A 288358-nucleotide genomic window follows, 5' to 3' on the forward strand; every position below is an offset into this window, starting at 1 on the left:
TTTGTAGATTCATCTTGGACAACATCTTAAGTAACTTTGAACTTTCTTTACAGAATGTATTTTTTGTTTTTTTTTTCAATTATGACATGTCATTTGAAAAAGAATATTATTCAATTAATCTTGCAATGTTCCTTACAAAGTTTTATATTCACAAATGTAAATTTTCAAAAGCAAAACTCAACTTTTGCGGGTGGTTGAAAGAGATGGACATATATTTACGTTCTATATCTGGTTGTAAAAATAAGAAAGCTGTTAAAACTGTGAAATTGTGTTCCCATTTTAATGTTTCCAATATGTCTTAGTTTTTATTTAGGACCCCTGGCATTTTTTATGTTTACCTATTTAATTTTAATTCTTTTTTTCTTATAATTTGCTGGCTATTTTATTTTATTTGTCTTCTGTGTGAAGTTATGTAAAAATTGTTAATAATTTTTAAAAAAAAGACTTACAGTATGAGCAGAAGTGTAAATACACAAGTTCTAAGACATACGCGCGAGTTACTAGATTAAAAAAATATAGAAATTTCCTTTTCTATTATCAAATAAGTTTACCTAAATTAAGTGACAGTCTTCACTTTATTGCTTTTTGTCTTGTTTTATTAAACCGTTTTTGCAGCGCAAGGATTCCAAGCAACGGTCGCTGTCCATATTTAACCATTTGCGATTCGTACTTTTCATTTCACTTTTAGGATAATTAACTTTTAGGAGTATTACTTTGACTTAAAATGTAAAATTCGTAATTTATTAATGCCTGACTGGCGTAATATGTACAGAAATTGGATATCAAGTTACACGTGATTGAATGTTAATAATGTCATATTTACCATATTTGTCATACGGTGATCGGATGAAGGTCTTGCCATTAAAAACAAACAGGGAATGGGAAAGTTGTGAACGGAACAAACCTGCTCTGCGTGAGCCAACCGGAGACTTCTTGAAAACGCCGTCTTCGTCCTCTTTTGCTCCACAAAGTTTCTCCTCGTACATTGCTGTCCGTCTAGCACACATTTTCACACGGCTATCACAACACTTGACGCTCACTCTTTGATCTCCGCTGAGTGATGTTCTCAAACGTCTCTTTGTTAGCGGCTAGCAAGCTAAGCTAAGCTAAACTAGGCCAGGTCAAGAAGCTCCAATGTGCATCGAGACGATTTAAAGTGAATACAAAGATTTAACATAAGATATTTAAGTTTATAAAAGTGGCGAGTAGCGTCTACGTCGAGTGTTTCGAGTACATTTGAGACAAATAGAGGAAAATGCTGCGCTGTGTGTGCTTAAATAAAAAGAGAAAGGGAAAGAGTATTTCGAGGCAGCGTCACATCCGCTCCTGGCTGATTGGTTCATTTCGCTGTCTGTTGGCGCAGGTTTGCCCCGCCTCTGAAATCCTGCGGTTAAGACAGTCTCCACTCGAAAAAACAGAAGTCAAACGAGCCGCCCCTAATTTCTTTCATACGAGGTATTACCGTAACAGGTCGACGACAAGCGCCGAAAGCCACCTTCAAAATAAAATAATTCCACTCAACGTATTTGGACATAACGCTTCGGGTTAGAAATAATAAATAACCTCTCTGATATAACGCAAACAGCCCACTTCTGAGCGAATGTAGAATGGTTACAATAATTTTATTCTTGAGATGTATTAAAAATAAAGTTTATTTGAAATGTGCATATACATCCACAAGTAAACCTTTTTTGTTTATATTATTCACACTAATCCAATTGTCATCGCAACACCATATCAGTCCTGAAGGTCACTAGATCACTGCAAATCTTCACCAAAAGAAGTCCCCATCCACATCTAATGCTTCATGTCAAAATAAAAGTCCCTTGAATTATGAATATGTCATTGTCAACACCCCTAATTTTAAAAAATCGTTAAAATAATCCTTTAGCTATCATAAAACAAAATCAGTTCTGGAGGACACTAGACCACTCCAGGTCTCCACCAAAAGAGGTCAAATCTAAACGTCATGTTGCATGTCAATATAAAAGTGACATCACCCCTGACTTAAAGATATATATATATCTATTGTGGCAGGATGAGATGCATTTGCCTTCTGGTGGTAGTTGCACAGCCCTGCCCTAATTAATTCGCCAATCAGCAATCGAGGTCTCCCTATAAAGGTGAGCAGGACTGTTATGCCACCACTTTTGGGGTACCTCATTTGCCTGTGTCCCTCTGCAGTGCCAAGACAGGTGATGTAGCAGTAGCTGCCTAAATGTTTCTTTAGTATCCGGAGCTAAAATCAATTGCTGAATTAAATTCTAGACTAAGTGTCTCACCTGGCCGTTCTGCAGCTCTTGTGGGGGAATCCCAAACACCTGCACGCATGCAAGTTTGCATTTGTTGCCGCTCTTAATTGAGTCCAGGTGAGCGGTTGTTCTTTCCCGTCTCCGGGCTGTACTATTATCCACACAGCCGCTTGGTATGTATGGCACATGTCCACCTGTCTGTCACTACTTTTAATCATACAAACCAAGACAGAGTCAAATTTATTTTCCTCTGGACCTCCTCTAGCGTGAACCGACTATAGGGGGGCCACGAGAGTCGGCTGCTCCAGAGACGCTGCTGCTTTGCTTTTAGTGCTCCACCTAACGCTGGACTGTTTTTGACTGGATCTCCTCTTCACTGCGTCTTCGTGTGGCTCGTACGCCGCCCCGCCGTTGAGCGGCCGACCCAAGCTGCGGACCACGGGGGGTTTGGGAGGTGGCGGTTGCTACCCCGCCGTTTAGCGCGACTTGGCCGGTGTTCAATAGACACTATCTTGGCCACACTTGACGTCAGCGCCTAGTTTATTTTTGTGTTTTAAAAGAGCATTTGCTAGTAGCACCTTTTAACTGATTGTTTATTTGTTTTTGTTTCTGTTGTTGCAGGACTGGAGGCTTGCGGTGGTGGCCAGATTCGGGATTCTTGTTTTGCGGTGTTGTGTGGACTGGCGTGTGTGTTTTTAGATCACTATGTCACACAGTGGGGTGTTTTTGATTTAGGAATTCTACTTCTTTCGTGCCCTATAGTGTGCCACCGGTAAGCTCCAGCCCTGCTGTGTTTTGTTTACTATTTTATTTCTAAGTTACTGATTCCATTTGAATAAAAACAATTGGATATTTATTTTGAACTACGCCTCTCTCTCTCACACTCTCACACTCACTCACGAGAAAACCACGGCTAAGGCGAGGAGGCGTGTCATCCACAACCCCTTTCGGTAGGTATAATACAGCAAATCTCCAAACCAACCCATAACAACATGTGGCTCGAGAAAAAAAAAACAACACCCACAATGCCAGTAAGCCGACAGACATCCAGACGCATAGAAACGGTATGGGCACCATTGGGACCCCAAAGGGGTCAGCCAATGGAGCGTGGTCCTGGGGTTTAAAGGTCGAGACAAACGCCCACCACCTACAGACCTCTGACACAGATAACCGGCAACCAAGACAATAATGATTGTGAAGAAACGGCAGTGAATGTGGCTGACGTAAACCTCACGGTGGAACCAACGGTGACCGCTGACCATGTTTTTACAACGGAGTGCCCTCAGCAGAAGCTGCCGGTGTTCGAGGAGGCTGAGAAGGAGAACATACCCCCAATGGACATCCCTCAAACGTCCTTGACTGGAGCTGTCAAGACTTTACCAAAAGAGACGTTGACTGAGGAAGGGGAACAAAAGGGGGAGGAGAAGGATGACGATGAATTGAAGGAAGAGGAGGATGAAACAGACGCAGAGGAGGAGGAGGAGGAGCTTGACAGACGTTAAAAATACTTGCTTTAATACATCATAAATCATAAATGATGTGTTAAAGGGGCGTGGACTAGGAAGTGCCAAAATGGCGGACAGGAAACAAAGCATGGCAACGTAAAATGGCCGACCGGATGTGAGGCATCGGGGCGAGGTTAGAGGTAAAATTGCGTTTCTGGACTACAAAGGGGTGTGTTTAGATGAGGTATTGGGCGTGTTTAGGTGGTGGGGATGGGGCTTATGGACTACAACATGATGTCATCATAGCGCGCGGTTAGGGGTGGGGCTTATGGACTACAAAATGACGTCATCAACGGGGTGTGGCTAGAGGAGGGGCTCTTCTTCCGGACTACAAAATAACGCCATCAAAGGGGCGGGTTTTAAACAGGATATGACGCAAAAAAGGAGCGTGGTTAAGGTGGCACTTCCTGTGTGACGTCACACCTGTCAACAGTTTGACGAAGGCGGAATTATATACTTTTTTGTCGTGCGCTTGTATGTGTCCTGATGGCTGCTTGGAGCCTTGGGGTGCTTGTTTGCCAGACGACTTGAGAGTATGGCGCTATAAGCGGTTCTTCCGTGGAGTCTTCGGACGGATGGTTTTCATATCAGTACTCCGTAATCAGTCAGTGAAGCCGCAGAGGATCCGAGTTCAAGTAGACATGATCGAAAAATCAGTTTCAGGCTCTGACTCTCTTACAAACACTCATTTGTGGAAAACGAATCCTTGCGCTTGGATTCATTTGTCTGACAACAAGAAAATGTTTCCTTTCTTTAGGACAAGTGATAAAATGCCTCTGCAAATAATTCCACTTCTTCCTTGTGTTTCAACTCAAAGTCAGTGATGCTGCTTGAAATCTGATTTGTTGTTTTGCAAGAGCTATTTTTTTTTCTTTTTGATGGTTTGATCTGTTCATTAAACTCAACAAAACAATTTGGAACAAAGATGCCTGATTAAGAATGTGTAAAAAAGAACTCAACCAGAACAAAATGTCATGTTGAGCTTAGACAAATTTTAATCAAGAAATAATGTATTAAAGTTTTTTTTTTCTGCATTTCACTATATAAGTATTTTTATTTCAATTTTTATTTACCGCTTTCAAAAAAATGTATTCATTTTAACATTTATGCAATTATTTCAATTTGCTTTTTTAAATATTTACTTACAGTATTTATTTCAATATTTTTTCAGTACGTTTTTAAACGTTTTTCTCGCTGTTTATTCATTTCAACATTTACAATCATAACAATATTTATTTAAATACTTCACTTCAAATGTCCAGTTTAAGTATCATTAATATATCTATTTAATTATTTAATATTTATTCAAATATTTCATTGTTTATTTAAACATATATATACAAAAAATAGTTTTTTTATTTAAGTATTTTTTGTATATTTCATTGTTTATTTCAGTATTTATTCTATCATCATCCTTTATTTAGTTTGCCAGTCATTTATTCTATCTTCATTGTATTTCAACGTTTATTTACCTCTTTCAATATTAATTTATTCAATATCAATGCAATTATTTCAACTTTCCTAGAGAAAACACTTATTAAAATGTTTAGATATCTCAATACTCTTCAACATTGTGTCAACATGTTTTGAAAATCCCACTGTTTATTTATATAAATATTTATAATTACATGGATATTTATTTAAATATTTCACTATTTTCAATTTCCACTTTATTTATTTCAATGATTATTTAGCTATTGATTTGAATTTAAATAACTATTTAACTATTTCTACATGTATTCAAATATTTCAACACGTATTTGTGGCTGATGTCAAGTGGCGGTCCAAGTTTGCAAACCTTTTTCCGCTCAAAATCTTATGTCGAGAGGGAGCCTACGACTTTCCCCAACTTCCAGCAATCCCTCCGCTTCGCAAGCCACACACAAGACGGACGACGACACAGCAGGCTTGAAGCTCTTCCAGAAAATCCAGACCAAGAAATGGGGTAAAAAAAAGTCGAGCTTGAAATCATTACATGCATGTCGAAATAAAGACATTGAGAATTCAAATAAGATTAAATAAATGTTAAATTTAGTTAGACTTGGATTAAAAAGGATTTGAAATAATGACAAACAATGACGATTGAAAAAAAAATAGTGAAATACTTCAATCAAAGGTGAAATTATTTCATAAATATTGGAATATTTAAAAAGAAAAGGCGAATAAATATTGAAACAAATAAATAGTGAAATATAAAAAACCTAAACATTTAAAAAGTAATGGATACATATCTATGTAATGGGATATGTTAATAAATGTTGAAATAATGGACACCATTTTGAAATAAATAAAGTGTGAACGCTGTGCAGCAGTGCTCAGAGGTTTCAACTCCAACATGTCATCTTAAAGTGATTTATTGGTAAGACTATGTTTTGCTTTTAAGGTTTGTGAGCTGTTTTCAACACAGAAACCTTGATGCAAATAGGCAATTCTATGAGGTGATTTGAATGAAAAGCTCCCATATTTGCTTTGTGATTTGTTGAGTGTATATATATCTCTCTGCTGATTCCTGTTTCCATCAGTCTCCCACACTCCCACAATTCCACAGTAACAGCTCAACCGACTCGGGTCATGTGATCATACACCTTCAAAATAAAAGGTCTACACTTCCAGGTTTTTAAATATCACAACCCAGATTGTTTAGTACACCATGATTTACAACCATTACTTCTACAATCCGTTCAAGGCTCTTATTGACATTCCTATATATTGAACTTTTTATCTCAATGAACTTCAATCTATTTACATAATGGTGAGATCGGGCACATTGACACCCTAGAATAAAGGCCAATACTTAAAATACAGGCCAACTTGAATGCCATTCATGACAGTAACATTTAGCTTATTCACGATAACAAAATGTAGAATAAAAGCTACCCTTAAAGGAGAAGCGGTGGAGATAATGAATGAATGAAAAGCTTATAAGTTCCACTGAAAACAACGTTTGGAACATGTTTATGCACAGAGATAAAACACACCAACGTTGATTTCTTATTAAACTGAAGTGAGAATGCTCACAAATCAAATTTGAACAATTCTGGCACGCAAGTGACATTTATTTACGCTTCGGCCGGGATTCGAACTCCTGCCTCCAAAAGACGACACTCCTCTCGCGAGACACTCGTTTAGCATGATGGTTCAGGTAGTAGCGGGGCTAGACTTTAATTGTTGCAAATGCCATTCATCTTTTTTGCCCTCATTTCACTCATTGAAGGGCACTTAAATTATTTACCGTTACTCATTGTGCATTTACATGCCTATAGGTAAGCGAAAGAGGGACAGAGAGAACCTCTTCCTGGATGCCATCCAACGGATGGATGAAAGGAACCATGAGGCCACGTTCATGGAGGAAATGGATCTGCGCAGGCAGGAGCTCCACATGCTTGAGGAGACCAGAAGGCAGGAGCTCCACATCTTCCAAGAGGCAGAAGGCAGGAGCTACGGAGTTTGAAGGAAAAACACAGACTGGAGCGAGAGATGAGTCGAGAGAGCAGAAGGCAAGACACGGAAGCGTTCGCAGGCAATTTTTGTCGTTTGCCCATTTCAGGCTTCTTTATATTCCCGCGGACGACATCTGCGAGCATGTCACTGCGGCAGCGCTGCACGCAGTTTCCCTTTATACTCGCGCACAACCCTCATGCGTTGATTTGAAAATGTGTGACAGTTTCATTCCAAGTCCGGGGGTGTCGCTACACACACGTGACATAACACCCACGCCGCTGCCAAACTAGTTCGCTTCGCAGCAGCAAAGAGCTACGTGGTGGATCCTCTCCTCCGTGGCAACAAATAAATTGCCGGGAAACTGGACGTCATCGCAACATGTGACATAACGGACAGCTCACGAGAGAGAATGCGCGTGGCGTCATATCCGCAGTAACAATTTGTAACGCGTGTGCGGCACGTGTTGCAGACCTGTCGCCAACACGTCTCACAGCACAATGCGTCGGTCACGTGAGTAAAACGAAGCCTTTTGCCGAGTAGCTCGAGATGAACTTTGGCCGCCTCGCGACCACGTCACACGCATGAGGTCCGATTAGTGGGCCGGACTAAAATCCAACTCCGCCCTTGCTTAGTCTGTCCCTTTTTTAAAACGTGTCATCCCCGTCCTCCGCCCCAAAAAATGGATGTCCGTCCGGGACGGACCGTTCCACCCCCGGGACTGACTTCCCAGCTCTACTGATTAATATTGTGTTTGTGGAATAGGAATTAAGCAGCAAAAGCTACCTGTTTTTATCAATTTCAAGTGGTGGCCATTTTGTCATCACATCACATCACATCACATCACATCACATCACAGTTGCTCAGGTAACAATCAATCACGGCTCACCTGTTTTTTTTAAGATGAGCCGTGATTGGTTGTTACCAGAGCACTGAACAACTGACTGATTTTATTTTCAGTCAACAGCAAATGACAAAATGGCCGCCCCCTGAGATGGATACAAACGGGTTGATTTTTCTTTTGAACTCATATTCCACAAACTCAATTGTAATCAGAAAGTCCTGTTTTGACTAGTGGGGGCACATACAACAATTTTTGTCAAGAAAATATGGGGTTGACTTTCGCTTTAAATGAGACTCTGTGACAACACAGCGATTCTCCAGGAGCCAACCGGCGCAGATTCCAGTTGCCATCTGGTGGCCAGCAGACGCTGCTCAACAAGGCGCAGTAACACCGTGTACAACCTATTTATTATCTGGGTAGGCACACAGCAGGGATAGCTCGATGTGCTTTCCTCTCACCTCTTCTTCACCAATACACGCAACCATACACATAACAATAATCCCCCAAACTACCTCAAAACGTTGACAACTGATAGAAATTCTCTGAAGTAAAACAGCTTAAAAACAATGGCGCTGGGTATGACCGTAAAGGGCGATGCCTTATGAGATTTTACCAGAAATACGTCACACCACTACGTGCATATTGTCTATTGACCAACCCCACGCCCCCCCCCCCCCCACTCCCTCTGCTAATGGTCTGCCCCAGCAGCAGGAGGGTGGGGCGTTGGGCGTGAAGTCTCGTAAAAATGGACCTCTCTAATCGTCAGCCGTGAAAAATTAATGAATGATGTGATGTAGGATGGAGTCATCGTTAAAAATGCATTTGAAAGTTCATGCTCATATTTCCTTTGAAGTGGAATAAACAATGGGCGATATTTGCTTGTTTGGTTTAATCATTGAATATTTCATTTAATATAATGCAAACTAGAATCGTATGTTCACTTTCCTCAACTTTTCCAGGATGACTGGACATACCCTGATTTCACAATCACTGTCCAGTGAGAAATGATCACGTAAAAAACTGAAGATAAAAAGCCTTTTCCTAACAAAATGAATTAATGCATGTAAACTTAAGAATGATCATATAGAACACACACATCCATAAAACAACATTTATCAAGAACACAATTTAGAAGAACAAATATATATGAAAATTTAAACAACATTAAAGGAACTCGGGTTACACTGAATAGCTTTAACAAACCTCCAAAGTCAACATAAACAGCCTTATTCATCGATTAAAAAAAAAAATCACAGTTTATTTGTATTCAATGCAGAATTGTTTGTACACTTTCCCACCTTCCTATCAAATGTCAAAGTTTCTTCACAGTCCATGTAATCAATCAAGAAGTTACTTCATATGGAAATCACAAAAACATTGTACATAGTGCATACATTGCTAAAAAACGGACCAACAGTGGTAATTGGTAAAACCTGGCAAAAAAAAAGGATTTTAGTCAATACAGAGACGAGGATAAAATTACAAAAAATATGTTACATTGAATAAAACAATGCAGATTTTGTAAATAATTATCACGTTAAATACTTTAGCTGTGAAACATTAACATTTTCATTTAAGACTTCTTGATTATTGTGGTTGCCACCAGTACACTTGTGTCTTTTGACAGAAACCTTCCATGAGAAGCGTTGGCCACAAACTGAGCAGGCAAAAGGTTTCTCATCAGTGTGGGTTCTGGTGTGACATATTAAGTGTCCCTTCTGAGAGAATCTTTGGCCACAAACTAAACAGGCAAAATGTTTCTCACCAGCGTGTGTTCTGGTATGACTTTTTAAGCTTCCCTTCTGAGAGAATCTTTGGCCACAATCTGAACAGGCAAAAGGTTTCTCACCAGTGTGGGTTCTTATGTGTCGTTTTAAGGTTGACTTCTGGGAGAACATTTGTCCACAATGTGAACATGCAAAAGGTTTCTCACCAGTGTGGGTTCTGGTGTGACTTATTAAGCTTCCCTTCTGAGAGAAGGTTTGGCCACAAACTGAACAGGCAAAAGTTTTCTCACCAGTGTGGCTTCCTGTGTGTATTTTTAAGCTTAACTTATGAGAGAACATTTGTCCACAAACTGAGCAGGCAAAAGGTTTCTCACCAGTGTGGGTTCTTGTGTGTTGTTTTAAGGTGGACTTCTGGGAGAACATTTGTCCACAATGTGAACATGCAAAAGGTTTCTCACCAGTGTGTGTTCTGGTGTGACTTATTAAGCTTCTCTTCTGAGAGAATCTTTGGCCACAAACTGAACATGCAAAAGGCTTCTCACCAGTGTGTGTTCTTGTGTGTATTTTTAAGCTTCTCTTCTGAGAGAATCTTTGGCCACAAACTGAACATGCAAAAGGCTTCTCACCAGTGTGTGTTCTTGTGTGTATTTTTAAGCTTAACTTATGAGAGAACATTTGTCCACAATGTGAACATGCAAAAGGTTTCTCACCAGTGTGGGTTCTGGTGTGACTTATTAAGTGTCCCTTCTGAGAGAATCTTTGGTCACAATGTGAACAGGCAAAAGGTTTCTCTCCAGTGTGGGTTCTGGTGTGACTTATTAAGATTCCATGCCGAGAGAATCTTTGGCCACAAACTGAGCATGCAAAAGGTTTCTCACCCGTGTGGGTTCTGGTGTGACTTATTAAGTGTCCCTTCTGAGAGAGTCTTTGGCCACAATCTGAACAGGCAAAAGGTTTCTCACCAGTGTGGGTTCTGGTGTGGCTCATTAAGTTTCCATGCCGAGAGAATCTTTGGCCACAAACTGAACATGCAAAAGGTTTCTCACCAGTGTGTGTTCTTATGTGTTGTTTTAAGATTGACTTACGCGAGAATCTTTGGCCACAAACTGAACAGGCAAAAGGTTTCTCACCAGTGTGTGTACTTGTGTGACGTCTTAAGTGTCCCTTCCGAGAGAATGTTTGGCCACAAACTGAACAGGCAAAAAGTTTCTCACCAGTGTGTGTTCTTCTGTGATAAGTTAAGCTTCCCTTCTGAGAGAATGTTTGGCCACAAACTGAGCAGGCAAAAGGTTTCTCACCAGTGTGGGTTCTGGTGTGACTTATTAAGTGTCCCTTCTGAGAGAATCTTTGGCCACAATCGGAACAGGCAAAAGGTTTCTCACCAGTGTGGACTCTGGTGTGACTTATTAAGTTTCCATGCCGAGAGAATCTTTGGCCACAAACTGAGCATGCAAAAAGTTTCTCACCAGTGTGTGTTCTTATGTGTTGTTTTAAGATTGACTTACGCGAGAATCTTTGGCCACAAACTGAACAGGCAAAAGTTTTCTCACCAGTGTGTGTACTTGTGTGACGTCTTAAGTGTCCCTCCCGAGAGAATGTTTGGCCACAAACTGAACAGGCAAAAGGTTTCTCACCAGTGTGTGTACTTGTGTGACGTCTTAAGTGTCCCTTCCGAGAGAATGGTTGGCCACAAACTGAACAGGCAAAAGGTTTCTCACCAGTGTGTGTTCTTCTGTGATAAGTTAAGTTTCCCTTCTGAGAGAATGTTTGGCCACAAACTGAGCAGGCAAAAGGTTTCTCACCAGTGTGGGTTCTTATGTGTTGTTTTAAGGTTGACCTCTGAGAGAATCTTTGGCCACAATGTGAACATGCAAAAGGTTTCTCACCGGTGTGTGTTCTTTTATGATCATTTAAACTTCCCTTCCGAGAGAATGTTTGGCCACAAACTGAACAGGAAAAAGGTTTCTCTTCAGAGTGTATTCTCATGTGTTTTAAACGTCCCTTGAAAGCACAAGTTTTCCCACACTCAGAACATTTACAGCATTTGTTGTCTTTGTTACATGTCATATCACCTTCACATTCTTCATCATCATCTTCATCATCACCATTTGATGACAACTCATCACTTTCTGATAGTGGAGGTCGGAGGCCGTCTCCTTGTGGTCCTCCCCAGTGGTCCGCATCACCTTCTGTTGTCACGTGTTGACATGAGCTGCTGCTTGGAGGCTCCGCCCTTCTGCTCACCTCACTTTGATCTTCATCTTTACACTTCAAAGATACAGGAGTCAATGGCAACTTGCAGATATCTTGTTCCTCCTGTTTAACATAAGGAGACTGCTGCTCCTCTTCCTCTTTAAATTGGGGGGGCTCTTCATCCTCCTCTCCCTCTTTCATGTGAGGATAAACATATTCACTAATGTCTGCAAGACAAGAAGACAAACGCACATGGTATTATTATAGTTCATATTTAGGATGAAGGTTATGAGAGCCAGATAAATTAAGATTGCGATGTACTGTTCGGCATTTGCAAATTCACTTCCTGATGCATTTTTGTGGGAAGCCTATCCTTGGTTATTTGGGGAAAGACATGCACACTGTCTGACATTTTTGAGCAGTGACTGTCACTATGGACAGTGATTTTAAATTACATAGACAGATAAACACAGTCAGGCTTTTTTCATATTCGTCTTTTATCTAAAGTTAAACCATTTTTATCTTTTGTGCATTTTGAGGGGGTTGTGCATGCTTTTATTTCATCTCGTCTGGACTGCTGTAACGCTCTTTATTATGGAATTTCTCTAAAAGCACGTTCAGGCTTACAGTTAGTCTAGAACTCTGCTGCACGCCTTTTAACCGGAGCCAAACAAGGAGATCATATGACACCAATTCTTGCGTCTTTGCATTGGCTTCCAGTAACTTTTAGAATAGATTTTAAGATTTTATTATTTGTTTTTAAAGCTTTGAATGGACTAGCCCCAAACTATATTGCTGACCTGATTAAGGTTTACAGTCCAGCGCGCGCTGTGAGGTCAGGGGGCCAGTACCTTCTGGTGAAGACGAAGACGAATCTTAAAACCCGGGGGGACAGGGCTTTTTCAGTGGTTGGCCCCAGACTCTGGAATGCTCTGCCCCTCCATATTCGAACGGCCTCCTCAGTCGAGTGTTTTAAGTCTCGTCTTAAGACCCACTTTTATTCTCTGGCTTTTAACACGGCGTGAATTGTGTGGTCCTCTGTGTGTTTTAATTTCATTTTATGTATTTATTTATCTTTGTTATGTATTTATTTTGTTACTTTATATATTCATTGTTGTGATATCACAAACATATGTGCAGCACTTTGTAACAGCATTGTGTTTTTAAATGTGCTGTATAAATGAAATGGATTGGATTGACCCCGTCAAAAGCGGCACTGGCCTCGTATATACAGGAGACGGAGTTGGTGAGCTACGTGTGCCTTTTTTTTTTTCTTTTAAATACTGATATTATTTTTTTTTTAAAATGGTATCGAGCTGTATTTTACGCTGAAAAATCGGGGTATGGTTCTGGTATCCCGTGGCAACACCAATCACAATATAAGTATTTCATATTGGTCGATATTGATATATATTGAATTGCTGTTGGTTCTTTTTTGTCCTTTTATTTTCAACTATTGAACCGGGGGGAAAAACATTGAATTTAGATTATTTTATTTTAACATCTAATCCTCATATTAAGACTTCAAGAAGTCAACAGAACTATGAAGAAAGTCAAATAAACTGGTCAATATGAAGACAAAATACAGTCCTTCTTAAACATAATGTGTATGTATACATATATATATATATATATATATATATATATATATATATATATATATATATATATATATATATATATATATACAGATATATATACACATATACACATTAGTTGGAAGTATTTTGATGTATCTTGCAACTAAGCTGCAGAAAAGGATACAGAAAATTACTTGACTGATATTGCCCAAATGGTCACAGCTGGAATTGGGAGACAGTTAAACCGTAACACTGGTCACAGCCAAATAAATAAATAAAATGAAAATAAAGTGGCAACAACCTTTGAATGAATTTCCCACAACAACTTCATCTGGCCGTCGTTGCACACAGAAATGATTACAGTGAAATACAAACACGTGTGACATGCAGATTTCTAGAAAGTCGTTTTTCCAAAGCAAATGAGAGTAAGACGTGTACAAACCTGCTCCGTGTCGCACAATACGAGGCTGCTTGCAAACTTCGCCCAGCAGTTGATGTTCCTCGTTCTCTTCTTTTATTCTGCGAAGTTCCTCCTTGTACTTTGGTGTCGTTCTTGCGCACATTGTCACACGACAATTCCAACAAATTCGCACTTATTGATCGCTGTTTGACGATGAGTTGTGTAAGGTAAAATAAGATAACTAGTCCAAGAAACATCAACGCGCGCCGAGTCGAGCTAATCCGTACACCAAGACGTAATAAATGTTGTCGTAGTCCGTTAAAGTATTGATGGACGTCCTGTGCGGAGGCTGCAGTGGGTAACTTCAGCACTAAATCGGAAGAATGATTTACCGGAGGGTGTCTTGTTACGTAACAAAAAACCGTCCGTTGGAGTTGACGTGCGGCGGAAATCAGGCAGGCCACGCCCCGCTGCGATAGAGCAGACCGGTCATGGACGATGGACCCATATCTGAGAACCACTAAATTAGAAACAAATTACATTCCAGCAATCGCAAAAAATAGTTAGAATTAAGGTGACAAACGCACTTTTAAAAAAATACCAAATGTACATTCTACAAATAAAACACTAAATTAAGAGAACATTAATAAAATTGTTTTATTCCAAAGAATTATGAACATTTTTGTGTCATTGAAGTGAAATAAATATCTTGTCAATTTTGAAAAACGTAAGATAAGAGTGTTGTCAACACCCAGCCATAATTGAATGATTATCACCGAGTATTTAAAATCAACTAGAAAATCATGAAAAATCAATGTGCTGAAATCATTCCCTACTGAAATGTAATCCCGCATGGTGGGGATTACATTCCAGACCACATCCACCATAAGTGAAATCCATGATATTGAAATACCCTTTAATATGCCATCAATATATTTTTTATAGCTTTTATGGCATCTAATTTTTGAAAGGTATTCAAACACACTTTAAAAATAAGGGAAACACACTTAAACACGTATAATATATTGAAAGAGAGCAACAGAAATGGATAAAACAAAAATATTGTTCAAACAGTGTACATTGTTTATCCATCCCTCTGTGTGTTTATAGTAAACTAATACAGCTTTTTCCAAACTAACAAACTCCAAAAACAACAAACTTTCCAAAAGAAAAACAAAGAATAATTCCTGTGGTAATTTTCCATTTTTGTTTATATACTGGACAAATACTGGACAGCTTGAATTTTGAAAATGCATCACACAGACATGTAACGAATACACCAGGGAATGGTTTTAAAATGTGAAAAATATACACGATACATTAAGTCTCCTGAAGTCGTCTCAATTAATTACTTTGAGGCGTTATCGATGGAGGTTTTGATTTTCTAAGGAATGCTATGAATAAAACCATCTACTCATTTCTCAAAGAAAGAAATATAAACTTGAGTAATTTAAAAAAATGAAATATTATGAATAAAACAATTACACGCTTTATGGAACATTTTGGTAATTAAAAAAAATGTTTGCCTTGAAAGCATTGTTTTTATTAATGAATGCTGGCAATTTTTATTGAAGCGTTCTGAAGAACAAAAATAGGAAGAACAAAGTAGAATGAAAAGTCACTTATGCCACCACAGCATTTCTACGGCCTGTTCCGCACACAACCTCCATGCTGCCAATCAAAGTCGCACACTCGGACTTGTTGATGGTGTTTTCAGCAGACCTGTTGCCTAAGGACACTATATGTGTAAAGTGTGAAACAGGATGCTGTTAGCAGTTGACGGTTAAGTGCATACAAAGAGGAAGTACCTCTATTGTCGTGTGTCTGTTTCTGTGAATTTATGTTGCTTGAACTCAATAAAAGGAGAACGAGGCTGACAGACTGGAGGAGCAACCACCTCGAGTGGACTTCCCTCACAACTGTCTTTTTGCTTTCATTCTTCACTTTTTTGTCCCGTGTGACTTGTTGGATTGAAATGTTCTTGTACAAGTGGTAATAAAGTGCTTTTTATTTGATGCCAAATAACTGCGTGCTTTTTTCTGCGGGCAAGTCTGAAAACAAAAGCAGGAAGTGCACTTCCGGCCTGACAATTCCTTGACTCGTGACTGAGGCAGACGCACTGCGGCTCTCCTGAGAGGGAACTTGACTGAGTCTGTGTCTTCGCAGGCACCGTGGCTGAAAGAGTGGAGGATGATCTCCAATGTCCGACCTGTTTGGACATTTTTAAAGATCCTGTAGTCACAACTTCTGTTGTGCGTGTGTGCAGCAGTGGTGGGAGCAGAAAGGGGATCGATCGTGTCTAGTCTGTAAGAAAAGGTGTCGATTGATGAATCCACCTTCAAACTGAGGCCCTGAGGAATGTGTGTGAGGCCTTTTCACACAAGGCTCAGTGGAGGTGGAGGAGAGTTGCAGCTTGCACAAGGAGAAACTGAGACTCTTCTGTGTGGACCACCAGGAGCTTGTGTGCCTCGTCTGCATGCATGCAGAAATCCACACTGGCCACAAGTTCCGTCCCTTTCAGGAAGATGTCGAAGGTCACAAAGAGAAACTCCAGGAAGGCCTGCAGGGTGCAAAGGAAAGACTGAAAGTTTATAATTGTGTAAGAGACAATTGCAATGAACATGCGGCGTACATCAAGGTCCAGAGCGAGCAGATGGAAAGCAAGATTAAGAAGCATTTCAAGGAGCTTCATCGCTTCCTGCATGTTGAGGACGAGGAGGCCAGGTTGTCTGCTGTGAGGAAGGAAGAGCGGAGGAAGAGTTGGAGGATGGAGGAGAAGATTGAGGCTCTGGATAGAGAGGTGGCCGCTCTCTCAGACGCCATCAGAAGCACAGAGGAGCAGCTGACCTCTGACCCCGTTTCCTTCATGAAGGACTTCAAGACAGCGATGACCAGAATCCAGAATCTGCCCGACAAGCCCGAGCCGCTTCCAGGAGCTCTGCCGGACGAAGCCAAGCATGTGGGCAACCTTGTGTTCAACGTGTGGGAACGAATAAAGGAGACGCTCTCCTACAGTCCCGTCATTCTGGACCCGAACACAACTGGACCTTGTTGGAAATTTCAGCTGGTCACTCACTTGGGATGTAAGCTCAATTATTAGTTCACAATAAGACAACTCTTTTCCAAAGTGGTTCATTTCATCTTTCAAGAAAGCATCCAATGTAAATAAATACTCACACAAGTTGATTGAATTTGCTCGTCTATTTCTTTAAAAGGGACTGTTGACATGGATTGATCGGTTCAGTAACTTAAAAAAAAAACTAAACAAATTTGAGTAAAGATGACTGCCTAAGAATGTGTAAACCTGAGGCGAAATGTTATGCTGTTCTTTGTTATTTTTAATAAATAAATAAGCCATGAAGTCTTTACTTTGCTGTTTATTCAATTACTAATATTTATTTCTTATTAATTTGTTTGTTTGTTCGCTTATTTATAATTACTTATTTTGGTACTTTCAGTCTTTATTTTATCCATCCATCATCCATTATCTATCCCACTTTTGATTTTCATGTAATTATTTCAATTTGCTTATTTAAATATTTCTTATAATATGTCGATATTTATTTCAATATTTCAATACATTTTACATAGCTCACAGTTTGTCTATTTCAGTATGTATTCAGTTCTTTCAATGTGTATAATTATATCAATATTTAATTGAATACTTCACTATTTTAAATGTTAAGTTCATGTATTTCAATATTTAGGAACACACGCCGTCATTTAATTTCTATCCATTCCAAAATGTCAATATTTATATAAATATTTTGGGGATATTTCAGTGTTTATTACAATATTTGTATGTATGTATTTAGCATGTATTAAAAATGTTTCAATATTTATTTTCAATTTAATTTAATCTCAATATTTGTTCTCTCATATTAATATTCATTTATTTTTATATATATTCAATTATTTCACTATGTTGAAATTAATTCAGTGAATTTTGTGTTTATTTCAATATTTATTATTTGTCCAAACATTTCAATATCTATTTAAATATTTCATTATTTATTTAATTTAACATATATCTATAATAATGTATATATTTAATGTGATATTGATTTAAATTTGTACCCCCGTGTGGCCTCTGCTATCTGCGCCCATGCTTTACAGAACAATGCCAACAATTTTGTCAACGTCTGTCGATAGATTTTGTCACGATGGTGTGACAACAGCATTGAGAGACCAAAATGTTATATTGGAGGGAAACGTGTGAAAAAGGAAATTCTACAACTTGTAGCTGTGGAAATTAATTTTGTAGTTGAAGCAAAATTGAACGTCAACCTGGAATAAATAAAAGTTAAATGCAAGTCAAAGTGAATAAAACACTGTAGAACATTTTAAACAGTACCACTAACTTTAGGATCAAAGAACGAGCGTCAATGATGATGACAATGCAGATGAGTCAGGAAGATAGACAACGAGCTGTCGGCGTCCCTGCAGATATTGAGTGGGACTCTCCCACTTGTCACAGTTGTTGGTCACTGTGTTTTGCTTGCCGGCCAATCAAGTTTTCTTTCTTCAAAAAGATTGTCTCAGCGGAGCAGTTCTCAAGAAGCGCGTGGGCAGAACAGGCTGAAGTTCGTGATGTTGTGACAGCGCCATCTCCATTTTGCTTTTGTGAATGTGGAATTAAAAACAGGGTGAGGTTAGATATCCTCCATTTCAACAAAAAGGAAGAAGTTTAAATGACGACAGAATGTGGGAAACGAAGAAAATGTGTGGAGGTTCTTCATCAATCAAACATCTTAGCTGATACTCCAATCAATCATAGATTCCGGACGATGAGCAAATCATCTGACGAGACGCTTGTTGAATGCACTGTAATAAAAAAAGTGTCGTCTCTTGTGTTTGAATTTCTAATCTTTTAATATAAAGTTTATTTAATTTTTGGCCTCTTACACGAGCCAATCAACAAAAAACTGGGTAAAAAATCCAATATTGGTCCTGTGACCCCGGATTGAAGAACTTTGAAAAAGAGGACACGTCAAGTTGAAGGCCACCCGAAAAGCTCGACGACTGGTTCCACATTGACAATAAAGTCCAGGTAAGCAGTAAACCTTTTGACAAATCAAAATGACTCCAAATTAACAACTCTAAATTGTTGAGTTATCGCTTTTAGTGTTGACATTGAGATCCTTTGGGTCCATGCCCTTTTTTCCTTGAATTTGTCAGTCACTTTTCAGGAGAGTCTGACTGCAGCCCGCCCTTCCTTCCCACGTCTCTGCAGAGCTCAAACCACCACCGTCAGGCCAGAAATATGTTGAATCATTTCAAAATAAAATTGCTTTCCATTTCAGTGTTTTAATAAAACGCATATAAAGTCAATACTATCCATCCATCCATTATCGATACCGCTTATCCTCACAAGGGTCGCGGGGCGTGCTGGAGCCTATCCCAGCTGTCTTTGGGCAGTAGGCAGGGGACACCCTGAATTGGTTGCTAGCCAATCGCAGGGCACACAGAGACAAACATCCGCACTCACAATCACACCTAGGGGCAATTTAGAGATTCCAATCAACTTACCATGCATGTTTTTGGAATGTGGGAGGAAACCGGAGTACCCGGAGAAAACCCACGCAGGCACGGGGAGAACATGCAAACTCCACACACGGAGGCCTCTGAACTGTGAGGCCGACGTGCTAACCAGTCGACCACCGTGCCACCCAGGTCAATACTATACTCTGATCATTCTGTCAAATTTAGTCTTGGTATAGATGACATTTTTAAAAAGTATCATTTGCAACAGAAATATCCTAAAGTCTACTATACTTTAATTTTTTTCTTGGTTCTCAATTAACACCCGCTGGATCCAGGTGAAAATTCATTTTGGCCAGTTTGGCCAGTAATGCATGAGACAATCGTGTCGGTCAGATATACTTGAGTCTTGAGAATCGATGGGTCTAACATTTCGATGCTCCTGGAATTGTTGGCATTTGAAATTGCCCAGAAGGGATGGCTGCGCCAAGGCTGCCAGCCAAGCACAAGAATGTCGTGCCATGGCCAGGTACTGCAAGAGGTTTGTTCCGGGCTGAAGAAGGAAACCAAAGAAAAAGTTGAAACAACAGGTAGGCCTGTCAGAATGATGTTGTCATAATTCTTTCTATGTTGAACATTTTTCATAAATAAAAAAGCAGAAAACCTATAACTGACATGTTGTAATGCATCATAAATATGTCAGTAATTGTAACTTTGAGTTGCCCTGTGAGCTTGTACATCGAACAGTTGACATAAGAACAGGATAACTAAACACGTTTAAAACTAAATTTGAAACATTTCTGGCTTTTTATGACTTCACTTTAAAAAATTAATAGCTCTGCACGCTCCAGATGCACTGTAATGCAACCCATTGTGTGATAAACCACAATTATGAAGTATTATTAAATACTAAATTAACTGTATTATTAAACATTAGTTTAAGTCCAGGTACAACGTGCAGTTGTAGCATGGTCATGCACTCTAAAAACAGTTGGGTCAAAAATATTTGGGGTTAAATTTGACCCATTTGTTGTGTTAAAAAGGACCGACCCAGACTTGGGTCAATTAGTGCAATCAGACAACAGATAGCAGTTATGCATGTCTTCCTTTTCATGGAGCCAATTACAACATCGCTTCAAACATGGTTGATGCTCCTCTTTGATATCGCTTATTTGTAAATCCAGGCACGTATTTATCACTCATCAGTGATTTCGGCGCATCCGTGTCCGCGCGAGTGTCAGGTACGGACTTTAATTTAGGTGAAAAGCAACACGATCGCGACCATGTCAAGTTGCTTCCCAGTAGGCAGTTGACATGGGTGTATACATTTAACACCAGATTTGTGCCACCTCGCCGGAGTACTTATTCCGATCTACAAGTATTAATTGTGTGCCTCCGAAAGTGCGCAGTGGTTAGGCAGCGGCACTGGAGGCATGTGTTTCTTCATTCTTCTCTGCGGCATGGGTTCAAGTACCGCCCTCCTCTTTTTGTTTATTTTCATTTTTACTACGTTTACAATTACTTGTAGCCACGAATCGGGAGTTGTAAACGAGACATTTGGTATCACGTGTTTATTGAGGATTTGAACAGGCATGCACTTGAACAATCCCCATGTAGCTTGTGACGAATCTGCAGAGAGGAAACACAAAATGACTTTTTGACATTGCCCTAACGGCCACATCTGGAATCTGGAGCCAGTTAATCTGGAATCCAGTTGAACCGTAACAACGGAACAAAACATTCTCCGCTAAATCATTCCTTCCTATTTGTGCTGAACGGTCCACAGCCTCCACACAGGACGCCCGTGACTACTAAGGACTACGACATTATTTATAAAGTCTTTGTATCCCGATTAACTCGTATCGGCACGGGTTGATGCTTCTCGGCCTTGTTATCTTATTTTACCTTATCTTAGCTGAGCTCGCTAGCCGCTAACAAAGAGAAGCAGATGACTCACCGTCAAACAGCGATCAAGAAGTGCGCATTTGTTGCGATTGTCGTGTGGAGATGTGTGCAATGACGACAACAAAGTACAAGGGGGGACTTTGTCGAATAAAAGAAGAGAACGAGCAACACCTTCAACTGTTGGGCGAAGTTTGCACGCAGCCTCGTGTTGTGCTACACGGAGCAGGTTTGTACACTTAATTTGCTTTGTAAAGAACGTCTTTCTATCGTTAAAAATATGCACGTCGCATGTGTCTGTATTTCAATGTAAATCTTCTTTACTAGTGTATGGCAATGATGGTCAGATGACGTTGGTGACGGGAAAATGCGTTCAAGGGTTTTGCCACTTTATTTTTATTGGCTGTCACTTGTATAGCTCTTCTCTACTCAAAGCGCTTCACACTGTTGCCTCATTTACCTACTGATGACGCATCATCAGAAGCAACCGGGGTTCAGTATTGAAACCCCCCAGTATAAAATCTAACTGAATATTTAAAGAGCCGTTAATATGAAGATCTCTTTTTGTTACGGTTTTTAGTCATAAATATGCATTCCCACAACCTGACTAAGTGCCCAAAGCTGTGAGAGCAACTATCCATGTTTCCCTTTCCAATAGCCGTTTGTATCAACGTAGCTCAATCAGCACTGACAAACGGGCCGTTTCAGCAGCCTGCAATTATATACGTCACTAGCCACACACTAACTCGCTCTTTTTGGTAGTACGTCTCTCACTCAGGGTGAATTCCGCCCTCAGCCGGCATACAATTGCAGTAAAACCAAGCGAGATTTGCGGCAGTGGCAAGGGTCAGACAGCCTTTACGTCACTTTTGCTAATACCACGACTGCTGCCACAATTGGGGCAGCTGCCATTACGTCACTTCCGCTTAAAAGACGACCGCTGCCACAATCGAGGCAGCTGCCTTTGCATTTCCTCCTTCTGCCGGGAGATGTCGCAACTCCATTCGACCTGCTACACTACCTTTTACCCATTCCACGGCATCGAACGTTTTTATTAACGGCTTCTTTTTGTTCGTATATATTTATAAACAACTTCTTTTTGGTAGTGCTCGATATACACGATTAAAATATATAGAGGCATAACACAAAATACCTGCTGCAATCAATTTATAAAATATTTTCTCCTTTTCGTGGTGGACTTTGTATGCTGTTAGTGTGTACTATGAATGAATGTTTGTATGTATGTATGTATTTATTTATTTATTTATTACTTGCACTGGGTTGTCTTTTATTTAATTTAATTTATATTGATCGTGTAAGTCTCTTTGGACCTGAAGACTTTAAGATGTTGTGGCAGCTGCCTGCACCTGCCTTTCCACTTGATGACTCCAATCGACCTGCTGCTGCAACAGTTTCTGATTCTACCGCACCGTTTACTCTTTGTTATTCCTTTTCTTTCTTTCTTTTTTCTTTTATTTTATTATAGATTGGGAAAAAATCCGGCAGAGCCTTTTGTCTGTGTTATTACTGTATTTATTTATTTCTTCAATGGAGAGGCAAAGGGAGTGGCGTTGGTGGCAAGGCTGCTGTAACGTCACTTTCTCTTATGCCCCGACCATACATGAGGTCACTTCTTGTCAGCCATTATCCAACTGCCACTACCCAGCCAAAAAATAAATAAATAAAACTAGTGGCAGCCGCCTAATGGCCGCCAGTAAATGCAACGCCACTTTCTCTTATGCCCCGACCATACATGGAGTCATTTCCTGTCGGCCATTATCCAACTGCCACTACTCAGCCCAAAAATAAATAAATAAAACTAGTGGCAACCGCCTAATGGCCGGTCACTTTCTCTTATGCCCTGACCATATATGGAGTCACTCGACTTCTTTAAAGCATTTGATTCTATAGAACATACATTTTTAATTAAAGCATTATAGATATTTGGATTCGGGGCTATAATCTGTGAAGTCATCATAATGTTTTATAATGACATAGTCATAGTCTATTCCTGTTTCTCTCAGAAGATGTCGCTGCTCCATTCCACCAGCTGCCTCTCCTGCGACCTGGCAGCTGCAACGTAACTTTTACTTATGCCGGGAGAGTTGTTGTCCAGCGAACCAGAAACGTTTGTCCAATTCTCCATGTAATTGAACATCCAATTGTTCAGGTCCTGTCGATACTCTAAACAGCTGTGGAGCTATTATTGACGAATCATTATGGATCGCATTTACCCCCACTTACTTTGGAAACATGGTGTATACTATTATTGTACATTATAGCTATACCCATGCACAATTTTATTAAATATCTTAGTAAAATTCTCTCATTGCAATTTATGCATGAGAAAACAACTTTCGTTGGTTTATTTGTACATATGAAGTTATTTTTCTATATTATCAGTGTGTGTGTGTGTGTCATATATATATGTGTATATATATATATGTATATATATATGTGTATATATGTATATATATGTATATATATATGTGTATATATGTATATATATGTATATATATGTGTATATATGTATATATATATGTGTATATATGTATATATATGTATATATATATGTGTATATATGTATATATATATGTGTATATATGTATATATATATGTGTATATATGTATATATATGTGTATATATGTATATATATGTGTATATGTGTATATATGTATATGTGTATATATGTATATGTGTATATGTGTATATGTATATATATGTATATGTATATATATATGTATATGTGTATATATATGTATATATGTGTATATATATGTATATATGTGTATATATATGTATATATGTGTATATATATGTATATATGTGTATATATATGTATATATGTGTATATATGTATATATGTGTATATATATGTATATATGTGTATATATATGTATATGTGTATATATATGTATATGTGTATATATATGTATATGTGTATATATATGTATATATGTGTATATATATGTATATATGTGTATATATATGTATATATGTGTATATATATGTATATGTGTATATATATGTATATGTGTATATATGTGTATATATATGTATATATGTATATATATGTATATATGTATATATATGTATATATGTATATATATGTATATATGTATATATATATGTGTATATATGTATATATATATGTATATGTATATATATATATGTGTATATATGTATATATATATATGTATATATATATATATGTGTATATCTGTATATATATACGTGTATATATATATATATACGTGTATATATATGTATATATATATATACGTGTATATATATGTATATATACATATATGTGTGTATATATGTGTATATATATGTGTATATATGTGTGTATATATGTGTATATATGTATATATATATATATATATATATATATATATATATATATATATACGTATATATATATATATACGTATATATATATACGTATATATACATATATATATGTATATATATATATATACATACGTATATATATATATATACGTGTGTATATATATATGTATATATATGTGTGTGTATATATATATATGTATATACACATATATATATACATGTATCTTCTGTTCCACGGCCGGGACGAAAACCACATTGCTCCTCCTGAATCCGAGATTCGACCTTCCGACGGACCCTCCTGTCCAGCGCCCCCGAATAGACCTTGCCGGGGAGGCTGAGGAGTGTGATCCCTCTGTAATTGGAGCAGAGGGACCATCACCCCGGTCTGCCGATCCAGAGGCACTGTCCCTGATGTCCACGCGATGTTGTAGAGGCGTGTCAACCATGACAGCCCCCTCAACATCCAGAGCCTTTATGAACTCTGGGCGGATCTCATCCACCCCCGGGGCTTTGCCACCGAGTGGCTTTTTGACTACCTCGGTTACTTCAACCCCAGAGATAGGAGAGCCCACCTCAGAGTCTCCAGGCTCTGCTTCCTCAGTGGAAGGCGTGTCGGTGGAATTGAGGAGGTCTTCGAAGTATTCTCCCCACCGACCCACAACGTCCCGAGTTGAGGTCAGCAGCACCCCATCTCCACTATAAACAGTGTTAATGGTGCACTGCTTCCCTCTCCTGAAACGTCGGATGGTGGACCAGAATTTCCTCAAAGCCGTCCGGAAGTCATTTTCCATGGCCTCCCCGAACTCCTCCCACACCTGAGTTTTTGCCTCAACAACCGCCAGAGCTGCATTCCGTTTGGCCAGCCGGTACCTGTCAGCTGCCTCCGGAGTCCCGCAGGCCAAAAAGGCCCGATGGGACTCCTTCAGCTGGACAGCATCCCTTACAGCTGGTGTCCACCAGCGGGTTCGGGGATTGCCGCCACGACAGGCACCGACCACCTTGCGGCCACAGCTCCGATCGGCCGCCTCAACAATGGAGGCACGAAACATGGTCCACTCGGACTCGATGTTCCCAGCCTCCCCCGGGACGTGGGAAAAGTTCTGCCGGAGGTGGGAGTTGAAACTCCTTCTGACAGGGGATTCTGCCAGACGTTCCCAGCAAACCCTCACAATACGTTTGGGTCTGCCAAGTCGGACCGGCATCTTCCCCCACCATTGAAGTCAACTCACCACCAGATGGTGATCAGTTGACAGCTCCGCCCTTCTCTTCACCTGAGTGTCCAAAACATGCGGCCGCAAGTCCGATGATACGACTACAAAGTCGATCATCGAACTGCGGCCTAGGGTTTCCTGGTGCCAAGTGCACATATGGACACCCTTATGTTTGAACATGGTGTTCATTATGGACAATCCGTGATGGGCACAGAAGTCCAGTAACCGAACACCGCTCGGGTTCAGATCGGGGGGGGGGGCCGTTCCTCCCCAATCACACCTCTCCGGAGGCTGACCACATCGTCGGAGGCGCTGCTATGGAGATTTCTACGTTCCTCCCAATCACACCTCTCCAGGTTGCTGTCATTGCCCACGTGAGCATTGAAGTCCCCCAGCAGAACGATGGAGTCACCAGGTGGAGCGCCCTCCAGCACACACTCCAAGGACTCCAAAAAGGGTGGGCACTCTGCACTGCTGTTGGGTGCATAAGCACAAACAACAGTCAGGACCCGTCCCCCCACCCTCAGGCGGAGGGAGGCTACCCTCTCATCCACCGGGGTAAACCCCAATGTACAGGCGCCAAGCCGGGGGGCAAAAAGTATGCCCACACCTGCTCGGCGCCTCTCACCCTGGACAACTCCAGAGTGGAAGAGTGTCCAACCCCTCTCGAGAGGACTGGTACTAGAACCCAAGCTGTGTGTGGAGGTGAGCCCGACTATATCTAGTCGGAACCTTTCAGCCTCACACACCAGCTCGGGCTCCTTCCCTGCCAGAGAGGTGACATTCCATGTCCCAAGAGCTAGTTTTTGTTGCCGGGGATCGGACCGCCAAAGTCCCTGTCTTCTGCCGCCGCCCAGCTCACACGGCACCCGACCCTTTGGCCCCTCCCACCAGTGGTGAGCCCATGGGAAGGGGGACCAACGTGTCCTTTTCGGGCTGAGCCCGGCTGGGCCCCATGGGTGCAGGCCCGGCCCCCAGGCGCTCGCCATCGAGCCCCACCTCCAGGCGTGGCTCCAGAAGGGGGCCCCGGTGACCCGCGTCCGGGCGAGGGAAAACGTGATCCATAAATGTTTGTCTTCATAAGGGGTCATTTTGACCCGTGCTTAGTCTGGTCCCTCACCTAGGACCTGTTTGCCATGGGTGACCCTTCCAGGGGCATAAAGCCCCAGACAACTTAGCTCCTAGGATCATTGGGGCGCGCAAACCCCTCCACCACGATAAGGTGACGGCTCATGGGGGGCATAGTTCTGTTGACTTCTAGAAGTCTTCATATTCATAGTTCTGTTGACCTCTTGAAATCTTAATATTATATGTTTTAGTATTATAGTAGTAATAGTAGTGTAGTATTATATGTTAAAATAAAATTACCTCAATTCAATGTTTGTTTTCCCCCCGGGCTCAATGCTTAAAAAAAAAAAAAAGAAAGAAAAGGACAAAAAAGAACCAAAAATTCAATATATATCAATATTGATTAATATGAAATACTTATATCGTGTTGCCACGGGATACCAGTACTATACCCCGATTTTTCTACTTAAAAAAACGACTCGATACCATTTTTTTTAATACCGGTATTTGAAAAAAAAAACAACAAAAAAAACATACGTAGCTTGTCAACTCTGTCTTAAAGACAAGTATACATAGGCGTATAGCCGCCTGTCTATCGATGTGTGTAACGACTAAGTGGCGTGCGTGAAGATGGCGTTTGAGGGCATTCAAGCGCTGGCTGCAGCTGCGCTCACTGCACCTGCGCTCAGTTGTAAAGTATGACACGCAAAGTGGAACTTTTTTACTTACATGGCCGACAGCAATGGCAAACCAACCAATATGACCGTCTATAAGGCTTGTTTTCAAACTACCGTGGCTCGAAGTGGGAACTAGTCCAATCTGACCAAGCACCTCGCTGACCGGCATCCAGAGAGTTATAGCACAACGACAGGTTGCGATGCATTTCTCACTCTTCCCTCAAAAATAAGTAGAGTGTGAACTACTTTGCTCACAATTTCACGAGGCATTTGACTCGCTGGGAGCGGGTTAGAGAAGAGTAAACGCACACGCATACACACCCAGGCAACATTACGTTGAGTCATTAGCAATTAAATGAACATATTTGCTCAACAGTAACGGTGCAAATGTATTGTCATTATCAACAATGGATGACATGAAATGCGGTCAAATAGGTCAAGAATATGGCATGTAATGTAAAAAGATATCGTGAATAAGTATGTAAAGTTGTACCTCTACTTACGAACGTCTCTTCATACGAAATGTTCAAGTTACGAAACGTCTCAACAGGAAAATATTGCCTCTAGTTACGAAAGAAATTTCAGGATATGAAAGGTAACAGTATGGGGTGATACTCACAGTATGGGCTGCTACTCACAGCTCCGGAGTTTCCTGAACGCAACATACTCAAAGCTTCTCTGCCATTGGCTAGCCTAGCATTGTCCTGGCATCCCATTGGCTAAGAGGGACCTCTTCCATATGTCTCCAAATGTGTGGATTGATAGGTAAATAGATAGATAGATGTTATCTTCCGTGATCAGGCTTGAGTCAGTCGTATCAGCCCCAAACCGTGGTAAGGGGCGAACTGACTGCAGTCAGCATGGTGGACAAAGACAACGAGGCGTCAAGAAGTTTAGCAATCGGGGTTCTATTTATTTTTAATCTCCTCCTTTCTCTCTCCTACACCAGCACTTTCTCTCCTGGTTTTCTCCCGCCACCAGCACCCAGCACACGTCACACGCCACGTAGCTGCCTCAGGCTATGCCTGTAACATAGATGCAGCGTCCTCATCATTCGCCCCTCGGGCCATGAGGTCTTCCGATAGTTTTACGTGAATTAGAAACGAGGAAAAGAAAAAAAAGAAGAAAATCATTTTTTGATCCATACAAACAAAGCAAGAGATAATAGAAAAGTATGAAAGGGGGATGCGTTTGGTTGATCTCGCCAAAGAATATGACTGTAATGTATCGACAGTCACCATGTTATTAAATCCGTTCTTTACAAAACGCCACAAAAAACACTTCTGAGATAGAACATGAACCAAAGAGGGCAAAAAGCGATGAGGTCAGCAATTAAAAGGTAAACGACCATCATTTTTATTCCTTACTCTATTCTTTGTTTATTTACATTAAGCATAACTCTAATTTATTGTGCAATAATCTAATTGTAACATGTATTTGTTACATGTTTTCATGCATTTTTATGCTTTATAAAACATTTATGTCTGAATATTGGGGGGCTTGGAACGGATTAGGGCATTTACATGGAAAACGTGTCTCTACTTACAAAATTTGTACTTAAGAAATTTCTTCCAGAACCAATTAATTTCATAAGTAGACGTACCACTGTACATACATTGACATGTATACATGATGCTTATATGAACATATAAATGCAGCCATTGCTCTCGTTATTTCAAAAATAGTGTTCTTAAAATCAGAATTGGCTAATTATGTGTGCAAAAAGCATAGAGGTTATCCAGCTGCATATCTGGCCATGAAAATGATCATGACCTGCTCAATACTGCATTACAGGAGATGTTACACGAATAGTTCTTTACACCTCTGTGCACATTTTCTACTAGTGACGTTTAAATAGATAAATACATATTTGATGGTTAGCCCCTGCCTACAAGGGCTTCAAAATAAAAGCCCACAAAGGATTTGATGTTCATGTATTATTTAGAAGGTGTTTGCGCATTGACGTTTGAGAAAATGGATGATTGGGTAACATATTCTTTGAAGTTTTCATATTAACTTTTGCTTTTGCAGTGCTTGAATAATAGTGACTTTAGTACACTGTCATAGATGCAGTCGTGCTAATCATTTCTTAAGGGCGCGTGTACATACGAGGCCAGTGCCGATTTTGACGGGGTCACCGCTCAATAAAGTGCAATGTCAGACCGTGTGCAAGTCTTTCCACAAATAACCAAGGATCGGCTTCCCACAAAAATGCATCAGTAAGTGAATTTGCTAATGCCGAACAGAATATAGTAATCTTAATTTATCTGGCTCTCATAATAACCTTCATTGTAAATATGAACTATAATGCCATGTGCGGTTGTCCTTTTGTGTCTTGCAGACATCAGTGAATATGTTTATCCTCATATCAAAGAGGAAGAGGAGGACGAAGGATCCCCCCACTTTAAAGAGGAAGAGGAGCAGCAGTCTCCTTTTGTTAAACAGGAGGATGAGCGAAAGCGCCCTTGCAAGAAAGAGGAGGGAGAAGAGCCCCCCTACATCAAAGACGAGGAGGACCAAGATATCTGCAAGTTGCCATCGACTAATGTATCTTTGAAGAGTAAAGATGAAGGTCAAAGTGAGGTCAGCAGAGGGGCGGAGCCGCCAAGCAGCAGCTCACGTCAACACGCGACAACAGAAGGTGATGGGGACCACTGGGGAGGATCACAAGGAGATGGCCTCCGGCCTCTACTAACTGATAGTGATGAGATGTCATCAAATGATGATGATGACGATGAAGAAGAATGTGAAGGTGATATGACATGTAACAATGTCAACAAATGCTGGAAATGTTCTAAGTGTGGAAAAAATTATGCTTTCAAGAAACGTTTAAAACACATGAGAATGCACTCTGAAGAGAAGCATTTTTCCTGCTCAGTTTGTGGCCAAAGATTCTCTCGGAAGGAACACTTAATAAGTCACACTAGAATACACACTGGTGAGAAACCTTTTGCCTGTTCAGATTGTGGCCAAAGATTCTCTCACAAGGGAACCTTAATAAGTCACACCAGAACACACACTGGTGAGAAACCTTTTGCCTGTTCAGATTGTGGCAAAAGATTCTCTCAGAAGGGACACTTAATAAGTCACGCCAGAACACACACTGGTGAGAAACCTTTTGCCTGTTCAGTTTGTGGACAAATGTTCTCTCATAAATTAAGCTTAAAAATACACAAAAGTACACACACTGGTGAGAAACCTTTTGCCTGTTCAGATTGTGGCCAAAGATTCTCTCACAAGGGACACTTAATAAGTCACACTAGAACACACACTGGTGAGAAACCTTTTGCCTGTTCAGTATGTGGCCAAACATTCTCTCAGAAGGGACACTTGATAAGTCACATCAGAACACACACTGGTGAGAAACCTTTTGCCTGTTCAGTGTGTGGACAAATGTTCTCTCACAAGGGACACTTAATAAGTCACACCAGATCACACACTGGTGAGAAACCTTTTGCCTGTTCAGATTGTGGCCAAAGGTTCTCTCGTAAGGAAACTTTATTAAAGCACACAAGAACCCACACTGGTGAGAAACCTTTTGCCTGTTCAGTTTGTGGACAAATGTTCTCTCACAAAGGACACTTAATAAGTCACACCAGAACACACACTGGTGAGAAACCTTTTGCCTGTTCGGATTGTGGCCAAACATTCTCTCAGAAGGCACACTTAATAAGTCACACCAGAACCCACACTGGTGTGAAACCTTTTGCCTGTTCAGTTTGTGGCCAAAGGTTCTCTCAGAAGAGAAGCCTAGTAAGTCACATAAGAACCCACACTGGTGAGAAACCTTTTGCCTGCTCAGTTTGTGACCAACGCTTCTCACGTAAGGCTTCTGTCAAGAGACACAAGTGTGCTGGTGACAACCGCAATAACCAAGAAGTCTTAAATGAAAATGTTAATGTTTAACAGCTAAAGTATTTAACGTGATAGTTATTTTCAAAATATCCATTGTTTTATTCAATGTAACATCTATTATTTTATCCTCGTCTCTGTATCCACAAGAATATATATATATATATATTTTTTTTACCAATTGCCACTGTTGGTCCGTTGTACATTGTTTTTGTGATTTCCCAATCAGGGGCGGAGCCATGGGTGGGCCTGGGTGTGCAGACCCACCCAGATTGACAGACTTCCCACCCAGTGAGATTCATGAAAAAAAAAAGATTAAAGTTTTTGTAAATTATCATGAAATTATTTTTGAATTTGTGTTTCATTGTGTTTTTTATTTTACTGAATATTAAGAATGGCATAATTGTGGTTGTCTAAGAAAGATCTGAACTTCATTTTATTCACTTTTGTCATTTTATTTGAATATAAGATGTGTCGGGACAGGAGGATTGTGCTCGGTGAGGGAAATATTCAGGCCCACCCTGATTTTTCCAGGCCCACCCATTTGTCACATTCTGGCCCTGCCCCTGTTCCATATAAAGTAACTTCTTGATTGATTACATGGAATGTGAAGAAACTTTGACTTTCGATAGGAAGGTGGAAAAGTGTGCATACAATTCTGCATTCAATACAAATAATCAAAGTGTGAGTCTTTTTTTTTTTTTTTTTTTTAAATCAATGAAATAGGCTGTTTATGTTGACTTTGGAGGTTTGTTGAAGCGATTCAGTGTAACCAGAGTTCCTTTTATATTGTTTCTATTTTCATACAGTTTTGTTCTTCTAAATTGTTTGCTCATTAATTTTATTTTTGAAAAAATTGTATGTGCATGTTTGATAAATGTTGTTTTAGGGATGTGAGTGTTCTGTATAATATTTTTTTAGTTTACATGCATTCCTTCCTTTTGTTAATCAAAGGCTTTTGATCTTCTGTTTTTTTATGTGATAATTTCTTACTGGACAGTGATTGTGAAATCAGGGTTTGTCCAGTCATCTTGGAAAACTTTAGGAAATTGAATATACGTTTCTAGTTTGCATTATATTAAATGAAATATTCAATGATTCAACCAAACAAAGTGTTAAGGAAAAACTGCTGATGTCCTCAGTTGTAATGTTGTGCTTGCACTGTGAGGCGCTGGAACACTGACTATGGGGTTTGCGTCGTTACACACTCTTGTTTTTGTTCCTTAGTATGAGAAAGCGAGTCTGTTGGAGCGGGTGCATTTTGTGCTCTCTGTGTTGTATAATAAATACGCCATGTTTGGCTGAAGAAGCTCATTACCTCCGTCGTGAATTCTTCCAAATGCAACGTTAAGCTGCAACAAACTTAACAGGTTATGGACCCAGGAGCCATTTGGAAGAAAAGTTTGTCAGTTTCCATTGTGTAGAAAAGTCGCAGACGGCGTGCTAACGAAAAGCTACTTAGCAAGAAGAGCTAAATAGCATGATGGATCCACGAGGGACAGGCAGGTTTCCTCGACTGGCGTTCGACGGAGATGAGACCAAGTATGAGCATTGGGAGACCAAAATGTTGGGATATTTCCACCTAATAGGACTGAAAGAAAAAGTGCTGGATGAGCCGACGAATGAGGCCGCAAGAGCAACAGACGAAAAGAAAAATGCAGACGCATACGCCGAAATGATTCAACAGCTAGATGATAAAAGTCTCTCATTAATTATGAGGGATGCACCAAATGATGGGATAGAAAAGCTTTGAAGATATTAAGGGAGTATTATGCCGGAAAAGGTAAACCACGGATAATCAACCTGTACACCATGCTTACATCGCTTCAGAAGGAAAACAACAAAAGCGTAATGGACTATATCATCAGAGCAGAGACCGCCATCACAGCTCTGCGAAATGCAGGTTGAAACGTTGGGAGATGGTTTACTTGTAGCCATGATCTTGAAGGGACTGCACGAAAGTTTTAAGCCATTCGCAATACATGTCGCACATTACAGAGGATAACATCACGTTTGCAGACTTCAAAACTAAGCTGAGATAAATGCTGCGGAGTCAAGTGAAAATGCAGTGATAGAGTAATGAAGACCCAAGGAAGAGCTGGACGTCGTCCCGCCAAAACCAATGCACGTGATCGAAACAAAGAAGACACAGAGATGGTGTGCTTCAAGTGTGGCATCAAAGGACACCGTGCAAAAGTGTGCCAACAAAAGACATGGTGCAGTCGTTGCAAAAATGACACACACAAAGACTCCACATGCAGGCGTAAAGATAAAGACAAACAGGATGGTGTGAGTAAAATCTCAGAAGATGGCGACGGCGACTTCGCGTCCAAGTTGAGAGCTGGACAGACTGCTACCAAGAAGCAGACGGCGCACAGCATCCAGGAGAAAGGCCTGATGGTGGACAGAGGAGCTACGTCTCATATCACCGACATGACCAAGTTCAAGGATTTCGACAGCACGTTCCGACCAGAAAAGCACAGCGTCGAGTTGGCAGATGGCACCGGGTGCATCGGAGTCACTCAGAAAAGGGGTAATGCTGAGTTTTACCTGATTGACAGAAGTGGACAGCGACACAAGGTGCCACTGAGAGATGCGCTCTTCATACCCACAAGACATCTTTTCGGTGAGGGCGGCGACTACCAGTGGTGTGGTGGTCCTTTTCAAAGAAGGAAAAGATGTGCTGATAGCTAAAGACGGTACAAAATTCAACATTCATGTATATAGCAAGTTGTACTATTTGCATACTGAGGGTGAGTCTAAGGACAAGTGTAATGCATGCCACGACATTCAGACGTGGCATCAGATATTAGGCCACTGTAATTATGATGATGTTCTCAAGCTGCAGAATGCGGTTGAAGGTATGCAGATCAAAGGCAAACCAACTAGGCCAGAACAAGACTGTGAAGTGTGTATTCAGGGGAAATTTGCCCAAACTAGGAATAGAGACCCTGATACTAGAGCATCGGCTCCATTACAACTGGTACACACAGACCTTGCAGGTCCAATATCTCCAAACTCACTAGAAGGGTACAAATATGTACAGTCATTCACTGACGATTACTCAGGTGCTATATTTGTATATTTCCTGAAACAGAAAAACAACACTGTACAAGCTACAGAAAAGTTTCTTGCAGATATATCCCCTTACGGGAAAGTATGCAATATACATAACATTTAGGGAGGCAATGACATCGGCTAACTCTAAAGAATGGATAAAAGCCATGGATGAAGAAATTAACTCGCTAAACAAAAACAAAACATTTACCTTGCCAACCCTACGAAAAGGCAAGAAAACATCCATCCATCCATTATCGAGACCGCTTATCCTCACAGGGGTCACGGGGCGTGCTGGAGCTTATCCCAGCTGTCTTCGGGCAGTAGGCGGGGGACAGCCAATCGCAGGGCACACAGAGACAAACAAACAACCGCACTCACAATCACACCTAGGGGCAATTTAGAGAGTCCAATCAACTTACCATGCATGTTTTTGGAATGTGGGAGGAAACGGAGTACCCGGAGAAAACCCACGCAGGCACGGGGAGAACATGCAAACTCCACACAGGGAGGCCGGAGCCGGGATCGAAACCACGACCTCTGAACTGTGAGGCGGACGTGCCAACCAGTCGGCCACCATGGCGCCCAGTCACAAACATGTTCAAGAAAAACATTATTCACCAACTCAATTGCAACGAAATTTGAGAACCTTTCAAGTTGGGCCATTTCTTTGTAAGTATGGATACTTGTTCCTCTAAAACTCATGAAATTAAATGTGGGGTTCCTCAAGGTTCGATTTTAGGCCCCCTACTTTTTAATCTTTATATGCTTCCCCTCGGGGATGTCATCAGGGGACACGGCATCAGCTTTCACAGCTATGCTGATGACACGCAGCTGTATATTGCCGTGTCTCCTGATGACACAGGACCCATTGATACCCTTTTAAATTGCATTTTAGATATCAAGTCATGGATGGCAGATAATTTCCTACAGCTCAATCAGGACAAGACTGAGGTTTTAGTTATCGGTCCCGAAGGTCAGAGAGAGAAGCTTTTACCAAAACTACACATTTTTAATCCCTCACACTGTGTGAAGAACCTTGGCGTCATTTTTGACTCTGAGCTCAGTTTTATTCCTCATATTAAAAATGTAACCAAGATTGGTTTTTATCACCTTAAGAATATCGCCAGAGTCCGCCCGTTTCTCTCTCAGGCTAACACGGAAGTGCTGATGCATGCCTTTATTTCCTGTCGTTTAGATTACTGTAATGCCCTGCTCTCTGGCCTCCCGAAAAAGAGCATTTCACCACTGCAACTACTGCAGAATTCAGCCGCTCGGGTGCTGACGAGAACCAGAGGGCGGGAGCACATTACGCCAGTTTTGAAATTGCTGCATTGGCTCCCTGTGTGTTTCAGGATCGATTTTAAAGTACTTTTATTAGTTTATAAATGTGTTAATGGTCTTGGGCCATCTTATTTATCTGATTTGCTTTTATCATACCAGCCCTCGCGGATCCTGAGGTCCTCTGGCGCCGGCCTTTTATTTATTCCAAGGGTGAGGACCAAAATGCATGGCGAGGCTGCATTCAGCCATTTTGGTCCTCACCTTTGGAATAGCCTGCCAGAGGATGTCAGGTCTGCAGAGACTGTTGATATTTTTAAGAGGAAGCTCAAGACACACCTTTTTAGTTTGGCTTTCAACAACTTTTAAATAATTTATCTTTTCTTTTGATTGAAGATAATTCTATGTTTTGCTTTGAATGTTTTAAAGCACTTTGAGTTGCATTTTTATGTATGAAAAGTGCTATATAAATAAAATGTGATTGATTGATTGATCTGGCACCTCTCAATGCGAAGGAACAGACACTTTGAACTTTTAACTAGTTCTGATTTTAATAAGTCCCCACAGAGACCAACAGATGCTCTCTGTGAGGACTTTGCAGACCACTTCAGAAGTAAAATCGATGACATAAGATCCAGTCTTTTAGCCCGTCAAAACACAAGTTTTAATAAACCCGGACAATCATATTTACATGAGGAAACACTGGAAAATTTTGCCCTGGTTGATGCAAGGACACTTGTTCGAGTTTTCTCCCAGGTAAACCCAACAACCTGCCTTTTGGATCCAATTCCCACATTTCTTTTTAAGACATTTTATGGATTTTTTGAAGAACAAATTTTAAATATAGTCAATTGCTCTCTTCAGACAGGCGTCTTCCCCGCTGCCTTTAAAACGGCGGTGGTGAAGCCCCTTCTGAAGAAGAGCGGTTCTGACCCGAGCGTTTTTAATAACTACAGACCCGTATCCAACTTACCGTTTTTAAGTAAGATTTTAGAAAAACTGGTTTTCATCCAGTTGAATCATTTTTTAAATACAAATAATATTTTGGAGAAATATCAATCTGGTTTTAGGATGAACCACAGTACGGAGACTGCTCTTTTAAGGATCTTAAATGATATTAGGTGCACTGCAGACGTGAGAAAACTCACAGCCTTGGTGCTACTGGATCTAAGCGCTGCTTTTGATACAGTAGATCACCAAATTTTATTAAATAGACTTAAAAATCTAGTGGGCATCTCTGGTACTGTTTTTGACTGGTTTTATTCCTATCTCACAGACCGATATTTCTTTGTAAGTATGGATACTTGTTCCTCTAAAACTCATGAAATTAAATGTGGGGTTCCTCAAGGTTCGATTTTAGGCCCCCTACTTTTTAATCTTTATATGCTTCCCCTCGGGGATGTCATCAGGGGATAATTTCCTACAGCTCAATCAGGACAAGACTGAGGTTTTAGTTATCGGTCCCGAAGGTCAGAGGTCGTTTAGATTACTGTAATGCCCTGCTCTCTGGCCTCCCGAAAAAGAGCATTTCACCACTGCAACTACTGCAGAATTCAGCCGCTCGGGTGCTGACGAGAACCAGAGGGCGGGAGCACATTACGCCAGTTTTGAAATTGCTGCATTGGCTCCCTGTGTGTTTCAGGATCGATTTTAAAGTACTTTTATTAGTTTATAAATGTGTTAATGGTCTTGGGCCATCTTATTTATCTGATTTGCTTTTATCATACCAGCCCTCGCGGGTCCTGAGGTCCTCTGGCGCCGGCCTTTTATTTATTCCAAGGGTGAGGACCAAAATGCATGGCGAGGCTGCATTCAGCCGTTTTGGTCCTCACCTTTGGAATAGCCTGCCAGAGGATGTCAGGTCTGCAGAGACTGTTGATATTTTTAAGAGGAAGCTCAAGACACACCTTTTTAGTTTGGCTTTCAACAACTTTTAAATAATTTATCTTTTCTTTTGATTGAAGATAATTCTATGTTTTGCTTTGAATGTTTTAAAGCACTTTGAGTTGCATTTTTATGTATGAAAAGTGCTATATAAATAAAATGTGATTGATTGATTGATTGAAAAAGTCCTTGCCAGAGATTATCGAAATCGCAGCGACAAGTGGCAGTCTGCTGAGATTCAACAGGACCGCTCTCATATATACTGTGAGTGTAGAGCATGATGTTGTATGGCGAAGGCATGTTGACCAGCCCTTGGATGCATCAAATGGAGAAGTCAGTACTAAGGCCGCAACTCCAACTGTCTGCCGACATAGAGGAAAGTCCTCACACAGCAAACACACCCACTGCTGAGAGTGATATTCTCGCACCGCCTGAGACTGTGGAGGTTGCCCAACCTGTGACAAACACACAAAGATACCCTGAGAGGAAGCGCAAAACCCCGCAGAGACTTGATTTAGAATCAGATAAGAAGGAACTGTTTTTGTATTTGTTAAACAACAAAAAATACTGTTTTTGTATTTGTTAAACAACAATGAAAGAGAGTTCCCAGTTAATATGATGTTAAAGAACACATTTGACATTGTTTGCTAATGGTAAATGTATCCAATTCGATTTATACATAAAAAAAAATGTTTAAACTGCATTTCTGTGCATCATAGTACATGTTTGATGAGTAGATCAAAACTGGAAGGGAGGAATTGTATGGACGGAGAGTCTAGGCAATCATCCATTCGTCTACAATCGTCCATTGTAGAGTGAGGGGGACTACTTTTTGCTATGACTGTATAGGATACCACCCTTGCCTTCGCGGAGTGAAAAATGATTAAAAATTGTATTGTGGCACCTGTTCGGTAAAAACAGCAAACTCCGACCTCCTCTTGAAGGTTTTCAGGCGGGAAAGAGACAAAGGAATTAGCCATTCAAGTGGAACAAATGCATATGTAATTAGCAAGTTTGAATATTCATCCTGCTCGCCATAATATTGAGGAGGCGTGAAGGGACGGACGCGCGCGCCGCAGCAACTCAGAGAGCAACTTCTTTTGGCATCAGCTGTATTGGTCTCAATAAAATCTTGTTTCCGATGAACTGAATTGTCGGAGAAGTCTTTTTCATCATCAATTCAGCCTGGCCTTGCATCTGCTCCGGACAGACGCATCGACTGACCCTGCTCATCTAAAGAAAATACACTACAACACTACGCCTACATATATAAACATTTGTTATTTTGGAGGACATAACACATGGCCGTCACGCGTGTATTTTTGTTTTCACGCCTTATGAAGTGCAGGCTTGTCAAATGAAGCGGATGACTACACGTCTGGTTAAACGTTCCGTTGCGCTGAAATAAAAACAAGCATTAATAAAACACTCAAGCACCAAACAAGTTTTGAAATAAAAGTACAATTTATTGGCAAACCAACATTATGACGATCGCACCACATTATAGTTGCAATAGACAGAGAGGGTAATAATATTTAAGTGCACATATGTGTATTGTAATAAATGTTTTCAAATAAAGTATTAAGTAGCTATTACTCGATGGCTGAAAATCTCGTGTTTAATACTTAATGTAAAAAAAAACGGTGTCTGTCTGTTTTTCCTCAAAAAAGTGTACCACTTCAACTAAATTAGATTTAATAATTAATAACCAACCAATAGAGCAAGTTTCAGAGATTAAATACCTTGGTCTAATCTTGGACCCATTACTCAAATTTGATAAGCAGGTAGCAAAATTGGCCAAAACTATAAAGACCAATTTATATCTATTTAGACTAATCAGAGACTGTCTAACTTTTGATGCCGCCAAAACATTCATGCACACAATAATTTTTTTTCACACCTCAACTACTGTGTCACCTCGTGGTCACAGACTGGCCAACAGGTGATAAAACCCTTTGAGAGACTATATAATCGTGCCGTTAAAATTTTGGGGAAAAGGCCAATACGATCACGCCACTGTCATGTTCTGGAAGGTCTGAAGGTGTTGCATTTTCACAACTACATCACAGTGGCAAACTCTGCTCTGATGTGGAAATGCTTGAATGGCCAAGCCCCTCAGATTTGATCTGATTTGATAAAACCTTTACATGTCAGTGGAGTTGTAATTAGGAGGGTAGTTGCAGGTAATTGTAAACCTCAGAAAAACCTCCTTCGGTCAGACATCTTTCACAGTCAGGGGAGTTAATATATGGAATGATCTATCCACTGATGTGAAAGCAATAAAAAATTATAAACTATTTAAAGTTAAATTGACAAAATGGTTATTTGAACATCAGGCCTGCATTCATAGGTAGTGTGTATGTGGATGTGGAGGGGGGAGAGACTGGGTTGGCGCCGTCGCGCGTTTGTGCTCCACTCTTTTAAAAAGTGTATTTAATAATGTGGATATGTCTTAAAAGTTGTTTGTGTGCTTTCCTTTTCTTTCTCTGATTGTTTGCTTAAAAACCCTTCTAGGGATGGGCATTGGAAATTAGCATTAGCTACAAATGCTGTGATGCTGTGCATTTGAGATTGTTTTTTCATTCAACTATGTTGTAGCATCTGTCCCTATTCAAATAAACATATTCAAGTTGTCCCATGTCCACAACAACGTCATCTCCCAGCTGCTGCAGACCGGGGCACCTCATCACGATCTGCAGAGGGACTTTAAGTTTGTCAGAGCTCTTATTTATTTTCATGCGCTTGCCCCTGGTACTTGGATGGGCTTAACATTAGCCGTTAGCTTGGAGAAACGGATGCCAAAGAAAGATTGTCCCCGCGAGCACGAAAGGAGTGGTGTTGGTGAGTGGTTCCTTCCTTGGCGAATCGCGACTCATTCACAGCAAAACTCAGTTCACTCACTGACTGCATGGAGTTCTCGTTCGCGTGAACGAGAAATGGCAGCGACATGTTCACTCACTGAATCGTTGGTGAATAGGAAATGACATGCGGACCTCTCTTCCTGTCTGCAGATCCACCACGAATGACACTGGACCTGACTGATGGTGAATAACACCTGGCAACCAGGGCAAACCCCTGGCAAAGTTTTTCACATACACACAGTCCATTGGCTTAAACAGCCTCTCTTTTGCATGTCTATCATATCTCTCTCTCTGCTCCTCCTGTGACTGGGTAACTCTCGCTCCAATGTCTGGGTGGAGTAGATCAAGACGTGACTTGGGTCTTCTCCCCATTAACATCTCCGCTGGGGGCACTCCTGTAGTCGTGTGAGGAGTGATACTGTACTGGAACAAGAACCGCTGCAGCTTGACTTACAGTGAAGGTCCTGTCATGTTTAGCAGTCCCTCCTTTATGGTGCCCACAGCCCGTTCCACTAAACAATTTGAGGCCGGATGGTATGGGGCTGTGCAGACATGACGAATTCCATTTTTCTCCATAAATTCTTGGAAAACCTCACCTGTGAAAGTAGTTCCGTTATCGGTCACCACCGTGTCTGGCAATCCATGAGTGGCAAAGATTGGTCTGAGCTTCTCTATGGTGGTTGAGGTCGTTATGCTTGACATGATATGTGCTTCTAGCCACTTTGAATGAGAGTCCACGAGCACCAAGAACATGTGACCCATGAAAGGGCCAGCAAAATCAAGGTGGAGACTGGACCAGGGACGGCCCGGCCACTCCCATGGGTGGAGGGGAGCCGGTGCTGGCATCTTTTGATTTATTTGACACTGAGAGCACGCTTTTACCCTTTTTTCTAAGGCTTCGTCCATCCTCTGTCATCACACAAATGACCTGGCGAGTCCCCTCATCCTTGACGTGCCCGGGTGGGCCTCATGCAGCTCATCCATCACTTGTGCTCGTCTGGGCGGAGGGACAATTACTATGCTACCCCACAGCAAACAGCCATCATGTACACTGAGCTCCCGCTGCAGCTTTACTCAGGGCTTGAGCTCCTCCTACTCAACTGTTGCTGGCCAGCCCTGTATCACCCACCTCCTAACCTGTGCCAACACAGGGTCTCTTGCTGTCCACATTTTGATGTGTTTTGCTGTCACGGGAGAGTTAGACAGTCGATCCATCAAAAATACAGTCTCTGTGGGCAGGTCCATCAATCTTGGTGTAAACTTCCTGCCTTGTAGACAACGCGATACTGATATGCTGAAAGGGTCAATGCCCAGCGCTGCACACGTGCCGATGCCATGGGTGGGATGCCTTTAGTTTCACCAAACAGACCCATCATGGGTTTGTGGTCTGTAAAAATAATAAAAGGGCGTCCATACGGGTACTGGTGGAACCGTTTCACAACATAGACCACCGCAAGTTGAATATAAGATTAATCAGGAGGAGAGTAAACAAAAGGAAAGGATAAAGGCAATGGAAGAGCAACACCAAAAGGAACTTGAAAATCAAAAATCTGAGCTGCAAAGTCTACAGGCAGAAAGAGATGTGGAGGCAGTTAGAGCTAGACTGGAGGCCTATAACATTGAAATGACACGAATGGGTGAAGTTCCGTCGGTGAAAAGTGAACAGGTGAGGCAACACACCAATATCCATTGCCCTACATCAGTTACACCGAAAACATCTTGGCCTCCTTCCTCCCATGATGTTGCTCAACTCACACAAGCCTCTTTTACGTCGCTGATGGACCATAAAGGCATTTTTGCTGCTGAAAAAATGTATTATTTGAAAAGGTATGTTACTGGTCCAGCTCGTAAATGCTTAGAAGGATCCTTCTTTAGAAGTGATGAGCAAGCTTACCAAGATGCATGGAAAAAACTTAATCAGAGATATGGTCAGACATTCGTCATACAAAGAGCATTGAGAGAGGAACTAGCGAGCTGGCCAAAAATACATGCCAAGGACGCTGAAGGATTAAGAAGCTATGCAGACTTCATAAATGCTTGCCTGCTGGCCATTCCACGTGTAAAAGGACTAGAATCAATCACTCAATCAATCACATTTTATTTATATAGCACTTTTCATACATAAAAATGCAACTCAAAGTGCTTTAAAACATTCAAAGCAAAACATAGAATTATCTTCAATCAAAAGAAAAGATAAATTATTTAAAAGTTGTTGAAAGCCAAACTAAAAAGGTGTGTCTTGAGCTTCCTCTTAAAAATATCAACAGTCTCTGCAGACCTGACATCCTCTGGCAGGCTATTCCAAAGGTGAGGACCAAAATGGCTGAATGCAGCCTCGCCATGCATTTTGGTCCTCACCCTTGGAATAAATAAAAGGCCGGCGCCAGAGGACCTCAGGATCCGCGAGGGCTGGTATGATAAAAGCAAATCAGATAAATAAGATGGCCCAAGACCATTAACACATTTATAAACTAATAAAAGTACTTTAAAATCGATCCTGAAACACACAGGGAGCCAATGCAGCAATTTCAAAACTGGCGTAATGTGCTCCCGCCCTCTGGTTCTCATCAGCACCCGAGCGGCTGAATTCTGCAGTAGTTGCAGTGGTGAAATGCTCTTTTTCGGGAGGCCAGAGAGCAGGGCATTACAGTAATCTAAACGACAGGAAATAAAGGCATGCATCAGCACTTCCGTGTTAGCCTGAGAGAGAAACGGGCGGACTCTGGCGATATTCTTAAGGTGATAAAAACCATAAACCATAAAAACCAGAAATATTAAATGACTGTGAACAAAACCAAAAACTGACTCAAAAACTTCCTGACTGGGCAGCTGCTCGATGGAACCGATATGTTACAAAGGCTCAATTAGATGGCAAAGAGTTTCAGGGTTTCTGCGATTTCGCAGGATTTTTTATAGTTGGAAGCAGAAATTGCCTGCAACCCAGTCACCTCCATGCAGGCTCTTTGTTCTTCAGAGCTGTACATTGCAAAAAGACATCTGCAGGAAGGTACGGAGAATAAGGCAATTGTCTTCCGTGTTGAAGCAAATATACAGGATGAAGAAACCACTTACAGCCCAAGTAGAAGTTCTCTATGCATGTTTTGTCAAGGCACACATCAACTAAATAATTGCCCACCAAAAGGACTCTAAAGGAAAGAAGGACATATGTGAAAGAAAATGGACTTTGTTATGGCTGTCTGAATCAAGGTCACAGTGTAAAAGACTATCAAAACCGCCTTGCATGCGAAACATGTATCAGAAAACATCCATCCTGCCTTCAAGATGATGATTTTATGAAAGATGTGAAAGAACGACAAACAAATGCAATACAGATAACACAAGACGGCTCATCAGAGACCGCGGCTGCTATGTCATTCAATGTCACCAAGGAAGGACAGCCAACGAGTACGTCGATGATTGTTCCAGTGAGGGTGTCCTCCACTGGCAACTCCAACAGAGAAAACCTGTCTACGCCGTGTTGGACACTCAAAGTAACACAGCCTTCATTGATCATGAGGTAAGCCTTGAGCTACAAACGGAACGATTCCCAGTGAAATTAAAACTCACCACCATGATGGAAAAGGGTGCAGTTATCAGCAGTGAAAGAGTACCAAACCTTCGAGTAAGGGGGTACTGTTCTACAACATATATTGATCTCCCTTCTGCATACACAAAGGACAATATTCCTGCAAATCGGGAAAATATCACAACCCGCGAAACTGCCAAATGTTGGAGTCACCTGTCAGCAATTGTCAGTGAAGTTCCACCATTTCTTAGTGTTAAAATTGGACTTTTGATAGGGTTTAACTGTGCAAAGGCACTGGCACCCAGACAAGTGATCCTGGGCAAAGATGATGAGCCCTACGCTGTGCGAACAGCTTTAGGATGGAGCATAGTTGGCTGTGAAGCACCTCATCACCAAACAGTCGTAACGGAAAGTCTCTGTCACCGCATATCCGTAAAAGAAGATTCCAACAGTAACTCCCATGGATGCTATTCATGCACTGGAGAGTGATTTCAAAGAAGTTACAAGTGTCGAAACGATGACAAAGGGCATAGAACTGGCATGAGAAGCACAAGAAATTTGTGCACAGGGAGGTCTCCGGCTGCACAAATTTGCAAACTTCCAAACAATGAAACAGTTTTAGCAGTATACCAACATCAGATCAAATGAAACCAAGCTATAGAACCTTTCTTTCAGTGAGACATCAACGGAAAGAGCGCTTGGCATTCAATGGACTATACAAAGGGATTGCTTCACATTCAACATCACCCCGAGAGATCAGCCTCCCACACGGCGTGGAATACTATCCACCATAGCATCAGTCTATGATCCTTTAGGTTTTGTTGCTCCATGTCTTCTCAGTGGCAAGAAAATCTTGCAAGAAATGTGTCGTCAAGGTACTTATTGGGATGATCCCCTGTCGGAACACCTGCAGCCACGGTGGGAGTGCTAGATGAGAGATTTGAACAATTTGGAGAAGGTACAGATAAACAGATGTTACGTGCCGGTTAAATGAGGAAAAGTGACGAAAGGAGAGCTACATCATCTCTCAGATGCAAGCACCACTGGATATGGTCAGTGTTCATATCTAAGACTTCTCAATGAAGTTGGAGTTGTTTACTGTTCCTTCATCTTTGACAAGGCTCGTGTATCCCCAATAAATGTTTCCACTATTCCACGGTTAGAACTCACGGCAGCCACTGTCTCAGTTGCATTGAGTAATTTGCTTAAGGAAGAGATAGCTCAAAGTATCATGGAGTAATTATTTTGGACAGACTCAAAGGTCACCCTGGGTTACATACATAACGAAGACAGATGCTTCCACACCTTTGTTGCAGACAGGGTGCAAGAGATTCGCAATAGCACAACCACCCAGCAATGGCGTTATGTTTCCACTAAAGAAAAATCCTGCTGACCACGCTTCCAGGGGACTGTCAGTAGATGAACTGCTGTCATCTAATTGGCTCACAGGTCCCAAATTCCTTTGGGATAAAGAAATACACCTACCAGTAGATGAGATTCTGGATCTTCCAATTGGTGATCCAGAGGTACAAAAGATCCAGACATTAGTAACAAGGATTACAGTTGGAAGTCAGTCTGACTAATCGCCTTGCAAAATTCACATCCTGGTCTGGAGCAGTCAGGGCTGTGTCGCATCTCAGACGCAGACTCTCGAAAGACAAATCAGTTGCACACTCAACAGTAAGTGAACAACAAGATGCAGCTCTTGTTATCCTCACAGATCTACAAAGACAATTCTACTAATTAAGATTTTTTTAAAAATTAAGATTTTGAGCAAGGGAAATCCACTGCACAGTAGTCACAAGCTATATCACCTCGATCCCTTTTTGGGTAAAGATGGAGTCCTCAAGGTGGGAGGAAGGCTCGGTTCTTCAGCTCTTCCTCTCCCTGTCAAACACCCAATCTTTCTCCCCAAACAGCATTATGTCACAATGTTATATGAGGCTTCTGCAATTGTAAACAGCTGTCCTCTGACAACGGATAACCTAAGTGATCCAAAAGGTTTGGAGCCCCTTGCTCCCAATCACTGAAGAAAAACTACTGCACTTCCTCCTCCCGGAAGGTTTGTCAGAGAGGACTTAATGCTCGGACAAAGATGGTATGCACCGAACAGGAACCTTCAAGTTGGGGACATAGTGATGGAAGTAGAGGATCAACAACCAAGATCTGCATGGGGACTCAGACGAGTCTTAGAGACTGTAACAGACGATGACGGACTTGTAAGGAAAGTCGAGATAAAGTTGGGTGATAGAAATTTGAACAAAAGAGGTGAACGTTTGAACAAAGAATCTGTAGTACAACGTCCAGTTCACAAATTAGTTCTGCTGGTAGAGAATTCTTGAGTTAGCATCAAGTAGGAAAGGATATGTACGTAATGTTTTGTTAATTGTGTTCCATTTAAAGTTGTTGTGTGCTTTCGAAATTATGTTTATTGTGTTTAAGATTAGTTAATGGAAAAACACATAATTTGGTGGGAGTGTAAAGGACTATGGGTTTATTCGTTAAATATTCAGTAACATCGGACATTTGTTTTTGACTTCCTGTTAAGCGGAAGTCTCACTTTGAAGGAATACGGAAGGGGATTGCAGCTGATTAGACAGTGAAGTTGACAGTACGTCGAAACAATTCTGAAGAGTATATTAGTAGATTAGATTAGTAGAGTAGATTAGTATATGCGTTTAATTAACCACACTTTACACGGATGGAGATAAGTGTGACTCCTGGCTTCATGTTTTTATTTTGTAGCTTTTACGGTGTAAGAAGTTTATATACGAGCCAAAGGAATTAAAAGGAAACTTCTGACCACCAGTAAAGCTTCATCATTTCAACCGACGCTACAACAATAATCCCCCAAACTACCTCAAAACGTTGACGATTGATAGAAATTCTCTGTAGTAAAACGGCTCCAAAATAATGGCGCTGAATATGACCATAAAGGGTGATGCCTTATGAGATTTTACCAGAAATACGTCACACCACTCCGTGCATATAGTCCATTGCCCAGCCTCCCCCTCTGGTAATGGTTTGCCCCAGCGGCAGGAGGGTGGGGCGGTGGACGCGAAATCTCGTATAAGTGGACCTCTGTGAATCAGTGAATGGTGTGACGTAGGATGGAGTCATCGTTCAAAATGTATTTGAAAGTTCATGCTCATATTTCCTTTGAAGCGAAATAAAACAATGAACAATATTTGCTTGCTTGGTTTAATCATTGAATATTTCATTTAATATAATGCAAACTAGAAACATATGTTCAATTTCCTTAACTTTTCCAGGATGACTAGACAAACCCTGATTTCATAATCACTGTCCAGGTAGAAATGATCACATAAAAAACAGAAGATAAAAAGCCTTTTCCTAACAAAAGAATTCATGCATGTAAACTAAAAAATGATCATATATAACACACACATCCCTAAAACAACATTTATACAGCAAACAATTTAGAAGAACAAAAATATTTGAAAATAGAAACAATATAAAAAGGAACTCTGGTTACACTGAATCGCTTCAACAAACCTCCAAAGTCAACATAAACAGCCGATTTCATTGTTAAAAATGACTCTGTTTGATTATTTGTATTGAATGCACAATTGTATGTACACTTTCCCACCTTCCTATCAAATGTCAAAGTTTCTTCACAGTCCATGTAATCAATCAAGAAGTTACTTCATATGGAAATCACAAAATCATTGTGCATAGCGCATACATTGTTTAAAAACGGACCATAACAGTGGCAATTGGTAAAAAACTGTTTTTAAAAAAAACAGGACTTTAGTAGATACAGAGACAAGGATAAAATAATAGATATTACATTGAATAAAACAATGAAGATTTTTTTTAAATAATTATCACTTTACCCCCCGTGAGCCGTCACCTTATCGTGGTGGAGGGGTTTGCGCGCCCCAATGATCCTAGGAGCTACGTTGTCTGGGGCTTTATGCCCCTGGTAGGGTCACCCATGGCAAACAGGTCCTAGGTGAGGGACCAGACTAAGCACGGCTCAAAATCCTTTATGATGAGTAAAATTAACGGACCACGTTTTCCCTCGCCCGGACGCGGGTCACCGGGGCCCCCATCTGGAGCCAGGCCTGGACGTGGGGCTCGATGGCGAGCGCCTAGTGGCCGGGCCTGCACCCATGGGGCCCGGCCGGGCTCAGCCCGAAAAGGATACGTGGGTCCCCCTTCCCATGGGCTCACCACTGGTGGGAGGGGCCAAAGGGGTCGGGTGCCGTGTGAGCTGGGCGGCGGCGGAAGACGGGGACCTTGGCGGTCCGATCCCCGGCAGCAAAAACTAGCTCTTGGGACATGGAATGTCACCTCTCTGGCAGGGAAGGAGCCTGAGCTGGTGTGTGAGGCTGAGAGGTTCCGATTAGATATAGTCGGGCTCACCTCCACGCACGGCTTGGGTTCTGGTCCCAGTCCTCTCGAGAGGGGTTGGACACTCTTCCACTCTGGAGTTGCCCAGGGTGAGAGGCGCCGAGCAGGTGTGGGCATACTTATTGCCCCCCGGCTTGGCGCCTGTACATTGGGGTTTACCCCGGTGGACGAGAGGGTAGCCTCCCTCCGCCTGAGGGTGGGGGGACGGGTCCTGACTGTTGTTTGTGCTTATGCACCAAACGGCAGCGCAGAGTACCCACCCTTTTTGGAGTCCTTGGAGGGTGTGCTGGAGGGCGCTCCACCTGGGGACTCCATCGTTCTGCTGGGGGACTTCAATGCTCACGTGGGCAATGACAGTGAGACCTGGAGAGGTGTGATTGGGAGGAACGGCCCCCCCGATCTGAACCCGAGCGGTGTTCGGTTACTGGACTTCTGTGCTCATCACGGATTGTCCATAACGAACACCATGTTCAAGCGGTTCTTGCGGCCGCATGTTTTGGACACTCGGGTGAAGAGAGGGGCGGAGCTGTCAACTGATCACCATCTGGTGGTGAGTTGGCTCCGATGGTGGGGGAAGATGCCGGTCCGACCTGGCAGACCCAAACGTATTGTGAGGGTTTGCTGGGAACGTCTGGCAGAATCCCCTGTCAGAAGGAGTTTCAACTCCCACCTCCGGCAGAACTTTTCCCAGGTCCCGGGGGAGGCGGGGGACATCGAGTCCGAGTGGACCATGTTTCGTGCCTCCATTGTTGAGGCGGCCGATCGGAGCTGTGGCCGCAAGGTGGTCGGTGCCTGTCGTGGCGGCAATCCCCGATCTGGCAGACCGGGGTGGTGGTCCCCCTTTTTAAGAAAGGGGACCGGAGGGTGTGCTCCAATTACAGAGGGATCACACTCCTCAGCCTCCCCGGCAAGGTCTATTCAGGGGTGCTGGAGAGGAGGGTCCGTCGGAAGGTCGAATCCCGGATTCAGGAGGAGCAATGTGGTTTTCGTCCTGCCCAACCGGTCTACTTGTGTTTTGTGGACTTGGAGAAGGCATTCGACCGTGTCCCTCGGGGAGTTCTGTGGGGGGTGCTTCGGGAGTACGGGGTACCGAGCCCCCTGATAAGGGCTGTCCGGTCCCTGTACCACCGATGCCAGAGTTTGGTCCGAATTGCCGGCAGTAAGTCGGATTCGTTTCCTGTGGGGGTTGGACTCCGCCAAGGCTGCCCTTTGTCACCGATTCTGTTCATAACCTTTATGGACAGAATTTCTAGGCGCAGCCGAGGTGTCGAGGGGGTCAGGTTTGGTGGCCTCAGTATTGCATCTCTGCTTTTTGCAGATGATGTGGTACTGTTGGCTTCTTCAAGCCGCGATCTTCAACTCTCGCTGGAGCGGTTCGCAGCCGAGTGTGAAACGGTCGGAATGAAGATCAGCACCTCCAAATCTGAGACCATGGTCCTCAGTCGGAAAAGGGTGGCGTGCCCTCTCCGGGTCGGGGATGAGATTCTGCCCCAAGTGGAGGAGTTCAAGTATCTTGGGGTCTTGTTCACGAGTGAGGGTAAGATGGAACGGGAGATCGACAGGCGGATCGGTGCAGCGTCTGCTGTGATGCGGACCCTGTATCGGTCTGTCGTGGTGAAGAAGGAGCTTAGCCGAAAGGCGAAGCTCTCAATTTACCGGTCGATCTACGTTCCTACTCTCACCTATGGTCATGAGCTGTGGGTCATGACCGAAAGAACAAGATCTCGGATACAAGCGGCCGAAATGGGTTTCCTTCGCAGGGTGTCCGGGCTCTCCCTTAGAGATAGGGTGAGAAGTTCGGCCATCCGGGAGGGACTCAGAGTCGAGCCGCTGCTCCTCCGCATCGAGAGGAGCCAGTTGAGGTGGCTCGGGCATCTGATTAGGATGCCTCCTGGACGCCTCCCTGGTGAGGTGTTCCGGGCATGTCCCACCGGCAGGAGACCCCGAGGACGACCCAGAACACGCTGGAGAGACTATGTCTCCCGGCTTGCCTGGGAACGCCTTGGGATCCTTCCGGAAGAGCTGGAGGATGTTGCTGGGGAGAGGGAAGTCTGGGCTTCCCTGCTGAAGCTGCTGCCTCCGCGACCCGACTTCGGATAAGCGGGAGATAATGGATGGATGGATGGAATTATCACTTTAAATATTGTAGCTCAGGGGTGCACTTCTTCAGCATGCGAGCTACTAATAAAATGATCAAGTCAAAATTGATTGAATGTGAAACTCAAGTTCCTTTTAGAGATGTTTATTCGTCAGCAAAATGCCGTAAAACGCCAACACACTGTGGAACTAAAAGTTTAGACACAACATAAAACAATATATTACATTTATAGCAAGATAGCTATGCTTAGCGTCAGAGCTAATCACAATAGACAATGCAAAATCGTACTGACCACTTTCAACCAATGGCAGGTCGGGGCATTTATACAGTCAAGCGATTAGGTAGCAGGTAGAAATAAATACAGTCTTTGGGGGAAATTATGGGGCAAGGCTTTAATATCTCATTTCATGGAGACATCACTAACGATGACGTCACATCCTAACCGTGCGTAAAAAATGAATCTATCTGAGCCGTGGCTGAATTAGTACGATCGCCATAAATGCCCACTTTATGCTTCATGTTTCAAATGGGATTAAATTAGAATAAAATATAAAGTCAATAGTGTTACTCAGGTTAGCACGTCCGCCTCACAGTTCAGAGGTCGTGGGTTCGATCCCGGCTCCGGCCTCCCTGTGTGGAGTTTGCATGTTCTCCCCGTGCCTGCGTGGGTTTCCTCCGGGTACTCCGGTTTCCTCCCACATTCCAAAAACATGCATGTTAAGTTGATTGGACTGTCTAAATTGCCCCTAGGTGTGATTGTGAGTGCGGATGTTTGTCTCTGTGTGCCCTGCGATTGGTTGGCAACCAATTCAGGGTGTCCCCCGCCTACTGCCCAAAGACAGCTGGGATAGGCTCCAGCACTCCCGCGACCCTTGTGAGGAGAAGCGGTATGGATAATGAATGAATTAATGAATAGTGTTACTCAAAACAATTTTGCAGATTCGATCCCCTGCTGCCAGCAGTTTCCCTCTGCGCGGAGCACATTTTGGGCTCAATGACATTGACGTCAGTATCGGATATATGCGACATGGCCGTTCAGAGCGTGAACGCATTGGAAAAGATCGGATACGTATCCGATCTAGGACCACATATGAAAGCGACCCAGGTCGCATTTGAAAAAATCGGAATTGAGCCGTTCGGACTGTCATAAAAAAATCAGATACAGGTCGCATATGGGCAAAAAAATCTGATCTGGGTCGCATTAGCCTAAGTCTCTGCGCACAGAGATTCTGTAAGACGCCCGGTATGACATTTAGAAAATAAAGACATCGTATTTCAAAATACACATGGCTGCCATTACAAATGTCATGCAATCTACCAATACTACCTTTGCGAGAGCACCCCTGCTTTAGCTGTTAAACATTAACATTTTAATTTAAGTCTTCTTGATTATTGCGGTTGTCACCAGCACACTTGTGTCTCTTGACAGAAACCTTCCATGAGAAGCGTTGGCCACAAACCGAGCAGGCAAAAGGTTTCTCATCAGTGTGGGTTCTGGTGTGATGTATTAAGTGTCCCTTCTGAGAGAATGTTTGGCCACAAACTGAGCAGGCAAAAGGTTTCTCACCAGTGTGGGTTCTGGTGTGACCTATTAAGTGTCCCTTTCGAGTGAATCTTTGGCCACAAACTGAGCAGGCAAAAGGTTTCTCACCAGTGTGGGTTCTGGTGTGATCTATTAAGTGTCCCCTCCGAGAGAATCTTTGTCCACAATGTGAACATGCAAAAGGTTTCTCACCAGTGTGGGTTCTGGTGTGACCTATTAAGTGTCCCTTCCGAGTGAATCTTTGGCCACAAACTGAGCAGGCAAAAGGTTTCTCACCAGTGTGGGTTCTTGTGTGACGTATTAAGTGTCCCTTCCAAGAGAATCTTTGTCCACAAACGGAGCAGGCAAAATGTTTCTCACCAGTGTGGGTTCTGGTGTGATCTATTAAGACTCCCTTCCGAGAGAATCTTTGTCCACAATGTAAACATGGAAAAGGTTTCTCACCAGTGTGGGTTCTGGTGTGACCTATTAAGTGTCTCTTCTGAGAGAATCTTTGGCCACAAACTGAACAGCCAAAAGGTTTCTCGCCAGTGTGGGTTCTGGTGTGACCTGTTAAGTGTCCCTTCTGAGAGAATCGTTGGCCACAAATTGAGCAGGAAAAAGGTTTCTCATTAGTGTGTGTTCTGGTGTGACCTAGTAAATGTCCCTTCTGAGAGAATCTTTGGCCACAAACTGAGCAGGCAAAAGGTTTCTCATTAGTGTGTGTTCTGGTGTGTATTTTTAAGCTTCCCTTCTGAGAGAACCTTTGGCCACAAACTGAACAGCCAAAAGGTTTCTCACCAGTGTGTGTTCTTCTGTGATAAGTTAAGTGTCCCTTCTGAGAGAATCTTTGGCCACAAACTGAGCAGGCAAAAGGTTTCTCATTAGTGTGTGTTCTGGTGTGTATTTTTAACCTTCCCTTCTGAGAGAATCTTTGGCCACAAACTGAACAGTCAAAAGGTTTCTCACCAGTGTGTGTTCTTCTGTGATAAGTTAAGTGTCCCTTCTGAGAGAATCTTTGGCCACAAACTGAGCAGGAAAAAGGTTTCTCTTCAGAGTGCATTCTCATGTGTTCTAAACGTCTCTTGAAAGCACAGGTTTTCCCACACTCAGAACATTTCCAGCATTTGTTGTCATTGTTACATGTAATATCACCTTCACATTCTTGATCATCATCATCATCATCATCATCACCATCTGATGATGTCTCGTCACTGTCAGATAGTGGAGGTCGGAGGCCGTCTCCTTGTGATCGTCCCCAGCAGTCCCCATCACCTTCTGTTGTCACGTGTTGACATGAGCTGCTGCTTGGAGGCTCCGCCCCTCTGCTCACCTCATTTTGACCTTCATCTTTACTTTTCAAAGATACATGAGTTGATGGCAACTTGCAGATATCCTGCTCCTCCTCGTCTTTGATGTAGGGGGGCTCTTCTCCCTCCTCTTTTATGCAGGGGTGCTCTCGCTCATCCTCCTGTTTAACATAAGGGGACTGCTGTTGCTCTTCCTCTTTAAAGTGGGGGGTCTCTTCGTCCTCCTCTTCGTCTTTCATGTGAGGATAAACATATTCACTGACGTCTGCAGGGTACAAAAAGACAACCGCACATGGCATTATAGTTCACATTTATAATGAAGGTTAATAGGAGAACCAGATAAGTTAAGATTACTGTATACTGTTCGTCATTTTCACTTCCTGATGCATTTCTGTGGGAAGTCTATCCTTGGTTATTTGTGGAAAGATTTGCACACGGTCTGGCATTGCACCTTTTTGAGATGACCCCATCAAATGCGGCACTGGCTTCGTATGTATATGAGCCTGTTTAAGATGATGACTGCATTTATGACGGTGTGCTAACCTCACAAACATTTAAGCACTGCAAACTTTCATTGCTTCTGACATCCAAAAACGGTGATCAATTGGCACCAAAATTTATGTGGAGATCCCTACCAATGCCCACTTCAACATATCAAAAGGATTAACCTCTCCGTGGCTGATTTATATGAAAATGAGGAAATGTGGAAGTCAGCAGAGCTACATAGATTCAGGCTGGGACGACCTTCTTTGCTTTATAAAAAAAAAAAAAAAAAAAAACTGCTTCTTTGCTGAGGCGTTAAACACCAGTCAGGATATTTACAGAGACTGAAGTGGGAATGAGTAGACGTGCATATTTATTTAGATGAGAAATGCCCCCAGTTTTTTGTATATATATATATATATATATATATTGTATATATATATATATATATATATATTTTGTATATATCTAAATATATTTTGTTTATATATATAAATATATTTTGTATATATATATAAATATATTTTGTATATATATAAATATATTTTGTATACATATAAATATATATATATATATATATATATATACGTATAGCGGCACGGTGGTCGACTGTTTAGCACGTCCGCCTCACAGTTCAGAGATCGTGGGTTCGATCCTGGCTCCAGCCTCCCTGTGTGGAGTTTGCATGTTCTCCCCGTGCCTGCGTAGGTTTCCTCCGGGTACTCCGGTTTCCTCCCACATTCCAAAAAACATGCATGGTAAGTTGATTGGACTCTCTAAATTGCCCCTAGGTGTGACTGTGAGTGCGGATGTTTGTCTCTGTGTGCCCTGCGATTGGCTGGCAACCAATTCAGGGTGTCCCCCGCCTACTGCCCGAAGACAGCTGGGATAGGCTCCAGCACGCCCCGCGACCCTTGTGAGGAGAAGCGGTATGGATAATGAATGAATGAATGAATATATATATATATATATATATATATATATATATATATATATATATATATATATATATATATATATATATATATATATATATATATATATATAAATTTGAGCCAACTCATCGGGCTTACCGGATACGACGTCACTTCCGTTTGCGTTTCTCCTGCCACGTCAGAGTTTGGACGTGGATGGTATCGATTGCACTTCTGCACTTTCGCCTTCGAATCTACCTCACCTGCGCGTTGCGTTTTTACTCTTTTTAATTTTTGGAGACTATTTTTATCTTATTTTTTATTTATTTAAATTTTTGTTAATCTCTGGGTCGCTTGATCTCGCGGACTAGCATACAGCTAGCGTGAGACGGAAACGGGCTAGCTTGGGGCTAGCTTGGAGCTAGTGTATTAAAATGCCTTCAGACGACAGCGACGAACACAATGGCCTGCTGGAGAAGGCAAATAAGACAATCTCTGACCTAAGAAGGGATATTCGTCGTCTCTCAGAGGAGCTCCATGAGAAGGAATCGGTCATCTCTTGCTTCGCGACCCGTTTCCCCGAACTCTCCGCGGTGGTCATGAGAAGGCGCGCTCGTGAAATCCTGTCGGCGACAATGACGGCTGAGGCGGCTGGCCTCTCGGACACGGCGAAGTGGGATCCAATTGCCTGCCCGGGGCCATCCTGCTCGACACCGTTGCAGAGTGACACCTGGGTCAAGGTGGTGTCCCGCGGCCGGAGGGCCGGGGAGCAACCCCACCGCCCCCAACTGGTCCTGGGGAATCGGTTCGCCGCCCTGGCGAGTGAGTCTCCTGTTCCCATCACTGCACTGCAGCAGTCGGAGACACCGACTGCTGCGTCCGACGCTGGGGCTGTGCTCCCAGGGGCTCCCTCGGATTCCCCGCCACCCACGGCGACGACCTCGGCCGGGAACCCCATGTTGGGCGGGTCCGCCGGTGACACGGCCGTCCACTCACGCGTCGGGCTGCTCCGGGACGCGGTGTCCCGGTACAAGGGTGGTCGTCATCACCAGCATCATCGGCGACACTCATCGGTGTCATCCACCGTCTTCACTCGGCCTCGGCGGAGCCATCCTGGACAGTGGGGTCGTGAATCTTCCGCCGGTGGTGAGTCCCTTGGCGTTCCCTCCTCACGTCACCCACCGACCACCGTTATAATTGGCGACAGCACCATTAGACGTACTCACTATCCCGGCTGCGTCACCCGCTGTTTTCCCGGAGCGAAAGTCATGGACATAGTTAACATCCTGCCGGGTGTTCTTGACTCTCTGCCATCATCCATTACCCGGCTCATCGTTCACGTTGGGACAAACGAGACAATACGCCGACAGTCTGAGCAGACGAAGAGAGACTTTCACGCCCTCTTTGCCTTGTTAAGAACCTGCGGTCTCTCGGTCTGGGTGAGTGGCATTTTGCCGGCATTGTCTCGCGGAGCCGAGCGCTTCAGCCGCCTTTTAAGCTTGAACACGTGGCTCCTACGCACTTGTGGCCACCTTGACTTTGCTTTTATTGACAACTTTAACCTATTCTGGAATCGCCCGTCTTTTTACCAGCCGGATGGTGTTCATCCGAACTCTCTTGGTAGCAAGATTTTAGCCGCTAACATCCACCATGTCGTAACCAATTCCACACCCAGCTGACTCTTGTTTACCAATCATATTTCTTCTTCTACTCATAAACGCTGCAATGACAATGTCACTACCATCACTTACAGGCCAATACCAGCTGCTCACAGTACCACCACCCTCACTAGCTCCCCCTGCAGGCCCTCATTATCATTACCACTATCGGACAATTTTCCCATTGAAACCATCACCGGCAGACGCTTCCCTTGCACACACAAACAACGTGGTTTTAACAGTGGTAATCTAGTATATGTTAATACTGCTCATTCGTACCACCAAGAGCGCACGTCCAGCACAATAATTAATCTGGCCGTGCTGAACGTGCGCTCCCTTTTAAACAAAACTTTTATCATAAACGACCTGATTTTAGACAATAATTTACATGGTATACTTTTGTCTGAGACATGGCTTGGTACAGATGCTCCAGTTGCTCTCAACGAGGCTTGCCCACCGAATTTTAACTTTTTATTTTCTACAAGGGATGGCAAAAGAGGAGGCGGGACTGCATCAATTTTTATTAATACTCTTTTATCAAAGGAGATCATTTTTAGCAGCTATTTATCGTTTGAACACCATGCCTTTGTTTTTAGCAGTCCCCCTATTCTCTGCATTACCGTCTATAGACCTCCCCATCATTCCACTTCTTTTATTACAGAATTTTCAGAATTCTTATCCATTTTATATTCCAGTTATAACAGGATATTAATAACTGGCGATTTTAATATACACATGGACAACATCTCGGACCCACTATCCAGAGATTTTTCAAACCTTTTAAACTGCTTGGATTTTAAACAGCACGTCTTGCAGCCAACTCACAACAGAGGACACACCCTGGATTTGGTTATAACCTATGGCTTGTCTGCTGGTGTGTCCTCTGTTGTTGACTTGGCAGTGTCAGACCACTACTGTGTCTATTTTAACATCGCCAGTTTTAACCATCTAGCAGTCCCGGTCAGAACAGTGAAGAAACGCTACCTATCTTCTGAGGTGGCAGCAAATTTTATCAAGATCTTAAAAAACACTCCTGCTGACATTTTACCTGCACCCTGTGATCTTATTGTTGACAATTTTAACCTACATCTTAAATCATCATTAGATTCAGTAGCTCCACTTTTAATTAAAACAACAAAAACAAAGACTGTACCCCCGTGGAGAAACAATGCTATCAAAATATCAAAGAGAAAATGCAGGAGTGCAGAGAGGAGGTGGAGAAAAAGTAAACTTACAGTACACTATGAAATTTTATGCGAACAACTGAAATCTTACAATAAAACAGTAAAACTGGCAAGATCTTCCTATTTCTCAAACCTCATTACAGTCAATAAAAACAACCCCAGGGTTCTCTTCTCCACCTTTGAACTTTTAACTAGTTCTGATTTTAATAAGTCCCCACAGAGACCAACAGATGCTCTCTGTGAGGACTTTGCAGACCACTTCAGAAGTAAAATCGATGACATAAGATCCAGTCTTTTAGCCCGTCAAAACACAAGTTTTAATAAACCCGGACAATCATATTTACATGAGGAAACACTGGAAAGTTTTGCCCTGGTTGATGCAAGGACACTTGTTCGAGTTTTCTCCCAGGTAAACCCAACAACCTGCCTTTTGGATCCAATTCCCACATTTCTTTTTAAGACATTTTATGGATTTTTTGAAGAACAAATTTTAAATATAGTCAATTGCTCTCTTCAGACAGGCGTCTTCCCCGCTGCCTTTAAAACGGCGGTGGTGATGCCCCTTCTGAAGAAGAGCGGTTCTGACCCGAGCGTTTTTAATAACTACAGACCCGTATCCAACTTACCGTTTTTAAGTAAGATTTTAGAAAAACTGGTTTTCATCCAGTTGAATCATTTTTTAAAAACAAATAATATTTTGGAGAAATATCAATCTGGTTTTAGGATGAACCACAGTACGGAGACTGCTCTTTTAAGGATCTTAAATGATATTAGGTGCACTGCAGACGTGAGAAAACTCACAGTCTTGGTGCTACTGGATCTAAGCGCTGCTTTTGATACAGTAGATCACCAAATTTTATTAAATAGACTTAAAAATCTAGTGGGCATCTCTGGTACTGTTTTTGACTGGTTTTATTCCTATCTCACAGACCGATATTTCTTTGTAAGTATGGATACTTGTTCCTCTAAAACTCATGAAATTAAATGTGGGGTTCCTCAAGGTTCGATTTTAGGCCCCTTACTTTTTAATCTTTATATGCTTCCCCTCGGGGATGTCATCAGGGGACACGGCATCAGCTTTCACAGCTATGCTGATGACACGCAGCTGTATATTGCCGTGTCTCCTGATGACACAGGACCCATTGATACCCTTTTAAATTGCATTTTAGATATCAAGTCATGGATGGCAGATAATTTCCTACAGCTCAATCAGGACAAGACTGAGGTTTTAGTTATCGGTCCCGAAGGTCAGAGAGAGAAGCTTTTACCAAAACTACACATTTTTAATCCCTCACACTGTGTGAAGAACCTTGGCGTCATTTTTGACTCTGAGCTCAGTTTTATTCCTCATATTAAAAATGTAACCAAGATTGGTTTTTATCACCTTAAGAATATCGCCAGAGTCCGCCCGTTTCTCTCTCAGGCTAACACGGAAGTGCTGATGCATGCCTTTATTTCCTGTCGTTTAGATTACTGTAATGCCCTGCTCTCTGGCCTCCCGAAAAAGAGCATTTCACCACTGCAACTACTGCAGAATTCAGCCGCTCGGGTGCTGACGAGAACCAGAGGGCGGGAGCACATTACGCCAGTTTTGAAATTGCTGCATTGGCTCCCTGTGTGTTTCAGGATCGATTTTAAAGTACTTTTATTAGTTTATAAATGTGTTAATGGTCTTGGGCCATCTTATTTATCTGATTTGCTTTTATCATACCAGCCCTCGCGGATCCTGAGGTCCTCTGGCGCCGGCCTTTTATTTATTCCAAGGGTGAGGACCAAAATGCATGGCGAGGCTGCATTCAGCCATTTTGGTCCTCACCTTTGGAATAGCCTGCCAGAGGATGTCAGGTCTGCAGAGACTGTTGATATTTTTAAGAGGAAGCTCAAGACACACCTTTTTAGTTTGGCTTTCAACAACTTTTAAATAATTTATCTTTTCTTTTGATTGAAGATAATTCTATGTTTTGCTTTGAATGTTTTAAAGCACTTTGAGTTGCATTTTTATGTATGAAAAGTGCTATATAAATAAAATGTGATTGATTGATTGATCTGGCACCTCTCAATGCGAAGGAACAGACACTTTGAACTTTTAACTAGTTCTGATTTTAATAAGTCCCCACAGAGACCAACAGATGCTCTCTGTGAGGACTTTGCAGACCACTTCAGAAGTAAAATCGATGACATAAGATCCAGTCTTTTAGCCCATCAAAACACAAGTTTTAATAAACCCGGACAATCATATTTACATGAGGAAACACTGGAAAATTTTGCCCTGGTTGATGCAAGGACACTTGTTCGAGTTTTCTCCCAGGTAAACCCAACAACCTGCCTTTTGGATCCAATTCCCACATTTCTTTTTAAGACATTTTATGGATTTTTTGAAGAACAAATTTTAAATATAGTCAATTGCTCTCTTCAGACAGGCGTCTTCCCCGCTGCCTTTAAAACGGCGGTGGTGAAGCCCCTTCTGAAGAAGAGCGGTTCTGACCCGAGCGTTTTTAATAACTACAGACCCGTATCCAACTTACCGTTTTTAAGTAAGATTTTAGAAAAACTGGTTTTCATCCAGTTGAATCATTTTTTAAATACAAATAATATTTTGGAGAAATATCAATCTGGTTTTAGGATGAACCACAGTACGGAGACTGCTCTTTTAAGGATCTTAAATGATATTAGGTGCACTGCAGACGTGAGAAAACTCACAGTCTTGGTGCTACTGGATCTAAGCGCTGCTTTTGATACAGTAGATCACCAAATTTTATTAAATAGACTTAAAAATCTAGTGGGCATCTCTGGTACTGTTTTTGACTGGTTTTATTCCTATCTCACAGACCGATATTTCTTTGTAAGTATGGATACTTGTTCCTCTAAAACTCATGAAATTAAATGTGGGGTTCCTCAAGGTTCGATTTTAGGCCCCCTACTTTTTAATCTTTATATGCTTCCCCTCGGGGATGTCATCAGGGGATAATTTCCTACAGCTCAATCAGGACAAGACTGAGGTTTTAGTTATCGGTCCCGAAGGTCAGAGAGAGAAGCTTTTACCAAAACTACACATTTTTAATCCCTCACACTGTGTGAAGAACCTTGGCGTCATTTTTGACTCTGAGCTCAGTTTTATTCCTCATATTAAAAATGTAACCAAGATTGGTTTTTATCACCTTAAGAATATCGCCAGAGTCCGCCCGTTTCTCTCTCAGGCTAACACGGAAGTGCTGATGCATGCCTTTATTTCCTGTCGTTTAGATTACTGTAATGCCCTGCTCTCTGGCCTCCCGAAAAAGAGCATTTCACCACTGCAACTACTGCAGAATTCAGCCGCTCGGGTGCTGACGAGAACCAGAGGGCGGGAGCACATTACGCCAGTTTTGAAATTGCTGCATTGGCTCCCTGTGTGTTTCAGGATCGATTTTAAAGTACTTTTATTAGTTTATAAATGTGTTAATGGTCTTGGGCCATCTTATTTATCTGATTTGCTTTTATCATACCAGCCCTCGCGGATCCTGAGGTCCTCTGGCGCGGGCCTTTTATTTATTCCAAGGGTGAGGACCAAACTGCATGGCGAGGCTGCATTCAGCCGTTTTGGTCCTCACCTTTGGAATAGCCTGCCAGAGGATGTCAGGTCTGCAGAGACTGTTGATATTTTTAAGAGGAAGCTCAAGACACACCTTTTTAGTTTGGCTTTCAACAACTTTTAAATAATTTATCTTTTCTTTTGATTGAAGATAATTCTATGTTTTGCTTTGAATGTTTTAAAGCACTTTGAGTTGCATTCTTATGTATGAAAAGTGCTATATAAATAAAATGTGATTGATTGATTGTGATATATATATATACACATATATTTTGTATATATAGATATACATATATATATACACATATACATATATATATACACATATATATATATATATACACACACACACATATATATACATATATATATATATATATATATATGCATATAAATAATAATCATGCTAAATACTTCAGCTGTTAAACATTTTCATTTCAAACTTTTTGATCATTGCGGTTGTCACCAGCACACTTGTGTCTCATGACCGAACCCTGCTGAGAGAATCTTTTACCACATACTGAGCAGGGAAAAGGTTTCTCACTAGTGTGGATCCTTGTGTGTTTTTTTAAGTTTCCCTTCTGAGAGAATCTTAGGCCACAAAATACGCAGGCAAAGGGTTTCTCACCGGTGTGGGTTCTGGTGTGACGTCTTAAAGTTTCCTTCACTGAGAATGTTTGGCCACAATCTGAACAGGCAAAAGGCTTCTCACCAGTGTGGATCCTTATGTGTAATTTTAAGTTTCGATTGTCAGAGAATCTTTGGTCACAGACTGTACAGGAAAAAGGTTTGTCACCAGTGTGGATTCTTGTGTGAAATTTTAAGCTTCCTTTCTGAGAGAATCTTTTACCACAAACTGAGCAGGAAAAAGGTTTCTCACCAGTGTGGCTCCTTGTGTGTAATATTAAGTGTGACTTATTAGCGAATCTTTGACCACAAACTGAACAGGAAAAAGGTTTCTCACCAGTGTGGGTTCTTGTGTGTAATATTAAGTGTGACTTATCAGCGAATCTTTGACCACAAACTGAACAAGCAAAAGGTTTCTCACCAGTGTGTGTTCTGGTTTGACGTATTAAGCTTCCCTTCTGAGAGAATCTTTTGCCACAAACTGAGCAGGAAAAAGGGTTGTCACCAGCGTGCGTGCTCATGTGTTTTAAACGGCTGTGTTTTTTCCAGCATTTGTTGTCAGTGTTACATGTCATATCACCTTCCGCTTCTTCATCATCATCATCAGAAGCAGCAGCAGTATGTGATGACATGTCATCACTATCTGATAATGGAGGTAGGAGGCCATCTGCTTGTGATCCTTCACATTGATCTCCATCACTCTCTGTTGACATTTGTTGACACGAGCTGCTGCTTGGAAGCTCCGCCCTTCTGCTCCCCTCACTGTGACTTTCATCATTACTCTTCAGAACGACACCAGCTGATGGAAACTTGCAGAAAACCTCTTTTATTACGGAAGGAGACTGCTGCTCCTCTTCCTCTTTAAAGTGGGAGACCTCTTCGTCCTCTTCTTCCTCTTTAATGTGAGGATGAACATATTCACTGATATCTGCAAGACACAAGACAATGCACATGGCATTATAGTTCATATTTATAATGAAGGTTATTAGGAGAGCTAGATGAGTTAAGATGAATATGTACTGTTTCAAATTTGTTGGACCCCCATTTAAAAGCTTTAAGCTTCAAAGGGATGTAAAACAATATTGTGTTCCTGATTTAACATTGTGGAAATAAACTTAAATGAAATAAAATTAAATTCAATTGTTGATGCATTTTTGGGGGGGAGCCTATCCATTTTTTGTGGAAAAACTTGCACATTGCACCTTTTTGAGTGGTGGCGAGGGATGGGTATCGATAAGATTTAAGTGATCCGGTGCCTCAACCGTATTCTTATCGGTACTTTTGTTTTGCTTAGAAAAAACAAACAAAAATGTTAGAACTCATGCTGAAACATGCACTTGGGCTGAAAAAGGGACTTCTGTGAGGTGCACATCTTTATATGTATGAGTTTGCTCATGTTTGCCCCTGACATTTTAATGTTTGATTGCACTTGTAACAACGTGCATGCGACGTTGTGACGTCCTCCCTTCGTCCCTCTCCAGTCTCCAGGCATAACCACCCAAACCAAGAATGACCAAAATTTTACATCAGTGTAACGGTTGCATTAAGTGGAAATCCATTAGTCATGCACTAACCCTCAGCTGTTACGTTCGTAGCAACAAAGCTAGCGCTGCGTGAGTGTACATAATTAAAATCTCTTTCCTTGGAGCCTTGAAAGCCGATGAATTCACGGCTCGTGCTCCCAAGGCGGTGACGGTGCAGCTTCGAAGTCTGAGTAGGTGGGGCTGGGACAGCGCAGTCGTTACACTAATGACCCACAAGTGATCTACAATGCGTCTCCCTGTGGTAATATATGCCACTTACATACTGCGCTGTGACTGTAACGCATCGTTCATAACAAATTGCAGCGTGCGTGCCATAAACCCCAAACTCGGTCGCCCATTTATTATCGGATATAGATTTCCGCATGTTCCGCGCATTATAGCTCAATATTGCATGTATTTTGTCTTTTGGAATACATATGCCTCGTTCGAACATTGTCACTAAAAGCAGTACGCGAGCGAAAAACTCCCTTGTTAAGTCCGGTAAAGTTAGCAACACATTAGCACATTCAGAGTTGTCGGTCCAATAACGTAATCACGAAGCATTCTTAAAACACAAACAATGCTTCTCTCTAACCACAGCGATGTATCCAACGAGCTACAAGCTGATATGAGTTGATTTTTAGCACAACTGATTGTCATCGAAGTGAGGAATATGCCGTCGTTTCTTATGAAGGGCTGACGCGCAGGCAGTGCCCAGGGACCGTCAACAAATAGCAATCGCCGACAAGCAAACAAACTATTTCAAATAAAAAATGCCATTCTTCATTGTCATGTTTCTTCTTTAATTACACACACAGAAGATCTCCAGCTGGTTACAGTACAACCCTCATTTTAGAGAAAAAAATAATAAATGAGATTTTAGGAGGGAGTTTGTATTGATACTCAATAACTTCATGAGTGTTAATCATTTTTTCTCAAAAGTCACATCACACATCGATGGGGACTCCCTGCTTATACTACAACTCATTATGAAAATACAATTTTCTGCATTTTTCAGAAAGATTTGTTGTTAAATACTGTTTAATAACTTCATGATAGTATAGAATTATCCATCCATTATCGATACCGCTTATCCTCACAAGGGTCGCGGGGTGTGCTGGAGCCCATCCCAGCTGTCTTCGGGCAGTGGGCGGGGGACACCCTGAATTGGTTGCCAGCCAATCGCAGGGCACACAGAGACAAACATCCGCACTCACAATCACACCCAGAGGCAATTTAGAGAGTCCAATCAACTTACCATGCATGTTTTTGGAATGTGGGAGGAAACCAGAGAAAACCCATGCAGGCACGGGAGAACATGCAAACTCCACATAGGGAGGCCGGACCCGGGATCGGACCCACGACCTCTGAACTGTGAGGCGGACGTGCTAACCAGTCGACCACCGTGCCGCCAAGTATAGAATTAGACCTCCAAAATTAAATCACATATTAATGTGGACTACCTGCTTATACTCCAACTCTTATATTATGAAAATACAATTTCATGTGATTTTAAGATTTAAAACAATTTTTTAGTTCTTATTACTGCTCAATAATTTCATGGTAGTACATAATTAGGCCTCCAAAATAACATCATATATTGATGGAGAGTACCTGCTTATACTATAACTCTTATTTTGTGAAAATAGTATTTCATGTCATTTTCAGATTTTTTTTTTTTTTTTTGGATGTTATTACTGCTCAATAATTTCATGGCCGTACATAATTATGCCTCCAAAATAACATCATATATTGATGGGGACTACCTGCTTATACTATAACTCTTATTTTGTGAAAATAGTATTTCATGTCATTGTCAAATTTTTTTTTTTTGGGTGTTATTACTGCTCAATAACTTCATGGCCGTACATAATTATGCCTCCAAAATAACATCATATTGATGGGGACTACCTGCTTCAACTACAACTCTTATTTTGTGAAAATACAATTTCATGTAATTTTCAGAAGTTTTTTTTTTTTTCGTTGTTATTACTGCTCAATAACTTTATGGGTGTACATAATTGTTGTTGTTGTCCTTTCGGCTTTATCCCTTCAGGGGTCGCCACAGCGAATCAATTGCATGCTTTGTTCGCATCCACCAAAATCACATCACATATTGATGGGGACTACATGATTCTACTACAACTCTCATATTATGAAATGACAATTTCATGTAAGTTTCTGATTTTTTTTCAAAGATTTCGGGTGTTATCACTGCTCAATAACTTCATGGGTGTACATAATTACATAATCGAGCAGTAATAATGCCCAAAAAAAAAAAAAAAAAACGGAAAATTACACGAAATTGTCATGTCATCTTCCAAACCGCTTATCCTATACAGGGTCGCGGGGAGTTGCTGGAGCCTATCCCAGCCGTCAACGGGCGAAGGCAGACTACACCCCGAACTGGTCGCCAGCCAGTCGCAGGGCACACATAGACACTGTCACTGAGCGGGAATCGATCCCACGCTGCCCGCACACAACTCAGGCGTGTGTACCACTACACTATCAGCGGACACACACGAAATTGTATTTTCACAAAATAAGTGTTGTAGTACAAGTAGGTAGTCCCCATCAATATGTGATGTGATTTTGGAGGCATACTTATGTACAACCATAAAGTTATTGAGCAGTAATAACGAATTTTTTTTTTTAAAAAATCTAAAAATTATATGAAATTGTAATTTCACAAAATAAGAGTTGTAGTAGAAGCAGAGCAACTCCCGATTCGTGGCTACAAGTAATTGTAAACATAGTAAAAATGAAAATAAATAGATAAAACGAAAAGTGGAGGGCGGTACTTGAACCCATGCTGTGGTGAAGAATAAAGAAACACATGCAACTGCCTTACCACTACGCCACGAGCTGGCACACTTTCGGAGGCACACAATTAATACTTGTTGATCGGAATAAGTACTCCGGTGAGGTGGCACAAGTTAATCTGGTGTTAAATGTATATGCCCATGTCAACTGGCTACTGGGAAGCAACTTGACATGGTAGCGATCGTGTTGCTTTTCACCTAAATTAAAGTTGGTAGCTGACACTCCCGCGGACACGGATGTGCCGAAATCACTGATGAGCGATGAATACGTGCATGGATGTTAAAATAAGTGGTCAAAAAGAAGCATCAACATGTTTGAGGTAATGTTGTAATCGGCTACATCCGAGAAGGAAGATATATGTATAACTGCTGTCTATCGTCTGATTGCACTGTTTTCCAACTCATTCATAAATAAGCGCGCGGAATAACACACGTGGACTTGTCGTCTTGGGCTACAGCAACATTCTTATTTTCATTATTCGACCATTTTGCAGCGATCGGAACTGTGTGTTTTATATACACACATTCACAGTCTCATTTAGGGGCGATTTCGGCACCCGAGTGTCAAAGTCAATAAACAGCGGCTCGTTCCCCACTCTGGATCGACTGCAAGAAAGTGGGCAAATAAAAGTTAGAAATAAACAAATAAAAAGATCTGGACAACGATGGTACTTGAACCCATCATGTCAAAACGGTACAGAAGAGTGCATTACCGCTGCTCATGTCACAAGCCTATATGAATAACTACAACGTACAGCGTAACTGGTCCCTATTGATTAAAAACAATGGCTCATGGAAGCACTGATGGCATTAGCGTGTTAACTAGCTTCTGGGAAGCAACTTGACATGGTCGCAGGTATTTGTTTTTTTCTAACTTTTATTTCCCCAATTTCTTGCAGTCGATCGAGTGTGGGGGACGCGCTGCTGTGTATCGTCTGTTTATTATTGACTTCACTTGGGCCGAAATCGCCCCTAAATGAGACATATATGGAACACTCAGGTCCGATTGCTGCAAATGGTCGAATAATGAAAATAGGAATGTTCTGTTACCCAAGACTAGTCCACATGTGCTGTTCCGCGTGCTTATTTATGAATAAGTTGGAAAACAGTGCGATCAGACGACAGACAGCAGTTATGCGTATCTTCCTTTTCATGGAGTCGATTACAACATCGCTTCAAATATGTTGATGCTTCTTTTTGATATCATTTATTTGTACATCCATGCACGTATTCATCACATGAAATCAGTGATTTTGGCGTATCCGTGTCCGCGCGAGTGTCAGGTACGAACTTTAATTTAGGTGAAAAGCAACACAATTGCGACCATGTCAAGTTGCTTCCCAGTAGCCAGTTGACATGGGCGTATACATTTAACACCAGATTAACTTGTGCCACCTCGCTGGGGTAATTATTTCGATCTACAAGTATTAATTGTGTGCCTCCGAAAGTGTGGCAGCTCGTGGCGCAGTGGTTAGGCAGCGGCATGTGTTTCTTTATTCTTCACCACAGCATGGGTTCAAGTACCACCCTCCACTTTTCGTTTGATTTATTTATTTTCATTTTTACTATGTTTACAATTACTTGTAGCCACGAATCGGGAGTTGTAAACGTTTGGTATCACGTGTTTATTGAGGATTTGAACAGGTATGCACTTGAACAATTTCAATGTAGCTTGTAACGAATCTGCAGAGAGGAAAAACAAAATTATCGTATTGGCCCAAATATAAGACAGTGTTTTTTGCATGGAAATAAGACTGAAAAAGCGGGGGTAGTCTTATATTCGGGGTCTAGACATTATACCCATTCACGACGCTTGATGGCGCCAGATATCACTGACGCGAATGCTGAACTTGACTCCGCAGGCCAAAGCAACCCCTGTCATGTGAGGATGACGTACTATGGGAGGAGCCAGAGGATGGGATTAAGGACAGCGACGACAATGAGCAAAGCGAGGCAGATAATTGTTTGTGAGGAGTAATGTTCTGTCATGACAGATCTCAGCTACTCTCAAATTAAACCGTTTGCATTATTTTATTGCAATCCATCCATTATCTGTACCGCTTCTCCTCACAAGGGTCGCGGGGCGTGCTGGAGCCTATCCCAGCTGTCTTTGGGCAGTAGGCGGGGGACACCCTGAACTGGTTGCCAGCCAATCGCAGGGCACACTGAGACAAACATCCGCACTCACAATCACACCTAGGGGCAATTTAGAGTATCCAATCAACTTACCATGCATGTTTTTGGAATGTGGGAGGAAACCGGAGTGCCCGGAGAAAACCCACGCAGGCACGGGGAGAACATGCAAACTCCACGCAGGGAGGCCGGAGCCGGGATCGAACCCACGACCTCTGAACTGTGAGGCGGACGTGCTAACCAGTCGGCCACCGTGCCGCCTATTTTATTGCAATGTTTTTCCTTATTCAGATTTGTTTCAAGACTACAGTTACAGTTAGACTTCACTTTGATGGTTAATGCAGTTATTGCAATTTTGTTGTTTGATCACAATAGATTGGTTTATTTACATTTGAAAAACCAGAAGCCATTCATTTACGAATGTGATTGCACTTTAGTTTACATATTTAAATGTTGAGATATTAAGATTTAAATGAGGCAAAATAACATTTTCTCTCAAATATATTGTTATAATCATTTGTTTCAGATGTACTGTAATTATTTTCTGTATAGAAATTAATTTGGTGCTCCAAAAAACTTTTTCCAAACTTGAGTCTTGAAAAAGAGGGGGTCGTCTTATAATCAGGGCCGTCTTATATTCGGGACAGTACGGTACTTTTTGACATTGCCCCTAACGGTCACATCTGGAATCGGGAGCCAGTTAATCTAGAAACCAGTTGTACCGTAACGCCGGTAGCACGTAGCTAGCGAGGCTTGAAGTGGGCGAGCAGACGGCGGAATCCGGTGTCTTCCACCAGCGAGAATGGTTGGTCAGATCAATGTCATTATTTTCCAGGTTATTTGCGTTGCCTTTTGCCTGTCGCGCTGATATGGGTTTGAGTTGGTCAGCATGGGCTACGTTAGCTGCCGTTTGATTGTTGCTACTGCTTCAATGCAAGTCAGCCTCGTAAACTCACGATAGTCTCACAATTGCTTGTTCTTCAAATGTCGGATTAAGTTGTTTGTGTTTAAACTTGTGGCCATGCTCTCCCTGCGAGGTACATTTTCGTGGCATATATTACAAGACGCAAACTACACGCAACAGTTAGCAGCACAGACATATTTGTCTGTTATTGCCGTGTGCCTCCGCAGCGTGCGGAGGGGAGGGGGGGGGGGGGCGGCGGCGCAACACTGCACGCCGGCTGCTCTCATGGCTGTACGCTGCGAAGCATGAGCTGCGGGTGATCTGATTTTTTGATCGGCAATAAAAGGCTTTGATCGAATATGCCTATCACGTAATTTTTCACGAAAATCGACCGATAATTATCGGTGCCCGATCGATTGGAGCATCCCTAATAAAAACCTATGTTGGAGGGAATGTTACTGAGCTCGAAGCCTCGAACAGTAATAAGGGTCAAATTCATACATGAAAACGGAGTGGACTCAAGAGGCCGGTCTGAGCCATGAAACGTCAAGACTGAAAAGAAGGAGTCCCACTCCTGCCCACGCCACAACTAACGCCCAGGCACTTGGGCAGCACGTTCATGGAGTGTTCAAAAATGTTTCACAATGTGTTTAGAAAGTGTGTTTCATAAAATTGTTGTTTTAATCCGTTTAAATGCATCTTAAGTGTTTGGATGAGGTAAAACTACGCACGTGTGCACGAGACTGTGACAGGTTCCGATTGGGCCAATACAAATTTAATAAATAAGATTAAATCAACACAGAAAATGGAAAATGTTAAATATTCAGTTAGATTTTCTACTGGGGGGAAAAAATAGGGGGTTTAGATATTGAACCCCCAGTTGCTCCTGATGCGACGCCATCAGTAGGTAAATGAGGAGACAGTGTGAAGCGCTTTGAGTAGCGAAGCGCGATACAAGTGACAGCCCATTTACCATTCCCCCCACTAACGGTTACTCTGGCACACATTTTCTGGACTGATTTCATTTGGCATGAACAAATGTTCAGCAGACCTGCATGTAAAAGGCAATGGATAAAAATAAAGGGGCAAAAACCTTGAACGAATTTTCCCCAAACAACTTCACCTGAACGTCATTACCATACACTAGTAAAGACATTGAAATACAAACACATGTGACGTGCATATTTTTAACGATAGAAAGTAGTTCTTTACTAATCAAATGAGAGTACGAAGTGTACAACAAACCTGCTCCGTGTAGCACAACACTAGGCTGCTTGCAGACTTCGGCCAGCAGTTGAAGATGTTGCTCATCCTCTTCTTTTATTTCACAAAGTTCCTCCTCGTACTTTGTTGTCGTCATTGCACACATCTCCACATACCAATCGCAACAAATGCGCACTTCTTAATCGCTGTTTGACGATGAGCCGTGTGCTTCTCTTTGTTAGCGAGCTAAAATAAGCTAAGCTACAATAAGATAACAAGCCGGAGAAGCATCAACGCGCGCTGAGACAAGTTCATCCGGACATAAAGACTTGATAAATGATAGGTCGTGGTTGTAGTATAAGATGCTTTTTAAGTTCTGGATGGCGATCAATTGTTAATAACGGACACGGACAGGTTGGCAGTTGAATGTATTTTACTTGTGTCTCACTCTAACGTACATAGCTGGTTCTCAAGATAGTGATAGCACGCCACAGCGCTTCTACTGGAGACTCTCAGTACTACATAGGACAGTTTGTACTAATACTTTTTGATTAAATTGAACAATACTACTCGCCCTCCAAAGCAGAAGGTGGCGCTAACGCTCGTTTATCAGCTAGTGGCTACTGGAAAAGAAAAAAAATAGGAGAAAAATTGGGCGCGGTCTCATCGCAGTGGACGTTGAAGCAACCCGAGACCTGAAGAGTGAAGACATTATCTGCTTTGCATATATGTCGGCAGCAGAGAGTCATCTGAAAAAGCTAGACATAGAGCAGGCAAAAGCACGAAGGATATGTTGCGGCGCTTTCAAGTCATCTCCTAATGCTGCTCTACAAGTCGAAGTGGGGGACGAACCACTGAGAATAAGAAGAGTGATGCTGATGCTGGCATTTTGGGTGTATTTGAAAGGGCACAAGAACTCTCACCCAGCTAAGGAGATCTTAGAAGAAAGTTATGAGCACAGTAAGACAAACTTCAGGAGTCTTGGATGGTTGGTAACACAAAGGCAGAGAGTATAGGGCTAGGCAGAATGCAATACATATCAAGTGCTCCGGTATCAAAATACCCCCTTATGGCTGTATCAAGAACCATCCGTGGATTTCAATATATACAGAATACAATTAAGGAGACGCCAGGGGAGCAGTGGTACAGGACTATATAGAACAAAGTTATGGAAAGGCAACGCAGCTATTCACTGTTGGCACAGGGGCAGCAGTATATATCCCGGAGCATAAGATAGAAATAAAGGAAAGGGTAACAGACCAGGTATCAGTGTACTCAACCGAGCTAGTGGCAGTGTTGCTAGCACTGAGATGGGTGAAAGAACATGATGGGGTACATGCAGTAATAGCGTCAGATTGTTGGCCTGCACTAAGCATGAAGACAATGAAGTCAAAAAGACAAGATCTGATAATTGAAATACACCAGATGATGCACGAACACCAGGGCAGTGGGGGAAAATTGAACTTCCTGTAGGTTCCAGCACACGTTGGGGTGGAAGGTAACGAGGAGGCAGATATGCTGGCAAAGCAGGCAGTCAGGTTTAAAGCAGTAAGTAAGAATATTCCGATTGGGAAGGCAGAGGGGGCAACAATTATCAAAAACCAAATGCAAAAGGTATGGCAAGAGTACTAGGATTCCCATGAGACAGGAAGACATCTATACAGCATTGAAAAGCGAGTGGGTGGAGGACAGACTCTGGGCGGGAACAGGAAGGAGGAAGTGGCCATCACACGGCTGGGTCACACAGGGCTTAACAGCACACTCAAGCTAATAGGAAAACACCCTACCGGTAGATGCAGTGAGTGTGATAACAAGAAACAGTGCAGCATGTACTGATGGAGTGTAAGAAATACGAGACATAGCAAAGGGAAATGTTGGATGCCTTGCGCAGGAGGAAAGTAGAGACCACGGTAGAGAACACGTTCAAACGATCATGGGGGCGGATGGCAGCTTAATGAGATATTTGAGGCAAAAACAGAGCTAATGGACAGAATGTAATAGGGCCGTTTTTTTTACTGCCAAAGCGACTGTGACACACTCCAGTCCGGTAGGTGACGAAAATGCATCTAAAAGCAGGATGCCAGCCGCCAATCAAAACTAAGAGAAGAAGAAGAAGACAAAAAGTTTGTTCTAGTGAAGTTGCCGTAGATTTTTCGTCGCAGGCTTTATCCATCCAATGCGCAGCGCTGCATAATTCCTGATTGTATAATCAAATGTCCCAAAAGTCTCAACGCAGGACGTCCATCACTACTTTTTTGTTGGACTAAAATATCTTTTGTTTAATATTCCTGCCCAGTGAACGTGGTCTCGATGCGCGTTGGAGCTTCTCGGCCTAGCTTATTTTATCTGCGCTTATTTTAGCTTGCTAGTCACTAACAAAGACAGTGCAGTTTGTGATCAACACACCACTTAGCAGAGATCAATGTAAAGTGTTTCGATTGCGGTGGTAGTCAGCTCATGGCGTAGTGAGAGCGTTCCCTCCGAAGGTGCTAGAACTTTTTTTCCCCTCCGTGTCACGGGTTCAAATATCGCTCTCTACTTTTATTTTTTTTATGTTTATAATTTCCTGCAGCCAGTCGGGAGTTGTAAACGATACGTTTTGTTTCAAGTGTTTATTGAAGAATTGAAGAGGTATGCCGTTGAGCAATTTTGATGTAGTTCGTGACGAATCTGCAGACTGGAAACACAAATTACTGGACTGACATTGCCCTCACCGCACATCTGAAATCATCAGCCAGTTATCTGGAAGCTAGTAGAACCGTAACACCGTCACAAAACACGCTCCGCTCAATCATTCTTTCCGATATAGTGCTGAACGGACCACAGCCTCCACACAGGACGTCCACCAATACGTTAAAGGATTAAGGACTACGACATCTTTTATTAAGTCTTATTTGGCATATCTTATCTTAGTTTAGCTCGCAAGCCGCTAACAAAAAGAAAGCAGCAGGCGACTCATCGTCAAACAGCGACCAAGAAGTGCGAATTAGTTGGGATTGTCATGTGAAGATGTGTGCAATGACGACAACAAAGTACGAGGAGGAACTTTGTGTAATAAAAGAAGAGAACGAGCAACATCTTCAATTGCTGGACGAAGTTTGTAGGCAGCGCCTTGTGCCACACGGAGCAGGTTTGTACACGTTTTCTTTGTAAATTTGTTTTTACTTTTTATCGTTGAAAATATGCATGTGTTTGTATTACAGTGTCTTTATTAGTGTATGGTAATGATGGTCAGGTGTAGTTGTTTGGGGAAAATGCGTTCAAGGTGTTTGCCCCGTTATTTTTAACTGGTTTCTGGAAAGCAACTTGACATGTTCAGGATCTTGTTGTTTTCGCCTTAATTAAAGTTCATACCTGGCTCTCCCATGAACTCATATGTGCTGAAATCATTGATGACAAGTACAGGCAGTGGCAAGGGTCCCCAGGGGCTCCAAGTAAGAAAGAATTGGGGGGATCCGGTGGTCGTGGGGACAGACAACCATTCGTTGTACACATATTGTTTAATTTTAAATTTGCACACCTGCATCTTAAATAAACAATCACAATTAATTGTGCTTCATCCAAGTGAAGCAAAACTAATCAGTAATAAAATTCTTAAGTACACTTATATATTGTTAAATCTACACAAACCAGAGTAATAAAATAATAAATTGCACATCTATATTTCTTTTCAGAATTAAATATGTCCGTTATTAAAGCTAAAGAAACCAAAGTAATACAATAGATTTATGAAATGCAATGATACAACTGTCAAAATTCTTCACAAAAGTCAATACTCTGAACCAAAAATACAAGTTATGTGCATAACGCAAAAATGGCATTCAAATAAACACTTACATCGGGGAGAATTCTCATTCTTTTGAGGAAAACCAATGTCCTTCATGTGAACAGGTCCTTTTGTCACCAATGAACACTTCTCACCATTGGTGATGACATCAGGCCACTGTGCAGGATCATCAGATATGACTGCTGTTGTGGTAGTTGCTGGAGTGGATGTATCAAATGCTGACTGAGCTCAAATTAAACAAATTAACAAACAAGGAAACTTATTACAGTTTCCCAATGAGCAGCTCCATCTTAACAAAATAACCTCTGAGTTCTTGAACACCCAAATAGGATAACTGCTTTGGACTTTGTGGTTGTCTGTTCTCCTGGTCATCAGAGTCAGATGATGAAGGAATGTTTCTTATTGCAGCACTTTGGGCAGTAGCACTGGAAGTAGATGTGCAGGTGGTTGTGCTAGGCGTCGTAAAACTGAGTGAAGTAGTACCATGTGACTGAGCTACAAACAAGGAATAATGAACATCATTTTATGATGTTAAAACACATCTGAGTAAAATTGCGGGTAAGAAATGTTCGATTACAAGTTGCATCGTCGGGATTTGAAGAGGGCACTTTAGCAAGAAACCTTTGGAAAAAGGACACTAAAATTACTAGACTATATACCACTAATTACTATACTATATATTACTATATTAATTAATACACCATCAACAGACTCATTATTCTCTTATAACATTTAAACTGACACCATTATTGTGCTTTATAAACAGGTGCAACTGAGGCAAGTAAGTATGTAGCATCATATTATCCACACATAAAGGCATATGTGCCTGAATACACATGATGTTGAATGTATAGCAGACCGGGCTGCATACTGCACTGTGTAGCATCTTGCTGATACTTTTATGGAGAGTTCACATGAGTACAAAAAAATCAATGAATTAGCTTCAATTTATTACTGTTAAGCCATTACTAGGGATGTAACGAATTCTCTCAAGCCCCGATTTGATTTTCGATTTTCAGTTCCCGATATTCAATTTGTTTTTTTAAACTGGCTACCATGCTTGTCTCTGTGCATTAGTGTGGTGCTTCTGCCATCCACAAACGCAATACGCAATCATGTTTGGCGCAAGCGTGTCAAGTAGGTCTTTAACTATTATTTTGCTAATTGACTAATCACCAACAGTATTCGCGGATAGTCGACTAATCGGATCAAAAGTAAATCGCGGCATAATCGCACCAGGCCCTTATATGACCATCTGTAGCTTTCAGCTAGAATTCTTTAATGTATGCGCAAAAGAATAATTAAGATGAAAGTACATTCAACTTGTATTAAACTTTGCAACTTGTACCAACATACCCAACATGTTTATAAATGGAGTAATTGAAATTGAAGGCAATACTGTGGCCTTCATTTTTTGTTGTTGTTGTAAATGTTTTAAACATTGATTTTAACAAATGTTTTAAACGTTTTTTCGCTTGCCGTTTCCTTTTGTTGGTGTTTTCATGTACAGTGCTGCTGGCAGCTCCTCAAAACTGCCTCGGTCTGTGGTAGCATGTTCTTCTTGAGCGGTCTGCTGTGTGGCAGCGTCCTCTTCCTTTTTTAACCATCCATTGGCCTTGCTCAGTGTTGTGGCAGAGGAAAATGCATGACCCTTATAATGAGGATCGAAGAGACAGTCTTCTACTTTTGCTTGTAGCGGCTCTCCTTCATAGCTTGCCTGAGTGTTCTGATGCCTTTTGTGGAGGGCCCCTCATCCTCTTAAAGAAGCATCCTCAGCACGGTCAGGCATGGAATAATTCAGGATGCTGACGAGTTGCTGTGGCTAACCTGAAGTGTCACTTCCTCTATTGGGAGAAGAGTTTCAATTAAATTAGACACAAGTGCAAATCCTCCATGTTTACCACAGTAAGTGAGTGCCCGCTTTTGCTCCGGCATTCTTTGCAGCATATGCAGTGTTGAGTTCCACCTCGTTGGAACAGCCTGGATTATTTTATTTTATTTATTATGTATTTATTATTAGGCATAGTTCCTTCTGAATAGCTCGCAAAGGCAGTTTGGCTAGAATGGAGTGGTGGAAATGAGTGTGGCAGTTTTGAAGTATTGCAATAACATCTGTGATGGCTGTTTGACTTGCCAGTCCATCGTTCACCACAAGCTGCAAGGTGTGTGCTGCGCAGCTAAGGTCCGGAACTTCAGCGAGCCTCGTTCCCTTCACAATATTGATCCGCTTGGCTCAAAGCACTAGTGCTACACGGTCTTTGCTGATCTTCCAGTCCTCAAGCATACTGAGAAATGTCTCTTTCAAGTATTCTCCTGTGTGGGACCCTTGCATCGCTCTTGTATTTAAGACGACCTGCTTTCTTGTTCATTCAGGGTTGGTGAAATGGCATGCCAGGCTCCTGATAGACTCTGTCACACAAGAGAGAAAGTAGCCACTATTTTCTGGTTGAACCAAAACGTTGATCTTATCCATTATCTTGCTGTGGATGTCTTGCAACTTCTGAGTTTGGTAATACTTGTCACTTTTCAGTGCATATCGTGGCTCTGCGACGCCCATGCGGCGCTTAAAGCCAACATCAGACACAACCGTGAACGGTTGGTTGTCAGTGACTGTCATCTCTAAGATTAATTTGTCCATTAGTTTCGACTTGTCAACCGTGCTTGTCCACTTTTTTTGTTTCTGAAACATGTCCTCTATTGTTGGCTGAGTTGAAGTTGCCTCATCGTCATGACCATCGGATTTTCGTTTCATCAGTGCCGTTCCATACAAGTCAGGGTGATGAATCCTAAGATGGGACCACAAGTTTGACGTATTTTTGTTTTGTTGTTGCTCCCATGCTGACACTTTCATTGCATGTATTACACACTGCCTTCCCCAGTGTTGGTTGAGTGTAATAATTCCATACTGCACTTTTCAATTTATGTCCATCATCTGCAAAAATAATTTTGGAAAGAAAATAAAAGTACATCAGGGTCACATGCCGTATGCTCAATTCTTCATACTTAATTTGTTCCAGCATTTGGGAAGCCTGTAGTTGATTTTATCTAAATTTAAATAGTCTATTTTAACATGTGATAACAGGGACCCTGTCATTCAAAACTAAGATGTGATGATTACTTTTCCTTAATGTAACTACAGCAAACAAAAAAAAAAAGCACAATAGCCATTGAGAAATTATTCATCCTGACACGATTGTAGTTCTGTAGACCTTTATGTTCATTAATATTAATATTATCTTATGATGATGGTGGGATGGTGGGGCCGGGATGGCCATGTTTTCACTAAAAAGTTCATTTGATATATTTCTTGATCAGGAAAATGAAAATAGTTGTCATTTTCTATTTTATCCAATCATTTTGCAGAAATTAGGAAATAAGGGACTCCATGAATAATGCCTCTCGTTAATTAGGCCAATGGCCGCGCCCCCTACCGTTCTATCCTTGTTCGGCCGGAGTCACTGGAGGGACCGATTACAAACTCTCCATTGGAAATCATTGTACTTTTGTTGCTTATAACGTCCAAAAACGGCGATCAATTGGCACCAAAATTTATGTAGTCATCCCTACTAATGCCCACTTCAACATGTCATAAGGATTAACCTCTCCGTGGCTGATTTATATGAGAATGAGGAAATGTGAAAGTAGGCAGAGCTACATAGATTTAGGCTGGGACCAGCGCACGTCTCTTCTTTGCTTGAAAAAAAAAAAACCTGCTTCTTTGCTTATCACGGTTAGAATGGGCAAGACAGTAAACACCAGTCAGGAAATTTACAGAGACTGAAGTGGGAATGAGTAGACGTACACATTTATTTGGATGAGGAATGGCCCCAGTTTTTCGACTTATACGTGCCATCCCATTTAGAACGTAAACAGCCGAAATGGTACGTTCTAATGCGGCCACACTCGGCTGTGCAGTCAGCCTCGCTGGAACTTTTTGGTTCGCTGAACATTGACGCTTGTTCATGAGGGCTTTCCTCACTCTCTGGCGGCTGCAAGCGGTGTCGGACAACGCACGAGACTACTTGGGACGCAACCCCGCGACATGAAGATTGACGCAGGCTGGACGCAGAGTAAGGAGCTAATGTTGTTTTGCTAACACCTTTTGTTTTAACGACTTGAAGCTAGTTGTTGCTATTAGCCGTCCCGTTATCATACCTTAAGGAGGAAGGGAAGAGGGGGGGCGAGGGAAGAGGGGGGCGTAAAGCTCCAATCTGCCTGCTGCTGCTGCAAGCCGCCGTCTCCCTCCTGGAAGTTGACACTAGTTTAGCGTAGCTAAATGTCCGAAATATAACCAGTCGGGGTTCGTGTGCGCATTCATGCTCTTGTCCTCTTCCGCTTGTGAAAGTGGAGGAGCAATCGCCACGGTATTTTTGATTTTGTGGAGGTGATCATGATGAGATCACGTTTTGTCAATAAATCCAAACTATCGTGCAGAACACTTTTATACTTTCTCACAGGTTGAAGTGGACAAGAGGAGTAATGTGCCTTTGCATTTTGGTGGCGATCAATCGCCGTTTTAGACAACAGAACTGTCAAAGCGAGCAATATTACCAGCTTGCCTTCCTCCCATGACGTAGACCGCTGAGACTGAAAACATAACATAAGCCACGCCCCGAAAGGAGGCGGTGCTTTTTTTTTAGTACTGATGTCATTTTTACATGCAAACCTATTATATAAGTGCCAATGTTAAGATCATCCCAGTGTCACTTTAAGTCAAGAATAGCAATATCCTGCCCCTCTTAACAAGAAACTCTCAATGACACGTCATCATGTCATTTTCGGCTGCTTAGCATCTCTTAATCAACACAGCAAAAGGTAGAATAAAATAACTTCATAGTTAAACAGACATTATTTCGGTGGACTGCTGTGAGCTTCTGCAGATTCTCATGGTGGATGCACACGCATGCATGGGCATGCTCTTACCATCCCTTTAACGTGCTTCCCTGCTCAACACTAACTGAATTTTACTCTCTCTCTATCAGAGTGAGAAACCGGTGTTGAAAGAAACATTGTTTTTGTTTTGTTTTGGAACACGTTCAAAATTTCCTGGTGACAAGAAAAGCTGTCTGCGAACGTTAAAACTGTTGGTAAACGTCTGGCGAACAACCACAATGAAATATCAACATTCGGGCCGTGCGCAAAAACTGGACAACCCTCGTCACTCAGTGACATGCGGTAAATGCGGGCGATTCCCTCCCGAAGTGGCTGATTGAGCGAATTAGCAGCTAGTTGGGTGTTAACCTGCGAGCTAAATGCTTCCCAGTGTCTTCTAGCGTATGTTAGCCTGGGAGCCTAGCAGCAACCTTGTTTCAAGGTAAGGCAATGTCGCTTTATTTATACAGCACATTTAATACACATGGGAATTCTATGTTCAATATTGATTAAACTTCAGTACTCTCCTCTAACTTACCTTCGAAGCATGCATATCTCCCATGAGTGTGGGACCGCTGTGGTTGAATCCATATATGGCTGTTGCTAATGACAATGCTGGAGTGAGGCTCCATTACAGACAGCCCAAGACGTGCTCGGCTACATCAGAGGCAAAATGACCCAGTTTTAAATGGATTGCTTTTCGGCCGTCGGATGAATAAAAAAGGCAGATGCAGATAATCTCCAAAATGCCAATAATCAGCCACGATAATTGGCCTGACTGATAATCGGTCTATCTCTACTCATCATGATCCTGATCATTTGAATCAGGTGTGTTGAAGGAGGGAAACATCTAAAACATGCAGAATATTGGCCCTTGAGGACCGGAGTTGGTGACCCCTGGCATAGAATATTTGTAAAAATATGAGGGAAAAAGTCATTTGCATAATGATTTGGAACGCAGTGTGTTTTATAGGAGAGCAACAAAAATTTTAATTTCATATCACATCGCAGGGCGTCCATAGATCAAATCGCTCCAAAGTATGTGTTTGAGTTGCCAGCCGTTTATTCTTTTTTTTGTTTCTGATGGTCCGGTCCAAGTTGAGATAGGACGGGCACAAGTCAAGGTCGTACCACTGTTAAAACAATAATACACAACATCAAAGTCATCGCCTGAGGTTGGACTCGGCCAAACCAAATGTGTGTCTTTCTTTTTGTGTCCTGCAGATGTCAGTGAAAAATATCTTCATCCTGAAAAAATTGAGCCAGACTTCACTCACATTAAAAAGGAGGAGGAGGAGGAGGAGGAGGAGCAGATCACATCACCACTGCCCTTTGTCACTTTAAAGAGTGAAGACGGCAGAGGGGCGGAGCCTCCAAGCGGCAGCTCAAGTCAATGCACGACCATAGAAAGTGACTACTGGGGATCATCACAAGCACAGAGTGATGACAGATCATCACACTCTCCTGACACTGATTATGATGATGAACAAGCTAAAGCTGATAGGGCATGTCACACTGACAACAAATGCTGTGAATGTTCTCAGTGTGGGAAACTATTCAGTTCAAAGCGGTCTTTAAAAGTCCACACAAGAACACACAGTGGAGAAAAAACCTTTTCCTGCACAGTTTGTGGCAAAAGCTTCTCTGACAAGTCAAATTTAGCAAAACACACAAGAACACACAGTGGAGAAAACCCTTTTTCCTGCACAGTTTGCAGCAAAAGCTTCTCTGACAAGTCAAATTTAGCAAAACACACAAGAACACACAGTGGAGAAAAACCTTTTTCCTGCTCAGTTTGTGGCAAAAGCTTCTCAGTAAAGTCAAATTTAACACGACACACAAGAACACACAGGGGAGAAAAACCTTTTTCCTGCTCAGTTTGTGGCAAAAGCTTCTCTGTAAAGTCAAATTTAAAGGAGCACACAAGAACACATAGTGGAGAAAAACCTTTTTCCTGCTCAGTTTGTGACAAAAGCTTCTCTCAGAAGTCAACTTTAACACAACACACAAGAACACACAGTGGAGAAAAACCTTTTTCCTGCACAGTTTGTGGCCAAAGCTTCTCTCAAAAGCCACTTTTAACAAAACATGTGGGAACACACACTGGGATGAAACCATTCAGTTGTAGTCGATGTGCTAAAAGATTCTCCACTAAAAAGTGGTGTGAAAAACACACGTGTGCTGGTGACAATAGCAGTCATCCTTGAAGTTTCAAAAAAATAAACTGAAGGAACTGATTCTTTGTGGTAAACTGTAAAAGTGTAAATGATTTTGAAAACAATATATAATACAATATATAGATTGAATCCTGAATTTTGCAAACATCTTTTAAAGACATGAAGCCAATTTTATCAATGTCATATGGTGGCGGTGGGGTGATAGGAAGTGTTTTTGTTGATGTAATAAAAAAAAAAAATGCCATGTCAGATGATGCAACCAGAAGCTTGATAATGGATTGTGGCTAGGGTTGCCAACCGTCCCGTGAAAAACGGAATCGTCGTACTTAGAAACGTAAGTACTTGTCCCGTATTGAGTTGTAAAGGGACGCACTATGTCCCGTAATATTGTCAGAGTGAAAAATAATGTGTAAAATGTTGATGGAATTAATGGAACAACAGTTCTTGAACACACCACCTCCGCAAAGGCTAACTTCAAAATGAAGCTTACCAAATAATACATTGTGTCATTGATACCAATGCAATAGCCTTAGTAAGACTTTTACTTTGTTGATCTTCGTGGTGGCGCAACAGCTAACTTGACTTCCGTTTTCGACGTCTCAATTTGCCACCTACATCAACGCAACTCAATCCCGAAGTCATATTCAGTCGTGAATTTAGGTCGCTAACAAACCTACGCTAGTTAATTACGCTGTCGTTGTATGATACGGCACAAGTCTCCGGCGTTAGTAGCAAGCAGCTGTTATCATTAGCAACAAGTGCCTGGCTGGTACTTCAACAGCTGTTCCTTGCTTTTTTTAAACTTCTTGCTCATTGAATAGTTTTAAGAAAACAATCAGCTCAAAATGTCTGGCATAACTTGTTATACACTAGCTGTACCACGTATAAAATAAGAACATTCTTATTTACGTGGTACAGTGTATAAAATAACAATGTATCCTGCCTTATATTGCGTTCTTAAATCCTAAATGGCCATATTAGACATTAGCCATCGCTCGTTGAAGGCAGTCTGGTCGGCCGTCCCCGCCGAGTAGGTGACCCTTATTTATTTTTCAGGGAGTTGGCAACCCTAATTGTGGCGTCAGCGCTGGGCCCAGACAATGACCAGTTAACCTTGAGCGTGTAGTCCCAAATTTGAATGCTAGAATTCACCAAAATAACTCTAGTCATGAACCAGAACTGACTTCAATAATGTGCACAATTGCACAAACTCAAAGCAGAAGGAAAGATAAGTGACCCACTGATGATTCTGATGATGTTGTGCTCAGCTCACAAGATGCTTATTATTACTATTATACTGCTTTTATATACTGTATATCTGCTTTCTTCAACTTGTTTTAAATAGAAGTGATGTGCCCATGTGTAATATGAATCTCAACATGTTTTACATGTGATAGGATTTAAGTAGTAGACCCATTGTTGCATGTGAAAATTATGGCAATAATGTGAGTAGTTATTTCACATTTTAATTTTTTATGATGCTTGTGTTTTGCACCTGTTTGTGGTTTTAGACTAGCGCTGTAGGCGAGCCGTGTCTTCCAATCGCAACAGTTTTTTTTGTTTCATTAACAATGTTCGCTTCGTAGCTATTCTTCAGAAATGTATGTACGGGGTGAATTCAGGTTAATGGCATATTCTCTTAAACAAGAATTTTTACAGGCCTTTGATCTGCCAGATGTGCTTGTGGTCAGTGCGAACGGTAAATTCCGACAGTAGAAAAAAAAACAAGCTTTAACAGAAAAACATCACGTGTTGTTTAAGCATAAAAGGTTATCTAAATTAGCACACAAATATCGAACGATATCTAAGCTTTTACGATTGGCCCTCTCCTGGTCACCCAACTGGTGAGAAAGTTCTAGAACAATTTAGAAATCTATATAAAGCCAGGTCTTCAGGAGGAAGCGCTCTCTTTTTTTTTTCCTTTTTCTGACCTGCGATGCAGCGGGAACCTCTTAGACGAACGATGCAAAATTAGAAAATAAATTTGTACCTTTTTTGAGCTCAGTGTACGACGCTAGACAGAAAGGAATATTTCAACTTCTTTCAGACACTGCTAAAATTCCACTGAAGGCAAGGTAACATGAAAATAGATGTTCTATTGAGAATAAAAGAGCCTATCAGCCATCCAACTTTTTCAAAAAGCCAAATTTATCTTGTCACTAATCAGGCATCGTGTAATTTAAGAACTGATCACTCTTGAATTCACCCTAAGTTGAATTATGTATTTACTGCTTTTACTACATTTGTACAACTTATCTAATTTTCGATTTAAATTTCTGACATGTTTGATTTTTGTTGAATTATTCAAATGGTTGAAGATACGATCATGAGATTTAAGGATGATTTTCTCTTTTTACACAATAAGAGAAGAATCATGCTAAACCTGTTACCATTTATGAATATTCAATTTTCTTATACTTTTATGAAACATTTTGATTTATATTAATCCCCAGTTATTAAATTTCAAGATTTTGGATTATCAATAGAAAATTGTCATCATTAATGAATGTATTACGCGTCTTGCGTGAACATTAATTTATTATTTTTGTACGACTTATTACATCTTTAATAAATGTCTTCAAATGATAAATGAAGTACTTTGTCACTGTATTATCATTATATTTATACATGAATCAGTCTACCTCTAATGTGAAAGCAGAACAGTAACCATAACATCGGATATGTCCACAATTGATTTCATTTAGTTACTGCGGTACATTAAATACAATTAACAAATCCGAGTGACACTAACAAGGATTGACAGAAGAACCATTGTGTCTTAGTGATGGTGTGTTTATATCTAACGTAAATGAAATCGGATGTCAGTTGTCCTTGCCTGTAACAACATTTGTGAACATTATGCTGTGTGGTTGTGTTTTTTATCGTACGCAACGGAAAAGGAGTCAGAAGAAACTGTATGGAAGTACTGTAAACCGGTGCCATCGGAGTTTGAATTCGACGGAAGGCCCAACACTTGCATTATGTGCTAGTGTTGGCATTTTTGGATAATGTGCTGAAGCCTCGTAGTTAGCAAGAGAACTGCTTTCGTAAATTTTCGTAATAATTTTCTCAGCACAAAAATGGCTGTTGATTTTTGACACATGCTAATAACCACGCTGCATTGTACTTGAACCGAACCAATTGTTTATTCATAAAATCATCTGAACCCTAAAGCCTCATAGCTCAGTGTTTAGAGCACTGGTCTAGTAAACCAGGGGTCATGTGTTCAATTCTCATTGAGGCCTGGTGAATAGTTACACTTGAATAATGTCCTAGTGTTGGCATTTTTGGATAATGCCCCGTTGTTAGCAAGAGAACTGCTTTTGTAAATGAGCAGTCATAGATTACATTTTGACTGAAGCCAAACAACTAATTACAGTTTACAAATTTCTCTCTGTTGTGCTGACCAAGAAAAGTGTGTGAATCAAAATCAGGACTCCTGCTTCATAAGACCAGAACTTCAACCAGGTCTTAGCATGTTAAACGGTGCTTTAACTGCTAAGCTACGTGGCCTTGCTCAGGAGCAGAGTATTAGCATGGGAATTAAAGGTCGTAATGACAACATTTTATCAGCACAATGGCTGTTGATTTTTGACACATCCTGACCGCTACTGCGTTGTACTTCAACTGAAACAATTGTTTATTCATAAAATCAGCTTAACACTAAGGCCTCATAGCTCAGTGGTTAGAGCACTGGTCTAATAAACCAGGGGTCGTGTGTTCAGTTCTCACTGAGGCCTGGTGAATAGTTACAGCCCAGTTATGTGCTAGTGTTGGCATTTATGGATAATGCCGTGTAATTAGCGAGAGAACTGCTTTCGTAGATGAGCTGTCATAGATTACATTCTGACTGAAGCCAAACAACTAATTACAGTTTACAAATTTCTCTCTGTTGTGCTGACCAAGAAAAGTGTGTGAATCAAAATCAGGACGCCTGCTTCACAAGACCAGAACTTCAACCAGGTCTTAGCATGTTAAACGGTGCTTTAACTGCTAAGCTATGTGTCCTTGCTCAGTAGCAGAGTATTAGCATGGGTATTAAAAATTGTAATGACAACATTTTCTAAGCACAAAAATGGCTGTTGATTTTCGACATCCTGACCACGCTGCTTGTATTTCAACTGAAAGAATTGTTTATTCATAAAATCTGGTTAACCCTAAGGCCTCATAGCTCAGTGGTTAGACCACTTGTCTAGTAAACCATGGGTCGTGTGTTCAATTCTCACTGAGGCCTGGTGAATAGTTACACTTGAATTATGTGCTGGTGTTGGCATTTTTGGATAATTCCCTGTAGTTAGCAAGAGAACTGCTTTCGTAAATGAGCAGTCATAGATTACATTTTGACTGAAGCCAAACAACTAATTACAGTTTACAAATTTCTCTCTGTTGTGCTGACCAAGAAAAGTGTGAGAATCAAATTCAGGACTCCTGCTTCACAAGACCAGAACTTCAACCAGGTCTTAGCACGTTAAACGGTGCTTTAACTGCTAAACTTTGTGGCCTTCTGGCTGGCGACCAGTTCGGGGTGTAGTCTGCCTTCGCCCATTGACGGCTGGGATAGGCTCCAGCAACTCCCCGCGACCCTATATAGGATAAGCGGTTTGGAAGATGACATGACATGACTTTGTGGCCTTGCTCAGTAGCAGAGCATTAGCATGGGAATTAAAGATCGTAATGACAACATTTTCTCAGCACAAAAATGGCTGTTGATTTTTGACACATGCTAACCACACTGCATTGTACTTCAACTGAAACAATTGTTTATTCATAAAATCAGCTTAACACTAAGGCATCATAGCTCAGTGGTTAGAGCACTGGTCGAGTAAATCAGAGGTCGTGTGTTCAATTCTCACTGAGGCCTGGTGAATAGTTACAGTCCAATTAAGTGCTGGTGTCGGCATTTATTGATAATGCCGTGTAATAAGCGAAAGAACTGCTTTCTTAAATGAGCTGTCATAGATTACATTCTGACTGAAGCCAAACAACTAATTACAGTTTACAAATTTCTCTCTATTGTGCTGACCAAGAAAAGTGTGTGAATCAAAATCACGACTCCTGCTTCACAAGACCAGAACTTCAACCAGGTCTTAGCACGTTAAACGGTGCTTTAACTGCTAAGCTATGTGTCCTTGCTCAGTAGCAGAGTATTAGCATGGGAATTAAAAATTGTAATGACAACATTTTCTCAGCACAAAAATGGCTGTTGATTTTCGACACATCCTGACCACGCTGCTTGTATTTCAACTGAAAGAATTGTTTATTCATAAAATCTGGTTAACCCTAAGGCCTCATAGCTCAGTGGTTAGAGCACTGGTCTAGTAAACCAGGGGTCGTGTGTTCAATTCTCACTGAGGCCTGGTGAATAGTTACAATTGAATTATGTGTTGGAATTTTTGGATAATGCCCTGTAGTTAGCAAGAGAACTGCTTTCGTAAATGAGCAGTCATAGATTACACTTTGACTGAAGCCAAACAACTAATTACAGTCTACAAATTTCTCTCTGTTGTGCTGACCAAGAAAAGTGTGAGAATCAAAATCAGGACTCCTGCTTCACAAGACCAGAACTTCAACCAGGTCTTAGCACGTTAAACGGTGCTTTAACTGCTAAGCTTTGTGGCCTTGCTCAGTAGCAGAGTATTAGCATGGGAATTAATGATCGTAATGACAACATTTTCTCGGCACAAAAAAGGCTGTTGAACTTTGACACATGCTAACCACGCTGCATTGTACTTGAACTGAACCAATTGTTTATTCATAAAATCCACTTAACCCTAAGGCCTCATAGCGCAGTTTTTAGAGCACTGGTCTAGTAAACCAGGGGTTGTGTGTTCAATTCTCACTGAGGCCTGGTGAATAGGTACACTTGCATTATGTGCTAGGGTTGGCATTTTTGGATAATAGCCCGTTGTTAGCAAGAGAACTGCTTTTGTAAATGAGCAGTCATAGATTACATTTTGACTGAAGCCAAACAACTAATTACAGTTTACAAATTTCTCTCTGTTGTGCTGACCAAGAAAAGTGTGAGCACGTTAAACGGCGCTTTAACTGCTAAGCTATGTGGCCTTGCTCAGTTGCAGAGTATTAGCATGGTAATTAAAGATCGTAATGACAACATTTTCTCAGCACAAAAATGGCTGTTGATTTTTGACACATGCTAACCACTGCATTGTACTTCAACTGAAACAATTGTTTATTCTTAAAATCAGCTTAACACGAAGGCATCATAGCTCAGTGGTTAGAGCACTAGTCTAGTAAATCAGGGGTCGTGTGTTCAATTCTCACTGAGGCCTGGTGAATAGTTACACTTGAATTATGTGCTGGTGTTGGCATTTTTGGATAATGCCCTGTAGTTAGCAAGAGAACTGCTTTCGTAAATGAGCAGTCATAGATTACATTTTGACTGAAGCCAAACAACTAATTACAGTTTACAAATTTCTCTCTGTTGTGCTGACCAAGAAAAGTGTGAGAATCAAATTCAGGACTCCTGCTTCACAAGACCAGAACTTCAACCAGGTCTTAGCACGTTAAACGGTGCTTTAACTGCTAAACTTTGTGGCCTTCTGGCTGGCGACCAGTTCGGGGTGTAGCTCAGTGGTTAGAGCACTAGTCTAGTAAATCAGGGGTCGTGTGTTCAATTCTCACTGAGGCCTGGTGAATAGTTACACTTGAATTATGTGCTGGTGTTGGCATTTTTGGATAATGCCGTGTAATAAGCGAGAGAACTGCTTTCGTAAATGAGCAGTCATAGATTATATTTTGACTGAAGCCAAACAACTAATTACAGTTTACAAATTTCTCTCTGTTGTGCTGACCAAGAAAAGTGTGTGAATCAAAATCAGGACTCCTGCTTCACAAGACCAGAACTTCAACCAGGTCTTAGCACGTTAAACGGTGCTTTAACTGCTAAGCTATGTGTCCTTGCTCAATAGCAGAGTATTAGCATGGGAATTAAAAATTGTAATGACAACATTTTCTCAGCACGAAAATGGCTGTTGATTTTCGACACATCCTGACCACGCTGCTTGTATTTCAACTGAAAGAATTGTTTATTCATAAAATCTGGTTTACCCTAAGGCCTCGTAGCTCAGTGGTTAGAGCACTGGTCTAGTAAACCAGGGGTCGTGTGTTCAATTCTCACTGAGGCCTGGTGAATAGTTACAGTCTTATTATGTGCTAGTGTTGGCGTTTATGGATAATGCTGTGTAATAATCGAGAGAACTGCTTTGGTAAATGAGCTGTCATAGATTACATTCTGACTGAAGCCAAACAACTAATTACAGTTTACAAATTTCTCTCTGTTGTGCTGACCAAGAAAAGTGTGTGAATCAAAATAAGGACTCCTGCTTCACAAGACCAGAACTTCAACCAGGTCTTAGCACGTTAAACGGTGCTTTAACTGCTAAGCTATGTGTCCTTGCTCAGTAGCAGAGTATTAGCATGGGAATTAAAAATTGTAATGACAACATTTTCTCAGCACAAAAATGGCTGTTGATTTTCGACACATCCTGACCACGCTGCTTGTATTTCAACTGAATGAATTGTTTATTCAAAAAATCTTATTAACCTTTAGGCCTCATAGCTCAGTGGTTAGAGCACTGGTCTAGTAAACCAGGGTTCGTGTGTTCCATTCTCACTGAGGCCTGTTGAATAGTTACAATTGAATTATGGGTTGGCATTTTTGGGTAATGCCCTGTAGTTAGCAAGAGAGCTGCTTTCGTAAATGAGCAGTCATAGATTACACTTTGACTGAAGCCGAACAACTAATTACAGTTTACAAATTTCTCTCTGTTGTGCTGACCAAGAAAAGTGTGAGAATCAAAATCAGGACTCCTGCTTCACAAGACCAGAACTTCAACTAGGTCTTAGTACGTTAAACGGTGCTTTAACTGCTAAGCTATGTGGCCTTGCTCAGTAGCAGAGTATTAGCATGGGAATTAAAGATCGTAATGACAACATTTTCTCAGCACAAAAATGGCTGTTGATTTGACACATGCTAACCACGCTGAACTGAACCAATTGTTTATTCCTAAAATCCATTTAACCCTAAGGCCTCATAGCGCATTTTTTAGAGCACTGGTCTAGTAAACCAGGGGTCGTGTGTTCAATTCTCACTGAGGCCTGGTGGATAGTTACACTTGAATTATGTGCTAGTGTTGGCATTTTTGGATAATACCCCGTAGTTAGCAAGAGAACTGCTTTCGTAAATGAGCAGTCATAGATTATATTTTGACTGAAGCCAAACAACTAATTACAGTTTACAAATTTCTCTCTGTTGTGCTGACCAAGAAAAGTGTGTGAATCAAAATCAGGACTCCTGCTTCACAAAACCAGAACTTCAACCAGGTCTTAGCACGTTAAACGGTGCTTTAACTGCTAAGCTATGTGGCCTTGCTCAGTAGCAGAGTATTAGCATGGGAATTAAAGATCGTAATGACAACATTTTCTCAGCACAAAAATGGCTGTTGATTTTTGACACATGCTAACCACACTGCATTGTACTTCAACTGAAACAATTGTTTATTCTTAAAATCAGCTTAACACTAAGGCATCATAGCTCAGTGGTTAGAGCACAGGTCTAGTAAATCAGGGGTCGTGTGTTCAATTCTCACTGAGGCCTGGTGAATAGTTACAGTCCAATTATGTGCTAGTGTTGGCATTTATTGATAATGGCGTGTAATAAGCGAGAGAACTGCTTTCTTAAATGAGCTGTCATAGATTACATTGTGACTGAAGCCAAACAACTAATTACAGTTTAAAAAATTTCTCTCTGTTGTGCTGACCAAGAAAAGTGTGTGACTCAAAATCAGGACTCCTGCTTCACAAGACCAGAACTTCAACCAGGTCTTAGCACGTTAAACGGCGCTTTAACTGCTAAGCTACGTGGCCTTGCTCAGTAGCAGAGTATTAGCATGAGAATTAAAAATTGTAATGACAACATTTTCTCAGCACGAAAATGGCTGTTGATTTTCGACACATCCTGACCACGCTGCTTGTATTTCAACTGAAAGAATTGTTTATTCATAAAATCTGGTTAACCTTAAGGCCTCATAGCTCAGTGGTTAGAGCACTGGTCTTGTAAACCAGGGGTCGTGTGTTCAATTCTCACTGAGGCCTGGTGAATAGTTACACTTGAATTATGTGCTGGTGTTGGCATTTTTGGATAATGCCCCGTAGTTAGCAAGAGAACTGCTTTCGTAAATGAGCAGTCATAGATTACATTTTGACTGAAGCCAAACAACTAATTACAGTGTACAAATTTCTCTCTGTTGTGCTGACCAAGAAAAGTGTGAGAATCAAAATCAGGATTCCTGCTTCACAAGACCAGAACTTCAACCAGGTCTTAGTACGTTAAACGGTGCTTTAACTGCTAAGCTATGTGGCCTTGCTCAATAGCAGAGTATTAGCATGGGAATTAAAGATCGTAATGGCAACATTTTCTCAGCACAAAAATGGCTGTTGATTTTTGACACATGCTAATAACCATGCTGCATTGTACTTGAACTGAACCAATTGTTTATTCATAAAATCGCCTGAACCCTAAGGCCTCATAGCTCAGTGTTTAGAGCACTGGTCTAGTAAACCAGGCTTCATGTGTTCAATTCTCACTGAGGCCTGGTGAATAGTTACACTTGAATTATGTGCTAGTGTTGGCATTTGTGGATAATGCCCCGTTGTTAGCAAGAGAACTGTTTTTGTAATTGAGCAGTCATAGATTACATTTTGACTGAAGCCAAACAACTAATTACAGTTTACAAATTTCTCTGTTTTGCTGACCAAGAAAAGTGTGAGAATCAAAATCAGGACTCCTGCTTCACAAGACCAGAACTTCAACCAGGTCTTAGCACGTTAAACGGCGCTTTAACTGCTAAGCTACGTGGCCTTGCTCAGTAGCAGAGTATTAGCATGGGAATTAAAGGTCGTAATGACGACATTTTCTCAGCACAATGGCTATTGATTTTTGACACATCCTGACCAATACTGCATTGTACTTCAACTGAAACAATTGTTTATTCATAAAATCAGCTTAACACTAAGGCCTCATAGCTCAGTGGTTAGAGCACTGGTCTAGTAAACCAGGGGTCGTGTGTTCAATTCTCACTGAGGCCTGGTGAATAGTTACAGTCTTATTATGTGCTAGTGTTGGCATTTATGGATAGTGCTGTGTAATTATCGAGAGAACTGCTTTGGTAAATGAGCTGTCATAGATTACATTCTGACTGAAGCCAAACAACTAATTACAGTTAACAAATTTCTCTCTGTTGTGCTGACCAAGAAAAGTGTGTGAATCAAAATCAGGACTCCTGCTTCACAAGACCAGAACTTCAACCAGGTCTTAGCACGTTAAACGGTGCTTTAACTGCTAAGCTATGTGTCCTTGCTCAGTAGCAGAGTATTAGCATGGGAATTAAAAATTGTAATGACAACATTTTCTCAGCACAAAAATGGCTGTTGAGTTTCGACACATCCTGACCACGCTGCTTGTATTTCAACTGAAAGAATTGTTTATTCATAAAATCTTGTTAACCTTTAGGCCTCATAGCTCAGTGGTTAGAGCACTGGTCTAGTAAACCAGGGGTCGTGTGTTCCATTCTCACTGAGGCCTGTTGAATAGTTACAATTGAATTATGGGTTGGCATTTTTGGATAATGCCCTGTACTTAGCAAGAGAACTGCTTTCGTAAATGAGCAGTCATAGATTACACTTTGACTGAAGCCAAACAACTAATTACAGTTTACAAATTTCTCTCTGTTGTGTTGACCAAGAAAAGTGTGTGAATCAAAATCAGGACTCCTGCTTCACAAGACCAGACTTCAACCAGGTCTTAGCACGTTAAACGGTGCTTTAACTGCTAAGCTTTGTGGCCTTGCTCAGTAGCAGAGTATTAGCATGGGAATTAATGATCGAAATGACAACATTTTCTCATCACAAAAATGGCTGTTGATTTTTGACACATGCTAACCACGCTGCATTGTACTTGAACTGAACCAATTGTTTATTCAAAAAATCCACTTCACCCTAAGGCCTCATAGCGCAGTTTTTAGAGCACTGGTCTAGTAAACCAGAGGTCGTGTGTTCAATTCTCACTGAGGCCTGGTGAATAGGTACACTTGCATTATGTGCTAGGGTTGGCATTTTTGGATAATAGCCCGTTGTTAGCAAGAGAACTGCTTTTGTAAATGAGCTGTCATAGATTACATTTTGACTGAAGCCAAACAACTAATTACAGTTTACAAATTTCTCTCTGTTGTGCTGACCAAGAAAAGTGTGAGAATCAAAATCAGGACTCCTGCTTCACAAGACCAGAACTTCAACCAGGTTTTAGCACGTTAAACGGTGCTTTAACTGCTAAGCAATGTGTCCTTGCTCAGTTGCAGAGTATTAGCATGGGAATTAAGAATTGTAGTGACAACATTTTGTTAGCACAAAAATGGGCTGTTGATTTTCGACACATCCTGACCACGGCTTGTATTTCAACTGAAAGAATTGTTTATACTTAAAAACTGATTAACTGTAAGGCCTCATAGCTCAGTGGTTAGAGCACTGGTCTAGTAAACCAGGGGTCGTGTGTTCAATTCTCACTGAGGCCTGGTGAATAGTTACGCTTCAGTTATGTGCTGGTGTTGGCATTTTTGGATAATGCCCCGTAGTTAGCAAGATAACTGCTTTCGTAAATGAGCAGTCATAGATTACATTTTGACTGAAGCCAAACAGATAATTACAGTGTACAAATTTCTCTCTGTTGTGCTGACCAAGAAAAGTGTGAGAATCAAAATCAGGACTCCTGCTTCACAAGACCAGAACTTCAACTACGTCTTAGTACGTTAAACGGTGCTTTAACTGCTAAGCTATGTGGCCTTGATCAGTAGCAGAATGTTAGCATGGGAATTAAAGATCGTAATGACAACATTTTCTCAGCACAAAAAATGGCTGTTGATTTTTGACACATGCTAACCACGCTGCATTGTACTTGAACTGAACCAATTGTTTATTCATAAAATCCATTTAACCCTAAGGCCTCGTAGCGCATTTTTTAGAGCACTGGTCTAGTAAACCAGGGGTCGTGTGTTCAATTCTCACTGAGGCCTGGTGGATAGTTACACTTGAATTATGTGATAGTGTTGGCATTTTTGGATAATACCCCGTAGTTAGCAAGAGAACTGCTTTCGTAAATGAGCAGTCATAGATTATATTTTGACTGAAGCCAAACAACTAATTACAGTTTACAAATTTCTCTCTGTTGTGCTGACCAAGAAAAGTGTGTGAATCAAAATCAGGACTCCTGCTTCACAAGACCAGAACTTCAACCAGGTCTTAGCACGTTAAACGGTGCTTTAACTGCTAAGCTATGTGTCCTTGCTCAGTAGCAGAGTATTAGCATGGGAATTAAAAATTGTAATGACAACATTTTCTCAGCACAAAAATGGCTGTTGATTTTCGACACATCCTGACCACGCTGCTTGTATTTCAACTGAAATATCTGTTTATTCACAAAATCTTGTTAACCCTTAGGCCTCATAGCTCAGTGGTTAGAGCACTGGTCTAGTAAACCAGGGGTCGTGTGTTCCATTCTCACTGAGGCCTGTTGAATAGTTACAATTGAATTATGGGTTGGCATTTTCGGATAATGCCCTGTACTTAGCAAGAGAACTGCTTTCGTAAATGAGCAGTCATAGATTACACTTTGACTGAAGCGAAACTACTAATTACAGTTTACAAATTTCTCTCTGTTGTGTTGACCAAGAAAAGTGTGTGAATCAAAATCAGGACCCCTGCTTCACAAGACCAGACTTCAACCAGGTCTTAGCACGTTAAACGGTGCTTTAACTGCTAAGCTTTGTGGCCTTGCTCAGTAGCAGAGTATTAGCATGGGAATTAATGATCGAAATGACAACATTTTCTCATCACAAAAATGGCTGTTGATTTTTGACACATGCTAACCACGCTGCATTGTACTTGAACTGAACCAATTGTTTATTCAAAAAATCCACTTCACCCTAAGGCCTCATAGCGAAGTTTATAGAGCACTGGTCTAGTAAACCAGAGGTCGTGTGTTCAATTCTCACTGAGGCCTGGTGAATAGGTACACTTGCATTATGTGCTAGGGTTGGCATTTTTGGATAATAGCCCGTTGTTAGCAAGAGAACTGCTTTTGTAAATGAGCAGTCATAGATTACATTTTGACTGAAGCCAAACAACTAATTACAGTTTACAAATTTCTCTCTGTTGTGCTGACCAAGAAAAGTGTGAGAATCAAAATCAGGACTCCTGCTTCACAAGACCAGAACTTCAACCAGGTCTTAGCACGTTAAACGGTGCTTTAACTGCTAAGCTATGTGTCCTTGCTCAGTAGCAGAGTATTAGCATGGGAATTAAGAATTGTAGTGACAACATTTTCTTAGCACAAAAATGGGCTGTTGATTTTCGACACATCCTGACCACGCTGCTTGTATTTCAACTGAAAGAATTGTTTATACTTAAAAACTGATTAACTGTGAGGCCTCATAGCTCAGTGGTTAGAGCACTGGTCTAGTAAACCAGGGGTCGTGTGTTCAATTCTCACTGAGGCCTGGTGAATAGTTACACTTCAATTATGTGCTGGTGTTGGCATTTTTGGATAATGCCCCGTAGTTAGCAAGATAACTGCTTTCGTAAATGAGCAGTCATAGATTACATTTTGACTGAAGCCAAACAAATAATTACAGTGTACAAATTTCTCTCTGTTGTGCTGACCAAAAAAAGTGTGAGAATCAAAATCAGGACTCCTGCTTCACAAGACCAGAACTTCAACTAGGTCTTAGTACGTTAAACGGTGCTTTAACTGCTAAGCTATGTGGCCTTGATCAGTAGCAGAATATTAGCATGGGAATTAAAGATCGTAATGACAACATTTTCTCAGCACAAAAATGGCTGTTGATTTTTGACACATGCTAACCACGCTGCATTGTACTTGAACTGAACCAATTGTTTATTCATAAAATCCATTTAACCCTAAGGCCTCATAGCGCATTTTTTAGAGCACTGGTCTAGTAAACCAGGGGTCGTGTGTTCAATTCTCACTGAGGCCTGGTGGATAGTTACACTTGAATTATGTGATAGTGTTGGCATTTTTGGATAATACCCCGTAGTTAGCAAGAGAACTGCTTTCGTAAATGAGCAGTCATAGATTATATTTTGACTGAAGCCAAACAACTAATTACAGTTTACAAATTTCTCTCTGTTGTGCTGACCAAGAAAAGTGTGAGAATCAAAATTAGGACTTCTGCTTCACAAGACCAGAACTTCAACCAGGTCTTAGCACGTTAAACGGCGCTTTAACTGCTAAGCTATGTGGCCTTGCTCAGTAGCAGAGTATTAGCATGGGAATTAAAGATCGAAATGACAACATTTTCTCAGCACAAAAATGGCTGTTGATTTTTGACACATCCTGACCGCTACTGCATTGTACTTCAACTGAAACAATTGTTTTTTCATAAAATCATCTTAACCCTAAGGCCTCATAGCTCAGTGGTTAGAGCACTGGTCTTGTAAACCAGGGGTCGTGTGTTCAATTCTCACTGAGGCCTGGTGAATAGTTACACTTGAATTATGTGCTGGTGTTGGCATTTTTGGATAATGCCCCGTAGTTAGCAAGAGAACTGCTTTCGTAAATGAGCAGTCATAGATTATATTTTGACTGAAGCCAAACAACTAATTACAGTTTACAAATTTCTCTCTGTTGTGCTGACCAAGAAAAGTGTGAGAATCAAAATCAGGACTCCTGCTTCACAAGACCAGAACTTCAACCAGGTTTTAGCACGTTAAACGGCGCTTTAACTGCTAAGCTATGTGGCCTTGCTCAGTAGCAGAGTATTAGCATGGGAATTAAAGATCGAAATGACAACATTTTCTCAGCACAAAAATGGCTGTTGATTTTTGACACATGCTCACCACACTGCATTGTACTGCAACTGAAACAATTGTTTATTCTTAAAATCAGCTTAACACTAAGGCATCATAGCTCAGTGGTTAGAGCACTGGTCTAGTAAATCAGGGGTCGTGTGTTCAATTCTCACTGAGGCCTGGTGAATGGTTACAGTCCAATTATGTGCTAGTGTTGGCATTTATTGATAATGCCGTGTAATAAGCGAGAGAACTGCTTTCTTAAATGAGCTGTCATAGATTACATTCTGACTGAAGCCAAACAACTAATTACAGTTTACAAATTTCTCTCTGTTGTGCTGACCAAGAAAAGTGTGTGAATAAAAATCAGGACTCCTGCTTCACAAGACCAGAACTTCAACCAGGTCTTAGTACGTTAAACGGTGCTTTAATTGCTAAGCTATGTGTCCTTGCTCAGTAGCAGAGTATTAGCATGGGAATTAAAAATTGTAATGACAACATTTTCTCAGCACAAAAATGGCTGTTGATTTGTGACACATGCTAATAATACCATGCTGCATTGTACTTGAACTGAACCAATTGTTTTTTCATAAAATCACCTGAACCCTAAGGCCTTATAGCTCAGTGGTTCGAGCACTGGTTTAGTAACCCAGGGGTTGTGTGTTCAGTTCTCACTGACGCTTGGTGAATAGTTACACTTGAATTATGTGCTGGTGTTGGCATTTTTGGATAATGCCCCGTAGTTAGCAAGAGAACTGCTTTCGTAAATGAGCAGTCATAGATTACATTTTGACTGAAGCCAAACAACTAATTACAGTGTACAAATTTCTCTCTGTTGTGCTGACCAAGAAAAGTGTGAGAATCAAAATCAGGATTCCTGCTTCACAAGACCAGAACTTCAACCAGGTCTTAGTACGTTAAACGTTGCTTTAACTGCTAAGCTATGTGGCCTTGCTCAATAGCAGAGTATTAGCATGGGAATTAAAGATCGTAATGGCAACATTTTCTCAGCACAAAAATGGCTGTTGATTTTTGACACATGCTAACCATGCTGCATTGTTCTTGAACTGAACCAATTGTTTATTCATAAAATCGCCTGAAGCCTAAGGCCTCATAGCTCAGTGTTTGGAGCACTGGTCTAGTAAACCAGGCTTCATGTGTTCAATTCTCACTGAGGCCTGGTGAATAGTTACACTTGAATTATGTGCTAGTGTTGGCATTTTTGGATAATGCCCCGTTGTTAGCAAGAGAACTGTTTTTGTAAATGAGCAGTCATAGATTACATTTTGACTGAAGCCAAACAACTAATTACAGTTTACAAATTTCTCTGTTGTGCTGATCAAGAAAAGTATGAGAATCAAAATCAGAACTCCTGCTTCACAAGACCAGAACTTCAACCAGGTCTTAGCACGTTAAACGGTGCTTTAACTGCTAAGCTATGTGTCCTTGCTCAGTAGCAGAGTATTAGCATGGGAATTAAAAATTGTAATGACAACATTTTCTCAGCACAAAAATGGCTGTTGATTTTCGACACATCCTGACCACGCTGCTTGTATTTCAACTGAAAGAATTGTTTATTCATAAAATCTGACTAACCCTAAGGCCTCATAGCTCAGTGGTTAAAGCACCGGTCTAGTAAACCAGGGGTCGTGTGTTCAATTATCACTGAGGCCTGGTGAATAGTTACACTTGAATTATGTGTTGGCATTTTTGGATAATGCCCCGTAGTTAGCAAGATAACTGCTTTCGTAAATGAGCAGTCAAAGATTACATTTTGACTGAAGCCAAACAAATAATTACAGTGTACAGATTTCTCTCTGTTGTGCTGACCAAGAAAAGTGTGAGAATCAAAATCAGGACTCCTGCTTCACAAGACCAGAATTTCAACCAGGTCTTAGCACGTTAAACGGTGCTTTAACTGCTAAGCTGTGTGGCCTTACTCAGTAGCAGAGTATTAGCATGGGAATTAAAGATCGTAATGACAACATTTTCTCAGCAAAAAAATGGCTGTTGATTTTTGACACATGCTAACCACGCTGCATTGTACTTGAATTGAACCAATTGTTTATTCATAAAATCCGATTAACTCTAAGGCCTCATAGCTCAGTGTTTAGAGCACAGGTCTAGTAAACCAGGGGTCGTGTGTTCAATTCTAACTGAGGCCTGGTGAATAGATACACTTGCATTATGTGCTAGGGTTGGCACTTTGGGATAAAAGCCCGTTGTTAGCAAGAGAACTGCTTTTGTAAATGAGCAGTCATAGATTACATTTTGACTGAAGCCAAACAACTAATTACAGTTTACAAATTTCTCTCTGTTGTGCTGACCAAGAAAAGTGTGAGAATCAAAATCAGGATTCCTGCTTCACAAGACCAGAACTTCAACCAGGTCTTAGCACGTTAAACGGTGCTTTAACTGCTAAGCTTTGTGGCCTTGCTCAGTAGCAGAGTATTAGCATGGGAATTAAAGATCGTAATGACAACATTTTCTCAGCACAAAAATGGCTGTTGATTTTTGACACATGCTAACCACGCTGCAGTGTACTTGAACTGAACCAATTGTTTATTCATAAAATCCGCTTAACCCTAAGGCCTCATAGCTCAGTGTTTAGAGCACTGGTCTAGTAAACCAGGGGTCGTGTGTTCAATTCTCACTGAGGCCTGGTGAAAACTTCCCTTGAATTATATGCTAGTGTTGGCATTTTTGGATAATACCCCGTAGTTAGCAAGAGAACTGCTTTCGTTAATGAGCAGTCATAGATTACATTTTGACTGAAGCCAAACAACTAATTACAGTTTACAAATTTCTCTCTGTTGTGCTGACCAAGAAAAGTGTGTGAATCAAAATCAGGACTCCTGCTTCACAAGACCAGAACTTCAACCAGGTCTTAGCATGTTAAACGGCGCTTTAACTGCTAAGCTACGTGGCCTTGCTCAGGAGCAGAGTATTAGCATGGGAATTAAAGGTCGTAATGACAACATTTTCTCAGCACAATGGCTGTTGATTTTTGACACATCCTGACCGCTACTGCATTATACTTCAACTGAAACAATTGTTTATTCATAAAATCAGCTTAACACTAAGGCCTCTTAGCTCAGTGGTTAGAGCACTCGTCTAGTAAACCAGGGGTCATGTGTTCAATTCTCACTGACGCCTGGTGAATAGTTACAGTCCAATTATGTGCTAGAGTTGGCATTTATGGTCAATGCCGTGTAATTAGTGAGAGAACTGCTTTCGTAAATGAACAGTCATAGATTACATTCTGACTGAAGCCAAACAACTAATTACAGTTTACAAATTTCTCTCTGTGGTGCTGACCGAGAAAAGTGTGTGAATCAAAATCAGGACTCCTGCTTCACATGACCAGAACTTCAACCAGGTCTTAGCACGTTAAACGGTGCTTTAACTGCTAAGCTATGGGGCCATGCTCAGTAGCAGAGTATTAGCATGGGAATTAAAAATTGTAATGACAACATTTTCTCAGCACAAAAATGGCTGTTGATTTTCGACACATCCTGACCACGCTGCTTGTATTTCAACTGAAACAATTGTTTATTCATAAAATCTGGTTAACCCTAAGGCCTCATAGCTCAGTGGTTAGAGCACTGGTCTAGTAAATCAGAGGTCGTGTGTTCAATTCTCACTGAGGTCTGGTGAATAGTTACACTTAAATTATGTGGTGGTGTGGGCATTTTTGGATAATACCCCTAGTTAGCAAGAGAACTGCTTTCGTAAATGAGCAGTCATAGATTACATTTTGACTGAAGCCAAACAACTAATTACAGTTTACAAATTTCTCTGTTGTGCTGATCAAGAAAAGTGTGAGAATCAAAATCAGGACTCCTGCTTCACAAGACCAGAACTTCAACCAGGTCTTAGCACGTTAAATGGCGCTTTAACTGCTAAGCTACGTGGCCTTGCTCAGGAGCAGAGTATTAGCATGGGAATTAAAGATCGTAATGAAAACATTTTCTCAGCACAATGGCTGTTGATTTTTGACACATCCTGACCGCTACTGCATTGTACTTCAACTGAAACAATTGTTTATTCATAAAATCATCTTAACCCTAAGGCCTCATAGCTCAGTTTAGAGCACTGGTCTAGTAAATCAGGGGTCCTCTGTTCAATTCTCACTGAGGCCTGGTGGATAGTTACACTTGAATTATGTGCTAGTGTTGGCATTTTTGGATAATACCCCGTAGTTAGCAAGAGAACTGCTTTCGTAAATGAGCAGTCATAGATTACATTTTGACTGAAGCCAAACAACTAATTACAGTTTACAAATTTCTCTGTTGTGCTGATCAAGAAAAGTGTGAGAATCAAAATCAGGACTCCTGCTTCACAAGACCAGAACTTCAACCAGGTCTTAGCACGTTAAACGGCGCTTTAACTGCTAAGCTATGTGTCCTGACCGCTACATTGTACTTCAACTGAAACAATTGTTTATTCATAAAATCTGGTTAACTGTAATAATAATAATACATTTTTAATTATTCACGTGTTTGATTTTTATCATTAGGCCAACTTGCTTGGTGTGCTTTGCTTTCACATATGTATGTTAATTGCTCACACACGCACATGCACACGCACACGTACACACCCCCCCCACACACACACACACATACACACACACACATAGACAAAACAAGTTCATAGTGTTCCAGCTGCTTTCGCTCCCCTTTCCTTTAGAGCTGGAACACCTTTGTTATCAGGGACACCGAAGAAAAATAAAAAGAGAGGGTGCGCAGGAGCCGGGCAGAGGGTTTTAGGAACTGTAATCGTACACTTCCCTGCGCTCTCCTTGCAAGTAAAAAGACAATATTGTTGTTGAGTGTCTTCTCTCCTCATTTTGTGCATTGTTTATGAATGTCTCACTTGGTGTGAACCTGACATTAAATTGGTCCTTCGAGCCGGATCCCTATATGCCGGAAGGTTTCCAGCTGTCGAGTCAACCTCCAGGTAAAGTCCGTGGCCACGGCTCTAAGACCCTTTGTGGGACTGGTCTTTGGCTCCACTTCTGGGAACTGAAGGCTGACGGGAAGCCGGAGGAGTGAAGACATCTCTGGGTGAGTAGGAAACTCACGACACTCGTGGATGAGTGAATTGCGCGCTGGTAAAAAAACCTTGCTAATACTAGTCCCTGGTCAAGTAGTAAGACAGAGTGAGTCTATAAAACTGTGAGACAGAGTAAGTCTATAAAACTGAGAGACAGAGTTAGTCTATAAAACTGTGAGACAGAGTAAGTCTTTAAAACTGTGTAAGCCTTGAGAATACTAGTCAATGTCAAGGTAAAAGACAGAGTAAGTCTATAAAACTGTAAGGGCGACGGTGTCCTGTACATACTTAAACTCCGTGAAAAACGCTGCTAAAAGTGTGACTGTGTAAACTGTGAGTGAATGTAAACAGGATTGTAAGTGACAACTTTGTGTGGACGCAATAGGCAAGAATCCTCCGCCACTTGTGGTAGAAGCTTGAGGATTGCCACACACTGGGTTGATTGTCACCCTGTTTTAAGGTAAAAGTCAGTATAGGACACTCTAGGTGTCATAAAACTGACTCTAGGAAAAAAAATGAAAAAGAAAAATGGGGAAAGTTAACAGTAAAATCGGTGATAAAAGTGATCCTAAACAAAACCTTGCATGCAAAGATTGGACATTTGTGGAGCGTCACTGTCCTTCCAAAATACAACACTTAAACCTTTGGATAACAAAATATGACTTTGCTGGCCAGCTTAAAAAAAAAAAAAACCCAATAATAATAATAATAATAATAATAATAATAATAATAAAGGATGGCGGCACGGTGGTCGACTGGTTAGCACGTCCGCCTCACAGTTCAGAGGTCGTGGGTTCGATCCCGGCTCCGGCCTCCCTGTGTGGAGTTTGCATGTTCTCCCCGTGCCTGCGTGGGTTTTCTCCGGGTACTCCGGTTTCCTCCCACATTCCAAAAACATGCATGGTAAGTTGATTGGACTGTCTAAATTGCTCCTAAGTGTGATTGTGAGTGCGGATGTTTGTCTCTGTGTGCCCTGCGATTGGCTGGCAACCAATTCAGGGTGTCCCCTGCCTACTGCCCAAAGACAGCTGGGATAAGCTCCAGCACGCCCCGCGACCCTTGTGAGGATAAGCGGTACAGATAATGGATGGATGGATGGATAATAAAGGATGGCGAAGGCCTGTGTACACTTGAATTCTGGGTGTGTGTATGTTTGGGCAAATCGGTTGTGAAACCCTGTGTTAAGTGTGTAAGTGAACAGAGTGATTGCGAATTAAAATACCACTAGGTATTTTATTACATATAATTAGTATAGTATAATTAGTAGTATATGTAGTAGGATAATGAACAGCAGACTGGTATGGATGCAGAAGCAAGTTGGCCTAATGATAAAAATCAAACACCTGAATAATAAAATGCATTATTATTCTTACACCTATGAACTAGTATATATGGTGGCTCGCCTTCCTCACCTGCCTGTGGGTTAGCAACCTGAATAAGTGGAAACATTTCACTGTTATTACTTACCTCTGGATTTTCTAACACTATCGGAGCCATCTCCTTATTCCAAGTCAACCCCGGCCCTTGACCTCTACGAATCATTTTATGTGTGCTTGTCTAGGCACCGATTGCTGTGCTGGTTGCATTACATCATACTTTGGTGGTGGCAAATTTGGATATAATTTTTCAGGTCCGGGCACAAACGTCTCATTATCATCCTGTAATGATTCCTTTTCTTTTGCTTTAGTCAGATTTTCTACTACTTTTGGCTCTGATTTACACTATCCCTAACTCTTATTAACCACCTGCGCCCTCTTAATTGTGTTTCATTATCTTCAGCACGTACAATATTAGTTCCACTTTTATTTCCCTTTGCCTTTGCTACCCCCTCCCTTTTCTTTGCTTCCTCATGCCAAACCCTCGCTTGCCGTAATTGTTTACCCTGGCTATCTCGAGCGCGCTTTTTTTTTTGACGGTCATGAATAGAAAGATTCCTCAATAATCCTGTTTGTTCTGCGCTTGCATTTTTTGGATCAAAATCATAACACTTTCTCCACTTTTCCGATTCGGTGGGTGATTTCGACCTGGTCAGTCTGTTTGCCATATTCTCCTATTTATTGTTACTGGTATCACGTGAGATTTTCAGGAGGAATGCTATGTGCCTGTTCACTCCCTCTGATACCAACCTTCTAACCTTTGACCTAATGTCTCAGGCGGGTATCAGCAAGGTGTGTAAGATTCACCGGTCGTGAACAGTTTTAGACCTCTCTCGAATACTCACAATAACACTGAGCATGTAATCACTCAGACTTCAGTGGAGCGCAACTTCATTGACACCGTGTGTCTTTATCCGAAACGCTCCTTCAGGTTCGATCCTCCACTCAAGAGAATCAACCAGACGTCTATCTGCTGTTAATTTACCACCTACAGAAGTCGAAATTGTCAACTAGGCTACAGACACTTACATCTGCAGCAAGGTTCTCTCTGCCCCACGTCCGGCCTCCAAAAAATTTTTTGACTAATTTTCAGACCTTACGTCCGTAGCGTTACAGAAAATTGTCTAGCACAAAGGTACCAATAATAGCATAACCTGCAGTCCTCACACCCTCACAATAACAATCACTCAACTTACCCTTGGGGGACCGTGTTGCTCTGGTCCGAATGGTGGTCGAGATTTGTCCCGGGGTGATCCAGCAAGACCAGGGGGACTTTTGACTTTTCTAAAAAATATTTTGCTGTGCACAGTCTTTAGTAGTCTGTACTGTCAGGCCCCGGGACTGACCTCTGACACCATCCAGCTCGAAGGACCAAAATGTTAGGGGAAAAACCCGCCTCCAGTGTGAATGGAGTCTTACCAAGACAAGTCGGAAATATGAAGACAAAACAACACAGACACCCAAGGATGAGTTTTACTAGCCAGGAGAGACGAACGACAGCAATCTGGTTCAGATCTCTGTCGTCCCCCTCTTACTTGATCCTTTTATTGAGAATCACAATGTCAACAGCATTATAATCGATACAAGATAGCTCAGCATTAAAACACAACAGGTGGTTTTATTTGATTATAGACTCATGTTTGTTTGCCTAACCACATCCCCTGTCCCTTTCCTTGGTCTCACTTATCTAGTCCAGTCATCATGACCTCGGTTAGGTCAAAACATTCGTAGTGTTGCACTTTATTTCAGTAAACACACTGCCTACTTCTACCCTGAATATAATGAAACATTACATTTGATAATAATGACATAACAAGACTTAATAGGAGTCTAAGTATGATGCAGATATAATGCAGAATATATGTGTTGTGGATACATAATGATACAAGACATGAATACATGATTAAATGAATGAGTACATAAATCCCCTCACAATTTCTCACCGGTGTGGATTCTTGTGTGCATTTGTAAGCTTCCCTTACGAGAGACTCTTTGACCACAAACTGAGCAGGAAAAAGGTTTCTCACTAGGGTGGGTTCTTGTGTGTTTTTTTAAGTCTGACTTTTGAGCGAATCTTTGACTACAGTCAGTGCAGGCAAAAGGTTTCTCACCAGTGTGTGTTTTGGTGTGACGTATTAAGTTTCCCTTCCGAGAGAATCTTTGGCCACAAACTGAACAGGAAAAAGGTTTCTCACCAGTGTGGATTCTTGAGTGTGTTTTTAAGCTTCCCTTCTGAGAGAATGTTTGGCCACAATCTGAACAGGAAAAAGGTTTCTCACCGGTGTGTGTTCTTGTGTGTTCTGTCAAATGGCCCTTCCCAGAGAATCTTTTGCCACAAACTGAGCAGGAAAAAGGTTTCTCACCAGTGTGGGTTCTTGTGTGTATTTTTAAGTGTTCTTTCCTAGAGAATCTTTGGCCACAAAATACGCACGCAAAAGGTTTCTCTCCGGTGTGTATTCTCATGTGTTTTAAACGGCTCTTATAAGCGCAAGTTTTCCCACACTGAGAACATTTCCAGCATTTGATGTCAGTGTTACATGTCACATCACCTTCAGCTTCTTCATCATCATCATCATCAGCATGTGATGACATGTCAGCACTATCTGATAATTGAGGTAGGAAACCATCTGCTTGCGATCCTTCACATTGGTCTCCATCACTCTCTGTTGACATTTGTTGACATGAACTGCTGCTTGGAAGCTCCGCCCCTCTGCTCCCCTCACTTTGACCTTCATCTTTCCTCTTCCAAACGACATCAGCTGATGGCAACTTGCAGATATCCTCTTCCTGCTCTTTGATGTATGGGGGCTCTTCTACCTCCTCTTTCGTGCAGGGGTGCTCTCGCTCCTCCTCTTTTTTAATGTTAGGGGACTGCTGCTGCTCCTCTTCCTCTTGAAAGTGGGGGATCTCTTTGTCCTCTTCTTCCTCTTTAATGTGAGGACGAACATATTCACTGTTGTCTGCAAGACAAACGCACATGGCATTATAGTTCATATTTATAATGAAGTTTGTTAGGAGAGCCAAATGAATACTGTTTGGCATTTGAAAATTCACTTCCTGAAGCATTTCTGGGGGGAGCCCATCCATGGCTATTTGTAGAAAGACTTGCACATTGCACCTTTTTGATTGATGGCTAGGGATGGGTAAGATTTTATTGATCCGGTGCCTTCACAGTATTCTTTTATTTTGCTTAGAGAAACCATCCATCCATCCATGTCATGTCATCTTCCAAACCGCTTATCCTATATAGGGTCGCGGGGAGTTGCTGGAGCCTATCCCAGCCGTCAATGGGCGAAGGCAGACTACACCCCGAACTGGTCGCCAGCCAGTCGCAGGGCACACATAGACACTGTCACTGAGCGGGAATCGATCCCACGCTGCCCGCACACAACTCAGGCGTGTGTACCACTACACTATCAGCGGACCTGCTTAGAGAAACCCCAAAACAAAAATGTTAGAACTCGTGCTTTCTAATAAATGTGCTTTTCTTGCAACGACAGACATGAACTAACTCAATCCCAAAGACATATTTATATGTTTTAGCACAGTCCAGCCATTCAATCCCAAGAACCTATTTATATTTTTTTCAAATATCTTAAATGTTAGGGTAAAAGAGGGTTTGAAAATGTTTGGTACTGAATGAGTTCATATAAATATAAGTAAAAAACAATTTATAGAAAAAGAAATTATTTGAAAAATAATTATATAGTTATATATTATATTAATTATTATGAGTAAAAGAAAACTTGTGGTGAGCAAAAAGGCTGGAACATGCACTTGGGCGGAAAAAAGACTTCTGTGAGGTGCATTAGGGATGCTCCAATCGATCGGGCACCGATCATGATCGGCCGATTTTCGTGAAAAATGACGTGATCGGAATATTTGATCAAAGCCTTTTATTGCCGATCAAAACATGCTTGGCGAGACGAAATGGAAAAAAGTTGATTTGTTTAATACACGACGACGTCCCTCCGCCCCCCGTGAGCCGTCACCTTATCGTGGTGGAGGGGTTTGCGCGCCCCAATGATCCTAGGAGCTACGTTGTCTGGGGCTTTATGCCCCTGGTAGGGTCACCCATGGCAAACAGGTCCTAGGTGAGGGACCAGACTAAGCACGGCTCAAAATGACCCCTTATGATGAGAAAAATTAATGGACCACGTTTTCCCTCGCCCGGACGCGGGTCACCGGGGCCCCCTTCTGGAGCCAGGCCTGGAGGTGGGGCTCGACGGCGAGCGCCTGGTGGCCGGGCCTGCACCCATGGGGCCCGGCCGGGCTCAGCCCGAAAAGGATACGTGGGTCCCCCTTCCCATGGGCTCACCACTGGTGGGAGGGGCCAAAGGGGTCGGGTGCCGTGTGAGCTGGGCGGCGGCGGAAGACGGGGACCTTGGCGGTCCGATCCCCGGCAGCAAAAACTAGCTCTTGGGACATGGAATGTCACCTCTCTGGCAGGGAAGGAGCCTGAGCTGGTGTGTGAGGCTGAGAGGTTCCGATTAGATATAGTCGGGCTCACCTCCACGCACAGCTTGGGTTCTGGTCCCAGTCCTCTCGAGAGGGGTTGGACACTCTTCCACTCTGGAGTTGCCCAGGGTGAGAGGCGCCGAGCAGGTGTGGGCATACTTATTGCCCCCCGGCTTGGCGCCTGTACATTGGGGTTTACCCCGGTGGACGAGAGGGTAGCCTCCCTCCGCCTGAGGGTGGGGGGACGGGTCCTGACTGTTGTTTGTGCTTATGCACCAAACGGCAGCGCAGAGTACCCACCCTTTTTGGAGTCCTTGGAGGGTGTGCTGGAGGGCGCTCCACCTGGGGACTCCATCGTTCTGCTGGGGGACTTCAATGCTCACGTGGGCAATGACAGTGAGACCTGGAGAGGTGTGATTGGGAGGAACGGCCCCCCCGATCTGAACCCGAGCGGTGTTCGGTTACTGGACTTCTGTGCTCATCACGGATTGTCCATAACGAACACCATGTTCAAGCATAAGGGTGTCCATATGTGCACTTGGCACCAGGATACCCTAGGCCGCAGTTCGATGATCGACTTTGTAGTCGTATCATCAGACTTGCGGCCGCATGTTTTGGACACTCGGGTGAAGAGAGGGGCGGAGCTGTCAACTGATCACCATCTGGTGGTGAGTTGGCTCCGATGGTGGGGGAAGATGCCGGTCCGACCTGGCAGACCCAAACGTATTGTGAGGGTTTGCTGGGAACGTCTGGCAGAATCCCCTGTCAGAAGGAGTTTCAACTCCCACCTCCGGCAGAACTTTTCCCACGTCCCGGGGGAGGCGGGGGACATCGAGTCCGAGTGGACCATGTTTCGTGCCTCCATTGTTGAGGCGGCCGATCGGAGCTGCGGCCGCAAGGTGGTCGGTGCCTGTCGCGGCGGCAATCCCCGAACCCGCTGGTGGACACCAGCGGTAAGGGATGCTGTCCAGCTGAAGAAGGAGTCCTATCGGGCCTTTTTGGCCTGCGGGACTCCGGAGGCAGCTGACGGGTACCGGCAGGCCAAGCGGAATGCGGCTCTGGCGGTTGCTGAGGCAAAAACCCGGGTGTGGGAGGAGTTCGGGGAGGCCATGGAAAATGACTTCCGGACGGCTTCGAGGAAATTCTGGTCCACCATCCGGCGTCTCAGGAGGGGGAAGCAGTGCACCATTAACACTGTTTATAGTGGAGATGGGGTGCTGCTGACCTCAACTCGGGACGTTGTGGGTCGGTGGGGAGAGTACTTCGAAGACCTCCTCAATTCCACCGACACGCCTTCCACTGAGGAAGCAGAGCCTGGAGACTCTGAGGTGGGCTCTCCTATCTCTGGGGTTGAAGTCACCGAGGTAGTCAAAAAGCTCCTCGGTGGCAAAGCCCCGGGGGTGGATGAGATCCGCCCGGAGTTCATAAAGGCTCTGGATGTTGAGGGGCTGTCATGGTTGACACGTCTCTTCAACATCGCGTGGACATCGGGGACAGTGCCTCTGGATTGGCAGACCGGGGTGGTGGTCCCCCTTTTTAAGAAGGGGGACCGGAGGGTGTGCTCCAATTACAGAGGGATCACACTCCTCAGCCTCCCCGGCAAGGTCTATTCAGGGGTGCTGGAGAGGAGGGTCCGTCGGAAGGTCGAATCCCGGATTCAGGAGGAGCAATGTGGTTTTCGTCCTGGCCGTGGAACAGTGGACCAGCTCTACACCCTCAGCAGGGTCCTCGAGGGTGCATGGGAGTTTGCCCAACCGGTCTACATGTGTTTTGTGGACTTGGAGAAGGCGTTCGACCGTGTCCCTCGGGGAGTTCTGTGGGGGGTGCTTCGGGAGTACGGGGTACCGAGCCCCCTGATAAGGGCTGTCCGGTCCCTGTACCACCGATGCCAGAGTTTGGTCCGAATTGCCGGCAGTAAGTCGGATTCGTTTCCTGTGGGCGTTGGACTCCGCCAAGGCTGCCCTTTGTCACCGATTCTGTTCATAACCTTTATGGACAGAATTTCTAGGCGCAGCCGAGGTGTCGAGGGGGTCCGGTTTGGTGGCCTCAGTGTTGCATCTCTGCTTTTTGCAGATGATGTAGTACTGTTGGCTTCTTCAAGCCGCGATCTCCAACTCTCGCTGGAGCGGTTCGCAGCCGAGTGTGAAACGGTCGGAATGAAGATCAGCACCTCCAAATCTGAGACCATGGTCCTCAGTCGGAAAAGGGTGGCGTGCCCTCTCCAGGTCGGGGATGAGATTCTGCCCCAAGTGGAGGAGTTCAAGTATCTTGGGGTCTTGTTCACGAGTGAGGGTAAGATGGAACGGGAGATCGACAGGCGGATCGGTGCAGCGTCTGCTGTGATGCGGACCCTGTATCGGTCTGTCGTGGTGAAGAAGGAGCTTAGCCGAAAGGCGAAGCTCTCAATTTACCGGTCGATCTACGTTCCTACTCTCACCTATGGTCATGAGCTGTGGGTCATGACCGAAAGAACAAGATCTCGGATACAAGCGGCCGAAATGGGTTTCCTTCGCAGGGTGTCCGGGCTCTCCCTTAGAGATAGGGTGAGAAGTTCGGCCATCCGGGAGGGACTCAGAGTCGAGCCGCTGCTCCTCCGCGTCGAGAGGAGCCAGTTGAGGTGGCTCGGGCATCTGATTAGGATGCCTCCTGGACGCCTCCCTGGTGAGGTGTTCCGGGCATGTCCCACCGGCAGGAGACCCCGAGGACGACCCAGAACACGCTGGAGAGACTATGTCTCCCGGCTTGCCTGGGAACGCCTTGGGATCCTTCCGGAAGAGCTGGAGGATGTTGCTGGGGAGAGGGAAGTCTGGGCTTCCCTGCTGAAGCTGCTGCCTCCGCGACCCGACTTCGGATAAGCGGGAGATAATGGATGGATGGATGGATGGACGTCCCTCCGTCCAAAAGCATCACTCGCGCCGCCCTGCATGCAACTGCGCCTGCCCGCTCCAGCTACATTGACTCCAATTGAAACGCGCCGCCAGAAAGGCTCCCTAACGCAGCAGCGCCTCAGCTGCGAGCAGAGCGGAGGGACGCAACACAAGGCTGCTAAGCATGAGCTGCGGGTGAGCGGATGTTTTGATCGGCAATAAAAGACTTTAATCAAATATTCCGACCTCCGCAGTTGGTGTGAACATAGCATTGTCTGCTGTGTTTGTGGAGTTTGCGTCTTGTAATTCTGTATATGCCATGAAAAGGTACCTCGCGAGCAGAACATGGCCAAACGTTTCAACACAACCAACTTAATCCGTCATTTTAAGAACAAGCAATGGGAGACTATGGTGAGTTTACGAGGTTCACTGCATTGAATAAAGTCAAGAAGGACACAGCGCAGTATAAGTGGCATTATTGCCACAGGGAGATTAAAAGATTTACAGTGACTTTTTTCTCATTGACAAATGCACAAGATAGTTTGTCTATGCACAAGACAATAAAGTAGGGATGTTCCGATCAGGTTTTATTACACCGATACCGATCATGCATGAGTGAGATCGGCCGATACCGATACAGATTCCTATCACATGGAATATCTGTATATTTTTCCATTTATTTATGGTGACTATACTGCGCTGTGACAGTAACGCATCATGCATCACAAGCTGCAGCATGCGTGCCATACGCCGTCTGCTCGCCTTGACTTTATTCAATGCAGTGAGCCTCGTAAACTCACCATAGTCTCCCAATTGCTTGTTCTTCAAATGTCGGATTACGGTAAATTGGTTGTGTTGAAACTTTTGGCCATGCTAGCCTCCGCGAGGTACCTTTTCATGGCATATAGTATTACAAGACGCAAACTCCACACAGCAGACAATGCTACGTTCACACCAACTGTGGTAGGAGCGTTTCTGGCGGCGCATTTCAATTGGGGTCAGGCGCGGTTGCTGCGACACGGCATGAATGATGCTTTTGGAGCGGTGGGACGTCGTCGCCTATTAAACAAATCAACCTTTTTGCCATTTCGTCTCAGCAGCCAATCAGCAACGGGCGTCTACGTCACACACAGCCAAACAGCGTCCTGTTCACTTGGCAGCTTTTTTTTTTTTTTTAAACAGTTTTTACAGTGGCTCCGTTTGGCTGTGTGTGAGACGTAGTCACGTAGATGCCCATTGCTGATTGGCTGCCGAGACGAAATTGAAAAATTGACGGCGTCAAATTTTTTTGATCGCGTGATTAAGGTTTCCATAGCAAACAGCAGCTGCATTGATAAAGGCTGCTGGTCACCATGATCTATCTATATCTTGAAAAAAAGCTTTAGAGTAGAGGAGAAGTTACATCTGCTTCAAAATATTGACGATGAGGATGAATTGCTCAGACACATGGCACGGCTGTGTGCCCCTTAGGGTTGGGCAATGAAAAATATATGAATAGAAACATCATAAATGGCACTTGGGTTACACCAAATAGCATAAACAAACCTCCAAAGTCAACATATCCAGCCAATTACTGTGACAAAGAAAACTCAACTGTTTGATGATTTGTATTTCATTCAGAATCACATGTACACTTTCAAAAGTAAGTTTCCTCACAGTCCATATAATCAATTATGAATTTACGTTATATGGACATCACTAAAACATTGTACAAAATGATACATTGCTTAAAAATGGAGCACCAGTGCTAATTCTCAACGCTTGTCCACAGGGCGATTTAGTAGATACAAGAAAGATACAAAGAGAAGACAAAATAAAAGATGCTACATAGAATAAAAACAATGACGATTTTGAAAATATTTTTCATGCTAAATACTTCAGCTGTTAAACATTAACATTTTAATTTCAAGGTTTTTGATCATTGCGGTTGTCATGAGCACACTTGTGTCTCTTGACCGAACCCAGCCGAGAGAATCTTTTACCACAAACTGAGCAGGAAAAAGGTTTCTCACCAGTGTGGATTCTTGTGTGTAATTTTAAGTGTGACTTATCAGCGAATCTTTTCCCACAAACTGAGCAGGAAAAAGGTTTCTCACCAGTGTGGGTTCTTGAGTGTCTTTTTACACTTTCCTTCTCTGAGAATGTTTGGCCACAATCTAAGCAGGAAAAAGGTTTCTCACCAGTGTGGGTTCTGGTGTGACCTATTAAGTGTTCTTTCTGAGAGAATGTTTGGCCACAATCTGAACAGACAAAAGGTTTCTCACCGGTGTGGGTTCTTGAGTGTGTTTTTAAGCTTCCCTTCTGAGAGAATGTTTGGCCACACTCTGAGCAGGCAAAAGGTTTCTCACCAGTGTGGGTTCTTGTGTGACATTTTAGGTTTCCCGTCTTAGAAAATCTTCGATCACAAAATAGGCAAGAAAACGGTTTCTCACCAGTGTGGATTCTTGAGTGTGTTTTTAAGCTTCCCCTCTGAGAGAATGTTTGGCCACAATCTGAACATGCAAAAGGTTTCTCACCAGTGTGGGTAATAGTGTGTCTTTTTAAGTATTCCTTACAAGAGAATCTTTGGCCACAAACTGAGCAGGAAAATGGTTTTTCACCAGTGTGTGTTCTAGTGTGACGTATTAAGTTTCTCTTCCGAGAGAATTTTTGGCCACAAACTGAGCAGGCAAAAGGTTTTTCACCAGTGTGTGTCATCATGTGTTTTAAACTCTTGCTCTTATCAGCGCAAGTTTTCCCACAATGAGAACATTTCCAGCATTTGTTGTCAGTGTTGCATGTCATATCACTTTCAGCATCATCATCATCATCAGCAGCAGCAGCAGCAGCAGCAGCATGTGATGACGTGTCATCACTATCTGATAATGGAGGTAGGAGGCCATCTGCTTGTGATCCTTCACATTGGTCTCCATCACTCTCTGTCGATATTTGTTGACACGAGCTGCCGCTTGGAAGCCCCGCCCCTCTGCTCCCCCCACTTTGACTTTCACTCTTCAAAGGGACACCAGTCATAGGCAACTCCTCCTCCTCTTTCACGTGGGGATGCTCTACTCCCTCCTCTTTCATGCAAGGGAGCTCTGGTACCTCCATTTTAATTAAGGAAGGAGACTGCTGCTCTGCTTTCTCTTTAAAGTGGGTGACCTCTTCATCTTCCTCTTCCTCTTTAATGTGAGGACGAACATCTTCACTGATGTCTGCAAGACGAAAAAAGACATACACACGGTGTTATGGTTTGGAGTTAGAATGAAGGTGAGCCAAATGGTTTATGATTATTACGTACTGTTTGGCATTTGCAAATGTACTCACTGATGCATTTTTTGGGGGAGCCCATCTATGGTTATTTGTGGAAAGACTTGCACATTGCACCTTTTTGAGTGGTGGCTAGAGATGGGTATCGATAAGATTTTAATGATGCGGTGACTCAAACGGTATTCTTATCAGCCCTTTTGTTTTGCTTCGAAAAACAACAAAAGAAAAATGTTAGCACGCATTCTGCTCTTTTAAAATGTATTTTATATTGCAACTTCAGACATAAACAAGAAAATAAATAATTTATAGAAAAAGAAATCATTTGATGAATACTGTAATTATTAGATAGTTAAACATGATTTTATTTAAGTGTAAAAAAAAAAAAACATGTGGAGAGCAAAAAGGTTGGAACATGCCCTTGGGATGAAGAAAACCATTTCTGTGAGGTTGAGATGCAAATTTTCTATATTCTACACCAATACCAACCCCACACATTCATAACATTATAAAAACTATAGGGTTGTACAGCACGGTTGCTGTTTTTAAATAATACTACGTATCATGTCGTAATATGATCACACAGCACTACATTGGCACAGGAAGGAGTCAAAGGTGCCTCGCGCACGGCGCTGTAAAGGAGCAACGGGTAACCCTCCGATTGTGAACATGCATCTTCGACAAACATATTCATTTGTTAGTTAGAATCGACGGAGAGGTAGGAAGTGGATCTTATCGATGCTTCAGTTTGAATTAAAAATATATATACAGTGATCCCTCATTCATCGCGGTTAATGGGGGGAAAGAACCCGCCGCGATAAGTGAAACCCGCAAAGTAGAGTCGGACTTATGATTATTATTTCATATTATATTTATTGTACAGTTTTATTTTGGGGGATTTGCTCCTCCACGCTGTTGCGAACCCCAACATGGTTCCCACACTTCTAAATACTTGTTAAACAATCAATTTAACTATAAAAATGCAAAATGAAGTATATAAATATTAAATACCAAGCTTGCAGGCGTGATCAGAATTTAGCTTTGACCGACCGCGGCAGCTGACGAGCACGACGGAACGTTTGCTAAAAACTACGTTAAAGTTTGAATTTTTATCATAAAATTCACTTACCTTAATTAGAATGCCATCATGTAATTTATCCAATCCTGCACTTTAAAACGCTTGTCGCCGTCCTAAAAAGTGAAAGTAAAAGCGGCCGCTTCTTCTTCTTCTTTCCTCCTTCTTCTTTGCCTGCTTTTTCTTCTTCGTCTCCTCCTACTTCATTTAAAAAATGAAGAAGAAGCATGGCCGCCGGGGGGGATCATGCATTAACTTTAGCTTTGCACAATAACATCCATAAAGTCCTTTGGATAAAATGCAACGCGGGATTGTAGTTAAGGTAAGCGGTTTTAAGACAACCTAAGACAAACTAACAAACACTTTGACACTTTATTTGGCGATGTCTTAAGTCATCCGTGCCGCTGGCCGGCTGGGAGTGCGCTGTGTTCGAGACTTATAAACACAGCTGTTGTACTGTACTATCCGATTTTTACAACATTTTATTAGAACAAACACGTCATTACAAATACGGAGGAGAAAGTATCCGGCTTGACTCTGACTAAATCAACGGCACATTTGAATAGTGTGAGACTAAGCGAGAGGCTGCGATCGCGCACCGAGTCAGCTCACGTACAGCACAGTGTGTGGAAAAAGTAAATCCACTTGTGCTCTCGTTGGTCGATCTCGCGCTGGGAACCAGTCTCCGCCTTTTATGAGGGCCTGCGGGTATGTACAAAGCCTCCGAGTCGACTCATATCTTTGAAACAATGCGTCTTTCTGCAATATAGCTCCCGATATGGCTGTGTTGTTTCACTTTTAATTTATGACTGCTTCTGAAAAATCCGCAATGCACTGAGGGCGCGAAAGTTGAAGCGCGAAGTAGCGAGGGATCACTGTATATATATATTTTTTTTAGGTTTAGTACCGGGGTTCTGTACCCATCCCGAGTTAGGGCCCTGTAAAAAGCAGATATAGTGTAGTAGGTTTTAGTGATTACTTCATATTTGGTGGCTTTCATTTTCCATGTAGCCACCTCCACCTTACCAGCTGTTTTAAAGGATTTTCACTCATCTTTCAAGGCCCACAGAATATTGTGTTCTGCAGCAATATGACCACAAAACCGTACCAAAAACAAAGATTAGACTCTCTTCTTTCAGTAGAAATCAGCAGTAGAACAAGTTTCACCAATTTTTCCTGTTCTGACTTGAGAACAGAGGAAATGGGCTTCTTGTGAAAAGATTCGTATCCAGCTGAACTTTGATGCTCATATTTCTTGCTTTTGTGACATCTCAAACATCTAAACATTGCACTCATTCTTTACAACATAATCAACACTGAGAAAGAGCACAAGTAAATACCGAAGATGAGGACTTTGGTGGATTTGTGGATGACAATTAATCGCTGACAATTACGTGAGTACATTGTTAAATGTTTCAATAAAAAACAACCAAACTCAGTTTTTAAAAACATACGTTAGCGCTGTCATGTGAAAAACACTTATCTCAATTATTTTCATTTTCTTATTTTTACCTGAATCATGTTTCTGCATCATAGACATCACATTAAAGGCAAAATTTTAAAAAGTTTCCAAAATTGGAAATAAGAGTTTTTCACGGGACAGATTTAAAAGTTTATTTAACATGCATGTTTTAGCGTGCATGCATGCTACCGTGTGTTTTAAGTTATCATATGTTTTACCATGCCTGCGCCCAATAATACGGTGCGCCTTGTATGTGTTAAATACAGAAATAGCACCCTTAACTGAGACTGCGTCTTTTAATACACGCCTTTTGGTCGTGAAAATACGGTACTTAGATTTAGAGCTGTCCCGACTAGTCGGCATAGTCGACGTGGCCGATGACGTAAATACGTTGGGACGCACAACAATACCATCAACGTCAAGTGTCGATGACGTAAAATACGTCAACACGTACGTACGCTCGAGTGTCGATGACGTAAATACGTCAACACGTGCGTTGCATCAGTTGTAAACAAACGCGCACAGTAGAAATGGCGGAAAGCTCTCTTTGAGCACTGGGCACAGCACAGCATGCAGATCGTATATTTAGGATGATGTCCAGCTGCCGCTGCTTAAAAAAAAAAAAAAAAACTAAAGTAAACACTGGCCTGCTAACCATAGTCCATGACTGTACTAATATATAATGTGTGCTTTTTCATTGTTATAATATTTAAGTATGCACTGCTTTATCTGTTTCAGATTTAAGCAAACTGATGTAATTTATTTTTTAGTTATTTATTTTTGTTAATTATTTTACTTTGGCTGCTGCACATGCACGCACACATTGTTTCACCGTTGTGTATAGATAAACACCTCATTCATGTTCACACGTCATGATGCCTTCCTAAAAGAGATGTCACTGTTCATTCAATTTCAAAAGTTTTTTTTTTTACTTTGATAAACAAAGAATTTAAAAAAGCTTTCAGAAGTGTTTTTGGGAATTAATAATCATCAAGTCAAAAATAATCGCTAGATTAGTCGAAAAAATTAATTGTTCGACTAATCGTGAAAACAGTCGATAGATTAATCGGGAGAAAAATAATCGTTTGGGACAGCCCTACTTAGATTGTGACAGTTTTTCAGACCCAGCCCAGCCCTTCTAAGCACATTAGATTTAAAAGTTTATTTAACCTTTATATTGACCAATTTATTTCACTCTTTCATAGTTACGTTTACCTCTTATTAATGGTTAAGTATTATGTTAAAACAAAAATAACCTACTGTAAATTCATTTTTCTCCGGGTCATTATTTTCTATAGTTAAAAAAAAGAAAAAAGTCTATATATATCAATATTGACCAATATAAAACACTTATATCGTGATGTACTTTTCAGTCATAGTGCCTAGCCCTATTCCATTGATATTAAAATGTTTAATGTTCGTAAACATAGCTTTATACAATGAAGGAAAATTCATTTTGGATCATGTGTTGCTTTGAAGAACAGTTATGAATACACTAAAGTAAATAATAATAACTGACCAACTAGGGCTGTGCAATATATATAACATGGATGTTGACTATGGCGATATCAATATTATTGGAATACATGCACCTAAAGAAATGACATTTTTATTACTGAATAAAAGAAGGATTTTATTTTTTTAATGCGACAGAATAAACAAGCTCAATATGTTATTAGCTAATTCATTGTAATTCCTCTTGTTAATGTCCAAATATTGGGCGGCCATGTGCATTTAAGTTTGCATCTGACTGGTCAAAGTCAGATACAAATCATATAATTCCACAAGAAAATCATTGCATGTCTTTGAGGTATGCATATTGCATAGCAAATATCGCAATACTGTGCAGCCCTATGACTGACTATTAGGGCTGAACGATTTTAGGAAAAAATTGTATTGCCATTTTTCTGACTGATATTGCGATTTCGATTTAATTTGTGATTTTCTTGAAGCTTCAGTGCAATAGTCACAATTAGGACTGTTCGATTTTGTCTTACAAGAAAATCCAGATTATTTTCTCTCAAATTCTTCTTGGATTTGAACGTTTTTAACATCGTTTTATCCAGAAAATTTGGTTTCGGTTCAAAATCGCTTAATCGAGCAGTCACAATGTACAGTAGCACTTACAACCATGTCAAAAAATACCATCCAAAACATTAAAAGCTATTACAGTGGTACCTCTACTTATGAACGTTTCTTCATACGAAATTTTCAAGTTACGAAACGCCTCAACAGGAAAATATTGCCTCCTTGTTACGAAAGAAATTTCAGGATACGAAAGGTAAAAATACAGTATGGGCTGCTACTTGCAGCTTCAGAGTTTGCTGAAGGCAACATACTCAAAGCTGCTCTGCCATTACCTAGCATCATCCCGGCATCCCATTGGCTAAGAGGGACCTGTACCGTAATATGACCGTAATGTATCGATAGTCGCCACGTTATTAAATCAGGTCTTTACAAAACGCCAGGCAAAAACACTTCTGAGAGAGAACATGAACCAAAGAGGGCAAAAAGCGATGAGGACAGCAATGAAAAGGTAAACGACCATCATTTTTATTCCTTACTCTATTCTTTGTTTTTTACATCATGCACAACTCTCATTTATTGCGCAATAATCTAATTGTAACATGTATTGTTGTCTGTTGGACCCAAATAATTATACAATACAACAAAGTAACTACACGCAGCTGGGTTGTTGTGTCTTTCACAACTTAATTAACTTGGAGAGGTCTCAGAGCTCAGCTTCTTTTTATTGCGTGAACGGCATTCAGTCAAAGACAAGTTGAATCACTGATAACACTTGAAATTATATTACTCCGCGCATGTCGCGGTGCACTGAGGAAATCACAGGGTGAATAAATACGCCTGGAAAAGTAGGTCCTTACCCTACATGGTTAAAGTACGTGAGTAAGTGCCACGTTTGAAGCGTGTCCGCAGCGGGTTTGAATAGTAAGCTAGCCAGCTAATTGTCTTTAAATAAACCTCTTCCGTTAGCATCGCGTGGGCATCGTGCACGTTTTTTTTTTGGGGGGCTGGCGGAGGTCGGATCGGGGCGGGGGCCGACAATGTTTATGAATATGGCCGGGGGGTCGCGGCCGGAAGGGTACCCAGGTCAAGGGTGGAGGGTCGCGGCCGGACGGGCAAAAAAGGGTCAAGTGTCCAGCTCTGACCATCACTAATTTTACATTTATGTCATCACGACGTCATCACCCGCCATGTTAGGGGCGGCGAATGAGTGCACGTTAAAGACTGTGTATTTGTTGATTTAAGAACATGTTAAAATGCAAGAAAATGGCGGGACAACCACGGTGACGTAGCCAACAAGCTACAAGCTCATATGAGTTGATTTTTAACACAACTGCTTGTCATCGAAGCGAGGAATATGTTGTTTCTTATTAAGAGCAACGCGTAGGCAATGCCAAGGCACCGTCAACAAATAGCAACCACCAACAAGAAAACTCACAATTAAAAATAAAAAACGTCATCATTATTCATTATTGTGTTTCTTCTTTAATGACACACATAGAAGATCATCAGATGGTTACAGTACAACCCTCATTTTAGGACGAATTGTAGTATAACCAGGTAGTCCCCATCAATATGTGATGTGACTTTCGAGACCTAATGTTGAACACTCATGAAGTTATTGAGTATTGATACAAACTCCCTTCTAAAATTTCATTTATTATTTTTTCCACAAAATGAGGGTTGTCTTGTAACCAGTTGGAGATCTCCGTGTAACCATTGAAGAAACATGACAATGAATAATAAAAAACGTTTTTTTTTTTTTTAATAGTTCGTTTTCATGTTGGTGCTGGCTATTTGTTGACGGTCCCTGGGCTCACGTCTCAACTGAGCCTGTTGAAAAAGCACATTTGTTTAAATTGCCCCACTAAAAATGTTTTAGGGGAATAAAAAAAAAAGTTTGCTTCTGTGCACAGTGTGGATTTTAAAAATAAAAACGGTTGACTATGTAAAAAAGAACCCAAATGGTTGATTGTTATGAAGTGAAATTTATAAAGTAAAATATGGTTTATCTGAGTACAAATGCAAACTACATTTTTCTATTTTTCTTTCCTTAACATCTGGAAAAATTAACGATCATTTCCATTGCACTTTCAATTTCGTGGTACTTTGTGTTGGTAGATCACAACATCGAAATAAAAACATTTACACTTGAGTTGTGAGGTGGCAAAATGTGAAAAAGTTGAAGTGGTATGAATACTGTTTCTAGGCACTAACGTAACAGCAAAACACTTCACCCGACCACTACACCAAAATGAAAGAAACGTTTCCATCAGGATCAGTCTTTCATACAATACAAAACAATACATTATTATTTATATGGCGCATTTCATAACAGCTAGAGCTGTAACAAAGCACTTTACATACAAACCATAAAAACGCCATGATACAACAAGTGGAATCAATAAATTAACATAAAACACTATACTGTATACAATAGACACCGGAAAAGAGCCGAAAATTTCAGGTCTGATCAAAAGCCACAGAATAGAAATGTGTCTTCAACCGGGTTTATCAAGTCACATGTGATTGAATGTTAAGAATGTATATATTTAATATGATGTCATACGGTGATCGGATGAAGGTCTTGCCATTAAAAACAAACACGGAATGTGGTGAAGTGAACAAACCTGCCCCTCTTGAGCCAACCGGAGACTTCTTGAAAACGCCGTCTTTGTCCTCTTTTGCTCCACAAAGTTTCTCTGCTGTCCTTCTAGCACACATTTCCACAGGACAATCACAACACTTGACGCTCACTCTTTGATCTCCGCTGACCGATGTGTTGATCTCAAACACGTCTCATTGTTAGCGGCTAGCAAGCTAAGCTAAGACAGGCTAAGCTAAACTAGGCCAGGCCGAGAAGCTCCAACGTGCATCGAAACGATTTAAAGTGAATACAAAGATTTAACATAAAATATTTACGTTTATAAAATTTGCGAGAGGCGTCTACGTTTAGTGTCTTGAGTACATATTCGAGACAAATTGAGGAAAATTCTGCGCTGTGCAGTAAGACCAAGCGCGACTTGTGGCAGTGGCAGCGGTCGAGGCAGCCTTTACGTCACTTCCGCTAATACCACGACCGCTGAATCAATCGAGGCAGCTGCCCATGCATTTCCTCCTTCTGCCGGGAGATGTCGCAAATCCATTTGACCTGCTATCTTTTACCCATTCTACGGCATCGAACGTTTTTATTAACAGCTTCTTTTTGTTCGTATGTGTTTATAAACGACTTCTTTTTGTTAGTGCTCAATATACACGATTAAAATATATAGAGGCGTAACACAAAATACCTGCTGCAATCAATTTATAAAATATTTTCTCCACTTCGTGGTGGACTTTGTACGCTGTTAGTCTGTACTCTGAATGAATGTCTGTATGTATGTATTTATTTATTACTTGCACTGGGTTGTCTGTTATTGGTGATTTAATCATTTTACTATTCATATTGATCGTGTAAGTCTCTTTGGACCTGAAGACTTTAAGATGTTGTGGCAGCTGCCTGCACCTGCCTTCCCACTTTATGACTCCACTCGACCTGCTGCTGCTGCTACAGTTTCTGATTCCACCGCACCGTTTACTCTTTGTTATTCCTTTTCTTTCTTTCTTTCTTTCTTTTATTTTATAGATTGAAAAAAAATCCGTCTGAACCTTTTGTCTGTGTTAATACTGTATTTATTTATTTATTTCTTCAATGGAGAGTCATAGAGAGTGGCGTTGGTGGCGAGGCTGCTGCAACGTCACTTTCTCTTATGCCCCGACCATATATGAGGTCACTTCCTGTCAGCCGTTATCCAACTGCCACTACTCAGCCAAAAAATAAATAAATAAAACTAGTGGCAGCTGCCTAATGGCCGTCAGGAAATGCAATGCCCTTTCTCTTATGCCCCGACCATATATGGAGTCATTTCCTAAATTCAAACCCTAAATTATAAAATGTTTCCCCTTTTTCATGGTGGACTTTGTTCGATGTTAGTCTGTACTATTTAATCATTTATGTATTTAATCAATTTATTTATTTATTTATTACTTATATTATTTATTCGTTTATTTATCTAATTCATTTGTTTATGTATTTATTGATCGTGTAAGTCTCTTTGGACCTGAAGACTATAAGAAAAGGAATAACAAAGAGTAAACGGTGCGGTGGAATCAGAAACTGTAGCAGCAGCAGGTCGATTGGAGTCATAAAGTGGAAAGGCAGGTGCAGGCAGCTGCCACAGCATCTTATAGTCTTCAGGTCCAAAGAGACTTACACGATCAATAAATACATAAATAAATGAATTAAATAAATAAACGAATGAGAATTGAGGTGTGAACCTGACAGTCTTCAATTTTAAAACGTGATCTTAGTAATTCTTTCGATGGGTAAATATTCGAGGGTTTTGTAAGATTCAACTAGATAGTTCTTAACTTGTTTACTGTGGCCTCATCAAATTCCTTATGAACACCGTTTTTGTTTTGTTTTTCAGGAAATATAATTTTTGTAAGACAATGTCTTGTGAAATTATTATTACATTTTCTAACCCTGATCGACAACCCCTGCAATAGGGGTGGGGGTAGCTGGGGGTTTATTTGTTGATATTTCATTATTTCTCTAGTCATAGAGACAAATTGTTGTGGAAGTGCATTTATCAATTTATGAAAGTTACATCTAGATGGACTGAAATTATATTTGCAATTAAATTGATCATAAGTCAATAAGACACCATGTGACAATGACTATATGTTCCTCTTAAACCAATCCTCAAAAAAATGATTTATTCCTTTGTAATATGTACCACTACATTGCTTAAAACGGACCAACAGTGGTAATTGGTAAAAACAGTGGTTAAAAAACAGGATTTTAGTAGATAAAGAGACGAGGATAAAATAAAAGATGTTACATTGAATAAAGCAATAAATGCAGATTTTGTAACAGATTATCATGTTAAAAATTTGAGCTCAGGGGTGCTCACACTTTTTCAGCATGCGAGCTACTAATAAAATGACCAAGTCAAAATGATCTACCTTCCGTGTAAAGTAAGTTTTGCATATTTGTAGTGGGTAGGTCCTACCCACTACAAAAATGCAAAACACATTTATTTTCAAATAAAAAATATGTTGATGTACCTTGCATAACTGCATGAGCCAATGTTGCACAACACAACATAATTAACTATGAACATCAATTTTTTTTTTTATGTTACAGTATGCCGCCCATTGATTGAATGCGAGAGTCCAGTTCCTTTTAGAGATGTTTATTGGTCAGCAAAATGCCGTAAAACGCCAACACACTGTGGGACTACAAGTTTAGACATAGAACATAAAACAACAACTTACATTTATGACAAAGATAGCTTTGCTTAGCGTCAAAGCTAATCACGATAGACAATGCAAAATAGTACTGATCACTTTGGACTGCATTCAACCAACGGCAGTCTTCTCCCAGAGATAATCATTACTGTCAAAAATGTGATGCTTCAGCAAACTTGTTAGATTAATTTAGTATATTCACTCGGCTTTGGCAAAACAACAAGGAAAAAGTAAGCAACACGCATGGTGAATGCCACTAAGTCTCTGTGTAAAGCGTTCAAAGATTCTGTAAGACGCAACTTCCGGTATGACATTTTCAAAATAAAGGCTTCTTATTTCAAAATACAGATGGCTGCCATTACAAATGCGGTCATGAGATCTACCAATACTACCTTTGCGGTCGACGGTTAGATCGCGATCGGCGTATTGAGCACCCCTGCTTTAGCTGTTAAACATCAACATTTTCAATTAAGACTTCTTGATTATTGCTGTTGTCACCAGCACACTTGTGTCTCTTGACAGAAACCTTCCATGAGAAGCGTTGGCCACAAACTGAGCAGGCAAAAGGTTTCTCGCCAGTGTGTGCTCTTATGTGTTGTTTTAAGGTTGACTTCTGAGAGAATCTTTGGCCACAAACTGAACAGGCAAAAGGTTTCTCACCAGTGTGGGTTCTGGTGTGACGTATTAAGATACCCTTCTGAGAGAATCTTTGGCCACAAACTGAACAGGCAAAAGGTTTTTCACCAGTGTGTGTTCTTATGTGTCGTTTTAAGTTTGACTGCTGAGAGAATCTTTGGCCACAAACTGAGCAGGCAAAAGGTTTCTCATTAGTGTGTGTTCTGGTGTGACCTATTAAGCTTCTCTTCTGAGAGAATGTCTGGCCACAAACTGAGCATGCAAAAGGTTTCTCACCAGTGTGTGTTCTTATGTGTAGTTTTAATAATGACTTACGAGAGAATCTTTGGCCACAATGTGAACATGCAAAAGGTTTCTCACCAGTGTGTGTTCTTCTGTGATAAGTTAAGTGTCCCTTATGAGTGAATCTTTGGCCACAAACTGAACAGTCAAAAGGTTGCTCACCAGTGTGTGTTCTGGTGTGACCTATTAAGCTTCCCTTCTGAGAAAATGTTTGGCCACAAACTGAGCATGCAAAAGGTTTCTCACCAGTGTGTGTTCTTATGTGTAGTTTTAATAATGACTTACGAGAGAATTTTTGGCCACAATCTGAACAGGCAAAAGGTTTCTCACCAGTGTGTGTTCTGGTGTGACGTACTAAGCTTCCCTTCTGAGAGAATCTTTGGCCACAAACTGAGCAGGAAAAAGGTTTCTCTTCAGAGTGCATTCTCATGTGTTCTAAACGTCTCTTGAAAGCACAAATTTTCCCACACTCAGAACATTTCCAGCATTTGTTGTCATTTTTACATGTCATATCACCTTCACATTCTTGATCATCATCATCATTTGATGACGTCTCATCACTATCAGATAGTGGAGGACGGAGGCCGTCTCCTTGTGATCCTCCCCAGCGGTCCCCATCACCGTCTGTTGTCACGTGTTGACATGAGCTGCTGCTTGGAGGCTCCACCCCTCTGCTCACCTCACTTTGATCTTCATCTTTACTCTTTAAAGATACACGAGTCGATGGCCACTTGCAGATGTCCTGGTCCTCCTCCTTCATGCACGGGTGCTCTCGCTCCTCCTCTTTTTTAACATTAGGGGACTGCTGCTGCTGCTGGTCTTCCTCTTTAAATTGAGGTATCTCTTCATCCTCCTCTTCCCCTTTAATGTGAGGATGAACATATTCACTGATGTCTGCAAGACACAAAAAGACAAATGCACTTGGCATTATAGTTCATATTTATAATGGTTATTATGAAGGTGAGAGCCAGATAAGTTAAGATTACGACGTACTGATGCAGTTTTGTGGGAAGCCTATCCTTGGTTACTTGTGGAAAGACTTGCACACGGTCTGACATTGCACCTGTTTGAGCGGTGACCCCGTCAAAAGCGTAACTGGCCTCGTATATACATGTGCCCTTTAAGAAATCATGAACACGAATGCATCTATGACGGTGTACTAACCTCACTAAACTTTAAGCACTGGAAAAGCAAATTTAATTATGAAAGCTTCAAAGAATACAGCATTCAATCATCCTTCTAAATAATACATGCACATCAAAGCCTTATTTTGAAGCCCTTGCAGGCAGGGCTGCCCTCACCTACTCATAAGCCCCGGAGCTGACCAGCCAATATTTATTGTTAAACTTCACTAGTAGAAAATGTGTACAGATGCGTATAGAGCCATTCGTGTGACATCTCCTGCAATCTGCGCAGTATTGAGCAGGTTATGATCATTTTCATGGCCAGATATGCAGCTGGATAACCTCGATGCTTTTTAGACACAGAATTAGCCATTTCTGATTTTAAGAACATTTTTCTAAAAATAATTAGATCAATGCCTACATTTACAGTAAGTATTCCCACCTACGGACCTCTGTCAAACGGAAATTCCCTCACCCGGAAAAAAAACGTATGCATTAATTTGTGTTCTACTATATCACATTAACGATCGATTCTTTACAACGGAAGTTCCAGTATCCGGAACCCGGAACCCACTAGTGGTAAGATCGCACCTAAAAAAAATCCAACCCGACCCGACCCAGGCCCGCGGGTATTAAAACCCGACCAAGCCCAAACCCGACCAATTAACTTGATTTGTAGGCCCGAGCCCGAAGCAGACCCGAAATTTCTTAGATTTCAAAGATTATTAAGAGGGCGGCGTTCGCGTTTACGTGCGCAGAGCATGCTCTGGCTCTGTCACGTGCGCAAAGCGTGCTTTGGCTCTGCGGCTCCTGTTTAGTAGTTAAATAGCAATTACCTTACAGTGCCTTCTCTGTTTTATCCAAATTATTTACTTTATAACAAGTATTCCTTAGTTTAGTACCCACACATTGTTTTAGTATACATTTTTATAAACATTTATTTATTTTCAAAAAAAAGTGAGAGAGAAGGCCGGCCCGACCCGAACGTAATGATTGACATTTCAGGCGCGAGGTCAGGCTGGGATTTGGGCTTGGGCTTAAGATCTTACCTCTAGAACCTACAGCGAAGCCCGCAGTAGCGCAAACTCAAGCAGTTCCCGCTCGATACTATGGAAAAAGTTTGACCGCTCCGCCATCATCGGATCCAAAACGGCGACATGTAAGTTACTTTTTTGGCATGCGTTTTACTGAAATTGCGAAAGATTTAAAATGAATTCATTTACATTTTTATCTGTAGCTCATGGCGTCCAAACGAAGAAGAATGGTAATGACCGTGGAAGAGAGAGTGAAATGCATCCGATTAAGCGAAGCTGGACACAAAGTAAAAAACATCCAGGACCCAGATTACCACTACTGCGCATGTGCATTGCAGCAGGCAGACATGAGAGGCAGCTTTTGTCAACATGGCGTTGCGAATGGATTCTTTTATTTTTTTACATCGATGCATTTTTTTAACAACTTTTATTGTTGAAACTAACTGACAACAAACACCTTAACAATAATTATCCTGAGATTGGGCCTTCACACACCATTGGCAATTTGTACAAAACAAGGAAGAAAAAAAAAAAGAAAAGAAATCTACCTCTTATCTAACAAGGTCCAAGTCTGGTCTCCATCGTCTTTCAAAATTAGCAGTCCTCATCTGCAGTTGCACCGTCAATTGTTTCACTGAGTATTTTTGTTTGATTTTTTTGTATCCATTGCGCATCTGAGGGTAGTTCAGGTTTTAACCAGTTGAGTGTTACCATTTTTCTTGCAGTCATTAGGAGGAGACTGTTTTAAAACAGGACAGAAACCTTGCATACAACAAATGCGAACCGCATGGGAATACAGGTAAGAAGAAACACTTGATCTAATAAAACAACCGTTGCTCACATAATGCACATATCAAATACATTTCATATCAAATCATTTCCCACAACCAAAGGATATAAACCCCCTGCTTACAACAAACGCCTGTGTGTGTGTGTGTGGGTGTGTGTGTGTGTGTGTGTGTGTGTGTGGGTGGGTGTGTGTGTGCGGGGGTGTGTGTGTGTGTGTGTGGGGGTGTGTGTGTGTGTGTGAAAGGATGCTACGTTCACCCCCATGGATGCATGCTCACCTCCTCCTCCTCCTTCTAACTCTACATTCCCCCCGCGGGCGCGCGCTCACCCCCTCCTCCTTCTCACTTCCCAAGGTAAGATGATACATTTTATCTATTAAAACATACAACTACACTTAATACATTTATCAAATAATGTTCAAACATACCCTGACATATACTACTTTGACCTTTTGACTACTTCACATAAAATAGTGACCCCAGGATGTACGACAGTTAAATTGACCACTTCCAGATGTCCCGGAAACTATTAAAATCAAATATAATTATTTATGACTATGACCTTTGATCCAAAAAGCCATAAATATAGGATTAGATCAAAGAGTTTTGACAACAAACCGCATGATATTACTTTTTTCCCACATTTAAACAGAGAGCACTTTAATGGGGCCCTGAAAAATCTTATTTAGGCTTTCCAGTCGAACTCTTTCCACAGTTGACTCTCTACCACCCCATGACAACCAGAGCAGACATCTCCCCAGGTATCATAATCCAAGGTCACATTCATTTCCAGTTCCCATTGTCTTTTTATTTGAATCATCATTGATATTTTCTGCACTGTGCACATTTTGTTAAAGTCAGGTTAAATACTTCCATAATGAAAGGCCTGAACAAGATATAAAGCCCAGAAAATGGCAAATGTTAAATATTCAGTTAGATTTTATACTGGGGCGGGCGGGGGGTGGCGTCGATACTGAACCCCCAGTTGCTTCTGATGATGCGTCATCAGTAGGTAAGTGAGGCAACAGTGTGAAGCGCTTGTAGTACAGAAAAGCTATACAAGGGATAGCCAAAGGCAATGAATAAAAAAGAGGCTTTTCTCTGGCATTTGATCAGACCTGGAATTCTTGGCTCTTTTCCGGTGTTAATTGTATATAGTGATTTATGTCAATTTATTGGCTTTTTCCCCCCCATATTTGTATTTATATTTTATATATTATTTATATGTATATGTATTAATACGTGTATCACAGCCTTTTATTATTTTTGTTTTATTTATTGTATTTTTTTTGTGCATTGTTACAGCTTTAGCTGTTATGAAATGCGCTATATAAGTAAAATTGTATTGTATTGTATTGTATTGTATAAAAACCTTGAACGCATTTTCCCCTAACAACGTCATCTGACCATCATTACCATACACTAGTAAAGATTACATTCAAGTACAGACACATGTGACGTGCCTATTTTTAACGATAGAAAGGCGTTCTTTACAAAGCAAATTAAGTGTACAAACCTGCTCCGTGTAGCACAACACGAGGCTGCGTGCAAACTTCGCGCAACAGTTGAAGGTGTTGCTCTTTCTCTTCTTTTATTCCACAAAGTCCCCCCTCGTACTTTGTTGTCGTCATTGCACACATTTTCACACGGCAACCCCAATAAATGCGCACTTCTTCATCGCTGTTTGACGGTGAGTCGTGTGCTTCTCTTTGTTAGCGGCTAGCGAGCTCAGCTAAGGTAAAATAAGCTAACAAGGCCGAGAAGCATCAACGCGTGCCGATACGAGTTAATCGGGACACAAAGACTTAATAAATAATTTCGTAGTCCTTAGTAAGGCTGTGGTCCGTTCAGCACAAATAGGAAGGAATGATTTAGCGTAGAATGTTTTGTTCCGTAATGAAATACCGTGCACACCGCCCAGCAGTAGAACCGAGGCGGGGGTCATGCAGGACCGCCCAGCAGCACTATGATTGGCTGCTGGAAATTGGCTGGAGGCGGTGAATCGTGTGTGGAGCACTTTCATCAAGTCACCCACAGATGTCGCCATTTGTCCTGCAAATTGAACCACGCCATGGTGCATTTTATTCGGAACACAATTTGATTGCACTGTTACTGCAAGTATCATTTTTTTCCCGCTATGAACATATCTCGTTTCGCTGCTTGAAACATTTCAAAATGATTCCCCGTGCGTTTGGGTTACGGCAACCGTGGCTGCTGCTTGAATGACGGACAGCTGTGAGGCTGCGGTGTCCCAAAGCAGTCCATACTGTTACGTGGGGTCACTCACGTCGTAGCTCACTTTCTAGTTACGCTGTCACCTCGGCTTTCTGGAGTGGCCCGGATTCGACTTCGTTCTCACTCAATGGCAAACATTTGAAACAAAAGTGTTTAGAATGAATTATTGTTGCATTCCGGGGCGACGGGGTGTTTCCTAACGTTTTTAGGGTTTACAAATTCGAGAGATTTTTATTATTGTTATTTCAGCATCGTCAAGGATGTCAACATAAAACAAGTAATAACAAGGATGTTGACTAAGCCTAACTAACTAACACAATTCAGTGTTGCATGAACATTGTTGTATATCACATTTCAAGTGTCTTCATTTTTGTCAATCAGAAATGGTAACCGTCATTAAGGGCCAGTACCGTAGCTGGTTTGTGGTACATGTACATTTACTATGTACAGCACTTTGTAACAGCATTGTTTTTTAAATGTGTTATATAAATAAAATGGATTGGATTGGATTTTGTCTGTCTGCTTCTTTCAATATACCAAGGATTATTCCTCCTTGGACATGTCTCAAAATCTGCAGGTTGGAGTTCAAGTTTATGCGCCAACACTTCCTTTGCCAATTCGATGGAGAATTCCTCCATCTCTGACACTCACCACCTGGTTTCCTCAACCTTGTTGTTCATTCCTTTCATGTCAATGTTAACAACGCGAAGCGTCTGCGTTATCTCGGATCTGAAGTCTGAAAGATGTTTCTGAATTTGTCCCGCTAGCATCCTCGTGCAGTCTTCATGCTTGCACGACGACAATACGTCCTCTTTGCGGTTTGCTGTGTGCATTTCCTTTCTTCCTCCCCATTACCCCCCTTCATATAAGTTTCTTACAGGATTCTATTGACTTAACAAGTTAAACATTAGGGGGGGGGGTGACTTGGACCCACTGGTGAATTATGCTGCCACTCACATCTCCGCCATACCGGAAGTTCTGGGCAGGCCCTGTTTATACTCATTTGCATATTTTAGTGGGGGCGTGGAGAGTGGAGAATCTGATACGCAAACATTTCCGCATTGGTTGACATGTATAAAAGGAATGTGCATACATAGATTCATGCTACTTTTGCCCGACAGTTTCTGGATTTGTCCGTATACCGTGTGTCAATGAGAAAGCAGTGCAAGGTCTCATAGCTCACTGGTTAGAGCACTGGTCTTGTAAACCAGGGGTCGGGAGTTCAGCGCTCACTGAGGCCTGACACGTAGTCACATGCCCTCACCTTATAGTATGTCCCAGTGTTGGCATTTTTTGACAATATGCTAAAGCCTCGTCGTTGGCAAGAGAACCTCTTTAAATCAGGTGTCATAAATTTCATTTTCACTGAAGCCTAACAACAAATCACAGTTTACAAATGACAAATTACTCTTTGTTGTTCTAATCAAGACAAATCTGGGAGCCGAAATCAGGAATCCTGCTTCAAGACCAGAACTTCAACCAGCGTGAAGCTCTTCCCACGTCAACTTGTGCTGTGACTGGTAATCTGCACTGAAAATGTGGTGTGTGGACTCAATTTTATTTAGTCAAGTGGTTGCACAAAATATATCATCTGGATCCGGGTACATGTATTTAGTAGATGACATCTAGTTTACTTAAAAAATGTATTTTTATCCGGATGATTGTATTTCATGCAACCGCTTGAAGAAATAAAATTGAGAAAATTCAACAAAAACCTTTTTTGTGTGTGTATATTTGGCCTTGCTTGGTAGCAGAGTATTAACATGGGAATTAAAGATCGTAAGGACAACATTTACTCAGCACAAACATGAATGTTCATTTGTGACACAGTCTCTCTCACACTCTAAAAACAGTTGGGTTATTTCATTAACTCAATTTTTGGATTGTTTGTGTTGGGTCAAAATTCTGGGTTATTTCTTATGAATTAATCCAATTGTTGGTTCAAATTAACTATATATTGGGTTATACGACAGTAATGTTTTATGTTGGGTCAAAAGTCAACTTTACAGGCCCATACACAGGTGCCAGATATACAAGTATGACTCCCGGCCATGACAGCCACCGGCATACTGTTCATGTCGACACACGCAGCATCGTGGTCAAGTCAACGACACTTTTGACATTTGGATTTCTTCATTTATCACACTGTTTTGGTAAGTACTTCCCACATTGTAATCTTTTGAAAATGAGTTGCCTTGTAACTGAGCGTGTGTGTTGGACAGGACAAGTGCTGGAATCTTACAAAAAAAAAAAAAGGCATTAGTCTGCCACCATTGTAGGATGTGACACTGTATGTTCTCCAAATAATGTTCCATATTAACTTTATATGTTTACTGTAATCCACATTTCTATGATTACCAGAGTGGTTCTGGTAACCTTGCTTGGAGATTGAAAACTGTTGAGCGCAACTCTCCTCAAGAGGTCAATATATCTCAACGCACTTTTCAAGATGGACCCACAACTCATCACAGCCCGTGTGAAAGTGTAAGAAACTTGTCTGGTGATGACCGCAAGGAAGCAATGCTTGGCTTAAAGAACTGAAATAAATTGTATACCATTTTACAAATTCATCGATCTCATGCACTGATTTGCATTTCCTGGCTGACAGACAATCAGAGTGAGTGTCACTGACACCACTTTGCAGACTGCCGTTGGTGTCTTATTCATTCAACTCATAACTAAAAAGCACCATGACACAAAATATATGAATTTGCCACATTCTAAACACTACTTTTTAATTTAGATTTGTTCTCACTTCCACCATGAATGTGCTGAACAACATTCTGGACACACAAGTATGCATTGTACTTTATGAAACCATAACTGAGGACCGCACAACAAACAATGACCTCTTGCCATGTTAAGATGAGCATTTGACTGAGTAGGCTTGGATGAAATTTGGCTGCATCTAGACAACTTTACACACATGAGGACAGAAGTGGACACTTCTGCCCTTGCTTAGTTGAGTCCTTTTTCTTCAAATGTGTCACCCCTAAGCTGGACGCCCTGCCTTCACTTGTTATTACTGTATTTTCCAGACTATACGTCGCTCCGGAGTACAAGTTGCACCAGCCATAAAATGCATAATGAAGTAGAAAAAAACATATATAAGTCACACTGGAGTATAAATCGCTCCACCCCCTCTCGGAATCCAAGTTGTCTCTGTCCCGTAACGCAAATAAATGTGTCCATATAAATCAAATTAATACATTTGTGCTCTTAGTACACATCATTTCCACCGAGCTACGATGGTAACATGTAGCTAACATCCACACATGTAGCATTACAAGAAAGTTACGTTAATACAACTTTAAACTCACCAAAACGGTTGTAGATCGATTAAATAAGTCTTTTATGTTTCCAAGTCTCCAAAAGTATTTTTGTATTCGGTCGTAATTTTCTTTGTTCTCTCCTCCTCCGCTCCGTGCATGGGTGTGTGTGTGCATGTGTGTGCGTGTGTGTGGCTGGCAAGACCACAGCAAAACATGGCACATTTAAAGGAACAGTACACTATTTTGTATAGATGGATTGATACAGTCAAATTGTCTTTTTATCATACTATTTTAATTACTTATTCAACAAAATATTAGATTTTAACTGTTTAAATTATTCATGCATTTTAATAGCTTTTAGGGTTGATCTTATGTTTCTTTATGTGGGTTACAATAACATGTGGTCGACTGGTTAGCACGTCCGCCTCACAGTTCAGAGGTCGTGGGTTCGATCCGGGCCCCAACCTCCCTGTGTGGCGTTTGCATGCTCTCCCCGTGCCCGCGTGGGTTTTCTCCGGGTATTCCGGTATCCTCCCACATTCCAAAAACTTGCATGGTAAGTTGATTGGACACTCTAAATTGCCCCTAGGTGTGATTGTGAGTGTGGATGATTGTTTGTCTCTGTGTGTCCCGCGCCTACTGCCCGAAGACAGCTGGGATAGGCTCCAGCGCGCCCCGCGACCCTTGTGAGGATAAGCGGTATCGATAATGGATGGATGGACAATAACATGTGAAATTAATACAGAGGTAATTGTCATGGCTTGTTCGTGCTGACTTGTATTTATGATGTTTTGTCTCCCTCTGCAGCTTGACCAAGCTGTAAAATGGCTCTAAACACATCAAGATAATATGTCGCTTAGCAGATTACGTGAACTATGAGCTGTAGGTGGCGTGATTAAATCTGCCAATAAGAAGACAAGTTAGAAATATTGGTGACAGATTCAATTACGCTAAAGCGCCTGCAGAGGGAGGCAAAACATCATAAATACAAGTCAGCACTAACAAGCCATGACAGTAATAATGTGTGAATAATTTCACACATAAATCGCTCCAGAGTATAAATTGCACCCCGGGCCAAACTATGAAAAAAACGGCCACTGAAAGTCCGGAAAATATGGTAATACACTTTTGGGGAAGAGGCAGTATCCTTAGTATTGCATGGCATGGCATGGCATCTTCCAAGCCGCTTATCCTATACAGGGTCGCAGGAAGGTGCTGGAGCCTATCCCAGCTGACAATGGGCGAAAGGCAGACTACACCCCAAACTGGTCGCCAGCCAGTCGCAGGGCACACACACACACAGTCACTGAGCGGGAACCGATCCCACGCTGCCCGCACACAACTCAGGCGTGTGTACCACTACACCATCAGTGACCCATCCTTAGTATTATAAATAAAATAAAATTAACTAAATAAATAAAATAGTGCAATAACCCAATTATTTGCATTGATTTGACCCAATTTGTTGTGTTCATTTAACCCTAAACGTTGGGTCAAAACTGAATAACACAATTTTTTGGTTCAAATTGACCCAAGTCTGGGTCGGTCCTTTTTTAACACAACAATTGGGTCAAATTTAACCCCAAAATAGTTATTTTGACCCAACTGTTTTAAGAGTGCATGACCATGCTACAACTGCATGTTGTACTTGGACTTAAACTAATGTTTAATGGTTTACAAGACCAGAGCTCTAACCACTGAGCTATGAGGCCTTGTGCTGCTTCCTCCTTGAAAAACAGACATATGGACAAATCCAGAAACTGTCGGGCAAAAGCTGCATGAATCTGTGTATGCACTTTCCTTTTTTACATGTCAACCAATGTGGAAATGTTTGCGTACCAGACTCTCCACGCCCCCATTAAAATATGCAAATGAGTATAAACAGGGCCTGCCTGGGATTCCGGTATGGCGGAGATGTGAGTGGCAGCATAATTCACCAGTGGGTCCGAGTCGCCCCCCCCGCCCATAATGTTTAACGTGTAAAGTCAATAGAATCCAGTCAGAAACTTGTATGAAGGGGAAGTAATGGGGAGGAAGAAAGGAAATGCACACAGCAAATCGCAAAGAGGACGTTTTGTCGTCGTGCAAGCACGAAGTCTGCACAGGGGTGCTCGAAAGTTCATCATTACGATGTGTCAAAAATCAACAGCCATTGTTGTGCTGAGAAAATGTTGTCATTACGATCTTTAATTCCCATGCTAATACTCTGCTACTGAGCAAGGCCACGTAGCTTAGCAGTTAAAGCGCCGTTTAACGTGCTAAGACCTGGTTGAAGTTCTGGTCTTGTGAAGCAGGAGTCCTGATTTTGATTCTCACACTTTTCTTGGTCAGCACAACAGAGAGAAATTTGTAAACTGTAATTAGTTGTTTGGCTTCAGTCAAAATGTAATCTATGACTGCTCATTTACGAAAGCAGTTCTCTTGCTAACTACGGGGCATTATCCAAAAATGCCAACAGTAGCACATAATTCAAGTGTAACTATTTACCAGGCCTCAGTGAGAATTGAACACACAACCCCTGGTTTATTAGACCAGTGCTCTAACCACTGAGCTATGAGACCTTAGGGTTAAGTTGATTTTAAGAATAAACAATTGGTCAGTTCCAGTACAATGCAGCGTGGTAATTAGCATGTGTCAAAAATCAACAGCCATTTTTGTGCTGAGAAAATGTTGTCATTACGATCTTTAATTACCATGCTAATACGCTGCTACTTAGCAAGGCCACATAGCTTAGCAGTTAAAGCACCGTTTAACGTGCTAAAACCTGGTTGAAGTTCTGGTCTTGTGAAGCAGGAGGCCTGATTTTGATTCTCACACTTTTCTTGGTCAGCACAACAGAGAGAAATTTGTAAACTGTAATTAGTTGTTTGGCTTCAGTCAAAATGTAATCTATGACTGCTCATTTACGAAAGCAGAACTGCTTGCGAACTACGGGGCATTATCCAAAAATGCTAACAGTAGCACATAATTCAAGTGTAACTATTCACCAGGCCTCAGTGAGAATTGAACACACGACCCCTGGTTTACTAGACCAGTGCTCTAACCACTGACCTATGAGGCCTTAGGGTTAAGCTGATTCTATGAATAAACAATTAGTTCAGTTCAGGTACAATGCGTTTAGCGTGTGTCAAAAATCAACAGCCATTTTTTGTGCTGAGAAAATGTTGTCATTACGATCTTTAATTCCCATGCTAATACTCTGCAATTGAGCAAGGCCACATAGCTTAGCAGTTAAAGCACCGTTTAACGTGCTAAGACCTGGTTGAAGTTCCGGTCTTGTGAAGCAGGAGTCCTGATTTTGATTCTCACACTTTTCTTGGTCAGCACAACAGAGAGAAATTTGTAAACTGTAATTAGTTGTTTGGCTTCAGTCAAAATGTAATCTATGACTGCTCATTTACGAAAGCAGTTCTCTTGCTAACAACGGGCTATTATCCAAAAATGCCAACACTAGCACATAATTCAAGTGTACCTATTCACCAGGCCTCAGTGCGACTGGAACACACAACCCGTGGTTTACTAGACCAGTGATGTAACCACTGAGCTATGAGGCCTTAGGGTTTACCAGATTTTATGAATAAACTATTGTTTCAGTTGAAGTACAATGCATTAGCGGTCAGGATGTGTCAAAAATCAACAGCCATTGTTGTGCTGAGAAAATGTTGTCATTACAATCTTTAATTCCCATGCTAATACTCTGCTACTGAGCAAGGCCACGTAGCTTAGCAGTTAAAGCGCCGTTTAACGTGCTAAGACCTGGTTGAAGTTCTGGTCTTGTGAAGCAGGAGTCCTGATTTTGATTCTCACACTTTTCTTGGTCAGCGCAACAGAGAGAAATTTGTAAACTGTAATTAGTTGTTGGGCTTCAGTCAAAATGTAATCTATGACTGCTCATTTACGAAAGCAGTTCTCTTGCTAACTACGGGGCATTATCCAAAAATGCCAACAGTAGCACATAATTCTAGTGTAACTATTCACCAGGCCTCAGTGAGAATTGAACACACGACCCCTGGTTTACTAGACCAGTGCTCTAACCACTGAGCTATGAGGCCTTAGTGTTAAGCTGATTTTATGAATAAACAATTGTTTCAGTTGAAGTACAATGCAGCATGGTCAGGATGTGTCAAAAATCAACAGCCATTTTTGTGCTGAGAAAATGTTGTCATTACGATCTTTAATTACCATGCTAATACTCTGCTATTGAGCAAGGCCACATAGCTTAGCAGTTAAAGCACCGTTTAACGTACTAAGACCTGGTTGAAGTTCTGGTCTTGTGAAGCAGGAATCCTGATTTTGATTCTCACACTTTTCTTGGTCAGCACAACAGAGAGAAATTTGTACACTGTAATTAGTTGTTTGGCTTCAGTCAAAATGTAATCTATGACTGCTCATTTACGAAAGCAGTTCTCTTGCTAACAACGGGCTATTATCCAAAAATGCGAACACTAGCACATAATTCAAGTGTAACTATTCACCAGGCCTCAGCGAGAATTGAACACACGACCCCTGGTGTACTAGACCAGTGCTCTAACCACTGAGCTATGAGGCCTTGCATGGCTTTCTCATTGAAAAACGGCATATGGACAAATCCAGAAACTGTCGGGCAAAACCAGTTGGATTAATTTGTGTATGCATGAATCCGGGCACATTCCTTTTGTACATCTCGATCAATCAATCAATCAATCACATTTTATTTATATAGCACTTTTCATACATAAAAATGCAACTCAAAGTGCTTTAAAACATTCAAAGCAAAACATAGAATTATCTTCAATCAAAAGAAAAGATAAATTATTTAAAAGTTGTTGAAAGCCAAACTAAAAAGGTGTGTCTTGAGCTTCCTCTTAAAAATATCAACAGTCTCTGCAGACCTGACGTCCTCTGGCAGGCTATTCCAAAGGTGAGGACCAAAACGGCTTAATGCAGCCTCGCCATGCATTTTGGTCCTCACCCTTGGAATAAATAAAAGGCCGGCGCCAGAGGACCTCAGGATCCGCGAGGGCTGGTATGATAAAAGCAAATCAGATAAATAAGATGGCCCAAGACCATTAACACATTTATAAACTAATAGAAGTACTTTAAAATCGGTCCTGAAACACACAGGGAGCCAATGCAGCAATTTCAAAACTGGCGTAATGTGCTCCCGCCCTCTGGTTCTCGTCAGTACCCGAGCGGCTGAATTCTGCAGTAGTTGCAGTGGTGAAATGCTCTTTTTCGGGAGGCCAGAGAGCAGGGCATTACAGTAATCTAAACGACAGGAAATAAAGGCATGCATCAGCACTTCCGTGTTAGCCTGAGAGAGAAACGGGTGGACTCTGGCGATATTCTTAAGGTGATAAAAACCAATCTTGGTTACATTTTTAATATGAGGAATAAAACTGAGCTCAGAGTCAAAAATGACGCCAAGGTTCTTCACACAATGTGAGGGATTAAAAATGTGTAGTTTTGGTAAAAGCTTCTCTCTCTGACCTTCGGGACCGATAACTAAAACCTCAGTCTTGTCCTGATTGAGCTGTAGGAAATTATCTGCCATCCATGACTTGATATCTAAAATGCAATTTAAAAGGGTATCAATGGGTCCTGTGTCATCAGGAGACACGGCAATATACAGCTGCGTGTCATCAGCATAGCTGTGAAAGCTGATGCCGTGTCCCCTGATGACATCCCCGAGGGGAAGCATATAAAGATTAAAAAGTAGGGGGCCTAAAATCGAACCTTGAGGAACCCCACATTTAATTTCACGGGTTTTGGAGGAACAAGTATCCATACTTGCAAAGAAATATCGGTCTGTGAGATAGGAATAAAACCAGTCAAAAACAGTACCAGAGATGCCCACTAGATTTTTAAGTCGATTTAATAAAATTTGGTGATCTACTGTATCAAAAGCAGCGCTTAGATCCAGTAGCACCAAGACTGTGAGTTTTCTCACGTCTGCAGTGCACCTAATATCATTTAAAATCCTTAAAAGAGCAGTCTCCGTACTGTGGTTCATCCTAAAACCAGATTGATATTTCTCCAAAATATTATTTGTATTTAAAAAATGATTCAACTGGATGAAAACCAGTTTTTCTAAAATCTTACTTAAAAACGGTAAGTTGGATACGGGTCTGTAATTATTAAAAACGCTCGGGTCAGAACCGCTCTTCTTCAGAAGGGGCTTCACCACCGCCGTTTTAAAGGCAGCGGGGAAGACGCCCGTCTGAAGAGAGCAATTGACTATATTTAAAATTTGTTCTTCAAAAAATCCATAAAATGTCTTAAAAAGAAATGTGGGAATTGGATCCAAAAGGCAGGTTGTTGGGTTTACCTGGGAGAAAACTCGAACAAGTGTCCTTGCATCAACCAGGGCAAAACTTTCCAGTGTTTCCTCATGTAAATATGATTGTCCAGGTTTATTAAAACTTGTGTTTTGACGGGCTAAAAGACTGGATCTTATGTCATCGATTTTACTTCTGAAGTGGTCTGCAAAGTCCTCACAGAGAGCATCTGTTGGTCTCTGTGGGGACTTATTAAAATCTGAACTAGTTAAAAGTTCAAAGGTGGAGAAGAGAACCCTGGGGTTGTTTTTATTGACTGTAATGAGGTTTGAGAAATAGGAAGATCTTGCCAGTTTTACTGTTTTATTGTAGGATTTCAGTTGTTCGCATAAAATTTCATAGTGTACTGTAAGTTTACTTTTTCTCCACCTCCTCTCTGTACTCCTGCATTTTCTCTTTGATATTTTGATAGCATTGTTTCTCCACGGGGGTACACTCTTTGTTTTTGTTGTTTTAATTAAAAGTGGAGCTACTGAATCAAATGATGATTTAAGATGTAGGTTAAAATTGTCAACAATAAGATCACAGGGTGCAGGTAAAATGTCAGCAGGAGTACTTTTTAAGATCTTGATAAAATTTGCAGCCACCTCAGAAGATAGGTAGCGTTTCTTCACTGTTCTGACCGGGACTGCTAGATGGTTAAAACTGGCGATGTTAAAATAGACACAGTAGTGGTCTGACACTGCCAAGTCAACAACAGAGGACACACCAGCAGACAAGCCATAGGTTATAACCAAATCCAGGGTGTGTCCTCTGTTGTGAGTTGGCTGCAAGACGTGCTGTTTAAAATCCAAGCAGTTTAAAAGGTTTGAAAAATCTCTGGATAGTGGGTCCGAGATGTTGTCCATGTGTATATTAAAATCGCCAGTTATTAATATCCTGTTATAACTGGAATACAAAATGGATAAGAATTCTGAAAATTCTGTCATAAAAGAAGTGGAATGATGGGGAGGTCTATAAACGGTAATGCAGGGAATAGGAGGACTGCTAAAAACAAAGGCATGGTGTTCAAACGATAAATAGCTGCTAAAAATGATCTCCTTTGATAAAAGAGTATTAATAAAAATTGATGCAGTCCCGCCTCCTCTTTTGCCATCCCTTGTAGAAAATAAAAAGTTAAAATTCGGTGGGCAAGCCTCGTTGAGAGCAACTGGAGCATCTGTACCAAGCCATGTCTCAGACAAAAGTATACCATGTAAATTATTGTCTAAAATCAGGTCGTTTATGATAAAAGTTTTGTTTAAAAGGGAGCGCACGTTCAGCACGGCCAGATTAATTATTGTGCTGGACGTGCGCTCATGGTGGTACGAATGAGCAGTATTAACATATACTAGATTACCACTGTTAAAACCACGTTGTTTGTGTGTGCAAGGGAAGCGTCTACCGGTGATGGTTTCAATGGGAAAGTTGTCCGATAGTGGTAATGATAATGAGGGCCTGCAGGGGGAGCTAATGAGGGTGGTGGTACTGTGAGCAGCTGGTATTGGCCTGTAAGTGATGGTAGTGACATTGTCATTGCAGCGTTTATGAGTAGAAGAAGAAATATGATTGGTAAACAAGAGTCAGCTGGGAGTGGAATTGGTCACGACATGGTGGATGTTAGCGGCTAAAATCTTGCTACCAAGAGAGTTCGGATGAACACCATCCGGCTGGTAAAAAGACGGGCGATTCCAGAATAGGTTAAAATTGTCAATAAAAGCAAAGTCAAGGTGGCCACAAGTGCGTAGGAGCCACGTGTTCAAGCTTAAAAGGCGGCTGAAGCGCTCGACTCCGCGAGACAATGCCGGCAAAATGCCACTCACCCAGACCGACAGACCGCAGGTTCTTAACAAGGCAAAGAGGGCGTGAAAGTCTCTCTTCGTCTGCTCAGACGGTCGGCGTATTGTCTCGTTTGTCCCAACGTGAACGATGAGCCGGGTTATGGATGATGGCAGAGAGTCAAGAACACCCGGCAGGATGTTAACAATCAGCGCGGAAATGTTGGCATACCAGACTCCTCACTCTCCACGCCCCGAAATAAATATGCAAATGAGCAGAGGTGGGCGTTCCATCGAATTTAAACTCTGATGGCACCGATTTACAGTGCTTCCATACAGTTTCTTCTCACTCCTTTTCCGTTGCGTACGATAAAAAATACAACCAAACAGCATAATGTTCACAAATGTTGTTCCAGGAAAGGACAACTGACATCCGATTCCATTGACATGTTAGATATAAACACGCCATCACTAAGACACAATGGTTCTTCTGTCAATCCTTGTTAGTATCACTCGGATTTGTTAATTATATTTAATATACCGCTGTAACTAAATGAAATCAATTGTGGACGTATCCGATGTTATGGTTACTGTTGTTCTTTCACATTAGAGGTAGACTGATTCATGTATAAATAAAATGATAATAAAGTGACAAAGTACTTAATTTAAAATTTGATAACATTCATTAAATTAAAGAAGTAATAAGTTATACAAAAAATAAATCATTGTTGTTCACGCCAGACGCGTAATTTGTTGCGTCTTGCTTTGATATCTACGACAGCAATCAGAATGAGAAAAAGTGTTTCATCTGTTTTTTTATGAATAAACTGTAATTAGTTGGTGGGCTTCAGTCAAAATGTGCTCTAACCACTGAGGTATGAGGCCTTAGGGTTAACCAGATTTTATGAATAAACAATTGTTTCAGTTCAAGTACAATGCAGTAGCTGTCAGGATGTGTCAAAAATCAACAGCCATTGTTGTGCTGAGAAAATGTTGTCATTACGATCTTTAATTCCCATGCTAATACTCTGCTACTGAGCAAGGCCACGTAGCTTAGCAGTTAAAGCGCCGTTTAACATGCTAAGACCTGGTTGAAGTTCTGGTCTTGTGAAGCAGGAGTCCTGATTTTGATTCTCACACTTTTCTTGGTCAGCACAACAGAGAGAAATTTGTAAACTGTAATTAGTTGTTGGGCTTCAGTCAAAATGTAACCTATGACTGCTCATCTTCGAAAGCAGTTCTCTTGCTAACTACGGGGCATTATCCAAAAATGCCAACAGTAGCACATAATTCAAGTGTAACTATTCACCAGGCCTCAGTGAGAATTGAACACACGACCCCTGGTTTACTAGACCAGTGCTCTAACCACTGAGCTATGAGGCCTTAGTGTTAAGCTGATTTTATGAATAAACAATTGTTTCAGTTGAAGTACAATGCAGTAGCGGTCAGGATGTGTCAAAAATAAACAGCCATTGTTGTGCTGAGAAAATGTTGTCATTACGATCTTTAATTCCCATGCTAATACTCTGCTACTGAGCAAGGCCACGTAGCTTAGCAGTTAAAGCGCCGTTTAACGTGCTAAAACCTGGTTGAACTTCTGGTCTTGTGAAGCAGGAGTACTGATTTTGATTCTCACACTTTTCTTGGTCAGCACAACAGAGAGAAATTTGTAAAATGTAATTAGTTGTTGGGCTTCAGTCAAAATGTAATCTATGACTGCTCATTTACGAAAGCAGTTCTCTTGCTAACAACGGGCTATTATCCAAAAATGCCAACACTAGCACATAATTCAAGTGTAACTATTGACCAGGCCTCAGTGAGAATTGAACGCACGACCCCTGGTTTACTAGACCAGTGCTCTAACCACTGAGCTATGAGGCCTTAGGGTTAAGTTGATTTTTTGAATAAACAATTGGTCAGTTCCAGTACAATGCAGCGTGGTAATTAGCATGTGTCAAAAATCAACAGCCATTTTTGTGCTGAGAAAATGTTGTCATTACGATCTTTAATTACCATGCTAATATGCTGCTACTTAGCAAGGCCACATAGCTTAGCAGTTAAAGCACCGTTTAACGTGCTAAAACCTGGTTGAAGTTCTGGTCTTGTGAAGCAGGAGGCCTGATTTTGATTCTCACACTTTTCTTGGTCAGCACAACAGAGAGAAATTTGTAAAATGTAATTAGTTGTTGGGCTTCAGCCAAAATGTAATCTATGACTGCTCATTTACGAAAGCAGTTCTCTTGCTAACAACGGGCTATTATCCAAAAATGCCAACACTAGCACATAATTCAAGTGTAACTATTGACCAGGCCTCAGTGAGAATTGAACACACGACCCCTGGTTTACTAGACCAGTGCTCTAACCATTGAGCTATGAGGCCTTAGTGTTAAGCTGATTTTATGAATAAACAATTGTTTCAGTTGAAGTACAATGCAGTAGCGGTCAGGATGTGTCAAAAATAAACAGCCATTGTTGTGCTGAGAAAATGTTGTCATTACGATCTTTAATTCCCATGCTAATACTCTGCTACTGAGCAAGGCCACGTAGCTTAGCAGTTAAAGCGCCGTTTAACGTGCTAAAACCTGGTTGAACTTCTGGTCTTGTGAAGCAGGAGTACTGATTTTGATTCTCACACTTTTCTTGGTCAGCACAACAGAGAGAAATTTGTAAAATGTAATTAGTTGTTGGGCTTCAGTCAAAATGTAATCTATGACTGCTCATTTACGAAAGCAGTTCTCTTGCTAACAACGGGCTATTATCCAAAAATGCCAACACTAGCACATAATTCAAGTGTAACTATTGACCAGGCCTCAGTGAGAATTGAACGCACGACCCCTGGTTTACTAGACCAGTGCTCTAACCACTGAGCTATGAGGCCTTAGGGTTAAGTTGATTTTTTGAATAAACAATTGGTCAGTTCCAGTACAATGCAGCGTGGTAATTAGCATGTGTCAAAAATCAACAGCCATTTTTGTGCTGAGAAAATGTTGTCATTACGATCTTTAATTACCATGCTAATATGCTGCTACTTAGCAAGGCCACATAGCTTAGCAGTTAAAGCACCGTTTAACGTGCTAAAACCTGGTTGAAGTTCTGGTCTTGTGAAGCAGGAGGCCTGATTTTGATTCTCACACTTTTCTTGGTCAGCACAACAGAGAGAAATTTGTAAAATGTAATTAGTTGTTGGGCTTCAGTCAAAATGTAATCTATGACTGCTCATTTACGAAAGCAGTTCTCTTGCTAACAACGGGCTATTATCCAAAAATGCCAACACTAGCACGTAATTCAAGTGTAACTATTGACCAGGCCTCAGCGAGAATTGAACACACGACCCCTGGTGTACTAGACCGGTGCTCTAACCACTGAGCTATGAGGCCTTGCATGGCTTTCTCATTGAAAAACGGCATATGGACTAATCCAGAAACTGTCGGGCAAAACCAGTTGGATTAATTTGTGTATGCATGAATCCGGGCACATTCCTTTTGTACATGTCAATCAACGTGGAAATGTTGGCATACCAGACTCCTCACTCTCCACGCCCCGAAATAAATATGCAAATGAGCAGAGGTGGGCATTCCATCGAATTTAAACTCTGATGGCACCGATTTACAGTGCTTCCATACAGTTTCTTCTCACTCCTTTTCCGTTGCGTACGATAAAAAACACAACCAAACAGCATAATGTTCACAAATGTTGTTACAGGAAAGGACAACTGACATCCGATTCCATTGACATGTTAGATATAAACACGCCATCACTAAGACACAATGGTTCTTCTGTCAATCCTTGTTAGTATCACTCGGATTTGTTAATTATATTTAATATACCGCTGTAACTAAATGAAATCAATTGTGGACGTATCCGATGTTATGGTTACTGTTGTTCTTTCACATTAGAGGTAGACTGATTCATGTATAAATAAAATGATAATAAAGTGACAAAGTACTTAATTTAAAATTTGATAACATTCATTAAATTAAAGAAGTAATAAGTTATACAAAAAATAAATCATTGTTGTTCACGCCAGACGCGTAATTTGTTGCGTCTTGCTTTGATATCTACTACAGCAATCAGAATGAGAAAAAGTGTTTCATCTGTTTTTTTATGAATATTTTGCCTGTTCTGTTTGATATTGGTCCTTGGATTGGCTCCAACTTCTCCCAAATGACCTATATGACAAAAGTTTGAGGTGTCGTAGTTAGAGGTCTTGCTTTCACAGCTACTACAGCAATCAGAATTATAAAAGGTGTTTCACTTGATTTCTTTATGAATATTCGTGTCAATTTAGCACTATACTCATTCTTGAATTGGCTCAAACTTCTCCAAAATGACCTATATCGCAAAAATTTGAGGTGTAGTAGTTAGATGCCTCCCTTTGCCACCTACTACAGCAATCAGAATGAGAAAGTGTTTGACCTGATTTTTTATGAATATTTTGCCTATCCAGTTTGATATTGGACCTATGATTGGCTCCAACTTCTCCAAAATTACCTATATGACAAAAATTTGAGGTGGAGTAGTTAGATGCCCCCCTTTGCCACCTACTACAGCAATCAGAATGACAAAATGTTAATTAACTGATTTTTGGTGAATAACTTTGTCTATCTATGACACCATAGAACATGAAATTTGTGGACGGCCCCTAATTCGTGAATATCGAACGTCGAACGTCAAGCCAACTTTTTCTCGCTCAAATTAGCGTACTAGCGAATTTACTTGCGCATACAGTTTGCGGTACTACCTTTGAATGTCATCATCGTCAGAGACCAAAACTGTAGAACACGGATTCAATAGGGAGGGACTTCTCATTGTTGTAATGTTGTAAAAAGCTTGCCATGGTTAATGCGATCAAATGCCTTTGAGCACATATGTCAAATTCAAGGCCCGCGGGCCACATCCGGCTCACGAGAAGGTTTTCTACGTTCCCTGGGATGATATTGCTTTATTATTAGATCCGGCCCGCAGCTGGCGGTGTGGGTAGCAGAAGTGTTCGGGTCCTTCGCGCCTGCTGATGACGTCACACTGTTAAATATACAGTATCGTCTTCCAAGAACACAGACATAGTTTAATTATCACATTTTATAAGTCCAACCGGCTACTGTGGGCCGCAGCCGATGCCAATACAGTACGACAACCATTCAGTCATGCTCTCCTCTTCGTTCTCCGCTACTGTTGCTCGCATGCCCTCCCATCAATCGAGCCGCACGATGCATTCATTAACCTCGGAAACAACACAACTAGGCAAGATACAAATTCGACCACAACACAGATAACCCAATTCGTTACACTATTTCTGTAATATATTTCTTTGCATCTATGTTTACCACCTCCTGGCTGTTGTTATAACGAACATTACCGCTACTTTTGCGAGGATCGGCCTTCGGTCGTCTACATGCCGACTCAAGACTTCACGTCACTTTTCGTGGCTTTCAGAATCGGATTGTGGTGAAAGGTTATTCGGAGTAAAACACACTTTATTAAGAAATACTTCATATTAGAAATCTCACGTTGTTTTATTATTAGTAATTGTTGGCATTTGATAAATTCATTGAGTTTCGATGTAGTGCTGAGATCCCACACTGTGAGCAGGTATTGAATGCTCCTCAAGCGCTAAGTGTCGATAGCGAGAGACGTGGTATCTTTTCTTTCCCCTCCTTCGACACAGCTAGCTAGTAGTTTGTTCGTGCCAGCAAACTCAGTAGTTGCAGATTTCCCGTGTTTCACCACGTTTGCTGTTGTGTGTAAATGTTGAAAGGTGAGTTTAATCATTTAGGTTCGTGTCAGGTAGCTGCTGTACATAATAGCCTAGATATGTTCTCGTGAGTGATGTCACGTTGATGAACACTAGTTAGTTATTTCGGCTAGTATGCTTACTGTTCTAGTGATGAAACGTGTGAATGTGTATTGTATGTATTGTTTGGCTGTTTAATTGTTTAATGCAGTGAATTGTAATGTTTAGGCATATTGTTAACTAATGGTTATGCATTGGACGATGTTGCTAGGTTATTCTTTGTGTTGTTGCAGACCACAGTAAATAGAGGTGTGAAGTGGAATACGGGCCTGTGTTCTCTGACAGGAGCACCCACATCCATACCTTGCCACTCTAAAATAGAGTCAGCTTGAGACATCATATCAGTCCTATGGTCCTCTCCGTTTTACTTCACATTATGTACTGTTCATACAATCTTGCAGCCCGAGTCAACCATAAAATTGTTTCCAGTTTGGCAGGAGAAATGCAAACGTTCCACTGATCTTGTTTCACAAGACGGGCAGCGGCTTCTTCTCGGGTCATAAGCGGAAGTGACGTATGAGCTGCCTCGCAAAAGTAGCAGTAATGTACTTTATTTTATTTTTTATCTAGTAACTCCGAACATAAAAACACAACAGCCAGGGGGGTGACAAACATAGAGGCAAAGAAATATATTACAGAAATATAAAGCGTGACATCATCAGCAGGTGCGAAGGACCCGATCCATTCTGGACATTTTAAAACATTTCAATGAACATTCTATAAGTCCGGCCCTCAGCTTGTCGCAAATTTTTTTATTTGGCCCTCCGTCCACTTGACTTTGACACCTCTGCCTTAGAGGTATCCAAGAAGCACAGAAACATAGTGAAGTTCTGACCTCTGCACCTACTTACTGCCTCCTTCAGGGCATAGATACACATTTCAGTTCCATGTTTCCTTTTCAAACCAAACTTCTCATGAGTAGTGACAACGTAATGCTGAAATCTATCCAGCATGATTGTCTCCATAACCATAGAGCTCACACTAGCCAAACGCAAGAGGCCTATTTTTGTCAATCCTGGAGATTTTCCCAGTTTTATCCTTGATCACAGGTACAAGTAGGACAGACAGCATCGAGCTGGGCAAAATACCATGCATTCACATTGCAGTGAAACATAAGGAAAGTAATACTACAACCCCGTGACTGGCAAATTTCAGATGTTCTGATGTGATTTGATCCAGCCCACAAGATTTACGCATTGATAATTTGTTAATAGCATCATTTACCTCTCCACAAAGTCCACCACGAAGAGGAGAAAATATTTTATACATTGATTTCAGCAGGTATTTGTTGTGTGCCTCTATAGAGGTTAATTGTGTATATTGAGCACTAACAAAAAATAAGTCGTTTATAAACACATACGAACAAAAAGAAGCCGGTGTGGGTGCCAGATATGATCGGGTGCAAAATTGTCTCGGGGGCCTCCGCGCGTGCTCATGACGTCACGCTCTATAACGTATTTCTATAATATATAATTCTTTGCCACAATGTTTGTTATCCACAGCTGTTGTATTTTTATATTCTGTGTTACTAAATAAAATCAAAAATACAAAATTGCTTCGTGCCACTTTGGCGAGGCAACTCCTACGTCACTTCCGCTTATCCCCTGAGAATTAGCGGCTACCTATTTAAATGAAATGTTTGCATTTCTCCTGCGGAACTGGCAACGATTTCGCGGTTGACTCGGGCTGCAAGACTCTATGTATATAATGCGAAGTATTAATAAAAACGTGTTTTCCCTACAAATAACCATGAACTACAATCCAATTCCCAGAGCCATGAATTGACATGACGTCTTCAGTGGGCACGTCGGCCACCGAAGGACGATCCTCGTAAAAGTGACAGTAATGTACTTTATTGTGTTTTATTTTTTATTTAGTAACCCAGAACATACACACACAACATATAGGGAAGTGACAAACATAGAGGCAAATAAATATATTACAGAAATACATTATAACCGTGACGTCATCAGCACGCGCGCAGGCCACCAAAGGATCCCGAGACAATTTTGCAGCCCGATCACATATGGTACCGACACCATTCATAAAAACGTTGGATGTCGTGGAATGAGGAAAGGAAGTTGAGACATCACCTGGCAGAAGGAGGAAATGCAAAGGCAGCTGTCTCGAGGCATCCACGAGGCAGCGGTCGTGGTAGAAACGGAAGTGACGTATTAAAGGCTGCCTCGACCGCTGTCGCTGTCGCAAATCGCACTTGCTCTTTCTCCAGACTAGGCCAGGCTGAGAAGCTCCAACGTGCATCGAGACGATTTAAAGCAAAGGCGAGGAAATCAAAGTAATCAATCCCTGTGTCAATGAAGGCGGAAGACAACCTTTCTCAATGCTTTCTAAAAATACTTTCCTCCTCTGATCTACGAGCTTTTGCTAAGACACTACCATATTTCCTGAAGTATTGACAAGCCTCGAAATTTAAATAATTCCCAGTTGCTGCAAAAATAATTTTCATTTTTCGCTCTGTTCCAATCATTTCTAATAAGGTTTTCAATGTCAGTTTTAACTGTTTTAGGATGTAATAGAGAACGATTAAGCTTCCAGTAGGCACTTCTACAAATTGTAGTATTTTTAGAATGCAAAGGTATGGAAAGTGCATTATGGTCTGTTAAAGGTGTTGTAATGATATCAACTGAAATTGGATTGACGTTAATATTTTGAGAAACAAGCCAAAAGTCGATACGTCGATCACCTAGTGGCATTTCTATTAGTCCAGGTAAACTCTTTCAAGTTTGGGTTATTATACCTCCATATATCAACCAAATTACATGTCTGCATAAATACCTTCAAGGTATTATTTACAGAAGACTGATCACGTGGAGGCCAACAATCCATATTATGGTCCAATATCATATTAAAATCTCTGCCTATTATTAGACCAGAATTTGGTAAGTTAATAAGAAAATGTTGAATATGGTTTTCTAATACATCTAAAAGGTTATCATTCTCATATTTTGAATTATACCCATAACATTAATAATTATTATATTGATGTTTCCTGTGTTGATTACTTGTAAGAGAAAATGACCTGCTTTATCACATACAGAATGTAAAACACGACCAGAAAATAAGTGTTTCAACGTAGCGACCCCAGCAGAGTATTCAGAGCCATGTGCCAACCATAAATCATTACCCCACTGAGCTTTCCATAAACGCATGTCATTAGAAAGTGAGTGTGACTTTTTAATAAAACAAAAATCAACTCTGTGCTGTTTAGCAAACAAAAAAAAGGCTTTACGCTTCACAATGTTCCTGAACCCCCTGGCATTGAGAGTAATAATAGACAATGACGTATTAATAACAACAAACAAACAAACAATTTAGTATAGACTTTAGTTATAAAATGTAAGAACAAATAGCCCTTCCATTAGGGGCTGCGCCATTTTAACATCTATTTTAAGTAACCTAGTGGAATGCAACATTAAAGAACAGGCATATTAATTCTATGTCAATCGTTTCGTCTGCAGTTATTCGATTTGAAATATAAAAAGTAATGTAGTAGAAATTCCCCCCCAAACCTTTTTTTTTTTGGGGGGGCAATCTTTACCAAATTTCAAACATAAATCTTCAACACACCTGGAAAGGAAACCAGCTACATCAAACCTCAAAATAAATGAAAGCTCAGTACCAATTACCCGCTCGCAGAAGTTTGCGAGGATATCCTAAGTAGTAAGAAGCAGTTCAGTTCCGTTCGCAAAAGCTTGACCTCCATTGAGACATGCCTTCCCCCCTTCTCCTCGTGCTCTCGCCACTAAGGCCAGAGTTACTTCCCACTCTCCCATGTGCACGGCGACAAATCCTCGGCAAACGCGTGTTGCTGTTTTGGAGAAAAGCAGATTTTTTTGCAGCTTTCCACGAAGCATCTCGGTAGAGTCGCGACGTGAATTGGAGAATGATCCCTCGAGGCCTGGATTCGTCATTTTTCAGTTGACCCAATCAATGCACAGTGTCGATGACATTAAGGAATTTCTCTTTTTCTCGGGGTAGAACCGTCTGGCAGATCAGTATCACCTCTTCACGGACGTTTTGATTTTTCTTCTCCGGTACTCCAAATTCCAACGCCGTGAGTAGTTTTCAAGTTCAGCCAGCCGCTGCTCCATCATGATCACTTTCTTCTCTGCCAGTGCAACCCGGCCCTCGACATGTTTCACTTTTACATCTCGTATTTCGGCACAGGCAAAGTCAACAGTTTTCTTGAGGTCCTCTATTTTTAAAGTAATGTCCTTAGTCATTTTTTACATTTTCTCCTTCTGTTGTGCGGGGCTACTTACCTTTCTTCGAAGCTGGTGGCTTTGACAGCGAAACAGGCAAGGGAGGAAAGTCAGCATCCACAACAGCTAGAACAGGTTGGTTTTGTAGACAGTAGTCGTGCGCATTATCCATGAGAGCATTCTTAGAAGAGGACTTCGGTTCCATATTGCTGATGTAGCCAACAGTGTTGTTAGCTTAGCCCGTTTCAGCACCTCGAGGCAACGCACCACAAAAATAAAAAAAAACTGCGCTGAAGACAAGTCACCGTTTGTGCAGTCCAGCACTCAAAAAAACACTCAATACTTTTCAACATAAAACAAACAATCTGTATCATTGTTCCACTAAGTTTATGTGAAACTCGGTACGCAGCTCCCAACAACACAACCGCTCACATCGCCATCTTGGCTCACCTCCCCCCAAATCACATCCGCTCTTTGCTGATTGGTTCAATTCGCTGTCTGCTTGGTCAGGTTTGCCCCGCCAGTGAAATCCTGCGGTCAAGCCAGCCTCCACTCGAAAAGACCAAGTCAAACCAGCCGCCCCGAATTTCTTTCATACGAGAAATTACGGTAATATGTCGCCGACGAGTGTCGAAAACCACCTTCAAAATAAAATAATCCCACTAGATGTACATGAACATAACGCTTCGGGTTGGTAATAATTAATAATTAAATAGCCTCTCTCTTATAACGCAAACAGTCCACTTCTGAGAGAATGCGGGATGGTTACTGTAAAAACTTGTCCGTTTCAATGTGCAAATCAAGGATAATACTCTTGGTGAACAGAACACTTGTTTTTTGTAAACGACAAACTGAGAGCTGAGACCAATGACGCTGCGTACGCGCTTCACTAACAATAATCCCCCCGACATTTGCCGCCCAACCATTAGTGATTCACTTGACCGTCGAACACATAAAGAGTACGGTGGTAAGATAAAAAGTCTTTGACTAACAAAAAAAAATTATGTATGTAAACTAATAAATGAACATATAGAACACACACATCCCTAAAACAACATTTATCAAGAAAACAATTTAGAAGATACACGAACAATATAAAAGGAGGTTGGGTTACACCTAATAGCTTCAACAAAATTCCAAAGTCAACATAAACAGCCTATTTCATTGATAAAAAAAAGACTCCGTTTGATCATCTGTAATTGAATGCAGAATTATATGTACACTTTCCCACCTTCCTATCAAAAGTCAAAGTTTCTTCACAGTCCACGAAATCAATCAAGAAGTTACTTCATATGGAAATTACAACAACATTATACATAGCGCATACATTGCATAAAAACGGACCAACAGTGGTAATTGGTAAAAACAGTGGTAAAAAAAAACAAAACAGGATTTTAGTAGATACAGAGACGAAGATAAAATAAAAGATGTTACATTGAATTAGGGCTGCTCGATTAAGCGATTTTGAACCGTAACTGAATTTTCTGGATAAAACGATTTTAATACCGTTGAAATCGGCTCGCTTTTTTATTTTTGGTGTATCTAAGCCACCGTAGTTTCCTCTGCATTTCCGCTTCCTCCCACGAGCGCGCAGTGCGAAAACAACGACAAGATCCATGGCTACCGGCGACTCTGCTATCTGCTCAGGCAAGTGAGCGTTTGCTTAATAAATCGGGCAAATATAGATCTGTAGTGTAGTGTGTGCCCCGCATGTACAATACAACCCGCGAGCAAGTAACTCAACGTCTGAAAGGCGTCCCTTTTTTTCTCCTCGACAACGGACCTCTGGTCCAGCCGGACTATGCATCCGTACTTAGGCTTGACAGTGCATTGTATTATTGAGTGACAATTTTGCACTAATCATTGACTTATGTTTAAGTAAGACCAGGGAGAAAGGGGAAAGGTTAGTCACTAGCTGGTTGGCAAAACGACTTGCTGACAGACTGTTTGGTTTACAGAATTGACTGTCTACCTTCTCTCATGTTGATGATTTCGTTTCAGATGGTATATGCACTTTCTTCTTTCATTATTGGTTTAATTAAGAACAGATCTGAAATCTATTGTGTAAGTTAAATGCTGTTAATCCAAATGGATTGTTCTGTGTGCATTAAGTTAAATTGACTGGCATTTTGAGTTTAAAGAAAGAAAAATTAAGTTTAAAAAAAAGACATTCAAAAGTACTTCATTTTTCATTATTTGTATTTGACAAAGTAATAGTATTTTGTAATAGGAGAATATGATTTGAGAGAAAATTGGGGTTTTTTTGTTAGGCAAAATCGAACAGCCCTACATTGAATAAAACAATGCAGATTTTGTAAATAATGATCATGTTAAATGTTAAATGTCACCAGCACACTGGTGCCTCTTGACAGAAACCTTCTGAGAGAATCTTTGGCCACAAACTGTACAGGCAAAAGGTTTCTCACCAGTGTGGGTTCTGGTGTGACTTATTAAGCTTCCCTTCTGAGAGAATCTTTGGCCACAAACTGAACAGACAAAAGGTTTCTCACCAGTGTGGGTTCTTATGTGATAAGTTAAACTTCCCTTCTGAGAGAATCTTTGGCCACAAACTGAGCAGGCAAAAGGTTTCTCACCAGTGTGGGTTCTGATGTGACTTATTAAGCTTCCCTTCAGAGAGAATCTTTGGCCACAAACTGAACAGACAAAAGGTTTCTCACCAGTGTGGGTTCTGATGTGACTTATTAAGCTTCCCTTCACTGAGAATCTTTGGCCACAAAACGAGCATGCAAAAGGTTTCTCACCAGTGTGTGTTTTGGTGTGACCTATTAAGTGTCCCTTCCGAGAGAATCTTTGGCCACAAACTGAGCAGGCAAAAGGTTTCTCACCAGTGTGTGTTCTTGTGTGACGTACTAAGCCTCCCTTCTGAGACAGTGTTTTGCCACAAACTGAGCAGGAAAAAGCTTTGGAGTGTATTCTCATGTGTTCTAAACGTGTCTTGAAAGCACAAGTTTTCCCACACTTAGAACATTTCCAGCATTTGTTGTCATTGTTACATGTCATATCACCTTCACATTCTTCATCATCATCTTCATCATCACCATTTGATGACGACTCATCACTTTCTGATAGTGGAGGTCGGAGGCGGTCTCCTTGTGATCCTCCCCAGTGGTCCCCATCACCGTCTGTTGTCACGTTTTGACATGAGCTGCTGCTTGGAGGCTCCGCCCCTTTGCTCACCTCACTTTGACCTTCATCTTTACTCTTCAAAGATACATGAGTCGATGGCAACTTATCCTGGTCCTCCTCATCTTTGATGTAGGGGGGCTCTTCTCCTTCCTCTTTTAAGCAGGGGCGCGTTCGCTCATCCTCCTGTTTAACAAAAGGAGACTGCTGCTCCTCTTCCTCTTTAAAGAGGGGGATCTCTTCGTCCTCCTCTTCCTCTTTAATGTGAGGATAAACATATTCACTGATGTCTGCAAGACAAGAAGACAAACGCACATGATATTATTATAGTTCATATTGATAATGGTTTATCATGAGAGCTAGATAAGTTACGATTATGACATACTGTTTGGCATTTGCAAATTCACTTCCTGATGCATTTTTGTGGGAAGCCGATCCTTGGTTATTTGTGGAAAGACTTGCACACGGTCTGACCCCGTCGAAAGCAGAACTGGCCTCGTATATACATGAGCCCCTTTAAGATGATGACTGCATCTATGACGGTGTACAAACCTCACTCAAATTTAAGCACTGCAAAAGCAAAAGTTAATATGAAAGCTTCCAAGAATACGTCACCCATCCATCCGTTTTGAATCGTCAAGGCGCAAATGCCTTCTAAATAATAAATGAACATCAAAGCCTTATTTTGAAGCCCTTGCAGGCAGGGCTGCCCTCACCTACTAACCATCAAATATTTATTGATTTAAACGTCTGTTACGGCCTACATTGTGTTTTGGGCCGTTTAAGTTGTGTGTGTGGGTGCTCTCCCCTGCTCTGCCCTGATTGGTGGCCTTGGTCACCGGTACAGCCACCCAATCAGAGCAGGGGAGAGTAACTAATTTAGTCAATTACTGTACTTTCAGGTGTGGCGCCGAGCAATCAGTTTAAAAGAGACTGGGTTGCTGGTGGTCGGGGCTGGCTGCGAGCGACGTGGCCAGTCCTTGTATTGTGTTGGTGTTGGTCAGTCCTTGTTTGTTTTTTTTTTGTTTGCAATCGTCTTTTGTGTTAGTGCATGTTTTTCATTTAGCACTTCCAACTCTCATACCTATGTTAGACCCCTCCTCCTTGCCATCTCGATAAGGGGTCGTAACAGTCACTAGTAGAAAATGTGCACAGAGGTGTATCGAGCCATTCGTGTGACATTGACTGTAATGCAGTACAATATGGTCCAGCTGCAGCCACAAATGGGCGTTCCTGTTTTTGACAGAAACGCCCCATTCTGAGAACAGGAACGCCCCCTCACCTCAAAGGCGACGTCACTCTGGCAGGCTGACGCAGGAAGTTTCCAAAACGCCTAAGTTTTTTAGATACAGTTCACGTGTTGAGTTAGTAATAGAGTGAACGTTTTATCTTCACCATATGATGCCCAAAGCGTTTCAGAAAAGAAACTTTAAAAAATGTTTAGTGTGTATAATAAAAGGAGGCATGTTGTCATTTGGACCCAGGCTAAATAATGCACGCCCATGTCCTCCAAACATTTAATTTGGAACGTGGTTTACAGTCAACTAAGTGTGAATTGGATAACATTGCATTCCTGAGCAAGAGAATGTATTGAATGAATAGGACGTTGTGCAGTTATAATCCAATTACTGGACATTTTATGACAGCTCTACACAAGGCTATTTGATGCCAAGGTTTCACATTCTTGTTTTCAATGAAGACATACAGTACTTTCGCAAACAATTTACTTTTGAACATAGTGGGAACAATACAAAAACACACTATTGTGACACTATGTGAACAGGGCAATACAACTAGCCATTTAACATGAAAAAGGGATTACAAAATAAAAACAAACAGAACATTTTACCATTTCAGGCAGACATCTTCAATCACACAAGTGACGGTCAGCTGTAATGTCAAAAATAGACGATTACATAGATGGGGAAAAAAAATGTGCTTCCGTCTATGCTTAGTCCGACTATTTTTTAAGTTTCCAGTCTATCATTTATTACCTACAAAATGGGCGTGCATCATGGGCAGATAGGTAGACTGGTCCGTCACATGGCAGTATGCCCAGCTCTGGTTTGTAGTGTGGCCTCGAGAGGGGTCAGGTGGTTCATTATGGCTTGAGGTGTAAAAGGGTGTGCTGGGCCTTCTGCTGGGTGAGGGTAGATGGGGCCTCACTGCAAAAATCAGTTACCTAACCTAGACTTAGAATCGAATATCCAGCCGAAAAGTCTTTTGGATCTTGTTTTGAGAATAATATGCTATGCAAGAGCAGAATTTGTAAGATTCTAAATATTATTTTAAGATTATTTGACTTTTATTTCTTACTTGTTTTGTAGAGTCTAAAATTCTTTCATTTACATGCAAAATAAGCTAAATTACTGCCAGAGTCTCAGTTTGATGCTATAGCTTTTGTTTTCAGAGAACAATTAGCTGTAAAAACTTGTTTCAAGAACCTCCTACTAATTGGTTTTAACTTGTACCAATATCAACACACTTCACTAACAACACACATAACCCTTTTTGTTGTGATGTGCTCCAGGGTGGCATGATAAGTGGTTAGCATGTCTACCTCACAGTGCAGAGGTTGTGGGTTCAAATACAGCCCTGGCCTTCCTGCGTGGCGTTTGCATGTTTCTCTCTGTGCCTGGGGGGGTACTCTGCCCCCACCCCCCATTCCAAAAAGATGCATGGTATGTTTCAACTTTATTTGACCTAATATAGTGCTTTAAATTAGTGTTTCACCACGTATATTAAGGCATTTTTCTCTTTTCAAAAGACAAGATATTTTTTCTTATTTCAAGGAATCTTACTAAGTGTAGTTCTCTTACTGGACTGGCAGATAATTTCACTTGTTTTTAGTATGAATGCTCTCAAAACAAGGTCAAGGTGAACTTTATTATCCGCAAGGGGCAATTTCTTTTACAGCCAGCAGTCAACATAAAGAAACATCAATAATCGACTCACACAAACCATATGCAAAGTATACAGTGTTATGCCATACTATTAAAAATGGCAAGTACTTATTTCTTAAATTTAGACAGGATTTTTTGCAGTGTAGCTGAGCGTGAAACCAGCTGTGCTTTCCTTTATGCACAGCAGTGGTAGTGGCAGTGCTTTCTGCACCCATGTTTGCAAGCATACATCACAAATCCTGAAAGTAAAAAATAACATAAATAAATATAGGCGTTAACAAATGGTCTAAACACATACCCTTATTGACAAATGTTATGGGCCTCGTCTTCTTCATATCCTCATAACAAATGTTCTAAATCCACACCGCCACTTTTCCTTGGGACTGTAAATGTGTCGCCACTTTCGAATAATCACCTTCATAAGTAGGAAAATGGGGCAGTGGAGAAACTGGCATCCCTTTTCTGCACATCACGTGGCCTTTGGCTTGTGGCCGCTTGGCAAAATTGACAAATGAAGCAGCAGACAAGGAGAAAAGGAGAACATTAACCAATATGTACTCACAGGAATGCCCCAGCCGCAGCCGGACCCTTCTCCTTTAAAGGGCCGCTAATATGACCTTTGCAGTGACAAAAACAAACATCCTCTGGACTCCCTTATACTGTATCAAAACACTTTTTCAAGAAATTCCACCTTGTTGTAGAATTATAGGCTCCAATAGGAAGGTCACTGACACCCATGGATGAAACGAGCAGATTTTTGGTGGGCGCGGCCAAGGCGTAGCCTGGTCCTGCCTGCTCCACGTGCTTTTTACACACTCAGTCTATCACGTCCGCACTTAAAGAAATATTGACACATGCTTTTGTGCTCATCAGTAGGTGGTCACCAAATGCCACGTTTATGTTCAAAATGTTATTCGGTATAATTACAGTATTGTCTGTTTAATGACAGTTATCAAATCTAATTTCTAAATTAAAAAAAATTTTTTTTGGTGTGTTCAGCTGTGCTCCAGTCACACTTCAGTCACCACAAGTATCCTGGACAAGGATATATCAATATCCTGTAGTAGTGCAACTCATGTAGTATGTGTAAGTATAGTGTTATTACTTGTATGTGCCGTATTTTCCAGACTATAAGTCGTATGTGTGAAATTATTAACATTATATTGTTTCCTTTCCTTTTCAAGGTCAGCAAACAATACACCAAACAACCACAGGAGGGCGTTCTAAGGCTGCATATAAACCTGCATTGCATATTGACTTTACAACGGGCAAAAGAACCTGTAGTGTGTATCATTTCACATGTTATTGTAACCCACATAAAGATAAATCTTAAAAGCTATTAAAATGCATGAATATTTTAAATGGTTAAACTCTAACATTTTGACAAATAATTAAAATAAAGACAATTTGACTGTCTAACAATACATCTATACAAAATAGTGTACTGTTGATTTAAGACACTGGCCGGGGTCTTGCATCAGCCACACTACTGAGCTGAGAGCGGGGAAGAGAACAAAGAGATAATTACGACCAAATACATAAATACTTTTGGAGACTTGGAAACATCCTACATGGTCGGGGATAAATAAAAGACTGATTTAATCAATCTACAACCGTCTTGGTGAGTTTAAAGTTATCTTACAGTAAGTTTCTTGTATGCTACATGTGTGAATCGTAGCTCGGTGGAAATGATGTGTACGATGAGCACAATTAATTTCCACCAAAAATGTGACTTATACTCCAGTGCGACTTGTTTTCTCCTTTATTATGCATTTTATGGCTGGCGCCACTTGTACTCTGGAGCGACGTATAGTCAGGAAAATACGATATGCTAGCATCTGGTGATTGCCTCTGGCCAACTACGTCATCACATCGAAGTTAGCTTGTGTTGCCGAGGTGACAGAAATGGCTTAACACAGTGAACAAACAGTACGTGCATTTCAGTACGATCCTGAATCCGACCCAGATGATGAGTCACCAGAAGAAGGAGTGACCCGACGGCTACAGCAGGATTTGTCGGAATGGTACAACATTAGCAAGTCATAGTGCTAATCTGTGTAGCTGGCTAGCTGTTTATTGCAAGTGATGTAATCACTGTAAATTGTACCTGAACCAAGTGCATCCAGTTGTAATACAAAACTAAATGCTCCATGGAAGCTGGCAGTGCTCCGTTTATTACATGCAAGTGATGTAACCACTGTAAATTGTACCTGAATCAATTGCATCCACTTCTAATACAGAGTTAGTTAGTTAGTTACTGTATTTTCACGACCAAAAGGCATTAAAAGGACAGTGTGAGACAAGTCTCTGCCTGTGGTCGCTCAGCATTTTCATTGTAATGCATTGCAGCCAGATATAGCCTGAAGCATTCGGAAAATGTGTGAATAATAGTAATAATGAATACAATTGGAATCATAAGTGTCAAATTATAATACAATTTTTTTTTACCTGCATAGCATTCCAATGAAGGGAAAGACAACATTTTGGGGGGCAAAACGAAGGATGACGGAATGAAAAGATTCCAAAGATGAAGTTTGTAGGTGAGGGCTTAGTTTTACAACATCCTTCAGCATTAGTTTTTTTTTTTGTTTTGTTTTTTTAAAGCAATCTTGCCAACTTCTCAAAAGCTGGTGATTCTGTGAACGACATGGAAACATCATTTTAGAAAATAATATCTTTTATAGTACAATTTGATCTCAGGTGGAATTCACTGTAGCTGTGTAGTTGTCTGCATTGGTAATATACCTGCTTGGAGCCATTTGTTTTTGTCCGTTGTCTAGCGGATTTCATGCTCACAAATTGGGTAAAGAGGATCCTCGTGTGGAAGTTTCGCACGTGGTTCAGAATTGCATTCCACTTTGCAATTCTCTCCGGAACAGATGTACAGGAAGCTGCAGTCCAGTAGATGTGGTTGTTGATGCTCTTCATCCACTTTTTCTTGAGTTTTTCGCAGCCCTTCGTCTTGCTGATCACATCCAGTTTCTTTGCAATTCCTACAGTGAGAGAAACATACAATCCATTTAGTAAAATAACAAGCCATTTTTGCACTACCATGTAGGGTGGAGTTTGGGTAATGATATCGGTGGCATAGGTCTGGACCATTTGGAAAAAATATGATTTGAGTTACAACTATCCACATGGCAGATGACATGTCTGTTCGCAAGGAATTAGGTGGTGTTTGATGTGGGATAGTTGTTGAAACGGTTCATGTTGCACATGTGAAAGTGGGCTGAGTGGGTGTTTTTTATTGATGTCTTATTGGAATTATAAAGTGCTGTCAAGGATGATACACACACCCTTAACCTGTGAGGAGGGGAAACCTGAGGTGTTATCAAAAGACAGAAAATATAAATACCTTTTGCCATGTGCCAGACATCATAGTAGTGTGTTGTATTTCGCTCCCTGAGAAACCTTTGCACTTGTGGATGACGATCTGTGACAATGCAGTCAATGGTGATGCCACACGACTCCATCAGTGCCAGGCTACTCTTAAGGCCCTCTTTCTCCTTATGGTAGCTATCACCATCCTCATCACTCTGGCAACATAGAAAAAACAAATTGAGAAAACACAAAATGGACTTTGATTTTCAATGGTCAATCCACTCGACAAGGTTAACACATTTCAAAATCTCACCTGGACCAGTTGCAAGTCCACAACTGTTTGTCTTAAGATCCATCATGGAATAACTCCCATACTTTGCTGAGTGACCCGTTAAAATAGTTTGTTCAAATATTGAAATCAGTGTGCACTTTTTAACGTCGGTCTCCAGTCTTCATATATTTGCAGTATTCCAGTAACATAATACCTGGGGAGTCAGCCCTCATGTCACCGCCAAGCATAACTTTGCCTTCTTCTCACAGCCGCTGCAGAATCTCATCCTGCTGGACTTTCCAGTGATGAACAACTGCCGATTCAATAAAAGATCTGGAATGCCGGCAAAATGTTTCATACTTAATAACCTGGAGGTTCATTGCTTTGAAGACCTGTTGGTGTGGAAGAGAAAGAAATTAAATGCTTTAAATTTAAATAAATTTAAATTGATGTAAAAATAATCCACTCACATTTTTATTACGTCCACCTAAGAGGTTATATTGCTGGTTGTGTTTGTTTGTGGACAATAAAACTAGAAAATCAGTCAAGGATATGATATGGGGAAATTGTTTTGCTAAGAAGAGGTCTGCGCTCTATGAGTGCTTTAAAAGTATATGTATATTTTGAAAAAAAAATTACCTTTTCAAGTTGAATGAAGGAAGCACCATTCAGGTACACAGCTGCAGACAAGTGTATGTTCCCAGCCGGCGTGCTCCCCAGGACAGGTTGGCTATTCCACTGTCTGCAAAATGTGCAATGTGGGCAGGACTGCTTCACCGATAGATATGTTCCAAGCCGCTGGGTCCTCACATCACATTTCTTAGTGCAGACCGGACATTTATTGAAAAGCTGCATGATGCAATCCTCATTAAATATATACTTATAGACCTGGGGGGCTGGGGTTGAGAATGCCTCTCTATATCAAAACACAGAAGACAAAAAAAAATCATTTTTTGTAGAGCAGATGTAACATTTCCTCTACATATTAATTTTACCACTGCCCTTTAAGGCAGCTAAGCTAACATTTTTTGCACCACAAAAGCAATGCTAACAACCATACAATAATGTTATAATAACCTAAGTCTCGCCGGAGCCGCTCCGTCATGTTTGTATGTCAACACAATCCTACCATCACTCGTTCTCAAATAATATTGGACTTACGATTGAAGTGTATAGTCAAACGAAGATGTCACCGATTGGGCTGGATCATAAGTGGAATCATGCATCTTTGAAGGGTCCGCTAAAGAACTGCCCTCCAATGGGCCCTCTTCAAGCTCTTCCTCAAATTCCAGACGTGGCCTTTTTGCAGGCCTTTTCACTGGTGTTGAGGACAACCACAAAGAGTCTGTGTTGGCTGTTCCAACACCAAAATCCTTACACTGAACAGTTGTCTGGACCCCTGCAACGGTAATTGATGAACAAATGCACATAAGGATAGCAAAAAAAAAAAAACAAAAAAAAACAAAAAAAAAAACATAAAATTATTTTTTTTTAAATGGAAACTGAGGCACTCAAAAGTTATTTTGAATTAAAAGGCCTTTATGCGTTTCAGCCTCGGTAGGCCTTCGTCAGGGCAAGCTTGAGTGACGAAGGTCTACCATGGCTGAAACGCGTAGGCATCTCCAAACGGCCATGTTAAAATAAAAGCGTTTTAATTCAAAATAACTTTGAGTGCCTCAGTTTCCAGTTTTTTTTTTTAAGTCCCACATTGATCCCCCGACTGAAGAGCGTCAGTATATACATATACAATATATACATTGCTGGGAGGAAAGTCAGGAATGAAACATTTTAGCATGCCAACTTAGTTTTTGAATACAGACAAAAACAATGTCGACAGCAGCACGAGGTTCGGAAATACATTAGCAAATACGCATCCCACGTCAAGGTTTGGAAAGAGACATTGATAAAGCTAAATTACAAATAACATTCGTTTATAACTGTAAAGAGTTTCACAACATGTGATATATACACTCACACGCGTCGAGATCGATGTTATCGTAACCGGGCTGTTAGTCGCAAAGCTAACGTAGCCGCGAAGCTAACGTATGTGATTACTACAGTACTTTTAGCTTACACAAATTAAAGCTGCGATGAATGATGACACGCCAGTGTCGAAGAGCAGCACGAGATTCGGAAATACATTCACAAATAAGCATCTCACTTCAAGAATTGGAAAGAGACATTGATAAAGCCAAATTACAAATAGCATTCGTTTATAACTGTAAAGAGTTTCACAACACTTAATATACTCACACGTTCCGAGATAGCATCAATGTTGGTCTGTTAGCCGCGAAGCTAATGAATCAAACAAGTCCACAATACATCACATCTGAAGGAAATTGCTCCGAAAATAGACTTACTTGGACAGGGTTACCTGCAGTTTCAGAGAGAGTTGGTATTAATCCCAGGCAAAGCCAAAGATGTCCAGCAAATCCACGTTTGTATTGTCTCAAATTGCTGAAACAGTTATCAGCAAAATGTTTGCCACAAACTAACATGTGTTGGGAGGTCTTTGGGCACATTCGATTTATAAATAAACTACAAAGCTTTCTGTGGCTCGGATGGAGGGAGAGGAAAAAGGTTTTTGTTGTCCTTTGTGCACTCTGGCACAGAGCAGCTCCGACGGGCTTTTCTGGCTTCCATGGTGTCCTGTAAGCGACTCAATTGTATGCCGGCTGGGGGCGGAGTTCGCGCTGAGTGAGGGACGTACTACCAAAAAGGGGCGTGTTAGTGTGTGGTTAGTGACGTATATAACGGCAGGCTATGTTGTTCTCTGTTGTTCTCTGATTGGGTTTTTGAGTTTGGAATCAAATGGGCATTTATGATAGATGTTCATCACTTTCTTTACCTTTCATGAACTTTTATGGCTGGGCGCCAAGCTCCCCATCCTCGCAAATCAGCCATCGCAAATGAGGTATGACGATGTAAACAAGGAGGGTACCTGAAAGACTGGATTACTCTCAGTAGAAAAAAATGTATGGTTCTACCTTATTCCATTCTTCATGTAATCACCATTTGGTTTCACTCAAATCACTAATTTCGGACAAAATAGAGAAAACTATATTTTGTGAAATAGTTGCATTTTGTGTTTTGTGCACAACAATATTTTTTGGGTTTAGTGACATCTCAACAGTGCTGCCCTTCTATTAAACATGAACAAAAACAATGAAAATGTGTCTTTGATGGCAAAATAATTATAAATTAAAAAAAATAAACGACATGTCATGATTGAACTTGACAAACTTCCTTATGGTGTGCAATGACAGAGTTAATTAACAAGCAACACGGTGTATTCAGGGTACTTTGACAATGTGGGGACTGCGACATTTGGCAAATTGTTTCTCTTTTATTATATATTCTTTTTAGGATCAAGAGAAGCCAAAATCGAAATCACTATTAAATTTCCAAGAGTTGCCCAGCCCTACCTTCTGTTTTTATCCGTTGACTTGGAGTCGTCGCCACACTGCTTTTCTCACGTTGACCTTCATCTTCACTGTTCAAAAAGACACCAGCCGATGGTAGCTTGATGTCCGCCTCTTCCTCTTTAACATCGAGGTGCTCTTTTTCCTCATTGCTGTGAGGATGCTCTTCATGCTCCTCTTTTTTTATTGGAAAAGAGCCACGTCTCACGTGAATGGTCTCTGGCGCCGGCCGCTCCAGATGAAGATCTTCATTGACGTCTGCGAGACACGTGAAATCACACATGGTTTGGTAAAGGCAATTTTCATGTTGTGACTTTAATGTTCTGTATCAAGGCTCAAATTAAGCGGATTAGCATTGCAATTTGCGAGTCAAAATTCACATTTTGCGCCTCAGTCGAACACAAGCAAAAGAAACTAGAGGTGCAACGATGAATCGAGAACTAATCGATTCTCAAATTGGGCTGAACGATGATGAAAAATAATCTAATTGTGTTTTTTCCCCCCTGAAAATTGCGAAATTTCAAGGTCCTTTTCTAATGCATTTTTCAACAATTAATCTTCATAAAATATCTATTATGCAATATAGAATACGCAACTTGTTTCCTTTTTTTTTTTATTTTAATGGTCGGGCATCCCCATCGTGCTGCAATGAAAGGCAGGTTTGCAATTGTATTGAGTATAATTGGTGAAATGCGCCGTAACTTTCGGACTCTGTTGCCAACACGAATTAGCCCTTACACATCTTTACCCACAGTGCTTCTGTTTACATCACATATGACATGGATTACCACTACTGCGCATGTGCGTTGCAGACAGGAAAACAGCCAGCGGGAGAAGCGTAAGAAGAGGCAGCTTTGAGAGAAAAACAATGCGCCAAATAAATAAATATAGAAATAAACGCCGCGTCGACTATTAAAATTGTCGACGATTTTGATCGTCGATGTCCTCATGATTAGTTGACTAATTTTGGCAGCCCTAGTGGAGACGAGACTCAGATTTGGAAGAATGGTCAACAATATAGACTGCGGTTATTAGCCTAGCGTTATTGTTTGAAATGCGATACTGTGCCGTACTGTAAATAACACATTATGAGATAAGAGTGTGGGCAGGCTGATTGCGAGCTGGTGGGTGTCATGATTGTTTATAAAAGGAGCTTCCCTGAGAAGTCATTCAAGAAAAGATTGGGCAAGGTTAACCTTTTTGTGAACAACTGCGTGAGAGAATAGTCAAACAATTTAAGGACAATATTCTTCAATGTACAATTGCAAGGAATTTAGGGGTTTCATCGTCTATGGTCCATAATATCATCAACAATTTCAGTGAATTTGGAGATATCAGTGCATGTCAGCGGCAAGGCCGAAAACCCAACATTAAATGCCAGTGACCTTTGATCCCGCAGATGGCACTGCATCAAAAACAGACATCAATGTGTAAAGAATATCACCACATGGGCTCAGGAACACTTCAGAAAACCAATGATAGTAAATACAGTTTGGCGCTTCAGATGTAGATGCAACTTAAAACGCTACTGTGCAAAGCAAAAGCCATTTATCAACAAGACCCAGAAACGCCACCGGCTTCTCTGCGCCTGAGCTCATCTGAGATGGACTGATGCAAAGTGGAAAAGTGTTCTGACAAGTCCACATTTCAAATTGTTTTTTGCAAATTGTGGAAATCGTGTTCTCTTGTCCAAAGAGGAAAAGAATCTGTACTATTATGGATGCAAAGGCCAGCATCTGTGATGGTCTGTAGCTGTGTTGGTGCCAATGGCATGTGCAACTTATACATCTGTGAAGGCACCAATAATGCTGAGAAAAGAAAAAAAGCAACGCTGAAAGGTACATAAGGTACATACAGGTTTTGGAGAAACATATGCTGCCATCCAAGCAACATCTTTTTCATGGACGCCCTTGCTTATGTCAGCAAGACAATGCCAAACCACATTCTGCACGTGTTACAACAGAGTGACTTCATAGTAACAATGCGGGTACCACATAGGCTACTGTAGCTATACCATTCACATTGAACTCTCATTAAAAGGACAGTACATGTAACATTATTACAAGATTTGATCGTTTTTTTTTCCAAATGGTGAAGGCTGAAGCAGAATTCTACAGATGCCCCCCCACACTTACATTACATGCAGTACAGTAGGGCTGTCCAAACTTTTCCATTGAAGTGTATATTACACAAAAACAAAAATACGAACATGCAGTGGAAATAAGAAATATCTCATCATAAGTATTTATTTTTGTATTTGTAGACTAGATAGTTTCACAACATTAGTGTAACTCAGCTTAGTGTATAGTTTTTGGGTTTCATTTTAAAATGCAAGAAACATTTACAGTAATAAATATCAAGGCCACAGTATTGCCTTCAATTTAATTTTACCATCACTTATAAACATGTTAGGAATGCTGGTCCAAGCTGCAAAGTTTAATAAAAGTTGAATGTAAGCCAATGATTGTTATATAAGATCAGCTGCTTGCTGATGTGATATGTTGCGATTTACATATGATCCGATTAGTTGACTAATCACGACTATTGTTGGTGATTAGTCAACTAACCAAATAGGCATTTGTGGCAGCCCAAGTGTCAAGCAGACTCAGCATTTTGACAGACTGTCATTTTTGGGTAAATATCGTCAGGTTGCTATGGCCAGTCTGTTCCTGATGGTTTGTGTGCTTAATTCAAACACTATCCGAGGAAATGCTTCAGAAGGGGGAAATTAAAATAGTATAAATGCTTTTAAGGCTCAGAATATCAAAGAATAATTGAGTTAAAAATATAATTCATGATGTTTCCATACTGCAATACTTGTCATCGTGAACATTTTTGTTATTTTATTATTGTTAAATGTTGGTAGCCCTATGTTAATGTTGGGCCAAAAAGGTGTGGGCCAAAATTCCTGCTGAGAGGTGCAGAAGTCTCATGTAAAGTTACAAAAATCATTTGATTGCAACTATTACTAGTGTTGTTCCGATACCGATGCTGGTATCGGGCGGTATCGCAATACCACTTTAAAATACTGGTATCGGTATCAGTATCTGCGAGTACTTAAAAATAACATGCCAATGCTTTTTCCCAATGCTGTACTAGTAAAAAACATTGAATGAAGCGCCTTGTATCTTGTATCATGTTTGTTTGGACAAGCGCAAGTGTCAAGCGTATAGTTTCTTTTTTTCACCGATGCTCAACAGCAGCAGCGCTTTTGACGTCTAAATAAAGACAGCTCGGGCGCCCGCGCACAAACTAATTATGGACGTAATCACGCACTAGAACAACTCTTTGGACATGATGGCTCGCGATCTAGAGCAGCGGGGTGCCGTATCTGCAGCTCTGAGGAGCCCAGAACTACGACGAGTTGCAGATATCTTGACACAGACGCAGTGACATTCCTCTTGTTGAAGATCGACTGAGAAACAAGTTGAACTCTACAATACAATACAATTTTATTTATATAGCGCATTTTAAACAGTTAGAGCTGTAACAAAGCACTTTAAAAACAATACAATAAATTAAAAAAACAATAAGAGGCACTGATACATCCATTAATAAATATATCAATAAATATGAACAAATATATAAAATATAAATAAAAACATAAATAAATAAAGCCAAAAAATTTACATAAAACACTATATACAATCGAGTTGCTGCCCCACGAGCACAGTTGGATTTCGTCAAAGTATTCAATAAGAGGCATCGGAACAACACTAACTATTACCTAAAAAGATTGCGTCACTGTATTGACCTTTCTATTTATGATTAGAGAGTTATTTATGTGATCAGTGTGGATTTTCTTTCATTAACAGAGGGAGCAAACATCTTTGTAAGACAGAATACGAATTCTGTAAAAAAAAAACAACAACAAAAAAAAAAACTTTAGTATTTCCTAAACAAGTGAGAGTAAGAAAATGACCCAACCTGCTCTGTGAAGAATAATTCTTGGCTGCATCCTGCCAACAGCGTCCAACAATCGCAGCACTTTACGGTCACAAGTGATCTCTGTTGATCACAAACGGTCTCGTTGTTAGCGGCTAGTAAGCTAAGCTACGCTGAACTAGGCCGAGAAGCTCCAACGTGCACCAAGACGACTTTAACTGGACGAGATGATTTAACGGAAGATGTTTTAGAGTAAAACAAAGTAGTGATGGATGTCCTGCGCTGAGACTTGAGTGCATTTGATTCAAATTCAGGAAAATGCGGTGCCGAGTGTGGTCAGGTAAAAAAATCTTTCTTCTTTCCGTTTTATGGCAGTCTACCACCCATCATTGGGGTATTACCGCCACCTACTGGGTTGGAATTTGTACGAGAGAGCTTGGCAGTTACAGACTAAATAATAATAATAACAATAATCAATTAAATATACACACACACATACATATATACATATACATATATATATATATATATATATATATATATATATATATATATATATATATATATATATATATATATATATATATACACGCACGCACAAAAAAATTGAACTTAGATTCTCCTTATCAATCCTGTCCTACGCAGATATTCAACTATACACCCCCACCCGTTCTTGTTTGCTATGTTAAGAACACATTCTAAACTAAATTCTGTGTTTGTTCTCTCTATTGCCCGTTTTACTGTTTCCCTTTCCTCTCTGTAATTAGTGCACTCCATCATCACGTGACGTACCATCTCATGCGCCCTACAGTGCTCACACTTCCCATCCTCGTGTTTTCCTATTCTAAAAAGTGTTCCATTTAGCCTATTATGTCCAATTCTCAGTATGGTCATTATTATTTCTTCCTTCCGTTTCATTCCTGGCGGTTTCCCCTCACCAACCTGGTGTTGTATAGCAAATAAGTGTCTCCCAGTGTTTTGGTTTTCCCAGCATTCCTGCCACCGTTTTCGTACAAATTTCTTTATGAGTGCTTTCCCTTCATTCTTGCCCATCCTTACCTCCATTTCTACCTCCTTTGTTCTTAATGCCTGTTTCGCCAGTATAAGGTAAAAAAAAATCAGTTGAGCTGCGACTGAAAATCTATCTACGGGCAACTCCACTAAAACAAACTTTGTGTCACGCGTGAATCGAAATTAAACACAGACATATTTATAACGGAACGCATATATCGTTACTGTGCATGTTTAAGACAGACGAAACAAACACTAAATCCAACCACTTGAAGTCAGTTGTTTTTATTGTTTTATTATTGTGACCATACTTCGATTCTAGAATGACCAGATCCAAACTCAGCAGATGTGAAACAGGGAGTATGCATGTGGGTGACAATGTGGGATGCAGGCTGTGACTCGCATATAAAGCTCACAGAAAATCCATAACACGATGGAAACTAAATGATCATCCCATATTAATGTGTGGACCGTGAAGAGAGTGGCACTAGACGGTTTGGACTGGAGGCCAACCAAGACAACAGTGCTTTGCAACGACCACTTCCTAAGTGGTAACACTCGTTCTTGAGAGTGTTCAAATGTATATATTTTTTTCTACATATTTTATGCTTTGACCGGCTTGGATCGTTATCTCTATAAATGGAGGAAGAAAAACAAACAAAAGAACTCCACTCCCCTCGGAGTGACGTTTACATTACCCATTTTCTTAACCGTAAGGGCAAGCACAGGTTTAAACCAAAGCAAAGAAGAAACAGAACTCCAATCATCCAAATCTCAAAAATTGGCCATGCTAACTCAATCTGAGACCGATGTTTCCATTACCCAGTCTTGTGGCAGTCTTCCACAACCGTAGCAATTAATGCTTCAGTGATATCAGTCTTCTCTCCTGGAAAAAAACTAAATTTTGATTTGGAGCATACAGCTTGACTACAGGCAGTTCAAATAACATTTCATATGTGGGGTGGCACGGTGATCGACTGGTTAGCACGTCCACTTCACAGTTCAAAGGTTGTGGGTTCGATCCCGGCTCCGGCCTCCCTGTGTGGCGTTTGCATGCTCTCCCCGTGCCTGCGTGGGTTTTCTCCGGGTACTCCGGTTTCCTCCCACATTCCAGAAACATGCATGGTACGTTGATCTGACACTCTAAATTGCCCCTAGGTGTGATTGTGAGTGCGGATGATTGTTTGTCTCTGTGTGCCCTGCGATTGGCTGGCAACCAATTCAGGGTGTCCCCCGCCTACTGCCCAATAGCCAGCTGGGATAGGCTCCAGCACGCCTGCGACTCTTGTGAGGATAAGCGATATAGATAATGGATGGATGGATGGATTTCATATGTGAAGTACATGCACAATTTTCACAGACAGTGACAATATGTATTTCCATTGCACACAACCACCTGGCACGTTGTCTTGATGCAGGACTCGATGGTGCCTCAGAATTGCAGAGGTGTTCCCATTACACCCCAGCTCTCTTGAACACAAGAGACACTTCACCTGTGGCAGCGCACAAATGTTTATTCAACGATGTGTATTCTGCACCGCTTGCGAGTCCATACGAGCTCTGATGCAGGCAGAAATACACGCCGAAACATGTCAGGTACGACCTAATATCACAATTGTCCATTATATATGAACCAACCAAAATATAGATACCAGGGAAGACAAAATGAACTTAATACAAGTGAGGTTCTCCACTGTGAAATGAATAACATTTATTATGATTGATTCTTATAAGAGGCGGTGGTCGACTGGTTAGCATGTCCGCCTCACAGTTCAGAGGTCGTGGGTTCGATCCCGGCCCCGGCCTCCCTGTGTGGAGTTTGCGTGTTCTCCCTGTGCCTGCGTGGGTTTTCTCCGGGTACTCCGGTTTCCTCCCACATTCCAACAACATGCATGGTATGTTGATCTGACCCTCTAAATTGCCCCTAGGTATGATTGTGAGTGTGAATGTTTGTTTGTCGCTGTGTGCCCTGCGATTGGCTGGTAACCAATTCAGGGTGTACCCCGCCTACTGCCCGAAGACAGCTGGGATTGGATTTTTCCAGGAAGCTTATCCAACAAACCTTAAAGTTTAAAGCTGATGAGCTAAATTGTATTATAACATTGCCGTCTAGTAAAGGCTTTGATGTCAGCTTTAATTCTGCTGTAGACCTTCGAGAATTTTGGACCCGGTATGAAAATGTAAAAGCCCAGTTTTCTGTGTTCAACGTTGAGAAACTGACTGATAATGCTGCTAAAACAGTTATTGTCAGAATGTTCAATGAGACAGTTAACGCAGAAGACATTTGTTTTTGGCTGGGCAGATATTGCACGGTCAAAGGTCAGGCTGTGAAGGTGAGGGATGCGGACGGCATTTGGAATTGCACTTGGCGGGTACCCATCCAGCAATGGCCCCCAGGGCTTCCAGGGCCTGAAACATCTCCCATCCATGATAGTCTTGGGCAAAAACCGAGGCTACATACACTACCAAGGTCAACCCAAGCTCTGCCGCAAAAGTGGTGAGCACAGGGACCTGGCAGAAGTATGTGAGCAAATCATTAGTGGGAAATGTAGAGTAATTGGGCATACTTTTGAAGAATGTACCAATGGCAGAAAGTGCAATCTCTGTGAGGAATCAAACCACCTCTACAGAAATTGTCCAAAATCATTTGCCAACAAATTGAAGGCCGGAAAAGAAATGGGACAGATTAACGGAAATGAAGGTAGCAAACAAATTAAAAGTCTACAGGAAAATTCAAATCTCCCTCCAAAACCTGTCATTGGAGTAGAGGAAACAGGTGAGGAGGGGCAGGGGGAGGGGCATGTATTGGACCCACCAACGGGGAGCTCAGAAGAAAGTGGCATGTTGCAAGAACTACCCACAAGCGAATCAAGTGAAGCCATCTTACAGCAGACTGACAGTGAGGACACTCAGATCCCTTGTGCACAAAAATCCAAAAGGCTTGCATCTGAAAGGTCTTCTGAGTCCCCTTTGACTTTAGAGAAGAGGGGAAAGCTTTGGAGCTCAGACATTGAGGTGGATGAGCCCAGTTTTCCCTTGCAGCTCACCAAATGAGCTCTCCTTTTTAAATATTAGATTGCAATCAGTCCACTGATAGTGTAGTGGTACACACGCCTGAGTTGTGTGCGGGCAGCGTGGGATCGATTCCCGCTCAGTGACAGTGTCTATGTGTGCCCTGCGACTGGCTGGCGACCAGTTCGGGGTGTAGTCTGCCTTCGCCCATTGACGGCTGGGATAGGCTCCAGCAACTCCCCGCGATGCTATATAGGATAAGCGGTTTGGAAGATTGCAATCAACGCCCAAAAGTTGCAATACCATGAATTTAAGGTTGCGTGAGAAACCATCACCAAAAGTTTTTCGGAGAAATGATCATCTACCCAACTTTCCTTCTGCCGTACAGATGAAGGAGGAACTGCAATCTCGAGAAATAACTTAACGGACGGTTTTAATACTCCCTTTTGTGTTTTAACTTTAAATTATACCTGTGACTCTCACCTTCTCAACTATAAATGTTAGAAGTGTGAAATCAAGGATGGGAGCCCAGAACTTCTTGTCCTTTTTAAAAACTATTAAGTCTGATGTGTTTTTAATTCAAGAATGTGGTCTACCTTTTTTAAGAAATTACAAACAGTGGGAGGAAATGTGGCCACACCCATCATTATGGAGTGGCTCAAATGAAAATCGGAATGACAGGGTGGCCATTTTAATAAACAATTCCCAAATTGAGGTTAAAGGGAGCATGGTGGTGGAAAATGGACGAGCATTGTTAGCACATCTAACATTTATAGGACAGGATTTTAACCTTTTAAATATTTATGGGTCTAATGATAAACATGATAGGTATGAGCTTTTAGAAAACCTGCACCACCACATGCTAGGTCGTGTACCATTAATTATGGGAGGGGATTTTAATTGTGTTTTAAATGTAAGGGATAGAAAGGGAGCTGGGGAGGATTTTAAAGTGGACAAAACATCTGTTTTACTGAAAGACATTTGTCTGGTTATTAAATTAGACGATCGTTTTAAAATCATGCATCCAAGAGAGGAGGGCTTCACGTGGTTCAGTAGTGATAGCACCAGAGCCTCTCGCATAGACTACATATTTACACGTGATTGGCCACCGACGGATGCTAGGTTAACGCCTGTTTTTTTCTCAGACCACCTAGTACTGTCATGTACTCTTTCACTGCCTTCTAGTGTCACTATTGGAGGAGGACTGTGGAAGCTGAATTGCTCCCTGCTGGAGGACGGGGCCTTGGTTACTAAATACAGGGAGCAGTACAAGGACTGGCAGACACTTCAAGATTTGTACGAATCGAGGGCACAGAGGTGGGAAATGATAACGCTAAGAACTCAGAGCTTCTTTAAAAAAGCAGGTAAGGAAAAAAGAAGGAAGGAAATGAGACACATGTTGGACCATGTTGGGTAATTAATCACAAAAGGGCATAAATTTTAATGAGGAAATTAAGCAGGTCAAAAATGAACTGAAACTTCTAGCAGATATCAAAGGTAGAGGTGTAATATTAAGGAGCAAAGAAAAAGAAATAGAGGAAGGAGAAAAATGTACCAGGTATTTCTTCAAAAAAATTATGAGTAAGGGTGGGGGTATCTTCAAGCTGCAAAAAGGAAATAAGCAGTGAAATAAACGAGGAAGTCGAAACTTACGACCAGAGACTGTATGACAGGAGAGATACTCAATCAGAGACAATGTCAGAGGTATTAAATTTCATTGAGAAAACCGTGACCGACAAAGTGTTATTAACACAAGATTTTACCCGAGAGGAAATAAATAAATGTGTAAGACAATTCAAAAAAGTAAAGTCTCCAGGAGAGGACGGCCTCTGCCTTGAGTTCAACTTCACCTTTTGGGACTTGTTGGCACCAGAGTAATCACTGTTTTTAATGAATTGGACAAAACAAGTCGACTACCAGACAGCTTCAGAGTAGGGATAGTTACACTATTGCACAAAAAGGGAGACAAGACTGACCTTGGTAACTGGCGACCCAATTTCCCTTTTAAATGTTGATTGCAAACTTTTTAGTAAACTTTTAGCTCTGTGTTTGTCTGTTTTACTGGACGAATTGATCTACCCTGATCAAACCTGTGCCATAGCGTGGAGTAAGATCACAGACAGCCTCATGCTGATCCGTGACACCATTTGCTACGCGAGAGACAGATATATGCGGTTAGTGATCCTAAACTTGGATTTTGAGAAGGCTTTCAATCAAGTTTCAACACCAATACCCCTTTAGGCTACTGAAAAAATTGGGTCGTCCTAAAAGGTTTATAGGGTGGGTGGAACTGCTGTATCAGGACATTAGCAGCAAATTCATGGTCAATGGGAATTTGACAAAAGCAGTTCAGATTAACTCAGGTGTGCATCAAGGCTGTCCCTTATCTGCTCTCCTCTGTTTTATGCATAGAACCACTGGCACAGATTTTGAGACTGGACAAAATGATCAAGGGGTTGAGTATCCCTGGGGGCGGGGGACTTACAACAAAGTGCATCTTGTACATGGACGATTTTAACATCCTGTGTTCAGATCTTTTATCTGTGACAAGGGCCTTGGACTTGGCTGACTGGTACGGAAGGGCCTCTGGGTCAAAACTCAATAGAGCTAAGACCCAAGCACAATCTTATGGACCGTGGACCGCGACAGAAAAGACAGGACTACCCCTGACACTGATACAATCGGACCAGAGAATGCTTGGGATCAAATTTGGCAAAGATGGGGGCAGGGAAACAAACTGGGGCGACGTGATAGAGAAAGTGAGAAAAAGACTTGGTTTTGGGGGGCTGAGAGACCTGACTATAGAGGGGAAAGTTTTAATCATAAAAGCTGTTATTCTACCCTTGCTTTTATTGATCGGTTCTGTTTTTACCCCAACAAGAAATGTGCTTTTAGATTTGGACCGCGCCTTCTTTCATTTCATCTGGGGGTCCAAGTGGGAGAGACTGAAGAGAAACACAATGAAGAAAACCAAGGAAAAGGGTGGAAAAGGAGTGTCGGACCTCCAGCTCTTCTTGGGGAGCAGATATGTAACCCTGCACCTGCGAAATGCGCTTGGCCCATCAAGTGCCCAGGAAAGTCAAGCAATGACACAATTCTGGATGGGTTCATACCTCCGGAAACTAAAATTAATACCGACCGATCATAGAATCCCTGTGTCTTTTAATCTGCCACCATTTTATTCTTTTATCAGGAATTTTTTAAGAAAGTTTGAACTGGAAAAAGAAGAGTGTCATGTTTTAAAAAATCACAGATCTCTTATATCTGTTGTGCAGAAGCGTGAAGCAGTGAGTCCAGTTCGCAGCCTCAAATTCGGTGAGCCCACAATGGTTTGGAGCAATGTCAACCCTCCTGCCCTCTCAAACAGACTTCGAGACCTGTCATGGATGGTGGCCAATGAAATTCTCCCAGTTAGGTCCGTTATGCACTCCCGAGGGATATCAGCGTCCTCAAATTGCCTCCGACTTGGTTGTGGCGCCCACGAGTTGGTGAGGCACCTCCTCTGGGAGTGCAGTGCAGCTGTAGACCTGTGGGCGACAGCCGGCCACCTGCAATTCCCGGACTTGCCAGCAAGGGAGGCATTAAACGCACAGTTTGTGCTCTATGGGGTGAGCCAGTTGGAAAACACTAAAGAACACTTTGCAAAGCAGTGGCTCACCCTCGCTGCCATCAAAGATGCCATCTGGACCTCCAGAAACTTGCTGGTAAGGAGGCACAGACAGACCCCCCCTGTGGCTGTGCTCCAAATGGCTGCAGCTACCGTGACAGCTGCCGGCGGCAGGCCAAGGACGCAGCCACCAAGAAGAGTCGCCTGTGCCCGCCCGGAGGAGGGAATCGGAGCTACACAAAAAAGGTCTTGGCAGAGACTGAGGAAAAGGAGCAAGAGGGATGAGGAACTCCTATGGGCGCCCTGAGAGGATTCACACCAGTCTGTGTTCATAATCCTACTACATTATATGGAATAAAATACCTAGTGGTATTTTAATTCGCAATCACTTTGTTCACTTACACACTTCACACAGGCTTTCACAAACGATTTGCACAAACATACACACACCCAGAATTTAAGTGTACACAGGCCTTCGCAATCCTTTTCTTTGTCACTGCTTTTTTTCTCATTTAGTTCTTATTTAATCCTGCAGGTTTTATTATTATTATTATTATTATTATTATTATTATTATTATTATTTTTTTTTTTATTATCATTATTGTTATTTTCTTTTTTAATCTGGCCAGCAAAGTCATATCTTGTGGACCGTGGAAAGATTTAAGTGTTGTACTTTGGAAGGACAGTGACGCTCCACAATTTTACCATCTTTGCATGCAAGGTTTTGTTTAGGATCACTTTTATCACCGATTTTACTGTTAGCTTTCCCCATTCTTTTGATGTAGAGTCAAGTTTTATGACACCTAGGGTGTCCTACACTGACTTTCACCTTAAAACAGGGTGACAATCAACACAGTGTGTGGCAATCCTCAAGCTTAAGTGGCACAGGATTCTTGCCTATTGCGTCCACACAAAGTTGTCACTTACAATCCTGTTTATATCCACTCACACAGTTTACATAGTCACACTTTTAGCAGCATTTTTTCATTGAGTTTAAGTACATACAGGATACCGTTGCCCTTACAGTTTTATAGACTTACTCTGTCTTTTACCTTGACATTGACTAGTATTCTCAAGGTTCACACAGTTTTAAAGACTCACTCTGTCAGTTTTATAGACTAACTGTCTTAACCACTTGACAAGGGACTAGTATTGTCAAGTTTTTTTTTACCAGCGCGCAATTCACTCTTCCACGAGTGTTGTGAGTTTCCTACTCACCCAGAGATGTCTTCACTCCTCCGGCTTCCCGTCAACCTTCAGTTCCCAGAAGTGGAGCCAAAAACCAGTCCCGCAAAGGGTCTTAGAGCCGTGGCCACGGACTTTACCTGGAGGTTGACTCGACAGCTAGAAACCTTCCGGCATATAGGAATCCGGCTCGAAGGACCAATTTAATGTCAGGTTCACACCAAGTGAGACATTAGTAAACAACGCACAAAGGAGGATAGAAGACACTCAACACAATATTGTCATTTTACTTGCGCAAGGAGAGCAAAGGGAACTACCGCAACAGTTCCGAAAACCCTCTGATAAGCATCTCCACCTCCTCGCATTTATTTTCTCAGGAGTCCCTGATTACAAAGGTGTTCCAGCTCTAAGGGAAAGGGGAGCGAAAGCAGCTAGAACACTCTGAACTTGTTTTGTCTATGTGTGTGTGCGTGTGTGAGCCATTATCACACATATGTGGAAGCAAAGCAAGATGGGCCTTGTTATGGAAAAAGCTAAAGCTAAAGCCACAAGCTAATAACGCTAACAAGCCTAATCATGAAAAACGTAGCACATCATGATATACATTATTATTCTTACAATAATGTTTCAATTTTTTTTCTATCATTCAGGTTTATATTTTAGAAATGAGTAGATGGTTTTATTCATAGCATTCCATAAGAACTCAAAACCTCCATTGATAACGCCTCAAAATAATTAATTAAGACTTCAGGAGACTTACTGTATCGTGCATATTTTTTCACATTTTAAAACAATTCCCAGGTGTATTCATCACATGTCTGTGTGATGCATTTTGAAAATTCAAGTTGTCCAGTATTTGTCCAGGATATAAACAAAAAAGAAAAATGACCACAGGAATTATTCTTTGTTTTTGCTTCATTGATTGTCAAATCCTCAGTAATCCTGCTTTTTTTTTTTTTACAACAGAATGCTCTGGCTGTAGGTTCATTTTACAATGTATATTTTTCGGTACGATTATTGATGTAGAGGAGTGTTTTCTTTTGGCTGACCCATTTTGAATCCCGACGGAAGCGTAAATAAATGTCACTTAGCGGCCTAAATTGTTCAAAGCGTGATTATTGAGCATTCTAAATTCAGTTGAATAAAAAATTTTAAGCGTTTAATGCAAATCAAAATGAGTCATTTTAAGCACATTTGTCTATTGTCTGTTATCTATTGTTCGGATGCTCTTGCAGCTGACCATTTCCCGAGGAAGTAGTTGCAAATATGCTTGTTATTTTTTTTAAAGGTATGCATTAACATGCTATTGTGTTGACAGTGCCTCGATTGAGGCATTGATGAGGCAGCGGTCACGACATAAGCGGAAGTGACGTAAAGGCTGCTTTGACCACTACAGCTAGCTATCAAAGAAACTGTGGAGTACGACTGACATTATATGGGGAAATTATAGAGAGAGTAAAACAATATAAGTGTTTAGGGTTATGGTTTGATGAAAAATTAACGTGGGCTATACATGTCCAGAAGATGATTGATAAATGTCATCATGTCATCTTCCAAACCACTTATCCTGTACAGGGTCGCGGGGTGGTGCTGGAGCCTATCCCAGCTGACAATGGGCGAAAGGCAGAGTACACCCTGAACTGGTCGCCAGCCAGTTGCAGGGGACACACAGACACCGTCACTGAGTGGGAACCGATCCCATGCTGCCTGCACACAACTCAGGCGTGTGTACCACTACACCATCAGTGACACTCATTGATAAATGTAAAAAGGTTAATAATGTGATGAGATGTCTAGTCGGCAGAGATTGGGGAGCAGATAGAGAGGCATTAAGGCGTGTATATTATGGATTAATTCGATCTACTATAGATTAGACTGCATAGTGTACAGGTCGGCGGTTTTAAAGAAGTTGGACGTAGTGTAAAACCAGGCATTGAGGATCTGTATGGGTGCATTTCCAACAACTTCCAAGGCAGCACTAGAAGTGGAATTGGGGTGTATGCCATTGGGAATTCATAGGGGGCTGTTGTCATTCGGTTATTGGGCAGGCTTGAAGGGACGATCCCAGGATCACCCCGTCAAAAAGGTGTTGGAACCTTGTTGGGAGAAAGGAAAGAAGGCATCAGGATGCTTTGGGTGGATTGTGAATCAGGAAGCTAAGGATAGAGGCTTAGAGCGATATGTTATAAGTCCGGCAGCTCCACATTCAGTGGTTCCACCATGGATACTTCCTGAGCTAGGGGTGGACTTAACTTTGTTAAATAGGAGAGTAGAAAATGGGGAGGGGTATTGTGATGCAGGTAGAATAGATAATTATATATCCAGTTACGCTAATTATCTTAAAATATATACTGATGCTTTGGTTATGCTAATTATCTTAAAATATATACTGATGCTTCTAAGGACAAACAAGATAGAGTAGGAGTGGCAGTTTTTGTACCGGAATTCCAAATAGAATTGGGTAAAAGGATTAGCAGTGAGGTTTCAGATTTTACGGGGGAGATGGTAGCTGTATTGATGGCCAGGGTGGAGGAGAACAGGCCATTACGTACACTTTTACGCTCAGATTCTAGTTCAGTGGTGAAGAGTTTACAGGTTGGTCACTCGGACTGCCGACCAGATCTGGTACTGGGAATACAACAAATATTGTATAGGTTACATATGATGGGGTTGATAGTTGTGTTACTTTGGGTCACAGCACATGTTGGTGTTGAGGGGAATGAGAAAGTGGATAGGATTGCAAAACGGGCATCCTTTAGGTCTGATATAGATATTAATGTTGGGGTTAGTAAGGTAGAAATGAAAGGGATAGTTACACAGAAATTGATGGCGAAATGGCAGAGCCGTGGAATACAGAGAGCAGAGGGATGTGGTTTTATAGATTCAACAGGAGGGTTGCTGAAAAGCGTTGGAAGGTGGGAAATAGGTCGCAGGAAGTGGTCGTATCTAGGATTAGATTTGGGCAGATTTGAATAGTTCACTTTTCAAAATAGGGAAGCTTGAGTCGGGGAACTGTCAATGTGGAGAAGAAGAAACTGTAGAACATGTGATGTTGCACTGTACAACGAGGGAAGAAGACATTTGATCAGTGTATTGGACAGTAGGAAACTGAAACTGGATTTGGTTAAAATGCTGAAAAATAGGGAAGGTTGCCAGCTTCTATATAGTTATTTAAAGGCTACAGGATTGGTAAGAAGGATTTGAGGACATGTAATTGGGATTGTTAGGTTAGTTGGGTGTTAATTTATTTACTGTTGGTGTTATTGTTATTGGTTAGGTATTAATAATTTCACTTTCCTGGGGTATTAGTCTAGGGGCATACCTGGTTCACACTCCTTACCAGTAGGTGGCGGTAATGCGCCTGTAAGTTTCTTGCCAACGGCCAAAAAACCTCATTAGAATAAGAAGAAGAACAGCGAGCTACAGCAAGTTGCGGTTGGTCTTACTGGGCACAATGTGTGTTCGAACGGACCACAGCATCCACACAGGACGTCCATCACTACTTTAAAGGACGACGACATCATTGATTAATTAAGTCTTTGTGTCAGGATGAACTCCTTTCGGCCCCCGTTGATGCTCCTCGGCCAAGTTGGCCTAGCTTAGTTTAGCTCGCTAGCCACTAACAAAGAGAAGCACACGACAGATCGTCAAGCAGAAATAAAGTACGAATTAGTTGGGATTGTCGTGTGAGAATGTGTGCAATGACGACAGCAAAATACGAGGAAGAACTTTGTGGAATAAAAGAAGAGAACGAGCATCATCTTCAACTGCTGGGCGAAGTCTGCAAGCAGCCTCGTGTTGTGCTACACGGAGCAGGTTTATACACTTCTTACTCTCACTTGATTTGTAAAGAACGACTTTCTGTCGTTAAAAATATACACGTCACGTGTGTGTTTGTATTTCAATGTAATCTTTACGAGTGTATGGTAATCAGAGGTGGGTAGAGTAGCCAAAAATTGTACTCAAGCAAAAGTACTGTTACTTCAGAATAATATGACTCAAGTAGAAGTAAAAAGTCGTCATCCATATAATTACTTGAGTAAAAGTAAAAAAGTACTTTGTGAAAAAACTACTCAAGTGCTGAGTAACTCTAGCAACGTCTCATTTATTTTTTGTTTTTTAAAAACAACCAATTAGACGAAAATGCAAAATAATCATCTTCAGGCAAATCAAAGTCCATCCAATCAATACAATGATAGTAATTACATTTAATTAAAGAATATCTTAAAATAATCTTAAGTTAAATTGAAGTACTTTAATAAACAATACAACAATAATAGTATAAATTAAAGGAATTAAGCACAAGTAGCACAAAATTTATGCCCCTGTACTTTTTTTTTTAAGCAACCAGGTTACTAACAGGTAAACAAACTTGTTCAAGTAAATCTAACTCGTTACTATCCACTTCTGATGGTAATGATGGTCAGGTGAAGTTGTTTGGGTAAAATGCCTTCAAATTTTTTGCTCCTTTTATTTTTATTCATTGCCTTTTACATGCAGGTCTGCTGAACATTTGTTCATGCCAAATGAACTCAGCACAGCAGAGCTGAGAACTTGACAATTTTTGCTGGTCCGTCCCCTCTCCCGTACCATTCCAGCCTCGTCCTTCCGTCCTTATTCAGAGAAATGATCGTCCTCTGACCTAGTCCTTTTAATATATTTTATTATATTATTATTATGATATTTTTTTCAAGAATATATTCCCAGCACGCCCACTAGTTAAAACACGGCATTCTGATTAATTTCGCATTTGTGGAATATAAGTTAAGCAGCAAATTGCACTAGCTTTTAGCCATCGCTGGGGGCGGCCTTTTTGTCTTCGGTCGACTGAAAATGGCATCACAACTGCTCACAATGACCAATCACGGCTGACCTGTTTTCTGAATATGAGCCGTGATTGGTCGTTGTGGGCAGTTGTGATGCCATTTTCAATCGACAGAAGACAAAATGGCCGCCCCAGAGATGGCTAAAAACAGGTGCATTAACGCTTATTCCACAAAAGCAATATATATTAGAATGCGCTGTTTCAACTAGTGGGCTTGCATAGAACATATTCCTGAAAAAAATATGTTTGTGTTGACTTTCGCTTTCAAGCTCATTAGCTGGCTAAGAAGTGAGCGAGTGGAGAGTTCTAACTGCTTTACAGGAAGGCATCGAATTACGTCTTACTTACGCGATCTACGAAGTTTCGACTTTACGGCGCCCGTGCCTCCTCCACCGTCCTGTCCCCGGCACCATCGTGACTACGTTCACATTAGGGATGTGCGCGACAAGTCATTTAACCGTCTACGATTGATTAAACGTTCAGTATTTTACTAGTTGGTTAAATGCTGCATTAAGAATCACGCATCTTGTTCCTCACGCCTCTGCCTCTGTAAACAAGCTGAGCACCAAGAGAGAGAATTGCTCCCCTCCCCCCCGCCCACATGCACACATAGTAAGGGCCGGGGACACTAAGTTTGGGGGAAGAAAAATCAATTCTGTCGAAGCTACCACGAAAAACAACGGCACCGTTTGGCAGTATTTTGATGCAGCAGATGACAACAAGGTCGTCTGCAGGGTTTGTAAGCATAAACTCGCTTACAACCACTCTCGCAGCGATGAGAATCCACATCCAAAGTAAATCTCGATGTGATCCTGCAGGTCGATGGCGGCGGGGCCAATCAGACGAGCATGAGAGCGTTTGTTCCAGCCAGGCGCTGCGGTGCTCACCGCTAGGGATAGACTGATATGGGTTTTCCAGGGCCGATACCGATTATTAGTAGTCCAGGAGGCCGATAACCGATATTTGAAGCCGATATTAGTATGCATAAAAAAAGGAAAAAATTGGCATATAATTTTATAATAATAAAAACTCCAGGTTTTGACTGTTTATATGACTAAGCACGTGTTTATCAAACACATTTTGGTATTTGCAATATGTAATTTTTTTTATACCTTAGAAAAACTTAGTTTTAAAATTCTAACAAAATGTACAGGGAGTTCCCAGGCTCAGCAGCATGTCTTATAAAGTTAAATTAAAACATACAATTAAATACGGTATCTCCTTTAAGTCTACAGTCGTAATAGCCTCCCCCAAATTCAATGTACCGTAATACAAATGTTCTTCTTTCATGTATCACTTATCTTTGTTTTAAAGTTCAAAAACAAAAAATCCTCAACGCAGCAACTGGCCAGCGGTGAGATCTGACATCTCATCAACGTGACTGTCTTCGCTCCGTTTCTTTTTGTGGGTGTTCCTTTATTCTTGCGTATCTCATATGTAGCTGCCGTCTTCGTCCTCCTGGCTTTCTGTGGCAGAAAGTCGTGACAAGCACAGCCATTACTGACTTTCACTCGCAGTGCTTTACTATGAATTTCTGCATCAGCTTTAATGTGGCTTACGAACACAGACACATACATTCACATGCATTCACTCACTTCTTATTCCCTATCAATTTTATCAGCAACCTTATTTCATGTGGTTCAGCATTTTTCCGCAGCTATGGGGTTGACGCAGCAAATTAATGGCTAGTTGGGAGTTATCCTGCGAGCTAACTACTAGCTGGGGGAGACCGCTTTATTCATATAGCACATTTAATACACAAGCTAACTAGACGGGTTTTGCACGAAATTAAAATTGCTCTAAATTCAAGTGATTCACACTTAAGGCATGTGTAGAGTGACTGATAGTGAGCAGAGTTGCTGCTTCACTTGTGTTTATATAATGTTAATGGACTCATAGTAATTTTACAAGTACTTGTGAGTTGTAGAAGAGATTTACTGTATTACAATTTTGCCAACGTCTGTAGCCTTAACTTACCTTCGCTCACTGGACTGTTTGCAGTATTTTCTCCTCGTACGGTGCGTGCGTGAGTCTTGAAACGCAGTGTTCTTGCTCATCTCTTGAAGCAACAAGCAGCTTTGACTGCTGATTGACTGTTAACCACTGCACGAGCAACCAATCAGATGGTGCTGTGGATGGGTGGATACTACGAGCGTTTGAGCAGGTCAGCTATGTGGCCAATGCATTAACTACAGACGGATGGACGTCCATAGCCACCGAATCTTACATGACTATAACGTGTCATTATGTGGACGAAGGACATCTCCGCAGCTTTGTGCTTCATGTGCCTTAGAGGAAAGACACAGCTGAAATCTTGGCTGCTCTCCTGCAGTGTGTGACAGGTACATGGGCACTAGAAAATAAAGTTGTCGCCTGTGTGCATGATAATGCACCTAACATGGCGAATGAGACCCTGCTGGACTGGGAGTCGGTACCATTACTCATTACATTATTCATAATAAATGCCATGCATTGCATTGGCAAATGTGTCAGAAATGTATTTCTCTTTCAATTGTTCACTTTTATTCAGTGAGTTGTTACATCAATAGAATTTAAATTAACAAACTGTCCTGAATGTTTGGGCTAAAATAGCCCCTACTCTAAGTACACAAAACATTTGCATTTTAAACTTTGAATTCAATATGTATTAAATTTCAAGTTTTCTTGCTTATAGACTAGTCGACTAGTCACAAATAAAATTTGAGACTAGTTGGCGGGCAAATCAGTTGTAATTCTCATCCCCAGTTTACATGCACTCAATATTCGGGTTAAGGTCAAAATTCTGATTTCTGAAACATTCTGAATAACTCGTTTACGTGATTGAGCGGAAAGAGTTGCTCTGGCATTAGAATAACCCACTGTGTATGGCGACACGCTTTACCAAGACTCAAATATACGTCATTTCCGCTCGTTACTTTCAACTGTCAGTAAAACACTTGATACTCATGTCACTCACCACAGGAATGAAGCAGCTGGTTTCCTCTATGCTCCAAAAGTCTGCTTTTGTGCTGCGTCTCTGAGCTTGTTTACCTCTGCTTGTGTATTTGCGGTGGGTTGCTCACCAAACAACACACTTCCGCATACAAGCACTTCCGGAACTACAAAGACTAGTTTTCCTTGCGATTGAGCATGCACAGAGTGTCTCGATCGTGTCTGTGCGCGCCGGCAGTATCTTTTGCCTTTTTCACCCTCCTCGTCTTTCTCCATCCACCTCTCAGCAGCAATGCGAAGTCCAGCATCTTATGATTTTTATTTTAATTAGAGCTGTCAAACGATTAAAAAGCTTTATCAAGTTAATCACATCTTAAACTGTCATTAATCTCAATTAATTGCAATTCGAACTCCGAATCGATCTCCAAATTATGCCGTATTTTTCAGTAAATTATTGTTGGAATGGAAAGATAAAAGACAAGCCGGATATATACATTCAACACACTGTACATATGTACTGTGTTTATTATAACTAGGCTGTCCCGACTAGTCGAAATAGTCGACGTCACCGATGACGTAAATACGTCGGCCCGCACAACATACCATCGAGTGTCAATGACGTAAATGCATTACACATGCATACTGTCAGTTGTAAACAAGTGCGCACAGCAGAAAAGAAGGAGCAGCAGAAATGGCGGCGGTGCCGGATCCTGTCTGCGTTCCGGGCGGGGAAGAGGAGAGCGCTACTACGAATCAGCTAAAAAAGCAGACAAAGTCCAAAGTATGGACATATTTCAACAAAAAGTCAAATGAGTTGGTCGTCTGTAACCGAGTTGGCGTACCACATTAGCGATGAACGAACACCTGAAGCGCCGTCACCAAGGTGCTGCTGGAAGACGACAGAATGCAAAAAGCTGAAGGATTATAAATCCATCTAACTAACTACTAATATGGCCCGGTTTTACTAAAGTTGCTGTTATGTGCGACGTATTAACATGCATCGTTGGGTTTCATTTCTCAAAGCCGCGGGTTGCAGTCAAAATCACACAATTTTGTGATTCAGCTTGTGCATTATGGGGCTAACATTTGCGGAGCTATTTCATTACAGTCAAACTGCGTTGGTGCTTGTAGGTAACGTTCTTGATTCCGTTGCTTTATGTATCCAGAAACAATAACATGTGACATCTGTGTATATATCTACAACGCTCTCGGTCTCACCGTCTCAGTGCAGACTCTGGGCGCAGTACAGCATGCACCTCGTATTTAGGATATGTCCTGCTCCCGCTGCTTAAAAAAAGAAAAAAAAAAAAACTTGAGGAAACCCTGGCCTGCTTACCATAGTCCGTGACTGCAGTAATATAGAATGTGTGCCATTTCAAAATCATTGTAATATTTCAGTATGGTGTCTTCTTCACCTGTCCCCCCCCCACCCTGCAAAAAAGAGGAATGCACACCAGAAAGAACATCTGAACTCACACAAAGCATCCTTTAAATGATTGTCCAGGACATGAGGAAGGTAATTGTGGAGGGTGGTCCTCAGTGGACTTTGTGTATATTTAAAGCGGAAGTCAACCCAAACATATTTTTTTCAGATTCAGAGAACAGGTCAGCTGTGATTGGTCGTTCTGAGCAGTTGTGATGTCATTTTTAGTCGACAGAAGACAAAATGGCCGCCCCCAAGGATGTCTACAAACAAGTGCATTTTGCCTCTTAACTTATATTCCACAAACGCAAATTTAATCAGAATGCCGTGTTGGGGTGGGCAATATGGGCAAGAAAAAAATATATCGATATTTTTTCCAAAAACTCGATAACGATAATTTGAAGATATTCTACAAAAAATATTTTAAATCTGCACTTGCTTCACAGACCAAGTTTGTGAACAACATCTCTTTTGAATTGCTAAATACAGCTTCTGCAAAACATAATGATATTCTATGACAATATTTAACAATAAAAAACAAAAAATTATGTTTGGACTTGATTTTTGGGAATACTGTATTTATGTCGTTTAAATGTCTGTGGTGTTATTCCATAATGATGTTACATTTTGAGCTGCAGTAGGTACTGGTGTACCACTGCCAACTACTACAGCAATCAGAATGAGAAAAAAATTTATTTGATATGTGACTTGTGACGAAGTGTCACCCAGCGAGAGAGAAAAGAGACGTCGTCATGACAACACCCATTCTCATACATTGGCCAACGAATTCAGAATAAAGTTGAATAACAAAACTGCAATTTCCAGAAAAGTGTATTTTCCCTCTCATTCATCGCTGTGATATGTAGACTTGTGACTTTATTCATGTTTGGGTGTATCCTGGTGTCACACTAGTTTGTGCAACATGCCTCGGGAATACAATTTCTGAATGATGCGGACTAAAAGAAACTGAATGTTAACCGATCATCCAGGCTGTCACATTTGACTTGCTCGCTAAAGCACTGAGTGTGCGTGTGTGCGTACGTGCGTGCGTGCGTTTATATTTGTTGGTTCAACTTGGCGACTGTTTTCTGGGTGTGTGTGTTTAAGCTTTTGTTGAGCGCGGTCGCCAAGTTTCCCTCGTAATCTATATGGCTTGTGGTGCAACAGAATTGCTCTTCACGGTGACCGTTTTGGCGCATCTAACAATGTTATTCCCACCGACAGTCTTGTCAACTCCAAACCATTTACAGACTACGGACAACGTGGACTCGCGCCTCGCTATAAATCCCCGCTAGACAGGAGGAGGAAACAGCTCCGCTGGAGTGCGCTGTAGTCACGTGACCGGGCCCTGCCCGATGATTCTGCGAATAATTATCACTTCCTCTTCCTCTGCCGTCAATGCGCACTGATTTTTCAGCATTTCCTCCAACTTTGCGGCCGTCGGCTGACTCGCTTCGAGGCAGTATTATTACTCGATAATCTAAAATTACACATCGTGTAGGCAAGATTGACGATGATATCGATATTGATATATATCCCCCACCTCTAATGCCCTGTTTCAACTAGTGGGCCTGCTGGGAACATATTTTTGAAAAAAATAATTTTTTTTTCACTGACAGACAAATAAATACCTCATTCGTGTTCACATGTCATGGTGCTTGCCTAAAACAGATGTTGGTGTTCATTCAATTTCAAATGTTTTTTTTTTTTTTACTTTAATAGACAAAGAATTTGAAAAAGCGTTTAGAAGGTTTTTTGTGAATTAATAACCGTCAACTCAAAAATAATTGCTAGATTAGTCAAAAAATTAATTGTTAGACTAATCAACTAATCGTAAAAATAGTTGATGGATTAATTGGGAGAAAGATAATCGTTTGGGACAGCCCTAATACCATGTGCATTTGTGTTTTTGTGTCTTGCAGGCATCAGTGAATATGTTTATCCTCATATTAAAGAGGAAGAGGAGGACGAAGAGATCCCCCACTTTAAAGAGGAAGAGCAGCAGCAGTCCCTTCCTGAATATGTTTATCCTCATATTAAAGAGGAAGAGGAGGACGAAGAGATCCCCCACTTTAAAGAGGAAGAGCAGCAGCAGTCCCCTTATGTTAAACAGGAGGATGAGCGAGAGCGCCCCTGCATAAAAGAGGAAGAAGAGCTTCCTTACATCAAAGACGAAGAGGACCAGGATCTGTGCAAGTTGCCACCGACTAATGTATCTTTGAAGAGTAAAGATGAAGGTCAAAGTGAGGGGAGCAGAGGGGCGGAGCCTCGAAGCAGCAGCTCACGTCAACACGTGACAACAGAAGGTGATGGGGACCGCTGGGGAGGATCACAAGGAGACGACCTCCGACCTCCACTATCTGATAGTGATGAGACGTTATCAAATGGTGATAATGATGATGGAGAATGTGAAGGTGATATGACATGTAACAATGACAACAAATGCTGGAAATGTTCAGAGTGTGGGAAAACTTACGCTTTCAAGAGACGTTTACAACACATGAGAATACACTCTGAAGAGAAACCTTTTTCCTGTTCAGTTTGTGGAAAAATATTCTCTCAGAAGGGACACTTAATAATTCACACCAGAACCCACACTGGTGAGAAACCTTTTGCGTGTTCACATTGTGGACAAAGATTCTCTCGTAAGTCGTTCTTAAAACTACACATAAGAACACACACTGGTGAGAAACCCTTTGCATGCTCAGTTTGTGGCCAAACATTTTCTCAGAAGGGAAGCTTAATAATTCACACCAGAACCCACACTGGTGAGAAACCTTTTGCATGTTCACATTGTGGACAAATGTTCTCTCGTAAGTCAACCTTAAAAGACCACATAAGAACACACACTGGTGAGAAACCTTTTGCCTGCTCAGTTTGTGGCCAAAGATTCTCTCACAAGGGAAGCTTAAATTGTCACAGAAGAACACACACTGGTGAGAAACCTTTTGCATGCTCAGTTTGTGGTCAGAGATTCTCTCAGAAGGAACACTTAATATGTCACACCAGAACCCACATTGTGGAGAAACCTTTTGCCTGCTCAGTTTGTGGCCAAAGATTTTCTCACAAGGGAAGCTTAACTTATCACAGAAGAACACACACTGGTGAGAAACCTTTTGCCTGCTCAGTTTGTGGCCAAAGATTCTCTCACAAGGGAAGCTTAATAAGTCACACCAGAACCCACACTGGTGAGAAACCTTTTGCCTGCTCAGTTTGTGGCCAACGCTTCTCATGGAAGGTTTCTGTCAAGAGACACAAGTGTGCTGGTGACAACCAGAATAATCAAGGAGTCTTAAATGAAAATGTTAATGTCTAACAAGTAAAGCAGGGGTGCTCAATTTGTCGATCGCGATCTACCCGTCAATCGCAAAGGTAGTATTGGTAGACATTTGTAATGGCAGCCATCTGTATTTTGAAATAACGATGCCTTAATTTTGAAAATGTCATACCGGAAGTTGCGTCTCACAGAGTCTCAGTCCGCTTTACGCAGAGACTTAGTCGCATTCACCATGCGTGTTGCTTACTTTTTCCTCGTTTTTTTACCAAAGCCGAGTGAATATACTAAATGAATATAACAAGTTTGTTGAAGCATCACATTTTTGACAGTGATGATTATCTCTGGGAGAAGACTGCCGTTGGTTGAAAGCAGGCCAAAGTGGTCAGTACTATTTTGCATTTGTTCTCGTGATTAGCTTTGACGCTAAGCAAAGCTAGCTTTGTCATAAATGTAATATGTTGTTTTATGTTGTATGTCTAAACCAGGGGTCTCCAGCTCCGGTCCTCAAGGGCCGCTTTCCTGCCCGTTTTCCAATTCTCCTCGCGGCAACGCACCTGATTTAAATGATCAGCTCTGAAGACGCTTGATAACCATCATGATCTCTTGAAACAGGCGCGTTGCAGCTGGGATAGATGGAAAACAGGCAGGACACTGGCCCTTGATGTCCGAGTTTGGACACCCCTGGTCTAAACTTTTAGTTCTACGGTGTGTTGGCATTTTACGGCGTTTTGCTGACGAATAAACATCTCTAAAAGGAACTGGAATCTCGCATCCAATCAATGGGCAGCATAACAAAAAAAATGTCCCTAGTTAATTATGTTGTGCTGTGCAAGGTACATCAACATACATTGCAAGTATAGAATCCTCAATATATTTGAAAATAAATGTTTTGCATTTTTGTATATGCAAAACTTACTCTTACCGGAAAGTAGATCATTTTGACTTGGTCATTTTATTAGTAGCTCGCATGCTGAAAAAGTGTGAGCACCCCTGAGCTAAAGTATTAACGTGATCATCATTTACAAAATCTGCATTGTTTTATTCAATGTAACATCTTTTATTTTATCCTCCTCTCTGTACATCCCAAAATCCATTTTTTTTAATTTATTTTTTTAAAACTACTGTTGGTCCGTTTTTAAACAATGTATGCGCTGTATGTACGATGCAATGTATGTACAATGTTTTTGTGATTTCCACATGCAGTAACTTCTTGATTACTTGGACTCTAAAGAAACTGACTTTTGATAGGAAGGTGGGAAAGTGTACATACAATTCTGCATCAATACAAATAATCAAACTGTGAGTCTTTTTTTTATCAATGAAATAGGCTGTTAATGTTGATTTCGGAGGTTTGTTGAAGCTATTCAGTGTAACCCGAGTTCCTTTTATATTGTTTCTATTTTCATATAGTTTTGTTCTTCTAAATTGTTTTCTTGATCAATGTTGTTTTAGGGATGTGTGTTCTATATGAACAGTTTTTAGTTTACAATGCATTAGTTATTTTTTGTTAGGAAAAGGCTTTTTATCTTCTGTGTTTTACGTGATAATTTCTCACTGGACAGTGATTGTGAAATCAGGGTTTCTCCAGTCATCCTGGAAAAATTAAGGAAATTGAACATACGATTCTAGTTTGCATTATGTTAAATGAAATATTCAATGATTAAACCAAACAAGCAAATATCGTCCCTTGTTTCATTCCACTTCAAAGGAAATATGAGCATGAACTTTCAAATACATTTTTAACGATGACTCCATCCTACATCACATCATTCACTGATTTTTGACGGGTCACGATTTGAGGTCCACTTTTACCAGACTTCACGTCCACCGCCCCACTCTCCTGCTGCTGGGGCAGACCATTACCAGAGGGAAGGGCAATGGCGTTAGATCGATACCACAATTACGTAAGCGTAATGTGAAATACCGCGTACAAAAAGCATGTTTTGTACATCCCAAAATGTGTTTCGCGTGTACAAAACCGTCCGCACGCACAAGATATGTTTTTTTACGCTTGCTTCCTCTCTACTACGCGTACAATACGCTGATTCATTCATGCGATTCAGGCGTTATAATAGTGCCACAAATTCTAACCAATCAGTAGTCGGACAGTAGGGCTCATTCTGATTGGCTGTTTCCTGACCAATCATAATTAAGAGGGTGGGGAGAAACCGAGTACCCAACAGAATGGAATGCTGCGGCGATCAACTACCATGGCGGCTAATGATGAAGACGCAAATGCACAACAGCGACGGGAGAGTTTTGATTATAAAAACAAATAAAACAAACAATGCGTTTCATAGAAGCATATTATTGTTTGTGATACTGAAGACTACACTTGACTGACATTATGAGGCTTCCCGTAATCGTACTTACTGCTGTAAGATGCGATTGGATAGTAAACAGTAATTAAACATGTCAAAAATAAACTGAGGCTTCTAGCAGATATCAAAAGTAGAGGTGTAATATTAAGGAGCAAAGAAAAGTAAATAGAGGAAGGAGGAAAATGTACCAGGTATTTCTTCAAAAAAATTATGAGTAAGGGTGGGGACATCTTCAAGATATAAAAAGGAAATGGAGCTATAACGGAAATAAGCAGTGAAATAAACGAGGAAGTCGAAACTTACTACCAGAGACTGTTTGACAAGAGAGATACTCAATCAGAGACAATGTCACAGGTATTCAATTTCATTGAGAAAACCGACAAAGTCTTACTAACACAAGATTTTACCCAAGAGGAAATAAATAAATGTGTGAAACAACTTAAGAAAAGCAAAGTCTTCTGGAGAGGACGGACTCTGCCTTGAGTTCAACTTCACCTTTTGGGACTTGTTGGCACCAGAGTAATCACTGTTTTTAATGAATTGGACAAAACAAGTCGACTACCAGACAGCTTAAGAGTAGGGATAGTTACACTATTGCATAAAAAGGGAGACAAGACTGACCTTGGTAACTGGCGACCCATTACGCTTTTAAATGTTGATTGCAAACTTTTTAGTAAACTTTTAGCTATGCGTTTGTTTGTTTTACTGGACGAATTGATCGACCCTGATCAAACCCAACAAGAAATGTGCTTTTAGATTTGGACCGCACCTTCTTTCATTTTATCTGGGGGTCCAAGTGGGAGAGACTGAAGAGAGACACATTGAAGATAACTAAGGAAAAGGGAGGAAAAGGAGTGCCGGACCTCCAGCTCTTCTTGGGGAGCAGATATGTAACCCTGCACCTGCGAAATGTACTTGGCCCATCAAGTCCCTAGGAAAGTCAAGCAATGACACGATTCTGGATGGGTTCATACCTCCGGAAACTAAAATTAATACCAACTGATCATAGAATCCCTGTGTCTTTTAATCTGCCATTATTTTATTCTTTTATCAGGATTTTTTTGTAAAAAGTTTGAACTGGAAAAAGAAGAGTGTCATGTTTTAAAGAATCACAGATCCCTTATATCTGTTGTGCAGAAGCGGGAAGCAGTGAGTCCAGTTCGCGGCCTCGAATTCGGTGAACCCACAATGGTTTGGCGCAATGTCAACCGTCCTGCCCTCTCAAACAGACTTCGGGACCTGTCATGGATGGTGGCCAATGAAATTCTCCCAGTTAGGTCCGTTATGCACTCCCGAGGGATATCAGCGTCCTCAAATTGCCCCCGACCTGGTTGTGGCGCCCACGAGTCGGTGAGGCACCTCCTCTGGGAGTGCAGTGCTGCTGTAGACCTGTGGGCGACAGCCGACCACCTGCAATTCCGGACTTGCCAGCAAGGGAGGCCCCTAAGTGTGATTGTGAGTGCGGATGTTTGTCTTTGTGTGCCCTGCGATTGGCTGGCAACCAATTCAGGGTGTCCCCTGCCTACTGCCCGAAGACAGCTGGGATAGGCTCCAGCGCACCCCGCGACCCTTGTGAAGATAAGCGGTATCAATATTGGATGGATGGGTGTTGTTACTCCTGGGCGGCACTGGTGGTCGACTGGTTAGCACATCTGCCTTGCAGTTCAGATGTTGTGGGTTCGATCCCAGCTCCGGCCTCCCTGTGTGGAGTTTGCATGTTCTCCCCGTGCCTGCATGGGTTTCCTCCGGGTACTCCGGTTTCCTCCCACATTCCAAAAACATGCATGGTAAGTTGATTGGACTCTTTCAATTGCCCCTAGGTGTGATTGTGAGTGCGGATGTTTGTCTTTGTCTTTATTTAGCCGTACTATAAATAACAATAGACACATAAGAACCATGTTCCAGAAAGATATTACAACATTACCTTCTGTTATTCCACAGTGGAATATGTTTGTGGATATTATACAGTGGAAAAAAAAGTCTGGCTTCTATCAAATAAATATCTTATTACGAACAAAGTTAGAGAAAAATCTTTTAAACTGATAAATAAATTCTATCCAACTAAAATTTATACAAACAAGAGATTTAAGAAAGACGAGATGAGAATTGTATTTTTTGTGATGAGTGCCCTGAAACTGTTGTTCATTTATTTTGGTACTGTACCTTACCTTAGTGATTTAAGGTCTTTTTTTGTGATTAGGTTTACGACAAATTTCCACGCCCCAAATGGGGGCGTGGCTTATGTTATGTTTTCAGTCTCAGCGGTCTACATCACGCGAGGAAGGCATGCTTGGTAATATTGCTCGCTTTGTCAGTTCTGTCGTCTAAAATGGTGACCAATCGCCACCAAAATGCAAATGCACATTACTACTCTTGTCCACTTCAAACTGTGAAAGTATAAAAGTGTTCTGCACAATAGTTTGGATTTATTGACATAAAACGTGATCTCATCATAATCACCTCCACAAAATCAAAAATACTGTGGCGATTGCTCCTCCACTTTCACAAGCTGAAGCGGACAAGAGCATGAATGCGCACACGAACACCGACTGATTATATTTCGGAAATTTAGCGACGCTAAACTCGTGTCTCAGGAGGGAGAGAGACGCGGCTTGCAGCAGCAGCAGGCAGATTGGAGCCCCCCGCTTCCCTCTCCGGTTAAAAGTAGGATTGGGACAGTGGAAGTTTAGCAACAACTAGCTTCAGGTCGTTAAAACAAAAGGCGTTGGCACAACAACATTAGCTCCTTAATGTCTGCCCAGCGTGTGGAGGTGAAGATGAGCCTGTGTCTTCATGTCGCCTCGCAAGCAGTCGCGCGCGGTGTCTCTGCTTTTTGCTTGCAGCCGCCACCTTCTCCCCGAGTGAAGCGGCGTGAGAGTGACAAAAGCCCTCATCGAACAGCGAACAAAAAGTTCCAGCGTGTGAGAGTGTGGCCGCATTGGAACGTGCCATTTCGGCTGTTTTACCTTCCAAATTGTACAGCGTGTTGTAAGCCAAAAATCTGGGGCATTCCTCATCCAAATAAATGTGCACGTCTCATTTCCACTTCAGTCTCTGTAAATATTCTGACTGGCGTTTAATGCCTTGCCCGTCCTAACCGTGATCAGCAAAGAAGCAGTGTTTTATCTATTTATTTTTTCAAGCAAAGAAGCAGTGTGCGCTGGTTCCAGCCTATCTATGTACCTCTGCTGACTTCCTCATTTCCTCATTCTCATATAAATCAGCCACGGAGAGGTTAATCCTTTTGATATGTTGAAGTGGGCATTTGTAGAGATGTCCACATAAATTTTGGTGCCAATTGATCACCGTTTTTGGATGTTATAAGCAATGAAAGTACAATGATTTCCAATGGAGATTTTGGAATCGGTTCATCCCGTGACTCCAGCCGAACAAGGATAGAACGATAGGGGGCGCGGCCATTCTGCTCATTAACAAGGGGCGTTATTGATAGAGTCACTTATTTCCTAATTTCTCCCAAATGTATTGATAAAACAGAAAATGAAAACTTTTTTCATTTTCCTGATCAAAAAATATATAAAATGAACTTGTTAGTGAAAACGTGGCCATCCCGGCCCCACCGTCCCTTTAAATACGTTTCATTGGTCGATTACTATTTTTTTAACTGCATAGAAAATCTACATTGGAAACTATTATTTTTATGTCCATTGTACATTGTAAATATGACATTGAAATTAAATTTGAAAAATGACAAATATCCTTGTTCACTTAGCTGTTTTTGTAGTAGCGTGGACGGAGCATGATGACCTTTTCTTTTTGGGGGAAAGGTCTTTCTTGATAAAAGTATGACTTTGTATTCCTTGAAAATCTAAAAGAAAAATGAGACTTCCATTGAAAAATGTTTGTTGTTAAAGTGATGTTTTGTGTACTGAAACGTTTTCTGTGTTAAATTGATTTGCAAATGCTCGTGCGTTGCGCAGATGATCACAGACTGAATGCGACTTCACCATTGCTCCCACCATAATGTGTTGCAGGTAATGTGCATCTCTTTTCAGTTTTACTGTATCTTGTTTTTGATGTAGTGTTTTTCATTTATTTGAATGTACTTGCGCGAGCCCGTAGTTCAGCGCTGCTGCCATTTGAGATAACATTACGTAGTCACGTTCTGCTACGTGTGGTACGTTCAGCGACAGTCTGTAAATGAGATTGAATGTGTTCATTTTTTTCTCTTTTACTGTAAATAATTGTAAAATTGTATTTCGAGGAAAGTTTTTGTTTGTAATAGAATGTTCTGGTTAAAACACTATACCATCACACTGTTATAATAAGGACTTTATTTTGTTTTATAAGATCAGATATAATTTGTTAATAGCGTCAGTCAGCTACGAGGAGTGCACAGTGATGACTATCACAGACTGAATGCGACTTCACCATTGCTCCCACCATACTGTGTTGCAGTGTTGCAATAAAGAAACATCTAAAATCCACCTGAGTGTCCCCGGTGTGTTGAAGCGCCAGCGACGTGGTGCTGCAAATTGCCACACTCAGAAGTGGCCCGTCACATATATATAAAATGTGGATAAGAAGGTCGCAAAACCTTCTACATTAGGACTTTGTCCAAAATATGAAAATATAATATGTAAAATGATGTGGATTTTGCATGAAATTTTCTTTTTCCACCAAAAAGAGTATATTTAAATTGCGATGTTTTGATATTGGTCTTCATCTGTAGCATGTTTTCTTACATGCTACATCTTTCGTTTCAAATTTCGTTTGACGCTTATCAAATTACAATATTAGGAATGTGCAATATTTTGTCCACATGTATTTATTTAGTTTATATAGTGTTTTACTTTAGTTGTATTACATATTGCGTATCATAAGCACAAAATAATATTATAGTATTTGTCATGGGAATTGCCTGTGTACAATTTATCTGATTGAAAAAAATTCCAAGAAGGTATCAGCATTGGTTATAGGCCAAGAAAAAATACTGGTATGGTATCTAATCTGTAGATAGCATCGCCCCTCCCTAGACCAAATCCGAAATGCTGGAAAATATGATCTCTCGTGCACCATGAAAACTAATGCAACAGTTTAAATATGTTAATATTGACTTCTCATCAGGGTAGAGCACGAACGCAGTGCCCCACTACCAGAAATTGCGCAGTCGAGATTCACACATTTGGGGAATTCGCAGGGGTCAGCACAGCCAAAATGCAATAGCTGAGCCTCACTCTGGGTGAACCACCTTCGTGATCGTGGTATCCCCCCCCCCCCCCCTGCCAGGTAGCTTTAACTTGTAACGAGTTGTATTACTCACCAGCCCAAGGTCTTTAGCACACACACCATCTTCAGTCACGGGCTCACCTGCGACACACGTGTCAACACGTACACACACGTACACGCTGGATGATGCATCCAAAACCCATTTTCTTTTTACCATACTGCACTTAACAACGTCCGTAATCATCAGTATTGTTTGCAGCAATTCGGCATTCTAGGATCCACATACGGATCATATTTTCAGTGGTAGCTCAACTTATGATATCAATTGGTTCTGGAAGAAATTTCTTAAGTAGAAAATTTTGTAAGTAGAGATGTGTTTTCCATGTAAATGACCTAATCCGTTCCAAGATCCCCAATATTCAGACATAAATGTTTTATAAAGCATAAAAATGCATCAAAACATGTAACAAATACATGTTACAATTAGATTATTGCACAATAAATGAGAATTGTGCATAATGTAAAAAAAATTTAAAAAAATAAAATAGAGTAAAGAATAAAAATGATGGTCGTTTACCTTTTAATTGCTGTCCTCATCGTTTTTTGCCCTCTTTGGTTCATGTTCTCTCTCAGAAGTGTTTTTTGCCTGGCGTTTTGTCAAGAACTGATTTAATAACTTGGCGACTAGCTGTCGATACATTACGGTCATATTCTTTGGTGAGATCAACCAAACGCATCCCTTTCTCCCTATCTCTATCTCAAAAAAAGTCAGATTTCTCCTTTTTTCTTTTCCTCTTTTCTAATTCACGTAAAACTATCGGAACACCTCATGGCCCGAGGGGGAATGACGAGGACGCTGCATCTATCTATCTATCCATCTATCTATCCATCTATCTATCTATCTATTTATCTATCTATCTATCTATCTATCTATCTATCTATCTATCTATCTATGAGCAGCTATGGGTATGTTGCGATTAGCTAGTAGCAGCCCATGCTGCAAGTAGCAGCCCATACTTTTTACCTTTCGTATCCTAAAATTTCTTTCATAACAAGAGGCAATATTTTCCTGTTGAGGCGTTTCGTAACTTGAAAATTTCATATGAAGAGACGTCTGTAAGTAGAGGTACCAGCTGTAACTGGATCCTTCTCATTGGTCGACAAAATGCGTACAGGAACGCACATTGGGCGTTCTTGTATCCTTACAGCCGGTCCCTTCTCTGTGGAATTGGAATTAAGCAGCAAAAGCTACCTGTTTTTATCTATTTCAGGGGGCGGCCATTTTGTAATCACATCACATCGCAGTTGCTCAGGTAACATCAATAACAGCTCACCTGTTTTTTTGGTTGTTTTTTTTAAAGCTGAGCCGTGATTGGTTGTTACCAGAGCCCTGAACAACTGTGATTTCATTTTCAGTTGACAGCAAGTGAGAAAATGGCCGGTCCCTGAAATGGATACAAATGGGTTGATTTTGCTTCTTAACTCATATTCCACAAACTCAATTACAATCAGAATGTTGTGTTTAGACTAGTGGGGGCACATACAACATATTATTGTGAAGAAAAAATTTGGGGTGACTTTCCCATATGAGACTCCGTGGCGACACAGCGATTCTCCGGGAGCCAACCAGCGCAGACTCCAGTTGCCATCTTGTGGCCAACTCGTCTCCTGGCCAGCCAGATCGGCCCTGACCTTCAAACACCATTGAGAGATACTGGGACTACTTGCTTTTCTCTTTCTTGTTCTTCTTATAATTCACCTTCTAGTTATGTTGTTCGCTTCACATTGTGTGATGAAGGCCGGTTGAGCAAGTGGAACAAGTGATTTTATTGAGGATTGTGGAAAAGTTATGTTTGGGTTACGTAGAATTGAAAACACAACCGAAAAGCATAATGTTCACAAAATGTTGTAACAAGCAAAGACAATTGACATCTGATTTCAATTACATATTACTATAAACACTTCAAAAAAATAAAAACTTTACATCAGTAAGACGCAATGGTTCTTCTGGCTGATAAAAGTGGCTTGGTGTCTTCAATTAAATTCATCACATCCCATCCATTCATTATCGATACCGCTTATCCTCACAAGGGTTGCAGGCGTGCTGGAGCCTATCCCAGCTGTCTTCGGGCAGTTGGCAGGGGACACCCTGAATTGGTTGCCAGCCAATCGCAGAGCACACAGAGACAAACATCCGCACTCACAATCACACCTAGGGGCAATTTAGAGAGTCCAATCAACTTACCATACATGTTTTTGGAATGTGGGAGGAAACCGGGGTATCTGGAGAAAACCCACGCAGGCACGGGGAGAACATGCAAACTCCACCGGGGCCAGGATCGAACCAACGACCTCTGAACTGTGAGGCGGACGTGCTAACCAGTCGACCACCCAATTCATCACATTATATAAAAAAAATCATTTACACTTTTACTGCTGACCACGAAGAGTCAGTTCATTAAGTTTCGTTCTTTTTTTTTTTTTTAAACTTCAACGATCGCTGCTCTTCTCCCCAGCACACTTGTGTTCATCAACATGCTGTTTAGTGGAGAATCTTTTAGCACACACACTGCAACTGAACGGTTTCTTCCCAGTGTGTGTTCTTGTGTGCTTTATTAAAACATTTCTCAGCTGACCAACGTGACGCAGATAACATACATACTGAAGTAGGATGTAAATTTCCATCGGAATTGTTTAGTAGCAGAAGAATGAAGTAGGGGAAAGTGTGCACAATCAGAGGTGCATTTTCATGGAATTGCGTTACAATAACTATGACATTCAAACCTCTTACTTGTATTTCTTTGTAGTTAGAATAATGACTATTTTTTAATGTATCATCTGCATTTATCTTTTACTGTTGATAATTAAATAAAAAAATGTAAAGAGAACAATTTAGAGCAACAATTTATCAAAGGCCAGCAGTCATTCAAACGCAGCAAAGGACAGCAATTTTTACCTTGTTTCAAAACATAATTGCTGTAGGGCTGCAACTAATGCTTTTTTTAATAATCAATTGTATTGTTGCGAGAATTGTGACAAGCTTGCGTGGGTGTGGTGTGCGCATTCGTAAGGAAGAGGGCAGTCGAGAATGCAGGGGGCGCGTATGCTGGTGAGATAGAGTGAGATGTGAGAGACGAAAAAAAAGTATGAGAAGCAGGAGAAAAATGTGTATGCTAATAAAGCGAGGCTGTAGTACAACCCTTGTCTCCCTGTAGCGTGTTGTTGAGCTACTGAGCTCCCCCCACCCCCTTTTACCGACGACGTGCGACGGCCGCGACTGCGAGGCAACTCCGGCCTTGGAGAGGGATCTCCCCTGCGTCTCCCGACTACGGTCAGGCGACCGAAACAGGAACGGACAACAGTATTTAGTAATCTTATGAATCAAAACAAACATTTTATTTCTATCCTTTCATTCTAAAACACGGCTTTCAAATTTTCTGTGCAGAAAATGCACAAATTCTTTATATTTCAGCGATTAGATTTGTCTTTGGCACATCAAAGCATATTGAAAAATGTTGATCATTCTTATTTAAGTAAAAGCAAATGTTTGCAAATGTCTTATTTTTGAAGAAGCAAAAAAAATAGGTGCTTTCATCAAAGGCTACATAGACCTGAGAATATTTACTGTTGAGAAGGTGAAAATTGAGCGATTTGGAACATTTTAAACCAAGTATGAAAATAATCAATTATCATAAAAGCTTCATTTGATAGCCGATTAGTAGTTTCATCATCAACCTATACCCGATTTATTTTTTCTTTTATGACTTATGACTGGTTTGCAATAATATCTACCTGCCTCTACTACATGCCGTGCTGCACCAACTGAAGGAAGATGATCTGAACCTGTCCAGCAGCGTCCACCTTTTCTGCCGTCAATGTCTTTGTTCCCCGCTTGCAAGCCCAACAATGTTTTCAAAGATGGCTGGAATATCAACCAATGAGCACCAAGTGAAATGGTATCGCTAACCAATTGTGGCCCATAGGACTGCAGCACAATTTACAGGAGTCTAATGATTGTGTAAGTCCTTTTGAACTTTGGTAAACAAAACATGCAGTTTCTCAGAATGAATTATTACACACACAGATATCAGGCACTCAATTGCATCAAGTATAAGACAAAACGCATTTAGAGAACACATTTTTTCTGTTTTCTGAAATTGAGCCATGATTGGTCGTTACCTGAGCCCTGAGCAACTGTGATGTCATTTTCAGTTGACAGTAGTGACAAAATGGCTGCCCCCTGAGATGGCTAGCAACGGGTGGATTTTGCTGCTCAACTCATATTCCACAAACACCATATTCATCTGAATGACTTGTTTCAATGTTCTCCCCGTGCCTGCGTGGGTTTTCTCCGGGTACTCCGGTTTCTTCCCACATTCCAAAAACATGCATGGTAAGTTGATTGGATACTCTAAATTGCCCCTAGGTGTGATTGTGAGTGCGGATGTTTGTCTCTGTGTGCCCTGCGATTGGCTGGCAACCAGTTCAGGGTGTCCCCCGCCTACTGCCCAAAGACAGCTGGGATAGGCTCCAGCACGCCCCGCGACCCTTGTGAGGATAAGCGGTACAGATAATGGATGGATGGATGGACTTGTTTCAACTAGTGTGCCTGCAAAGTATATATTCATGAAAAAAAAAAAGTTTAGGTTGACTTTCGCTTTAAGTCTTTGTGTCCGGATAAACTCGTCTCTGCGCACGTTGATGCTTCTCTGCCAAGTTCGCCAAGTTTAGGTTAGCTCGCTAGCCGCCCAGATGAAGTTGTTAGGGGAAAATGCGTTCAAGATGTTTGCCGCTTTATTTTTATTGCCTTTTGACCTGCAGGTCTGCTGAGCATTACAACCCCATATTGAGTTAATTAAATTAATTGAATAGTCCTAAATGCTGAAATATTCAAATTTGAAAAATACTTAAACTTAAAGAAATATTAATTAGAATGAATAGATACACATTTAAATGAAAGAATAGGTTAATAGATATTCAAAGAATGGAATAAATATTGAAATAAAAAATTTAAATGTAATAATGCGTCAGCTTTATGTAGCGTTTTAGTGGACACTCAAAGACACTTTACAATGGGTACATTATTCATGCGCTCAGCTGCTCACACAGTCACTCAAAAGTGAAGTATTTAAATATTGATATAATTCTACATAGAGGAGTAGGTTAATAAATATTGACATGTATAAATATTATAATAAATATTTAAGCATGCAAACTTAATTACATGAACATTAAACAAACTAAATATTGAAAAAAAGACAAATATTGAAGTAAATAAGTATTGAAATAAATAAATACTTCATGGAACATTTAGTTTTTTTTTATTTATTAAAATTTGGCAAAGCACGACACAACATTTTGCTCAGATTGATTTCTTTTTGACATATTCTTAATCAGGCAACTTTGTTCAGAATTGTTTGGTTTTATGTTGAGTTTCTTGAACAGATTAATCCATGTCAAATTGCCCGCATGCAAAACAACATCAGATATCAAATGTGGGAGCAAAACATCATTGTGGACTTTGAGTCGTAACACGAGAGGGGAGTGGAATTATTTGCAGAGGAATTTTATCCCTTGCCCAAAAGTAAGGAAATATTTTCATGTGGTCAGACAAATGTGGCAAATGCGAAGGTTTGGTTTTGGTCAATTGAGTGTAAGAGAGTCAGCGTAAGAAGTGGATCTTTCGTTCGTGTCCACTTGAACTCTGATTCTCTGCGGCTTCACTGGCGGATTCCAGCATCCAGATAGGTCATCAAACATTCTGTAAGTACCATTAACAAATGTATGCTTTCATGTCACATGGCAAACAAGGGTCACCACAAATCACCCCCAGTGACCAGCGTGTGTTCTCTTCCACCTCCACATCTCACGTGTGTGTTCCCGAGGTCAAAGCAGAACCGAGCACATTGTTCCACTTGAACCTCTCTGGATTCTTTGGATGCTGTTGTCCTGTTTTAAATCTCACACTGGTCAGATCTTCAGACAAACTGAGTTCTGGTCCAGTTGTGTTTGGGTCCAGAATGACGGGATTGTAGGAGACCATCTCCTTCATTTGTTCCCACACGTTGAACCTGAGGTTGCCCACATGTTTGGCTTCGTCCAGCAGATCTCCTGGCAGAGGCTCGGGCTTGTCGGGCAGATTCTGGATTCTGGTCATTGCGGTCTTGAAGTTATTCATGAAGGAAACGGGGTCAGAGGTCAACTGCTCCTCTGTGCTTCTGACAGCATCTGAGAATGCGGCCATGTCTCTGCTCAGAGCCTCAATCATCTCCTTCTTCCTCCGCACTACCTTCCTCACAGCAGACAACCTGGCCTCCTCCTCGATCGTCAACATGCAGGAAGCGATGAAGCTCCTCGAAATGCTTCTTAATCTTGCTGTCCACCTGCTCCCTCTGGACCTTGATGTACTCCGCTTTTTCATTGCGGTTGTCTCTTACATCATTACAATCTTTCAGTCTTTTCTTTGCACCCTGCAGGCCTTCCTGGAGTTTCTTTTTGTAACCTTTCACAGCTTTACCGAGCGGATGGAACTTGTGGCCAGCATGGGTGTCTGCGTTTGTGCATCTGAGAAACACAAGCTCCTGGTGGTCCACACAGAGGAGTTTCAGTTTCGCACTGTGCAAGCTGCAACTCTCCTCCACCTCCACTGAGGTTTGTGAAGAGGCATCGCACACATTCCTCAGGGCCAAGTTTGAAGGTGAATCCATCCATTGGCACCTTTTTCTACAGACTGGACACGTTCGAGCTCCTTTCTCCTCCCACCACTGCTGCACACATGCACGCCAGAAGGTGTGACTACACAGCAGTCTGACAGGTTCTTTAAAGATGTCCAAACAGGTCGGACAATGGAGATCGTCCTCAACTCGGCTTGCCATAGTCCTTGCGAAGTAACCGTCTCACTTTCTGACCTTCACTCTCAGGATAGCCGCAGCCGGAGTGCTTCTTGCTTTTGTTTTCAGACTGACAGACAGAAAAAAGCTCGCCGTTATCTGGGATCAGACAAAAGCGTTTAATTGCCACTTTCAATCCAACAACTCACACGGAGTAAAACCAAAGAATCAAAAACAAAAGCACTGCACCAAACTCCGGTAGCAGGTCTGCTAAATCTTGGGCTACATGATGAAGCAGATTCATCCGCGTCACAAAGATTGATAACCAGCAAAAACAGTGAGACTGCAAACATACGTCCTTCTCGTTTGAAGTCTGGCCACCAACTGGCGGGAAGTCAAGGCGCCTAAGCAGAGGCGCTAGCCGATGACATCACTTGTTGGTGAATGGCGACACCTAACTAAAGGACCTAGTACATGTTATAGTGCTACGTAAAGCCGCCGAGCAAGAAAACGAAAGTAAAATGCAGTCATAAAAGCTAACTTGTGTAACACAAGGGGTTGGATGAAGACACTTGAGAGAGTGAAATATTGCTGTCTTTAATTGGACCACATTGCACTGCAACAGACGAGACACGACATGACCACGCCAGTTTTACTGAAGGCATTTTCTGACTAGCATAAACAACAAAGGACGACTAAAAAGTACGAAAATAAATTTACACAAAGCCCTTTTAGTAATTAATTATCGCTCACCTGCAACAGACGAGACGCCACATGACCACGCCAGTTTTACTGAAGGAATTTTCTGACTAAGATAAGATAAGATAAGAATGCCTTTATTGATCCCACAGTGGGGAAATTTTCATTGTTACAGTAGCAAAGATATAGGTCACACAGGGGCGGCGGCATAATGTGGCCATTAATGTATAACATTGACGGCAAACATTTAGAATCAAACCTATGTAGATATACGCAGTAACATGTGTATATACACATGTGTATACACACCAACCTACATCTACATAAAAAATATGAGGAACACTCATTTCGGCCTGTACATAGTACAGAGGAAAAAATACTCTAAGTAAGTGACAGTGCTGCAGTGCTGTAGTGAAATGTAAGGAACAGCATTGGATAAAAATAAAACTAGACTAACAGTAGTGGCGAATGTTGAGTATTGCACGGTATTACAGTAGTGGGGAATATTGGGTATTGCACGATATGAGCTCAGGTGCAGGACTGCACAATTGCACTAATGACCGCCAGTTTGTAGAGACTACACAATGTTCTTGTTAAAGAGTCTGACAGCAGCAGGCAAGAAGGAACGGCGGAATCTCTCCTTTGCACAGCGAGGGTGTAACAGTCTGTCACTGAAGGTGCTGTGGAGTGCTGTTAGGGTGCCCTGGAGGGGGTGGTCCGGGTTGCCCAGCATTGATGACAGCTTGGCCAACATCCTTCTGTCCCCCACCGAGTCCACAGAGTCCAGGGAGCAGCCCAGGACAGAGCCGGCCCTCTTGACCAGTTTGTCCAGCCGCTTCTTGTCCCGGGCCGAGACGCCGCCTGCCCAGGTGACCACTCCCTGGAAGATGACCGATGCAACCACAGAGTCATAAAAGTTCCTGAGGAGTGTCCCCTGAACCCCAAAAGACCTCAGTCTCCTGAGTAGGAAGAGTCAGAGCAGACTCTTCCTACTCAGGAGACTGAGGTCAGGAGTCAGAGCAGACTCTTCCTACTCAGGAGACTGAGGTCTTTTGGGGTTCAGGGGACACTCTGCTCTGACTCTTCCTATAGAGGGCGTCTGTGTTGTCGCACCAGTCCAGTTTATTGTTCAGATGAACACCCAGGTACTTGTAAGTTGAGACTCTCTCAACATCTGTTCCCCGGATATTCACTGGTGCAGGTGAAGAGTGCTGGCGCCTACCGAAATCCACCACCATTTCTTTGGATTTCCCCGCATTGATCAGGAGGCGGTTCTGCTGGCACCAGTCCACAAAACCCTGAGTAAGTTCTCTGTACTCCCGATCATCTCCGCCTGTGATGAGGCCGACAATCGCAGAGTCGTCAGAGAACTTCTGCAGGTGACAGGTAGGGGTGTTGTAGTTGAAGTCCGAGGTGTAGAGGGTGAACAGGAAGGGAGCCAAGACAGTTCCCTGTGGGGCCCCCGTGCTGCAGAGGAGCACGTCAGACACACAGTCCTGTGTCCTCACAGGACCTGTGAGGACCCCTGCGCTGCCTTCACCCGCCTGCACTGCTTCCCAAGTATCTCCTGACTAAAACTCCTTACGTTACAGAACTTTTTATACATGACCAACACAAATTAGGCAACATCTAATATTACAAAAATAAAAAATACAACTTTTTAAGTAGGCTTGGGTGGTGTTTTATAAATGGGCAAATATTACTGTCCATCCCACACTCTCCCCTGCAAAAATGAATGGCGTCCCGACATTACACACAGTCCATCTTTAACTTCAGAGCCACGTCGGCAGAGTGGAAGTCAGTCCAAATAAATGAGGCACCACAAGTCCATCGACTGTTGTGCACATGGTCTCCCTTTTCCACCACGTTCACTGGAAGACACCACTGACTGGTGGTATCTCACGAAATGCTCTGTTTCACAGGCAAAGTACCTCCACTGAAAGAAGATTCTTATACTCTAGGCCATGACTCTGTGTACAAGCTCATAAGACTGTTACCTTAATACTGTGACATGCTCGCAATCTATGTTCAGGCTGTGGTGTGTCTTAATGTCAATGTGGTCAATGTGTCATCTGTGAGTAAGTGCATATGGTTGAACATCTTACCGAACTCAAGGTCGAAATAATGAACTAATGAACTAACAACAGTATCACACTACAGGTTTCTGTGTGTAAAAGAAGGCTGACCTAAAGTGTTGTATGTAAGTGTTTTAGGTGGCATTCTGTGTCTGAAAGGATACTGTCGAAAGGTGGCTAGCTGGCGCCAAACATCCTCGTCTGCTTCAACAGAAGATGCTGTAGGGCTCTGGTGTGCGGCAGGACTGGCTGGAACCTCATCTTGCGCTGGATCCTCCATCTTGGACCTCACACCGTCATCAGCACTCAGCAGACCATCTGGAGCGTCCTCTGAGTCGTCTCTTTGAAGTTCCTCATTGATGCTCCTGTCATGATGTCTAGGGGTTGGTTGTGGTTGGAACTCTTCTGCGTCTGCCCTCTACTGACTCCGGGTCGGTTTTGAGATGATCGCGTGCCACTCTGCTTCACTATCAGAATCTTCTGTCTCAGAGTTACTTTTCTCATCTTGGCTTGTACTTTCCTCTTTAGTCTTTGCAGATTTTACACGTGTTGGCAGAACATCTTCAGAAATGGGCAGGTAGTCAGTCGAAAGGCAGCAACAAGTTGCGATCGATGACATTCTCTCAGGCTTGATCACATAAACAGGAGTATCAGGTTTCTTTTCAACGACATGAACTTTTTCCTCCCGGTACGACCTGAGTTTACCTGGGCCACCACGCTCAGAGAAGTTGCGCACAAGCACCCTGCTTCCTGGTTGAAACTCTGCACCATATGCCTTTCTGTCATAGTATGTTTTTGATCTGGCCTGCCCTTTAATGTCACTTTTTGAGGCGATCTTGTATGCTTCCAACATGCATTTGCGCCACTTGTCAGCATATTCGCTGTGGGAGGTGCTTTCTTCCTCATCGCCACCAGGGGTCAGGCTAAACATAATGTCAATGGGCAGCCTGGGGCTCCTACCAAAGAGTAGATAATGGGGAGAAAGCCCAGTTGCGTCATACAATTATACGCTTGCACCACTTTGTCAAGTGAACTTTTCCAGTCAGCTTTGGCTTTCTTGGGCAGGTTTCTTTGCATGGAGAGTATGTGCAATTAAACCTTTCGACTTGGCCGTTCCCGGCAGGGTGGTATGGAGTCGTATGGGAACCTTGAATGCCGCAATACTCTTGGAGTTTAAAAAACAACTTATTTTCGAATTCTCTGCCCTGGTCGTGGTACAACTTAGTCGAGAACCCAAACCTGAGCACATAATCCGCAAATAGTTTATTTGCTGCAGTTTTTGCTGACTTGTTGGTGAATGCATATGCCTGGGCAAATCTTGTAAAATGGTCCATGACTACTAGCACGTACTCATACCCCCCCTTACTTGGCTCTAAGTGTAGAAAGTCTATGGAAACCAGCTCGAACGGGTAGGTGGTCACAATGTTAGTTAATGGTGCTCTAGCTGGTTTGAGAAGTAATTTTTGTTTTCAGCACAGGACGAGTAACCATGATCTCCCTGTTCTGTCTGCAGCGGTTGCACACTTGGCTGGGTAGACTGCTTTAACCTGCTGGAGCAGGCCTAATACAGTACGTGCTGTGAGAGTAATACTGCGACTACTTTCATTTGAAACTGGCACAGAAACTTTTGACCAACCTCCCTTATGCATGGTTATTACTGCCTCATTTAAAGTTAGTCCGTCAGGCCACCTTGAACTATTTACAGGTTCAAACAAGGCATCTTGTCCCTCTGCACTGGCTTTTCTGCGTGCATTGCACTTCACCATCTGAGTTTGACCCGAGGGAATAGTTACTCTTGGCTGCCCCACTCTCATTACTCCCTCCTTCATGTCTTCTTCATTCTTCTTTGTCAACTGTATGAATATTTCAGTCTTTGAGCAGTCAAGTGCAAATGCTTCTTGTACTGATGCTGAGGTAAAGTCTGGGTATTGCTCCATCCCTTTTTTGACGAACTGTAGAATCACATTAAAGCCTATTATGGGTGGCTCAGCGACTCCTGGCTCATCTGAGATCAACACTGGGGTTAGCAGTTCCTGTGAGCCTTGGTTCAAGGTATTAAGCTTGAATTTGAACTCTACCCAACCAGAGAAGGGGATAACTGTTTGGTTTGCTGCCTTACCAACAAGTGTTTCATCTTCATCCAGAAGCTCATGCAGGCGGTGTGTGACAATATGTGGGGAGGTAAGTACTGCAACAGCTTTCATTAATTATGGTTACCTGAGAACCAGTGTCCCATAATGCTTTTGTAGGCACTCCCTCAAAACAGGAGTCAACTAGACATTTCTTGCCAACGAGAGCATGAAGTTTGGCTCAGCAACGTGATGTCATCAGATTGGTGGAAGTGGAACTCTATGGAGTAAGATCGCTGTCAAAAAGGCATATCCGTGATTTAAAGATTCGTATCCATAACAGTAATAATTTGTGAGTACAAATCAAAATTGTGAGGGTTTGACTTCTTTTCTTGAGAGTACAAATCAAAATTGTGAGGGTTTGACTTCTCTTCTTGTGAGTACGAATAAAAACTGTGAGTGCCATTGTTTTGTGAATACAACTCTCGCTTCTACGACTACGAATCTTTACTACGGACGAATTGCAAGTTTAGGACGAATCACTTTTTTGAGGACGAATTTGCACAACATGCAAATTAGGATGACATCATGCAGAACACAGGCAGGTCCGAAGGGGAGCTAATCGATCCGCGATTCCTCTCCCCGCGCATGCGTGGAGAAGAAAACAAAGATGGCGAACGTGAGTGGATCGGACGGCGCTTCCAGCGGTTCAGGAGACGCATCTTCACAGCAGGTAAAGTCAGCAACGTGTATATCCAATTTATTAATATGCATTTCATAACGTCGTTCTGTCTCAAATAATAGCTTTGGACTCAGGCTTACGTGATAGATTCCAATCTAATGATGCGTTTCACTGTTAGCATTAGTACTTGGCTAATGTAGCTCTGTTTTCCATGTATCTGTCTATGTACCCACAATTTATCACGTCGACAAAAATGTATTGTATGGATGCTGTTAATAGCTCTTGCTAAATTGGGCGCTCCATTTTATTAATTTAAGTAGTCTCACAGAACTCCAAAAAACAAGGACATTATAGTGTGTTAATGTAAAAGTAAAAAACTTCAGCAAAATGTCCCATAATTTGTTTCTACTTTGTAGACATGTCACTGAGTCCGATTGTCTTTGAGCTATCTTTAATATAAATGTAGTGACACGAAAGGGTAGTGAGGTTTTATGACTATTTAAAAAAATTGTATTTTATTGTATATTCCAAAAAAACATGCATGGTAAGTTGATTGGACTCTCTAAATTGCCCCTAAGTGTGATTGTAAGTGTGGTTGTTTGTCTCTGTGTGCCCTGCGATTGGCTGGCAACCAATTCAGGGTATCCCCCGCCTACTGCCCGAAGACAGCTGGGATAGGCTCCAGCACGCCCCGCGACCCTTGTAAGGAGAAGCGGTATAGATAATGGATGGATGTATATTCTAACAAATTATTGATTGTATATGAACAAAAAGAGCAAATCATTATATATCAGTACACATTAACCAAGTATTTAATGGATTTTGAGTTACACTCCCCAAAAATCCCAGTTTACAATGCTGTACTGCTAAAATATCATTGACTGTCAGTGTTGCCCGGTCTGCTTCGGTAGCTAGAGGGGCAACTGGATATTTCTTGACGCCTCAACGTGTGGTGAAATGCTGTGGCAAGAATAGGAGAGACACACGTTGAGCTGCTGTTGTCATCGCAGAAGGAACATTTATTATCTCTCTTCAGGGCATACTTCAGGTTTCAATAACAGAATAAAAATCTAAATTCCAGTCTTGTTTTACAAAGCCTTGCTGTAACCTGAGTCCTAAAAATATTAAGTCTGATAAAATTAAATTCAATCAAACAAAGCCTCTCTGTAAAGTTTCTTCATAAATATTTCCACATGAAATAACGTCAAGCAAACATTTTTGCTATTTCACATTTGAAAGTTCAACAAATGAATTACATTTTTAATCTGTTACAAACCCACAGGAAATGTATTTTTTTAATACAGCTGATTATGTTTTACATCCTGTTGTTCTATCATCAGTACAAAATAATTGCATTTATTAAAGAAATACATTTATTTGTACCCTTTCTCCAACAACAGTTTCACAAGAAAAAAAGTGCAATACTCCTTAACCGACGCTTTCCCCCCACTGAAGCTTTCTACAAAGCGTCCATAGCTCAATGTACAAAATTACTACATGAAAATCTTACTAGTCGTGGCATTAAACCTTATGCTTCTATCTGCTATAAAAACGGACCAGGAAATAAACATTCATGAGAAAATATTCCCGAAGTACAAGTGAATTAATTTTAACAGACAGTTACGTATTTTCTTCATTTCTCTCTCACTACTCCACTACTCGACTGGTTAGCACATCCGCCTCACAGTTCAGAGGTCGTGGGTTCGATCCCGGCTCCGGCCTCCCTCTGTGGAGTTTGCATGTTCTCCCCGTGCCTGCGTGGTTTTTCTCCGGGTACTCCGGTTTCCTCCCACATTCCAAAAACATGCATGGTAAGTTGATTGGATTGGATACTCTAAATTGCCCCTAGGTGTGATTGTGAGTGCGGATGTTTGTCTCTGTGTGCCCTGCGATTGGCTGGCAACCAGTTCAGGGTGTCCCCCGCCCACTGCCCAAAGACAGCTGGGATAGGCTCCAGCACGCCCCGCGACCCTTGTGAGGATAAGCGGTACAGATAATGGATGGATGGATACTCCACGGGCCGAGGCCACTAGCTTTAGCATGCTTAGCATCATCTTATGCTCACATTTACACAGTTACGCCTAAAAACGATCTTTATCACCACTCGTACAACTCGTAAAGTGCTCAATACTAACGTTTTAACACTGTTGAAGACTGATTTCTATGACTTTTTAGTGTATTTACTAACCTGTGGCAAGAATAGGAGAGACACGTTGAGCTGCTGTTGTCATCGCAGAAGGAACATTTATTATTCCTCTGTGCTCAACCGCTACTCTATGCCACTAGTGCCGCTGCACCTCCTAGTGGATGGCTGTGGATTAGCTACCTAGAAATGAGTGAGAAACTATAGAATCTAAACTAAGGAAAATAAATACAAATAACTAAATAAATTGTTGGGGTCTCTGTTTTTTAAACATCTGATTTCAACTCTCTACATCAGGATATCTATTTTTGAAGGTTTCATGCTCAAGTCTACAAAGTTGGGCACATTTTAATTGAAAATATTAGTTTCAATGCAATTTTTTTTCTTTTATAGTAGTAGCAACAAGATGGCTCATGCCATGCCTGAAGGACAGTAGCTGTACTGATTCGATCAAAAAGACGAGGACAACAGTAATTCATTTTCTTTTCAACATACAGCATATCATCATCTCTGTGCTCTGAAAAACACTTACATTCTTACATGTCCTGGTTTCTGTTGCTGTGTTTGCAGCTATCCTCACGTTGTGTGGGTGTTGTTGTATTCCTTGTCTTAGAGCACTGCTCAACCGGTTGATCACTACAGCTATTGCACCTACGACGTCCAAATTGAACGATGTTTATCCGTTATTGCTTTATCGTACAGTTGAGAGTAATGATGACACTGATGACACTTGTTTTGATGCTCCTGTTGACATTTCGCTTTCTCTTACAGATCTCTTTCCGGGTCTTGGAGATCATGAGTAAATTACATTGACAACCTCGGGTGTAATTACATTTGTTTTCATGAGAGTGATTCGGTAGATTAAAGCCTTTGTGGAGGGTCTATTCGATGATATGAGGATTGTGCAAATGTAAGAGAAACAGGGGGGAATGTGATTAATGTTGTATATAATGATTCGTGTGTTGGATTTTTAAATCAGATTTTTCAGGTTTAGTTTCATTTTATGCGGCACGGTGGTCGACTGGTTAGCACGTCCGCCTCACAGTTCAGAGGTCGTGGGTTCGATCCCGGCCCCGGTCTCCCTGTGTGGAGTTTGCATGTTCTCCCCGTGCCTGCGTGGGTTTTCTCCGGGTACTCCGGTTTCCTCCCACATTCCAAAAACATGTATGGCAGGTTAATTGATCACCCTAAAGTGCCCCTAGGTGTGATTGTGAGTGCGGATGTTTGTCTCTGTGTGCCCTGCGATTGGCTGGCAACCAGTTCAGGGTGTCCCCCGCCTACTGCCCAAAGACAGCTGGGATAGGCTCCAGCACGCCCCGCGACCCTTGTGAGGAGAAGCGGTACAGATAATGGATGGATAGTTTCATTTTATAGTTAGTTTTATATTATATAAAAACAGGGGGGAAATGTAAGAATAATAATGCATTTTATTATTCATGTTGATTTTTCATGATTAAGCCTGTTAGTTTTGTAGGTTTAGCTTTATACTATACACGAATAATGATGTATTTTATTATTCATGTGTTTGATTTTTCTTGGTAAGCCTGTTAGCTTTGTAGGTTTAGCTTTATATTATATAAAAACAGGGGGGAATGTAAGAATAATAATGCATTTCATTATTCATGTGTTTGATTTTTATCATTAGGCCAACTTGCTTGGTGTGCTTTGCTTTCACATATGTATGTTAATGGCTCACACACACACACACATAGACAAAAAAAGTTCATAGTGTTCCAGCTGCTTTCGCTCCCCTTTCCCTTAGAGCTGGAACACCTTTGTAATCAGGGACACCGAAGAAAAATAAAAAGAGAGGGGGCACAGGAACCGGGCAGAGGGTTTTAGGAACTGTAATCGTACACTCTCCTTGCAAGTAAAAAGACAATATTGTTGTCGAGTGTCTTCTTTCCTCATTGTGTACATTGTTTACTAATGTCTCACTTGGTGTGAACCTAACAAACACTTATGTCCAATTTTTGAATTTTTTAAAATTTTCATGTTAATGCGATGTCTGTAAAGCGGAAACACTATTCACGTAAAAATAATAAAATTGAAAAAAAAGGAGATAAGTGTTTTTCACATGGCAGCGACGATATGCAGCTAACAATATACATTTTTAATTCAGAGCCACATTTTTCGATGTTATCATTTAGTTGAATAATTTATTTTGATTACACATCGAAGTTACCATCTAAAACAGTATACTTTGCCTGATAAATATTTTTATGTAATTATATTTTCAGAAATGTAGCCAGTCATGTCCAGGATGATCTCTTTGGTGACGGTCGCAACTCTGACCCTGCATATGCTGACTTGAAGTGTAACTGCGAGTTACTGGTGACGGCTGAGATCCACACGGAGTGGGCTGAAAAAACAGCAGCGTTAGAGATGGAGGCAAACACTGATGACAATCTAGATCGACGATGAATACATGCCCTCAGATGGACCGCCTGACTTGGGGGACGATGTCAATGACGACGTGGAGATTGAAACAGAGCCACGAGAAAATAACAACATAGAAATTAACATACTTGACAAAATCATGAATTCTAAATTGCATAATTATGCAACACATCAGAGTATAATAGACATAAATAATTTCTCTCGGTAAATTATTTGTAGGCATAACATTTATTATTCAGTATCATTGGGCGAGATGAACAGGCAATACTTTTTGTGTGTGAAATTGTATTTATGTACATCAGTTTCAGTCAGTTGAAATCTGATTTCTGACACCACACTTGAAGAATTTACACATTGTTTGACACATTTTCTACGGATGTAACAATTCATCTAAAATCAATTTAAACTGCATAAAATATGCATCGATGTAAAAAATAAAAATAAAAGAAATACAAATCCGTTATTTCCTTTAGTATTTATAGGTAGTTTCATAGGATTAGTGCAACTCAGCATAGTGTATTGTTTTTTGGTTCCATTTTAAAATGCATTAAACATTCAGCAATAAAATATTACTGGTACTCCACTAAAAACAAGTCAGGAATGCTGGTACAACCTGCACAGCTTTAGTACAAGTTGAATGTACTATTATCTTGTCTTTATTCTTTTGTACGATCCCTTAAAGAGATCTAACTGTAAGCTACTGATAGTCATATAAGAGCAACTACTTGCTGGTGCGATTATGCCGCAATTTACATATGATCCGATTAGCCAACTAATCGCAACTCCTGTTGGTGAATAGTCGACTAGCAAAATAATTGTTTGTGACAGCACTATTTGACACTTGAATCTGGGCTGGAGTAAATCGTTACATCCAGGACATTTACAGTGGATCTATTAAAATAATTTCTGGAGAAAACGTAATGGGGTATGCTGAACCGGTAGGTGTTCTGATGATATTGCAGTGGACTTCGGGGGTGGTTTGCTCAGAATGAAGAAACTACAAAAGAAAAAAGATCATTGTTAATAGGATTCAGATGCTTTTATATCATGCAACCACTTGTCAAAATAAAATTGAGTAAATTCAACGTTTTTTTTCAGTGTACTGACAAACTATAATTGGATGCATATCAAACACACAGTGACATTTCATATATTTTTCTAGGAATACACAATCACAAGTTTGCTCCATGGGGCGGATTCATAATTTGCTCTTATTATGCATTCTAGATGTTAAATAGAGACTCAACTGTTCTACAACTAGGTACCAATAAAGGCTGCTGTTGGTTTGGATATGCCAGAGTTACTGAGGAGATGCAGTGAACTCCCAGTCAGCCACTACTTGTTTTGTTTTTTTCTAGTTCTGTGAGGGGCGGCACGGTGGTCGACTGGTTAGCACGTCCGCCTCACAGATCAGAGGTCGTGGGTTCGATCCCGGCTCCGGCCTCCCTGTGTGGAGTTTGCATGTTCTCCCCGTGCCTGCGTGGGTTTTCTCCGGGCACTCTGGTTTCCTCCCACATTCCAAAAACATGCATGGTAAGTTGATTGGATACTCTAAATTGCCCCTAGGTGTGATTGTGAGTGCGGACGTGCAATTGGCTGGCAACCGATTCAGGGTGTCCCCCGCCCACTGCCCGAAGACAGCTGGGATAGGCTCCAGCACGCCCCGCGACCATTGTGAGGAGAAGCGGTACAGATAATGGATGGATGGATAGTTCTGTGAGAATAATTAATTAATAAAATTGGCGCTACCAATTTAGCAAGAGCTATTAACAGTGTCAGTATCCAAACAATACATTTTTGTCGATCCGTGCTAAGTTGTGGGTACATAGACAGATACATTGAAAACAGAGCTACATTAGCCAAGTAGTGGCTAACAGTGAACCACATCATTAGATTGCAATCTATCGCCGTAAGCCTGAGTCCAAAGCTATTATTTGAGACAGAACGACGTTATGAAATACATATTAATAAATTGGATATACACGTTGCTGACTTTACCTGCTGTGAAGATGCGTCTCCTGAGCCGCTGGAAGCGCCATCTGATCCGCTCGTGTTCGCCATCTTTGTTTTCTTCTCTACACTCGAATAGCTCCCCTTGGGACTTGCCTGTTCTGCGTGACGTCATTCTAATTTGCATGTTGTGCAGATTCGTGCTCTCACTAAAGTGATTCTTCCTCAGCCGGCAATTCGTGCGTAGTAAAGATTCGTAGACGTAGAAGCAAGAGTTGTATTCACAAAACAATGGCATTCACAGTTTTGATTCGTACTCTCAAGAAAAGAAGTCAAACCCTCACAATTTTGATTTGTACTCACAAATTATTACTATTGCGGATACGAATCTTTAATCACGGATATGCCTTTTACTATTACGAATACGAATCTTTAAATCACGGATATGCCTTTTTGATAGTGATCTTACTCCATAGTCAAATGGATGTTCCCCCAGTTGTGAGCTGCGCCAGTCAGACGACACGCTCACACGAGTTGCTGCATTAACCGACAACATGGAAGTTATTCTCGTCTCCATGTGTTATTAATCGCACCATACTTCCAACAAACACTTTTATACTTTCACAGGTTGAAGTGGACAAGAGTAGTAATGTGCATTTGCATTTTGGTGGTCACTGTTTTAGACAACAGGACTGACAAAGCAGCAAGCACGCTTGGCTCCCTCCCATAATGTGGACAGCTGAGACTGAAAACATAACATAAGCCACGCCCCAAAAAGGGGCGGAGAAATTTGTCATAAACCTAATCACAAAAAAGCCCTTAAATCACTACAGTCTTTTGAGGTGGGCATTTAAGTATTGATGTCATTTTTACATGCAAACCTATTACAGAAGTGCCAATGTTAAGATCATCCAAGTGTGCCTTTAAACTCATCCCAGTGTCCCTTTAATATCGTTTCGCGCGTGACAAAAAGTTTGTTCTAGTGGAGTTGCCGTAGATTTTTCGTCACAGGCCCTATGCGTTTTCCTGAATTTGTATACCGGTAATCAAATGTACCCAAATCTCAACGCAGGACGTCCATCACTATTTTTTGTTAGACTAAAGCATCTTTTGTTAAATCTTCCTGCCCAGTTAACGTGGTCTCGATGCACGTTGGAGCTTCTCGGACTAGCTTATCTTATCTTAGCTTATTTTAGCTTGCTAGCCACTAACAAAGGCAGTGCAGTTTGTGATCATCACACCACTTAGCAGAGATCAATGTAAAGTGTTCCGATTGCAGTGGTAGTCAGCTCATGGCGTAGTGGGGAGAGCGTTCCCTCCGAAGGTGCTACAACTTTTTTTCCCTCCGTGTCACGGGTTCAAATACAGCTCTCTACTTTTATATTTTTTATGTTTATAATTTCCTGCAGCCAGTCGGGAGTTGTAAACGAGACATTTTGTTTCAAGTGTTTATTGAAGAATTGAAGAGGTATACAGTTGAGCAATTTTGATGTAGTTCGTGACGAATCTGCAGACAGGAATCACAAAATTACTGGACTGACATTGCTCTCACGGCACATCTGCAATCGGGAGGCAGTTATCTGGAAGCCAGTTGAACCGTAACAAAACACGCTCCGCTCAATCATTCTTTCCGATATAGTGCTAAACGGACAGACCACAGCCTCCACACAGGACGTCCATCAATACGTTATAGGACTAAGGACTACGACATCATTTATTAAGTCTTCTTTAGTTTATCTTATCTTAGCTTAGCTCGCTAACCGCTAACAAAAAGAAAGCAGCACACGACTCATCGTCAAACAGCGACCAAAAAGTGCGAATTAGTTGGGATTGTCATGTGAAGATGTGTACAATGACGAAAACAAAGTACGAGGAGGAAATTTGTGGAATAAAAGAAGAGAACGAGCAGCATCTTCAACTGCTGGACGAAGTTTGTAAGCAGCATCTTGTGCCACACGGAGCAGGTTTGTACACGTTTTTTTCGCAAAAAAAAAATACTTTTAATCGTTGAAAATATGCATGTGCTTGTATTTCAATGTCTTTACTAGTGTATGGTAATGATGGTCAGGTGAAGTTGTTTGGGGAAAATGCGTTCAAGGTGTTTGCCCGTTTATTTTCAACTGGTCTCTGGGAAGCAACTTGACATGGTCGGGATCGTGTTGTTTTCACCTTAATTAAAGTTCATACCTGGCTCTCCCACGAACTCATATGTGCTGAAATCATTGATGACAAGTACAGGCAGAGGCAAGGGTCCCCAGGGGCGCCAAGTAAGAAAGAATTGGGGGGCTCCGGTGGTCGTGGGGACAGACAACCATTCGTTGTACACATATTGTTTGATTTTAAAATTGCACATCTGCATCTTAAATAAACAATCACAATTAATTGTGCTTCATTCAAGTGAAACAAAACTAATCAGTAATAAAATTCTAACGTGCACTTATGTATTGTTAAATCTACACAAACCAGAGTAATAAAATAATACATTGCACATCTATATTTCTTTTCAGAATGAAATATATCCGTTATTAAAGCTAAAGAAACCAAAGTAATAAAATAGATTTATGAAATGCAATGATATAACTGTCAAAATTCTTCACAAACATCAATACTCTGAACTAAAAATAAAAGTTATGTGCATAACGCTAAATGCCATACAAATAAACGCTTAAATCCGGGAGAATTCTCATTCTTTTGAGGAAAACCAATGTCCTTCATGTGAACAGGTCCTTTTGTCATCAATGAACACGTTTCACCATTAGTGATGACATCAAGCAACTGTGCAGGATCATCAGATATGACTGCTGTTGTGGTAGTATCGAATGCTGACTGAGCTAAAATTAAACAAATTAACAAACAAGGAAACTTATTACAGTTTCCCAATGAGCAGCTCCATCTTAACAAAATAACCTCTAAGTTTTTGAACACCAAAATATGACAACTGCTTCAGACTTTGTGGTTGTCTGTCCTCCTGATCATCAGAGTCAGATGATGAAGGAATGTTTCTTATTGCAGCGGTCGTGCTAGGCGTCGTAAAACTGAGTGAAGTACTACCATGTGACTGAGCTACAAACAAGGAATAATGAAACATCATTTTATTATGTCAAAACACATCTGAGTAAAATTGCAGGTAAGAAATGTTCGATTACAAGTTGCATCGTCGGGATTTGAAGAGGGCACTTTAGCAAGAAACCTTTGGAAAAAGGACACTAAAATTACTAGACTATATACCACTAATTACTATACTATATATTACTTTATTAATTAATACACCATCAACAGACTCACTATTCACTTATAACATTTAAACTGACAATATTATTGTGCTTTATAAACAGGTGCAACTGAGGCAAGTAAGTATGTAGCATCGTATTATCCACACATAAAGGCATATGTGCCTGAATACACATGATGTTGAATGTATAGCAGATCGGGCTGCATACTGCACTGTGTAGCATCTTGCTGATACTTTTGTGGAGAGTTCACATGAGTACAGAAAAAGATCAATGAACTAGCTTCACTTTATTACTGTTTAGCCATTACTAGGGCTGTAACGAATTCATTCAATCCTCGATTCGATTTCCGATTTTCAGTTTCCGATTTTCATTTTGTTTTTTTTAAACTGGCTACCATGCTTGTCTCTGTGCATTAGTGTGGTGCTTCCGCCACCCACAAACGAAATACGCAATCATGTTTGGTGCAAGCGTGTCAAGTAGGGCTGTAACTATTATTTTGCTAGTTGATTAATCACCAACAGTATTCGCGGATAGTCGACTAATCGGGTCATAAGTAAATCGTGGCATAATCGCACCAGGCCCTTATATGACCATCTGTAGCTTTCAGCTAGAATTCTTTAATGTATGCACAAAAGAATAATTAAGATGAAAGTACATTCAACTTGTATTAAACTTTGCAACTTGGACCAACATTCCCAACATGTTTATAAATGGAGTAATTAAAATTGAAGGCGATACTGTGGCCTTCATTTTTTGTTGTTGTTGTAAATGTTTTAAACATTGATTTTAACAAATGTTTTAAACGTTTTTTCGCTTGCCGTTTCCTTTTGTTGGTGTTTTCATGTACAGTGCTGCTGGCAGCTCCTCAAAACTGCCTCGGTCTGTGGTAGCATGTTCTTCTTGAGTGGTCTGCTGTGTGGCAGCGTCCTCTTCCTCTTTTAACCATCCATTGGCCTTGCTCAGTGTTGTGTCAGAGGAAAATGCATGACCCTTATAACGAGGATCGAAGAGACAGTCTTCTACTTTTGCTTGTAGCGGCTCTCCTTCATAGCTTGCCTGAGTGTTCTGATGCCTTTTGTGGAGGGCCCCTCATCCTCTTAAAGAAGCATCCTCAGCACGGTCAGCCATGGAATAATTCAGGATGCTGACGAGTTGCTGTGGCTAACCTGAAGTGTCACTTCCTCTATTGGGAGAAGAGTTTCAATTAAATTAGACTCAAGTGCAAATCCTCCATGTTTACCACAGTAAGTGAGTGCCCGCTTTTGCTCCAGCATTCTTTGCAGCATATGGAGTGTTGAGTTCCACCTCGTTGGAACAGCCTGGATTATTTTATTTTATTTATTATTTATTTATTATTAGGCATAGTTCCTTCTGAATAGCTCGCAAAGGCAGTTTGGCTAGAATGGAGTGGTGGAAATCAGTGTGGCAGTTTTGAAGTATTGCAATAACATTTGTGATGGCAGGTCCGCTGATAGTGTAGTGGTACACACGCCTGAGTTGTGTGCGGGCAGCGTGGGATCGATTCCCGCTCAGTGACAGTGTCTATGTGTGCCCTGCGACTGGCTGGCGACCAGTTCGGGGTGTAGTCTGCCTTCGCCCATTGACGGCTGGGATAGGCTCCAGCAACTCCCCGCGACCCTATATAGGATAAGCGGTTTGGAAGATGACATGACATGACATTTGTGATGGCTGTTTGACTTGCCAGTCCATCGTTCACCACAAGCTGCAAGGTGTGTGCTGCGCAGCTAAGGTCCGGAACTTCAGCGAGCCTCGTTCCCTTCACAACTGAAAACATGCTACTGAACACTTGGCTAACCTTGTCTTGCTTTAGAAAGAAAATATATATGACAAACACAACGCTGCATTTTATGGGCAAGCAAAGAAGTCTATCTAATCCAAGCAGTCTATGTAAACATATGATGCATATGTATGTACAGTGTTTCTGTATATGGTGTAGCTGCGTATGCTATAAACTAAATATTAGCTGGATATCTGCATTTGAGTTTTGAACTTGTTGGTTCAATGTTGCCATGAGATGTACTTAGCCAATTCTGACTTTGGGTCATGAGCCGCAACGCGTCATTCTATGGCTCGGCGTTGGCCGAATGAGCCAGCCGGGCCAGCCCGGCCTGAGCAGGATCAGCGACCCCACGCTGGGCGACCGCTGCCACCGCGGCGGCTGCTGGGGAGATCCGTGGGAAGGGCCGGGCGCACGCTCAGAGAAGCCGACGCCACGGCCCGCGCTTGCCAACCGGTACGAAGTGAGGGGAGGGGCTGACCGAAAGGACCACGGCAGCTCGAGTGGGGGCGAGCTTCCGTGCTATTGCGACACAGCTTCGGCTGCCGGAGCACGGGGCGCACACTTTTTTTGTTTTTTAAATCGGCCGTACTTCGTATGTAGCTCATGCGTGCGGCTAACTAAAATAACTGAGTTTTTAATTGATTGCATATCGGCCACCAAATTAATAAAAAAGGCCGATGCCGATAATCACCAAAATGCCAAATATCGGCCACGATGATCAGCCCAACCGATAATCAGTCTTTCTCTACCTTTAAATGTCTCCTATTATTCCATAATGATATGACATATATAATGACATTTTGAGCTGCAGTAAGTACTGGTGTACCACTGCCAACTACTAGAGCAATCAGAATGAGAAAAGGGAGTTAACTACAGAAATCACAATGATAAATAAATGTATTTGATATGTAATTTGTGTGACAGAAATGTCACCCAGCGAGAGAGAGAAAAAAATACGTTGTCATGACAACACCCATTCTCATACATTTGACACCGTATTCAGAATAAAGTTGAAGAACAAAGCTGCAATTTACCAAAAAGAGCATTTCCCACTGATCCATCACTGTGATATGTAGACTTGTGACTTTATTCATGTTTGGCTGTATGCTGGCGTCACACTAATAAGCCGCCATAGTTTGTGCAACATGCCTCGGGAATCAGTTCAGAAAATGTGTGCCAAAGAATAACTATTGGTGGGGGGAAAGGGGGGCTTTTTGTTGTTGTTGTAATTTTGACATTTTGAAAATGTCTTGTTTTACCAGAGACCAACAGAAATGTTAATTTCATATTACGTCGTAGGGTGTCCATAGATCAAACCAATCCATGTGCGGGGTTGAGTAGCCAGCCGTGTTTTTTCTTTTTTTTTCTTTTCTGATGGTTGGGTCCAAGTTGGGATCGGACGCATTGCTCTGCGTGCGGCAGGCGCAAGTCAAGGTAGCACTGTAGAAACGATAATACACAACATCAAAGTCACCGCCTGAGGTTTGACTTGACCAAACCGAATGTGCGTTTGTCTTTTTGTATCCTGCAGACGTCGGTGAAAAATATCTTTGTCCTGAGCAAAAGGAGCCACATCAAAAAGGAGAAGGAGGAGGAGGTAGAGATCACATCACCACTGCCCTTTGTCCCTTTAAAGAGGGAAGATGAAGACAAGGGTGAGAGTGAGGACAACATAGGGGCGGAGCCTCCAAGCAGAAGCTCAAGTCAACGCATGAGAACAGAAAGTGACTACTGGGGAGCATCACAAGCACATAGTGATGACACATCATCACACTCTACTGACACTAATGATGATGATCAACCAGCTAAAGGTGATGGGGCATGTCACACTGGCGACAAATCCTGGGAATGTTCTCTGTCTGGGAAAACATTACGTTCAAAGTGGTCTTTAAAAGTACACACAAGAGCACATAGTAGAGAAAACCCTTTTTCCTGCTCAGTTTGTGGCAAAAGCTTCTTTGTGAAGTCACATTTAACACGACACACAAGAACACACAGTGAAGAAAAACCTTTTTCCTGCTCAGTTTGTGGCAAAAGCTTCTTTGTAAAGTCACATTTAACACGACACACAAGAACACACAGTGGAGAAAAACCTTTTTCCTGCTCAGTTTGTGGCAAAAGCTTCTCTGTAAAGTCATATTAACAAGACACGCACGAACACACAGTGGAGAAAAAACTTTTTCCTGCTCAGTTTGTGGCAAAACTTCTCTGTAAAGTCACATTTAACACAACACACAAGAACACACAGTGGAGAAAAACCTTTTTCCTGCTCAGTTTGTTGCAAAAGCGTCTCTAATAAATCAGATTTAATAAAGCACACAAGAACACACAGTGGAGAAAAACCTTTTTCCTGCTCAGGTTGTGGCAAAAGCTTCTTTGTAAAGTCACATTTAACACAACACAAAAGAACACACAGTGGAGAAAAACCTTTTTCCTGCTTAGTTTGTGGCAAAAGCTTCTCTAAAAAGTCTAAATTTAACAGAGCACACAAGAACAGGCAGTGGAGAAAACCCTTTTTCCTGCTCAGTTTGTGGCAAAAGCTTCTTTGTAAAGTCACATTTAACATGACACAAAAACACACAGTGGGGAAAAAACTTTTTCCTGCTCAATTTGTGGCAAAAGCTTTTCTCAAAAGCAACATTTAACACAACACAAAAGAACATACAGTGGAGAAAAACCATTTTCCTGCTCAGTTTGTGGCAAAAGCGTCTCTCATAAATCAGATTTAATAAAGCACACAAGAACACACAGTGGAGAAAAACCCTTTTCCTGCTCAGTTTGTGGCAAAAGCTTCTCTACTAAGTCAAATTTAACAGAGCACACAAGTACACACAGTGGAGAAAAACCTTTTTCCTGCTCAGTTTGTGGCAAAAGCTTCTCTCAAAAGTCACATTTAACACAACACACAAGAACACACAGTAAGGAAAAACCCTTTTCCTGCTTAGATTGTGGCAAAAGCTTCTCTGTAAAGTCAAGTTTAATGCGACACACAAAAACATACAGTGGAGAAAAACCTTTTTCCTGTATAGACTGTGGTAAAGGTTCCTCAAATAAATCATCTTTAATAAAGCACACAAGAACACACAATGGGAAGAAACTGTTCAGTTGCAGTGTGTGTGCAAAAAGTTTCTCCACTAAACAAAATGTTGAGAAACACGTGTGCTAAAAAAAACAAAACTGAATGAACTGACTCCTTGTGCTAAGCTGTGAACGTGTAAATGATAATGAATAAAATATGATATACAGTGGTACCTCTACTTACGAACGTCTCTTCATATGAAATTTTCAAGTTACGAAACGCCTCAGCAGGAATATATTGCCTCTTGTTACGAAAGAAATTTCAAGATACGCAAGGTAAAAATACAGCATGGCTGCCACTCGCATCCGGCGTTTCCTGAATGCAACATACACATAGCTGCTCTGCCATTGGCTAGCCTAGCATCTTCCTGGCATCCCACTGGCTAAGAGGGACCTCTATCATATATGTCTATGTGTGCAGATATAGATAGATAGAAGATGCATCCCACTGGCAAAGAGGGACCTCTATCATATATGTCTATGTGTGCAGATATGGATGGATGGATGGATGGATGGATGGATGGATGGATGGATGGATAGATAGATGGATAGATGGATAGATAGATAGATAGATAGATAGATAGATAGATAGATATGTCTATGCAGCGTCCTCGTCATTCGCCCCTTGGGCCATGAGTTGTTCCGATAGTTTCGCGCAAATTAGAAACGAGGAAAAGAAAAAAAGGAGAAAATCGAGAATTTTGTCCATTCAAACAAAGCAAGAGATAATAGAAAAGTATGAAAAGGGGATGCGTTTGGTCGATCTCGCCAAAGAACATGACCGTAATGTATCGACAGTCGCCATGTTATTAAATCCGTTCTTTACAAAACGCCCCGCAAAAACCACCTCTGAGAGAGAACATGAACCAAAGAGGGCAAAAAGCGATGAGGACAACAATTAAAAGGTAAATGACCATAATTTTTATTCTTTATACTCTATTCTTTGTTTTTTTTACATTATGCACAACTCTCTTTTATTGTGCAATAATCTCATTGCAACATGTATTTGTTGCATGTTTTGATGTATTTTTATGCTTTATAAAACATTTATGTCTGAATATTGGGGGGCTTGGAACAGATTATGGCATTTACATGGAAAACGTGTCTCTACTTACAAAATTTTCTACCGAAGAAATTTCTTCCAGAACCAATTAATTTTGTAAGTAGAGGTACCATTGTATTGAGTTTTGCAAAGATATTTTAAAGATACAAAGCCAATTTTGTTGGTGACAGAAGAACCATGGGTCGTAGTGATGGTGATTTTTTTTTTTGAAGAGTTTATATCAAGCGTAAATGAAATCATATGTCAGTTGTCTTTGCCTGTAATATTTGTGAACGTTGTGCTTTTTGGTTGTGTTTTTAATTGTACGGAACGGAAAAGGACTATGAAGAAATTGTGCTTATGAAATCATAGCCATTTTCAGAAATCCTCAATAAAATCACTTGTTCCACTTGCTCAACTGGCCTTCATTACACTGTGTCAAAATATGAACGGAACGACAGAACAAGAAGGTGAATTAGAAGAAGAGCAAGAAAGAGACAAGTAGTCACAGTATCTCTCAATGGTTTTTGAACGTCACGGCGGATTTGCTGGCCTGGAGACCAGTTGGCGACCTGATTTAAAGGGCCCCTAACATGAGCTTGAAAAACAAACATCCTCTTGATGCCCTAATACTGTATCAAAATACTTTTTCAAGAAATTCCACCTTGTAAAATTACAGGCTCCAATAGCAAGGTCACTGACAGCCGAGAATGAAACACGGGTATTTTGGTGGGCATGCCTGTTCCACGTGCTTGTTTACACACTGAGTCTTTCACGTCGCCATTTACAGAAATATTGACACATGTTTTGGTGTGGTTCAGTAGGTGATCACCAAATGCTACCTTTATGTATAAAATGTCTTTATAATCGTGTAAGAATAATGTATAATACTTAGCATGTTATGATGCTTGCTGTCCCACATTTGAATTATGCAGAATAGAAGTTTGATGACTGGCCTTAGCCTTGTTGTAGTCTAGACGTTAGCCTCGTTCTAATCTAGCCTTGTAGGAATAGATGCTCATCTTTAGCCTTGTTCTGATCTAGGCCCAGTCTGCTTTGCGTGCCTTATTGCTTTCAGACATGCATAATGATGACTCACACACACACACATGCGCACACACACACACACACACACAGACATACCAAACTCAGAATGTCCCAACTGCTTTTGCCCCCCTTTCCCTTAGAGTTGGGACACCTTTGTAATCAGGGACTCCTAAGAAAATAAAAGCGAGGAGGCGGAGGTGCTTATCAGAGGGTTGCTAGGAACTGTTGGGGTTCCCTTTGCTCTCCTTGCGCAAGTAAAATGACAATATTGTGTTGAGTGTCTTCTCTCCTCATTTTGTGTGCTGTTTACTAATGTCTCACTTGGTGTGAACCTGACAAATAGGTATATAATTACAGTATTCTCTGATAGTTATCCAATCTATTTCTAAATTAGGTGCCCAATAAAAAAACGTTTTTTTGTTCAGTTGTACTCCACTCACAGTTTAGTCTCCACACATATCCTGGACAAGAATATATCAATATCCTGTAGTAGTACAACTCAATGTAGTGTACAGTATGTATAAGTTATTAGTTTTTGTCAATTGTACGTATGTTAGCACCTGGCAGGGACGGAGCCCAGATTGACAGACTGCCACCCAGTGAGATTCATCTAAAAAAAAATTATGAAATAATTTTTTTTAATTTGCGTTTCGTTGTGTTCTTTTAATTTATTGAGAATTTAATATAGCGTATCACAAAAAAAGCCCACACAGTTTGTTTCACGTGATCGCGGTTTGCCTCGCGACACACAGGTTCATTAGCAATCAGACGGCGTCCCAGTGGGCCGTTATGCTTGCGTGGTGCACCTGGCAGAGGCATGCGAAAAAATCATTTGTGGGAAATGTAGAGTAATTGGGCATACTTACGAGGAATGCACCAATGGCAGAAAGTGCACCTCTGTGGGGAATTAAACCACCTCTACAGAGGTTGCCCAAAATCATTTGTCAACAAATTAAAGGCCGGAAAAGAAATGGGACAGATTAACGGAAATGATGGTAACAAACAAATTGAAAGTCAACAGAAAAATTCAAATCTCCCTCCAAAACCTGTCATTGGTGGACAGGAAACAGGTGAGGAGGGGAAAGGGGAGGGGCATATACTGGACCCACCAACAGGGAGCTCAGAAGAAAGTGGCACACCCACAAGCGAGTCAAGTGAAGCCAGTTTACAGCAGATTGATAGTGAGGACACCCAGATACATTGTGCACAAAAATCCAAAAGGCTTGCATCTGAAAGGTCTTCTGAGTCCCCTTTGATTTTAGAGAAGAGGGGAAAGCTTTGGAGCTCAGACAGTGAGGTGGATGAGCCCAGAGTTTTCCCTTGAAGCTCACCAAATGAGCTCTCCTTTTTAAATATTAGATTGCAATCAACGCCCAAAAGTCGCAATACCATAAATTTAAGGTTGCGTGAGAAACCATCACCAAAAATTTCTCGGAGAAATGATCATCTACCCAACTCTCCTTCTGCCGTACAGATGAAGAAGGAACTGCAATGTCGAGAAATAATTTAACGGACGGTTTTAATACCCTCTTTTGTGTTTTAACCTTAAATCATACCTGTGACTCTCACCTTCTCAACTATAAATGTTAGAAGTGTGAAATCAAGGATTAGAGCCCAGAACGTCTTGTCCTTTTTAATACTATTAAGTCTGATGTGTTTTTAATCCAAGAATGTGGCCTACCTTTTTAAAAAAATTTGAAACAGTGGGAGGAAATGTGGCCACACCCATCATTATGGAGTGCCTTAAATGAAAATCGTAATGATGGGGTGACCATTTTAATAATCAATTCCCAAATTATGGTTAAAGGGAGCACGGTGGTGGAAAATGGACGAGCACTGTTAGCACATCTAACATTTATAGGACAGGATTTTAACCTTTTAAATATTAATGGGCCTAATTATAAACATGATAGGTACGAGGTTTTAGAAAACCTGCAGTCCCACGTGCTAGGTTGTGTACCATTAATTATGGGAGGGGATTTGAATTGTGTTTTAAATGTAAGGGATAGAAAGGGCGCTGGGGAGGATTTTAAAGTGGACAAAACATCTGTTTTACTAAAAGACATGTGTCGGGTTTTTAAACTAGACGATTGCCTTAAAACCATGCATCCAAGAGAGGAGGGCTTCACGTGGTTCAGTAGTGATAGCACCAGAGCCTCTCGCATAGACTACATATTTACACGGGATTGGCCACCGACGGATGATAGATTAACGCCTGTTTTTTTTCTCAGACCACCTAGTACTGTCTTGTACTTTTTCACTGTCTTCTGGCGTCACTATTGGAGGAGGACTGTGGAAGCTGAACTGCTCCCTGCTTGAGGACGAGGCCTTGGTTGTACAATACAGTACAGTACAAGAACTGGCAGACACTTCAAGAATGTATGAATCGAGGGCACAGTGGTGGGAAATGATAAAGCTAAGAACTCAGACCTTCTTTAAAAAAGCAGGTAAGGAAAAAAGAAGGAAGGAAATGAGACACATGCTGGGCCTGCAAAAGAGACTACAATGGTATTTTAATTAATCACAAAAGGGCATTCATTTTAATGAAGAAATTAAACAGGTCAAAAATGAACTGAGACTTCTAGCAATACAATACAATACAATTTTATTTATATAGCGCATTTCATAACAGCTAGAGCTGTAACAAAGCACTTTATAAGTCGAAACTTACTACCAGAGACTGTATGACAAGAGAGATACTCAATCAGAGACAATGTCACAGGTATTAAATTTCATTGAGAAAACTGTGACCGGCAAAGTGTTATTGACACAAGATTTTAACCGAGAGGAAATAAATAAATGTGTAAGACAAGTCAAAAAAGCTAAGTCTCCAGGAGAGGACGGACTCTGCCTTGAGTTCTACTTGACCTTTTGGGACTTGTTGGTACCAGACTTAATCACTGTTTTTAATGAATTGGACAAAACAAGTCGACTACCAGACAGCTTCAGAGTAGGGATGGTTACACTATTGCACAAGACTGACCTTGGTAACTGGCGACCCATTACGCTTTTAAATGTTGATTGCAAACTTTTTAGTAAACTTTTAGTTATGCGCTTGTCTGTTTTACTGGACGAATTGATCGACCCTGATCAAACCTGTGCCATAGCGGGGAGGAAGATCACAGATAGTATCATGCTGATCCATGCGAGAGACAGAAATATGCGGCTAGTAATCCTAAACTTGGACTTTGAGAAGGCCTTCGATCGAGTTTCAGTTAATAGGATTCAGATGGTTTTATATCATGCAACCACTTGTCAAAATAAAATTGAGTAAATTTCAACGGTTTCTTTTCAATGTACTGACAAACTATAATTTGATGCATATAAAACACACAGTGACATTTCATATATTTTTCTAGGAGTACACAATCACAAGTTTGCTCCATGAGGCGGGGCGGATTCATAATTTGCTCTTATTATGCATACTAGATGTTATATAGAGACTCAACTGTTCTACAACTAGGTACCAATAAAGGCTGGTGGTGGTTTGGATATGCCAGAGTTACCGAGGAGACGTAGAGTGAACTCCCAGTCAGCCCTGTTTTAGTGTTAAGTCACCTGCATTAAAGCCAACTCCGATGAAGCTGACGTGTGTGCATATATTTATTAATATCCAAAGATATTACACTACCAACTCATAGAAAATATACACAACACACACTATCTCAGTGTCTACAAACACGGTATACTGTAATTATGAATATGTAATATTTGTACCAAAAAACATGTAAGGATGACAACAACACTCAGTAAGATGTTAAAGCGGATAAACCTCACTTGTGTCACTACATTTCAGTTTAAACTAGTTCGCAGAATAACAAAATAGCCCTTTGTGCTTTGTGATGTCTTCACTATACAAGAAATTATGCGCAACATTTTTTCTTTTGCATTAAACACTACTTGTTTTTTTTGTTGTTTTTTTTAGTTCTGTGAGAATGCTTAATTAATCAATAAAAACGGAGCAACCAAATTAGCAAGAGCTATTAACAGTATCCATACAATACATTTTTGTCAACGTGATAAATTGTGGGTACATAGACGCGTTGAAAACAGAGCTACATTAGCCAAGTACTAATGCTAACAGTGAAACGCATCATTGGATTGCAATCTATCGCTGTAAACCTGAGTCCAAAGCTATTATTTGAGACAGAACAACGTTATGAAATACATATTAATAAATTGGATATACACGTTGCTGACTTTACCTGCTGTGAAGATGCGTCTCCTGAGCCGCTGATTTTTTTTAATCATGGATATGCCTTTTTGACAGCGATCTTACTCCATACGAAAGCACTCATAAAGAAATTTGTACGAAAACGGCGGCAGGAATGCTGGGAAAACCAGGACACAGGGAGACACTTATTTGCTATACGACACTAGGTTGGTGTGGGGAAACCGCCAGGAATGAACCAGAAGGAATAAATAATAATGACCAGACTGAGAATTGGACATACTAGGCTAAATGGAACACTATTTAGAATAGGGAAATATGAGGATGGGAAGTGTGGGCACTGTGGGGCGCATGAGACGGTACGTCATTTGTTGATGGAGTGCGCAGAGAGGAAAGGGAAACAGTGGAGTTCTGGGCAAGATGGCGGAGTGAGTACTCACATTTTTTCGAGCTCTCGGCATCAGACCTGTTTTGCTGCACAAATTGACTGTAGACCTCAGAATATTCTGCTGATACAGTTTATCTGAGACGACAAATACAAAGTTGCGGAGGAAAATTAATTGAACACATACAAAATGCCTAAAAAGTCTGGTTTGAAGCGTTCTAACGCTAGCGAGTCCAGCGAGGAGGCTAACACGAGCTTCTCAGAGAGCGACCACGCGTATAGCAGTAACGGCGCGGTTTGCAATCTGCAAACATCCTTCGTGGAGGAAGAATTCCCGCCCCTGCCGGTGACTCCCAGTAAGCCTCCGATTCCGAAGAAACCTTACTTATCCACAAATAAAGATTTCGGGCTTTGCTCAGACGATGCTGTACGATCCTTGGCTAATCTCATTAACAACAGAAGCGACACCCTTGAAAAAATGATGGTGTCAATATGTGGCGAGATTAAGATCCTGTCTGACAGGGTCGTACATATTGAAAAAAGGGTGGAAAGGATCGAGAACTCTGCTCTGAAAAATATGACTCGGATCAGTGAGCTTGAACGATACAGTCGTATAGATGGAACCTGCGGCTACAAGGCCTGCCAGAAGACAGGGAGGAGGAGGTGCGGGCTCGAGTGATCAACATCTGTCAAGTGATTTTACCGGAGGAAAAGGAATTGCTCCCAGTTGCTGTAGAGGTCGCACACCGAGTGGGAAAACTTCGACAGGACAACACAAAACCCTGAGGCGTGATCATAAGATTCATCACTCGAAGACACAAGGATGCGTGTGGAAAGCGGCCAAAAATAACTCCTTTCTCCAGACGGAACGGCTTCGCTTCACAGAAGATTTGACCCAAGAGAACAGAGAAAACAGACTAAAATTGTGGCCTCACATAAAGAAAGCTCGAGATGAGGGAAAAACGGCGTACTTTGTGGGAGGAAAAGGTTTTGTGAACGGTTTGGAAATCTATCCATAATCTGGGTTTGAACCCCAACCTGAAGGTACGTGGAGTGGATGTCCTATGTTCGGGTCGTGGTTTCATGGATCGTCTACATAAGGTTGTTTTGCACAGGACTCACTTAGGTATAAATATCTCTGGGTGTTATTTTGTTAAATTCTCAGATTGAAAATTTGTGCTGGTTCATAAATAATACAGTATTTTTGAAAAGGTTCTTGTTTATTAGGAGGATTTTTGTTTTTTTTGTATAAAAGCACAACATTGTTTATACTACTAAGGTACTGCTGCACACTTTATTGTAATATGCCTTTTTTGTGCTTGATTATATAGTTAATATGGTGCTGATATCGATAGATCCTTACTACTTGTTTACACTACGGTTTAAAAGATAACCATTATTCATCTAGGTTTTGGTTTGTTTTTCTTCTACATTGTTCTTGTTGTTTATCAATGTTATCTATTGTTTCTCTATATGCTAGGGGTTTACGTTATAATATTTAGAGGAAAGCTCTTTTTCTGTTTGCAAAACAATTCAAATCAGACTTTTTTTATTTTCAAGAATCTCATTCTACTGAGAACATTACTAACATTTGGAGGTCTCAATGGAGTAACACTATATGGCTTTCCCATGGAACTGAGCGCTCAGCTGGGGTTGCCTCTTTAAAAGACAGGTTCAAAGGAATCATTCTGACCACAAAATGTGATCCAGACGGTCACTTCATATGCCAAATTATTGAACATAATGACTTAATTTACCTAATTTCCAATATTTACGGTTACAATACGAAGAAAGAAAATAAAATACTTTTGTTATCCATTGAAGATATTCTTACGGGTTGGCTTACTAATTTCCCAAATGCATTACTACTGGTGGAAGGAGATTTCAACACTATATTGGATGTCTCTATAGATAAACTACCACCTTCTCAGCATAATAATAATAAAGAGACACTCTTAACTGACTTCATGAGAAGATTTAATTTGATAGATATATGGAGAACGAAGAATCCTAATAGCAGTTTGTTCACTTGGAGCAATAAAACCGGCTCTAAGCAGTCTAGACTAGATTTTTGGCTGATATCTGATAGCTTAAACAGGAATACTGTTGATGTTCGCATCTGCCCAACACCGTTATCCGACCATAAAGCCGTATACATATCTGTTAATATCTCTGCTGGTCCCATACCCACCTCATTTTCGAGCTACTGGTAGCTTAATTGTTCATTATTACATAGGATAGAAATTCTAAGTAAAATTAGGAATATGATCTCACTCTACTGGTCGGAAAACCGATTCGGGCTTAATTGGGAACTTTTAAAATATGAGATGGGAAAATTCCTTAGAAAGAGTGGTGCTCAAGCAGTAAAAGACAGGAAAGAGTTAAACGTTGTCTCTAGTTTAGCTAAATTATACGATAAAGACCCTCTTTCCCTACCAGAAGAAGAAAAGAAGGAACTTTCTCTCTCGCAAATTAAACTTGACGATTTATACCGCCAAAAAGCAAAAGGAGCTTTCATTAGGGCTCACTCTAAGTGGCTGGAAGAGGGGGAGCAAAACCCTCATTATTTCTTCAACCTTGAGAAACATCATTCCACTAATAATAATATTGATAAATTAAACATTAATGGAACTATTATTGAGGATCAGCGCAAAATAGCAGATTTTTGCTCAAATTGTACAGCTCAAAATGTAACCCTACAGCGGCTGAGGATTTCCTAAATTCCCTCTCAGTTAAGATGATAAGTGAGACGGACAGAGTTATGTGCGACAGGCCTTTATCCCCTCAAGAAGTACAGGATGTTATAAATCAACTTAAAAACAATAAATCTCCAGGACCTGATGGGCTAGTCTCTGAAATGTATACGTTTTCTGCTTCCAAACTCACTCCTTTTTTACATAAAGTTTTTGTAGAATGCATTAGTAATGAATGTCTTCCCACTACAATGACCCAAGAAATAACTGTCTTAATCCCAAAACCAAATAAGGACAAACTACTCTTAGATACTTGGCGCCCAAATTACCTACTTAATAACGATTATAAAATTATGGCTCTTTTATTAGCCAGAAGATTAAGGCTAGTTTTAGACTCGATCATAGATGAAACACAGTCAGGTTTTATGAATAAGAGGCATATCACAAATAATATTAGACTTCTTTTAGATATTCTTGATTATCCAGATATGGTGGAGGACAATGGGTTTATACTATTTTTAGAGTTCTACATACAAAGTTTTGATACCATTGAACACCCATTCATTCCACAGTCCCTTAAGAAATTTGGTTTTGGAGGATTTTTTTTCTCAGCTATAAAAACTCTATACAAAAACAGTAAGAGCTCAATTAAATTAACAGGTGGCATGTCTCCCAGATTTCATGTCTCCAGAGGCATTAGACAAGGGTGTCCAGCTTCACCGTACCTCTTCCTACTCGTATCTCAGCTTTTGGCGGATCAAATCAAATCTAGCGAATTGAATGGTATCAACATCTTAGGCAGAGACCTTACTATTACTCAGTTGGCAGACGATACCACACTCTTTCTAAGGGATGAAAACCAAGTCTCTATTGCTATAAGTACTATAAATACATTTTCCAAGGCCTCTGGTTTTAATCTAAATCTAAGTAAATGTGAAATTATGCTTATCAAGAACTGTTTGAAAACATTCATCTGTAGCATTACAGTAAAAAATGAACTGGTTTAGTTAGGTATTAAAATTACTAAAGACCAACAAAAAAGATCTGTGATGGATTTCAATCCTATTAATGAAAGAACAAAAAAAAAGGTAAGCCAGTGGCTCTTACGGGATATCTCTCTCAGAGGTAGAATTCCTCTCGCTAAGGCAGAAGGCATTTCTCGCTTAACATATGCTTCTCTGTACTTGCATTTGGATAAAAAAACTAACTGCAGGCTTTGTGAACAAAAGATCAATTCCTAATAACATCAGATTAGTCAAAGACCTCTTAGATTATCATAATGAGATAGACGACCAAGGATTCATGTTATTCCTTGACTTTCAAAAGGCTTTTGATCAATTGGAACATCAATTTCTTTTTGAAGTGTTGCGTGCATATGGCTTTGGACCCAAATTCTGCAAGATCATTAAAACATTTTATATAGATACTACAATTACAGGGCGGCACGGTGATCGACTAGTTAGCACGTCCGCCTCACAGTTCAGAGGTCGAGGGGTTCGATCCCGGCTCCGGCCTCCCTGTGTGGAGTTTGCATGTTCTCCCCGTGCCTGCGTGGGTTTTCTCCGGGCACTCCGGTTTCCTCCAACATTCCAAAAACATGCATGGTAAATTGATTGGATACTCTAAATTGCCCCTAGGTGTGATTGTGAGTGCGGATGTTTGTCTCTGTGTGCCCTGCGATTGGCTGGAAACCAGTTCAGGGTTTCTTTCTGCCCAAAGACAGCTGGGATAGGCTCCAGCATGCCCCGTGACCCTTGTGAGGAGAAGCGGTACAGATAATGGATGGATGGACGGACTTTTCAACTTTATATGGAAAAACAGAACTCACCATGTGAAGAAATCTGTTCTAACAAATTACTTTGAAAATAGTGGCTTAAATTTTGAGAGATTTCTGCACTCTAAATAACACAAAATAAACTGTCTGACACATTTTTTTTTTAAATCCCAACTCTATATGGAATGTCATACCTTTTCATATTTTGTCAAAACTGGGTGGCTTAAACTTTTACTTGGCCTGTAACTATAATATTGAAAAGATCCCTATAAAAATGTCATCCTTTCATCGTCAGGTTTTCCTTTCATGGTCTCTCATTTTCAAACATAACTTTTCACCTCATACATATTTTATTTGGAACAACAAAGATATATTATTTAAACACAAATCACTTTTTATTGAACAATGGATTAATAACAACATCATTTTTGTGGCTCAATTATTTAACAGGAATGGTCATCTTAACAGTGAGATTCTTGAGAAATACAATATACCTGTGTCACCTGGAGAATATGCCAAAGTCTTTGGAGCCATTTCTCCTGGTGTTTGTATGTTATTCAGATCACAAACAGTGGAAACCCATCCTTGCCATCTTTGACTGACAATATAATTGGAAAGATTTGCTTGTCCAGCACTCATAGCAAGAACAATAAAGACATTCGAACTTTGTTAAAAAAAGAAGTGATGACTATTCCATATGTGATTTCATACTGGAATAAATATGTGGAACACATTGACTGGAAAAGGGTATGGCTGTTGCCCAATGCTTATTTGTTGACCAACAAAGTTAAAGAAATCATTTAAGTTAATTAATAGATTTTACCCCTCCAATGAACACATTGTAAAAAGATTTTAAAAAAAACATTGATGTAAAATGCTCCTTTTGTTCTATGGATACCGAAACTGTAACTCATTTATTTTGGCTGTGTCCTACTATTCAAAGTTTTTGGTCTGATATTTGTAATTTTATTGCTAATAATTTGGATAAGGATGTTCAGTTGTATTGGAAAGATGTGTTGCTTGGTCTCTATGACCCTATGAGAAAAAAGGCAAAACCCAACAAAACTTTTATTATCAATCTTATAATTTTTCTGGCTAAATTTTACATCCACAGATGTAAATTCATGCATAATAGCATTCATTTTGTTGCGTTCCATTGTGAGATCAAGCAATACATCAAATCTATACAGTTTTCTCATAACCAAAAGGCTATCAGAACACTGAATATGTGTAAACATTTCAATATTTTTTTGTAAACTTTTATCCCCCCTGGCATATTAGCATTTTAGTATTTCATTTCTATTTTATTTTAGTTTTATGTATTCTTATTTGGTTGTTATTTAAGATTGGTATTTTGATATTATTTGCACTGCTAGAACTGATTGTAAGATCCTTTTTAGATGTGCAACTGATAATTTGGTAAATTGCATTGAAATGTGAATAATAAAAAAAAATAATAATAATTTTTTAAAAAAAGGAAAGGGAAACAGTAACACGGGCAATAGAGAGGACAAGCACAGAATTTAGTTTAGAATGTGTTCTTAACATAGCAAACAAGAACGTATAATTGAATATCTGCGTAGAATAGGGTTGATAAGGAGAATCTAAGTTCATTTGTGTGTGTGTATCTATACATATATATATATATATATATATATGTATATATATGTATATATATATAGATGTTTACTAGCTAGAGAGAGGTATATAACGGTTTTTATCTATGAAAAGTAGTCGAACGATTTACAACTAACTCACACAGGTGCAGGGAAGTCACCACTCGACGCATCATGCACAGTCACGGTGCAACAGCAATAACGAAGCTATCGCGGGGCAACGAATGGAGCTGTACTCCTGAAAACAATGGGACAGTACAAACAACACCCGTGGCTACAGACACACTCGCCCAATCAAGCTGTCATCCACATGATGCTGCATAGCATCACGCGGATCTGCAAAGCATTCTGTAACTGCCAAGCGCTCTCGTCCAAATTCCAACCCAGTAGGTGGCGGTAAGATCCTGATGATTGGTGGTAGACTGCCATAAAACAAAGAAAGGAAGAAGAAAGATTTTTTTTTTTTTTTTAACCCTACCACGCTCGGCACCGCGTTTTCCTGAATTTGAATCAAATGCACTCAAGTCTCAGCGCAGGACGTCCATCACTGCTTTGTTTTACTCTAAAACATCTTCCGTTAAATCATCTTGGCCAGTTAAAGTCGTCTTGGTGCACGTTGGAGCTTCTCGGCCTAGTCCAGCGTAGCTTAGCTTGCTAGCCGCTAACAAAGAGACCGTTTGTGATCAACAGAGATCACTTGTGAGCGTAAAGTGTTGCGATTGTTGGACGCTGTTGGCAGGATGCAGCCAAGAATTATCCTTCACAGAGCAGGTTGGGTCAATTCTTACTCTCACTTGTTCAGGAAATAGTAAAGTTTTTTTCTTTTTTTACAGAATTCGTATTCTGTCTTACAAAGTTGTTTGTTCCCTTTGTTAATGAAAGAAAATCCACAGTGGTCATATAAATAACTCTCTAATCATCAATAGAAAGGTAAATACAGAAAATAAAAATTGGGATATGCATATATGTATTATATTATATTATATATATTTTTAAATAGGTGTAAACAAAAATGATGGCACCCTTTGTGACGCAATCTTTTTTAGGTAACTTTATTTGTAATTTTTGTAACTTTACATGAGACTTCTGCACCTCTCAGCAGGTATTTTGGCCCCCACTTTTTTTTTTCATTAACATAGGGCTACCAACATTTTTGTCCATGGGTGTCAATAATTTTCACGATGACAAGTTTTGCAGTATGGAAATTTGGAAACATCATTGATTATATTGTTAACTCAATTATTCATTGACATTCCGAGCCTCAAAAAGCATTTATACTTTTTTAATTTCCCCTTTCTGAAGTATTTCCTCTGATAGTGCTTGAGTTAAGCACACAAACCATCAGGAACAGACTGGCCATAGCAACGTGACAATATTTACCCAAAAATGACTGTCTGTCAAAATGCTGAGTCTGCTTGAAACTTGGGCTGCCACAAACGACTATTTGGGTATTCGACTAATCACCAACAATAGTCGTGATTAGTCAACTAATCGAATCATATGTAAATCGCAACATATCACATCAGCAAGCAGCTGATCTTATATAACAATCATTAACTTACATTCAACTTTTATTAAACTTTGCAGCTTGGACCAGCATTCCTGACATGTTTATAAGTGATGGTGAAACCTAAATTGAAGGCGATACTGTGGCCTTAAGATTTTTTACTGTGTTTAGTGCATTTTAAAATGAAACCCAAAAACTATACACTAAGCTGAGTTACACTAATGCTAGCTAGTGAGCTAGCCAGCCATCCAGCCCGTACCCTGTACCCGGCAAGTCAGACTGCACACGCCCCTACTCAACGTTTTAACAGAGTAACAGACCTAAAAATGGCACACGAGCCGCCACAGGAACGACTTGTAAACAAGCAAGGCAAGTCGAAATCACTTATTTGCTTACATTTTGGGTTCGCCGTGGAAGACGGTGAGCAAAGACGTATGAAGTGCAAGTTGTCTTTGCACCCACCCGCAACGCGACGAATCTATTCAACCATCGTTTGGTTTACGATGATGTTATGATACACCAAAGCAAGAAAACACTGAGTCAAATTTGGCGTCCTGCGCAACGTTGAAACACTGTACGCAGCAACCCCCACCAATAAACATCAGAGAGACACAAAAAGATAACAGAATCTATTCCCCACGGACAAGCCTTCCAAATGTTTAGGGCACAGACTCCACTTCACAATCGGCACGGCAGTTCACTACTTTGGCAATTTATAAGTGGATAGCAAATTACTCCAATGCTCGTTTGTTTGTTTGTTTTGTACAATGTTTGATTATACAAAGAAACCATACTTTATTGTATGAATTTGCTCTTTTTAAATTTTTAAATAATTTAATAAATATTGTTAGATCCAAAACTAACTTAAATTATTATAGAATTTTGTCTTAATATTTTTTACATGTTTAAACCTGTTTTTTTTTTTGTAACAAAAAATAATTGTTTGAATAATCGTGATTTCAATTATTACCAAAATAATCGTGATTAATATTTTTTTCGTAATCGAGAAGCCCTATTACAACAGATACTTCACAAGTGATGATTTAAATATGAATAATTTTACATTCAAGTGAGTATGCAATTCTTTAGAATTACAAGAAAAATAGCGCTTATATTTAGATTTTTCAAATGGCAATGCTTCTGTGCATCGGCCGATACTGAAAAGCCACGTAGCGGAATCGGTATCTAGGCCCAAAAAGTGGTATTGGAACAACACTCATTTTCATAGACATGAACAAGATGAGCCTATGCTAACGATTAGTGATCACGATTAGCATCAGCGATAGCAATTAGTATGTTCCGTCAACAACCTACAATCATCCACAATTCAGCTCGAATATAAATGTCATCACACACAATTGTCTAAGTTAGTTTCAGTCGATGGTTGAACAAGAATAAAGCACAAACAGGCATACATGCTAACAATTAGCAACTGCGATTAGCATTAGCGATAGCGATTAGTATGTTCAGTCAACAACACAGTACAATCAGCCACAATACAGCTCCTATATAAATGTTGCATGCTCATTACACACAATTGTCTAAGTTACTTACAGGCGATGGTTGAACATGAATGAACCACAAACAGGCAGTTGCCTGCCTCTGGCTGGGGTATTGCATCATGCAGCCACACACGAAGGAAGAGCACACTTAGCACAGAAGACATAATCACGACCGAATACATAAATACTTTTGGAGACTTGGAAACATTCTACATGGTCGGGGATAAATAAAACACTTATTTAATCGATCTACAATCGTTTTGGTGAGTTTAAAGTTATCTTACTGTAACTTTCTTGTATGCTACATGGATGGCAGATAATTTCCTACAGCTCAATCAGGACAAGACTGAGGTTTTAGTTATCGGTCCCGAAGGTCAGAGAGAGAAGCTTTTACCAAAACTACACATTTTTAATCCCTCACACTGTGTGAAGAACCTTGGCGTCATTTTTGACTCTGAGCTCAGTTTTATTCCTCATATTAAAAATGTAACCAAGATTGGTTTTTATCACCTTAAGAATATCGCCAGAGTCCGCCCGTTTCTCTCTCAGGCTAACACGGAAGTGCTGATGCATGCCTTTATTTCCTGTCGTTTAGATTACTGTAATGCCCTGCTCTCTGGCCTCCCGAAAAAGAGCATTTCACCACTGCAACTATTGCAGAATTCAGCCGCTCGGGTGCTGACGAGAACCAGAGGGCGGGAGCACATTACGCCAGTTTTGAAATTGCTGCATTGGCTCCCTGTGTGTTTCAGGATCGATTTTAAAGTACTTTTATTAGTTTATAAATGTGTTAATGGTCTTGGGCCATCTTATTTATCTGATTTGCTTTTATCATACCAGCCCTCGCGGATCCTGAGGTCCTCTGGCGCCGGCCTTTTATTTATTCCAAGGGTGAGGACCAAAATGGATGGCGAGGCTGCATTCAGCCATTTTGGTCCTCACCTTTGGAATAGCCTGCCAGAGGATGTCAGGTCTGCAGAGACTGTTGATATTTTTAAGAGGAAGCTCAAGACACACCTTTTTAGTTTGGCTTTCAACAACTTTTAAATAATTTATCTTTTCTTTTGATTGAAGATAATTCTATGTTTTGCTTTGAATGTTTTAAAGCACTTTGAGTTGCATTTTTATGTATGAAAAGTGCTATATAAATAAAATGTGATTGATTGATTGATTGACATGTAGCACCGTAGCTCGGTGGAAATGATGTGTGCTAAGCGCACAATTTCCTCCCAATGTGCAACTTATACTCCAGTCCGGAAAATATGGTAAATACTTACGATGAGATATTTTTTATTCCCACTGCATGTTCATATTTTTGTTTTTGTGTAATATGCACTTCAATGGAAAAGTTTGGACACCCCTGTTGTACTGCATGAAATGTGTGTGTGGGTGGGCATCTGTAGAATTCTGCTTCAGCCTTCACCTTTTGGAAAAAAACTGTATCAAATCTTGTAATACTGTTACATGTACTGTCCTTTTAATGAGAACTCAATGTGAATGGTATAGCTACAGAATGTGGTACCCGCATTGTTTAACTATGAAGCCACTCTGTTGTGACACGTGCAGAATGTGGTTTGGCATTGTCTTGCTGACATAAGCAAGGGCGTCCATGAAAAAGATGTTGCTTGGATAACAGCATGTTTCTCTAAAACCTGTATGTACCTTATGTACCTTTCAGCATTGCTTTTTTTTTTTTTTCTCAGCATGATTGGTGCCTTTACAGATGTGTAAGTTCCACATACCATTGGCACTAACACAGCCCCAAACCATCACAGATGCTGGCCTTTGCGTCCATAATAGCCCGGATTGTTCTTTTCCTCTTTGGACAAGAGAGCACAATGTCCACAATATGCAAAAACAATTTGAAATGTGGACTCGTCAGACCACAGAACTCTTTTCCACTTTGCATCAGTCCAGCTCAGATGAGCTCGGGCCCAGAGAAGCCGGTGGCGTTTCTGGGTCTTGTTGATAAATGGCTTTTGCTTTGCACAGTTTAGTTTTAAGTTGCATTTGTATATGTAGCGCCAAACTGTATTTACTACCATTGGTTTTCTGAAGTGTTCCTGAGCCCATGTGGTGATATTCTTTACACATTGATATCTGTTTTTGATGCAGTGCCATCTGCGGGATCAAAGGTCACGGGCATTTAATGTTGGTTTTTCGGCCTTGCGCTTACATGCAATGATATCTTCAGATTCTTTGAAATTGTTGATGATATTATGGACCATAGACAATGAAACCCTAAATTCCTTGCAATTGTACATTGAAGAACATTGTCCTTAAATTGTTTGACTATTCTCACACAGTTGTTCACAAAAAGGTGAACCTTGCCTTTGCTTGAATGACTGAGCAATTCAGGGAAGCTCCTTTTAAAAACAATCATGGCACTCACCAGCTCCCAATTAGCCTGTCCACATGTGGGACTCTTATCTCATAATATGTTATTTACAGCACGGCACAGCATCACATTTCAAAACAATAATGCTAGGCTAATAACTGTAGCCTATAAAGTTGACCATTCTTCCAAATCTGAGTATCGTCTCTACTAGGGCTGTCAAGATTAGTCGACTAATCACAAGGATGTCGCCGATCAAAATCGTCTACAATTTTAATGGTCGGCGCGGCGTGTATTTATTTATTTATTCGGCACATTGTTTTTCTCTCGAAGCTGCCTCTTCTCACGCTTTTCCCGCTGGCTGTTTTCCTGTCTGCAACGCACATGCGCAGTAGTGGTAATCCGGGTCATTTGTGATGTAAACAGAAGCACTGTGGGTAAAGATGTGTAAGGGCGCATTTCACCAAATATACTCAATACAATGCAAACCTGCCTTTCATGGCAGCACGGTGGGGATGCCCGATCATTAAAAAAAAAAAAAAGGAAGCAAATTGTGTATTCTATATTGCACAAGTTTATGACGTTTAATTGTTGAAAAATGCATTAGAAAAGGACCTTGAAAAAAATCGCAAATCTAATCACAATCACAATTTTCAGGGGAAAAAAAACACAAATAGATTATTTTTCATCGTTCAGCCCAATTTGAGAATCGATCAGTTCTCAATTCATCGTTGCACCTCTAGTTTCTTTTGCTTGTGTTTGACTGAGGCGCAAAATGTGAATTTTGACTCGCAAATTGCAATGCTAACCCGCTTAATTTGAGCCTTGATACAGAACATTAAAGTCACAACATGAAAATTGCCTTTGCCAAACCATGTTTGTGTGTCTTCACGTCTCTCGCAGACGTCAATGAAGATCTTCGTCTGGAGCGGCCGGCGCCAGAGACCACTCACGTGAGACGTAGCTCTTTTCCAATAAAAAAAGAGGAGCATGAAGAGCATCCTCACAGCAATGAGGAAAAAGAGCACCTTTGCGTTAAAGAGGAAGAGGTGGACATCAAGCTACCATCGGCTGGTGTCTTTTTGAACAGTGACGATGAAGGTCAACGTGAGAAAAGCAGCGTGGCGACGACTCCAAGTCAACGCATAAAAACAGAAGGTAGGGCTGGGCAACTCTTACTTAATAGTGATTTCGATTTTGGCTTCTCTTGATCCTAAAAAAAAAAAAATATAGATAATAAAAAAGAAACAATTAATGTGCCAAATGTCGCAGTAAAAGTACCCTGAATACACTGTTTCTTGTTCATTAACTCTGCCATTGCACACCATAAGGACGTTTGTCAAGTTCAATCATCACGTGGCGTTTATTTTTATTTATAATTATTTTGCCATCAAAAACACATTTTAATAGTTTTTGTTCATGTTTAATAGAAGGGCGGCACTGATGAGTTGTCACTAAACCCCGAAAATATTTGTGTCAGAGTCACTGTTGTGCACAAAACACATCTTTTCACAAAATATAGTTTTCTCTTTATTTTGTCAGAAATTAGTGATTTGAGTGAAAACAAGCTGTTTTCAAATAGTGATTACATAAAGAATCGCATAAGGAAGAACCATACATTTTTTTCTACTGAGAGTAATCCAGTCTTTCAGGTACCCTCCATGTTTACATAGTCAGACAGCCACACAGGGAGAAGCAGGGCGTAATTCACGCTTCAGCCTGTCTCATTTGCAATGGCTGATTTGCGAGGATGGAGAGCTTGGCGCGCAGCCATAAAAAAAAAAAAGAGAACAGGCAAGTTCATGAAAGGAAAAGAAAGTGATGAACATCTATCATAAATGCCCATTTGATTCCAAACCCCAAAACCCAATTAGAGAACAACAACAACTTGGAATGAAAGAAGCTTCTGAATTTTGGTCAATTTGATTTATTTGTTTGTTTGTTTCTTTGTTTGGATCAGACTATGAATAAACAATCATATTTGTCACAGGACTTTTGGGAATCCATCTAGGGCTGTCTCAAACAATTATTTTTCTCCCGATTAATCTATCGACTATTTTTACGATTAGTCGATTAGTCTAACAATTAATTTTTTGACTAACGATTATTTTTGAGTTGTCGATTTATTAATTCCAAAAAACACTTTTGAAAGTTCATAAAGGCTCTGGATGTTGAGGGGCTGTCATGGTTGACACGTCTCTACAACATCGCGTGGACATCGGGGACAGTGCCTCTGGATTGGCAGACCGTGGTGGTGGTCCCCCTTTTTAAGAAGGTCTGGGCATAGAAGACATAGGTCTGGGCTTCCCTGTGGAAGCTGCTGCCTCCGCGACCCGACTTCGGATAAGCGGGAGATAATGGATGGATGCTTAAACCTGAAACCGATAAAGCAGTGCATACTTAAATATTATAACAATGAAAAAGCACACATTATATATTAGTACAGTCACGGACTATGGTTAGCAGGCCAGTGTTTCCTCAAGGTTTTTTTTTTTTTTAAAGCAGCGGGAGCAGGACATCCTAAATACGACCTGCATGCTGTGCTGCGCCCACATTTTTTTATGTATTACTCACATGAGTACCAGGAAATTGACTTTGGTACTCACTAGTGGTTCAACAGATCACATAGGTCATGGTTCAGATCGGTCACGAATTTTGAGTCACGGATCGGATTGTGTTTCGGATCAGCAAAAAAAGATAAATAATAAAAGAATTAGAACTTTGACTTAATTTATTTTACAAAACACTTTTGCCCATTTAAAAAAAAAAAAAAAAAAAAAAAAAAAAAAAAATCCTAATGTCTAATATGGCCATTTAGGATTTAAGAACACAATAAAAGGCAGGATACCTTGTTATTTTATACACTGTATAAGAATAAAATAAGAACATTCTTATTTTATACGCGGTGCAGTGTATAAAATAAGTTATTCTGCCAGACATTTTGAGCTGAATGTTGTCTTCAAATTATTTAATGAGCAAAAGCGTTTTTATAAAACAAATGAAGACAAAGGTTTTATTTATTTTTTTCATAATGAAAAAGACCTTGAAGTGCAATTTAAGGCGCCTTCTTTTACATGTGGACAGCGCTTTACAAAATATTCTCCACAATATTGAAAAAGAAGTTAAGTTTAAAAAAGAAAGAAGAAAAAAAAGTAAGCCAAGCTACCAGCCAGGCACCTCTCTCTCTCCTTTCTTCTCCGCCCAGGAAATGTGCCGTACCAAACCAAATAAAAAAGGAATAAATACTTGAGCACAATATAAATAAATAAATATATACTCACAAAACAATACTGCAGCATTTTAGAAAAATAATAAATAGAAAATAATGTGCTGTTTGCTCCAAGGCAGCCATATATTATAACAACAGGAACCATGCAGCGCGATCGAGAGACGCACGGGACAATCTCAGCGGTCCACCAACTGTTTGTCATTGATTTATCTGACACAATTTACTTTAAAATATACCCACAACTGAATTTTAATAAACAAAATAGCTTTATTAGACACTCGAGCAGCGAGTAATCATCGTTTTAGTCGATGAAGTCATAGCCATGAGCGCAATAAAAGTGACGTGCGTAAAAATGACTGCTCTCGTAGTTCTAAATCCAAGCGGCGCTTGAGCAACAACTCGCCCAGGCCTCAAGAAGAAATAACTACGGTATATCTGTTAGAACAACACCAATGTAAATGATTGTGTGTGTGTGCGTGCGTGCGTGTGTATGCGTGGGTGTAGGTGTGTGTGTGTGTTTGAAAGGGCTGTTTGTGTGAGTTGAATCCAATGCTTGTTTTTTTTTCAATTGAAGAGGAAGTCAACCCCAATTTATTTTTTCAAGAATATGTTCTATGCAGGCCCCCTAGTTGTAACAAGGCAATCTGATTAATATTGTTGTAGCGTGTCGTGTGTTCGGCGTTGAAAGAACACTCTTTGTCAGATAGAAAAATACTTCAGAGGGACAACTGTCGGCCCATTTTCTTTATTTTTTTCTCCTCGCTCTCCTCTCACGTCATCACTCCGCGACACATCCCCCTTAACGCTTACATTGTGTTGGTGGAATATGAGTCAAGCAGCAAAATCTAGCCATCTCAGGGGTCGGCCATTTTATCACATTTGTCAACTGAAAATGACATCACAGATGCCCTGAGGGCTCATATAACGACCAATCATGGTTCAGTTTCAGAAAACAGGTGAGCTGTGATTGGTCGTTACCTGAGCCCTGAGCATCTGTGATGTAATTTTCAGTCAACAGTCGTGACAAAATAGCCGCCCCCAGTGATGGCTAAAAACTGGTGGATTAACTCTTATTTCACAAACGCAATAATTATCAGAATGCCTTGTTTCAACTAGTGGGCTTGCATCAAGCATATTCTTGAAAAATAATATGTTTTGGTTGACTTTTCTTCCGTAAAGTATTTGCATAAGAAAATTAATCCTCTAATTCATGTTAAGGGTATTAAAATTCAAGAAAATAATGGGACAGAAAAATCAAGGGATTTTTTTTTACAATAAATAAAATATGCGATTAGAATCGCGATAAGTTAACTGTGAAGAAAATGCGATTAAACATTTTAATCGGTTGACAGCACTACTTTAAAGTAAAAGTTTACTAAGGCTATTGCATTGGCATCAATCACGTAATGTATTATATTTGGTAAGCTTTATTTTGAAGTTAGCCTTTGCGGAGTTGGTGTGTTCATTGAGTTTGCAAAGCGCTCCCATATGTGGTTTATGTGAGCCATGAGGGTTTTCCACGTTCTCTGCTGCTATTACAGTGAATGCGGACTAATTACGTTGACTTAATGTGAACACGCACGTTTTTATTCACCAACCATTCTGTGGATCGCGCCGCCCCGAGCCGTGATGCTTGATCCATATCGCTCACGGATTAAAGATGATCCGTTGCACCACTGTGTACAGACAGGTACGCAAAGGCGCGTCGTGACTCACATGACGTTACGCGTCAGTGATTTCTGTTGTGCATGCATACCTGCGTACCAGTTATGTGCACCCTTGCACATAGAGCTTTCCGGAGCAGATACATAAACTGATGTCGTGTGTTACTATTTATAGGTATATAACGCAGCAGAACAACATAACATTACCTACAAGCACCAACACAATTTGACTGGAGTGAAATAGCTCCGCGAACATTAGCTACATAATGCACAAAGTTGAAACACAACACGGCGTAACTGACTGCAACCAGCTGCTTCGAGAAACGAAACTTAACGATGCACGTTAATACGTCGGACATAACAGCAATTTCCGTAAAACCGGGGGATGTTAGTTAGTTAGATGGACTTAGGATACTCCGGCTTTCTGCTTTCTCTCGTCTTCCATTAGTACTCCTCAGTGACGTCATGGATGATGTGCTGCTGTGGTACGCCAACTCAGCTTTACAGAGGGTGCACACCACCAACTCGCTCGACCTTTCTTTGAAGTTGGTGCATACTTTGAATGTTTTCGTCCGCTTTTTTTTTTGCGGGGTCGCTGGTATCTGGCACCTCCGCCATTTCTGCCGTGCACACTTGTTTACAACTGATGCAACGCACGTGTTGACGTATTTACGTCATCGACACTAGGGCGTATGTACGTGCCGACGGATTTTACGTCATCGATACTCGATGTCGACGGTATGTTGTGCGTCCCGACGTATTTATGTCATCTGCCACGTCGACTATGCCGACTAGTTGGGACAGCTCTAAAAACAATTGCTGACCTGAGAGAAGATGTTGGCCGCCTGTCAGAAGAACTCCGGAAAAGAGAGTCAATCATCTCTTCTTTCATGACCCGTTTCCCCCAACTCTCGCCGTCATCATGAATAGCGTCATCTCTAGCGGGGCCCTGACGGCGACTGAGGCTCCCCTGATGGACACGGTGAGTTGGGATCCGGCTGCCTGCCCGGGGCCATCCTGCTCAACACCACTGCACGGTGCCACCTGGGTCGAGGTGGTGTCTTGCGGTAGGAGGAGCAGCAGAGAGGGGTCGGGGTTCTCTCCCCGGAGGCCGTGGGTCCTCTGGTGCTCCTTCTCCACATCACCCACCAACCACTGTTATAGTCGGGGACAGCATCATTAGACGCACTCATTATTTCCGCACTATCTACCGCTATTATCCCAGAGCCAAAGTTATGGCCATAGTGAACATCTTGCCCGGTGTTCTTGACAATCTTGCATCATCATCCATATCCCGGCTCATTATCCACGTGGGGACGAACGAGACAGTCACAGCAGACAAAGAAAGACTTTCATGCCCTCTTTGCCTTGCTGAGAACGTGCGGGTTGTCAGTCTCGATTAGCGGCATTTTACCGATGCTATCTCGCGGCATCGAGTGCTTTAGTCGTCTTTTGGGCCTGCATGGCTCCAGCGCACTTGTGGCTAACTTGACTTTGATTTTATCAACAATTTAAACCTGGAACCGCCAGTCATTTTACCAGCCAGACGGGGTTCATCCGAACTCTCTGGGCAGCTCGATTTTAGCTGCTAATATCCACCATGCCGTCATCAACTCCACCCCCAGCTGACTTCTGTTTACTAATCACTCTGTACACATTCTCCCCTCTTCACCACCTACCTCTAACTACTGCAATAATAATCCCACTACCCTCACTAGCTCTCCCTGCAGGCCCCAGGTATCATCACCACCCGCATCGGACAGCTTTTTCAGTCAGACAATAACAGACAGACGCTTCATACGCACTAACATAATTTAACAGTGACAATCTTGTATACCGTATTTTCCGGACTATAAATCGCTCCGGAGTACAAGTCGAACCAGCCATAAAATGCGTGATAAAGGAGAGAAAAAAACATATATGTCGCACTCGAGTATAAGTCGCATTTTTGGAGGAAATTTATTTGATAAAATCCAACAGCAAGAACAGACATGTCATTTAAAATTTAAATTTAAAATAAAAATACAGTAGAGACAACAACAGGTTTAACGGTATGCTCACGTTACATTACACAACGCCCCCGGCCTCCAATCCCCGGAAGCCAAGTTGTCTCCGTCGCGTAACGCTAATAAATGTGTCCATATAAAGCAAAATAATGAAATTGTAAAGAAAGTTACGGTAATGTTGCGGAGTTGGGACTGTATGTGAATTTGGGGGGATTCACCGGAGCGCCTCATCCCCACAGTCACTCGAATCAAAGAGCGTGACACAGTGATAGGGAACAACGTGGCTTCAGTAACGCTCCAATCCATTCCACAGACCTCAACAACTCGCTCGATCCCGGCGCGTACACAACGACGAAGATGGCGCGCATCTGCCACTAGCCGCTAATGGCTAACAGACTCCATACATCTCTCGTTATGACCCCTAAGCTGTCCGACAATATGCCTGACATAAATCAACGTAAAGAAAGGACCCATTAGCTGCCCGGAGGGATTCACCGGAGCGCCTCATCCATACAGTCACTCGAATCAAAGAGCGTGATTGGACACAGTGAAAGGGAATAACGTGGCTTAGTAGCACTCCAATCCATTCCACAGAGTTCAACAACTAGCTCAATCCCGGCGCGTACACGACGACGAAGAGGCGCGCATCTGCCGCTAGCCGCTAACGGCTAACAGACTCCAAACGTCTCTCATTAGGACCCCTTTTAGCAGTCCAACAATATGCCCGCCATAAATCAACGTTAAGAAAGGACCCATTAGCTGCCCAAAAACGTGGCTGGTGTAAAACACACAAATTAAACAGTAAACCAATGCCTGTATAACCGAAGCACTAATCAGGAATTTACAACAGGTAATTTAAATAATAGATGATATAAGATAACTTTAAACTCACCAAAAGGGTTGTAGATTATTTCGATCGCTTTGAAAGTGTGTGTTCCATGAGTTTCCATTGTTTTTTTTGTTTTTTTTAAGAATTTCATTGACCGTTGAATGCGTCAATCACCATCTTAGCAAGTTTGGTTGTGACTGCAAACACAATTGACGAATCGTCCATAGGCAGGGGTGGTACTTTTTATGCATGTATTTTGTTCATTGGCTGTTGTTGAACGCCTGACACAGGAAACATTTGTTTATTGGATGAAGTAAGCAATCAATCAAACATAAGGTCCAGCCTATTCTTTGAAATCTCGTGTTGCTAAAGCCATCAAAGAATGTGCATCTCAGTCTTGTTGTGGACTAACTATATTAGTGGAATACTTTTCCTGGACCCTTGTCGACGTAATATGATCATTGATGATGGATTATCATGGATGACCATGAGCGCACGTCCAGCACAGACATTAACCTGGCTGTGCTGAACGTGCGCTCCCTTCTAAACAAAACTTTTATTATAAATGATTTGATTTTAGACAATAACCTACAAGGTATTCTTTTATCTGAGACATGGCTTGGCGCAGATGCTCCGTTGTTCTCACCGAGGCTTGCCCACCGAATTTTAACTTTTTATTTTCCACCAGGGATGAAAAAAGAGTAGGTGGGATGGTGTCAATTTTGAAAAAAATAGTCATATCTCAAAGGAGATCATTTTTAACAGATATTTATCATTTGAACACCATTTGTTTTTAGCAGTCCTCCAATTATCTGTCACCATTTAGAGACCTCCCCATCATTCCACTTCTTTTATTAGTGAATTTTCAGAATTTTTAGCGATTTTATATTCCACTTATAACAGAATTTCAATAAGCAGTGATTTTAATGTACATGTTGACGACATCTCGGACCCACTGTCCAGAGAATTTTAAAATCTTTTATACTGTATGTTTCACAGCCAACTCACAACTGAAGTCACACACTGGATCTGGTCGTAACCTACTGTTTGTTAGTGTGGCCTCTGTTGTTGACCTGGCTGTGTCAGACCATGTTTGTATGTATTTTAACACCGCCTGTTTTAATCATCAGGCAGCCCTGATGAGAACGGTGAGAAAACGCTACCTATCTTCTGAGGTGGCTGCAAATTGTATCGAGATTTTAAGGAGCTCTCCTGCTAACATTTTACCTGCACCATGTGATTTTATTGTTGACAATCTTAACAGGAATCTTAAGTCATCATTAGATTTAGCAGCTCCACTTTTAACCAAAACTATAAAAACAAAGACTGTACACCCGTGGAGAGATGATGCAGTCAAGACATCAAAAAGAAAATGCAGGAGTGCAGAGAGGAGGTGGAGAAAATCTGAATTCACAGTGCTCGATGAAATATTACGTGAACAACTCAAAGAGTACAATAAACTAGTCAAACAGGCTTCTTCTCCACCTTTGATCTTTTAACCAACTCCAATTTTAATAAGTCCCCACAGAGACCGACAGACGCTCTCTATGAGGACTTTGCAGACCATTTCAGAAGTAAAATCGATTACATAATGTCCAGTCTTTTAGCCTGTCAAAGCACACATATTAATACACCTGGACAGTCATTTTTACCTGAGGAAACACTTCAAACTTTTGCCCTGGTTGATGCAAGCACACTTGATCGAGTTTTCTCCAGGTAAATCCAACAACCTGCCTTCTAGATCCAATTCCCACATCTCTTTTAAAGACACTGTATGGATTTTTTGAAGAACAGATTTTAAATATAGCTAATTGCTCTCGCAGCGGTCCCTTCTGAAGAAGAGCAATTTGGACCCCAGCGTTTTTAACAATTACAGACCAGTATCCAACTTAACATTTTTAAGTAAGATTTTAGAAAAACTGGTCTTTCTCCAGTTAAATTAAAAAAAAAAGAAATTTAAATACAAACAATATTTTTGAGAAATATCAATCCAGTTTTAGGATGAACCACAGTACAGAGACCTTTTAAGGATTGGAAATAATATCAGATATACTGCAGACGTGAAAAAAGTCTTGGTGTGATGTTTTTGATACATTAGATCCAAATTTTATTAAACAGACTTAAAAACTTGGTGGGCATCTCCGGTACTGCTTTTATACTCCTATCTCACAGACAGATGTTTCTTCGTAAGCATGGATACCTGTTCCTCCAAAACCCGTGAAATAAAATGTGGGGTTCCCCAAGGTTAAATTTTATTTCCAATACTTTTTAATGTTCATATGCTTCCCCTTGGGGACGTCATCAGGAGACACGGCATCAGCTTTCAGTTACGCTGATGACACACAGCTGTACATTAGCGTGTCTCCTGATGACACAGGACCTATTGATACCCTTTTAAATTGTATTTTAGATATTAAGTCATGGATGGCAGAGAATTTCCTACAGCTCAATCAGGACAAAACTGAGGTTTTAGTTATTGGCCCTGAAGGTCAGAGAGAGAAACTTTGACCAAAACTACAAGATTTTAAACCCTCAGAATGTGTGAAGAACCTGGTCGTCATCTTTGACTCGGAGCTCAGTTTTATTCCTCGTTTTAAAAATGTAACCAAGATAGGTTTCTATCACCTTAAGAGCATTGCCAGTGTCCGCCTGTTTCTCTCTCAGGCTAACACCGAAGTGCTGATGCATGCTTTTATTTCCTGTCATTTAGATTATTGTAATGCCCTGCTCTCTGGCCTCCCCAAAAAGAGTATCTTTTCTTTACAACTACTCCAGAATTCAGCCGCTCGGGTGCTGACGAGAACCAGAGGGCGGGAGCACATTACACCAGTTTTAAAATCGCTGCATTGGCTACCCGTGTGCTTCAGGATCGATTTTAAGGTACTTTTTTTAGTTTATAAATGTGTTAATGGTCTTGGGCCATCTTATTTGTCTGATTTGCTTTTACCATACCAACCCTCGCGGATCCTGAGGTCCTCTGGTGCCGGCCTTTTAATTATTCCTAGGGTGACCCATGGTGAGGCTGCATTCAGCCATTTTGGTCCTCAACTTTGGAATAGCCTGCCAGAGGATGTCAGGTCCGCAGAGACTGTTGATATTTTAAGGGGAAGCTCAAGACATACCTTTTTAGTTTGGTCTTTAAATACCGTATTTTCCGGACTTTAAGTCGCATTTTATTTCGTAGTTTGGCCGGGGGTGCGACTTATACTCTGGAGCGACTTATGTGTGAAATTATTAACACATTATTACCGTCATGGCTTGTTAGTGCTAACTTGTATTTATGATGTTTTTTCTCCCTCTGCAGGCGCTTCAGGGTAATTGACTCTGTCCCTAATATTTCTAACTTGTCTTCTTATTGGCAGATTTAATCACGCCACCTCCAGTTCATGGTTCACGTAGTCTACTAAGCAACATGTTAGCTTGACGCAAGCTGTAAAATCGCTGTAACACGTCAATTACGCTAGTCAGTTACGCTAAAACGCCTGCAGAGGGAGACAAGACATCATAAATACAAGTCAGCACTAACAAGTCATGACAATTACCTCTATATCATTTCACATGTTATTGTAACACACATAAAAAAAACATAAGATAAATCCTAAAAGCTATTAAAATGCATGAGTAATGTAAACGGTTAAAATCTAAAGTTTTGTTAAATAAGTAATTGAAATAGTATGATAAAGACAATTTGACTGTTAAGCCCTTGCTAGCCGATGAAGCAAGCTTATCCAAACAGCTAAACATTCACAAACAAACTCCACAGACTCCAGGTGTGCAGCGAAGTTGCCTGTTTATATTGTGAAACTGCACAAGAAATAGAAAATACAATCAATCTATGCATTACATACACATGTATTTTCATAGAAATGATCAAGATGAGCCAATTCTAACGATAAGCGATCGCGATTAGCATTAGCGATAGCGATTAGTATCTTCAATCAACAACCCACAATCATCCACAGTTCCGCTCGTATATAAATGTTGCATGCTCATTTTAAGAGCCATATTGAAAAAGTATGTTTTTCTTTTTGTTTTGAATTCATTATTTTTTTCGTAAATATTATTTTGAGATGCACAATGTGTAAATTTATGAAAGAGGAAATATTAGTTTTGTATTGTGTAGGAAACCGTGTTTAATCACCCCTGAGTAACGCACGTGTGTAGTGTTAGTCGATTATATATTGGTCATGTGACGTGCCATTCATTCTCATTCAGAAGGTCGGGTGGTGGTCACAGTTTTCTGATTGACAATGTTAGACACATAAAAGAATCATCGAACATATGTTGACAAGTTGACTATAATAGAAATAGGCGAGGATTAGGTTTGTGTTTGTATTTATTTTCCTTTTCAGTAAAAGAAATACGAAGAGTCTGAGAGGGAAGATATCTGTCGCGTCCAACTGGTTGTTATCCACCCGCTCCTACAGTGGCAAGAAAGCAGTAAGAGTTGCCACTAAACTCATTACACGCAATTGTATACCGGTAAGTTACTTACAGACGATAGTTGAACAAGAATGAACCAGAAGCAAGCAGTTGCTGTGCCTCTGGCTGTGTGTGTGTGTGTGGGTATGTTTGTGCGCATGTAGGGGGGTGTGTGTGTGTGTGTGTGTGTGTGTGTGTGTGTCATCATGCAGCCACACACGTACGGAGCGGAGACGAACAGAGATATAATTACGACCGGTTACCTAAATACTTTTGGAGAAATATACTTGTGTGAAAAGTGCTATTCAAATAAAATTTGATTTAAAAGCAAACTGTATTTTCTGGTCTTGTCAAGCCATCCGCCACTCTTATTATTTGTGCTTTGCACGTGCTTTGAGGGCCAACCTCCAAATAAAAGCCGACAAAGGCGTTGATGTCTATGAATTATTTAGAAGGCTTTAGATCCTCACTTAAGATGGCACACATTTTAAAGCAGCTAACACTGTACAAACATACATGTTTTGATTGCCATTGGACAAGCTCACGCCACCCTGCAGCTTCAAGGTTGGCTCTATTCTTTATGACATTGGAGCCTTATTTTATATACTGGGCAATTTTTGGATTCTTTCATATTTGCCAGCCTTGTTAACATTGCTATTCTCTGTGGTCAAATTTAGAAGATCATTTATTTTCACTTTACAGGGACTTGAGTAATTCAGTAGACGATGCATTTGAAGCTGTATGAATTGTTGACATTGCGAAACTTTGATTCTAGTGAGGTTAGGACACTGTTATAGTAGGTTGCAATCGTATTTGTAGTCGATTTCTTAAAGACGCTTGAAAATACACCATGAAGACACTCTAATATGAAATAGTCATTAAAACCTACTGAATTTATATCTTGAGTATACGAGGCCGGTGCCACTTCCACTACTCAACAGGTGCAATGTCGGACCCCGTGCAACTCTTTCCACATGTAACCAACAATAGGCTCCCTACCAAAAATCCATCAGTAAGTGAATTGGCTAATGCCAAACAGTAAGTCGTAATCGGAACTCCTCTGGCTCTCCTAATAACCTTCGTTATGACTGAGAACCATAATACCATGTGTGTTTGTCTTGTATCTTGCAGACATCAGTGAAGATGTTCGTATTGAGCCAAAGCTCCCTCACATTAAAGAGGAAGAGAAGGACAAAGATGTCCCTCGCTTGAAAGAGGAAGGGGTGCCGCAGTCCTTTTACATTAAAAAAGAGGAGGAGCCACAGCACCCATGCGTAGATGAAGAGGAAGAGGAGCTCCCCTACATCAGAAAGGAGGCGGAGGATATCTGCAAGTTGCCATCGAATGGTGTCCATTTCAAAAGCGAAGATGAAGGTCAAAGTGAAACGAGCAGAGGGGCGGAGCCTCCATGCAGCAGCTTATGTCAACACTTAGCAGAAAGTGATGGAGACCAATGTGAAGGATTACGAGCAGACAGCCTCTTCACTCCACTATCAGATAGTGAGGACACGTCACACGCTCCTCACGCTGTTGCCGTTGAAGATGATGAGTCTGTTGGTAATTTGACATGTCACACTGACAACAAACCCTGGAAATGTTCTCAGTGTGGTAAAACCTTTGCATTAAAGAAAGTTTTGAAACAACACATGAAGAGACACACTGGTGAGAAACCGTTTGCCTGCTCACTTTGTGCTAAACGATTCTCTCACAAAGAAGCCCTGTTACAACATATAAGAACCCACACTGGTGAGAAACCTTTTGCCTGCTCAGTCTGTGGTCAAAGATTCTCTCAGAAGGGACATTTAATAAGTCACACCAGAACCCACACTGGCGAGAAACCTTTTTCCTGCACAGACTGTGGCCAAAGATTCTCTGACAATCGAAGGTTAAAAATACACATAAGAAGCCACACTGGTGAGAAACCTTTTGTCTGCACAGTTTGTGGCCAGAGATTCTCAGTGAAGGGAACTTTAAGGCGTCACACCAGAACCCACACCGGTGAGAAACCTTTTTCTTGCACAGACTGTGGCCGAAGATTCTCTGACAATCAAAGCTTAAAAATACACACAAGAAGCCACACTGGTGAGAAACCTTTTTCCTGCTCAGTTTGTGGCCAAAGATTCTCGCAGAAGGGACACTTAACAAGTCACACCAGAACCCACACCGGTGAGAAACATTTTGCCTGCTCAGTTTGTGGCCAAAGATTCAATCGGAAGCAACTTTTAAAGACACACACAAGAACACACGCTGGTGAGAACCCTTTTCCTGCACATTTTCTAGTAAAAGATTCTCTGAGAAGGGAGCCTTAAAAACACACACAAGTACACACACTGGAAAGAAACCTTTTGCGTGCTCAATTTGTGACAAAAGATTATCTGAAGGGAAGCTTAAAACGCCACACTGGAGAGAAACCTTTTGTCTTGTCAAATGTGATGATTTGGTGCAAGAAAAAGGTGATGAAGCAAGAGCAGAAAAGGTGTAACAGCAGTGTCATGATAGGTGATGTGATTTGATTCTCATTGACGGGTTAAAGAGACACTTGGGTGAGCCTAACATTGGCATTTATATAATAGGTTTGCATGTAAAAATGACATCAGTACTACAGTGCCCCCCCCCCCCCCAAAAAAAAGACTAGGGATTTGTCTTTCTTTGTGATTAGATTTACGACAAATTTCAGCGCCCCTTATGGTTTCGGTCTTAGCGGTCTATGTCACGTGAGGAAGGTATGCGTGGTAAAATTGCTCACTTTGTTAGTTCTGTTGTCTAAAACGGCGACCGATTGACACCAAAATGCAAAATGCACATTACTACTCTTGTCCACTTCAACCTGTGAAATTATAAAAGTCGTCTGCACAATAGTTTGGATTTATTGACATCAAACATGATCTCATCATGATCACCTCCACAAAATCAAAAATACTGTGGCGATTGCTTCTCCACTTCCACAAGCTGAAGCGGACAAGAGCATGAATGCACACACAAACGCCGACTGGTTATATTTAAGACATTTAGCGACGCTAAACTCGTGTCAGCTGTCAGGAGGGAGACGGCGGTTTGCAGCAGGCAGATTGGAGCCCCCCGCTTCCCTCCCTAGGTAGGATAATAGGACGGCTAATAGCAACAACTAGCTTCAGGTCGGTAAAACAAAAGGTGTTAGCACAACAACATTAGCTCCTTACTCTGCGTCCAGCCTGCTTCGATCTTCATGTCGCGGGGTTGCTTGCAAAGCAGTCGCCAAGACGCCACTTGCAGCCGCCATAGAGTGAGGTAAGCCCTCATCGAACAAGCGTCAATGTTCAGCGAACAAAAAGTTCCAGCAAGGCTGACTCCACAATAGAGTGTGGTCGCAATGGAACGTATCTTTTTGGCTGTTTACATTCCAAACTGGATGGCGTGTTGTGGGTCGAGAAAATTAGGCCATTTCTCATCCAAATAAATGTGCACGTCTACTCATTCCCACTTCAGTCTCTGTAAATATCCTAACTGGTTTAATGCCTCGCCCGTCCTAACCGTGATCAGCAAAGAAGCAGTGTGGTTTTTTTTTTGGGGGGGGGGGGGGGGGGGGGGGGGTTCTATGCAAAGAAGCAGTGTGCGCTGGTTCCAGCCTATGTACCTCTGCTCACTTCCACATTTCCTTATTCTCATATAAATCAGCCACGGAAAGGTTAATCGTTTTGATATGTTGAAGTGGGCATTAGTAGAGATGTCCACATAAATTTTGGTGCCAACTGATGGCCATTTTTGGACGTTATAAGCAATGAAATTACAATGATTTCCAATGGAGGGTTTGGAATCGGTTACTCCCGTGACTCCGGCTGAACAGGGATAGAACGCTAAAAAGCTTCTCCTCATTAACAAGGGGCGTTATTCATGGAGTCACTTATTTCCTAATTTCTCCCAAATATATTGATAAAAACAGAAAATGACTACTCTTTTCATTTTCCTAATCAGAAAATATATAAAATGAACTTGTTAGTGAAAACATGACCATCCTGGCCCCACCGTCCCTTTAAATCAGAATGTGCCATAAATTGCAAAACCAAATTACACAAATTGTAATTCCAATTTGAGCCACTAGAGTTTGCCACACCAGATTTGAATTAGACATGAACTATTTAGCTCCGCACAGTGTAAACCAGGGGCGATTTTAGATTCATAGCTTTGGAGTTGCTGAGCACCCAGAGTGTCTGGCTGCTTCTATTTTTTTTTTCATTTCACTTAGTGATTTAGGATCATTCAACACTGTTCAGGAGTGTCACTTCCCAGTTGTGAACAGCACATTACACTTTGTGGTTAGCAGAAACACTATTACTACGCCATGCCCAGTTTTTACTCATTTATTTCTGATAGAGTACACACACACATACACACACAGAAGAAGCATGGAACATATTAGACAATGATGTATTCTATTCAACAATTTATAATTCCACCCTGTGATGCCTAAAGTCCACATGTCAGTCCATTTTCTTCCCTGGCTCTTCCTGTTCTTGCACCATCTCCTCCCTTTTCTTTATCTCTCTCCACTAGCAACCACACACAAACATCTTTCAGTCATTAAAAATATCCATTCAGTCATTTAAATAAGTAATAAATAATCTTACCTCTGTGTTATCAAACACAAGCTGTATTATTACCAAGAAGATAAAAATTCAGTATCATAAAAATCAGTATCAATTCATAAGTTTTTGAATAGTAATTGCATACCTATCAACTTGTACGTTTTCCCCGTATTTTTAAGTTTTTTGATCATTTCAAATAGTACAACAATTTTTGTACGGGGGAAAAAAAATTCAAAACTCGTTTTTTTGTTAGGCCGATCTCGTCTTGCCCATTTCGACTCTAATCCGGAGCGTCCATTAGCGAGTGTGACAGTAAACTTCGGTCGACTTTCACGAGCATAGCGCATTGCCCCAACCAACCCCCTTCCCCCCCGTTGATGGATAAAAAACTGTGTGAGAATCTACTTAAAAATGTCCGGTCCGTTTGCCCAACCTCTCCCGCGGAGTGAATATGACAGTGTAAGATTATATATAGATACTTTGTAAGATAATATACAGAAAAATACTGGCAAATTGGAACTTTTTAAGAGTTTAAGAGTAAGGAGAAAATACATAATTATCAGCATACATCTTAAATTTTATTCTGGATGAGATGTTTTTAACTTCAGCCACTGTTCATATTTTGCTTCTTCTGTGTTCTCCGGGGCTCCAGGTTCCCTCTCCTCCCTTTCTACCCTTCTCTCTCCTAGTACTGACAACCATATACAAATAAATTAGGAAGAGGTTTTGTGTATTTCTGTATAGTTACTGTGGGTAATAGACTATCACCTGAACATGGTGCTTTTTTACAGAAAAAATGGCGAATGTCCATGCTGGTGCTGGGAGGATGACCACACACATAGTTTATACACACGCAACAATTAAGCTAGGCGGATCATTGTTGCATTCGATTCAATGCAGCTAAAATGAGGACTAAAATCTGTTGATGATACCAAAGTCATGGTATTGGGTGGTAAAATAGTTGTTCAACATAAGCACTGTATAACATACTCTCACCGTAATACATCAGAGCATCCACAAACTACGCTGCAAGTGACACGAGCCGAGCGAAGGAGGAGCGGGAAGGGGGGCGAGAGCGGTGCCTGGAATCAAATGGACTGAACCATTTCGAGGCAGGGGAGTATTTCCGATGCTGCGTTGTTCACATATTTGTTTTGTTTTATTTTTTTACTTTTTATCTAGCGTTTTTCATCATATTTAAGCATATCCTGTCCTTTATGAAGGAAAAGAGGGTTTTAAAAATGTTATAATTTTTGGGGGTGCTTGGGTTGAATTTTGGGGTGCTTGAGCACCCCCAAAAACGGGCTCGTTACGCCCACGGTGTGAACCCATGATCATATTCACAAAGCTGAGCACTTGACCCTATTTTGCCGCTCCGGCCTTGACCCTCCGTCCTTGACCTGGGTACCCTTCCGGCCTTGGCCCTCCGCCCTTATCATAAAACCTATTCTTCAAAATAAAAACAAATAAAAGCATGCCAGCAAACCATCACACAGCAGGTTTGCTCCGGCGTATTTCCAGAACAGAAGAAATAGAAAGAGAGAGAGGTGAATTAGAGCGAGGCTCGTCAATTTCAATGAAAAGTCCTGCTGTGACGCCTGAAGAAATGCATGAACTCCACCTTGATGTGCCAGCGTCATCCTTGAGTGCTGCACGCAGCTTGACTATACTCGTGGGCACAAGTTGTTTTGAAACAGTTGCGTTCCTGGTCAGGGGACATCGCTTCAAAAAGACAGAGACAACAATGGATATCGTGTCTGCTACAACCATAAAGGGGCAGAGATGACTAGACGATGCATTTAATTGTATTGCGAAAACGATCTGGAAGGTGGCGGCTAAGGGGGAACGTGGGTGAGTAGCTTCTTTCCACACACGTGACATAAGACCCACGCCGCTGCCAAACTAGTTTACTTCGCAGCAGAAAAGAGATCCTCTCCTCCTTGGCAACAAATTGCCGGGCCGAGCAACATGTGACATTACCAACCGATCACGAGAGAGAGTGCGCACGGAGTGGTATATACCAGCAACAATTCCTGACATGTGCGCGGCATGTGTTGCAGACCTGTTGCCAACAATGCGTGACGTGATGCAATGTGATGCAATGTGATGCAATGTGATGCAAAGCGACAGTTGTCGCTCGCGCCAACGCAGGAGTATGAAGAGGCCAAAAGAAGTCTTTTGCCGAGTAGGCTGAGACGAAATTTGGCCGCCTCGTGACCATGTCACACGCACGAGGGACAATTAGCGGGCCAAACTAAAATTCACTTCCGGCCTTGCTCAGTCGAGCCCTTTTTTAAAATTTGTCAGTCCCAGACTTTCCTCTCCCCAGCAACATCTTCCAGCTCTTCCGGAAGGATCCCAAGGCGTTCCCAGGCAAGCCGGGAGACATAGTCTCTCTAGCGTGTTCTGGGTCGTCCTCGGGGTCTCCTGCCGGTGGGACATGCCCGGAACACCTCACCAGGGAGGCGTCCATGAGGCATCCTAATCAGATACCCGAGCCACCATCAGGAGCAGACTCTGAGTCCCTCCCTGATGGCCGAACTTCTCACCCTATCTCTAAGGGAGAGCCCAGACACCCTGCGAAGGAAACCCATTTCGGCCGCTTGTATCCGAGATCTTGTTCTTTCGGTCATGAACCACTGCTCATGACCATAGGTGAGGGTAGGAACGTAGATCGACCGGTAAATTGAGAGCTTCGCCTTTCGGCTGAGCTCCTTCTTCACCACGACAGAAAGATACAGGGTCCGTGTCACAGCAGACGCTGCACCGATCTCCCGTTCCATCCCACCCTCACTCGCGAACAAGACCCCAAGATACTTGAACTCCTCCACTTGGGGCAGAATCACATCCCCGACCTGGAGAGGGCACGCCACCCTTTTCCGACTGAGGACCATGGTCTCATATTTAGAGACGCTGATTTTCATTCCGACCGCTTCACACTCGGCTGTGAACCGCTCCAGCGAGGGTTGGAGATCGCGGCTCGAAGAAGCCAACAGTACCACATCATCTGCAAAAAGCAGGGATGCAATACTGAGGCCCTCGACACCTCGGCTGCGCCTAGAAATTCTGTCCATAAAAGTTATGGACGGAATCGGTGACAAAGGGCAGCCTTGGCGGAGTCCAACCCTCACCAGAAACGAATCCGACTTACTACCGGCAATGCGGAACAAACTCTGACATCGGTGGTACAGGGACCGAACAGGGGGCTCGGTACCCTGTACTCGCGAAGCACCCCCCACAGAACTCCCGGAGGGACACGATTGAACGTCTTCTCCAAGTCCACAAAACACATGTAGACTGGTTGGGCAAACTCCCATGCACCCTCGAGGACCCGGCTGAGGGTGTAGAGCTGGTCCACTCCTCCTGAATCCGAGATTCGACCTTCTGACGGACCCTCCTCTCCAGCATCTCTGAATAGACCTTACCGGGAAGGCTGAGGAGTGTGATCCCTCTGTAGTTGGAGCACACCCTCCGGTCCCCCTTCTTAAAAAGCGGGACCACCACCCCGGTCTGCCAATCCAAAGGCACTGTCCCCGATGTCCACGTGATGTTGTAGAGGCGTGTCAACCATGACAGCCCCTCAATATCCAGAGCCTTTATGAACTCCGGGCGGATCTCATCCACTCGATGCTTTGCCATCGAGGAGCTTTTTGACTACCTCGGTTACTTCAACCCCAGAGATTGGAGAGCCCACCTCAGAGTCTCCAGGCTCTGCTTCCTCAGTGGAAGGCGTGTCGGTGGAATTGAGGAGGTCTTCGAAGTATTCTCCCCACCTACCCACAACGTCCCCAGTTGACGTCAGCAGCACCCCATCTCCACTGTAAACAGTGTTAATGGTGCACTGCTTTCCCCTTCTGAGACGCTGGATGGTGGACCAGAATTTCCTCGAAGCCGCCCGGAAGTCATTTTCCATGGCCTCCCCAAACTCCTTCCACACCCGAGTTTTTGCCTTAGCAACCGCCAGAGCTGCACTCCGCTTGGCCAGCCGGTACCTGTCAGCTGCCTCCGGAGTCCCGCAGGCCAAAAAGGCCCGATGGGACTCCTTCTTCAGCTGGACAGCATCCCTTATCGCTGGGGGACCTGGAGGTGGGGCTCGATGGCGAGCGCCTCGTGGCCGGGCCTGCACCCATGGGGCCCGGCCGTGCTCAGCCCGAAAAGCCAACGTGGGTCTCCCTTCCCATGGGCTCACCACCGGTAAGAGGGGCCAAAGGGGTCGGTGCTGTGCGAGCAGGGCGTCGGTTATAGGCAGGGACCTTGGTGGTCCAATCCCCGGCAGCAGAAATGAGCTCTTGGGACATGGAATGTCACCTCTCTGGCAGGGAAGGAGCCCGAGCTGGTGTGTGAGGCTGAGAAGTCCCGACTAGATATAGTCGGGCTCACCTCCACACATAGCTTGGGCTCTGGTACCAGTCCTCTCGAGAGGGGTTGGACACTCTTCCACTCTGGAGTTGCCCAAGGTGAGATGCGCCGTGCAAGTGTGATCATACTTATTGCCCTTGTCAGATTCCGCTTACCCACAGGATTATCGGGAAAATCCTGACCGGCTACACCATTCAACGGGTATTACTTTTCCCCATTACCCTTGCTCGCTCTAACGCAACTGTGCGAGGGGACGAGAAAGTTTCTTGAGGTAATCAGTAAGTGTTTTTCCATCATCTTCCCGAAAGTCTGTGTCGGTTTGATTATTCTTTGTAAACAGGGCTCTTTTTGGCTCAATTATAGACTAACTTTAGCAAACCCCTCATTATCTAGGGATCAACAATTGTCTTCCAAGTGAATAACATGTTTGTGACAAAACAGGTGCTCGAAAGTGAATAACATGTTTGTGACAAATGGATCAACCTTGTGACTATTCTAAGACATGCAGGATAAAATATTCTGAGCACTTAACGTTGTATATCCAAGCAAGCAATATAATGGATAACATATAAATACAATTCTTATTGTCACATTCTCTCCTATGTAGACAACATGCTGATTCTTGTTCCCTTTTACATCGCGTGTAACATTCTTTGAGAGCCAATGCACATGGGCTATTTAAAACACAAAGCGGTTTTTGAGCAAGCAACATATACTGCTTCTATAACTTGTAGCACATCTGTGCCTAGGTTATTGAGGAACTATATGAGCATTGACTTTGGTATGTTCATTCTTACTAGAATCTGTGCTTTTAAACTTTTTAGACTTTATATAGGGTTGTCCGAGCTGGCAAGTTTATCGTAGTCAATCGATTAATGTCGACATCTAGTGTTCAAACTATGAAATTGCACATTAGGCGTTTCACGCTTGATGTACTAGGGCTTTAACCAATTGTTTAACAAGTATTAAGAAGTGTGGGAACCATATTGGGGTTCGCAACAGCGTAACAGAGGCGCAAATCCCCTAAATAAAACTGTACAACAAATATCATATAAAATAATAATAATCATAAGTCCGACTCTACTTTGCGGGTTTCACTTATCGCGGCGGGTTCTGTCCCCCCATTAACCGCGATGAATGAGGGATCAATGTAACACTAACATTTTTTGTTGAATCACTTTGGGTAATAGTGGCGTTCTAATAGTATGCCCAGTGTTTCCGCAAGGAGGGCCTCCGCGCTGGGAGGTGTGGCTGGCCTCCCTGAGCTATGCTTAGGGTCTGCCCCGGTTGACGTGGCCCGGGGGTCTCTGAGGTGGTGGTGCTACCCGTGGCCATGGGCTGTCATCTCTCTCAGCGTGGACGAGCTCCCTTGGGTACTCTTTCCTCTTATGGTTTCTCTGTGCCTTGCCATGTCTCTTTTTAAGGTTATATGTGTCTGTGTTTGTGTATGTGTGTGTGAGTGATTGAGTGCAGGTGTGTGCTTGTGGATGTCTATCTTTGTGTATACTGCGAGGAAGGGAGGGAAGGCGGGAGCAGGTTCTCTTTTTATGCTGTATTTTGATGTACAGCACTTTGAGTTCCATCTTATGTGTGAAAAGTGCTATGTATATAAAATTTGATTTGATTTAAAAGTAAACTGTATTTTCTGGTCTTGTCAAGCCATCCGCCACTCCGATTTTCACGTGCTTCGAGGGCCACCTTCCAAATAAAAGCCGACAAAGGCGTTGATGTTTATGAATTATTTAGAAGGCTTTAGATCCTCACTTAAGATGGCACACATTTTAAAGCAGCTAACACTGTACAAACATACATGTTTTGATTGCCATTGGACAAGCTCACGCCACCCTGCAGCTGCAAGGTTGGCTCTATTCTTTATGACATTGGAGCCTTATATTGTATATACTGGGCAATTTTTGGATACTTTCATATTTGCCAGCCTTGTTAACATTGCTATTCTCTGTTGTCAAATTTAGAAGATCATTTATTTTCACTTTACAGGGACTTGAGTAATTGAGTAAACGATGCATTTGAAGCTATAATATGAATTGTTGACATTGAGAAACTTTGATTCTAGTGAGGTTAGGACACCGTTATAGCCATGAATGCAATCATAATCGTAATCGATTTCTTAAAGACGCTTGAAAAATACACCATGAAAACACTCTAATATGAAATAGTCATTAAAACCTACTGAATTTATATCTTGAGTATACGAGGCCGGTGCCACTTCCACTACTCAACAGGTGCAACTCTTTCCACATGTAACCAACAATAGGCTCCCTACCAAAAATCCATCAGTAAGTGAATTGGCTAATGCCAAACAGTAAGTCGTAATCTGAACTCCTCTGGCTCTCCTAATAACCTTCGTTATGACTGAGAACCATAATACCATGTGTGTTTGTCTTGTGTCTTGCAGACATCAGTGAAGATGTTCGTATTGAGCGACTGGAGCCAAAGCTCCCTCACATTAAAGAGGAAGAGAAGGACGAAGATGTCCCTCGCTTGAAAGAGGAAGAGGTGACCCAGTCCTTTTACATTAAAAAAGAGGAGGAGCCACAGCACCCATGCGTAGATGAAGAGGGAGAGGAGCCCCCCTACATCAGAAAGGAGGAGGAGGATATCTGCAAGTTGCCATCGACTGGTGTCCCTTTCAAAAGAGAAGATGAAGGTCAAAGTGAAACGAGCAGAGGGGCGGAGCCTCCAGGCAGCAGCTTATGTCAACACTTAGCAGAAAGTGATGGAGATCGATGTGAAGGATTACGAGCAGACAGCCTCTTCACTCCACTATCGGATAGTGACGATACGTCACACGCTCTTCACGCTGTTGCCGTTGAAGATGATGAGTCTGTTGGTAATTTGACATGTCACACTGACAACAAACCCTGGAAATGTTCTCAGTGTGGTAAAACATTTGCCTTAAAGAAAGGTTTGAAACAACACATGAAGATACACACTGGTGAGAAACCGTTTGCCTGCTCACTTTGTGCCAAAAGATTCTCTTGCAAAGGAACTCTGTTACGACACACAAGAACCCACACTGGTGAGAAACCTTTTGCCTGCTCGGTCTGTGGTCAAAGATTCTCTCAGAAGGGAACCTTAAACATTCACACAAGAATCCACACTGGTGAGAAACCTTTTTCCTGCACAGACTGTGGCCAAAGATTCTCTGACAATCGAAGGTTAAGAATACACATAAGAAGCCACACTGGTGAAAAACCTTTTGCCTGCTCAGTTTGTGGCCAGAGATTCTCAGTGAAGGGAACTTTAAGACGTCACACCAAAACCCACACTGGTGAGATACATTTTGCCTGCCCAGTTTGTGACCAACGATTCAGTCGGAAGCAACTTTTAAAGACACACACAAGAACACACACTGGTGAGAACCCTTTTTCCTGCTCAATCTTTAGTAAAAGATTATCTGAGAAGGGAGCATTAAAAAAACACAAGTAGACACACTGGAAAGAAACCTTTTGCATGCTCAATTTGTGACAAAAGATTCTCCGAAGGGAAGCTTAAAACATCACACAAGAACCCACACTGGAGAGAAACCTTTTGTCTTGTCAAATGTTGTGATGATTTGGTGCAAGAAAAAGGGGATGTAGCAAGAACACGAAAGATGTAACAGCAGTGCCATGGAAGGTGATGTGATTTGATTCTCATTGATGGATTCAGTCCCCAGCAGATTTTCCAATTTGAGCCACTAGAGTTTGCCACACCAGATTTGACTTAGACATGAACTATTTAGCTCCGCATAGTCTCACACAACCTTACACTCCTACTACAGTCTGCTTCCTTCCAATAAGTCATGTAGTGATGCTGAAGATATTCTCAGTAACAGCATTTTATATTGCTGGTACTCTTTTGGAAGTACAGTAGTGTGAACCCTTGATCATATACCTTCAAAGCTGGGCACTTGACCCTATTTTGCCGCTCCGGCCTTGACCCTCCGTTTTTGACCTGGGTACCCTTCCGGCCTTGACCCTCCGCCCATATTCATAAAAATTATGAATATGATCCATATTGATTAATAAAAAATATATATGCAAAAAACATGAAAAAAATATATACCATAGCTAGATAGATAGCCTACTGTGGAAAGTTGCATGGATAATAAAAGTTGAAAACACTTTTCTATTGGAGCAAGACTATGTGAAAGTATTGCATGTGACTTTCATATACTATATATCAGGGGTAGGGAACTTCGGTTCCTCAAGTGCCATATCCTTCCTGTTTTCAATCTTTCCCTACTACAGCACAACTGATTCAAATGATCAGCTCATCAGCATGTTCGGGAGAAGTCTGACATGATCCTGATCATTTGAGTCAGGTGTCTTATAGTAGGGAAAGATCCAAAACAGGTAGGATATGGCTCTCGACGAACTGGAGTTCCCTATATTGCAGAGGCGGCACCTATGGTTTTTTGTCCTAATGTCGTTTCCGCAGGCTAGCGAACAAACATGGCCGACCTGCTGTGCATGCACACTTAGATCGTGCCGGGGACTCAGATTACATTTTATGTAGTTAGTAGAGTTTATTACTTGAAAAAAAGCAGTTAGTTTGCTCTAAAATTTAACTCGTAAAATCATTACAAGGATAGATATCATTGAACATCTTAAAATGTGTTTCTCTACTATTAGTAGAGATGGGTATTTTGTCCTAATGCTAACTCAGATTTCTTTTGTGTATAAAACTTTTACACACAATGAAAATATATTAGACGTGAGGGCACATCGTGGATTGTATGTGTAAGTTTCTTATACAATTCATCTTTTCACAAATGCGTACCGCAGATTGCGTTGGCATTACGTACTTATCTTGACCTAGTCTCCTTGCCGTGTCAAGCTATCAAAGATGATGACCTTCTGCGCAGGTGTGTCTCACATTATATATGATGATTAGGTGAAGGCGGCCCTGCCTGCGAGGGCCAGCTTCAAAATAAAAGCGTACAAAGCCTTTAATGTTCATGTATTGTTTAGAAGGCGTTTGCACCTTGACGGTTCGGAAAATGGATGATTGGGTGATGTATTCTTTGAAGCTTTCATATTAACTTTTGCTTTTGCAGTGCTTAAATTTTAGTGAGGTTAGTACACCGTCATAGATGCAGTCGTCCTACTAATTTCTTAAAGTGGCTCAAATACACTACAAAGAGAGTAAATATGAAATAACAAAAACTTACTGCATTATGTCGTGAATATACGAGGCTAGTCCGTTTTTGACAGGGTCACCACTCAAAAATGTCAGACCGTGTGTAAGTCTTTCGTCAAAGAACCAAGGATAGGCTCCCCCCAAAAATGCATCAGTAAGTGAATTCGCTTGCGCCAAACAGTAAGTAGTAATCTTAACTCATCCTAATAACCTTCATTATAAATACGAACTATAATACTATGTGCGTTTGTCTTGCAGACATCAGTGAATATGTTCATCCTCACATGAAAGAGGAAGAGGAGGACGAAGAGTTCCCCCAATTGAAAGAGGAAGAGGAGCAGCAGTCCCTTTATGTTGAAAAAGAGGAGGCACGAGAGCACCCCTGCATAAAAGAGGAGGGAGAAGAGCCTCCCTACGTCAAAGAGGAGGAGGAGTTGCCTGCGGCTGGTGTCCGTTCGAAGAGCAAAGATGAAGGTCAAAGTGAGGCGAGTAGAGAGCCTCCACTATCTGATAGTGATGAGACGTCATCAGATGGTGATGATGAAGAGTCTGAAGGTAATATGACATAACACACTGACAACAAATGCTGTAAATGTTCTCAGTGTGGGTTAGGGTTAAAACTTTTGCTTTCGAGAGACGTTGAGAATACACTTTGAAGGGAAACCTTCTTCCTGGTCAGTTTGTGGCCAAAGATTCTCTCAGAAGAGAGGCTTAGTTAGTCACACCAGAACCCACACTGATGAGAAATCTTTTGCATGCTCAGTTTCTGACAAAAAATTATCTCAGAAGGAAGCTTAGTTAAGCCTGGTTCACACGTAGCAGGATAATCGGCCCGATTTTAGCCCCGAATCTCTCCTCCCGACAATCGTAGGTCGGGGCCGACTCTCGTAATGGCTCCAAAGATCATTTTATCAGATAATCCAGATAATCCGACCTCAAATTGGGGATTTTCAACATTTTGAATTGTTTTGGCCCGACTTTGCACTGTGTTTGGTGTGCCCCGAGGACAAAACAGCATGCGGCCGTTGACAGTGACGTACAGCCAATCAGAAAGCGAGGTGACGGGACGACGAAGAAGTGCGGTGGGAATCCAAAATGAAAGCAGTCATGGCGCTACAGAGCCCAACGTCTTTTCTTTTTGTGTCACTTTTTTCCCCTAAAAATAATTCACAAACCAGCGCCACCGTCAAGACACGACCTAGGACCCCTGCTGCTTCTTAATCCGCCATGTTTGTTTACCCCGAAGTCTCATGTTATCTCGAGGGCTTTTGGAAGATTTTTCATCTGACGTGAGAATATCTGTGACTGAATGCGGTTCGTGTGTGATGTGTTGATCTTGTAGTGTGGCTGCACACCACACACCGCACGTTCAAGACTGTTGTACGCATGATTTTTTTGTAGTCACGTGTGGGGTCCCTCACAGTTTGTAAGTCGGCGGACAATTTTTAAATCCTGCCGTGTGAACCAGGCTTAGTTACACCAAAAGCCACACTGGAGAGAAACCTTTTGCCTGTTCAGATTGTGGCCAAAGGTTCTCTCAAAGGTCAGGGTGCAAAGAGTTCAAATTCATATTCTCATCGGTAGTAAGCAGAGCTGGGCAGTCCGTCCCGGGGGCGGAACGGAACGGGACGGATGGACCCATTTTTGGCGGATGACACGTTTGAAGAAAAAAGGGGCGGACTAAGCAAGGGCGGAGGTGGATTGTAGTCCGGCCCACTAATCGACCCTCATGCGTGTGATGTGGTCGCGATGCGGCCAAGGTTAATCTCACCCTACTCGGCGAAAGGCTTCTTTTATACTCCCGCGTCAGTGCAGGTGACAACTGCCGCATTGCATCACGTGACTGACGCATTGTGCTGTGAGACATGTTGGTGACAGGTTTGCAACACATGTCGCACACACGTCAGAAATTGTTGCTGAGTATACGACGCCGCGTTAGGGGTGGGCACCGAGAACCGGGAATCGAGTGGAACCGAGTCCACCATCCCGGTTCTCCTGGAACCGGTCAGATTTTAGAATGTCGGTGCTAAATTTTGATTCCTCGTTAGCTGCACGGAAGAAGCACAAGATGTGGGACTATTTAAAAAAATAAAATAAAAAATATAGCCACTCCTCCCACCGAAGCTGCGTCGCAATAACACTGAAGCTCACCCCCACTCGAACTGCCCTGCTCTCTTGGCCAGCCCCTCCGCTAGCTTGCGTGGGCCGCGGCGTTGGCGACTCTGGGCGTGCGGCGGGCCCTTCCCACGGAACTTCACAGCTGCGGCAGCCGCTGGGACACCGCGGTGGCAGCAGTTGCCCTTCGCACCCCGCTGATCCTGCTCGGGTCGGCCCGGCCGGCTCATTTGGCCGACGCCTAGCCATAGAACTGAGATGATGCGGCTCATGACCCAAAGTCAGAATTGGCTAAGTACGTCTAACATGCCAACATTGAGCATTAGCAACATTGATCATTCAACACACAAATGCACAATGCATTCGACCCTTAGCTTATACCATACACAGCTGCAGCATACATACATACTGTACATATACACATACACAAACTGCTTAGATTTGATAGACTTTCCTTGCTTGCCCTTAAAATGCAGCGTTGTTTGTCATATACTTTTCTTTCTAAAAAAAAAACCACAAGTTTAGCCAATCAATTCTTGTTCAATAGCATGCTTTCAGTAACAGCTGCATTGTTGTATTTTTTTTAACTTCTCAAAAATAAAGCTCTTGTGAAAAGTCCTAAATAATAATACAAAAAATTGTATTGAAATAAATATACTGTTTAAAAACAGCCCTTTGAGTAATTCATGGTAAAGTTCACAAACAGTAAAATGTTCATGAAATTAAAGAACAGAGAAGTTCATGTGATTTGTCCAAAAATAACTCCTTTTTTTTGGGGTAAGAATCGAGAGTCGTTAGGAACCGGAATCAAATCAAAGAATCGGAACCGGAATCGTCCAAATTCAAACGATGCCCAACCCTATATCTGACAGAGGTAGAATTCCTTGTGACCAAGGATGTCTCTAGGCCAGACGACCTGGTCCTTGAAGTGATAAACCATAGATGGAGAAGATCAGAACCAACATTTTGGATTCGCCTTATCTGACACGACAACACTATATATGTGAGGGTTGCATCTTTGACAGCGCCCTTTTCTCACTTCGCCTCCATGGGTGTAAGTGTTCGCGAGGTAAGGAAAGAAGCCCAGATCTGACCTTGTCTGATTCCTGCATTTTAGAGATGGAAAGAAATAGACGAGCAAATTCAATCAACTTGTGTGAGTCCTTATTTAGATTGGAGGCCTTCTTGAAAGAGCTCACTGATAGTGTAGTGGTACACACGCCTGAGTGGTGTGCGGGCAGCGTGGGATCGATTCCCGCTCAGTGACGGTGTCTGTGTGTGCCCTGCGACTGGCTGGCGACCAGTTCGGGGTGTAGTCTGCCTTCGCCCGTTGACGGCTGGGATAGGCTCCAGCACCTCCCTGCAACCCTGTATAGGATAAGCGGTTTGGAAGATGCCATGCCATGCCTTCTTGAAAGACTAAACAAACATGCAGTGGAAATAGTTGTTTTTTTTGTGAACTAATAATTGATCAACATCCCAAAGTGAGTGACTTGCTGAAATTTCCAACAATCTCCCGCCCACCCAACTTTGTTTTTGCAGAGATCAGCGCTACATCAGCTGCCCAACCGGGGCAGTCCTCCACCAAGACTTCCTCTGCCGTGAGGCCACGCAGAACTTGCCTCGTGTGCCGAGGAAGTTGCGCCACTTGCGGAGGCCCTATAGCTGCCGACAGGAGGAGAAAGAGGCCTGAGCCCGTTCCAAGTGTGGCCAGCACTAGCGGTGGTGCGCCCCAAAGGCGTTCCATTTACAGGAGAAAAATTCAGGCCTTACGGGACCGGGAACTCCTTGTGGTCAATGATGAGTTCGAGTGGGGCAACAAACCCGGGCAGGCATGCCTGTGGTGCGGCCTGCCTCGGACTTTCAATCATGGTCATGCCTTTTATAGGGGAAGCTACTTCTGCGAGGTGTATTTTCAGTCGAAGGGTTTGAAGGTTTCGGAGTGGCTTCGACAGCAGTTATCCTCGTATCCGCTCAAAGTAGCCCGCACCACTTCATGGCGGCATCGTCGTCAAAGCGAGGCCACCGCCGAGAAAAGGGAAGACAAGCTGAGCAAAAAAGGAAAGGGAAAAAAGAGACAAAAAGCTGAGGGAAAGGAGTCGCCGCAAGCAGAACAGCCAGTGGGACCGTTGCAAGCCGTCGACCCACACATGGAGCTGGTGGCCCCCCCAAGGTCCTGCCACAAAAGAAAGGTTCGAGTGGTGCCAAGCACGGCGGGATCTTCGGAAGCCGAGGAGTTGTACGTGGACAAGGACTGGACCCTTCCGAAGCGGTCCAAAGTCCCATTTACTTCCGACGCGCAGACAGAAGCCCCGGACGCCGAGCCGGCCGCCCGAGCCCGAACCTCGAAAATTAGGAAATGCACCAAGTGTGGCCTCCCATCACGGGGGGATTTCGGTCACACGTCGTTCATTAGCAGGCTGCCCAAGCGGACATTGCAAACATTCTGCACGCTCCACGAGGGGAAACAAATGGCCCTGTGGCTGGCCGAGCAGCGGGCACGGGAAAGAGCTCTGGCGCAGCAAAGTGCCGTCCCAGCTGCTGCGCAAGAAGCCAAAAGTGTCTGAAGTTTTTGCAAGCCCCTAATATATATATATATATTGGTGGTGGGGGTTCGGGGTATTTGGCGGGGGCTGTTTTATTTTTTTTATTTATTTTTTGTTACACTTCATATCGTGCATTCTAGTGAATTTTCAGATTAAAAGTTGTTTCCACAGTACTCAGTTGACACCACATTTTTTGCACTTATTTTGTATTAAAACAACAAAATAATAATATTAGTAAAATAAGGCTGTCATTGGATCATAAGGGACAAAACGGATGGGGACAGCGAATGGCGGATAATAATTTTGCGAAGGGTTTAAATCTGTGCAGCGGAAAAAAAAAAGCCATGCAGCGGGTTGGGTGATGAGAGGGTGTATTTTTCAGTTGAATAGCTGAATATTATTTGGCAGCAAACGGTTGTACCCCAAGTCTGCGAATTAAAACCTAAGCGGCTGTGTAGGTGTGGAGCGAGACCGACCAAATCAACACTTAATTCGAATTTATTACTCTTGAAATGTGTGTTAAAAAGAAACAATTTTTCATGACTTAAATAATTATTCTAAACCAAAATTGAGTTGGGCGTGTAACCCACCTAAAAAGGGGTTAACTAATAATCTTTGTTAAATTCGAATCATTATTTGTTCATATTTTATGTTTGAATGATAAGTTTTCAAAACCGGACGTTTTATTTTGTAAAGAAACCGAAAGTAGTGCTCTGCAGTACTCATTCTAGCTTGGCATCGCGAGTACGATCGAGCATTGGCTTCTGATTTCTCCCGTGTAAAAGTGAAACAAGAAAAAAAAGGTTTGCAAAACCTGATTCTTTTCCCTTGACACTTAATATGCATTTGCCTATAAGGTAAACCCATGTAAATGTCATTTTAGAACTTCGAGAATCGTCAAGGAAGCATTTATTGCTAGGCTTTCTGGCGGAAAATCCCCTTCCTTGGTAAGCTAGCTCTGGAAAGTTCTCTGTGATTGTGTGTGTGGAAAACACCACGAGGTGAATGAGTCTTTGCTAGCGGCTGTCTAAAGATATTTTGCACATTTTATGTTGTTTCTGGAGAATATAATTTTTGTAAAAAGCAATTATTTCATGATTTAAAAGTGAAATGATCACTGGTTTGGCATATTTCATAAAAATAAGTACTGTGTGATGTTCTTACACTGTGATGCATTTAGTCACTGTCTCTAATTGTGACTTAAGGTACATAGATACTACACATTGAAAATGTGAGTGATGCGTATTACCTTAAAGGTAATGTGTCTGTAAATTGTAGTGTTCATAATTAAATTGTGTTCATATTACTGCAATCCATTCTAATTTCTAAAGGTTAAAATGCTATATTTTGATTCCATTGAACTGTTAATAGGAAAATACTAATTGTTACCTTCCTGCAACAATACTACTTTGTTTTCCTTACTGAAAAGTGATTTTAATGTTGTACAACACCTAGAAAAAAATTTATTATTCTGGACTATAAACCTGTGGTTTATACAGGTCAGGTTTTTTGGATCCAAGAAAAAAAACGAGAAGCTTCAGTCCTCTACAAAATGGACCAGTGATTCATTTGATGGCGAGCCTCCAATGACGAACTGTGAAAATCCACCATACAGCTTGACCAGCGGATCCTATGGTAGGATTGTGCCAATCTTGTTGACCAAGAACAACAAGGTCCCCATCCTGGACATTTTCCCTGACTTTTGACTATATCCCTTGACTTTTGACTTGACTAAATCTTGGATCTTCAAAGAACAATTTCTACAAGGAACAATTTTGAAAAGGACATTCTATTTCATTTTATTTTATTACTTATTACCCTTAGGAGTTGCGCGCAGGTTGTAAATTGTTTGCATATTTTGTACTAACTAAAAGTTCACATTTTTGCAACGTTAAACTTGTGTCACTTCGTTATTGCTTCAACTCTCAGCTCCTTACGAACCTAGCAGTGACGTGTACATACCTTGAAGTGGGTTACATGGTAAAACTTGGCGAGCCAGCCAGGAGCTTTGAGTTAAGTAATAACTATTTTATGACTAAAAGTGTCCTACAAGTGTGAATTGATATTTTTCAAAATTTGACCCAAATGGATGTTATCGAGAGAGAAGGCATTAAGGTTTCCAATGCTGTCATTGTATCGGGATTGACAAATACTGAAGTTGACGAGGAAATTTACGAGTTTTTGAAGCAATTTGGGTCGATTGACAGAATAATTAGAGTTTCAGACCAAATATCGGAGTTGTACGGAAAAACTCTTGTAGAGTATGCATCTGGTGCTGCTATGGAGACAATTGAGAAAGATTTACCTATTGACAAACTCTGTGATTCAGATAAGAATGTTGTCTTTCCTATTGAAGCCCTAGCTAGTGTGTATTCAAGTGAGAAAGGATCCGATATCACCAAAACATTTCAAAACTCAGTGGAAAACCTTTTGAACTCCTGCTACAAGATGAGCTAACGAGGATCACTGGATTAATTAAAGAACAATGTGAATCTAGCATACATCAGGATACACTCGTGGGATCTGCTGAACCACTAGTAGGCCCCATTTCACCTGATGCCACTCTCGACCCACCTAACTCAACTTTCAGAACTCCAACAAATGCTATGCCCTTGCAGGTAGGGTAGGGTATCTCTGGGAAAGATCATTCACGGACTGAGTAATTTCAGAAATCATTTTTTTGTTCTGGTTAAGGCTGTTATATCCATAAATGTTTCCAAGAATTAGAAAATCTTTGTTTGCTTCTAAGACACAGATTAACCAGTTACCTAATGGGTCCCTATTTGTGGATAGAATTTTACCAGGGAAGTTGTTCAAAAGTAAAGCCACACCTGCCGACTTATTTGTACCGTGACTAAACATAATTTTGTCTCCCCACTGATTCAACCAGAATTTTTCATCCATGTCATTCGAATGTGTTTCTTGTAGGAGAACACATTGTGCTTTTTCATTTTTGCAAAACAGAAATGTTGATTTTCTTTTAATAGAATTTTTGAGACCCCTAGCATTAAGAGAAATAAATGAAAACTTAGAACTAAAAAAGGGCATAAAAAGGAGATAGATCTATAACTAGAGATGTAAACGTTAGTTTGAAACTAAGCTCTGTAGTATATCGCCCCTACATAATACTATTAATTACAATAACATTTGTAAAACAGCATTGTACCAGCATTCCTGACTTGTTTTTAGTGGAGTACCAGTAATTGAAATTGAATTGTGGCCGTAAATATTTTATTGCTGAATGTTTAGTGCATTTTAAAATGGAACTAAAAAACAATACACTATGCTGAGTTGTAGTAATACTATGAAACTACCTATAAATACTAAAGGAAATACCGGATTTGTAAACACATTTCACCCTTCCTTGGCACCAATCATTTCAGCGGGAGATGAGGCATTTTTGAGAGAAAAATTCTCGCCAAATAATTTGAGAGCGGCTATTGTTAACATGGTGTTGCGAATCGATTAATTTATTATTTTTTTTACATCGATGCATATTTTATGCAGTTTAAATTGATTTTAGATGAATTGTTACATCCGCAGAAAATGTATCAAACAATGTGTAAATTCTTCATGTGTGGTGCCAGAAATCAGATATCAACTGATTGAAACTGATGTACATAAATACATATTCACACACAAAAAGTATTGCCTGTTGGTGAAAGTGGTGAAAAGGAAAACCTGGTCGAGCCCACGCTGGGACGGCCCCTTCACAGTCCTACTTACCACCCCTACTGCAATAAAGATTGCTGAGAGAGACACTTGGATTCACCAGAGCCATTGCAAAAAGGTCACCGAACTGAAATAGGGTTAATTGGACTCTTAGGGTCAGTTGAACTCTTGCGCCACACCTACAAACATGGCCTGGCTGTGGCTCTATGGAGCTGCCATCGTCCTTGGACTAGGAACGGTCCACCTCACAAACACTGACACTACACCCAGCATTAAAAAACAGATCTGGGGCCCAGAGACGTCACGACGCCAATGCCCAACATGGCCCAGCCCAGTAATGGAAGACCAGCCATACACAGCATGCATCCCACGAGCCAAAGGGGAAGCAACGCTGGATATCCCTTTGAATGGTTTGAGATCACTGTGCACAGAATGTGAAAATATGGGGGGCAACAGATATGTACTAGGGACACGTCACGGTACTTACGAGTGGTATGCAGGCACCCCACCCGACAAATGGACTGAAAATGGGTATCGGGAGGGGTGGGATTCGGTGTTTCACGTCACAGGACGAACAGTTAATTGGAAGCTAACATCCTTAGCCCAGGCCTACCAAAAGGAAGTGTTGAAATTCACAAAGAACACCACACATTTGCAAATGAAAGTAAACACATCCACAGAAGGTTGTTTGCAAATGGCGTTAATGCCATGGGTTGGCACGTATCCAACCATGCATCCATTCCAGTACTGTATATTGAATTCTGAAGCAGAACCTCAAAGTACTGGAGGTAACCCTGTGGCAGCTCTACCAATACACATCGTTCAAACACGAGATGATAATCAAACTCCATCCATTTTTAAGCATTGGGATGACCAGATAGAAGATGAAGGATATTCACATCCACTGGCATCCAACACATGGTGGCAGTATGCTAATCACACTGCCCATTCACAAGGGAAAGCAGGATGTTATGTTTGTTCCCTTTTACCTCATGCAGCCAACCAACTAGCATTGTATGCCACACCATTGTCCTACGAAGAAGCTAACACTGCATTGCGGGAGACACTCATACCATCTGTAAATCAGACACACAAACCACTGTTAGTTGTTACCAAAGCAACAGCTACGGGTTTTAAAGTCACACTTGACAAAGAACATCTCCACCATTGCAACAACATTGAAGACGACAAATATTGTTTCCCAATGTGTGTCAACGTCACCAGTTCAGGTGGAAAACCTATCACACCCATCGACATCAAACATTGTAATGTTACAGTTAATGCACAACCAGCACACCACACAGCTCTAGACGGAGTGTGGTGGATGTGTGGTTGGAAGGCATACACCAAGTTACCTGAAAATGCAACCACAGTTTGCACACCAGTAACAGTCTCAGATCACACCTACATAGTCACAGCACACCCGTTACATCGCAGAACTAAGAGATATGTTGACTTTGAGCCATATGATGATTGGGGAGGCAGCAATGTCCCACAAGAGCACAGGTATTGGTCTACAGGAAGCAGGATCGGCATGGCAATGTTGCCAGGGTTCGGAGTAGGTTTGCTCACTTTACGTGTTGAAACCATTGATTACAGATTCCAGACCTTTGTAAATGCCACATTTGATGTCGTCACTAATCTTCACAACACCCTGTCAGCCACACGCCTTATGGCTCTCCAAACACGCATGGCTGTTGACCTAGCCTTAGCTCCTCAGGGTGGTGTTTGTGCCATGATAAGAGAACACTGTTGTACTTACATACCTGATCACAATGAAACCATTGTAGACGCACTCCACACTATGAAGAATTTGAAAGACACAATGGCAGCTGATCATGAGAAGCTACCTAATTGGCTTAATTGGTTGTTCACAGGTACATGGTCTCAAGTTCTATTGAAAATCATTAGTCCCTTTTTGATCAGTATAATCATTTTTATTCTTCTTTGCATTATCTGTTCAACTTGCATTGTCCCATTGTCCAAGAGAACAGTCAGTAGGCTCCTTGTCGCCCAAATGTATCATTATAATTTGATAAACCTCGATGATGATGATGATATTAAGGATGCTGATGATGCTGATGATGTTCTCATGTGATCACTGAGGTTTTTCTTTAACTTCATGTTTTGTCTATCACCAGACCAAGAAGGTTCTCGCCCTCATGCGAGGGGGGAGTTGGGGAATTTCCCCTACAATATATACGCTACAAATAGTGGTAGGGTTTTTCGCCCCATCCTGGTGATGGACCGATTGTTGTGTTTTCATTATGATGTGTTTACCAGAAACCTTTGGATGGTATTCATTGATGTTCTTCGAAATTCACAACAGGGGGGAAATGTGAAGTTGCTTAAGAATGTTCTATATATATTTTGTGCATTTCTCAGAAACATTCTTCATTATTCACTGTCTTTATATCTTTTGCTGTGTCAGTCTAAGGCCCTCCCAACTATGACGCCGTGTCAGTCTAAGGCCCTCCCAACTATGACGCGTACTTGTACTAAATAAAAGCCAGCTGCGCTGGGAGGGGGGAGGAAAGAGCAACAGTGGAGCCGAGAGCACACTCATACTGTGTTCCTCCCTTCTCTCTCCCCCCGCTGCAGCGGTATAAAATTGTACATTGTCTCTGCCTGAATTTCTTTTTACATCTGATGACCGGCCACACGGGGTCTACCCACATTTGGACCTCACAGTCTCCTGAGCCGCTGGAAGCGCCATCCGATCCGCTCGCGTTCGCCATCTTTGTTTTCTTATCCACGCATGCACGGGGAGAGGAATCGCGGATTGATTAGCCCCCCTTCGGACCTGCTTGTGTTCTGCATGACGACATCCTAATTTGCATGTTGTGCAGATTCGTCTTCAAAAAAGTGACTCCTTGTAAATTGGCAATTCGTGTGAAGTGAAGATTTGTAGTCGTAGAAGCGAGAGTTGTATTCACAAAACAATGGCACTCACAGTTTTTATTCATACTCACAAGAAGAGAAGTCAAACCCTCACAATTTTGATTCCTACTCTCAAGAAAAGAAGTCAAACCCTCACAATTTTGATTTGTACTCACAAATGATTACTATTACGGATATGAATCTTTAATCATGGATATGCCTTTTACGATTACGGATACGAATCTTTAAATCACGGATATGCCTTTTTGACAGCGATCTTACTCCATAAAATACTCGGTCGTGATTTAAGGGCTTTTTTTGTGATTAGATTTACGACAAATTGGCCCGCCCCCTTTTGGAGCTCGACTTGTTATTTTTCGGTGTCCTATGTCACAGGAGGGAGGCAAGGTGGTAATATTGCTCACTTTGTCAGTTCTGTTGTCTAAAACGGCGACTGATCGCCACCAAAATGCAAATGAACATTACTACTCTTGCCCACTTCAACCTGTGAAAGTATAAAAGTGTTCTGCACAATAGTTTGAATTTATTGACATCAAACGTGAGCTCATCATGATCACCTACACAAAATCAAAAATACCGTGGCAATTGCTCCTCCACTTTCACAAGCTGAAGCGCACAAGAGCATGAATGCGCACACGAACCCCGACTGGTTATATTTCTGATATTTAGCTCCGCTAAACTCGTGTCAACTCTCAGGAGGCAGACGGCGACTGGCAGCGGGCAATCAATCAATCAATCAAAACACTTTATTCGTCCCCGAGGGGCAATTTAGAAGGCGTAACAAGCAGCATTGTAGGACAACACAACATCATAAAAACATACATCAATTTCAATAATAAAATTAAAATATACATATCCATCTACTGCCAAGTAAAAAGTGCTCTGTGCTTGATGCTAAATGCTGTGTGCGTTCAGTCCATCAGTGCCAGTTGGGACAAGGCAGGGTCATTGTTCAGGAGCAGGACTGCTCTGGGGACAAAGGTGGCCCTCCTTCTTTGTGTTCTGCAGCGTGGACATTGCAGACATGCCACTCCAAACATGGAGTGGAGTGAATGTGAGGGGTTGTGCAGAATCCTGTGAGCAAAGCGGATGGTTTGTTGTTCGCAAAAGGCAGCTAAAGTTCTAACAGGGTGGCCAATGATTTGCAAGCATGGATCTTTATGTTGAAGTGGGCATTAGTAGGGATGTCCACATAAATTTTGGTGCCAATTGATTACCACTTTTGGACGTTATAAGCAATGAAAGTACAATGATTTCTAATGGAGAGTTTGTAATCGGTCCCTCCAGTGACTCCGACCAAAGAAGGATAGAACGGTAGGGGGCGTGGCCATTGTCCTCATTAACAAGAGGCATTAGGCATGGAGTCACTTATTTCCTAATTTCTCCCAAATTTATTGATAAAATACAAAATGACAACTGTTTTTATTTTCCTGATCAAAAAATATCTTAAATGAACTTGTTAGCGAAAACATGGCCATCCCGACCCAACCATCTCTTTAAAGCCGCCAAGAAAGTAGCTTAACACGAAAAATGAAATGTAGGCACTAGAGGTTGAGACTTCATGTGGGCGGGGTCAAACGTTTTAGGTCCATCCCACGTTGAGTCACGCCTCAATCTGCGCTCTGCAGCCAGGGCTACTCGGAGTAGGAAAGCTCGAGGTGGCTGCTGGACTGACAAACGCTGATTGGTAGGTTGAACTTGGGATGTGTTGTTTTGGTCTTATGTTGTTTTCGCACACATCAGGAACCACCATTACACTACTCGGCATTAGTGTGTAGTTGGTTTTAGTTTGTACTCGTCACTCTAATATAATACAAGAATGGAAGGAGGGGAACAAATCAATAGGTGGACGGATGATGGGGTACGGGCTGTCCTAAGCATTTACAAGGACGACGACATCCAACGATACTTCGAATCAACCACGAGGAATGATACGGTTTACCAACTTCCATCCATCCATTATCTGTACCGCTTATCCTCACAAGGGTCGCGGGTGTGCTCGAGCCTATCCCAGCTGTCTTCGGGCAGTGGGCGGGGGACACCCTGAATTGGTTGCCAGCCAATCGCAGGGCACACAGAGACAAACAAACACCCACACTCACAATCACACCTAGGGGCAATTTAGAGAGTCCAATCAACTTACCATGCATGTTTTTGGAATGTGGGAGGAAACCGGAGTACCCGGAGAAAACCCACGCAGGCACGGGGAGAACATGCAAACTCCACACAGGGAGGCCAGAGCCGGGATCGAACCCACGACCTCTGAACTGTGAGGCGGACGTGCTAACCAGTCGACCACCTTTACCAACTTATCATGACAAATTTGGGCGAGATAAATAGTCACCACACGACAAAAGTCAGTGAAAAGCTGAAAAAGCTAAAGTAGGACTATAAAAAACTCAAAGACCACAATAACCGCAGTGGAAACAGTAGAAAAATGAATAAATGGTGCAACCGACTAGACGCCATCCTCGGCCACTGTCCGAGATACACCACCTTTGGAAGAAAAGATTTCGCCACTGCCATGCTGGAAGCCATGTGTGAGGATTCAGCGGCAATGGACAATTCAGAATATCCGGGCATGTCTGGTAATTCCCACGATGCAGCGCACCTTAGTCGGTGAAAACAACCCACCGTATTGCATTGCTTTTGCCTGTGACAGCATATAAAGCGCTCCGAAAATCCTGCCTAGAAGTTGTTGCGCGGTTGGATCGTCCAACCATAACATGATGGAAAATAAATTATCATTCCATATTAATGTCGCAGGGATTCAAGCGATTCAAGGGATTTTAGAGAAACTCCAATGTCTTTATTTGCGTCTCTTCATTTCTCACAAGCTACTACATAGCCACATAGGCACTTTCTGTTAGACTTTTCACAATAAAATGGGACTTACTCAAAACAGGTTAACAGCACAATTACTGTGTGGACCGTGAACGTCGGAGAAAGTAGGGAAGGGAGTGGGACTGGGCCGTTCGGAATGGAAGCTAACCAAGACGGCAGTGAGCACTTAAGTGGTAAGACTTGTTCTCGAGTGTCACTTTTGACTCCGCGGGCAGATTGTTGCAGTAGTCAAACACATTTTGAAATCAAAATAATCCACACGAATGACAACGACCCAAACTTCAATGCTTTTCAAAGAGCGGAGAGTTTGTTTTAACGACTTGACCGCCATCTTGACTTGTGACGTCAATTTGACATAAGCTCGGAATTGTCCATAGACGAATACAAAATAGTGCCATAAATACTTTTTACTTAGGCCTATTGCAGCATTTCCCAGTTGTCCTATTTGTGGCTTTTTTTTTTTTTTGGATGATTTAAATCTATGTCCACACCACAATGAAAATGTTTACCTGCTTATTAGTCTCATCACATATGTAGTCATAAAACAGATTATACAGAGTATAGGGGGCCAAAATGTCACTAAATAATGATCAGATGAAAGTAATAAAAATTGCATCTAAAAAATGTTAATACAACTTCCATCCATCCATTATCTGTACCGCTTATCCTCACAAGGGTCGCGGGGCGTGCTGGAGCCTATCCCAGCTGTCTTTGGGCAGTAGGCGGGGGACACCCTGAATTGGTTGCCAGCCAATCGCAGGGCACACAGAGACAAACATCCGCACTCACAATCACACCTAGGGGCAATTTAGAGTATCCAATCAACTTACCATGCATGTTTTTGGAATGTGAGAGGAAACCGGAGTACCCGGAGAAAACCCACACAGGCACGGGGAGAACATGCAAACTCCACACAGGGAGGCCGGAGCCGGGCTCGAACCCACGACCTCTGAACTGTGAGGCGGACGTGCTAACCAGTCGACCACCGTGCCGCCGTTAATACATCTTCTCAAGGTAAAATACAACATATTGATGAGATCATTGGCCTTTATCGTCTAACAGAGAATGCAAACTTTTGTCTGCTTTTGTTTTAATTTACAGCTAGACATTTGGAGACATGTCTGAGCTTTCCGTTGTGTCCAGCATCTACTTTCCTCCTGGCCAGTTCTGGTAAGTTTCATTTCATCAGATATGAAGGATACCTACATCAATCTTGTTACTCATTGGATGGATATGTTCACACAGTTTCAAGTGAGAATGCTTCTGCGCTTCTCGCCCGTCCTGGTAAATGGTCAGACTTTGAAAAAAACTGCTTTATCATATAGTAATTGTTGCAAATGCCATGAATGTTTTTGCCCTCATTTCACAAAAATTAAAGGGTACTTAAATTATTTACACTTACTCATTGTGCATTTATATGCCCATAGGTAAGCGGAAGAGGGACAGAGAGAACCTCTTCCTGGATGTCATCCAACGGATGGATGAAAGAAACCAGGAGGCTACGAGGGCCACGTTCATGGAGGAAATCGAGCTGCGCAGGCAGGAGCTCCACATGCTTGAGGAGACCAGAAGGCAGGAGCTCCGGAGTTTGGAGGAAAAACACAAACTGGAGCGAGAGATGATTTGAGAGAGCAGAAGGCAAGACAGGGACTTCCAACTGGGCTTTCTGGCGATAATTTGCAAATTGGTGGACAAAATGGTCCAGAAGCAATAATTTGTTCTGTCATTTTCAAATCACTCATTTGTTGTTGTACAGGAATAAAAATTGAAATGCATAATGTATTCTTTTTTTTAATGAAAAACAGGTCATGCAAACACAAACTCTATCAAACCCTTCTGACTGCTGCATTCAAAAACTCCATCATTAATGCACAGGCATGCAGCCCCTCAGCTTCCACATGTTTGTCATGCTGTGTGTTCGATACCGCCACTTGCTGGACAGGAGGTGTAGTACATGACTGCCCTCCCCGACTGGCTTTCATCATCAGTCCAATTTGAATAATATTTCTCTCCCACTGTCGCTGAGTGTGAACGCAAATTGGTGGGCCACACACAAATTCTTACTACCAAGAACTCCCGCTAGCAGGAACTGGAAGTTCTTGGGCTGTTTGGTCTGAAAGCCTCAAAGGGAGTGATTGATTGGCGCATCAAGTTTTATTGATAACCTACCTATACAAATTTTCTTCATTTCTGATATTGGTTACTCCATTTAAACTTTCTTCTCTGCCTGTTCTGCCCACATAGTTGGTTAGAACTGCCAGAGCTGTGCATTTCGTCTATGTGACGGACCGGTCCGTCTATCCGCTTATGACAGACGGCCGTTTTGCTGACGGTTTACAAATTTCGGGAACATTTTTAAAATAGACAGACAAAGCATTGTTAGAAGCCCATGTATTTAATCCGTGTTTTGTCTGTAGTCCTTCTTTAGTCTATTCATCGAAGCCTGGCCGCGGCGAGGAACAATAGCGAGTTGTTGTTGCTTGGGGGACAGATTTGAGTGATGGACCAGGCTGTGAAAGCAGTGAGTCACTTATTCAAATATTGGCCAGCGGGAGTGGGAGGGGTTCCTCGTCGCCAGTACGCGCCTTTTGTGTGCACTGAGTAAGACAATCTAATGTTGTAATGTGTCTTCAATGAGCGTTCTGCTTGTCTGACTGTGCTCCGCTGAATCTGCTGTTGAATGTTCATTTAAATAGAAGAACTAATAAGTTTCAAATGTTAAGAAGAAAAAAAGTGTGGTGTTTGTGTAAATGTTAAGAAAAGAAAGAATTTTTTTTTTGTTTATTCCTGTTTATTTGAAGGAGTAGACGTTCAACTAAACGGAGGAGGTGTAGTAATAGGTTTATGGGACTACATGTCCCACAAGGCTTTGTACTTGGGGGAACCTCCGGAGTTATTACTAAACGGAGTGTTAACAAGAACTCACGGTGTCTCGTGTAATTATTATACAGTGTGGACTTTTTTTTACAACAGCAGAAAAGGACAGTGCCAAGTGTGATTTGTGTAATAAAGTGCTCTGCTACTGTGTTAACACCACACATTTACACAAACATATGAAAAAAGCTCACCCTCAGAGCAACGAGCTGCAAGTGAAATTGAGGGAGGAGGAGGAGGAGGGGGGAGATCCCAAGCCAGAACACCCCCGCGGACTCAGAGACTACGTACTCTTGCAGAGGCTTTTCAGCCCAAAAAATCAACAATAGTTGTTGTAGTAGAAGTATTTTTTTTTTTTTATAGTGTTAAAGATTTTTACATTGTATTGTTTACTCTATTTGCACTTTGTGATTTTATTTACAAAATATTGTGCAATGGAAGGTATTATAGTTGTCAACTTGACATTTTTATATTTGTATTTTCGTAACATTGCTGCTTTTTTTTGTTTGACTCTTGACATTTGTTCTGAAACAGTTGTAGTAGAAGTATTGTTTTTCTACTGTTAAAAGGTTTTTACATTGTATTGTTTACACTATTTGAACTATATTGACTTTATTTTCAAAACATTTTGCAATGCAATGTATTTTAGTTGTCATATTGACATTGTTATTTGTATTTTCGTTACATTGCTGCCTTGTTTGTTTGACTCTTGACTTTTGTTGTGAAACAGTTGTCGTAGAAGTATTTATCTTTTTTATATTGCTAAAGTTTGCATTGTAATTATTTAATAAAAAATAAAACATTTTATATATATCCATCCATCCATTATCTATACCGCTTGTCCTGGAGCCTACCCCAGCTGTCTTCGGGCAGTAGGCGGGGGACACCCTGAATCGGTATTCAATGTAGAGTGTCCAATCAACCTACCAAGCATGTTTTTGGAATGTGGGGGGAAACCGGAGACCCGGAGAAAACCCACGCAGGTACGTGGAGAACATGCAAACTCCACACAGGGAGGCCGCAGCCGGGATCGAACCCACGACCTCTGAACTGTGAGGCAGATGTGCTAACCAGTCGATCACTGTGCCACCCTATATTATATATATATACATATATATAAAACATAATATACAAACTCAAGGGGGATCAGAACATTTCCAAGCAAAAAGTATCGGTATCGGCCAATACTAGCCTATAATTACTCCTAACACACACATACGTGACATAACACCCACGCCGCTGCCAAACTAGTTTGCTTCGCAGCAGCAAAGAGCTGCATGGTAGATCCTCTCCTCAATGGCAATAAATAAATTGCCGGGAAACTGGACGTCATCGCAACATGTGACATAACGCACAGCTCACGAGAGAGAATGCGGGCGGCGTGGTACACACAGTAACAATTTGTGACGTGTGTGCAGCATGTGTTGCAGACCTGTCGCCAACAAGTCTCACACCACAACGCGTCTGTCACGTGTAAGACGACAGCTGTCGCCCGCACCGACGCGGGAGTATAATGAAGCCTTATAAAGAAGCCTTTCGCCGAGTAGGTTGAGATGAACTTTGGCCGCCTCGCGACCATGTCACACGCATGAGGGTCGATTAGTGGCCCGGACTAAAATCCAACTCCGCCCTTGCTTAGTCCGTCCGTTTTTTAAAATGTGTCATCCCCCGTCCTCCACCCCAAAAATGGGCGTCTCCCAGCGACGGATTGTTCCGCCCCCGGGACGGAGTGCCCAGCTCTCCTGATTAATATTGTGTTTGTTGAATAGGAATTAAGCAGCAAAAGCTACCTGTTTTTATCCATTTCAAGGTGCGGCCATTTTGTCATCACATCACAGTCGCTCAGGTAACAACCAATCACGGCTCACCTGTTTTTTTTTTTTATAAGATGACCGTGATTGGTTGTTACCAGAGCCCTTCAGCAACTGTGATTTCATTTTCATTCGACAGCAAGTGACAAAATGGCCACCGCCTAAGATGGATACAAATGGATTGATTTTGCTTTTGAACTCATATTCCACAAACTCAACTATAATTAGAATGTCCTGTTTTGACTAGTGGTGGCACATAACAATTTTTGTCAAGAAAATTTGGGGTTGACTTTCTCTTTAAATGAGACTCCAGGAGCCAACCAGCGCAGACTCCAGTTGCCATCTGGTGGCCAACTGGTCTCCAGGCCTGCCAGATCAGCCTTGACGTTCAAAAACCATTGAGAGATGCTGGGACTGCTTGCTTTTCTCTTTATTGTTCTTCTTATAATTTCTTTCTTTCTTCTCATTCCTTTTCCATTACGTACAATTAAAAATGCAAACAAAAAGCATAATGTTCACAAACGTTGTTACAAGCAAGACAAATGACATCTGATTTCATTCACATGTTTAATATAAACAATTAAAATAAACTTTACAGTTACTAAGCCACAGTGGTTCTTCTGGCTGATAAAAGTGGCTTTGTGTCTTCAATTCAATACATCACATTTAATAATAATAATAATAATAATAAATCTTTATTTGACAAGGACAATGCAGCCAAACATAGACACAAACTTGCAGCTGATGTGATGCATATAGAGGTTATAGCTAATGCTAGTTCTCAACTTCGGTCCCCCGTTGGGCTTTTCCACAACATTGCAGTACAGTATAGGACATAAATTATAAATTAATTAACAAAACAGACAACTCAGTAATGAATAAACAAATATTGCAGTATATAACATAAAACCTTCACATAAAATAAATAAGAGCAAAAACAACATGTTTTATGATTCAATAAAACCACAATAAAAAAAAACATACACATCATTAACAGGTGAGTACAGTTTTGTTTCTTCTTTAGCCAAGTTTTACTTTTGGAAGTGAAAGTATTAAAATGCAAAATGGATTTTATTTCTGAGGGCAGTGTGTTCCACAGTTGACTACTTTTATAGGAGAAAGCTGATTGCCCAAAGGTTGTCCGACAAAAAGGAATCTTGCTGTTTTGGTTTGAGGAGTTTCTGGTTTTGCTGTTTTGCCTTTCTACAAATTGACTGAGTGGCTCAGGTGCTAAGTTATTTATACATTTATAAATTTATTTGAGAAAACATAAATCTCTAAAGCTGTCAAAGCTTAGGAGGTTATATTTTTTTAGAATATAGCAGTGGTGGTATCTGATTGCTTTTTTATCCATTACTTTTAAGGCTTGATTATACAGGGAACAAATGGACTTGGTGGCAGTGGGAGCCGCTTGGGACCAAATTGTCATGCAGTATGACATGAGAGAAAATCATGGCATGCATGCACGTCCGCCTCACAGTTCAGAGGTCGTGGGTTCGATCCCGGCTCCGGCCTCCCTGTGTGGAGTTTGCATTTTTCTCCCCGTGCCTGCGTGGGTTTTCTCCGGGTCCTCCGGTTTCCTCCCACATTCCAAAAACATGCATGGTATGTTGATTGGACTCTCTAAATTGCCCCTAGGTGTGATTGTGAGTGCGGATGTTTGTCTCTGTGTGCCCTGCGATTGGCTGGCAACCAATTCAGAGTGTCTCCCGCCTACTGCCCGAAGACAGCTGGGATAGGCTCCAGCACACCCCGCGACCCTTGTGAGGATAAGCGGTATCGATAATGGATGGATAGATGGATGAAATGGTTAGACAAATAATAAATATTGAAATAAACACTAAAGTCACTTAATTAATTTCAACATAGTGAAATAATTGAATATCTATAAAAATAAATGAATATTAATATGAGCAAACAAATATTGAGATTAAATTAAATTAAAAATAAATATTGAAACATTGGGCGGCACGGTGGTCGACTGGTTAGCACGTCCGCCTCACAGTTCAGAGGTCGTGGGTTCGATCCTGGCTCCGGCCTCCCTGTGTGGAGTTTGCATGTTCTCCCCGTGCCTGCGTGGGTTTCCTCCGGGTACTCCGGTTTCCTCCCACATTCCAAAAACATGCATGGTAAGTTGATTGGACTGTCTAAATTGCCCCTAGGTGTGT

The 288358-nt window shown here is 41.5% G+C and overlaps 8 protein-coding genes, 1 long non-coding RNA gene, 24 other non-coding genes and 6 pseudogenes across 48 annotated transcripts in view; 21 read left to right on the plus strand and 18 right to left on the minus strand.

Annotated features, from left to right (window-relative positions):
- The window catches only part of LOC147126885 (uncharacterized), a 14712-nt gene extending 11025 nt beyond the window's left edge, over window positions 1-3687 (minus strand). Inside the window, exons 1-2 of one of the 2 annotated variants that reach the window (XM_086022109.1) lie at window positions 3582-3687; window positions 905-996 (exon numbers count right to left, since the gene is read on the minus strand). In XM_086022109.1, the coding sequence (XP_085878235.1) occupies window positions 905-986 (82 nt within the window). In that variant the 5' untranslated portion in view covers window positions 987-996; window positions 3582-3687. Of the gene's footprint in view, window positions 1-904; window positions 997-2282; window positions 2573-3581 lie in introns of those variants that run through there. The other variant, XM_086022108.1, reaches the window with a different exon arrangement.
- On the plus strand, window positions 1424-3096 carry LOC147126886 (uncharacterized). Its single transcript, XR_015084697.1, has 3 exons — window positions 1424-2195; window positions 2269-2425; window positions 2518-3096. It is a non-coding gene; the product is annotated as an uncharacterized LOC147126886 (long non-coding RNA).
- Window positions 3688-8927: 5240 nt separating the features above from the next.
- LOC147126887 (uncharacterized) lies at window positions 8928-14348 on the minus strand. The gene is made up of 2 exons (XM_086022096.1): window positions 13982-14348; window positions 8928-12186 (listed from the first exon to the last, which is right to left on the minus strand). The coding sequence occupies exons 1-2, from the start codon at window positions 14100-14102 to the stop codon at window positions 9572-9574; spliced, it is 2736 nt and encodes a 911-aa protein (XP_085878222.1). The 5' UTR covers window positions 14103-14348; the 3' UTR covers window positions 8928-9571.
- A 1902-nt stretch (window positions 14349-16250) lies between these two features.
- LOC147126888 (E3 ubiquitin-protein ligase TRIM35-like) lies at window positions 16251-17272 on the plus strand (annotated as a pseudogene).
- A 3792-nt stretch (window positions 17273-21064) lies between these two features.
- On the plus strand, window positions 21065-32795 carry LOC147126889 (uncharacterized). The gene is made up of 2 exons (XM_086022114.1): window positions 21065-21551; window positions 29975-32795. Exons 1-2 carry the CDS (start codon window positions 21428-21430, stop codon window positions 31537-31539), a joined length of 1689 nt encoding a protein of 562 aa, XP_085878240.1. The 5' UTR covers window positions 21065-21427; the 3' UTR covers window positions 31540-32795.
- A 14495-nt stretch (window positions 32796-47290) lies between these two features.
- On the minus strand, window positions 47291-70870 carry LOC147126890 (uncharacterized; annotated as a pseudogene). The gene is made up of 3 exons (XR_015084666.1): window positions 70466-70870; window positions 62419-62766; window positions 47291-53666 (listed from the first exon to the last, which is right to left on the minus strand). The product of XR_015084666.1 is annotated as an uncharacterized LOC147126890 (transcript).
- A 1247-nt stretch (window positions 70871-72117) lies between these two features.
- On the plus strand, window positions 72118-81815 carry LOC147126891 (uncharacterized). The gene is made up of 2 exons (XM_086022171.1): window positions 72118-73553; window positions 80307-81815. Exons 1-2 carry the CDS (start codon window positions 73433-73435, stop codon window positions 81287-81289), a joined length of 1104 nt encoding a protein of 367 aa, XP_085878297.1. The 5' UTR covers window positions 72118-73432; the 3' UTR covers window positions 81290-81815.
- Window positions 81816-84431: 2616 nt separating this feature from the next.
- On the plus strand, window positions 84432-84504 carry trnat-agu (transfer RNA threonine (anticodon AGU)). Its single transcript has one exon. It is a non-coding gene; the product is annotated as a tRNA-Thr (tRNA).
- Window positions 84505-84926: 422 nt separating this feature from the next.
- trnai-aau (transfer RNA isoleucine (anticodon AAU)) lies at window positions 84927-84999 on the plus strand. The gene has a single exon. It is a non-coding gene; the product is annotated as a tRNA-Ile (tRNA).
- A 1544-nt stretch (window positions 85000-86543) lies between these two features.
- Window positions 86544-86616, plus strand: trnat-agu (transfer RNA threonine (anticodon AGU)). Its single transcript has one exon. It is a non-coding gene; the product is annotated as a tRNA-Thr (tRNA).
- Window positions 86617-88332: 1716 nt separating this feature from the next.
- Window positions 88333-88405, plus strand: trnat-agu (transfer RNA threonine (anticodon AGU)). Its single transcript has one exon. It is a non-coding gene; the product is annotated as a tRNA-Thr (tRNA).
- Window positions 88406-88828: 423 nt separating this feature from the next.
- Window positions 88829-88901, plus strand: trnat-agu (transfer RNA threonine (anticodon AGU)). Its single transcript has one exon. It is a non-coding gene; the product is annotated as a tRNA-Thr (tRNA).
- A 1399-nt stretch (window positions 88902-90300) lies between these two features.
- trnat-ugu (transfer RNA threonine (anticodon UGU)) lies at window positions 90301-90373 on the plus strand. Its single transcript has one exon. It is a non-coding gene; the product is annotated as a tRNA-Thr (tRNA).
- Window positions 90374-91293: 920 nt separating this feature from the next.
- On the plus strand, window positions 91294-91366 carry trnat-agu (transfer RNA threonine (anticodon AGU)). Its single transcript has one exon. It is a non-coding gene; the product is annotated as a tRNA-Thr (tRNA).
- Window positions 91367-91789: 423 nt separating this feature from the next.
- trnat-agu (transfer RNA threonine (anticodon AGU)) lies at window positions 91790-91862 on the plus strand. The gene has a single exon. It is a non-coding gene; the product is annotated as a tRNA-Thr (tRNA).
- A 912-nt stretch (window positions 91863-92774) lies between these two features.
- trnat-agu (transfer RNA threonine (anticodon AGU)) lies at window positions 92775-92847 on the plus strand. Its single transcript has one exon. It is a non-coding gene; the product is annotated as a tRNA-Thr (tRNA).
- Window positions 92848-93768: 921 nt separating this feature from the next.
- On the plus strand, window positions 93769-93841 carry trnat-agu (transfer RNA threonine (anticodon AGU)). Its single transcript has one exon. It is a non-coding gene; the product is annotated as a tRNA-Thr (tRNA).
- A 914-nt stretch (window positions 93842-94755) lies between these two features.
- trnat-agu (transfer RNA threonine (anticodon AGU)) lies at window positions 94756-94828 on the plus strand. Its single transcript has one exon. It is a non-coding gene; the product is annotated as a tRNA-Thr (tRNA).
- Window positions 94829-95750: 922 nt separating this feature from the next.
- trnat-ugu (transfer RNA threonine (anticodon UGU)) lies at window positions 95751-95823 on the plus strand. Its single transcript has one exon. It is a non-coding gene; the product is annotated as a tRNA-Thr (tRNA).
- Window positions 95824-96247: 424 nt separating this feature from the next.
- trnat-agu (transfer RNA threonine (anticodon AGU)) lies at window positions 96248-96320 on the plus strand. Its single transcript has one exon. It is a non-coding gene; the product is annotated as a tRNA-Thr (tRNA).
- A 2408-nt stretch (window positions 96321-98728) lies between these two features.
- On the plus strand, window positions 98729-98801 carry trnat-agu (transfer RNA threonine (anticodon AGU)). Its single transcript has one exon. It is a non-coding gene; the product is annotated as a tRNA-Thr (tRNA).
- A 917-nt stretch (window positions 98802-99718) lies between these two features.
- Window positions 99719-99791, plus strand: trnat-agu (transfer RNA threonine (anticodon AGU)). Its single transcript has one exon. It is a non-coding gene; the product is annotated as a tRNA-Thr (tRNA).
- A 4695-nt stretch (window positions 99792-104486) lies between these two features.
- LOC147126907 (uncharacterized) lies at window positions 104487-120476 on the minus strand (annotated as a pseudogene). Its single transcript, XR_015084687.1, has 2 exons — window positions 120334-120476; window positions 104487-105530 (listed from the first exon to the last, which is right to left on the minus strand). The product of XR_015084687.1 is annotated as an uncharacterized LOC147126907 (transcript).
- Window positions 111780-113349, minus strand: LOC147126908 (uncharacterized). Its single transcript, XM_086023065.1, is given in 2 exon segments — window positions 111780-113089; window positions 113202-113349. Coding segments are annotated over 2 exon segments (1335 nt in total). The 5' UTR covers window positions 113227-113349.
- A 2452-nt stretch (window positions 120477-122928) lies between the features above and the next one.
- LOC147126909 (uncharacterized) lies at window positions 122929-132551 on the minus strand. 2 transcript variants are annotated; one of them, XM_086022134.1, is made up of 2 exons: window positions 132415-132551; window positions 122929-124807 (listed from the first exon to the last, which is right to left on the minus strand). In XM_086022134.1, exon 2 carries the CDS (start codon window positions 124671-124673, stop codon window positions 123444-123446), a length of 1230 nt encoding a protein of 409 aa, XP_085878260.1. In that variant the 5' UTR covers window positions 124674-124807; window positions 132415-132551; the 3' UTR covers window positions 122929-123443. The 2 variants fall into 2 exon arrangements, with proteins under 2 accessions (XP_085878260.1, XP_085878259.1); XM_086022133.1 differs by lacking the exon at window positions 132415-132551 and adding an exon at window positions 128376-128803.
- Window positions 132552-134854: 2303 nt separating this feature from the next.
- On the minus strand, window positions 134855-134927 carry trnai-aau (transfer RNA isoleucine (anticodon AAU)). Its single transcript has one exon. It is a non-coding gene; the product is annotated as a tRNA-Ile (tRNA).
- A 427-nt stretch (window positions 134928-135354) lies between these two features.
- On the minus strand, window positions 135355-135427 carry trnat-agu (transfer RNA threonine (anticodon AGU)). Its single transcript has one exon. It is a non-coding gene; the product is annotated as a tRNA-Thr (tRNA).
- A 918-nt stretch (window positions 135428-136345) lies between these two features.
- trnat-agu (transfer RNA threonine (anticodon AGU)) lies at window positions 136346-136418 on the minus strand. The gene has a single exon. It is a non-coding gene; the product is annotated as a tRNA-Thr (tRNA).
- Window positions 136419-136842: 424 nt separating this feature from the next.
- On the minus strand, window positions 136843-136915 carry trnat-agu (transfer RNA threonine (anticodon AGU)). The gene has a single exon. It is a non-coding gene; the product is annotated as a tRNA-Thr (tRNA).
- A 4835-nt stretch (window positions 136916-141750) lies between these two features.
- trnat-agu (transfer RNA threonine (anticodon AGU)) lies at window positions 141751-141823 on the minus strand. The gene has a single exon. It is a non-coding gene; the product is annotated as a tRNA-Thr (tRNA).
- A 425-nt stretch (window positions 141824-142248) lies between these two features.
- Window positions 142249-142321, minus strand: trnat-agu (transfer RNA threonine (anticodon AGU)). Its single transcript has one exon. It is a non-coding gene; the product is annotated as a tRNA-Thr (tRNA).
- Window positions 142322-142747: 426 nt separating this feature from the next.
- trnat-agu (transfer RNA threonine (anticodon AGU)) lies at window positions 142748-142820 on the minus strand. The gene has a single exon. It is a non-coding gene; the product is annotated as a tRNA-Thr (tRNA).
- A 425-nt stretch (window positions 142821-143245) lies between these two features.
- Window positions 143246-143318, minus strand: trnat-agu (transfer RNA threonine (anticodon AGU)). The gene has a single exon. It is a non-coding gene; the product is annotated as a tRNA-Thr (tRNA).
- A 426-nt stretch (window positions 143319-143744) lies between these two features.
- On the minus strand, window positions 143745-143817 carry trnat-agu (transfer RNA threonine (anticodon AGU)). The gene has a single exon. It is a non-coding gene; the product is annotated as a tRNA-Thr (tRNA).
- Window positions 143818-151497: 7680 nt separating this feature from the next.
- On the minus strand, window positions 151498-167796 carry LOC147126919 (uncharacterized). 8 transcript variants are annotated; one of them, XM_086022142.1, is made up of 6 exons: window positions 167443-167796; window positions 163519-163773; window positions 161255-161492; window positions 160733-161009; window positions 160308-160485; window positions 160019-160037 (listed from the first exon to the last, which is right to left on the minus strand). In XM_086022142.1, exons 1-5 carry the CDS (start codon window positions 167471-167473, stop codon window positions 160357-160359), a joined length of 930 nt encoding a protein of 309 aa, XP_085878268.1. In that variant the 5' UTR covers window positions 167474-167796; the 3' UTR covers window positions 160019-160037; window positions 160308-160356. The 8 variants fall into 8 exon arrangements, 7 of the variants coding, with proteins under 7 accessions (XP_085878264.1, XP_085878265.1, XP_085878266.1 ...); XR_015084678.1 differs by lacking the exon at window positions 160019-160037 and adding an exon at window positions 162454-162467 and having other exon boundaries at window positions 160142-160485; XM_086022143.1 differs by lacking the exon at window positions 160019-160037 and adding an exon at window positions 160184-160201.
- Window positions 167797-179630: 11834 nt separating this feature from the next.
- On the plus strand, window positions 179631-188586 carry LOC147126920 (uncharacterized; annotated as a pseudogene). The gene is made up of 2 exons (XR_015084677.1): window positions 179631-180031; window positions 187317-188586. The product of XR_015084677.1 is annotated as an uncharacterized LOC147126920 (transcript).
- A 7488-nt stretch (window positions 188587-196074) lies between these two features.
- LOC147126921 (U1 spliceosomal RNA) lies at window positions 196075-196247 on the minus strand (annotated as a pseudogene).
- Window positions 196248-201784: 5537 nt separating this feature from the next.
- On the minus strand, window positions 201785-203824 carry LOC147126922 (E3 ubiquitin-protein ligase TRIM35-like; annotated as a pseudogene). The gene is made up of 2 exons (XR_015084686.1): window positions 203763-203824; window positions 201785-203139 (listed from the first exon to the last, which is right to left on the minus strand). The product of XR_015084686.1 is annotated as an E3 ubiquitin-protein ligase TRIM35-like (transcript).
- A 32504-nt stretch (window positions 203825-236328) lies between these two features.
- Window positions 236329-274707, plus strand: LOC147126923 (uncharacterized). Of its 3 annotated transcripts, none has more exons than XM_086022090.1 (6): window positions 236329-236638; window positions 242115-242369; window positions 254493-255611; window positions 264699-265658; window positions 267686-267982; window positions 271085-274707. In XM_086022090.1, the coding sequence occupies exons 1-6, from the start codon at window positions 236608-236610 to the stop codon at window positions 272107-272109; spliced, it is 3687 nt and encodes a 1228-aa protein (XP_085878216.1). In that variant the 5' UTR covers window positions 236329-236607; the 3' UTR covers window positions 272110-274707. The 3 variants fall into 3 exon arrangements, with proteins under 3 accessions (XP_085878216.1, XP_085878218.1, XP_085878217.1); XM_086022092.1 differs by lacking the exons at window positions 236329-236638; window positions 242115-242369; window positions 254493-255611 and adding exons at window positions 260008-262380; window positions 262444-262553; window positions 263487-263655; XM_086022091.1 differs by lacking the exons at window positions 236329-236638; window positions 242115-242369; window positions 254493-255611 and adding exons at window positions 260008-262553; window positions 263487-263655.
- The last annotated feature ends 13651 nt before the right edge of the window (window positions 274708-288358 follow it).

Source organism: Filicampus tigris, chromosome 22 (genome assembly GCF_054856515.1).
Source record: "Filicampus tigris isolate MCC_2025a chromosome 22, RoL_Ftig_1.0, whole genome shotgun sequence".
Classification (NCBI taxonomy): domain Eukaryota; kingdom Metazoa; phylum Chordata; class Actinopteri; order Syngnathiformes; family Syngnathidae; genus Filicampus; species Filicampus tigris.

Bases quoted from the DNA above. Each gene is read 5' to 3' on its own strand.
- LOC147126887 (XM_086022096.1), bottom strand. From the start codon at position 14,102: ATGTGCGCAAGAACGACACCAAAGTACAAGGAGGAACTTCGCAGAATA. The intron at 12,187-13,981 runs GTTTGTACACGT...CTTGTCTTGCAG, and splicing joins TATTGTGCGACACGGAGCAG to ACATTAGTGAATATGTTTAT.
- LOC147126889 (XM_086022114.1), top strand. From the start codon at position 21,428: ATGTGTGCAATGACGACAACAAAGTACAAGGGGGGACTTTGTCGAATA. The intron at 21,552-29,974 runs GTTTGTACACTT...TGTGTCTTGCAG, and splicing joins TGTTGTGCTACACGGAGCAG to ACATCAGTGAATATGTTTAT.
- LOC147126891 (XM_086022171.1), top strand. From the start codon at position 73,433: ATGTGTGCAATGACGACAACAAAGTACGAGGAGGAACTTTGTGTAATA. The intron at 73,554-80,306 runs GTTTGTACACGT...TGTGTCCTGCAG, and splicing joins CCTTGTGCCACACGGAGCAG to ATGTCAGTGAAAAATATCTT.
- LOC147126909 (XM_086022133.1), bottom strand. From the start codon at position 128,499: ATGTGTGCAATGACGACAACAAAGTACGAGGGGGGACTTTGTGGAATA. The intron at 124,808-128,375 runs GTTTGTACACTT...TGTGTCTTGCAG, and splicing joins TGTTGTGCTACACGGAGCAG to ACATCAGTGAATATGTTCAT.
- LOC147126919 (XM_086022138.1), bottom strand. From the start codon at position 167,473: ATGCAGCCAAGAATTATTCTTCACAGAGCAG. The intron at 163,774-167,442 runs GTTGGGTCATTT...CGTGTCTCGCAG, and splicing joins AATTATTCTTCACAGAGCAG to ACGTCAATGAAGATCTTCAT. The intron at 153,889-163,518 runs GTAGGGCTGGGC...CTTGTCTTGCAG, and splicing joins TCAACGGATAAAAACAGAAG to ACATCAGTGAATATGTTTAT.
- LOC147126923 (XM_086022090.1), top strand. From the start codon at position 236,608: ATGCAGCCAAGAATTATCCTTCACAGAGCAG. The intron at 236,639-242,114 runs GTTGGGTCAATT...CGTCTCTCGCAG, and splicing joins AATTATCCTTCACAGAGCAG to ACGTCAATGAAGATCTTCGT. The intron at 242,370-254,492 runs GTAGGGCTGGGC...TGTATCTTGCAG, and splicing joins TCAACGCATAAAAACAGAAG to ACATCAGTGAAGATGTTCGT.